Source organism: Microcebus murinus, chromosome 25, assembly GCF_040939455.1.
Source record: "Microcebus murinus isolate Inina chromosome 25, M.murinus_Inina_mat1.0, whole genome shotgun sequence".
Lineage (NCBI taxonomy): Eukaryota > Metazoa > Chordata > Mammalia > Primates > Cheirogaleidae > Microcebus > Microcebus murinus.
Window position 1 is genome coordinate 18,280,831 of NC_134128.1, and position 288,358 is coordinate 18,569,188.

General features: G+C 40.9%; 1 protein-coding gene and 1 long non-coding RNA gene across 8 annotated transcripts in view; one reads left to right on the forward strand and one right to left on the reverse strand.

The window, feature by feature from the left end:
* Positions 1–15,255: 15,255 nt before the first annotated feature.
* Positions 15,256–149,098, forward strand: NRP1 (neuropilin 1). 6 transcript variants are annotated; one of them, XM_020284191.2, is made up of 17 exons: positions 15,256–15,608; positions 19,128–19,302; positions 69,343–69,524; positions 75,088–75,315; positions 81,429–81,584; positions 83,342–83,508; positions 108,845–109,000; positions 112,115–112,259; positions 118,112–118,443; positions 123,894–124,038; positions 127,351–127,455; positions 131,870–131,929; positions 137,151–137,288; positions 141,177–141,451; positions 141,935–142,031; positions 144,187–144,237; positions 146,138–149,098. In XM_020284191.2, exons 1-17 carry the CDS (start codon positions 15,536–15,538, stop codon positions 146,425–146,427), a joined length of 2,775 nt encoding a protein of 924 aa, XP_020139780.1. In that variant the 5' UTR covers positions 15,256–15,535; the 3' UTR covers positions 146,428–149,098. The 6 variants fall into 6 exon arrangements, with proteins under 6 accessions (XP_020139780.1, XP_012631963.1, XP_012631965.1 ...); XM_012776509.2 differs by having other exon boundaries at positions 127,351–127,434; XM_012776508.2 differs by having other exon boundaries at positions 15,257–15,608; positions 141,180–141,451.
* A 48,386-nt stretch (positions 149,099–197,484) lies between these two features.
* Positions 197,485–288,358, reverse strand: part of LOC109730051 (uncharacterized) — a 92,316-nt gene continuing 1,442 nt past the window's right edge. The window contains exons 1-4 of one of the 2 annotated variants that reach the window (XR_012914926.1): positions 257,197–257,355; positions 254,136–254,256; positions 201,605–201,769; positions 197,485–197,739 (exon numbers count right to left, since the gene is read on the reverse strand). This is a non-coding gene — a long non-coding RNA (uncharacterized LOC109730051). Of the gene's footprint in view, positions 197,740–201,604; positions 201,770–254,135; positions 254,257–257,196; positions 257,356–288,358 lie in introns of those variants that run through there. The other variant, XR_012914925.1, reaches the window with a different exon arrangement.

The following is a 288,358-nucleotide window of genomic DNA, read 5'->3' on the forward strand; positions in this document are numbered from 1 at the left end:
TCAAGCATTTCACAAAATTGGAAGCTAAAGTACAGAACAAACTCAAGCTTCTGAAAAACACTATTAATAAAATGGTCGTAAGGCCTCCATTCTCTGACTTGGGTGACCTCTTCAGACTAATCTCATGTCGCTTTCTGTCCTGGCTTGTGTAGCTTCACTGCCCCTAGATGAGGCACAATATCTTTTCAAGTCTCTCTGAGTATACCAGTCATAGTTACTGAGTAAGTTCTTATTTCCTCCTTAATTATCTCTTTTTTCTTGAGGGTCAGTTTTCCTTTCTGGTGTTTCTCTTTCATGCTACAGGCTTTTCTCCAATGCCTGGTGATCCATGGTTGGTCCTTCACACTTAATGAGGGAACAGAGAAGCAGTTTATGTGTCAGCCTTTCCTACTGAACAGTAAGATCTTGGAGGCAGAAGGCTGTGTTTCATTCAGATTTTTGGGTAAAACATTCTTGCAAACTTGGGATGCAGTATTAGAATTAATAATTGATCTACTTTTGTCTATTCATACCATATTTGGAATAAGGGTGGCATTAAAAGCCAACCAGGAGGACTTAGTCAACTATGAAATCATACTGTGATCATAGTTGAGGAGTTATGTCATTAGTTACACAAGTGGAGAGGTTTTACCAGAGAAAAGCAGGCAGATGGAGGCAGGGAAATAGGACATTAGAGGCATACTCAAATATCTGAATGACTATTGTACAAATGCCAGTTAACATGATGTGCACTCGCCCTGTATCAGGCACTATTCTGAAAATTCAATATGTAATTCTCCCAACCATATGAGGTAGATGCTCTTATTTTTCCCTATTTTACACATACGCAATTGAAAGGTAGAAACGTTAAGTAACTTGCCTGAGGCCACACTATCAATGGTAAAGCTGAAGAAATCTGTATTCAGGCTGACTATTTCTAGAATAGTCATTTAACTTCTACAAACCTACCCATCACGAATTAAGGGCATCAGAATGCAGAGGTGGTCTTCCGAGCATGCTTTGCCAAAAAAGAAAAAAAAAAGGTTAGAATTCAGAAGTGGGTGGAATTTATTAGCAATTAGAATTTCCCAGTGATGAACTGATAGCATCAAAAGACAGATGTCAAGAGTGCATGTGTGTAATGGTCAGGAGGTTAGATCTTCAAGATCTACTCCGAATTCAGGAGCTTTGATAGTGGTTTTGTGGACATATACGTATCTATTCTCTCCAAATGAAATGTAAGATTCTTGGGGATATGGATAATGTCTTATAGTTTTCTGTGTTCTTCTGCCATATTATTCCACTTACATAGTAAGTACAAATACTTGTTGGTTGATTTTGAAATACTTTCCGCTGGCTAGCCTTTTAGAACCAGGTTGATTATCTCTCCTCTGTGATATTGAGCATGAAGGCAACAGAACAGATTGATGACTTCTAAAGCTCCCTTCCAGGGCTATGATTTGGTAGGAGACAAAAATAGACAGGAAAAAGCACCAACATCCTTATGTCCTTCTGTGGCACAGTCGGAGAGTGCTATGCCAGAGTTTCTGATTTTAAAGGTTGTTTGAAAAAAAAAAAAAAAGATAAAATGGAGTTCTGAGCAATTCTCAAAATCGCTTATTGATCATGTCACCCAGGTCTCCTGAATTCCACCCTGGATATATAAGAAATATCAAATCAGTGCTGGGAAAAAGAGCTTGCCTTTCTGATGGCCTCAAGGATATATCAGACATAACAGCAAGCCGTCTAAATATTTCTAGACTACAACATTCAAAGACAAGATAAGAGGCCCCATCATAAAGATTTTACAAAACAATTGTCAGCAATAGGAACACATCTAAAAAAATTATAGCAGGATCAGGGTTAATATTTCTTAGATATTTCTGTAGGTTGTTAAAAACCTTTTGAAATAATCGTTTTGCTTCCAGATGATAGCAATTTGATATTAAAAACAGCCACGATATAATAATTTTGAAGCAAAAACAGCAGGGGTCACATTGCAATTGACTTTATACTTGGATGCATTCTTGTTCTATTTTTTTAAGGCTAAATGAAAGTACAAAAAAACATTATTGAGTCATGAATGAAAGAGTATAGGATAATGATAATAATAACCCGACAAATCTACTCTTGACAATTTAAAAATTGTACCTTGTACATTACCATTTTTATCCAATAGCAACTACATAAAAACATGATTTCTGGCCCGGGTGTGGTGGATCAAGCCTGTAATCCTAGCACTTTGGGAGGCAGAGGTAGGAGGATCACTTGAGGTCAGGAATTCAAGACCAACCTAAGCAACATAGTGAGACCCCACGTCTACAAAAAATAGAAAAGTTATCTGGGCGTGGTGGTACGCATCTGTAGCCCCAACTACTCAGGAGGTACTACTCGAGGATCTCTTGAAGTTGCAGTGTGTTATAATCACACAACTGCCCTCATGCCCAGGTAAGACCTTATCTCCAAGAAAACAAACAAACAAACAAACAAACATAAAAACATGATTTCTGGAAAAGAAATGCATGCCCTTGTAGATAAGAATACATCAAAACTTTGAAAGCATCAAATGATATTATAATAGTAAAATATGGTTGATTTTAAAGTCATAATTATACCCTTGTTGAATAAAATGGACTCTAACTTCCAAATAAGCCATGCACAAAAAGAAACAATTACTGCCTCCCTCTAGCTTCCAAGCCATCCCAGCCCCCGAAGTCACCACTCCCTGAGATTCTCTTGTTCAAATCAATGGCCTCAACTGTCGGGGCACCTCCTGCCAGGAGCTACATGCACTGTTAGGACCCCAGTCTAGCCTCCACTTTGGAGTTCTCCCATCTAGGATGTTGCCCCTTACTGTCCCATGAGGACAACCCAGTGGCCAAAGCCTGGCTTTTTCCAGGCTACTTCCACCAGTGCCCTGTCGATTCACCTTCCTTGTCCCTCTTAAAAATAACTAGAGCCAGTGTCATAGGAGACTTCACAGCTCGGGGATGCCAATGGTAAAAGTTTAGCTACATGTGAGTTTAAAATCTCTTGGTGGCCTGGCCTGTGGCCTGTCCTTTATGACATTGTTCCTGTGGAGAACCGTGCAGAATTCTAACCAACTAATTTTGAAACAGATCGAGAGCAGAACCAGTTCCTGGGCTAGGGACCACACATAATGACAACTACCCAAAATAAGCAGTAGGAGCTGAAATGACACAGTTGAAAATATTCCATCAGGGAAAGAAGAGAAGCCAAAATATTGGGAATGGATATTTAATAGTTGTAGTTATACAAAGAGAAAGTCCATTGGCAAAAAACAAACAAAAAACCCCACAACAACAAGCAAACAAAGCAAATTAAGAAGGCTTTTAGGTGAAACTACTAGCTAATAATGCTGTCATGGGCACACCTATAAACTGCTTACATTGCAGTCTAATAGATTCCACGATCCTCCCCAATGGTTTAGGAAATCAAGTTATTAAAAGCATAGTATCTTTTGTATTTAGAACGTCCTCTCTGCTTTAGGCTAAAAAGTGTGTCAACGCTACACATTGACAATAACCAAAAAAGAAAAGACAGCAAACAACAAAATCACTCTCTTTGTTCTTCTTTTAAAAGAAAAGCACTAGGAAAAAAAAAAGATGAAGAAAAGAAAAATAACAATACCAGGGTTTGGTGCTAATCTAGCTGGAACTGAAAGGGACACAGGAAAGGTCGCAATTGTGTAGAGCACATGAACTCAACACCACTGAGAGGATTTGGAAGCCATTCAGCTTTGACTGAACACTGTGAAAGTGTTTGTGCTTAATTACGGAAACCCTTGGGGGCTCTTCCTTTTCCCCTTCAAATGTGGGGAGTCATCAGTGATGGAGATTACCTGGTTGGGAGATTAAGGAAGACAATGCTCTAACCCTCACCCAGGGACCCACACGGTCCTGACAAATTGCAAGCGACCCTCTCTTTTAGGGCAGCGGGATATCCCTCTGGGGGATTTTTCCATCAGCCAAAGCACACCTACCTGGACCTTTGTAGATGTGACCTTCAATTAAGGCAACAATTTCCTCATTACCTGTTTTCCACAGGCTTATTTTACAGAGATATTCCCAGGGAGCATGAAATGGGAAAAACATAGAAGGAATAAGAAAAGGGATTTTAAAACCAGGATAGTCATTATAGCCTCAGGGGGAAAGGCGTAATGTTTGGAAGCCTTTCTAAAACTTTATTTTATTTATATTGTTTTTCAAGTACATTTTCTACTGAGAGATGTAGTTGTCAAAAGCTGTAGCAAATATACACCTTGTTAGCTGGATGAAGAAGTTCCTCTCCGACTCCCTCCCTCCTGCTTTGAACCAGCATGTAGCTTCGGAATATTTTTATGTTCGCAACAAAACCTATCTCCTGGACTTCATAATATTGAGAATGTTTGCTGTAGCCACAGCTTAAGCAGTATGAATCCAGCCAGTATCTCTATGAAGAACCGAAAATTGCCCAGAAGCATTCTCAGTCAAAAGCATGGTACTCTGTAGGTAGAGCTTCTAACCTCATGAGCAAGTTGGCAATTAAGCTCAAAAATTGATCTGAAAAATTCTCTGAAAAATAATATACCTGTGGTCCAAAAGCCGGAGATAACATAAAAAGAGATCCACAACCAAAATGTGGTATCATTTGTCTTCCTGCTCATGCTTTTGTGGTTAGAACTGGGATTGAAGGAAGAGGAACCCAGTTTGGGCAACTAGTTCCCATTGGCAAGGGTATCTAGAAATGCGGAAGGTTTCTAGTAGCACAATAGCACATGACCACAGAAACAGGGGAACAGCCATGCTTTGACCTATATTTTCTCAACCAATCTTCTCCTTAAATTTTTAATTTAGTTAACTCCCAAAGATCCTTCATGAAATACTGTGGTTCTCAGCTGAATAGGAACACTGCCTTGCTTATGTTTAAGAGAAATCAGGTAGAGTTTTGGTGAGGGGTATCTGTGTCTGTGTTTTATGGTTTCTTTGCTTCGTTTTCTTTTGTGGTTTGATCATCCTCTGCCACTCCTCTGATAATACTTTATTTTATTAATATCATCATATTTCTTATTAGGAGCTGACAGCATGTACAGGTAGACAAAGGACATGATATCCATGCCCTCTTCAAAGATTCACAGTCTGTGTTAGGAACACAAACAATTCAGAAAGAAAATATACTGGGAAGGTGGCTAATATCAGATGTGCAAAGGAGTCAATGTCACAGTTAGTCGCCCCGTGTCCTGTCCTGCTACAGCACTCCACCCATGCAAGGCCTCCTGTAGAATCAGGTAATGACAAGCCTGCTCTAATGTTTTATAAAACCTACGTACGAAACAGTGGAATCATTCAGTTTTGCAATTGATCAGGTCCTGAGAGATTCAACATCTGTGTTTTACAGGTGAAATCACTGGAAGTTCACCAGCAGCACGCAGTAAATTCGATAGTTTGATGTCGCTTTGGCATCTATGCTGAATCTCAGTCAACCTGAATACAGTTTCCAGCCCTCCGTCTCCTCCCAGTTCCTCACGGTGGTTGATTCAGGTATCTGCCTCCTACAACTACATGCTGGTGACCACCTCCCTATGGGACATGTAGATACAGCCTACTTGACTCACCCCAAACCCCACGTGGACCTCATAGATATGCCACAGTGACCACTTCTCAGTCACAGCGGAACTCCACACAGCTCATGCCTGCTTGCTCTAAGCCACCAACTAGAACTCCTTGCAGGAAACCTGCCTGAGTAACACCCTGAACCCCAGTGAAGGCTTTGGCCCACAGGTCTCTCCTCTGTCTCTTGCTCCCCATTCGCTGGTTGTGTGTGTGTGTGTCCCAGACAGCTCCCCACTTCCCGTTGGCCCTGCGGGGCATGCTGTCCTCCTCTCTCTGGGGTCTCTGCGTAATCACACAGGAATGAACTGGACACAGTTCAGACAAGAGCCACAAGGGTGCCTGCCAGTATAAATGAGTTTCTGTGAAAGGGACACTTGGTCACATGTGGACAGACACTTAGGCATTGGGTCTTCCACCAGGAAAAAAAAGTATCTTATGAAAGGCCCACTGTCAACAACCAAGATCACCTCCCCTGGAGCCCCATCAGGGTAGGGATAGAGTTTATGGGCCACTCTCCAGAGAGAGAGACCTCAAGATTAAGTTAGAAGAAAATACAACAAAGCAACGTGTTCAGAATTGCTCTGAGAGCGGAAGTAGTGCTGAGTCTGGACTCCCAGGACAGTGCTCTGAAATGAAGCTGTGCTTTCTGCTGTGCATTTTCATAGGTGAGATTCTCCTTGACATTGCTTCCATCCCCATTTAAGTGTGTATTTTAAAATTTTTTAAAAAGGTAACATTTTGTAAAAGAATAAACTGGTACCACAGACGTGTGTGGGCCTGTTTCAACTATCTCTCAATATAGTTAAGTAATTCTTTTGTTCTAAGAGTCTTAACATACTTCCAAAAAAACGCACAAGATTTGCAGACGAACAGACTGTTCCAAGCCTTTCCTTTTATGATGCTATTGCGGTTATATTACAAACCTGACACTTGGGATACACCAATCAAGACCCCTTAACATTTTTTTCCATTTGTGGAAGAAAACTTACTATTTTACAAACGATTCTTAGGCCCTGTCTTCATGGCAATCTCCCCAGAGTAAATACATTCTCATTTCCTTCTCAAAGGCAGCTTCAGATGTTTGAACCCAGTGGCACAGTCTGATACCAGCATGTATAGATTTCCTATTTGGTATCCTTAAGAGGAGGATATATTGGAAGGTTCTTTGCCTCTGAAAACCTTCCCCACTTGGCTAACACTGGTGTCTGAAATCTCACCATTCTATGAGTTGAGTATTGTGCTCTTCCACTGATATAGGCTCTTGTAAGGGGTCAAGGGAGGAGAAAATAAAAATTAAGGACACACACCCAAAAAGAAATGGAGTTAAAAATGAACTCCACCTGCTTTAGAGTTTTACTGACAGCTGACCCTGAATGAAGTATGAATACTAGCCCCAATTTTGACATGAAAAATTCATGTCAATGATTCATACTACCTGCCTCAGTTGGATATTCAGATAAAGGACTAAAAACAAAGCAAAATGAAACAAATACAACACACTAATAGCAATTCTGATAAAAACTAAGAACTGAAAGTTTCATGCATGGTTGGCATTTGAAGAACATGGGTATGAACTAATACACAGATTTTTTTCTGCCTCTACCAAACCCAAAACAGCAGGACCAACCCCTCCTCTTCCTCAGCCAACTCAACGTGAAAACACCAAGGATGAAGACCTTTATGATGATCCACTTCTATGTGATGAATAGTAAATATATTTTTTCTTCCTTATGATTTTCTTAATAACATTTTCTTTTCTCTAGCTTACTTTATTATAAGAACACAGTATATATAGTACATATAACACACAAAATATATGTTCATCAACTATTTACATTATTGGCAAGGCTTCTGGTCAACGGTAGGCTATTACTGGTTAAGTTTTGGGGAGTCAAAAATTATACATGGTTTTTTATTATGGTGGGGGTCAGTGTCCCTAATCCCTGTGTTGATCAAGGGTCCACTGTACTGTCACTTGAAAGCAAATGACAATAACAAAGACAGTGGGCTGCTGAGCAGAGGACACCTGTGCCCACTGGCAGCCTGGCATCCCTTGTCCTTTATTCTGGTCACAGAATCCAGAGACTCTCTTGTTTTCTTGGAGATCGACTCTCTGCATTCTGTCGACCATGTGTGCTCACGTCCAGAGCCAGGGTGGGCTGATAAGAGTAACCCATTTCCCTTGACAACGGACTGGAATGGGCATATACTCCAACTGGAGCAAGTCAGAATTTTATTAATGATAATTACATACTCTGTGGGAAAAAGCACCCTGCTCCAGAATCTTTCCTCTGTGATCATGACCTTGGAGGACCACTTAAGCATGGAGCTGTCATTACCACCTGTGACACTGCCTGGAGAGTGCCTGCTTGAAAATGAAGCCAGCTCAGATGAAAACACAGAAGCCATCCCGTTAATTGGCATCAACGAAACCTTTAGCTACAGCTATGCCCGGAGCCGGGTCTGCTCTCAGCTTTCCCAGTTACAACCACTAAATCACTTTTTTGTTTAAACTAATCAGGCTGTGTTTCTCGCTATGCAACTGAAAAACTCTGATTACTACTCACTCATGTATCCTGGTATTTATGAGATGTTTCCTCTTACATGGGACAAGAAAGTTGCTGTCTTGTACATAATAAAAGATATGAACTTTACACGATCAGGATTGATTCTAAGTACATAGATATCAGAGTGGATCTACCTAAGATGGATAACAGTTTTGAAACCCAAAGCACAGATTCTCAAACCATGATCCAAAGAATTTTAAAAATCAATGAGACAGGAGTTTGCTTTGGCAGGCACTAAATTTGAGTATGTTAGAATAGATTTGAGTATGAGTTAAATTTGAGTACATTTGACTCCATCCTGTCTATGCCTCAATATAATTACTAAATCTATGAAATCAAAAGGTGCTTAAAAAATTCAGAAAAAGAACTATAGTGGAGAAATGTGCCTTTGCACACCAGGCCAGCCACATGGCTCAGTACGAATTCAAACAAGCCACTTGACCTCATAAAATGCAATCAAATGGAAATCCCTTTGAATTTCCAAATGGATATGCCAATTGTGCTATTTAGACTTTTTTATTATAAAGCTTTGCTTTCACCTTCTTTCAGATACAAACCCAAACACAAAACACCCATTCCCATATTTTATTCCATCACAGAGTTGCTGCATAACTTTGCCAAATTTGAACATGTACCTCAGTTCATCCACCTGTAGAGTAGGGAGAAGCAGCAATGATTCAGAGGAGGTAATGCCCAGGTCCTCTTTGAACTCTGTGAATGCAAATTATACTAAGTAGAGAGTTCCAATGTGTGTTTGCTTTTTTGCTTTACATTTTAAAATGCAAACCGATATATTATTTTGTTTCATCACCCATCACTTTACAATTTTGCTGTCTCGCCTTCTACATTTCTACTATTTCCAGTTTCTACAACTAAAACTTAGAGTGGAAAAAAATCAAAAAGAGAAAGTGCAGGAGTATCTCTTAGCAAATATTTTCCTTTGCTGTCTACATTGCTATATATCGTCCCTGCCGGGGTGTTTATAGCATTTGAGCAGGAGGAAGATGCGTCTGCCAAAAGGTAACCTGTTGTACTAATTGGATGAAGACTTTTTAAAAAATAAAAGTTCCAAAGAGACCTGCTCTGTTGTGAATAACTTCCTCATGTCATACGAGTTTTTGTGTAACATTAGAGCAAGTCCACTGAGGCAGCGCATTTTGTAGCTGAAAATCAACACACAAATATCAATGTATCACCTCTTGCTTTGGCAATCTGATGGTTTAACATAATAAATGGAAGGAATAAGTCTTTGTTGAAAACAATGCCCACTGATAATCTAATGCAATTTGACTGAACAATCAAGGCAGGATAAATTATTAAAATTGTGTAACAATTTTTTTTTAAAAAAATCACATCCATAGCTGAAAAATGTGTACAATATTGATATTGAGTCTGGACTTTACGAAACTGAAGAAACATTTTGGTTGCATTCTACATGAATTAACTGAATGAGCCAATCTGTGAATGGCTGGCATAGGCTATAAATGAAAATTTTTAATTCTTTTTTGATCATTTTTAGGACCATAAAGGAAAAAGAAGAGAATGGGGAGAGGGAAAGTGAAGATATTATTGCAAAGAGTTATTTGGGGGAATACTTTTCCTGCACATTGAAAGATGCATTCATTAATTTATGGTTAGAAAAACTCCTTTTTGAAAAAAAAAATTAGTGAACACCTACTTTGAGTCACTAAAGCTGAAATAATACCATTAATATTATATTACTACTTCATTATGAGTTAAGTGGATTTTTGTGAGTTTCATGAAAAACTAGCCAATTTTCCTAAGAGAATGTGTTCTATGGAAAATGAGCTCTTAGATCAAATTTTCCAACTTGCAAAATTATCAAAACAACAGCAATGACACCAGCAGCTTCTCTGGTCAGCTTGGTCATCCACTTCAATGTTCTCTACTCTCTGGTGGCTTTCAGCACCTCTTCCACCATTATTCTTACCAAAAGTTAAAACTTACTTTACAGAGAAAATGGAAGAAGGTAGAGAGAAACTGCCCCCCACCAGAATGACAAACCTACCTGCTGTCACACTCATCAGCTCCTCTGTCCTCACTGTTATCACAGAGGAGCTACCCCTCTTCCAACCTGGTGTATATCAATCCATCGGCACTTTGGTTCTAAACTGTATTCCCTCCTGCTTCTCAGGCAATTTGCACCCTGATTATTTTTTCTGTGCTTTAATCTCAACACTGCCCCCAATACCAGGTTCTACCTATCAGGCCTTTATGAATGTTCATGAGTACCAGATCTTAAAAGAAAACAAAAAAGATAATAAAAACAATCAACCTCCCTCCTCACCTCTTCCTTCCAGAGCTATTGTCTGTCTCCTCCCCTTCACTAGAAACTTTCAGAGAGAATTATCTTTAGTCCTGTCTCTCTGGTCACATTGACTCCTCAGTCTATTGCAATATGGTCCCTAATCCTGTTCCTCCCTCACTCACTCTCGATAAAGTCAACTCTCAGGAGCCATCAACTCGCTAAGTCCAACTGCATTCCAATCTCAACCAACAGGAACCCTCAACAATGTTCAGCTCTTGTCCAACACTTCCTTTTACAAATCCCTCTTCTATTTGGCCTTGAGGACAATCTACTGCCCTGGTTTTCCACCTACCTCTTCAGTTATTCATTCTCAAGGTCTTTTGTTGGCTCATCCTGAGGATCAAGGCTTTAAAGGTCCCTCAACATTCTGTCCTCAGCCTCCTTTCTCAATGTCCTCAGCAATTTCATCCATTCCTTCCACTTTGATCATAGCTGTTCTCTTCATTTCCTCCCTTGCTCCACTTAGAACCCATTCTACATGCAATAGCCAGAGTCACCTAATAAAAATATGAAATAAAATTAAAATCTTTTAGGATAAATTCAACAATTCTTAACTGTTTTTGTAGTCTTCATTTGATATTTTAAAAATCATTTTTTATTGATTTCTTTCAAAATCCCTTACAATTTTCATTCTGCACTTACATAAAACTATGGTTAGCGTTTAAGAGGCAGCCACTTCCCTACTTTGATTTCTCAAATTATATTTTAAAGAATGCTCTATTTAAAATAGTCCTTGCAAAATTTTGAATATGTTCCTTCTAATGATGTTTTTATTGGTTTTGTCAGTGTTGATTATTTAAATTTTCCTAATTTAAAAGTAACCCAACAAAGGCAGAATAATTTAAGATTATGCTTTCAGACAAATAACATAGTTTCCAAATTCTAGCCCTCACCTCTACCACCAAAAAATGTTTTGAATCCACCACCGTGATTCAAAAGTTAGCATTGTCTTTCTTCATCTTTTTTATTGAATATCCTGTATTACAAAAACTTGACATTGTAACTTTGTCTTAAAATTTTAGATGGCACTCTCTTTTCTCCAATATTTGAAAATTTTCAAGGTAACTTTTAAAAGGCAGAAAATGAAGGAACAGAAAGCAAAGATTCCTTTGTTTATTTTCTTCATTCTCCAACAGTACAAATTAAGGAGATAGCCATAAATGAGGTCCCAAAGACATCTCTTGCATGACAGAGTCCTTTGATGGAAGTGCCATTTTTAATAGCATTATTTTAAATACTAGTTAATTTCAATTCCAACTTTTAATCTTTTTCCAAGTTTCACTTCATCTATTCTTACATTTCAAATGTAGGTTAGCTCCTACTAAAAATAAGGTGTATTATTGCTTTTCTGAAATATATGGGTTTGATGTTGTAAAAAAAAAAAAAAAAAAAAACTTGACTAGATACAGTTTTGAACTACCAACCTGAATCTCCATATAGTGCATCAGTCTGAAGTACTTTGAGGAAGTTAGTGGCTCAAATGGCCTTCTGGGAGCAATCGATTTCATCTTATTTCTGACAAATTGATGACAGCTTGATGAAAGGAATGAGCATTTGCCATCCAGTCTATTCTTAATGATGGGCCACGGTTCCAGCCAGGCTCCGGGAGTCCAAGCTGAGTGCAGTCGCCCTGGTGGGAGTGCAAGAGGCAGGGTATTGCCCACTGACGGCCCCTGCCGGGCATTCTGGAGGCATCTCCCCTTCCGGGGAACTGGGTCCTGTCCAGGCTGGGGATCTCTGATATCAGGAAGAGGGATGTGTTCTTGAGACCAAAAAAATAAAAAAAAATAAAAAGCAAAGGAACACTGCTGAGTTCTCCCTCGGGCCATCGCTTTACTCTCATAGAAAGTCTGTCTGTCTGCCTTGGTGGGGAATTGCAGAAACCTAAAACTGGCCCTTTCCACCACTTAGTGGAATCCAACAGCAAAGGAAAGGGGCTGTTAGCAAGGACAATTTGCTCTGTACCAACCCACCAGCCAGCAATTATCCCTCAGTGCGGTAGGGCTCCATTACCCAGTACTGTGCGTGCAAACGAGGAACCCGGAGAAGCCTCAGATCCGCTAAGACCAGGGAAATCAGAGGCAGAACTTAAATATGACATTTCCTCTGAGTACCCAGTGCATGGCTTATTAGTTGGTTGGAGAACGCTGGCAGAAGCGCTCGGCTGCCGAGCAGGAAAGGAGCCCTGCGTTTTCTGAGCGCTGAGCCGCCCGAGGAGCCGTTCCCCGAGGAGAGGCAGGAGGGAGCCAGGGGGCACGGGGTCACGCTGGGGGCGGTCCCTAGCTGAGTGCACGATCTCGGTGGCTTTATTTGTGGGCCTGGCGGGTCTAGGCTGGGAAATGCACACTCAGCAGGGAAGGGGGAAGAGAGATTGGCTGCAGTTTTCTAAAAACAACACAGCCATAGTCTCCCGCGTGTGCCCCCTCGCTCACCCCGCCGAGGCTCAGAGCGGTCAGAACGGGCGCCCCGGAGCGAGCGCGGCGGCCGCTTCCCACGAGGAGGCAGGCGGGAATCTGCCACCGCGGCCGCCGCGCCCGCCGGGTCCCCTCCGCTGTCAACCTGCCAGGGCCGGGGAGGCGCCACTCCCTCCGCGCCTTGGATTGAGGTCGCTCGGGGTCACCCTAAATCTGACGTTGCCGCTCGCCCCGCGCAGCTGGGGGCTGGGACTGGCGGGGCTGCGCCCGGGGAGGGGAGGAAGGCGAGGAGGCGACGCGCTGGTCGTAGCCGGGCGCCCGGGGTCTCCTCAGCCGCGCGCGCTCCCCCGGGGCTGCGCTGGGCGCGGCCGGCGCCCCCGCCTCGCCGCCCGCCTGCCCCGCGGCCCGGGCTCTGGGGCGTGGGGCTGCCCTTGCTCCCGCCACCGCCCCTTCCGCTCTACCCAGGCATTGGTCTCCCGGCCTTTTAGCGTCCCCTTCCCACCCTGCGCCTCTCAGGGGTCCGAGAGCCTAGAAGAGGGAGAAGCTTGGGGGCAGGGCAGGTTCGAGGCGCCCAGGGGGCCGGCTCTCCAGCTTGGCGGCGGCGGCCCCAGGGGTGAGGCGGGAGAGAAGGAGGGCTGGACCTCAGTGACAGAGTGGCGAGTGCAGGCGCCCCGGGTGCACCTCGGCTCGGCGGGACCCGCCCGCACCCCGAGGGGCGCACGTCACCGCGCCCAGCACCGACCCGGGAGCGCAGAGCCTTCGCCTGGGGCCCACGCGCCTCTCGGGCTGCCTTTCTCTTCGCCCGCCCTTAGTTCCTCCGCCAAAACCTTTGACCAGAGTGTCCTCGCCAACATTCCTAACTCTCCTTTGCCAGCTCTGTGCGCGCCAGGTAGGAGTCAGGCCGCGCTTCAGCGCCGTGTGTGTAAACGCCAACTCCCAGGAGGTGTGTGACCTTTTCACCTTGCCCCCAAAGTCCTTCTGAGGTGGTCAGTGGGCATTTCGCCCTCGAACCTGACCTGTGGCCCCAACCTGTTTGTTCCCTGAAATGTCCTTGCTCTTCGTATCCGCACACGCCTCACGCAGCAGTTCTGGAAAAGCCCTCAGCGCCGGCTGTGGGGGCCGAGGACGCGCCGCTGAGGGGGTGGGGGAGGGGTGGGCAGGCGCTCGAGGGCGGCGCGCGCGGCGGCCGGCGGTCGGGAGCGGGTGCTGTGAGGGCATCCCCTCCCCCGCCACTCTTCTCGCTCCCTCGGGATGTTCAGAGATAGGGGCCACCCGACCCCTAATTTCCAGCCCCTCCTCAGCACCTGGGCCCTGAGGCAGGGCTGGGCGGGGTCGGGCGGCGGCTGCCCCCTAGCTGGTGAGGCGCAGCGCCGCCCACCCTCCGGCTTCCCTGTGCCCCTGAGGAGAGGGCACCGAATCTGAGGAAACAATGGCGCCCACGGCGCGCGGAGTGCACCCGGGCGCGACTGACACCCAGCCAAGCGTCCTGGCGCGGGGCAGGGAAGCCGAGTGGGGCTGCCGCCCAGCCTCGCCCACCCGGGAGGTCTGACTCTGCTTTACGCGGCGGCTCCACTGCCGCCCTTAGCCTGGCTCCGCCGTCCGTCTCCCCCTCCAGCCCGGCTTTCTCCTCCTGCCCCCCCCCAGCCCCTGCCAGAGGCGCAGGCTGCTCCCCGCCACAGGTCTCGGGCTGGCACGGTGGGGAGCGGCAGAGGGTGACCCCGCGCTCCTCGCCGCCGCGGGCGGGATTTGGAGTGGCGAGAAGCAGCCGCCACCTCCTGGGCGCTCCGCACGCCACAGCGGCGGGGTCCTCGCCTCAGGGAGCAGCCGGTGGGGCCCAGAGCCAGCACGCGAGGTAGGCTGGCCGGACTCCGCGGCTGGCACCGACCCCGACGCCCTGTCCTCCAACACGCACACCCCCTCGCCCTGGGCGCGGACCCCCAGCGCCCGTCCTCCCGTGGAGACCCCCGCAGGGCCTCCGAGAGAGACAGACAGACGGACGGGGAGCGCACTGCGAGGGAAACTAGTTCCTCCCAGTCTCCTGTCAGGCAATTACGGGCGAGCCTGAGCGCTGAGGGGAGGAGGACGCGAGGGAAGGCTCCAGAGGGTGGGGGCGGCCGGAGGAGGTGGGGAGGCGGGGGTGCAGTTGGAGAAACTCCTCTGTCTCCCGCTCATCTTTTCATTGCTCGCTCCGCTCCTTCCCGCAGACACCCGGACCTCCCCTGGGCGCCAGCTCCTCGGCTCCAACGCGTCCAGAAACAAGCCGGATTTTTTTTTTTTCTTCCTGGAAATTGGCTTCGGTGCGCTTTGCCCTACCTCCCTCCGCCCCCTCCCCCCCCCCCCTTTTTTTTTTTTTTTTGAGACTTGGCCCGGGCAGTGGCTCCTGGAAGAGGAACAAGTGTGGGAAAAGGGAGAGGAAACCGGAGCTAAATGACAGGATGCGGGCGACTTGAGACACAAAAAGAGAAGCGTCGCTCTCGGGTCCAGGCACTGCCGCGCCGCTTTCCTTTCTCCACGGCGGGCTGAGGAGTTGCAGCGCTCCGGGTTGCTCCGACCGCCCTCTTCCCTCGCCGCGGCTCCGCCACCCCGGCACGTCCTCGTCCTCCCGCGTCCGCCCGGGGACCCGGCGACGGGAGCATGGAGAGCGGGCTGCCGCTGCTCTGCGCCGCGCTCGCCCTCGCCCTCGCCCTGGCCGGCGCCTTCCGCAGCGGTAAGTGACAGGCGGAGGAGGCGCGGGTGACAGCGCGGCGTCCCGGGCTCCCGGCAGCCGGCGTGCGGGCTTCCCGCCCCGGCCGCGGGACGCGGGACTCGCGCGGGGCTGCAGGGGCGAGCCGGGAAGAACCACCTCCCGGGCGAGGGAAACTTTTATCTGGGAGATAGGAATTAATAAGGAAATAAGATCGAGGGGTTTAGGGCAGGAGGGTTTTTAGATCTTTGGGCTCCCTCCTGAAGTTGGTTGGCTTGCGGGGGTTTCCCTACCTCGGTGGCGAGGCAGAGCTGCCTACCTTCCCAGCTCAGCGCACCAATTATCTTAATAATGTTTCCTCCCAAAGGCAATTAGATGAGACTCCCTTTCAAAAAATCTGATGGCTGTTGAAAGCTAATGAACACTTTACCAGGAGAACTTACTTCCTGGTTTCTCCCTGCAGCTCCCCTAAACTGTTTCCTCCGGTGGGTGACTGCAAGAGAGAGACTGCGAGAGAGAGAAAGAGCGGGTTGTGGGTTGATGGAACTCCCTCCCCCGCCTTTGTAAATCGTCCCTAATCCATCTGGAGTATGAATGAAAGTTGCACAGTGTCAATACAGGAACCTGATATATACAGTGCAAGGCACCAGGATATCTGAAAATCCCTAACCTAGTTGCAGCTTCCACTTAGCTTTTAAAACCACTCACTGTTAAGTAAATGAAAAACCGTACTGGGACATAAACAGTACCATGTAACCTAAATAATGTGTTTTAAAACGTGATCTGGTTGTAGGCATGTTTGACTTAACACTGTAAAGTAGACGATGGCAAGGATATGCAATTATCTTTACACTAAGTCATCATTAATTGTTATTAATTAATGATCAAATATTTACTTTTGTCTGGCTTAGATCTCAATCAAAGTAATTAGAAGAAAAGAACATCCACTACTTACTGTGGTATATTGTTTTAATAAGAAACCACAAGTGCAGGGGTTCATACCAAGAGGAATTTAAATCACATCTTTATGATGGAAGTTAATCTCTCTAATATGCTTCGAGGTTTTTTGATTTAAGCAATAGATTTCCCCCAACAGCTACCAAGCAGTGTTCTAAAAGATAGAAGCAGAACATGCAAATAAATAAATAACTGTGAATGTGGAGTTCAACTTATTAATGAACTTGAGTTGATGGCATTTTTTTCTATTATCTGGCAGGGAAGCCAAACATACACAAAATTGTGAATGTGGAGTTCAATTTATTAATGAACCTGAGTTGGTGGCATCTTTTTATACTCTGGCAGGGAATGAAATAACATTCTCTTCCAACTGAAAAAGCTCAAATGGTTGGACTTTAGTAATTGCAGTAACCCTCTGTCTTCCACAACTCCTGAGTTTAAATCCACAGTAGGGGTGTTCACAGGATAGACTTGAAACCTTTGCACATGCTTTCAGATTTTAGATTGTGAACTCCACAGATATACACATATATATCGTATACATATATATGCATATACACAGGCACAAACATATTTCTTAATCTCCTTAGCAGAAATCTGGGGAATGCTGAGAATCTGAGCTTCAGTTGATGAGCTTAACTAGCTAAAACCATGTTGCTATGCTTGAAGTGACCAGAGCTTAGGTAAATGCCTCTGGAACTCAGCAGACCTCTTAAAGCCATGTCCACCTCCTCCAAGTACCAGTGTCTGCTAAATTAATTCATTAACCTTATTTAGGACTAATGGTCCAGAGTCATTAGAAATTGCTCTTTCCTAATCAACTGTTAGAGAGATTTAACAGAGCCAGGGAGTCTAGCAGTTCACATTATCTTATTACACTGTCACTTTCTCAGAAGTCACAGATTAAAGAGCTCTGGTGTGGTACCAAGTCCACCTAAATGTCTTCTGAAGTGACTCTGTCGAGTGACTAGAACCAGGGCTGTTTTATTTCACTCCTCTAACAGATGCCAGACACTGCCATGATGTTTGTCCAGAGCTGGAGGAGACTTAATGAGACGAGGCCATTTTCCAAGTTTTCTGTACATTTAAAATAATGCAAGAGTCTCAGTAGAATCACATAGTAAAGTCCAATATGATCATTAGCTGAGATTTTGAACTCTGCTTGCAACATCATTTCTTCTTGACAAACCTTAAGCTTTTACAAGCCAATGCAATGGAAACCAGTATAAGAGTACCCCTAGCCTAAGAAACAAAGTCAGAAAACATCTAGCAATTGAGAAAACAATATAATTTGTATTGTCTTCTTTTTAATTTATGGGAAATGATTTCTGTAATGCATGTAGCTTTATGCATTTTTGATGTGCACTTCATCTTTCATTTCCATTTGACCTGGTTTTCCTGTAATAAAATTCTGTAGATTTATAAATTCATGCTGAGAGCAAAGAATGCCATTCTCTTTCCACAGGGAATCTATTAGATGCAATATTAAAATCTATATATACCATTACTGAAAATCTGTGATTGATAGGCTTACATATTTCATTGCTTTCATACCTGTTCCTCTTACATAGTTTATGCACCAAATTTTTATTGCTCAAAATTAAGCATCAATAAATGTGGCAGCATTTCAGACTGAAGCTCTCCAGTATAAAATCCATCATAAAAAGTGACAATGAGAATCTACACTGAACAGTAAAGCAGCCTAGAGACTGGTTTATTTGGCTCTCAGTGAATCACTTCAGCATTTTTTTGAAATGGGGGCTCAAAAACTAGTCAGCTTACCTTACCCAGAACGTGAGAATGTGGCTCACCATATGTGCTACCCACATCTGTGTGGTGGGCTATTTTTCACCCAACATTTAGGTAATTAGAATTAATGCCGTGTGGCTATTTACTTTTCTTTCTGCACTGTTGCTTTGATCTGATCTCCAAGCTTGAACAACTTTACTTGGAGAAGTAAAGCAGAATTATTTTTGCTTCACCAAATATACTTTGTTCTCTGTTGATTTGGATCTCAAGAGCGGAGATAACTCAAAATCACTTAGATTTATGGGCAGATAAAACAAAGACCAAAAAAAAAAAAAGGTCTGGCTTTAAGCCAATCAAAGGCAATCCCCACTGATCAATGACATAGACCAGGCTTATCATCAAAAAGCAACACAAGGGGTCGAACAGCTTCTTTCCGTCACTTTCTACTTAGAACTTGCTACTTAATGTGATTACACTTCTTGGGGGATAATTAAGTCTAGCAGAAGCTCCCCGGGGACCATGTTAACATCAATTGAGGGGATTTAATGTTTTTAATGCTAGAAGACCTTTTTCTTGGAAAGGAACTTTGGGGGCTGCTGGAGAGTTATCTCAGATATCAGCCTGCCTTCTACCTGAGCCAGCCTTCCTGAGATCAAAGAGTGTTCTTGGGGGAATTTTGCTCTCAGTGCCACATGAAGGGCTTGTAGGGACCCCTTGGAGTTCCCCTTAAAAAGTTACAGAATGTTTAATCACTAGTTATGTATATGGAGAGCTAGAATACCTAACAGGTTGTCAGGGAAAGATCTACTAAAATCTTATTTTCATTTTTTATTGCAGATAAATGTGGCGATACTATAAAAATTGAAAGCCCCGGGTACCTTACGTCTCCTGGTTATCCTCATTCTTATCATCCAAGTGAAAAATGTGAATGGCTGATTGAGGCTCCGGACCCATACCAGAGAATTATGATCAACTTCAACCCCCACTTTGATTTGGAGGACAGAGACTGCAAGTAAGTGGGAATGTGTCTGAACAGGGCGCCACAGCACCATCTAGTGGTCACGCCGGTCTATGGGGAAAAAGGCGTGTGTACATTGTAGATTATAAATGGATCCAGGAGGGGTTCCAGTCTCTACCAGATCATATGTCAATGGTATGGAAATTAAATTACCTTAAGTGATTTCTGAGTTCCCCAAACCAGGAAGATTATATTTAAATGTATAACCTCTCCTACTCCTTCCTGTTAACGATTTTGGTTTTGGAACTCTTCTTTTGTTAAGAAATGTATATAGTATATATGCTTCTTTTTTTTTTTCATTCTTCTTATTTCTTGGAATGGGGAAGAACCCAAAAACCCCAAACTCTCACTTGCATTTTTATTAAATATTGTGGGTCACTAACATACATTGCATGCCCAGGTAGTGAGAGTGGATATTTTGAAATAAATCTGTGGTACATTTTATGATTTAAGAACTGGGTTCATTATATTGACTTTGACATGGAAAACCAAATTGTCATTGAATAAAGATAAAGCATATAGGGTAAGTCATATGAGAGGGTTTTTATGGTAGATTACTGATTAAAAGACTTTTATGAAAGATGATGGAAAAGAATTGTTAAGGCATCATGGGAACTCAAATATAAACGAGTGTTTCATCTATGTGCTTTAGTCTTGCTGTTTCCTCCCATTGGTAAGTTACTAAGCATCAATGTATGCCAGATTTCATTATTATGAAGCCACTCTCACTATAGAGATGGGCTAAATTATATTTCCTCATTTTATTTGAAAGAACTGGTGAATATATATTGCTTTCCGCAGTATAGAAAGTATGTTCTCATGTTGCCTATAGCAGTGTACTCAGATCCACATGTGCTTTCTCCTCTCCTGACCCTCAACACACCACCTGTCTCTGTCTTGTCCACATAATCCCATTCTGCTGCACTGCAAGTGGTGTCGTCTCCAGAGTGAACCTGGATATCGATCTTTTACTAATTGTGTGTGTGTATATATATATATATATATATATGGCTTTATTAAAGAAAAATAATCTGTTGAAATCTATTTTTGAGGGTTTCTCATGGACTGCTATGTTTTCCCAAGTTTTAAAATGGGTCAGTTTAGTACTAATTGTATACAATTATCTGTAGGCTACTACTTCCATTGGACCTAAACATTATTTTGCAAGTATATTCATTATTAAAGATCTTCTATTTGCACACACTCCTTTTAGAGAAGAAGAAAATAATATAAAAATGTTTTCACCTGTAGGAAGTGCTCAACAACCTGTTGAGTTGGTGCAGTAAAGTAGCTTTTCATTGTCAAGGAAATGAGGTCATCTGGTTAATTCAACATTTTGGTGCCTAGAGAATTAGCATAAATCCGTAGACTGATGATCAGTTTCCAAATAATCAGCATATATTACAATGCAATAAAATTATGCCGATTCCAATTTACTCTTTGTTCTGTGATTCAGAAGAGCTTTAGGGCATTATATTGACTTTTTAATCCTGTATGAAGGTTGCCATTAATAGTGTTCCAGTAACTGCTAGGAAACAGGGAGTTCATTGTGGGTTTTTTATTATTTTTTGTTTTTGCTAATATTCTTTATGGTGGCTTTTACAGTGTCAATCACCTAGACAATCTGGGGACCTGTTTTCTATTTAATTCATTTTATTATTATTTTTTTTTACCTTTTGACAATGCTAAAATTGCTATGTGAGGTATTTTTAGTAAACTCTGGTAAAACATACTCAAGTAGTAATATTATTCCAAAAAATAAAATGCTATTAGAATTCAATAAACTCATGTTTACTAATACCTAATCTGGAAATTGTGGCCATGTATATGTATAATATAATAGTTAAAGAATTCAGAATAATCACTAGTTATTAGCAGTGGTGTGCTGGTGAATGTTTAACAACTGGCTTTTGGGAGCAAGTGGGTCAAGCCCTGATTTGTAGCATTTGCCAATTTTCATGGTGTAAATATTGCCACCATGGCCAAGTTCAAACTACTCATGTGATGTCACTGTGTACAAACTTGCAAAGAGATGTGCACAATTGTTTCTTATGCGCTGATGCCAGCCAGCTGCAGTATACACCTGGAGCAGAAGTTTAAGCGGGGAAGCCAGTCGAACCAGTCAATATATGTAAAGTGCTTACAACACTAGTGCACAGTAAACTTTAAATAATTATTTGTCATATAGTAGTGTGAGGCTGGGGTATGGTGAGGTTAGAGGAGCACCTTTTTAGTTGGTTTCCTTCTCTAAAGGTAAGGTAAAGGATGATTGTAATTTATAGAAAGTGACAATTTTAGTGATATTAGTAAGGCATTTAAGAAATTGGCATGGCCAAGAAGATTGTTTCTATAACAATCTTAATGATGGTGAAGTGTTTGTTTGTTTGTTAAATGCCACAGAGTAAGATGATTTCTTAATTGCCCCAACTGAAGCTTTGCAGTCTGTGAAGGTGCCATCTCCTGGCCAATGTTGAAAGACTGATATATTTAGTCTGCTGAAGTCAATGGAGATTAGACTTATGGAAAATGTCTTTGCGCCATGTTTTGAAGTGTTGCTATCTGATCTTTTTATCAATGCAAAATTCCTGAAAGGTATAGGAAAGACTCACTGAAGGCATTGCTTTTGCTATTTTTCCAGGCCTATTCACCTTACTCCTGGTCATTGTTTAAGGCTGCTGTTGAGATTCTACAAACATAGCACAATACTTACCTGTTTTTGTAAAGGCTATGAGAAGAATCCACAGCTTTAAAATTGATGGATGATTAGAATTCCCTAGAAAAAATGGAATATACCAGAAATCCTTAGAAAGACAAATCCACAAACTTCAAAGTTTATATTAGATGCCTAAAACATAGTTTTGAGTTTTTGTTTTTTGGTAATTACATAAGTGGATTTGAAGTGACACAAAACTAGGCATGATAAACCACATTTAGAGAGCTGGTAAGCACTTAGTTTACACTCCTTTAAGAACAAACTGTACATCATATTTGAGATATTTAATATTTTCCCTGTTTTATCTATATTATATGCCCATTGGCAGTAAAAACTGCTGTCTGTCATTATGTCGTAGGGTTGCCGGTAGGACAAAATGAAAGAGTAGATATGAAAGCCCTTTGAAAAGTAAAAAGTGTTCCTTCACATAAGTTATCATTATTGTGATATCTTTAACAACCTAGCGATTGTGAGAACATTTGGAAATATAAAACTAAACATATGTCAAACTAAATATATTGATCCAGTAATGGGATGATTCACACATAATACATCATTCATTTTCTCTTGAAATTGTCAGTATTTGTACAGTCAACTTTCACTGTTAGAAAGCTCAAGAAATCGATGCCTTAGCACATTTGCTTATTGAGAAACATCCTTGAGACTCAAGTAAATAATTTCCTTTTGTAGGATAAGTAATTCAACAGAGCAGCCAAATAGTGCTGGTAGGAAAAATATTTTTATTTAGATTGTTATTGTTTTATTTATAATTAGGTAAAAACATCATTTCATAATCTGAACATTGCAATATACAATTACAAATTTTCATGTGAATAACACCAAGACTGACCAAGTTCATAAGTAAACCATACTTTACAAAATGGATTTTAAGTTTTTACAGTGGCTGTCAAGCAGGGGATACTTCCTTAGGGAAAACAAATGTGTACGTTGTACCCTATAGTTTTAAAATGCAACAATCTCTGTTTATGTTTCACCTGAATCAAGTTTCATTACAAACAAGTATTGAAACCATAATACTAAAACCCCTTAATTCTTTTATTGAACAAGGTGTAGTGTAAATCAATCAATCAATAGAACAGTAGAGCATCTGTCTGTAGGGCTAACCTCAGACTAGGATTTCTAGCTAGATGTGTGCATGATTTTATTGTTATGTTGATGTAAGAGAGGACTCCAGAGAATGTTCTGAGAGAAGGTGTTGAAGGAAGGGAAGGAATGATGATTTCTCTTTTTGGCACCAGCAAAATCCTACATACTTGTGAAGGGTCAAAGCACAGTGACAAGTAGAAAAGAAAGGAAAAAAGTGGACCGGCTGAGAGTTCCCTGAAAGAATTGTCCATTGTTTATTGTAAATGGTGAGTTCAGGCTTTACATTGAACTAGTTAGATCTCAGCCCACTGAAGTTTTCTTCAGTGGTAGGGCAGACATCTTGAATCTCATAAAACTTTATATCTGTATAATAAACAAGAATGTCATTGATACGGTAGTTAGAATTTATGAAACTTTTCCAGTTTCCCAGCAATGCAAACTATCAGCATGATAATTTATAATGGTTTGTGACAAATACTGCTGAGCAAAGAGGTGTGTGGTTACATTCAGATCAGATGTCTTCATCTGGGGAGCAATAAATGTTTCACAGACATTGGGTTAAAAACATTAAGAAAATGAATGTGAACCTCCAGAAAAAAGTCCAAAAAGGTGGTAGTGTTGCAGAGAGAAAGTCCAGTAGTGGTTTTCTTACTGACAAGACCCTGAATTCAATGCCGGATTTGACAGTGCCCTTTCTTAACACAGCATAGATGCTTTTCTGTCTGTAATTTAGATTTGTAATCTCTTCTTTGTGTAACCAACAATAGGCATGTTTTTCTGAATTCACTGCATTCAAAGGAAGATTTCACTTTTGTAACTTCATATGAAGTTTAGTCACAGTGAAATTATAATTAAATAGAGATAGTATTCAAGTTTGGGGATTTTATTGGAATAAATCACAGATGATTTCTTTAACACTACTTTTAAAATTACCTAAGTTATCACAAACTTTGAGACATTGCTAATCTCATTTATTTTCATAGAACATGAACTAATTGAATGAAAATAAATCTTCCCTTAATTTCTCAAATCTGATTATTCCTGCAGATTTAATTATACAGTGGTCCCTTATTCATTGGCAATTTTTGGAATGTAAGTTCCATTTTTTTGTTGTTTCCCTGAGTAATGTTTTCTGTTTTGATTCTTTCTTTCCTTACTTTGTTCAGCATAGCTCTTTTCCCCATCATTTTGATTTTTTTTTTTAATGTTACATTAAAGTATTCTTTATCTCACTTACTGAGATTTTTGGCTTTTTGTGTTCAAGGTGAGTGTCTCACTCTAGTCTTGTGTTTCAGAGCATCACTTGAACAAAAGCAAAGCCCTTGTTTTATGGAAAATAATGGGTACTTTAAGCCAAAGTACTTGTCCATTTTCTGTATGAAATATAGAAGTATCTACTTTTAATTAAATTATGATATATATTCAGAAAACTGTGCAACCTGAGTGCACAATATGATAAACCAATCCAGAAGCAAACATTCCCAGCTTCCTAGAAATCCTGTGATGTCCACTTTTAGTCACTAACCTTTACCCTCAAGGGCAATTGCTTTCCTGACTTGTGTGATTCCATTTCCATAAGTTTCAAAATCAGACAAACCTATAATCCTAGAAGTCTGTAAACACTATCTTTTGAACATAAATAGTGAAAGTCTTTGGAGTGGAGATAGAAAAATGTCTGCTACTCTCTTTCTCATCAAAAAGTAGCATCCTACCAATGCATTGCTAATTTTTTTCCAGTGGCTGCTGAAGAAATATCTAGTCTTTGTTTCCTATACTACAATTTTGTTAAAATAGACACAAGTTTTCAATGTGGACCCTGCTTTATATGCAGGGCACATTCAGGAAAAAAATATCCTCTTTTGCTTTATTTTTCTTCCTCTCTTCATTTCTGGTTTTGATCTCGGGTGACTTCCCAATATGAACAATATGAAAGGTGCCACCACCAAGCTCCACTCAATTAAAAAACTATTGGGTGGATAAGAATGAACCCTTCTTAGAACAACCGCTGGCCAATGTTGTCGCTCCCACCAGCAGCATCCTTGGTTACTACTCAGGCAGATAATTATCTCCTCTCTTCCTTTTGATTTTCTTTCCCCGTTAGCGCTGATTTAATTTGAACAGAACCTCATGTGTTTAATAAAATTAATTTTCTGTATTATTCCTTAGTATAAGCAATCACATTTGATCATAATGAATTTTGAGTATGACAAGGTTGTTTTGTGTTAGGCATTTCTGTAATTTCAAAGAAGCGACCTTTATGAGCTAAAGAAGGTTGGTTAGTTGAAATTTTATCAAATTAAATCAACATGTGCATGGCATTTCCAACCACATTTCACTTTGGGGAGCCGGCACTTAAGAAGGAATCCAAGTGAGACATATGCCTTCAGCGGCATGCACACTCTCAACTCCTTTTCTTTCTAGCATAAAACTTGATACTTGCATGCATGCTGACATGCTTTAGCAGAAGCACACACACAAACACATATGTACACATAAAGGAGGCTAAAAAATAAACGCAACTAATTGCACTGGTAGCATTCATCAAGGCTGATAATTAAGCCCAAAGAACAAGAGACAAAATTAGTGTTCGGATCAGGTTCCAAATGCCTGTTAATTGGGTGTTTGTCATCAATCCTGATTGTAAGAGTCAGACTTGGCAAGACGTAGCACCTCGAAAGAAGCTTTCTCCTGCTCTACCCTGGTTGATTGGCCTGTGTCTAGTTATCTAGGTCAGTTGGTGCTGTCTGTGGTCGCACCAGTTCAGAGTCTTAGCAGATAAGCTTAGAAAGTGAAGTGCATTCATTCAGAACTCTACTAAATCCTGCAGAGGGGCAGAGGCAAGAAAAACCAAACAAAACAAATAAACTATCTGTTGGGTTCTGTCCACTCAATTCCTGGGGAAAAAAAAAAGTTCAAGTTCACCGAGAAGAACTTCTCTTCTGCCTTATAACATAGTTTTCCTCCTCCTCAAGCCCAGGGCTACATTGCTAGGTCTCATTTAGTCAGCATGTCTTTTCTTCTTTTGATTTTTTTAAAAAAGTGTTACATTAAAATACCCTTTATCTTTACTGAGATGTTTAGCTTTTTGTGTCCCACATGAGTACCTCACTCTAGCCTTGTGTTTTGGATCATCACTTAGACTACAACATAGTCCTTGTTTTATGGGAAACAGTGGGTATTTTAATTCAGATAATCATTGAGTGTTTGGAAAGGAATGATTGTGGCTAGTTCTTACTGTTAAGGTTCAGTATGTCCCCACCATGGGGCTAAACCTTCCATGCTCATGATGCCACTCAATCTCCTGTCATCTCATTTTACAGATGACAGCCTTGAGGTTTGGAAAAGTTACGTTAACAAAGCCCCAACACTCAGCGGCTGCACCACATATATCCTTCCCCCTTTGTGATCAAAGGCACACTTGGGATGTGCCTTTTAAATGAGAAAATTCTTAGGAAATGCTGCCGCTTATGTTTTAATTCAAGCAGCCATTGTCTTCTAGGAACTCTCTCGCACAAAAGTTTAAATGTCAACCAACTTTTTTGGAGGAAAGACCTAATTTTTAAACTTTTAGTCCAGATTAAGCAAGCACTCGTGAAACTTCTAACTATTTGGATCTTCTAACTATTTGGCGATTTTCCATTCCATCAAAACTTGCCTTCATTTAGGGATAGAAATCCTACAGGGGTAAATATCTAAATTCTGGTCCCTCTGGTTGATGGAGTTGGAAAGTACAAAGCATATATAAGTACAATATTTGTTTGAAGCCCAACAACCAACCAGCACATGGGTTCGATTTATATGATTGCGTAAAAGGACATGTGAAATGTCACTGTGATGAGCTATCCTTGGTCTCAGGCCCAGTAGTAAGAAGGCTACATTCCCTTCCAAGCGCTGATCATTGACTTAATCTCAGGCAAATATAAGGAAAGTGCTGTTCTCTCACAGTTCCCCCATTCATAAAATTTCAATTCTTGTATTTGCCACAGTGTCTCTGCAAGGGTTAAAGGGAGAATGTTTGCTTAGGCGGTGGGCTCCTATGAGAAACAGAAGAGTGTTTTTTGAGAAGAAACAGATGCTCCAGAGTATTTTGTTTTTATCTGGGCAGATACTTTGTACAAGCAGCTGGCCAGGTTGGAGGTGACTGCTTTTTGCTTCTGTGATAGACTGGCATGTCACGGAGACAGCTTCCAGTCTGGGGCTGAAAGGGGATGCTAAATATCACTTAAGTCAAGTTCTTCAATTTCTTTAGAACAACCAGAGATGGCAAAGGCCAGTCAATACAATCATAATTCCAAGTCCTTCTCTCACTCTCCAACCATCGGATTCTATGAGTGGGACAGCTATTACATAAGGCAGAAGCAACCCATGAAATGGCCAGAGGAAAAAAATGATGATGTGGTCAAAATCTTAGTCTTACACAGATAACGTCCAACAATTTAAAGGCACTACACTCTTATATCTAAAGAAAAAAGAACACACTCTTGATTCAAAGATAAAAAAAAAAAAATGGACATGAAGCTCCACAACCTTGGTAGCACCAAGGCTGACTTGGTCTGATAAGGGAGAAATGTTTTTAGATGTAGTAACTCCTGGCTAAAAGAGATCACTGTTTTACTTTTTTAAATCCCAATTCATACTTGTCTGTCCATTTTCAAATAAATTGAGAAAGTATTTATTTGTTAACACATCTGGTCACAGAAAAAATTAAATTAAAAGTTGAATTTCTAGATCAATCCACTCTTTTGAAAAGATGGCAGCCAGTAAAAATGACAAGTCCTGATTAATGTGACAGTCTGACTCTGGAGCACTCTGTTTGCCTTCCCAATAGCTGTCTCTGTATGGTCTTTGTTCTGACTGTATAGACAAGGGTTTGTCTCTCCATTGGGAGTGGACTCCACGAAGGCAGAAACTATGTCTCACTTATATTTCTACCCTCCCCAATCCCACTGAATGCTTTGCACATATAAGCAGTAGCTTAATTAAATAGCTGACACTTTTGTTGAAATTGAAATTGAGTATATGAAGCATCGAGGTGAAAAACGCAGTGTTTCCCTGAGTAGAGTCACAGTATACAGGATGGAGAAGTTACCAGCAAAATGTGGTGAAGACAGAGTGAAAAGGACAATATTGATAACCACTCAAGTGGGTGGTCTGTCTGAATGACACCCTTTCAGAAAGGACTTATGACAGCCACTTCCTGGACGTTGAAGTGGGTGGCTGCCTTTCTGCACTCAGAGAAGCTGGCCACGTCTACTCCTCCACCTCTAGCCAAGTCAGAGACATCTGAATTTGGATTTGGGGGCCTCCATTTCCCAGCAGCACAGGTAAAGGCCACAGATGGGTTAGACATGGACAGGGAGCAGGCGTTTACACATGCACAAGGTGTGCCTTTCTCTTCCACTGTTACACTGTGGAATCAGGTTGCCAAGCTTAACTGGGATATTTGGAACATATTCCAGCCCTGGCCCTATTGGACCCCTCACACTGCCAAATGTGTGCCAGCAGCTTCTTCACTGCCCATAATTGTATATTCCAGTGAGTGGTGACCCTATGCTAAGAGAAGGAAGAATAAGAGGGGTTTTGTTTGTTTGTTTGTTTTTTTAGCACTACTTGGAATTTTCTTTTCTTTTTCCCCAAGGAAAAAAGTTTTGCATTCTCCTTCCCTTTTATTCCAATACCAATGTCTTTGTCCCTGGCTGGGGACACTGCTGAGTAACTATTAGAATATATAGGCTCAGTCCTTTCAGACACATCCCCATTTCCCTCTTCACTTGTTCTAGCATTGTACCTGGGGTGTGTGTGTGTGTGTGTGTTAGTTCATTAATGCAAGCTGGGGATTTCCGACTGTCAGGGGACTATGTTAGCAGCTCCCTGTGAAAAAGAGTTCTGGTGAGAATTAGGGATGTGAGTTATAATTGCACCTCTGCCAGTCGTTCCCATCTGTGAGACAGGAGACAGGTCATATGGGCTGGGTCCCCATGTGTGAGTGGCTTGATTATGGCACCATTAATCCCTGCATCTTTGACAATATTAACCAGTGCAGCTCAGGAAGGTATGACAATGACCAGGTCACCTCCATCAGGGTCTGGTTGACCAACACTACCTAATCTCGGCTTTAATTCTGAAGCAAAGATGTTTTCCTTCCTCTACCTCTCTCAATAATGCAGTGTTGATAAGATAATGTACATGGAAGTATCTTAAGAATACAAGAGCAATATGTTAACTAAAACCTAGGTATTACCATAACAGGAAGTGCATCCGCAGGTTTTATTCCTTAAAATAAGTTCAGACAGTAAACAATAACTTCTGCATCCTTAGGAGGAGACACTTGTAAATATTTCAAAAGCACTGCACATATCCACAATAGAGATGGTATCTCAGCTTAGCATGTATACAGCCAACAAGAATTTCTGAGTGTTCTTGTAACAAGTCAGTGGGTTAAGTGTGTTATAATTGTGGTCTTCTAAAAATCTAGATGCATGGAATTCCTGGAAAATCTCATGGAAGATGCTATCTCAGTGTCACAAACTTGATGATAATAGCATTAATGGTTTTTAAAAAAAAAAAAAATCATTATTTTGCTATGTGTGCCTGAGAACTTGTAAATATGTTCAGTATAGTCAGACTGTAAATGAGCCCGTACTTAAATAGCAAGGCTATCGCTTGAACCTTAGAACACATGGAGGGCAAAAGAAGTTAAAATATATAAAAAGAAAAAAGAAAAATAAATAAAATAGCAAGGCAAGGGCCAATAGTTTCATGCTTATTACATTGCAAGGGAGGCTGGTCTTCCCCAATTTGTTCAACCCAATGGTGTCATTATGTTCATTTCCAACAAAGAGGAAACTACATGGATTTTGTAGCATAAATTCCTAGGGAAAAGCAGCTGGGAAAATGTATGTTTTTAAACTGATGGTCTATCCTATTTCTGGTAGCCTCAGATCCTTTAGTTTTGCCATGTCCTTCCCTCTTTTTTGGCTATGACAGATTTTCTAATAGTGGTGGTGAGAAAGGGGCTCATGACACGACTGAGGAGCTTCTTTGCAGGAAAGACCTTGGAATTGTGCCAGAGAAGAGATGACTATTTTAATCGTTTGTCCCCACTTCACCCTCATGAATGGCCCTGCAAGATATAAATCAGAAGTCCCCAACCTATAGTGAGTTGTATAATTATTTCATTATATATTACATTGTAATAATAATAGAAATAAAGCGCTCAATAAATGCAATGTCCTTGAATCATCTAGCAACCATCCCCTCACACACACACTTCCCCAGTTCATGGAAAAATTGTCTTCCATGAAAACAGTTCTTGGTGCCAAAAAGTTTGGGACCACTGATATAAATTATATCCGCTGCCCTTCAAAAGTACTCCCAGCCCTTTTTCATTTGAAATGATGACAAGTGTGGCTGGGAGATCAGCAGAGGGTATTTGCTTTCCTTTCTGTGGAATGGTTGTGGGTGTCCACGGGTCAGATGGATTCTGTAGGACTTTTCTCTTCATGAGTAAAAGAAACCCTCCTTGGACCTTGTCACCCTGCAAACAAACATTTCATCTCTCTCTAGCATTCCTACTACTGCCAATGGTATCAGAAGTGGAAACTGCATTCCAGAACTCTAGTTTCTCACTTAAGCCTCAGCGTAATTTCTGTCCCCTCCAGTTGATGGAGACTGCTGGCTCAAATGTTATACTCCAGTGACTCTTCAACGCTCCAATGCTCCAAAGCAGTGGCCATTGCGTGGCCCTAATGTCTTCAACCTTCATGCAGCATCATATGCAATGGGCCACTCCTGTCAGCTTTTTTTCTTCTCTCCTGCATCTCACCATACTGCGTCACCTTGGTTTTCTTCCCTCTGCTCTGGCCACTTCTCTATTTTGCTTCTCTTTCTCCTCCCACTTTGAAATATTGGCCAAGGCTTTGCCTCTGCCTGGAAACTCTGCTCCCTAAGTAGTCTTGTTGGTCTTAGCTACTAGGTCAGGTAATACCCAGCTCTCTGGCCAGCCCTGGATCCCACCTAAGTGTTGTATTCAAACTCCCAGATTCTTTCTGGATGACGTTGCCCACCTGGAAAGCTGACCATTTCCACAAACTAAAAATCGAACTTTGCACCCTTCCATGTAGCTGATGTCTCTTCTGCCTTTTCTTTCTCTCATTGATTCCTTCCTTTCCTATTTATCCAAATTTGAAACTCTGGACCATCTCCCAATTCCTGTTTTCACTCCAAATCTCTAGTCCGTCCAAAGGCTTCTAAAGAACATAGCTCCACTGTCTCTCATACCTGTTATGTTACATTTCTGCGGCCACCACCCAAATGCTAACACTTTTTAACCTATTGCAGGTGCTGTTGCATTAGCTTCCCAAAGGGGCTTTCTGCCTTCTTGCCTCTGCTTAGAAACATTGAGAGCTTCCCATTCCTCCTCCCTTCTGTGCATGTTTCTCAACCTTCCCCAGGGAAGCTCCCGCCTGTCTCTCTGGCCTTATCTCCTGTGGTTCTCTTACGTGTTCTCGGCAAGGTGGTCACCTTGTAGCTCAGCCTCACTCCTGCTTCCCCCAACCCCATGCCTGTGTGCAGTGTCTTCCCTGCCCAGGTGTGTGAAGCTAAATGCCCTTTACATACCCAAGTCTCCCTTGCAAAGTGTTACCATCAGCCCAGTTCCATCAGAAATGATGTTTCCTTCATAAAGCAATTTTAGATAACCAACTACCAGTAAATGTGGTCTCTCTTTCTCTCTCCTCTGACACCCCCAGAACCCTGCTTATGCACCATTCATGTTCTTTATGATATTCCATATCATGTCTTCATCATTAACATTCTTCTATGTTCACCCAACTAGATCATACAGTACTTGCCACCAGGGACTGGTGTTGTTTTCCATACCTCGCAGAGCCTAAGATGGTGCTTTTGCCTATAGTAGGTGCTCAATTAATATATGCCGAATTGAATTGATGGACAGGCATCCAATCACTCTTTTCCTGTTTAGCACAGGAAGACCAAGTCAGCTCTCTTTGGGCAAAGTTTTAACCTAATTAGATTATAAAATGCTCACATATTCTCATTTACATGGTAAGCTCTTCATTTTCCTGGGTAGTGGAGTCAGGCTTAGATTTTTCCTCTAAAAACCTCTATTTTTAAAAGCTTGAATTTCTACATTTGAGTAACTTTAGCTAAATCTCAAAAAATATGCAGAAATACCACTTGACTGAAAGCTTTTCTGTCTCCCCATCATCTTCATAATCTGTTTTGGAGTTAGAGGCATAAAATGTATTAACATTGTAGGCATATGTCCTGATTGCTGAGTGTTTTCTGACATACCCATGACTCTTGGGACTTTGTGTCACAATTCTGTAAACTTGGTCTATTGTATATTCACATCTGGGCTCACGTCCAAACCACCTTTACATAAATTAAACACAAATAATTTAAAGCCTGCTTCCGTTCCAGCTGGCAACCCCAATAAACGCACATGTTAACTTCACAGCGGGCTTGCCGGGGAAGATGCACACGTGAATTTCTCCGTTAGACAAGTTAACCTGAGTGCATGCCTTGCAGAATGGTGTAAATGTGTTAGTCCACACCACTGGAAAAATAGCAAGCCTCGTGTCCTAGATGCTACCTAGAGAAGTGGTAGACACAGCTAGCCCAGGAGTGTTTGTAGAGGGCGTTTTCTGAAGTGAGCAATAAGGGGTTTCTGCTGCTCCCAGGCTCACGCCTCTCCTACAATACCAGTGTGTCCTAAGCATTTCTTAAGGGCATGTGGCACAGAGGGCTGATGCCAGCACAAGAGAAAGAGGCAAGGAAGTAACAGGTGCACCACAACACCTACAGCAGCAAGTAACCCCAGCCACCTCTCCTACCTAGTAGCTCCCCTAATCTTACACTTAGTTTTCTGGGATATTTCCCAGATGTTTCTCTTATCTGTCTGTTCTAGAAACAGACAGAGAGCACTCCCTTATTCCCATGTCCTTAGTTTGTCTGCACCTATAGAGCAGAATAACTTAGATGATAAAGTCTTGAGCGTCCACGAAGATGAACGACCGCTGCAGCAGAGGCAGAAGCACCACCTGATTGTACCCCCAGCTTCGTCTCGGTTGCTCCAGTCCTGTGTGGACCATGTTCTTGGTACTCTCAAGAACTTGCTTAACCAATGATGTGGCCTTCCTGTGGGATGTACCCAGGTGCACACTGTGACCCTGAGTCCCAGAAGTCACTGGCCTCTCGTTAGCTCAAGTGGATTCAAGTGTTGACTCTTCCTGGGTCTCTGTTTCCTTGCCTGTGGAGTGAGAGGGGTGGGCTTTTCTCTTGAAGGTCCCTTTTGGCTCTAGTGTAACAGGGACCTATTTCTCCAGGGGAATCCTCTTGCCATAAAGCATATTCCAAAGATGTCTTTTCTGACAGTTGACCATGACCGTGATCCCTGGGCCTTTCTTTGGCCTTGGCAAACCCCTCCAACCTTGATATTTGCTTTCTTCTTCCTTAGACTTAAGCAGCTGCTCCATCCCAGCCCAGCCCCTTGCTTCTTTTTGCAACTGTCTTCTTCCCGCTTCCTACTCCTCTTTCACTGAAACACATGTTTTATGTCCATTTTCTACCCCCAAATTTTCTCAGACATTGTAGACTCTATTTTGGCAAAATTTATTCTAAGGAATTACCCACTTTCCTGCCTAGACTTTAATCTTACCTAGGAACAGATACGTTATATCTAACAGGTTAATTTAGAAGAACTGGGAATGTGGTCCTCTGATACACTGACTCACTGCTCTGCTGTTGTTGAGTATAACATTTGCAGTCAGTGGAAATCCCACGTAGCAGGGAGCGGTCTGATATTGAAATTGGATGCACTGCAGGCCAAGTTTGAGGTGTAATTTAACTACAGTTGATAACCCGACTGTTAACCTAACCTCGGATTTGATCACTAACACAAAGGTAGCTTTTACCTTACCTTTTTGTTCGGCGTGGCTTGTTAAAATTAGATTGTAAAGAATAGAAATTACATTGGAAAAAAAAAACACACACAAAGGAACTACAACAGCGATTTTGTTAATGAATCCCAACTCACTCTGTACGTCTCAAAGGCAGCGTAAGCTATGTAATAAGCTATGTATCTATTTGTAAAACAGTCTCAAATTAAGGAGCTTATTCAGATGCTATTGTAAAAATAATTTTCTGAAATTGTGGTCTATCAACAGGAGATAAGATGGCACTTTGTTGTCGCCTGCTGAGGCCCATTATGAATATTCTATTTCAGAAGCAAATCACACTGTAAATACAATGTTCACATTCATTTATTCCCACAATAGCATTTTTGCAAAGGTGCAATTTCATAATTTGACTTAGCACTGATAGCACATCATCATTTCAAAGCTCTCTATAACCACTGGTTAATTCACACATCCTTAGGAAATTTGTTTATTTGTACCAGACCCATTTTAAAATGAAATCAACCAGAATGTATAAAGATAACTCAAGTCTGCAAAGGCTACACAAGGACGGATATACGTTTAAAACATGTCGTCCTTCTAAGTGTGCCTTTAGTGCATCTGACCAGTCACTTCTGAGCAATTTAAACATAAACATTTGTCACCAATAAAGATTAAAGAGCCCTATTAGTTATTCTATTACAGATGGGAAACTTGGTTTAAAAAAACAATACATGCAATTCCTTCAGGATGCAAATGTAAACAGGGCCTGAAATGAATGAATATATTAATTGTTCTTTTCTCCTCTCTTTGTTCCTCTTAAGCCATAGTTTTGTTCTAAAGCAAATGATCAACAGCAGACTGACATCTAAAGTTATTTAGCTATTCCCCAGCATTAATTGGAAAATGTCTAGTATTTTTAAACACTGGGGACAAAAAAAGAATTTGAACTATCAACCCACATTATTTTTGTCATTACATCTTTTCCTGAGACTAACCTTGAGATTTAAACTATTCATGTTTCTTATCAAATGTTGTGTTAGGGTTTGGTTTATATATAGAATATTATACAAGCCCTGAGATTGATGGGGAACCTGAGTTCACTGTTAAACATTCATCACAATGTGTGCTTAGAAAAAAAATATATATGGTAATAAATCCAGAACTCACAAACTTGGAAGTCAGGGGAGATTCAGCACTTCCTCAAGCACTGTTTCTTTGGACACCAAATACTTCCTTCCTCTGAAAACTTCAACTGTTGCCTACTACTTACTGCATTCATTCATTCAATAAGTATTTATTTATGTTTTAGATACAGGGTCTTGCTATATTGCCCAGGCTTGTCTTAATCAAACTGTTGGCCTTAAGTGATCCTCCCTCCTGGGCCTCCAAAAGTGCTGGGATTACAGGTATGAGTGACTACGCCCAGCCAATAAGTATTTATTGACTACCTAGTGTGTGCCAATCACTGTTCTAGTGAGAGAGCAGTGAACAAAACAGGCCTTGTTCCCTGCCCTCATGGTATTTCTATTCTAGAGAGACAGTGATAAACAGTAGAGATCTGCTACTTCAGGGGCTGTTCCTTGGGTGGCTTCCATGCCTCTCCAGCTTGCAAACCCTCATTATCTCCACCTGAAGCTTCCAAGGCAGGCCCGCTTGGGACCTGGAGCTTGCTCTAAACAAGATGCATGTGAGAAATGTTGGCTGAGGCAACTGCTGGCTGAGTATCGGGTCTGTCCCTAGGCACTGGCGTTCTCTACTTGGAACCCTCTGCTGGGGTTCTAGAGCCTCTAGCATTCAGCCCTCAATGGGCTACTCTTGTTTCCCAAGTTCACTCAACCTCTGAACCCTGGGCACTTGACCAGCACATGCCTATTCCCCACATAAGACGCATACTTGCTGGATTTAACTTCAGTGCTGGTCTTCTTTGCCTATAACGACAAGTCTCAGTCAAGCCCTGCTCATGCTCCAGCCACCTGGAGCCCATGTTCCGGAGTGACAGGCCTTATCCTGGAGTACTGAACAAAGTCTTTTTGGCATAAGTTTATAGTCTCAGCAACTATTTCACTGACTCTTCAAATGGCACAACTTAAACAGAAATGATAAAAAGAAACTGTAGGAAATCTTGTCTTCCCCATATCCCATGCCAGGGTCTAAAAATAATAATTATTTGATAAGTATTAATGACTAAATGAGTAAAATGCTTCATCTTTCCATTTCATTCTCCTTTCTTTCCACTGACAGCTGCCAGCCACTCCCTGAAGGTGGCTAGAGGCAGTAGAACTAGAAAGAAAGATATGTCCTTAGGGAGACGTGGGAAGAACTTGACAGTGATAGAAGTTGAGAGGCGACGGGGACTGGGACATTAATGATTATACAGATGTCTCCATCTTCAGGTCTGAAAGAACAGTGAGACCAGTAACATACATAGTAAAAAAGCAAAACAATAGGTTCCGTTTCACACATGTTGAGATGCTCAAACATTTCAGGTAGAGATGTCCAGAAAGGAACTTGAGACATGGGAAACTGGACTCAGGTGGATATAGAGGTTTGGGAATCATTTGTTAGGCGAAATCATAGAAATAGATATTTCTCAGAAGGGAGAGCAGACGCGAGGGCCTTAACCAAAAGCCACCTTCATGGGATGGGTTAAGCATAGAGAGTGTCCAAAGGAAAATGGGAAGGAATTATGAGAGAGATACCAGAGTTAGAGAGTTGGAATGATGTCTTGCTATAGAATGCTACTAAAGTGAGCATTTTGAAAAGGTAAATGTGGTTCATGGTATCAGATGCTAGAAAGAGATACAAGAGATTGTGGACATGGGAGATGCAGTATGTAGGCTCGGAGGACTCTCAAGGAAGCAGTTCCACTCACCCCTTGGGGCCATACATCCTAACACAAGGCACTAAGCATTGAACACACATGAAGAAACAGACCATGAATGCGTAAATCCTTTTTTCTTTTGGATTCAAAAGACATACATGCAGAACATTCTATTGCTTTCAAAGCAAGATGATCAAATTTAGTGCTGACAAAAATGTGTTTCATCATTTCGTCTTAGAAAAGGAGGAAAGCTAGAATTAACTTGCCAAACCTGTTATGTAGTCCTGCTAAGGATGGCAAATATGTTTGATATCACACGATGCTTCTGATTGATTAGTAGTGGCCATTTGTAGCACATTTGAGAAAATTTCTTGGAAAGCAGTGGCCTAGACAGCAGTCCAAACCTTTTTGGCACCAGGGACGGGTTTCATAGAAGACAATTTTTCCACAGATGGGTCGGAGGAGGGTGGGAGGTTATCATCTATGTGTTCCTATTTTATACGTGTAACTTGATAATTTATTCTTTTATTTTTGATGAGTGTGTCATACAAATGTTATATTCTTTAATAGAGCTTTAATTATCTTTAAAATCTTCATGTTTCAAATTATTTTGATCACACATCTAATGCTGTTCATGAGGTTTAATAGTAAGAACGCCTCTTCTGTAAAACATAGTGTAAAACCATCCGTTTTATTTTGTGATCTGGAGTAAGATAACATGGCATTTCCATAGGCATTTCCTCTGGAAATGGAAATATGGAGGAATTCAGCTTTAATATAGTTGGGATCAACAGTGAGAACTAGAAACAAAAAGATCTAAAATGTATTCATTACTTCTTATTTATCTTTTTAGTCTTTTTTTTCTGTATTTTCACTGATATTTGCATCAATTTGCTTAGCTCTTTCCATAGTGTATGAGAAATAAATCTTAATAAATTTGAAAAAAAAAAAAAAAAGGGAAGTGGTGGATCTCTGCAGCCTGGTTCCTAACAGGCCTTGGACCAGTACTAGTCTGGGGCCTGGGGTTTGAGAACCACAGGCTTAGTAGGTTGCAATGCCCACCATAGTCTTGAGAAAAAAGTGGTAGCACAAGTGCCACAAATCTGCCACCTCTAATTCATGTGCAGAAAAGCAGGCTATTTTGGAAATAGACTAACCATGGAAAGGCAGAGAAGAGCTTTATGGGAACAAATACTTTTATAAATTAAATAAAAAGACATGTATACTTCTTTTTCTTGAGCACAAATTATCAGAAATAAACTTTAAAAGCTAATCGTTATATAAGCTCAATGACAACTTTTGAATTTCATTCTTTTCAATAAAGTTGAAAGTATGTCTTCATAGAATCACTTTTTTAAAACTCAAGGTATGTGGATTTTTTTTAAAAATATCATTTTTAAAGTTCTAAATAAAATTTTTCTCCATGGTTTGGCAAATCCCATATTTTGTTTTGTACAATAAGCTTTTTGTGGAGATGTATATATACCCTGAGATTGCATATGTATGATGGAACCATGCTCATATTTTTCCTTTAAATAAATATTCAAAAAATACAAGAAAATAAATCACCTATAATCTTACTACCCAAGGATAACACCTATCTATATTTTGGTATGTCTTCAGCCTATTTTTTGGCATTTAGAAATATGTATATGTTTAAAAAGCTCTTGTTCTCTCTATTGTTCTCTGTTCTCTGAACTATTGAGATTATTCTCTGTAGACAGCTTTTATCCTGCCATTTTCTCTTGAAATTATATTTTAAACATTATATCAGGTTCATATATTATATATATATATATATATATATTTTTTTTTTTTTTTTTTGAGACAGGGTCTCACTGTGTTTCCTGGATTAGAGTGCCGTGGCATCAGCCTAGCTCACAGCAACCTCAAACTTCTGGGCTTACGTGATCCTTCTGCCTCAGCCTCCCGAGTAGCTGGGACTACAGGCATGCACCACCATGCCCTGCTAATTTTTCTATATATATTTTTAGTTGGCCAATTAATTTATTTCTATTTATATTAGAGACAGGGTCTCACTCTTGCTTAGGCTGATTTCGAACTCCTGACCTTGAGTGATCCTCCTGCCTCGGCCACCCAGAGTGCTAGGATTACAGGCATGAGCCACCGTGCCCGGCCATATATTTTTATAAAGAAGCCTTTGTTAAATCACATTATCTTTTCAAAATAGTAATTTTCACCTAAACTATTTAGGATATTTAGGATATTTTCAATTGTCTGAAATTATAAATCATTGTAAATAATGCCAGGATGAACATCTTTATGCCAAAGTCTTTAGAAATTTCTTTAGAAAAGATTTCTAGAAGCATAGTTCCTGAGCCAAAGAATAAGGATAGTGTTAAGACTATTGATACATATTCCAACTTGCTTTAGAGGATAATTCATGGAGGTAGGGGAGATTGGTGAGGTTTACTTTAAAACTACATCTACATTTTCAAAGAAGTGGATAAGCGATGGTTTTTATGTTGTAAATTAATATTTTAAATCAAGAGTTGGCACACTTCCTGAAAAGAACCAGACAGCAAATACTTGAGGCTTTGCTGGCAAGACAGCCTCTTTCTCAACTGCTCAACTCGTCATCATAGCATGAAAGTAGCCATAGACAAAGGGCAAATGAATAGGCATGGCTGTGATCCAATAAAACTTTATTTACAAAAACAAGCAGTCAGAGAGATTTAGTCTACAACTCATAGTTTGCTGACCTCTGTCTTAATTGAAAATCCTGTTGTTATGTGAAAACATTTGCATTTGTAGCTGTCAAGAATTATAAGCAGTGCTTTGCAAAATTCCCTTTAGCAAGAGTTGAGCTTGTGGGATCCTCCAGCTCAGTGCTAGTCTAGGGAAGGGAGTAAATCTGCTTTCGTAGCAAAGCTATTTGGAAACCCAGCAAGGAAGCAATGAATCAGCCTGTTGTTTCGACATATGCAGAGTATGGAGGAGTCTATAAAGTTAGGCTTCTGTTGGCTTCTGTCAGGCAGCTGTAGCTCGGCCCTGAATCTTTTCCCAGTGTGCTTTTCTTGAGAAATTCAGCCCAACTCCCACAAAAGTAGTCACACCCATCTATACAAACTCAATCAAAGCCTCCCCACTCATTAATCCCTGCATTTCTACACAATTCCTAGGAAAACAAAACTTGAAGCTGGAAGGAAAAAAAAAATCATCTGAGAAATAACTTTGTTCTCATGAAACCTACCCAACAGGGAATATTTTTCCCAGATGTTAAGCGTACAATAGCTTTTCCTTAGGTGACTCTTTTATAGAGCAACTAAAAGACATCATTGAGTACCTTTAACAAAAGTGTAAAACACAAAGGAAATAAACTAAGCGTAATTTCCTAAATAATGCCACTGTGTCATAGATAATTACCAGTTATCTATCAAGGAAACTTGTAAACTGACCACACAGATAGAATATATTTGACCACATTATTTTAGTGGTTGCCTGCCATCACCTTCTTCCCTTATAGCTTCTGAAAGTGCTTTGAATTCAGAATCTTTATGTCAAAATAGAGGCTGAAGGAAGTTGCTTTCCATGACTGTTAGATCTTACATAGACTCAGGGGTGCATAACATGCACGCACTTTCACCCACACATGCACGCACCTTTCTGACCCCTAGAATGCAAAAGCAGCAGCCTTAGTAAACACTACATCTGAGTCCGGCAGTGGTTTTATGTTCATTGTTCCTGTCTCTTTTATTTATGCTAGAGAAACAATGTGAGCGGGCTGTAGACTGCTCTCTGCCAAGAATAGAAGTGTGTTTTCAGGCTAGCCCAAGCAAGTAATAAAGAGTTGGAGGAAAAATGGATTTAACCTTTGCAAATGAATATAAACAATAAACTCTCCTGTACGCACACATACACATGCATGTATAACAGCTGGAGTTAAAATTTTGTTTAGAAGTACTTTTTTTAAAATAAAAGATCCCAAATTCTGTTCCCGTCATCATAAGCTTTTAATCAATGCTACACATTTTTTAAAATGTATAAAATTGTACACACACACTATTTGGCAGCTAGCAGAGAGTCTGACCTCTCTGACAGATGAAGAAAATAGAGTTTAGGCAGTGAGTGACTGGCCCAATGAGCAGGTCTATGATGAGAAATTGTTTCTCCTGATTTTTTGGACAATGATCTCACTGATGACACTTCCTCTTCAGCCATGTTGTTTTACTTATTTTTTGTTTGTTCTAGGTAGTGCATATTCACAATTTAGTGCTTTGAGATACCTGCACCACTTTTGCAGCTAGTCCTTCAGGGGGTTTGTAACTTAATCTGAGTCATCCTTAAGAGAAGAATAGGGACCGATGTGTAGAAATTATAGCCCTAATATACCATGAAAAGCCTTCCAACTTTCTTAAAGTATTATTTCCCTGGGATGTCCAGGTTTCATCTTGAGCTGTTTTAACTTGAAAGATGCACAAATTTTTAAAAAATGGTTTTTGTAGCTTAGATAGTTTTGTACAAGTGCAACTTAGCACATTATACTAGTTGTTACCCACCTATGTATATGGCAGAAGATCTTCAGAACTAAGTGGCCCGTGAGATCACCCTAAATCATTGGTGGCAGACTGCCTCAAAAGCAGCAAGCTCCCCTTCCACCAGAAGCTTGTGAGCAGTGGCCAGATGCCACCTGTGAGGAGTGCCACACATTTCTATAATGTCTCAGACCTGGATTGAATTGGATCCACCAATGAGTGGCCATGGGTAGATAATGGAGTGCCAGCCACGTGCGTGGCCTTTGGTTTAGATGAGATCATTCTCAGTTCATTCCCCTAGAGTACATAATGAAGGGTATAGCTTATTGCAAGGGTAAGTTTGAATTGGAGAATATCACCGGGTTAACTGCTGGGGACCCATTGTCATGCACTGGGGTTCTGGTGGCCCTGGTAAAAAGAACAGGGTGCTCAGTGAGATCATCATTGGTGAATGAATAAATAAATATATAAGGCCTGCCTCTTTTAAAGGCCTTTGAAAGAGGGGTCTTATAGAACAGGGCAGAGTAGGCTGACAGAGAACCCATGGGAAACAAAATTCTTCCCAAGTTCTCTTCTGGTGCTAGTTTTCTTTCCCTATCATCTTCTTAGCTTCTCAGTTTTTTGCAGTGATGAGCTAGTCCATCCAGAGGTGGGGGAGGGGGCGGTTTCATTCAAAGAAAGAAAAGCGAATCAGTGAAAGAAGAGGGAATGGAGACCAAAAATAGAAAGAATTTTAATGAGAACATGTCTTGGGTCAACTCCTAACCTCATTACTGTAATGTGTTTCAGTTATTTTCAACTGTTTGGCCTTTGTGTACACGTTCACCAAATTACATTTAGTTATTTCCGAAGAACAGCTAAGTATCACACAGGAAATACTTGCTCCCTCATGTGACATGGCTGAATCTCCAATTTATATCCTGAAGGAAAAACAGATTCTCAAGATTTGAAAAAAAAAATCAGAATCCAAATTTCTTCTTTCTCGTCACCATGCCAATATTATTTGCTGTTATTCAGAAAGAAAATTTGAGTGTGAATCTATGCTAGCAGCACAATGGGTACCACACTGGGTGTAGAAAGATGGATAAAACCTGTGTATTGTCCTTGAAATGGTTACACAGAGTCAGTAGGCAAGATGGGACTTGTAAACAGATTATTGTACAGTTTAAGAGGGTAAATGCTATAAGTAAAGTGTAAATAAAAGGTTTTCTAAGTTGGTACCCAGTTTGGTTGTGTGGGCAAAGCATATTTAACATTTATTTTCTTCTCATTAACCACCAACCTCCAACTTAGAGACACTGATACTGAACATCCATCCACAATGACAAGTTTTGGTCTCATCACTTCCTTTCCCTATTAAAAGGAAATTGAGCCCAGATCACTGTCAATTAGAAATGAAATAGAGTTTAAACATGTAACTGTTACTAATCTGTTAGTACCTATGGAGTGTGGAAGGAAAAGACAAAGGACTATGCTCTAACCCCCTGGGCTTTAAAAGTTTATAATCTATTTCAGAAGATGAAGTTTATCCAAATAATGAGATAACAAATGGAAGAAGGCAATCTATTTAGTGCTCACTGAGTGGTACAGAGAAATGTACGATAAGAATTCAAAGCACCCTTTTTCTTCTTGTCGGGTAATTAACAGTGAAGGATGAGTTCCAAGATAAGGAGCAGGAAAGAAGGTCTTTTGAAAATGTTTGTTTGTTTGTTTGTTTTGGTACACTTTGATCTATTTGTCCAATTTAGAAAGAAGATAAAAGATAAGCTTTGTTCTCTCCCTCTCACTTCACTCTTACATGTGGAGGTTCATAGACAGGTGTGATTAACTAGAAAGGGATGCAAAATACTCTGGCTGTTGAGGGACAGGTTTTGCCTGAATTAGGTAAGTTATAATGAAATCACAAGGGGAAGATTAGCTGCCTTGGACAAAGATGTACCCAACTTTGAAGATACGGGCTGTGACTAACTAGAGTTAACCCTACAAAGAAACATAACTAGTCTTTTTACAGGAGGGGACCTCAGCCTGGGTCATTGCTCAGCAACTTACTTTTCCTGCTACTTCTGCATGGCCCTTGGACCCCTGGCAAGATGCCCGACACCTCTGCCATAGACACTCAGTAATGTGCCCCCCAAGAGAGCCTCTAATCTGGGACATGCTAATGGCTGGGCAGTTTGGGGGAAGTCCTTATCCAAGAACCATCTTTTGATCAAGGAGGGGCCCATAGCCTCAGAGGAAATCTTTCCTGTTTACAGACTTCTGGGGCTTTGAAAAACCATGGCAGTGTATGGGCCAGGCTCCTTTGCCTTTACGCAAAGGGGCCAAACAGGATGAGACCAGGATGGAAACTGCATATCATAGGAACCCAGAAGGACAGGAAGTCACAACAGAAGAAAATGTCTTGATTAAAAGTGCAATTGAAAAGTTTGTGTCGGGTAGGAGGGGGATAATGACATTAAAATATGTCTAGTTTTTGTACATGTTTTTTATAACAAAGCCATTAGCCCATGTTTTCTTGTTCAGTTATGTTTTCCTTATTATGTTTTTCTCCACTTTGGAGAAATCTGGAATATTTTTTCTAAGAAATTGCTCAGTATATTTGGTGGAAAATCTATCTTTCTTTCTTTTCTTTTCTTTTTTTTCTTTATTTATTACTCTCTATGTGAAATAGAACCTGAGAAAGATCTCGTTATCCGTTATGGAATTAATTATTCTAGAACTAATAATAAGGAGACTGACAGTAAGGGAATTGTGTAAATGGTACAGTTTCTATTCAATATGCTTTTTCTACACTTATTCCCCAAGAATAACACACATATTTGTGAACTTTAAGCAAAAAAAAAAAAGTTTCAAAAATTAGATGTTACTATTAAGGGAACAGTTTTTTTTTTAACTGTGAAAACTTTTTTTTTTTTCTTTTCTGGTGGTGGTGGTTGCTGCTGAAATCTAGCTTGTGGAATGGGGGTCTCCACAAAACACCCCTCTAATTTTTGAATCCCTCTCTTGACACCACCCACGCTGCACGCGGACGGCTGAGCCGCACCCACTGGGCCCCACATCCACACGACAGGGTGAGCCGCGATCATCTGTTTCCAGACAGAAGTCAGTAGTAACATGTTTTATAATTGTCGTCCTGTGCCAACCAGAGAATAAATTGTCATTACCAGATGGCTCAGAGTTGCAGAAAATGTGTTAGTACAGAATTCTGCGTCAGCCTCCTTGATTTCTCCCCAGCAGGTGATATTTATGGACTGTTTACAAGTTGCTCACATATGGCATTCTGAAGAGGTTTGTAACTTTTATACGCTGTCATCCAGTTTATTTATTTTATGAAAATCCCACTCCAAAGGTCAGCCTTGTTCCGCCTACCTCCCTAACTTCAGGCTGAAGGAGAAATCTTGAATATAATCTCAGGACAGAGGAGCTAAACTAAATAAACAGGCTCTCAAACCCTCCAAAGGGAGTGTTCCCCATGTGCTAAACTCTGTCGGTCCTGACAGCAGGACTAACCCAAAATGAGAACCGTGGAGCAGCTCTTCCCTGTTCTAATGATACAACATTCACGTTATTTTGTATGGAAACGTCCTCCTGCTCTGGACTTTTTTCAGCCCCCGTGGAGGGGAGAATGGGACCACAGCCCCATGGAGAGAAGTGTGGCCACATGGGAGGTTAGGCTGTGGGCACACACTCTGACACCTCCTCATGTCGGACTCTCTTGCCTGCCTCCATCCAAGCCAGGGGAAAGGAACTCTCTGGAAATCTAGTCCTGGCCACTACCCAAAGCAGAGTCACAGAGGTCCCACCTGAGGCCGTGGCAAACTCGTACCTGAGATTCGTTCTTCCTGACACAGAGGCACTTCCTTGGTGTACATTTGCATTCTTGGCTTTAGGTTTCTCTTTCCGGGTAGACACTCTTGAAGTGTGTAGAAATTTTCTTGCTGTTAGAAGGCAATGAAAATACAAGGGAAGGTACTTTCTTGTCTTTTCAAAAGAGAACAGAAAGAGGTGACGTTTGGTTATTGGAAGCACTTCAGTACCAAGGTTTGATGGGAAATCTAGGTCTAAATAAACAACGAAGAAGAGAGAGAGAGAGCTACACAGGAACACAGAGGACTGTGAAGATTCTAGAACATCTTGAAAGTCAAGCAAAGTTTTAAATCTTGATTCGGTAGGAAATAGGAGATGGCAGAAAGTTCAGAGCGTGAACTTTTTCAAGTGACTTTTCGTAGTCACACAGGTGACCTTTTCCCTTTTCACAGCCACCTCTTTGGAGAAGTAGGGCGCATTTAATAACCAGAGTTCAGACAGAGAAAACCGGGCATCCCAGCCATTGCCCTAAGGTTGTACAGCTTCTGTCAAGGCAAGGATCTGTCTGTGATTCTCAACCAAGCACATCCCCACAGAATCACTTGCCTGTAGCAATTTTTTAAAAATACCTGGAACTGGTCCTATCTCAGACGTCTCGAACCGAAGTCCTGGGACGGTGCTCAGGCAAGGACCAGAGGCAACTTTGGTGAGCAGAACAGAGTGAGAGCCCTGTTTCTGCAGCTAGGTATCTGACCTCAAAGCTGGTGTTTTGTGCCCAGCCTGCAGGGCTGACGGACCCCTGCTTGGGCGAGGTGGTGCACAGAAAGTAGAGGAGGGGGCTCAGCTTTTTGGGAAAGTGGTGGGGCACAGCTTTGGCTCTTCTTCTAGAAATCGTATGGCATGGCTTTCAGAGCCCTAACTTTGGGTCGGACAGACCCAGGGTGAAACACTTACTCTGTGATCTTGGGGGATGTAACCTCATAAGCCTCATTTCCCTTAACTACAAAGTAGGGCTAAAAATAGTACCTAGCCTGTGGGGTTCTTGGAGTATAAAGCAAGATGATGCAACAAAAGTATCAAGTAAACTTCCTGGCACAAGTAAATACTCAATGAATGGTAGATAGTAGTAGTAATAGTAGTGGTGGTGGTAGTGAGGGTATTTTGATTAGTGGGCAGAATATGGAACTCAGATCCTGGCAACATTCTAGCCTAAGCCTAAAATGATGTAACAGCTACAGTTTTCGTGGTGCCTACAGTGTGGCTGGTGGTGTGTGTATAAATATAATCTTTAATTGTCACAAGTGCACTGCAAGATAGTTATCATCCTCATTTTACAAAAGAGGAAACTCAGTATAAAAAGATTAAAAGATGTGCCTAAGAATACAGAACTTGAAATGGCAGAACGAGGGCTTGAAGGCAGGTCCCTCTGATATCAAAAGCAACACACACGGCTCCTGCAATGCCTGGTCAGTTACTTGAACTACAAAACCTCCAGCTGCCCAGCCAGCAAGATGCAGATTACAGAGTTCCTGTCGCCAGAGCTGATGCTATTGTGGTTCGTTCCACAGTAGTAAGTGAAAAGTACTTGGAGATCTTGGGAATTCAGGCTCTCTGTATAGTTAGGGCATTAAATGGGCCCTTCATCTCCCAAGCTGAAAATTGATGAGGCGTTTCTCAGGGAAAAGAGTGACCTTGAGGAATGGACTGGCTGTGTGCACAGTCCATTCTTCAGATCGATGAGACGAGAATTCCCTATCCTGGGCTACAAAGCCCCTGCCATGAAGAGACAACAGAGGTCCACCTGCATCTCTGATTGCCCAATAGGAAGTCTCTCATCACCCAGGGTAGAAATAAGTTTAATGTGACTTTCACACGCTGCTCCTGGAACTCGTGTTGAACATATCATGCTCTCTTGCAAGTTCCCTTTCACCAACTGAAAAAACATTTACAGAGGATCCCAAGATCCTGAAAACCTGCTTGGCTCAATACAAACATGTATATTTCAATGCCTGCCAAAAATGAGCAAGACTAACAGGAAAACTGAATTTTGACTGCAAACTGAATTTGATAAGTGTATTATCAACAGGAAAATGTGGCGCTGGTTTTCAGAGAGTAATATAATTCCAAGGAATTTTTTTTCTTAGAACAGCATCCAAGAGTCTGATTTCCTAGGGCCGGGAGGCCATATCCCAGCTGACTGTAGGATATCAGTAAATCACCAAGGAGGTGAGCCTCATTCTCCCCTCTCTTCTTACTGCCCTCAAGACAGAGGCCAGTAAATCCTACCTTTGCACCCCAAAGGGTGTGAAAGAAAAGTAGGTGTCTCAGAACAAGGTGTACTTTCACCACATAAGATGTAAGGTAAGAAATACAATTTGTAGAGGCTCTAGCAATGTTCCAGAATCCTTATAGTTGATCTAAATCTAAAGTAACTGACAAATTCATAGCAAATGGCTTTTAGGAACATCCTTGGAGAAAACTATGAACTCATAGGTTACAAATGAAATATTTACTCCTCAGAAGTACGCTACTTGTTATGTATAATAAGGCACATGGGTGGCCTACAGCCTTAACTAAACGTGTCATAAATTATATAGCATCAGGTAGAGAGCACCCTGTTCAGCATTTGCTTTGTATTACAGTTTGTGTTGGCTTCCAATTTGTGATTTATAATCAATTTTTAGGGTATTTTTAAGTCCTGAATGAAAGGTTTTTCTTTGCTTAAATTGGATTATTGAGACTAAAAGGCTAATCCCGCCTGGGCTCTGGTGACCCTGTGCCTTCTGAGGGAACTCACTGACTCTTGCCTAAACAAACTAGGGGTGAAGCCCTAGGTTGCTCAGCTTCTAAATTACCTATCCCCATCCTCCCTATGGAAGAGCCCCCTCCTGGCTCCACCAGGGCCCAGGATCAACCTTCCCCAGTGTTCCTTCTGTACCCAGACTTCCCGTGAGAGTCCAGAAACAACTCACCCTTCTTTTTTCTAAAGAATAAGTTGATTCTGAATATTTCAGGTGACTCTGGGGTGGCTTGGGTGTGAGGAGCAGGATTAAGATGAAAAGAGTCATTTTTCATAGACCCACTTAAAGTCGCTAAAAGAAAAGGAGAGCAGAGAGCTCCAGAACAATCAAACTTACTAGGGGAGGTCAGTGGACCAGGAGGCAGTCTGGCTTCAAACAGACCTTCCTGTCTGACTGCGGGTTCCTGTCCCCACTGAAAGGAAAGGTCTCAGGGTGCGGCGGAAAGAAAATGTTTCTCAAACTTAAGGAAGATGTGATTCTGTTTTAAAGAAAAACATTTCCAAGGACCTTTGGTTTTGAAAATCACTTTGATTATAATCTTACTTATTATATATGCACAAAAAATTCATTTGCACTTTATGTTTAGCATTCCCACAAAACAAATAAATCAAAGCAAGTTTACACGTGAACGCCAACCTAACTACACAACCAAAACACTCAAATGACAACATTAATTGGGTGTGATGAGGGATGGCATTTTGTAGAAACGAAATTCCTGCTACTGGAATACGGAATAGTAGGACATATTTGCACTTTATACTTTGCTTGTTATTAACTGAATTTTCTTGAGTTTTTGCATAATGAACAACCCTTTTAGCCATTACTATTGTGTTTGCTGTTTATTGGGGTTTTTAAAAAGCTTTTTATCGTTTAATTTGTTTTAGTCACTGATGGCCCAACTGATTGAATGGTGAACCCTCAAAATATAATATTGAGGAAAAAAAATGTTTTAATGAAAAGTTCTTTGCTGCCTATTTATGTCTAAAGTTGTAGCTAATGAACTATTGCCTATTAGTTTCCTAAAGTTGAACATGCTGCCAATGGCCAGGCTGCCGGTTCTTTGGAGTTCAGATCTGTGCCACTCCTATGTTCCCAAGTGGTGACTTGTCTCACCCATCATTGTTTCTGTCTGAACTCCTGGGAAACCCTTGTCCATACAGGGAACAATCCCTTCTTATGACCTTCCCTTGGAATTCATCACATCAACACAATACCTGTGTGGCTACAAGAAGACATGGCAGGATTCCTTATGGGACTTATCTAGGTGATCCACAATGGGTTTACCTTGCCATTTCTAGAAGATAATCATCAAAACGAAAACCTACAATTTTTAAATTCTTTTATGACTGTTGGGCACATGAAGAATGTCCATCTTGAGATCCATTGCCCAACATTGGCATCCTACAGATGGTGCCGGGACAAGTCAGAGGCCCTGAGCTAGGATGAAACCAGAGCACGACATGACGGTTTTTGAATCATGGAGTGCTGTTGATGGAAAGGGCCTTAGAGATCTTCTAGGGAAATCCCCTGAGGCTGCAGACAAGGAAACAAAGGCCCAGAGAGGTCAAGTTCTCTCAGGTTCACTTATACATGGTGTTCCCTTCAAAATTTCATAAAAATGGCCTATGTGTTTTTATCGTAACTTTCAGATACCCACTCTTCCATCCGCCCTTGTATCACTCAGCACAGTTATTAGACATAGGGTTTTTGTGCACATTATTCTGTAAAAACTACAACTCCCTGAAGAAGAGTGACACACCTTAGCCCAAACCAAATCCCACATTAGACTTGCGCTATATTCTCACGTTCTAAGAGTGCACCCCAAATCCAAGACTTGCTGAAGCATTTGAGATATGCAGGAACCTCACCACTCCATAAAACTGCACGTATACATAAAAATCAGCAAGTGTTCCAACATCTTATTTTGAAGGAAACACACTGATTTTAACTGGATGGTGCAAAGCTCACAATTTCTACTTAGATGAATTTGCTCACACATGGTATTGTTCAAGGGTAAATCTGAAATAAAGAATATGTTTAATTGGCATTAGTGACTTCTTTGGGTTGTTCTAGGGTTAATTCTGAAGAAAGAGCATTATTCCCACTATGACTGTGATGCACAAAAGGATACACGTTGAGTGTGGATGAATGAAATCCATTCGTTCACATAGATATGCAAAAATTGATAAATCCATAGTGTGGTAATAGTGCCACATCTTTATTATGCAAATAAACTATGTTTTTAGGGATTTTATGGGTTTTGAGCATCAGTGTGTGTGTGTGCCTTTAGCAGATGACAAGCATTCTTCCTTCCAAGATAATAAACATGTTTTCTGTTTTTTCCCCTCTTTGCTGAATGCTGAGTGAGTGTGTTTTAATGGATGAAGCACTAGATTCAGAACAGGGAATCCAAAGTCCTGCACTGTGGACTGTTGGTAGTGTGACCTTTAGCAGTCCACACAACTTACTAGGGGCTCTGTTTCTTTATCAGTCACATTTAGGGGTCAGAGATGATGCCCTCCAAATTCCCTTATGTAATTCTGGTTTATGATAGTTTACCTTGTTTCTAACATAATGAAATTAATTGTATGTGATTGAAAAGAAGGTTACCATCATCATTATACAGATGTAATAGTCCAAACAGGTTGTAAAATTCTAAGGAAGCACCCTGTTTTTTATTTTCCTGTGTACTGGAAGCCAAGATATGTATAAAAGGCATTAAAGTTTGCTGAGCCATAAACATTCAAGGGAAGAAAAAGCCTGGAAAAAAGTCCCTTTCTGGATTATTATATTAAAGTTTATATTTTATAAATGTTTCTCACCTCACCTGAAGAAATAGGGAATCTAAGAATTCTGGAGTAAAATAGATTATATTATTTTTGTAGACATGCATGTGTGCATTTAAATAAATTGAATTCTTTCAATTTAAATTGAAAGAAACAAGAAGTGGTCTCAAGCTAAAATAAGACAGATCGGAACTCTTGTCTTCTAAAATTTTCTTACAAGTAGAGGTTGTGGAATACAGGAATGAGTTACTAGACAGGCTGTAGAATTTCTTTCTTTGGTGGGTTTTAAAAACAGAATAGACAAAGATCTGCTCATCTGCCCAAACTGGATTAGGCTGTACAGTGAACTCTTAAGGACTCTTCAGGTCCTGCAATATTAAACGCTCAGATGCTTCTTTCTTGCCTGCCAGGGTTCAGTGTCAAAGTCAGCATAGTGGTACATTCACAGAAAACCTATTTTCCTCTTTACCTTTATTTGGAATTAAACATGAACCAAGCCCATCAGAACCACTGCAAAGTATATTTTTTGGAGTGAAGATTTTAAACATCATTTTGTTTAGTGTTCAAAATATGCTAGAAAGATCAGATGGCCCACAATCCAGAATTTGACATTGTAGTATTGGGTTCTTCAAGAAACACTAGCAAAGAAGTACATTAGCAGAGAAGACTTGCCTTCTTAACTGACACAGATGGGGGAAAACATTCTGGAAAAGTATTAGATAAGGTGTCACAAGACCTAGGTCTCTTGATGTTAAAAAAAAACTCTGTGATCTTGGGCAACCTCACCAGTCTGGGTCTCAGTTTCCATATTTGAAAATGAAGATATAGAACCAGATAATGTTCAAGTTTATTGCCTGGTCTGTGATTCTTCTAAATATTCCCTCATTGAATTGATTCTCTACTTCCAGGAAACACTTTGTCATTTGTTTTTTTAAAATGTTTATTACAGATGAGTTTGTGGTCTCTTTGCATGTACTTCTAGAATTCATGCTAATGTTATCTCTACCGAAAATTGTATATTTGCACCCACTTATCTGCTCCTGCAGATTTCATACCAAAGTCTGGGTTTCCACAACACACTTCTGTTTGGCATCGTGCTATGGTTGCCTGTTGCTCATAGTTGTCTGGAAAAGTCTTGTCTCCAAATCACAGTGGCTTTCTTTTTCTTGCCCTGAAGCAACAAGTGATGGGAAGAAATATGTATTTGTTTCTGTTCTTCAGAGGCAGAGCTGCTTCAAGCGTAAAATTCTTAGCCCAGTCGTTTAATTCAAATTCAATGAGTCACAAAGTAAATGCAAACTGTAGACTGCATATTACGGGAAGGGTGCAAGTTAAATTAATTTTTTAGAACCAGATTGTATTAGTTAAACCTAGGATCCTAATTTGTGCTGACAAAAATGTCAGATTAGCCTACCAAGGTGCCTAAGACTTACTGCCTAGATAATAGCTGACAATTTGAACTGGGTAGTTTATGGATTGGTTTGTATCTAAAAAGCAGACAGCTTTTAAAAGCCTTGAATAAAGGTTGCTTTCTGTGGACACCTATGGTGTGACTATTTATAAAAGTACCCAATCATTTTTCTCCTCCTTTAAAAGTGCTATTGGCCAACTAAAGCTTGGTATTTAATCCATAACCCGCTATGCACTGCACCCTACAGGGGTAAAAAACACACAAAGCCAGAAGAAAGAGATCAAGGAAGCATTAAAAATGTCAGGCCACAAGACCATGTTTAAATTATTAGGTGAGATGCCGTCTTGCCTTTAACAATGGCCTCGGCACACCTTGAGGCCCAACTTCCTTTCTCCTTGGATGTTTTGACTGGTTATTGCAATCTGTTCTGAAATTGAATTTCAGTTTGTTTCAATAGCATTTTCCAGTAAATAGGAGTGACTCTGGTATCTCATTTGTGCATCTTGATGTAATAATCAGAGGTAATTGAAGCATGCACAAGCTGCAGAGACTTATGACATGTTTTTAAATAAGTATTGACTGATATGAAACTAATTTAACAAAAACTGGAAATCGGACTCCTCTAAGAAGCCGTGCACAGAATACAGGGTCTATTGCAATTGCACTGAGTTTGACTTTTAAAACGGTATGTTCAAGTTTCCTTACCTTTCCTGAAGGAGTTGAGGTGCAAGTTACTAACAGGCGAGGTTGTGACCCAATGACTAGAACTAATCATCTGATGACTGGAATTAATCATTTGTCAGTCCTGTGGTTTGGATTAACCAGGGTCGGTCATCCCCTTGTGCTTTGGTGGCCCCTACAGATAAGAAAACCTCCTGGTAACAGAGGCAAACAAAATGAATTTCAAATGACAGCATTTTGTGTAAACTAGTACAGGTTTAGAAACTTTTTATTTTGGAAATTAATCATCCTTAGATAATATTGTAATCTTTCGTATGCTCAGATGTACACAAACATATGTACATATAGACATATGCCATGCAGTCAATATATACATCCTCTGATTGCAAAGTGACTGCCAGACTTATATTCCATTTTAATGGAAGTTAGATACTAAAAAGGAGAAATGAAAGAACAAAACCTATAATTTGCATCTCTAAGCTGTACAAGAGACAAAGATTATTAGAGCAGGGCTACTATTCTCCTTAGCCTCTGGATCTAAAGGGAGGTGAAAAGCATTCGTAGATAAGAATTTGAAATTCAAATGAGGGAACAAGAAGTCAGTCTAAAATGTTGCCCTCCACAGATACTGACCTTAAGTAGAAATGGTGGTAGATTTTGATTTTTATGCACTAAAGAAAAGAGAATGAATGATGTGTAGAAGATTGGTGATACAAAGGAAGCATAGGAAATCTTGTGATGCTTGTCACCTAATTGAAGGAAGTAGAGGAGAGTGATAATGCAAAGAGAGAACAAAACAGGGAGAATAATTAGCTTCATTAGGCAAAACTTACCATTTATATGTGTCTCGAACACACACTGGTATCAGCTGGATTGAGACTTTATGGGGAGCAAATTTCTTTAAAAGATAATGAATTGCAGCTCTTCAACGTACAGTGTGAAACATGTAAATGTCACCCTAAATACCTCCAGGGATTCGCAGAAAAGTTGAGATCTAAACATTCTATTTTCTAAACAGAAATCTTGAAGGTGTGGACCTCGTTAGAGGTATCATCCCACCTGTGGAAAGTGAACCAGATAGGCTCAAGGTAAACATCTAGGGATTTATAGACGTAATACTTATTATCACTAATAGGCATTAGGTAACTAAATCCCAGAACGTCTAGGTGAGACTATGCCCCTAAGTATTTGGTGTGCTCTTCTGAAGAGATGTTGTTGTCATTACGGCTATTTTAATAAGGTTTAATGTAATTGGAACAAAAGCAACACACCCCAAGCTTTGCGTTTTCCCTAAAGTGATTTATGTCATTAATAGAAAAAATTTCTGAAGGTATAAGGTATTCTTTTCCAGAACTATTTACTAAACAATTTAGAAGATTCAGTTTAAATGTTGTTAAAAGTATAAATATAAAATAGCTTCTCTACCTAGGTTGTGTGATACTTGTTCTAGTTTTTCTCATAGATTCATCTTCTTGATAAGCATGAACATATTCCCAGAGAAACAGTACTGTTTTTGATTCTTAGAAAAATTCAAGGTAAATAGAGAAATGCATTTCCTTCCCATAAGAAGTATATATTTTATCAGGGAAATAAATAAAGTATGGCAAAACCACCCAAAAATTGTCCCAGTGCAACTTTTGGCAAACATTAATTACTTGGCTGCTACTGTATAACTAAGGGTTTCACAAATCCAAGTGGAGGGACATTTACAGGTGACTGAGTATGAGAAAAGCTTCACAGAATAAATGAACCTTGAGTTGGACTTTGAAAGGACAGGCTTTGAATCAGCAGAAATAAGAAAAGAGAAATTTCTAGGAAAGAGATGCCAAAAAAATTCTGTGCAGTTATCCTTGAAGGAGGGACATCAGGACAGTTGCCTTTATCCTTGGGAAGAACTAATACTGTCCCAAGGGTGGTAAATGGGGAGGAACTAGCCAGGGGATGGTACTTTCTGTTTGAGTTCTGCTTTAATACGAAAACCCTGCAGCTCAGACCTGGGTCATACATTTGACCTCCAAATCGCCCTTTCTAATTTCTTTTTTATTCTGCCATTGATCTACAGGGATCCATATTTTATCGTCTTACTGTTTTTAAGATCATCACCAAAGCGCATTTTAACCAGATTTAAATGCTATTTTTTACAAAGTCTAAGTTAAAGTAGGAAGGAAACGCACTGTGTTGTTTGCAGCCGGGGAAAGCGTGGGCTCCGCTCTCCCTTGCAACAGCTCTGAAGTTGTGAATGGGCAACGCGTGCTCAAGAGACCATGGCAGACATGCTGCTATAGAAATGTTCTCAAATTATCTTCAATTGGCACAACTTCCATTTCTTTTCTTTTTCTTTTGTTTTTTTTTTTAAAGAGACAGGGTCTCACTTTGTCACCAGGCTGGAGTGCAGTGTTGCGATCATAGCTCACTGCAGCCTCAAACTCCTGGGCTCAAGTGATCCTCACAATTCAGCCTCCTGAGTAGGTGGGACTACAGGCTGCAGGTGTGTGGCACCATGCCCAGCTAAGTTTTTTTATAATTATTATTTTTTTGTAGAGATCTCACTATGTTGCCCAGGCTGGTCTTGAACTCCTGGCCTCAAGTGATCCTCCCACCTCGGCCTCCCAAAGTGCTGGGACTACAGGCGTGAGCCACCACGCCTGGCCGGATTTCTTTTACCTTCCCCATAGCACTCAAGCTATTGATTTACTTCCTAGCTACTGGCAGTGAGGTCCAGACTCAAGGATGTGGAGTAAGCTCTTTCTATATCATTCTTTCCATTCCAGACACCTCTGTGGGACTCTGGGTGAAAAACTCAGAAGTTAATTCAATCGATTCCCTAGTCAAGTCAGTAAAGAATTGCCTGTGAAAGCAGTGGATTCACAAAATCAACAAGCTGTCCCGATAGTGATGGGAACACAGCTGCAGTAGAGATGTTCTCAAGTGTAACAGGACACTACCTGTTCACTCTCTTTTTCCAAGCCTATAAAATAGCAACAAGCATAAAAGCTCTTTCAGCTTTTCAGAAAAAGAGTGCTACATAAATATAAGCTATGACTACTTTTTTCGCTGAAAATTATATATGTCACCCACGCTAAGAATACTTTCCTCCTTAATTGCAAAGCATAATGGGACTGGAAATCAAAGCTTTTGCTAATAGTCTTTTACCATTTGTACAGAACATTTCCATGGAAGAGATCAATATTATTACTGTTCAAACATTTGCGCAGCCTGTGTTTAACATGCCTGTCACACATTAAGGAGAAAAAGTGTATTGGAAGACATTGGATTTAAAGAAGAAAAAGTAGAAAAATATCAAGTTGAAGTTATTATTTTTAGTAACTGTCAAATTCACCATTAATTCTGTTTCAGTCATATTTGAACTGTTAACCTGTGTTTCTGAGTGTATATTTGTCAGCAAATAATTAGGGAGGACTTCCTTAGTAAGTAATTGATATAAAGGCCATTTGGCTTCTAAATTTACAGAAGCCTATTTTAAGGTTAAAAAATTACAAAGGTTATGCATGTGTTTAATTAGTGAAAATGGGTATTTTGCCTATGTTTGGGAAGGAGGATTATTACAATCTGAGTCATTAAGAAAAGTATCCTGAATCAATGACATTTGTACAGTGCAGCAATAATCTTACTATATTACACCCACACAAAAATGTTAAATGGACGATAAGATTTGGCACAAAATTATGTAGTAACATGAGGAGGGAGAAACAGAAAATCCAGCATAGAAATTAAGCAGTGACAAAAAATAGGCATTTTCTCTGTCTAGAATTTGGAGTTCTTGGCTGGCATGCCTAGTTTGTAAAAGAAAAATCAGCGGAATATATTAAATGCTTTCTGTGGCATCAGAAAGCCAACCCTCAAAATAGATGTGGAAAATGCTTGTGTTAAATTGTCACCCAGGCATTTCTTTGGTTCCCTGGCTCCTGGGCCCATCTACAGGAGACCTAGATCAGTCCCCTACCTTCCACCCCAAACCTCTCTCTATTTCCTGGATCCTCACTCTGAAGAGCAATGGTGGTGTCTTCATTGCCATAACAAAACTGGCAAGACTTCTAGATTGGCTCATCCAAAATTAACAAGAAGGGCAAAGGCTAGAGGGTGCAGGAATGGAAGGAGAGGAAGGTATAAAAAAAGGGTTTAGAAGGCAGAGCAGGGTAGAAGTCTAGCCATCCATTCTTCCCTCTGTGGCACAGACACTACTCCAAGTTCCCAACACACATTACAGAGCCCCGAAATACATACCCACTTTTCAAAGTGCTTGCCAGCCCTATCTTGCTAAAACAATGATAGCTCAAAACCTTCGAGCAATTAGAGAAGTGGTTTCTTTGCTTATCTGACCTTTTTTTAAGATGTTAGCCTAATAAAAATGAGTTCTTTAAATTTTTCTCTTCCTATAATACCATAAAACCTAGAGACTTATCAAAGGGAAATAAAATATAGGGGCAGATAGCTGCAGGCCTATCAATGTGGAAGAGGAATTAAATGTGGTCTTAGGATCAGCAGGTGGGAGCTACATTAAATACTAAAGAAACATTTGCTCAGGGAACGAATCTGAGGCAAAGTAAGGAAGATTTGGAATCATCACCAGGGCGTCAAAGATGGAATGAGCTTTCTGTCTGGACTTGGGGCATTTCCCCTTCCTGTAGGTTTCTGAGCAAAGCTGATCAATCCCGTGGTAGGAATCTCAAATTATAAGTAGATTTTGATCATTGCAAAGACCCATTTCATCATCTCCTAAAAAATCAGATGGAATGGTTTGCCTTTCATCAAAATACAGTGGAAAGTTCTGATTCTTCTATTAACTGGATTTGAAATATTGTTCCAGTCCCTTAAGTATTCCTGGCTTCAGTTTTCTCATTTATAAAATGCAATATTGATCTATTATCTCTTCCCACTGTAAAATACTGCTGAGTTCTATTCACGGTGGTCACCTTAACTCTAAGCAGTAGAGCCAGGCATTCTTGATTCCTGCCCTCAGAGAGACAAACTAGACCAACCCACGCCAAGTGCATTTGTCAGCCTCGGTTGAGTTCATTTTACCAAGTATAGGCACAGTTTTAGGTATCAGTATCGTAGTTGTTTAGCCAGAAACAGTTGCTAAAACAGTTTTTCATAGCATGGATTCAAATCAAATCCCTAACATTCAATGCAGAATAGGAGAAGGAAGTAGGTTGCCAAATTTCTATCTCTGTCTTCTCAAATTTATGTCGTCATCTACAAAGTTGATTCCCTCCCTGAATTTTTTATTCCTCTTATCTGTGTTAGTGCAAAATAAGTGACTTTTCAAAATAGCACATAGACAGTACTTTATGGCGGCACTAATTCCATAGGTATTATGTAATAAAAGGGTCTTGTGATCAATAAGATTGGCCTATGTTAGATTAAATCAAGTTAAGTCAAGGTTTCACCACTGTGGGACTTCTTAGAGCCCTTAACATGTTGATATAAATTGCAAATATTCATAAAAAGAACATTATACAAAGCATTTCCTAGATAATTTGGGGGGAAAAAAACCTACATTTTTCCCTTGAAGCATTTAATAAGCCTAATACTAAGAGGAACACGTTTTAAGAAATCTAGTTCTATACTATTTCTACTTCCTACTAGAAAAAAAGGGTAAAGGCAACAAATTAGAAAGTGATGAAACCAATAATAATATGGTCTAGGTAATTTGCCATAGCCAGAGAAAAAAAAGCCATCAGAATTAATGAAATATCTGAAATATGAGGTATTTTTAAAGTAACATAACAATTTCAAGACCCTGCAATGTTTTTAATAAGCTTGCACGGTAAGGATTCCCAGTGGAAACTGTAAATTTGTAAGCAAGCACTTATCTTGCCCCAAAATAATTCAGGAACTAAAATGCTGAAAAGCTGGCTTTGTTCCTATCTTTTCCTGCAACTTTATCTACACTATCAATTCTCCTAATAAACTTTTATTCATAGATAAAGTACAGCCAACTCTAGCCCTCTCCATTAAAAGCATTCAAAGAATAGTGAAAAGGTAAATCATTTTATGTATTCTGGTTTTTAGTAAAAAAACAACAACAACAAAAAAACACCTTCTGTTATGGAATAATTAGACAAAGCAAAGAAAGTAAAATACAAGATTCTTTTTGCCTACCTGCCTTGTTTTTACAGCTGAGTGTTTCATATCATCTTGGGGAACTTTTTATGCCTTTCTCTAGCTTATACTGTGCTTAGGAGAAGAATTTGTTTGGAAATGCTCACTTGATGATACATTTTATTTTAGTGAACTTAGCCATATTCTTTTTTCTTTTTTCCCCTATTAAACTTGTCATAAAGATACCTGGGGATTGAGGAGCATTTTAGGTGGCAGGATGGGAGTTATAAATTCTCATGGTTAACTTAAATCCATGTTCAAACCACAGCTTTTTGGCAAGCTGCCCCTTTACGTGGGCATATGGTTAAACTTAGCTGACATGCTCTGAGGCTACCGGCAATGTTTATGGCCACTGCCTTCCTTCCTTCTAAACACACAATTACACCTTAAGGTCCGTATAAATCATGAGGTTACCTAGGTCATTAAACCTTTCTTTTCTCTATGATCTTGTTCCTAATCCAGAGATAGTTAAAGGCTTGCTGTATACCAATTAATTAGTCTGTAAGGCAAGTCAGTGAAAAGAACAAAAACAATCACATAAATTGCTGGTTAGATAATAACCAATGATTCTCTGAATATTTTGTTTTCAACTGGTTTGCCTGTTGTCATATAGAAAAAAAAAGTCCTTGCTGACATTTGAAGTATTTTATGTCCACTGATATAGTTCTGATTATATAAATGATCCATTGCATTATGAATTGATTTGGGGCATATAGAGAATATTTGGCAGAATAGTTAGACTACTAGTAGCTCAGTAGTCTGCAGCTGATAGCACCCACCTTCTGACTTAATAGAATTTAATGAAAAAAGAGAGATGCTGTAAGTGCGAATGTATCAGACTCTAAAGACAATTTACAGCAGTATGTGGCCTGTAGTAAACATTGGGGATTAAAGAAAAGGCAAATCTCTCTATGACATGATGTTTTTCTTATGTATATTTCATTCTAGCATTATAAATACATTAGGCCCATATCAAAAAGTTTCCTGTTTCTTGGCTGTGGTTAGCTTAGTGCTTTGTACTTTAACTAAATTGCGGGAAGGATCTACCGGACAGAATAGTACAATTTTGACTTGGATTACTGCCCACTCCCCATCCTAAAATTCAGCTCAGCCTTTCTTTTACTATTAGTGTCACTAGAAAGAAGAAAGATCTCATCTGTTCCAGTAGACCTATTTTTCTTCATTATGTTTTGCTTTCCATTTTTTCAGAAGAGATGAGCTGGTGGTCATTTCAGGGTAAGGGACTTCCTTACTCCTGAATGAATAATCTTACCTCCTTGATGTCAAAAACATTCTATGGTAATTACTGGAGAGGGAAAAAAGTAAAACTTTAAAAAAACAAGTATTTGCCAACTTTAGTTCCTACAGTTCTGATCAGCAAACTGTCTAGATCCCCACTGAATAATTACTTATTAATATGGAGGATTTTCTTTAAACTCTTAAAATTAGCATATTAAGTCCTATAGTGTAAAACAGAATTATTGTTTTATTTCTTTTTTCCAAAGAATGGAAAAGATAACTTGAGGATCACGATTTTGTGATGCTGGGAGGCAGAGTCACTGCCTTTCCTGAACTGGAAATTGCACGCTGGCACTCCTACTCGTACCGAGTAAGGGGGCTTTTTGAGCAAATTCAGCCCTACACGCTAATAGCACTAATCCAGCTGCAGATCATTGAATCAGTCAAGGTACATCAATGGAAGCACTTGACAGATTTCATGATCTAAAAAACAAAACAGCATACCATGGTATACATAAATTGCCTTCTTTAACTCCATTATTGACTATGGCTTTACTTGATTGCTTTTTGGCAGTAGTACTAGGGCAAGACCTACCGTCACTCTAAATAGTATTTTTCAGACTATGAGGTTATGGTCATATTCTAAGAGTCATCTTCTAACTGAGAGATTCCCCTGGCAGATAATAGCTGAATCTCCTGGACTGCATAAACTACAACCTGTTTTGAACTAGGTAGTATACATTTTGGAAAAGAAAGCTCTGCTCTGTGCAGTTTTCTATGTATATGTCTCTTTCCTTCTCTCCATATCCCAACCTCACTTGGAAGGAAATGATCAAGCTCCTACAGAGGTCATTGCATATATTATTTCATTTAATCTTCCTACAATTCTGCAAGTTAATCATCATTCTGTCCATTTTACAGACTCTCAGAAGTTAGTTGAGTAACCTGCCCAGGGCCTTCCCCTAGTCAGTGGCAGAGTATGAGGATGGATGCACTTTGTGTTGTGTCAAAGATGGTGACCCCTGGTGATGAGGGAGACTCCTTTGAACCTAGTTCTTATGGCCTCAAAACTGTCTCTTCTAAACCATGGTAAAAAAAAAAAAAAAAAGATTAGGTTAACTTAAAAAAAGAAATGTTACACTTAGGAAAGCTGAGAGGAGAGGAGCAGAGAAAATATTCTGTATAGAAGAAAAAAACTTAAAGATAAAAGGACTTAAAGTCAATAAAGGCTGGGTAATCACAGCACTTTAGGAGGCTGAGGTGGGAGGAACCCTTGAGGCCAGGAGTTTGAGACCAGCCTGGGCAGCACAGTGAGAACCAGTCTCTACAAAAAAAATGGAAAAATTAGCCTGAGGTTGGGGAATGGGTGGGTGGGATGGCGCATGCCTGTGGTCCCAACTACCTAGGAGGCTGAAGGGGCAGGTTGCTTGAGCCCAGGAGTTTGAGGCTACAGTGAGCTACGATGATGCTACTGCACTCCAGCCTGGGCAACTGAGTGAGACCCTGTCTCAAAATAAATAAAGCCAATAAGAAGGAAGTAAATGTGTCCAAAATACCTCTTCTGTCACTTCTTGATAGCTTAATTTGCTATATAAACCCATCTTGAGACAATCCGTGAAAAGTAATTCTTACATATTTTTCTTTTTCCTGGAGAACAGTGGAAAGTTGGCAAGAAGTAAAAATGTTCTCTGGAATAGGGAGGTGAACAAGTTGTAAATGATGTTAATATCTTCCAGATGGCACAGTTTTACTTGGGAATTTAATTTATTGTAATTAAAGGCATGTGAATTTTCTATAAATACTGAACTTTGCAAGTCTGACACTAGAAGACTCCATCACTTCTCAGGCAAGGTTGTTTTAAGGGAGGCCATTCCTTCCCTTCCACTTAAAATGCATCTTTGGGTTTTGTCATCTGATCCAAATCATAGAAATATTTTCTCATATGAAGGGTTGTTTTTTAATCTTCCTTGCCAATAAATCTTAATTATGAAGTGAAATTCCTCAGAAACAAGAAATTTCAATTCCAAATATTCTGCATGAAAATTATATGTTGACCATTGCTTTTACCCACACGTCTTGAATTCTTTCATATTTTTATTTCTGAAGCTATGATCACTTTTCCATCACATGTGTGTTGGACAATCTTGGAATTTCTGGTTTTGCTTCTATCAGGAAAGCCTGGCTCAATCCATAATCCTGTTTTCATTCCCACTGTGAGCAAAGCCTGTAGGTTCAGGGCTCCCAAACTCACAGCCAGTGTGGCGTGAGAACATTGAAACGGCATCTTGCATCATGAGGTTCCCAATCCTGCACGTGACCTTAGCCTGGACATGCTACTCTCAGCTCTGTCACGATGTCCATGTGAGATGACCTTTCCCGCCTTCATTTCCTACTGCAGCTTTTGATCACCACGTGCTCTATGAGAGTGTGGTCTGTGTGGTGAGCAGAATTCCAAGAGTGTCCCCAAGATCTGTAGCCCCTGGTGTACACACACCTTCTCCCTGTTATTCAATCAAAGACTCATCTAGGTGCTGCTGCAAGGGGACTTTGCAGATTTAATGAAAGTACCAAATCAATGGGCCTCAAGAAAGAGACATTATCCTGGGTGAGCATGACTTCATCAGATGAACACTTAAAAGGGAGCTTTTGTAAAAGCATGTTGAGAGACTGAGAAGAATTCCATGTGAGGGAGATTCTGAAGGTGGCTCTGAAGGTGGAGCGGGCTACGCAGAACGAAATGAAGGTGGCACCCGGGGTCTGAGAGCATCCCCAGCTGGCATCCAGCCAGAAGACGGATCTGCGGCTCTGCAGCGCAGAATGTGAATTCTGCCCTGGTGGTGTGAGCTTCCACAAGGATTCCATGCTCCGGGTGCTGCCCTACAATTGCTACCCTGAGCAGGGGATCCAGCCAGGCCGTGCTGCACTTCTGATCTTTATAATTATATGTGCTGTTTTGAGGCACTAAGTTTCTGATGATCTGTTACTCCACAATAGGAAACTAATAGTCTATTACCTGCTAAACATATATTGCCTCAGTTTCTCTCCCTCCAACTTGGTACTGACCAGCCATGATCCATTGCTGGTCATAGCCCCAACCTTGCTAGAGGTTTCTTGGAAAAAGGTCTAGGGATTCCCAGGGAGTGCCCTCAGGCTCAGGTAGGAACCTGCTCTGAATCTAGGGCCTGGCAGCACTGGGGACAGTCAAAAGGGGCTGCCCTTCGCTCTTGGTCACCAGGGGAGCAGATGGGCCCACCTGGCTGGGCTCTACCTGCCCTGGGACTGCTTGTGTTCTGGCCCAGGGTGCTGGCACTAGGGAACAAACAGAATTACAGCTGCCATTTAGCACCCTCCAGAGACAGCCTTGGTTCACCTCTGTCACCCAGGCTGGGCTTGGGTTCTAGTCATGTGGTCCCTGAACATCCCCCCTGAGCAGCACGAGCAGGACAGCTCCAGCAGGAAGCCCATTCGGTGAGACACACCAGGGACCAAGAGCTCTCTCTGTGTCGGTCTCTCTGTCTGTCACACACATGCACACATACCTTTGTCCACACCGAGGTGTCTCTTTATATAGCTCTGAGAACACAGTTAAGAAAAATCAATGAGGTATTAGTTAATGTGGCAATTTTCTGGCAACAATAACCAATTGAAAAAAAAAATGAGTCACCAGTTAATGACTAATACCCACTTCCCCACCCCCAAAATGTATGAAGGGGAGTAACAAAAGCAGATATTGGTATCAAGTTTGTCCCAAAGTCGGCAATATTAAGAGGATACAAATTACTTTCTGCATCTTTCCCATGATGCTTCTCCAGCTCTGGGCTTCTTCCGGGATGATACCACCTGCCGCCTGCCTTCCTGGGATCACTGTAACGATGACATGGGATAATATCCATGACAGCACTTTGTAGCATGGCAGTGACTGCACAATGTTGAGGACTATCGCCAGCCTTTTGGAAAGTAGGAGATCAAATCCTATTCATTTTAACTTTCTAGTATTAAGAAAAAAAAATCCCATAGAGTCTCATCGATCCAGTGGTTTAAAAAAAAAAAAAAAGGGCAGTCTTTGATTTACTTCCAAGATAGTGTATTCTGACCAAGAAATAAAAAATTGTTAATGAGCCAAACAGGTATTGATTTGCTACTTGGTATATAGGTAGGTAGTACTTTTCAAAGTAACTTTTATCTGATTATAAAGGAACACTTGTCAGTTGTAAGAATTTTGAAAAATACAGAAATGAATCAGAAACATAATCTCTCTACCCAGAGATAATCATTTAACAGCTTGGCCTATTTCCTTCTAGCCCAGTTTTTATTCTGCATATATAAGAATTGAGAATACAGGATTTTATATTCTGATTTTTCACTTATTATATCATAAGCATTTTCCCTGTTATTAAAAAAAAAACTTTTGGCCGGGCGCGGTGGCTCACGCCTGTAATCCTAGCACTTTGGGAGGCCGAGGCGGGCGGATTGCTCAAGGTCAGGAGTTCGAAACCAGCCTGAGTGAGACCCCGTCTCTACCAAAAATAGAAATAAATTAATTGACTAACTAAAAATATATATACAAAAAATTAGCCGGGCATGGTGGCGCATGCTTGTAGTCCCAGCTACTCGGGAGGCTGAGGCAGTAGGATCGCTGAGCCCCGGAGATTGAGGTTGCTGTGAGCCAGGCTGACGCCACGGCACTCACTCTAGCCTGGGCAACAAAGTGAGACTCTGTCTCAAAAAAAAAAAAAAAAAAAAAAAAAAACTTTTGTTAAACCTGCTTTTTAATGGCTGACTAATATTTCATGATATGAAGTACATAAGTACTTGACATTATTCCAGATTATTTCATTAGAATAGATTTCTAAAATATACTTTTACTAAATAAGAGGCTATGACCATTGTAAGGCTTTTCATACATCTTGATTAGAACACTGCAAGCAAGCCTGAACCATTAGGGGGCAGATCTCATGCAAAATCCCTCGGAAACACAGGTGCAGACTAATGCTAATACACAGATGCAGAAAACCTGTTCTCTTCCGAGGGCTATGAAATGGGATGCTTGGACAGCAGCGCAACAATTGCTTACAGGTTGTTCGGTTGGGGTAGCTATTAATGCCTTGTGCAAAATAAACCAAAGAGCCACCGAAACACATTTTTGCAGGCGAAAATTATGTTAGCCAACATCCATTTCTCACTCTGGTTTATGATGTCAGATATCATATTTCTCCATTATTAATGTACATATGCCCGTGGGGGTAGATCCTCTTGGAGGAGATTAAAAAGACACCACCAACTAACCCCCCCCTCCAAATAATGTGAGAATGTCCAGAAGCCTTAGGGGGCTGGTACAGTAGCTCAGCGTATCAGACAACACCCTGTAGAGGATTAGCTTTCTTTCCATTAACGGGCTCCACCATGGAGAGCCAGGGGTCATTTGTACTCGCAAGAGAAAACCCGACTTAAGGAAAGTGTGCTATTAGTCTATTCAGCACCACATACCTATAAAGCCTTGGAAACTGCTCTTTAGTGACTGAATACATTTCTCATTTTCCCATCACTTTTCCCCCTGCTTGGCCATTTTCCTAAAACCATAATTCAAACTTTCCAAAAGAAAAAAACTCTGGGTAATCCTTTCAAGGATTCTTAGAAGGAAATCTTTATTCTTTTATCACCCTTATGGGAAACCTAACTTGTGACTATTAGGATTCAAAATGTTTTCACCACCCACATCTACCTGGGTAGGGTGAGCGCTGGGGAGTATGGAAGCAGAAAGGCTTTTAGCTGAGGAGCTTGGATTCTAAAGCCAGGGACACCCGTGAAAAAAGCCACCTGGTGTGTTACACCTCAAAATTGAAACTGGGGGGAAATACCTTTTAATTACAACAGGGTTAGGTGGAGATCTGGGCATTCCTTTCCAGTAAATGTGCACGCTTTTGCCATTGTTAGAACAGGGTGAGAAAAGAAGATTTAAGAAAAAACTGGGAAGATGCCTAAAGAAAGAGAAGTTGGTTGTCTTCTGAATATTTTAAAAATCGACATCACATTTACATTCCCATGATTATAAGTGGGGAGGGACCTTCCTTAGATGGGACCATGTCTGCACTGTGAGCAGAGAGGAAGAGGCCCAGCTTCTAGACCTTGGCATGGAAGGCTGGTGGGTGCCCTTTGGACCCAAACACAGCCTCCTTGTCACCCAGAACATTCTTTTTCCAGAGGAGGGACTCAAACATGTGGAGTCGTCAACTATTCCTCCTCTCTTCTAGCTTTTACCAGTTAGATTCCTGGGATGCAACTCCCGGTTCTCATTCAGTGGCTGGAGCGTGGCGAATGAATGAGTCAAACAGGTGCCTTCATTTTCACCTTTGCAGGGCTCTGCTGTCACGACTGGGGATCCTGACGTTCCAAGCAATGCCGTGTTTGCCACACGGGCAGCAGTAACAGAGCAATGTGCAGCCGGCTGGGGGATTGAAATTTGCAAACTCAGTATCCTGGGCCTCGGGCCAATGCAGGCTGGGTGCGTTGCAGTGGTGACACATTTAGACTCTAGGGAGCGACGCTGGCACACCAGCTGCATTCCTGGCACCATGCTTGCCAGTGTGAAACGTATCGAGTGGAGCTGGTATCAACTCCAGAGGGAGAGGCAAGCTGCTTCCTTAACTTCTTTGGCAATCCCTCCCCCCCCCTTTACAACTTGTGCGCAATACACCCTCCTGAATATTTACAAGGATTTCTATTTGTGATATTCTTCGGGGCCCTGTTGGATGGTACTATGAAGGGAAGTGCTAAAATGATAGCAGCATTCCAGTTTACAAATGTAACTATAGTATTCCTGAATAATTCACTTTCCTAAAATTGGCACTTAACTATGCAATGACTTATCTGTTGCAGGGAAGGGATTCTAATCTACCCTTCCCCCAACACACACACACATACTCACACACTTTTAAAAATAGCTTTTACTTTTGCCAAGAGAAGAGCCTAGTATTTACTATCGGAGGATATGTGAATTAAAATACTAGTTGCTTTCCCTGTTGCAGCTCACCGGCATGCTATCAGCTGAGTTCTTTACCACCTGGGAGAAACAGGCCCTCAGCAGAAATGCCCTTCTTTCTTCCAAATGCCTCACCCACCTCTCTATTTGTGCCTGGAAGGCAACATGCGCTAGAATTTGGCCACTTAGTATTCAGACCATGTCAAGATTCAAGTAAAAAGCCTATATTGCAGAGCTGGGTACACAGTCGCCAGGCCAAACACAGTCAACGGTTCAAATCACAGTGAAATTATAAGAAAGCATGAGCAAAACACGCGGACCTGCCCTGTCAGTGAAGCAGGGGAGATAAAAGGAATTACTCCATAAATGCCAACTTGGGAGGCTTTCATGAATACAGAGATGGTGTTCTTTCCAGCTGCCTCCAGTTGACTGTAAAAGCTAGTTAGGATTTTGAACATAATGCATTCTTCTTCCTCCTCCTCCTCCCTCCTCTTTCTCCTCCTCCTCCTCCTCCTCCTCCTCCTCCTCCTTTGTCTTCTTTTAGCATGCAAAGCATCTCCCAAAGTATTGAGAAATGAACAATTCCTCTGTGTATTTCCATAATTTTGCAAAGGGACAGCGATGTTAGCAGGCCAAGTGATTACTACTGGAAGCATCAGACATGGCAGAGGAAATGTAGTTAATACAATAACTCACATATGTTAATGCTTAGTTCCATCAATGTCAGCTTTATTTTCTTCTTGATATACACAAAGCTGGCACACAATTTTAACTGATGAGGTAATGTCATTTTTAATTTAGAGAGCCTTAAGCTGTCCGCTTTAACTTGTGATATCATCTCTGCAGTTGTCTCCTGAGACTTTCTATAAACATAAGTCATGTGTCCTGGGCAGTTGGAGATGGGATTGTTAAAGATGACATTGGTCATCGGGAAGATTTCCCCCACTTTGATCTCTTTTAAATTGCCAGATACAGTTTATGTGACTGTCATATTTTAGCCATTCCTGAAATTAATATATCCCAGGACTTTTGAACCAAGTTAAATACAGGAATAAAATAAAGGTTTGAAATGAACAGATTGTAATGTTTTCATGTCATTTCTAGAAGAAAAATGGAAAGCAAATCATATTCCCTGGCTCTTTGGTGACCTGGTAAACTAAAAATGAGCAAAGAGCAAGATACTAAAAAATATACAACACCAATTAAACAAAAACCTTCCTATTTTCCTGGGGGACACTAGTGTATTGGAGATGGTTTTCATATTAAAGATAAATTAGGCCCAAGCATATCTGTCATCTCAGTGTAATCTTTTGAGTAATATTTTATTGTCACCTCCTTTATGATTTGTCTCCCTAATGTGTCATTATTAGACCTGAAATGTTTTTTAATCCCATTGCTTTGGCGATTTCAAGTGTGTCGTATTTCTTTTTCAAACAGCAATATTCTTTTAAAGACTCAGGCTGGTAGGTATAAACAAAGTTACTTTCCATTTTTAAATAAACTCTTTTTCTTTGGAGAAGTTAATGCTCTATGATCTAAATGCTGTTTAGGGGAAGATAATCTGTGTTTTAACCACTGGATGTGGATACCAAGAGAGTTTTTCCCTAAGAAGTCTGGAGTTTGGCAGAATTGAGTTCAATCATAAAGAATCTGTTTATTATTCTGTGGCCATATGTTTAGAGGGTCGCTCACAGAAATCAAAGTATTGTTCGTGGCGAGCTCCAGCCAAGGAGACATTTTGAATTCATAAAGGAACTTCACAGTTTGAAAAGAATGCATAGCATTATGTATTGACACCCCACCGCCATAGACAAAGGAACACAATTTAATAATAGAGGATTGTGCTCATGAGATTTTTCTTTTTCTTGTTAATTGGTTACTTTAACTGACATTGTCTGCAAGTATAATGGATACCATTATTCTTAATAGTTCTGTGTTGCCAGATGATGTATACAGACTTGATGTAGTCCATTTTAATTATTTCATTTTGCTAGATGTTTTTTTCTTCCATGTGATGCAGTGGTGAATGCAGATAGCACTTTTTTTTTTCTTCCTGACAGACTATGCTGGATAATGCTGGATTCTAAATTATGGAAATGAAAAGGACATTTCTCACTAATGTTTTCTTCCATGTGTATGTGCTAGGTATGACTACGTGGAGGTCATCGATGGAAGAAATGAAAATGGACGTTTATGGGGAAAGTTCTGTGGCAAGATTGCGCCTTCTCCTGTGGTGTCTTCGGGGCCATTTCTTTTTATCAGATTTGTCTCTGACTATGAAACGCATGGTGCAGGATTTTCCATACGTTATGAAATTTTCAAGAGAGGTGAGTAACTAACCTGCTATAGAACGAGTATGACTGAATGTTCACTGAACATTGTTTGACTTCCTGAAAGACAAAGTGGAAAGAAAGACCAGGGTAATGCTTTTATCCTTTCCTTAAAACATCATATATTTGTATTACAAAAATGTTGGGAAATACTTTAAGTAAAGGAAAATTATTCCTTATATGGAAGAAGTATGTTTAAAATTGGGAAAAAAAAAGTATTTCAGGAGTCTAAATTGAATCATTCCCATGTATTGACCAGTGTTTAGAAGGAATATAATCTACAAAATTCTTTTAAAGGCATTTATTTTTATTTTTCTTCTTTAAAAACAAGCTTGATCTGCTCTCGAGGTTTGATTTCTTTTGTTACAAATGCATTAGTCCCTCTTACCTTAAATCCATGGATGTCCCCTTTATTTTACTGCAAAATTCAAAACTGGTAGTTCCCAGGAAAAACAAAGTGGCCCACCAGCCTGGTGGTTTCTGTAGCTACTGGGGGAAGAAGAGGTTTTCTATTAAAAGACGATGATTAGGTAAAGAACATCGTAGAAGAAACTAAAAAGTAATGCTTTCAATGGCATTCTCTTTAGGAATAAAATATCAGTTACCCCCTCTAATATAATCATTTACTAATCTTCTGTCATAGTGGTACAAGTGGGATGTGATAGACCCTAACAATTTATAGGGTAGGAGGGATTAAACACACACATCGGTCAATAAATAAACACTGTGACTTTATCTGGATGTCACAGTTTTTAGCAACAGCCTGTAGATTTCCTTTTTATGTGTAAAATCCAACCTTCCTGTTGTTTACATTTTTTAGTTGGTTTTAATGTGTGGGAGACCAATCCGGGAACACAGGCTCAAGAGAAAGAACTTGCTTTAATAGGAAAAAATCTAGCTACAACCAATTTCAGAAGCCTAAGGTCTTCTGGGTCAAGGACAACTGAGGATAATGAAAAAGAGAGTCATCAGGAGTTTCTGGAAACATTGGCACAACTTCTTTAAATTTTAAAGCTATCTGACTCTGCCCCCAGATAAATAGGGATAGATGGAGAGAACTTTCTTTGGAAGTTTAAGCACATACGTACTTAGAACACATTTAATATAAATAATAATATACACATGACATCAGTATAAACAGATGATTACATATACACATATTTTGTTGTGTTGAAAGCTGTTTGACTTGTGTAAGTCATATTCTACATGCATGTATATGTACACACACAAACATACACATGCACCTCTTCCTGTGTTTGCTTACTGGCACATGGCACTATCAAAGACCAAAGGTGTCAGAAAGGGGCCAAAGAATAGCCTTTGGTTTTCAGTGTTTCTCAAAGATCTGAAAACGGTTGAAAGAGAAAAGAGAGAGATCTGTCACTAAGTGTCATCAGGGATCCTTGATCTTCCTTCCAAATGAGTTAAGCTCCCTACGTTCCTGTTGGCCTCAGATGTGCCTCAGCTTCCCCATCCTGCTCTGCTGGTCCTTGAGACTTGAAGCCACCTTTTGTTCTTTTCCTTCTTGACCCCCACACCCAATACAGCGTCTAGTCTGGTGCTTTTGAATTTTCATCCAAAGGACTCAAAGAGTCTCTGCCGCCTTTCCACATCCACTGCCATTAGCCAGAGGCCCAAGTTGTGGTCCTCCCCATGCGACTTTAACCTACCTGACGTAGCTTCCCAGACAGGCACAAAGCCACTGTCCTCAGAGTGCCTACAGTTGGTCTCCATCCCTGCCAAGGTCCCGTTCCAGGCCTGGCATCCATTGCCCCTGTGCCTGCCCTGCTTCAGCGCTCACAGACCCACAGCCTGGCTCCTGCTTTGGGATGGGGCACTGAATGGGATCTGCTGGACCCAAACATGAACTTTAATTCTGCCACTGCCTGTCTGTGTCAGTGCTCAGACCCTAGGTTTCCTCATCAGAAAACATGGAGTAGCGGACCTGTCACAGGCTTGTCGTGAAAATCTGTTGTGAAATGAAAGCATGGGAAAAAAATGCAGCCAGTGCCTGCCACTGAAGATGTGTTCAGTAAACAATAGCTGTTACAGTGATCATGGGTAGAGCTGGTGATTTCAGAATTTACAGCCCTGATCTCTTCCAGTATATTCTCACGTCCTCGGAAACCTGTTCTTCTCAGGAAGCTCTTCCTAATCAATCTGCTTTTCCCCCCATACACATATCTAAGTTGTCATGTGTGTGTGTGTGTGTGTGTGTGTGTGTGTGTGTGCACATATACACGCTATATACAGTGTGCGGAATGTTTGTGTCTGTATATAAACATCCCATGTACACACACATATCCCACTTACCAATATGTTTCTCCTTAATATTTTCAAATGTCTTCATGTGTGCAGGTTTCATTTCCCCACTGGATTGGTACTACCTGAAAAATCCAAAGAATGCATCTTTCCTCCCATCACTGTACATACTACAATGCATGTAAATATGTGTAGGTCAGGAATATTTTTTCCTCAAAAGCCATTTAATACAGAGTTCATGAACCTCTGTTCTTTTGGAAATAGTGAGTCTTTCAGGGTGTTGCAATTTCAAGTTTCCTCAAAACACATGAATTACACTAATCACAGTTTAATGCAACCAGGAAATTAATCTTTCACCTGTTGACTGTGAGGTTTTGGGGCATTAGATTACAGCCCTAAGAGAGACTTCGGCTGTTTCTAAGTCCCCAGGGCCATGTTGCTGCAGGGCCATCTTTCTCTGGGAGTCAGTAAGGCCAGGCCCCACCTCTTCCTGTTCTTCCTTGAGCCATTCTGGACCACCCTCGCTCTCTCCCCGGGAACCCCCGTTCCCCTCATACCTGACTCTTCCCAGATGCTGAAATCTTGGGCCACCAGCCCTCTAATTATTCCCACAGTTTTCTGAGGGTCTTGGTGCAAGGGGAGGGGTGTCATTTATTTCGAGTAGGACCGGTCACTTGATATGTTATGTGATTAAGAGTCTGTGTATTTAATAATAACTCCAAAGAGAGTATCTTGACTATTAGTATCCATTCTTATTGTCATTAGCAACTAAATGTGAGATTCTTATAGCCACAAAAGGTACCCTTATTAATAATAACATGCAAAGCATGGGGTTCATGTACTCCCAAAGCTGTGTGAGCATCACTCACTCCTAGATGCCCAGGGCTGCTGGTACTCAATCCTGGTCATTATTTGTACTCACCATGGAAGTCCTTAACGTGTTCCTGCCATTGTCCCTTTTGGAGGACTTGCTTTTCAACTGTGGCGAACTTAAGCAACAGCAAATAAGGAAAATATTAAAACAAAATTTGATGCATGATGGGGAAAATAAGAAATGACAGAATCTTTAAGTTAGAAAGGATTTGATTTTCCCAATCCTAAAACCCAACTCCCATTAGTTAGTTCTGCACAGAATTTGAGAACCAGAAGGGTTGAGAGGCCACCAGAGGCTACAGAGTGGGTTAGTGGCAAAGGCAGGACTGGGACTCGGATGTCCTGGTGCTCAACCCAGCTCTCTTCCATGACCCCATGGAATTTCCTGTGTTTTTTCAAAATACATTAGAAAGCCTGGGATAGCTTCCATGACATGGCAAGAGCACAGTGAAAGCACAGAAATTCATTCAGTTTTGAAAGTGTGCCCTTAATTCCTGTTGTTTTTTTTTTTCCTCCCCTTAAATCTTAATCTCACCTGAACAATTTTACCTTTTATTATTAGTATTTGTGTTAAACCTTGATGTTTACTTTGCTTTATGAGGACCTAGCCAAAGGATGTCTTTCCCTGGGGAGGAGTTTGGAGGTATCTAGGTTCACTGTCTCTACATCTTGGAAATAAAATTCTAAAATTCTTGGAAATAAAATTTTATATTTATAAATATAAACACACATACACACACTTGTGCATTAATGACTCAGCCACTGTCAGCACAGCCACTGTCATCTCAGAAGCCAAAAGAGTAATTTAGAAACAGGTTATGAACTATATAGCACATGTCATAATCTCTTTACCTGGAATTGACCTGGCAAAATGCCACATGTTCATAACTTTTACCAGAATCAAATAGATAAGCATCTGAGGCCCTCATAGGGAAGGGTGTGAGCCACATTCAAGAAGGTCTGGAAGGTAATTTTAAAAACCTGCAGACCAGGATAATTGTGCTCATCTGACAAGTATTCTTCTACATCTGCAATGCCATGGATATCTGATGTGTGCACAGGGAGAAAACTATTGATTTGTTTTCTCAATAGGCTGCCAGATATACTGAGCTGGAGATGCAGCTTACTGACCCGAGTCGCTAAAAATAGAGACCTACTAGTTAAATTTAATCTGTATTGATGCCTAATCAGTTGCCTCTGGTTCCTTGGCACTTTGGGAGAATATTTAGTTTCGAACAATCTCAACAAACCACCTTATTCAGAGTTCAGTCATTGCATACCATTACAGGGGCCTGTTCCTTCTGCCTGCATGTCACCATGAAAAAATGGTGCAGGAAGAGAATTGTTGAATTGAACATACCCTGAAATTCAAAAGGGTTAAGTCTTCTCTAATTCAGAGAGAGCCTTACATGTGTAGCTATTTGAAAATCATGGCCACGGTGGTACTAAGGGCAGAGTTGATATGCTCATCTCAGTGTATACAGGCACTTCTTCAGTTGTGTAGTGAAACTTCCCTATTCTGTGCTGGATAAAGTGGATTGAAATCATGGTCATACTGACAGGCATAAAGTCAATCTGCACTACACTCATGGATGCTCTTAACCAATTTAAATGATAAATCGCCATAATCTGTAAAGTCTTGATCACACTGAACAGTTATTAAAGTTACACATTATAAATATATACATCATGTGCACAAATCTATTAACGAGCAATTGTAGAATGGCATACTTACTGCATCCGATACTTTGGGGAAGGTTAGGGTGTCAGCATTGATATCGGGTGACTTCGGCATCATGGCCTGTAATCCCATTTTATCGTGCCCTCACTAACAGCCACACTTTAGCGGCACACCTGTGTCAACACCACTCAGAATGAGTCACTCACCCTGGGTACATGTACGAATTACCTTTCACATTTAGTTTGTCAAAGAGGCATAGGTCACATCTGGCAGAGTTACTGAGTCACTGGTGTAGGAATCTGAAACCCAAACTCCCTCCACTGAATTCTCTCCCTCACCTTTGTAAATGTTCTATTTCACCAATAAAGGGCTGTCAGACTCAAGATTTAAAGATTTAAGCTTGAAGGGGCTATAATTATTTCTCTAGGGCTCTGTCGAGATTTCTGCAGCTTACTCATTCACTGTTCCCACATGATTTTATATTTGTCATTTTTTCCCCCTGCAACAGCAGAAGTCTTTAAATTGTTCCACACAAATGGAAAACTAAGGTGAATACAATAAATCTGAACTTGACTTTCCATACCTATTTTACTAATATGAAAAGGCTGACTAATGAATGATAAGGACAGTGATTTTAATGGTGGGCTTTTATTAGAAAGATATTCTGTCTTGGCCCAAGTTATTTTTTGGCGAAATTGTTTAAGTGAGATTTCCACGTTGCTCCTATTTCTCTTTTGCTCGTAGGTCCTGAATGTTCCCAGAACTATACAATGTCCAGTGGAGTGATAAAGTCCCCTGGGTTCCCTGAAAAATATCCCAACAGCCTTGAATGCACTTATATTATCTTTGCACCAAAGATGTCAGAGATTATCCTGGAATTTGAAAGCTTTGACCTGGAGCCTGACTCAAATCCTCCGGGAGGGATATTCTGTCGCTACGACCGGCTAGAAATCTGGGATGGATTCCCCGAAGGTAAGAATGACAGGAAGCACCCCAAAAATGGAAGGACCTGGGGAAGGGTATCAGGATCCTTTTACAAGTGTCATGACCCATGCATCATATTTTTTAAAAAGTAGCTCAAAAGGACAAGGGAAAACAAAACAAAATGGCAGCTCTCTTTATGTAGAGCAGTGATGAAATATGTGAGCTCAAAAGGACCTCAGTAATTATCTCGTCCAGTTCCTTCATTTTATAGATAAGGAAGCTGTGGCCATGAAAGATTATGCAAGGCCTCGTGGCTATTTTTGTGATATAACTGGGACCAACACATAGTTTTCTGAAGTATTTTGCTCATTTTACAGACATGCCCACTGGTCATTAAATCATAGACCATGGGAGGATAGGATCTTAAGAAATCAATTAAATTAAACCACTCACTCTGCACAAATGCAGAAACTAAGGACTAGAGAGGTTAAGTACTTGGTAACATTTTAAGGATAACACATGCATCATTTATGTTACCAAAAAAATTTTTAAATTTGGAAAAGGAATGAGAACGTTTGGGCATTCCTACCATAGACAGATTCCTGATATGTGCTCTACAGCATTTTCATCTTTGGCAATTTGAATCACCTCAATACATTATTTATAGTTATCAATTCAATCATCTAAATTAATTCATACATCTAAAAAATATTTCTTGAGCACCTGGCATGTACCAGGCACTGTCCTAGCCACTAGTTAGGCAAAACAATCAAAGATGCTGCCCTTGTAGAGTTTATATTCTGCCAAAAGGAATCAGAAAATAAACAATGCACGTTACAAATAAATGAATTATGTACATGAAATTTTAGAAGGTGAAAAGTACTATTAAAAAAAAATGAAGGAAAGAAAAAGTAAAGCTAGGGTCAAGGAATGAGAAGTTAGAGGAGGGAAGGTGTGGGTTGAAATTTTAAATGTCAGGTTCATGACATTTGAGCCAAGATTTGGAGGCAGTGGGGGAAGTAGCTGTAGCCATGCAGACATCTAAATGAAAATTTTCCATTCGGTCCTTCTGAATTAGAAGATGAATGGCAAAAAATACACACCCAAATTCTAAACAAAGGGAGATAATATCAAATAATTTGTCACGGTTGCATTGCTTGTCTTGTGTTTAGTCTGGTTTAATATTAAGATTTCTCTAGAGAGCATATGCTACACAGATCAGAAAAGGTGGCTTGGAAGTTCTTAGTGGCCATGTACTTAGAGATGTATAACTATCTATAAAATGGAGTCAGCTGTTCTCAAATTGGAGCAAAGAATATTTAAATACATTGTAAACAAAGAACAAGCATAATTGAAGGAGACTGTCTTAGTCTTTGAAATGATATTAAAATTATCAGAGTAATTCAATTTAGCTATGTTCCTCAGTAGTAAACAACATTAGAGAAAAACCTGGTTTAGAGAAACTTTGTATTGTCATTGGAGTAAATGGGTGAGTTAACATTAGTTTAATATCTTCTTTGCTCTTTTACCATATAAATAAGATTATGATGATCTTATCAAAACTCTTTCATTAAGTAATGAGATTTGCCCAAACAGAATGCTGATGGATTTCCAAGTATTCAATCCAATAATTAGGAAAACAATATTATAATAATGTTGTAACAATAGTTGGAACATTTAATAATGGGTTTATTTGTTCACAACCCAAATTTGCAGCCTTCCTTTCTAGAACTTTCATTTAAATTGACATCTGAAGAGGAGGTCCAATCAACCAACTTATTTAGAATACTTTCAGAAAGAGGCACATTGTTATTAGTGTCAAGGGTTTTTCAACACAGTAATTTTCTGGCTCTAGAAAATCATTGAGTTGAAGCAAAGAACAATTAACAGTAGGAGTTATCAGCATTGCAATTTGCCCATGTTTTCAACTATGGTGCATCTGACTTAGTCTCAGAGAAAACTGGCTTTGGAATATGAAGAATGCATTTGTGTATCTGTTAATGTTTACCTGGCCTTGTCCAGCCTATGCCAACATAACAGCTCTCTTTTCTCAGCAAAATGAGAGACTGTGTCCTCCTGGGTGTTTTGTCAATGGCACTAGAAACATTTTTGTCATAGTAGTTCAACACATACAATGCCTCTGCCAACAAAATTGCTTTTAGTCTTTGATATCTTTTCCAAAAACAACAACCAGAAGGCGCTGAAGGCTTTTAACCATCAAGTGATTTTATGTTGCATTTTATCATAAACATTGAATTAAATGACTAAGTAATTGAAAGCTACCCATTGATTCAAATCGACTTTGAAGCAAAGCAGTTTACTCCAAAACTCAGAATTCAAAGCACGCCTATTGTGAAGACACATCTCCATCTATGACTCTTTTTGAAGCTCTTAGGGACTCGAAAGTAGCAGCTCTGAAGGCAGTGAGGGAGATTTATATACACTTTGAGACCAAGAGCCAAGGAGAGCTGCCCTGGTTGGTGTCACTACGCTGGTGCAGATAAAGTCAGTGCTGTTCCCCAGCCAGCAGAAGGGGCTGAAACCACAGTTGTTCCCTACCCTCCAAAAATGATCAACATTTCATAATAAGTTTCCTAATACCTAGATTAAGTTCTGTTTGTTTTTGTTTACTTTTACATTTAAATTAACCTAAAACCACAGGGAAAGGTAAAAATAGGCCAATTTTTTTTTCCTGGGGACAAGTTGTAAAGTTTATTTTTGGTACTCCAGATATTTCTGCAGCAAAAATCATCAACCATTTCATAATAAGTTTCCTAATACCTAGATAAAGGTCTGTTTGTTTTTTGTTTACTTCTACATTTAAATTAACCTCCTAAAACCACAGGGAAAGGTAAAAATAGGCCAATTTTTTTTCCTGGAGACAAGTTGTAAAGTTTATTTTTGGTACTCCAGATATTTCTGCACCAAAAAGTTTTTTTTTAATTTAATAAAAGTGTAGATGGCCTACTTTTTACCTTTGAAATGAGTCCCTTTTTGGGTTATTATTCAAAATGCCTCATTTAAATAGTATCTCTATAGAGTAGATCATTGGTTTTATTTTTTCACCTAAAAAGGTGGCAGAAAGCCAAATTGATTCTGGGATAGGGTTGTAATTACTGGAGAGGTTAATGGGGAAATACAAAGAATATGGTATCACCATTCCCTGTTGCAGGTGTATCTTCTAAACAGTGCAAATACTCTCTATCACCGCTACACCTGATAAAATAGGATCACGACACTTCTGTTCTTCCCCAAGTGATAGCTTGGCACATGTCACTTGCTTAAATTCTTCAATAGTTCAACTTTTGAATCATACTTCTGTTTTGGTGAAGTTTCCACTTATCTCCTTGGCCTTTGGGTCCACAATCACAAGAAATAGGAAATCCAATAGCTGTGTTCATATAAATACACAAATGAGCACATACCAGACGGGGTAAGAGCACTTCATCCACTCTCGCTCAGATCAATATTGCATTAGCTTGCTAGGCTGAGGACTCACTGTTGTTCAGGAAAATTCAATACTTCTTTGTATTATAGTCGAAAAAGCCTTTCACTCTCCTATCTTAAGGGCTCCTAAAGAGAGTTGCATGCTGCTGTCCGGGGGCAATGTTCTAAAGGACAGAAGGCAGATTTACCCAGCATGTCTTAAACATTATAAACCAGTGAGTCATGGAGACTCTCTAAATTATGAGTCTGCATTAGACAAGTTCTCTTCTGTTTGCTCTTTCAAAGCGTCCCCCCTTCCACCCTCCCCAAAGGAATTGTGCAATGGTGGAGGGGCAGGCTATGCCGCCAGAGCTTCCACGGGGTGATCACAGCTTTCCTTGTGAGCTTATATTCTTGGGAAGGTCAGTGACTGCGGTGATCAGAGAGCGACCCCAAGGATGAGGGATTTAAAAGTTTGCCTACAAACTAAAGAAAAAGATGATGAAGCCACACTAATGGAATTCAAATGAGGGGGGAAAAAAGTGAGGCAGTATGAATGGACTTTAAGCCTCCCATTTAAAATTGCAGACCAGAAAGGAGATTTCTTTCTGAGAAAAGGAAAGACATAAGTGTATGGCCCTAGCAAGACATTTTCATGCATATGTTATGGACGACTTTGAGCTCTACATAGAAGAAAAAAATTGTCAGGTGTGCCACATCCAGCACTTTTAGGAGACTCTGAGGCCAGAATTAAAGCTGAAGAGAAACCAAAAACAGCAAGAGGTTCATCTTCTCACATGCTCTCTTTTGCCAACTGAGAAGCCCAATGTAACATTTGCTTCCCATAGTGCAAAGCTATTGTCCATGACGCTGCGTAGTAATCCGTATCAGTCACTCTCACGGGGCCACCTCCTGGTGTTCTGATAAAACAGTCTATGCACACAGAATGTTTGGTCCTGAAGAGTGAGGGGTTGTGGTGGAGAGAAAACTCTGCAAATTCAGTCAAATCAGTTACTTTGAACACGTTGAGGCCTTATCAAGTATTCAAAGTAACCCAATTTTCCTACTAGTCAAATATATGAACCACTTGGGTTTGGTTTAGTTTAGTTTGTTTTGTTTTGGTATGGGTTTGTTTCTTTGGTTGGTTGGGGTTTTTTTTGGAGGGGGGGAGTTGTTTGTTTGGGTCTAGGTTTTTCTGTTTTTTCATTTGTTTGTTTGTTTAATTTTTTGGAGGATTGGCCAAGAGCTGAAAACCTGTTAGCCAAGGATCTACACACTCTAAAATGCAGGGTTCTCAGATTTGCTGCCTACTAGGGACTGGTCTGGTCCTTTGGGGCTCCAGGGAGATCAGTTCTTGTGCAGTTCAGTTTTGCAATCACAGGTGGAGGTTCTCCTGGCTTTCATCGGTGGCATTCTGCACCCGATGGCACACACAGGCCGTGAAACACCACATCCCTATTGAAGGCCCCTCCCTCCAGGGAAAGGTCCACCTATTGTGCTTCCTTAAACAAAGCAATAATTCTTAGTTGAAATGCACAGAACCATGGCTTTCTTGGAAGGGAAAACAGTCCACACCAGATTGTCCTTCTAAGCCCAAACCATCTGGTATATTTTTACCATATGTGCAATGAAAAAAAAAAAAACCTAGCAAAAAAGGGAATTTTTTTGTTGTTTTTTTTTTGATTTGGGGGGGCTTGCTGCTGATCTGGACAGGGAAATGGAAAGATTCTCCAAGTCCAGGGGGCTTCTGCACTGTTCACAAGGCAACTGACAATTATTCATTGCCAAGGTTTGTCTAGAATGCTTCAACAAAGGTGTGGCTAGTTTAAGCCAAATAGCAGTTTGACTTTAACATACATCAGTCAGTATTCCCAATCATGTATTGCCGCAGGTACACCGTGTGTCCTTCTGTGCACAGCTGAATGGCTGCTTTGAGCCATCTCTTAGCCACTGGGCATGAGTGCAGTGCACTCACCTCTCAGGTTTGGGAGAGAAAAAAACAAAAACAAAAAACAGACCAGAAGTCAGAAAGATGCATTTCTGTTTCATTTAGATTATAAATTGCTATTTTGTATCAATGATTGACTTGGGTAGTCTCTAACTTTTAAAATTGTTACAATTATTAATTAGTCTTCAGATAAAGCCTTGAGTAGGACATGATTCATTGTCCTTTGTTCAAGTCTGTGATGTTTATCGTAACAAGAAAGCAGTACTAAAAGACAGAATGGGGAAGGAAATAGAAGTTGCCCAGTCCTGGATCAGACCCGAGATATTGCTCTGGTTCCAGGACATCAGCCACCCCCAGCATCTCCCCCTAGGGCAAGAGAAGTGAGGGCAGGTAACTTGAAGACAGCTCAGTGATCACAGCCTAGCTGGAGTCTTTCTGTGCTGGGTTGTGTATGCCGTTCAGCCCTGGAGATGAATGCCAAGGTGCCACTTAGCCAGCCCAAATCTCATTCTTTGCAATTGAAGCAAACATTTTGATTCTGTTCCTGAAAACAATTCTGCTCACTGGGGAACGTGGATTTGCCTGTAACTGCCCTTCTGAGCCCACTTTGAAATCTTCTCTGCAAACCCAATCCAATATGTTCACGGCAAACCAATTAACCAGGGAAGACTTGCTTTGGGTTAGAAAGCACTTCTGGGTTCTGCTGGGACCCATGTTTGTAAATGATAATTCTTGCCTCTGCTGTAGAAGAAAAGACATTCTGACATTTCTCTTTCTCCCTTTCCAGTTGGCCCTCACATTGGACGCTACTGTGGACAGAAAACGCCAGGTCGCATCCGTTCTTCGTCGGGCATTCTATCCATGGTTTTTTATACTGACAGTGCAATAGCAAAAGAAGGTTTCTCAGCAAACTACAGTGTCTTGCAGAGCAGTGTCTCCGAAGGTCAGTATTTATTCATCTTGCAAAGCCCTGAGGTAAACACTCCCCCGTTCTGCTTCTCACACACCTGCGGCCACATGAAACACGGAAGAAATGTTTTGTGAGCTGGGGTGCCAAGTGTTTGTTTTTCTCTTTGAAATGTTTTTTATGAATATCAATAGAGAGAACTATTTGGTGTGCTCGCTTCATAAAATTGTAGATGAGAAGCCTGCCTGTACCTCTGAAATTATGGGAGAAAGTGGGAACTGGCAAAACAGTGACTTGAAACAAAGAAATCTGACCAGACCACTCACCTGGCACCCTCCAATTTGTCATAGGCTGAGAATCATAAAAGGACAGTCTTCAGAGGATAAGAAAAAATCTGCAATAGTTCACCGACAGAGCAGTCATGCAGAATGCACAGTGCTTTGGTCGTGGGAGACCCTGAGGGAAGCCATTATGTTTCTTGTGTCCTATTAAAATACCCAACTTAACTAACTCAACGCTTGCTCAAAGTTTATGTGGTCTCCAACTCTTTTAAAAGCTGGAGGAAAAAGACTGAAAGAACAAAGAATAAGTTGTCTGTGGATTTCTTCAGTTCTAGATACCAGGCTGTAAAGTAACACAGGGAGAGGACAAGGAGTGTTTGGAGCTGTGTCCTGCCGATATGCCAGTATCTTCTTACCTATATGCCAGTATGTCCTCTTCCAGATCTCACTGGAAAATAAAGAGGCCAATGAAATTTCAAAAATCCTATTTGTGCTTCATTTGTTTTACTAAATTATGTATTTGAGAGGGCCTGAAAATAATTTGTTATATTACAAATAACAAACATAAGTTTGAAAGCATGAAACCAGTGGAAGAAAACCTTTTATGCCCTAAAACCTTATCTGTTTTGATAGTAAATTTAGACAATGTGAAATTCTGGTTAGTTGAGATGTTCTGGATGGGTGATAATCTTCCATTTAATCTCAAAAGCTATTTGTTGCTTTTGTGCTTTGGGTTAACAGTGTCCTAACATTAATTCCTTGTTTTCCCGATGTCATCAAACGGAGCCTGCCAGACCTAATGGGATGCGGGTTTCGATGACTCATGGCTATTGTTGTTATCATTATTATTTTATGCTGTAAAACTGTGGCGCTCTTTGGGGCCATAAGATACTTCAGCTTAGCCCTGATGGATGCTTTTGTGTTTTAATAAAATAAACTAATTATGTTAATAATCATGACCAGGCCAGGGGCAGGGAGCATGAGAACAAAGGACTCAGGAGGACATGGTCTAGGGACCAATTCCAAGGAATTTCAAAGAGAGCTCAGATCCTACTGTCTATTGAGTATGAATTGTAAATACACACAGAGTCTTTTTCTGATTTATTAGATGTTGGAGGAAATAATTTAAAACTAAAATTTTATTTAAATTTAAGTTTTGGTATATATCCATATGATATATACATATATATATACACACACACACACATACTCCACTTTGAAAATAAATCAGAAAATCCATCATTTCCTAGTATATTTCAAATAGTATCTTTGTCAACCTAGGTCTACTTGAAAACATTATTAATCACTGTTATGATCTTCATAGCCTTATTTTTAAATATTGCTGTGAAAATACAAGTATCTAAGTATCTGTGCTACATTCCAATAAGTCCTTTGTGGCCACCTTTCCGAAGACGTTCAGTGAATGAACGCTTTAGTCCACTAGACTAAAAAGGAAAATGCATCTTAGGTCTCCTATGTTTTGATGACTATGGGCTCTGTTTTTCTCTTCAGATTTCAAATGCATGGAAGCTCTTGGGATGGAATCCGGAGAGATTCATTCTGACCAAATCACGGCTTCTTCCCAGTATAGCACCAACTGGTCCGCAGAGCGCTCCCGCCTCAACTACCCCGAGAATGGGTGGACCCCTGGCGAGGACTCCTACAGGGAGTGGATCCAGGTATGCAGCATTTGACCTGGTGCATCTAGGGCTGGGGAAGGTTTGGGTCATCCAAAAAGCTGGGGTTGGAGGGGAAACAGTACCGTTTCAAATGCCCTCCAGTGAGAAGAGAGGATAATGGGCATCAGAAGAGATCACTGCTGAATGATCAGTCACAACACGATTGGAGAAAAGCAGGCCCAGGGAACATCCCTGAAAAACCATTCATCTTCTCAGATACTTAGATGCTATTTTTCACAGAATTTAGGTTCAAATGCCTCAACTTTAATAACAACTGAAAGATCTGATGTTTCCCAGCTACTACACATTTTCTATTGATAGGCTTCCTACTTTGACAAAATTTTGATATCCTTGATGTTAATCCTGTTTATAGATGTGCATGAAATAATTGTTTCCAAGTATAGGGTTTTTGTTTGTTCAGAGAAGGGAAGGGAAGACTGGAGTATATTTTTCCATATAAGTCAATACACCACACACACACACACACACACACACACACACACACACACACGAGACAGGGTGGCATTGCAGGCATTGGTCTCTATTGACTATGCATTGTGTGTATGTATGGAATGTGCCTACTTGTGTCCTCATTAATGATATTGCTTCTGCTGTCCTCATTTTGCTCTGGCATTCCCTTCTCTGCCATAATGTACATACTCTGACAGGTCCCGCCTTCACTGCTCCCAACCCTCACACTGTCCCCATATCCCAGCAACCTATCTGCCCCATCTCATCCGGGCATCACTCCCAGTGCCCAGTCTTGACCTCTGGATGTCCCCAGGCAAGGCCTGATGCTCATGTTCATGACCATTTGACCCACTGTTAAATGAAACATCCATATCTGGATCTGTAGGTTAAACTGTGAACAAATTATACAAAAGGTTATTTGCTGAAGGATCCAGGCTTCCTTTACAGGAGAGCAGGCAGAGCCGATCTTACATTCATTGCTTAGATATATAAAAATGACTAATTCCCAGAGAGAGTTTCTAAGCAAGAAAAAAAAGAAAAAACCACTAAGATGATTAATCCTCTACTTTCCACATCTATTGCTGTTTCAGTCTTTTGAGCACAAATACCAGATTTTGTTTTACTTTGGAAAGGTCAATATTAGTTTAACATACACTTAAAGTGAAATAGCCTATTACTGGAGACTGAACTCACGCTAACCTCTAAAATGATAACACAGACAAATGTGTAGAGGGTGAGAAAAGATGAGACTTTTACCTTGGGATTGCTGAATCCAGTTCCAGATTAAGTCAGAAATGAAATGAATTTACCTGTGTCAAAATAGCTCTTGGTAACTTGTTTTTCCACATCCTCCAACCAGGAAAGAGTTCAGTGTGATTGACAGCCGTGACTCTAGAGGAAAGCTGACGTTTTGCAGAGCTAAGCTTGTTTGCATGGCAATGTGGTCCTATTCTTGGTAATGGGGGAAGAGCTCAATAACGTAGGGAAGGTGGTCTTGCTGGGGTTCTGAAATTGCAACTGTAGCAATTCTTCTGTGCAAGGCAATCCTCTGTCAGTAGAAACATGGAGACAGAATAGACTGTGAAAGCATTTGTCAAAAGGACAGCATTTTACAGCATTCTTGGTAGTAAAGCACAATCTGAGATTGTCCCAGAAGAAGAAGAAGAAAAAAAAAACTCAAATCATCCAGCTCTTTCTGTCAGTGAGAAAGCATGGTCAGGAGAAGTGAGGTAACCCAAACCCCCCAAACAAGAAGGTTTACGTATAGCTCATGCCACACCCTCCATGGCTGCACCAGCTGGGGTCTGCTCTGCACCTCCTCACACTGGGACCCAGACAGTGGGGGCCACCGTCCTCTGAAATGTTGTCTGTCCCCAAGGCAGAGGGAGAAAGAATGTGGCAAACCATGCTGGCTCTCCTGGCAGAGCACTTACACCCACATCTCATTGCCAAAGCACATAGCACAGCCACACTGAACTTCCAAGGGGCAGCAGACTTCTGCTGGAGGAGGAGAGCTAGAAATACTCAGTGAACAGCAGGAATGACCACTGTGCTCTTCATAGGATACTCAGTATTTATGGAGTGCTCACTATGGGGTCCAACCTGTGCTAAAATCTTGATTTCCTTGTTATTTAATCCTCACTACAGTCCTAGGAAGGAAATATGATTATCTCCATTTTTAAAATGATGACACTGGTGGGCGCGGTGGTTCACACCTGTAATCCCAGCACTCTGGGAGGCAGAGGTGGGAGGATTGCTTGAGATCAGGAGTTCAAGACCAGCCTGACCAAGAGCAAGACCCTGTCTCTACAAAAAAAAAAAAAAGAAAGAAAGAAATATCTTCAGGTCATATATGGTGAAGAAAAAAATTTTCTTTTAAAAAGACAAAAAAAAAGAAATAGAAAAATTAGCCAGGCATGGGGTGGGGGGGGGTGGGGAGGGGAGGCAGAGAGAGAGAGAAAGAGAGGAAAAACAGAAAAGATGATAACATGAAGTTCAGAGAAATGTGTAAATTCGAAAACAAGGTCTGCCCCACTCCAGCACTGCTGCTTTATGCCACTGTATACAGGATCCTTATCATTCATCACCATTCATATACTTCCAAGTATTATTTTATGAAACATCGGTCACCTCCCTGAAAACTTTGCCTTGTGCTGGGAAGGCTCGCTCAGAGATGGATTGGGTGCTTATTGTTGCTCAACCTAAAATACAGGCATGTTGGTCCTTGATCCCCTCCAAAAGGTGAATGTCACAAAAGCTTAGCTTTCAGGTTCACCTTGAGGTAAAATTATCATTTTTTTCCCTACAGCGCTCAGAGGGCTCATTTACATGCTTGTTGTGTCTGTCTACATGGTAGGAGCTGTTATCATCCACCGATCACCTAATTATGAATAATTTCATGTGTTTCCAGCTTTTCTGAAACTCCTTGGAAGCGCTTGGCTTGTTGTTTTCATTGGATAGATGTTTTATAAATTAACCAACAAGTACAGTGTAATTTAGATGGAGGGCAAGAGGCGCTACCTCTAATCACAGGAACCTTCTCGTACATACATTTCTATTTATGTGCACATAAGTATGCAGATGACATTTGTTTTCTTTTTCAGCTTTTTCACATTTTGCATGAAATATGCCCCCACAAAGCAAGTTGCTGTAGCAACAACAAGGACAAATACTTGCATGTGTTAAATTAATAAGGCAATACTGGGAGCTGACTTTCCTTCAAGACAGGAACAGTCTTTGGTTCTCATTGTTTTCTCTAGGAAATTACTGAGTGACATAAAAAAACAATGCATCATTAACCGTGGATATGAATGTCCACCTTGGTGCTTCCTGTGAGATCTGTTGTCTGCCAGAAAGCTTAAAAACAAGTCAAGGATCCCTTTAGTGAGAAGGATTGTGAAGGGAAGTCCCAGTCTGAAGGTTTGCACACAGCCATATCCTGCTCAAAAGGCCACTTCATATCCTGAGCAGCTAAAAAAACTCTTCATTGTCCATGGCAGAGTTAATCACACTATGAAATTTGCCCCCTTTTTTCCAGAGTATTCCATGCTGTATTCCATGTCCTAGAGCTGCTTTTCTTATTATTAATTTAATCTTTTTTCTTCCTTTGGAGTAAAGACTCAGTGTATAAAGGATGCAATAAAAATTCTTACCTTTCAAGCACATCATTAGAGACCCAAGCCATTAAATCCATTGAAATTGAGTTTCTTTTCCTATAAAATAAAGATAATGTAGCTTTCACGCCATTCAAGTTCTTGGATACTATAAAATGATACTATGATAACTATGAATCTCAGGGAAATGCAGTCTCAATTTTTCCTCTCATCTCTGCAAACTAAGTATCTAGCATACTGTGTCTGTTCAGGAGACGTGTTCTAATGTAGCCATTCACACACAAAGCAGAATTTAATTCATTAACTATTTCAATGTTTTATTAATGATAGTGTTCACCACACTGTAAACAGATTTATCCTTCCAGCTTTAATTAAGGCTCTTGGGAGTGCTTTCCTCAAAACAACTGTGACTTTTCCGTGATTAAAATGCCAGGAGACCAAAAAGAAAAGAAAAGAAAAGAAAAAAGGCAAGAGACACAATGCCTGAGTGGGATGTGAACTTTGTGGATTGAAAAAATAAAAATGGCAGCAGGGACTAATGATTGCCACACCCTCCAGTGACTTTAGAAATTGAATTACTTCACAAACTAACTGGGACTGGAACTCTGCTCTTCTCCAAATTTGAGGGCATTGTCTCTTGTGGAAAAAATTGTGGGACTGGATTATTTATGCCTTCACTATGCCAGAGGAGCAGAAAGCAGTTGGCTTCTAAACCACATCCTGTTTGGTGTGGTAAATCAGCCCTGTTATGGATTAATCACACAGAAAAAGGAAACCTCCAGGAAGACAGTCTGTGGCTATAAGAATACATCAGAAAGCCCCTGAGGCACCTTCTCTCTTCATTTCTGTTCTAGTACAGATGTTCATTCTGAGGTGTATGGAGAAGGAAAGTTCCAGAAGAGAGGAGTAGCTGGAAGTAACCTTCTGAGGAAGCTTGCTTCCGTGTTTTCCTCTTGCCTCATATGTTTTTCTCAAATAATATTAAAGTCTTCCCCATTTTCTCCCTGAAGGAACTTTGAAAGCAGACACCAGTAGTGAAAGCCCTTAGTGTGGTTGGAAGATGGGCTGCACTGAGTCAAAACACACCCACAAAAACACACACACACATTCACTTACGTTTACTCCCTCACGACAATAGTGTCGAAGAAAGTCAATGTCCCGCCAGGCATCATGGCTCATGCCTGTAATCCCAGCTCTTTGGGAGGCCAAGGTGGGAGGATCACTGGAGGCCAGGAGTTTGAGACCAGCCTGCTGGGCAACATAGCAAGACCCCATCTCTATAAAAAAATTTTTTTTTTAATTAGCTGAGTGTGGTGGTACTTGCCTGTAGTCCCAGCTACTCAGGAGGCTGAGGCAGGAGGATTGCTTGAGTCCAAGAGTTCAAGGTTGCAGTGAGCTATGATCACACCACTGCACTCCAGCCTGGGCAACAGAGCAAGACCCTGTCTCTAAAAGACAAAAAAGGAAATGTCCTCCTTACAGGTTTAACAGGTGAAACTGGTCAAATCCAGGTGGACTTTAGGTTGCTTTATGGATTTTAAAGTTAATTGGGAGACACGTTCTGAAACAAAATCTTATGTTTTTATATAACACATACAATTTATGTCCTTTATGTAAGCACCTTTTCATACACATCCTTTTTTAGTCTCACAAGGTGAAGTAAGTAGACCAGAGATTTTTATCCCCATCTTCATTTGAGAAAACTGAGACCCAGACAGGTTCAATGGTTCACTGAAGTTCTGACTTCAGCAAAAGATAGAACTTGTGGGAAATCTCAGTCTTAACACAATTCAAGTGGACTTCCTTCCCCGTTCATGGGAAGCAAGTCAGTAGGCACTGAGTGACAAGTCCAGGCAGGGGACAGATGGTGAATGACCACTTGTGGTTGGATCTGACACCATGCCACGGTGCAGCAGAGGTTTGCATACACCTTTGGCCATTCTGATTGTGAGTGTTTAATCTCACGCTCTTGCAGTTGAGGTGCTCTGGACAGGAACTCTCATGCCAAGTATTCAAAGAGAGATGGCCAAGCATGGCAGGTTCATCAGGCCTGAGGGTCACAGAGGGGATTCTCCCTCCAATAGTCAGGCTCCTGACCTCAGCCCCAGGGGCCAGCCTTGAATCTTTCAGGGCTTACTACCTACATGACACGCTTTCCCAACATCCCATCCAGAGCCGTGAGTTCTTGCTACCAGCAACTTCCCAAAATGGCCCTTGTCACGATTCAAAACTTGACTTGTCTGTTACAACTTGCTGAGAATAGCAAAAGATAACTTAAAGGCATAGACCTGATTTCAGGGACTAAGAAGGAGCCGACTGGGCCCTCATTAAGCACCAAATGGAATGAAATAACTCATGAGTCCTTGGAAATATTTCCTCTAACAAACGGTATTAGTATACATTTTTATCAAGTTGTAGTGGGAGAAGTGAGTGCTTGGTTATTCGATTAGAAAAATCTGTGGCTTGAAACCCTTGTTTTTAATCTTTAACGTTAGAATCTCCCAAAAATGGAAAGTGGAAACCAAAGCAGTTAATCTTAAAGCTTTCGAACGGCATTTATTTTAACAAGTTCCGTATATAATTTTCTTTCCTCCCAAACTTTCTGGACAAATCTTTTCATTCTCTGATGTTAATGTGTTGAGTGTGGAACAGGTATCTCCTATGAAATAGGTTTTGATTTTTTGTAAAATTGCCAGTTTCTAGCAGGTTTCTAATCTGTAATGCTGTATTCAAAATCGATTCCATCTGCTCAATTGACTGATCCATAACATATATAAAGCCAAGCTGTCCTGACTGTGAACACTTTGCTATTATAAGTCAGACACTTTAGGGGGTGTATTAACTCATTCCGATCATTAGTAAATTGCTGAAATTATAATAAAATGATACTTTATAAATCTGTAACTAGAGAACTAACAAAAATAGCTCACTGGGTTACCCGAATGTGGAATACTACACATAAAATATAGTGTTGGCAAATTTAAGGAAAATACAGCTGTTCAATGGAACGTGTATTCCCCAGGTGTGCTGAGTGTGTGTGTATGTTTATCACAACTAATATTAACATGCTGTGTTAGCCAAAACATTCATCTAGAAAGGAGACAATTTGCTTTAAAAAAATTCCCCAAGGTGAGCTTTTGGTGATCTTACCCCAATTCTGCATTGTTTCTCCTTCCTCCATAAAACAAATGCTTTACATCCCAGCCTTCGTGCGTCATAGGTCTGTTACCCGTGACGAGGTTTCTACCCAGGAAGTCTATATTCCAAAATCTACTGTCTCCTGGGGAACTTTTCCTAATGCTTTCTCTGGGACTTTGGCTTTTCACATTACAGGAAGTCACCTGAAGGAAATATAAAGGGATGGATTCAATTCTGAGGTTTTTTTCTGTTGCTATTTTTTAAGGAGAGTATGATTTGGGGAAGACAGATGCACACATTGTTAGGGACAGGTGCAGGTTGACAGCGCTAACCACAGGAAAAGAGGAGGGGCAAAAACGAGGAGGCCAATGAGTATTTAGAACCTACCCATAAGGGCAGGAACTTGCAGTTAGGGACTTTTCCTGGCCAGAAGCAAGTGCAAAAACTAGGATCTCATGTCCAAAGGCAACCTTTCCCCATTAACATATATTAGCATAGTAAAAATCACACCCACCAGAGCCATGACAGTTTACAAATGCCATAGCAACCCATGGAAGTTACCCTATAAGGGTAAAATTGGGGAGGGCCCTTGGTTCTAAGAACTCTCCACCCATAATTCCAGGTTTCGGTTTAAAAAAAAAAAAAAAAGAGAAAAATAAAAAAAAGAACTCTCCACCCTTCTCCCCAGGAAAATAATGAATGTTCCACCCACCATTTAGCATATCTTAAGGCATAGACATAAAATCAGAAGTGAGGTAAAACCCTAGGGTCTTCTCCAATGGCGGAGATAGCCCCATTTCACCTCGGGAACATACTTTCTCTTTCTCTTCTATGCTGAAAAACCTGCATTAAAACCTGCTTGTGTGAGTCGCTCCTGTCTGTCCTCACTCCATGGCACTGGCCCGGCTTGTGATTCTTCCAAGCCAGGAGCCAAAGAACTGGGGCAACATCCCTCAAAAAAATCAACCCTGCCAACATGAGAGATTGTTCATTTGGATATTTTTAAGCGATTGTTTTGTCTTACAGAAATTCTCAAGATGATTTTAACCATTTTGGTCAAGTTGACTACTTAATTCAGTTTAAGAAATCAGTTGAATGGTTTTACTAAGTAGTATTTGATGTCAACACACACTCAGGAAAATACATGACATTTGTAGAAGCCTGTTAGATTTTTATGATAAAGCATTACTGGAAAGACAATACTGAGAGAACCACAATTGTTTAGATAGAATTACGATTAAAAATAAATGAGCTGTGTAGCATGAACATTCCACTTAACTTATAGTTCTGGTTTTTTATTGTCAGATGCCAGTGTCTATTTGAACCAACATTCATAGTTATATTCTAAAGAAGACTTTTTTTTCTTTCGAGGCTATCTCAACTTTAAGACTAAAAAAGATGCAAGCATTATTCTGTCTAAATCCCTTATTTTGCATAGGTTCAAAGGCTAAGTGATTTGCAAGACCATGTAGCAAGTTAAAACAGAGCCTAGCCTAGAATCATAGCATCCTTATTCCCACTCGATTGTAACAAGATGTGAAAATGGATTTGGGTCCCTTTTAAGGGTGATGAGCTGAAGACCAAGCAAGCATGTTTAAATTTCAGTCTATCCCTACTGGCTGGTGATTGGTAAATGATGTCTATTAAATTCAACCACCACTGCAGAGGCTTTAATTGAATGATTGGACTATGTCTTAAAGCAGGGTCTCTTGGTCTAGACAATACTGACATTTTTGATTAGACAATCCTTTGTCATAGGGGCTGACCTGTGCATTGTAGGATCTTAAGTAGCATCCTTGGCCCCTACCCACTAGAAGCCAGTAGCATACATACACACACATCAGTCATGGCAACCAAAAATGTCTCTAGACTTTGAGGAAAACAACTAATTGAAAAACACTGGTGTAGAAGATGCTCAAATCCTAATCAAGTCATTTTTTAAATAATCAGATTGGTCAGCCCTTTTGAAAGAAAGAATAACTTGTTGCCTGGCTGGTTTTTGTCACTTTTCTACTGCTTGTAGGTATTATTTGAACAGAACTGTAGTTCTTTTGTTTTCCAAAAATACAGATGTTTGTTTACCTTATGCAGGAAAATAGCATCATAAACCTCCCTGCTTATTTATCTTAAGCCTCACTATTTTTAGCCTTTAAAAGTGAACTGTTTTTAGCTAAATAAATACAGATGTTATTTTAGAAGACTGTATAATTGGGGTCTCAAAAATGCACAGATTCGGATGGGATTAAGAAAAGGAAACAGAATAAAATTGCAAGTTATCATTGACAAGGTTTAGGCAAAATAAGACTGAAATTAATTCCTCCAGATAAGAATAGTGTATGTCACTGACCTTTGCCTACTTATTTTAGATTTTATGCAGTATGTAAATCAGAGGTTTGTTGTTTTCTTTTTTTTAACTTCAAATGTAACCAAGAATAAGGAACTGTGGTAGAAGAGCCTATCTATTGCTTATTAACTTATCTTTTCGTGGGAAAAATAATATTGAGTTTCCATTTCTGTAACCTAAACAACAACACATTAAGAGCTATCAGTTACCAGCCAGTTTCATATCTGTGGACCAATAAGAATGCAAGGTTGATAGTTTCACATCTGTTTTGGGTGAAAGGCTGTTCCTGTCTGTTGTATTTAAAATTTAAAGAACTTCTGTTATTATACAATTGGGAATCCTCGGGGAAAATGTTAATGAAATCCATAACATGCACAGATTTTATGATAGCAGTTGTAAGAAATTCCTTTGGTGGGGTTTGTTGATTTCTGCCCCCGTGGTAATAATTGTACCTTTTACAGAGTGCATTAATGCTCACATTTAGGAGCACCGGCTACATTTATGCAGCGTGTAATGTAACACACCAACTCCTAAGCTTTAAATAACTTTCATGTCATAATTGAAAAGCCCCAGAGCAAAAAAAAAAAAAAAAAAAAAAAGTGCTCTTCAGAATTGGCAACACCCAGAGTTTGAAACTTTTCTAGCACATGCACAGCAATCTTCTCCAAAGGTGAGAGAGAGAGAGGTACACCCTGGAAATTCCAAAGCCCTGGAGTGGGTGGGGGTTCTGTGACCTCATATAATTCCTGTTTAATGCACCATTTGAAAGCACCATATCAAAATGGCCATTTTGATCCACATCAGAATAACAGTTTTGGATGCAGACCTGAAACAGAGAGACAGGAGCGTGCACACACCCACATACACACATACAAACTTACCTCCTTTCTCCACCTCCCTCCTCCCCTTCCTCAGCCATCTAATCTCATTCAATTCTAGGCTCAAATAAAGAGAAGAAAGTAGATTAAATTTAAAAATGCTCTATAAATCCCAATAGTAATAAAATGCATTACGCTTTTATATTTCCAACGATTGAACAGCGTGAGCATTTGAGCCTAATTGCACATGTTATGACTCAGGGTAATCACATATGCACTCGTGCAAAGGACTTGGGCATTTTTTTTCTAGTTCTCTTTGCCTCTAGGGGTTAAAAATGCATGTATGGCGTTCTTCTAACTGCCTTCCTTCAGGAGAATGATGTCTTAATTCTACCAAAGTTTTATTTTTCTTACAATTCTATGCTTTAAACATCTAACTACGTATTTTTCGATTTAACAATAAATAAATAAGCTCCTTTATTTATTTATTTTCAGCAAGCCTGAGAAGGCCATAGATGGAATTCTTCAGAGGGACTGGGTGATTGGACCAGACAGCTTCTCGGGTCCTTTCAAGCATTTATAATTCTGTGATCCTATTAAAAATAAATTTATTCTATCAGCTAGTGCCATGAGCTTTCCTAAGATGAAAATATAAATATATGGAACATAGTTGGAATTTGCTTTAAATACTTATTGATAATCATGTGAGGCAGCACATAGCACTTTTTTTTAAATTAAGGAGATTTTTTTTTTCTTTAGATCAAATAAATTGTTTATGTGGGCTTCATCATGAACCTTCCCTGAGGATTTCACATAGAAACTTCACTAGGGAGGCCTGTTTTCCTTGGTTCTTTTGAGCTAGCTTGCAAGAAAGTGCACCCCACAAGGGGAGATAAGATGAAGCCCAGACAGTTCATCTTTCATGTCTCTCCAATCTTTGAAGGAAATATCTGTAAGGCATGGGCTTACCCACCATTACAGACTGTTCACACCTTAAAGTCCTGCCAAAACCCACTCTTTTTCCCTTCCTTAAGAAGACAAATATCATGTCAATTCTGAGAATTTTATAGGCCTTAATACTAACCCAGAAAAGGGAAGAGGAAAAGAATACAGCCCCAGGAATCTAGCAGGTATGAAGAAATTCATTACAATTGTCTTATGTCTTACGCTTCTAGACTTCTTCTGTTTACTGAAGGCTAACGCTGATGCAGGTAGCTCCCAGGTAGGCACACAGGTTAATGGCTACAGGTACAAGAAATTTGATGGAGACTTAAGTTTGAGGATCTGGAAAGGAAATATCAAATTTCCAGTAAGAAATACTCATGGTAATAGAAAGAAGTTAGAAAATCATATGAAATGTGAAATACTGAAGGATTTTTTTTAAGTTCTCAATCTTAAAAAATGAAAGTATTACATGCAGAATTTTACTGGCCTAGTTATTTAAATACTGCCTAAAAAATATAGGCTACTCATTGCAAACCTCAATCAGCAATCTTTTATAATGCATATATTATACTATTTCTTTAGCTATAATGTATGTTTCCAAATATTATATGCATTTATAAGGATGTTGTTATTTATTTGGAAAGTTCCAATACCAAGATGGCAAGAATTAATTCATTTAATGATCATTTACCATGTCAAGGAAAATCAGATGATGCTATTGTTCCTTTAACATGATATTTCCTCTAAAATCAACTGCTAGTAAATAGATGAATTTCATTTATTGAGATAAACACGGAAAGCATCTTATGTGACCTCCATCTGGAGATTCCCAGTGTCTTCTGGGGAATAAGACAACAAGAAAAAGGAGGAAGGAAGAGGTGATTTGGGGTTCAACCTGTATTTGCTGAAATTCAGGTCTGATTATCAACTTTTGTAATACAATAATCCAGCTCCCTTAGTGGAAGAACATTGCTGTTTTCCAGAAGGGTTTAATATGAACATCTGTTTATCTACTTATCTTTCTTTAAAGTGTCTCGATTTAGAATATTTATGTTTCTCATATAAAATTCATCTCTATTTAAATCTTTTTATCAAAAATAATTCAAACAGATTAAGAACCAGTTCTTCCATTTCTTCTTAAGTACTGGCACTTTATTGAAATCATGCAGTGATGTGTTTTAATCCTTAACTTTGCATCTAAAAGTATAATGGCAATGTGACAGGATCCTTACTGCTCTTTAAAACCTGGAAGGTTGCATGAAAGGAATGTCTTTTCTTAGTCTTACCAAATATATGCCTTATCTCTGTTTTTGCTGTCAAGAGCTACCCCCTTTTACCCCCAACCCACACACGTGTATATTCATACCACCATCACACATACAACAGCATGGCCCTGTTCACCAAGAAAGTTTTGCCTCTTGTCACCTCCAGGTATGTGGCTGAAATAAATGTATCCAACCATGTGTCAAGAATGGTTCCACTGGATAAATGCAAGTCACAGCTTCCATTATGTTAAGGACTTCAGGCAGCGCTAGGAGAGGATTAACACAATGTTTTTAGTGTAACATCTGTGCTTGTGCTCCTATGGTTTGAAAGTTGTACAGATGCATTTTTTCCATTGTGTGACCCAGGCTGAAATGCATGAAATTAATATAGATAGATTTTTTTCCCCAGAACATGGAAAGAATTTGCAACTCTGTCCACTGATTGCATTTGGATGGTGAAGGGAACAGATGTCTTCAAAGCACAGAATAGTGTTCTTTCTAGGAGGAGCCCAGAAATCATTGGATAACATTTCTCTCTTACTCAGCTCCATCAGTTGTGAATTCTAATTACAAATGATTTTCTTAGGGAGTCGTGCTTTGAAAATCCATTTTTTCAAGGCTTTCCCCATCCCCTTTATAAGTGATCTTTGAAAAAGAATCGGTGTATACACTTCCTGGCTGAATGGTAAGCTTCCAACAGGGAAATTGCAGTTGACCAAATATTAAATCGAGAAGTTCATTTCATCTGTTCTCAGGAATGATTGGCATCCCTTCAGAGACTAACTGTTTACACACAATTTCTGACAACCAGCTGTACCTAGGCGGCCTGTTCTTTCTCTTCGTTCCTGTCTCCAGGGTAGCATTCATTATAACCTTAACCTTAGGCGGTGGCCGACTTTAATCTTGGTAATCCCATCAGCTCCTGGCTGGATTTTTCAATGCCAAGTAGAGGAGTTTTCTCAGACACCTGCACTTCCAAATTCTCCATGAGCACATGAAACTCTCATTACTGGGAGAGGCCCACCCAGATCACCAGAAAACACACTGAAAATGGGTGTAAAAAGATGCTGTCAAAGTTTATAGGCCAAGTGACTGATTTAGACCATCACCCTTATCTGCAAGTCTTTAGTTTCCAGAAATTCATCCTTGTGTTTGTTTTTGAAACCAAACACGTAGAGGAAGGGAGAAAAATTAAAGGCATGACTTACTGCAAAACTAACAATCAACAAGTCACTTGTTTGTGCTGGAATAGACAGACATTGTTTGAGTACAAGTATGTGTTTATCTTGAGTCGTTTAGGGATCACCCCAATAGTGCAGATAAACCTTTATGGGTGGCATAGAACAACAGCTTTTGAAACAAAAATATACATTACCAGTACACACAATTTAATATTTTCTTGGTCTTCGAGGTTTGAAAATTTATTTAAACTGCCCAGAGACTGGAAAGATGTATGTGTGTTCATAACTGCACCTTAGAAAGGTGTAATACAGCCTCGTCGCCTTGCAGACCCACGTCTAAAACTTCTTCTCTGAGGCTGCTTCTCAGAGACCATGAGACAAAGAAACACAAAGATTGCAAAAGGCCCAAAATCTGCATTCATTTCTTAGCCACACAAAGCTTTAATTCCGACACCTTATAAAGATTACATGTTAGGTAAAATTATGGCAACTTATAGTGATACCGTGAAGTTTTGCTGTTGTTACATTTTCAAAAATACAGGAAGGGTATGGGAGGAGTCTAAGATACCAGATATGTAAACATCTAACACATAAATATCCTATGGACATCATGCTTGCAAATAACTTAGCTCTAAAATAAGAAAGTTGAAAACTTTGAGTGAGGTATTTAGACTATGATAGACATAAGTAAAAACACTATTTAATCTATGCTGCCCTTTCGGGTAACTTCCAGGAGGGGAGACACTTAACTAAGTTAATAAGAGGTCATTTGAGAAATAAATAAAAGGGAACATAAGGAAACCTTCATACGGCATGAACCTGGCCAGTGGAACTCATCATTTAGTAGACTCCAATTTTAAGTAGTCAGCTTTTCAAAGGATTAGAAATTTTATGACTAGTTATAATATTTGCAGTTATAAATACTAAGATAAGAATAATCACACTCCTAGCTTGAGTGCAAGTTAGTTGCTCAAACACTTGAACATTGACTTTAATGACAAGCAGTTGGCTGTTGTTTGGAAGAAAACTTTCAGATCTGGCTGGCAGTGCCAGACTTACACAGCTCTGAATTTAAATTCAACAAACATTTATTGAGCATCTGCTAAGGATTAGGCACTGTATGTGGGGATAGGTGAATTTAAAATGCAGAGGACGCTGTCCCTCCTTGAAAGGAATTATAATCTACATAGTACAAGCAAAACTATGCACATGTGCACACAAACATAGATACACAGGCACACACCCAAGTACCTAAATAACTAAGGGAAAAAATATTAGGTCATATTTATATATATACACACATAATATATATAATATAAATATATATTAATATATACCCAATTTATGTTATGTTATATAATATATATTAATATATATTTATTATATATTATATATTTATTATATATATTTATATTATATATTATATAAATATATATTATATATTTATATTATATATTTATATATATTATATATATTTATTATAATATATAATATATATTTATTATATATATTAAATATATATATATATATTTAGAGACAGGGTCTTGCTCTGTCACCAAGGCTGAAATGCAGTGACATCAGTGATCAGTGGCATCATCATAGCTTGCTGCAACCTCAAATTCCAGAGCTCAAGCGATCCTCCTGTCTCAGCCTCCACAGTAGCTGAGGCCATAGGCACATAGAGATGGGTTGCCCAGGCTGGTCTTGAAATCGAACTCCTGGCCTCAAATGATCCTCCCAGCTTGGCCTCCCAAAGCACTGGGATTCCAGGCATGAGCCACTGCACCCAGCCAAAGCTCATATTTTTATGGCTAACGTGTGTGCATACGTGTCATTGAGGTCCTCACACTAACCCTGAGAAGTGACTAAAGGGCTAAGCATTGGTATCTCTGTTGTAGAGAGTTGGAGAGTAAGGCTTGAATTGGCTATAATCAACTTGCTGACCATTATCCAGGTCACTCTTGAGTGTCAAAGCTCCAGAGTGACTTCTGGGGTTGGTGCTTTTTTGCCACCAACCTTTGCCTGTGTCTCCCCCGTTTTCTCTCTGTAGTACCAGAATTCACTGAGTAGTTTTAAGGCAATCTGTTCCCTCTGTGTTGAGATTTATTGTTTACTTGACTCTTTCCCTCCCTGGCTAGAGAGAGGGTAGGAATCTGGTCACCTTCACTCCCTTTTGCCCGAGTACCTAGCACTTCTTTGTGTCATGAATGAACAGTCGCCAGCCACCAGCTCCCCTCCACGATGTGATGGCTTTTCAAAATACAAATACCTGTCGTTCCAAGATCACGTTCTGAACTCATGGGCTTCCCCTTACATGTTGGAGGCGAGGAGGGTGTGATTTCCACAGCAGTGTGCATCCCTGAAGAAGGTTATCAGGTGCTTTTTATGCTATTTCATCAAAATGTTCTACTATTTTTTTAAGAGAAATGTCATTGATTTTTTTAAATTTCAAAATATTAAGAGAGTGCAGATGTTTTATTTTAAATGTGGACAGAAACACAGGGAGTTCTGTAGTATGTGGTTAGGCTCGAGAGAGAAGTCCCTCTGACTCATGCGCATTGAGGTTTCGCCTCATTCCCAGGAATGCTTGGATTCCCAGAGGCAGAGAGAGCACACATTTTTCCAGAGTGTCCTCAGCAGTGCCATGCATGACCCTGGGCTTACAGTTTACTTACAAGAAGATTTCATGGTCTCTCTGGCACCAGCCAAACACGTCATGGCCTAGGCACCTAGACAACATGAAGGCCCACACAAAGGAGGGTGTGTGTGTGTGTGTGTGTGTGTGTGTGTGTGTGTGTGTGTGTGTGTGGTCAGAGAAGAGAGGACACTTATCTTTGCTCTCTAAATGAATTTTGTTATGAGATATTAGATAGAAGGAAAATATTCAGCATATCAAATATTTTCAACTGTAGGCAATTGGGTGGGATTTTTTTTTTCTTCCTCTGTTTCTTCTGTCTTGAGCTCATCAATCCTGGCCACTTGCCCTACCAAAGTCTGAATCTACCGTAAGAGGTCCAGATTGAGTGGTTCTAATAACTTCTTCTCCATAAAGCCCTTTCTGTCCCCTTGTGCAAGTAATTTTTCCTTCTTCAGAATCCCATAATGCCTCATCTAGAGCCAGGGTGGCATGTTTTACTTACACTCTTTTAACAACATTGTGGATGTTCAAGCCTATGTGCTTCTGGAACCTGGCATGCAATAAATGTGTGTTGAATTTAATGCCTCAAAATAGTTTTATCTGGACACTTGGCGTGCTTCAGTTTACTTTAATTGCACACGTTTGGTTTGAGCACCTACGATCATGAAGCACCATGACTGGGCTTTAGGAGACAGCTGGGTGAGTGTGCACCCTGGCTCTGTAGTTTGCTATCTGTGAGACTCTGAACAAGGGACATAAGGTAATTGCGCTGTGATGTCTCAGCTTCCTCATCTATGAAACCTGCCTTGTGCAGTGGTGGCGAGTGTTACGGGAGATGATATATGGACATTTAGCCCTTAGTATAATAGCTGGCACATAGTTGTTGTCCCAAAAGATGTTTTTAATAGTAACAATAACAGCAATAATAATCATCATCAATACTTATCTATATAACACAGTCCTCCAGAAAGCATATGCAGAAGTAATAAAATTATGCTACAAAATTTCAAAGTGGCTATAATCCAGGCCAGAATGTATCCATTCTTCTATTACTGTACCCTGTTAGACAATGAGCAGGAACCAGAGACCTGTATACACAATCTGCTCCATCCTACGAGAGATCTAGAGCTACATTCTTGGCAGTCAACAGGATCAGTGGCACATGACCCCCTAAGCCCGCTTGTGCCTACCTGCCTTATGCAATTCCTGCCTTCTAGGTTTTCTATTGGGAGAACACTTCCTGGTTTTCATGGGTATTACACATAAGGACAGCAGGAGAGCCCTATACCAGCCCACGACCTCCATGTGGAAAATGCCCACTAACTTTTTATTAAGTAAACCCATCTAGCAAGAGCACATGCTGTGACACTCCTACAAGGCTTTTGACTAGGAGATTTGCACCACATTTATACATATTCGAGGCTGGTTACCATTGTTTTAAAACTGTAGCACACTTATTTTTCTCTTTCAAGAAATTCCAGTTAGGCAATTTTTGTGAGCAAGTTTTTAAGTTAAAATCTTAGCCAAGCTCCTAGGGATTACATTTGGTCTATAATGAGAACTTGTCCTCTTTCCAGATCAAAGGATTAGGCTCAGGTTTTAAATGAAATGCAACTTAAAAATAAGCATTCAAAAAATGTTAATTAAAATTATTAAATCCCTGAATCTTACTGCCTCTCAAGAGCTCCTTAGTATCTTAGTGGGACGAGGGGGCCATTTAAATGTCATCTTCTTGACCAAGCTACTAAGACTTTCCAGAGGACTCATCTGCAAGTTAACATGGCGTGGAAGCAAAAGACTTCCTTTTAAAGGAGAAAAGATTTCACAGGTCTGAGTATGTCTTGAACATGTAAAACAGTCTTTTCTAAAGCATAGAGATTTAATCAACCTTTCTCTTTAACTCTACCTCAGAGTTTCAAATTGCCTTAGATGTTGCTTATTTGTATCCTAAAGTGTATCAAAGCCCCAAAACTATTTCGTTTTCTCCTCTTTTGTTATCAGAACATAAAGGAATTTAAATGGGATATTTGTCTGGTTTTTCTGAATACAGTTATATTTGCCTCAGAAAATATGGAAGTAAAAAATAAAACCTTTAAGTTTTGCATAGAATGTGGTGAAGACTGTCTTCCCGTATTTATCTTAAATGTGTTTCATAAAATAAACACTTTTGGGTGGGTTGTCCACTTCCATGCGTTGCTCTCAAACAAAGGTCTTTCAGAGCCTGATGCTGTGTCCACCACACTGAGGAAACATAGCCCAGTGGTGGCGTCTCCACCTGCAAACAGCCTTCTTCGCCCGCACATTTGATCTTTATGGTTTCCATATTGGAGTGATTTGGGTAGCCAAATTCTGGGAGAGTCTCTAGTTGAAATGCTGAAGTATTAACCTGCGGCATGGAGTCCCTTTTGTTTCTTTTGGCCAATGCTACTCGCCAGTTTTAACAACGACAGCAGATTTTACTATTCAAACAGAACCAGATGGGCCTCCAGTTCAAAGAACATGTCAGAATTAAATATTTCTTTTTTAATTAGTTTCTCCTGATTTATGCAACACACACACAAAAAAAAAATTAACAGGAGAGTGGGAGAATGTGCCACAAATGCAGAAGCATTAGAGCCCACGCAAGCATTATCCCCTTTTATCTGCCAAAAAGGACAAAGGTCAGCCCTTATGTGGGGACTTCATTTTTCTTGCCCCATTTCTTGTTGTTCCTTTGCTGTAACTGCAGTGGTGGTTAAGGGACCAGCCTTTCCACTACCTCTGTGCTGATACAGCCTCAGCTAATGTTATTCTAACAGGCTGGCTCAAGTTTTCTGGTAGGAAAATTTATCTGTTCACTCACTTGGGATTGTTTTACTATCAACAAAGGTTTTTGGGGTGGTTTTTTTTTGCAACCAGTAGTTTGTTTCCACCCAGGAAAATGCTCTCCTTTAATTTAACTATGGGGGGGGGGAAAGATTAATTCAGGCAATTAAGGCAGAAAAAAAAAATTGGGAGAGATTCTTCCCTGCCTTGCACTTTTCTTATATGTAGGTGTGTTTTATTTTTTACCAGAATTTTTAAATGTTTATTATCTTTTGCTAAAAATGATCCATAACCACCATCTTGGTTTTTGATAGCAAAACTAAATCATTTGCAAAGATTTTCTTTCCAGCAGCCAGTGTCAATTTTAAACTGATAGTCAACATAAGCATAAATGGTTTCCTGTTCCTTATAATTATACAAAATGTTTAATCTCCAAAAAGAATAGCTATTGGATTTAATTAATATTTACTAAGGAATTCTAAATTACCTTTCTAATAATTAAGGTTTTAAAGTACAAATTGAGGAACAGCATGGGTGTAGTGGCTCATACATGGCCCCCCATTCTGACCTGGGTATAGGTCCTGGCTCAAACACTGATAAGTCGTGTGACTCTGGCCAAAGTTCAGATGTCACTTTGTTCCTCAGTTTCTTTGTCCATAAAACCTTCTTTGCATGATTGTTGCAAGAATTAAAAGAGATAATGTGTATAAACTTAGCCCTTAATAAAATGCCTAACACATAGAGGTTGCCTCGTGAATGTTCTAGTAATAATAGTACTTTTAACAATCAGCATTTTTCTATGTAAAACAGTGACAGTAACAAAATACACAGAGATAGGGAATTACGTAGCTAACTATAACTGCAATTAGTAGCTGTAAGAAGTCCAAGATCCTAAGTTAAAAATCACAATGGTGAGGTGCTGTGAGTGAAGCCCACTAGAATAGCCCTGATGTTCACATGCTTAGGCTCTGTCAGAAACCATGTGTTTTATCTAAGGAAATGACACAATTGCTTAAAAATATTTTCTTTAGCTTGTAGTGTCAAGTGATGAATTAAACAGCTCTTTGAGTCATCAGGGATGCTCTAAAGAAAATCCAACAGACTCCCCCCACCTCCAAAAATATTTTCCTGTTTTTAATCAGACCTCAGTTCTTTGTCTTTTATTTTTTCAGGCACTGGTATTGACCTGCCTTGGGAGTGTTAAAAGCTGGTAAACGCTCCCTTGCCAGTGCTAGCTCAATGGGCAGTATTTTATTGAGCAAGACAGATTTTCATTTTAGAAATGAGGCTTTCCACATTATGACATTACCAATAGCTGGTTATGTATTATTCTAGAAAGCAGTGATATCCATTTCATGGCTTGAAGGCTACATGCTGGCGTTTAACCAGCAGTTTGCAAAGATTTGCTACAGGATTCACTACACAATGCTAAAACGTGCCGCTTTGTCCTCAAATGATTCCCGGCAAAATGTGTGCCCCTCCTTGCTTCTCTTTGTCTGGGAAATGTGTCTCCTGTCATTATGAAGACAATGCCATGGCCACACAGTGCATATGGATTATTCCTGTAGACATCTCACAGCAAAGAACAAGTTGACCCTAAACCATGGCCATAAACCAGTGCCATGGGGGGACCCTCACCACACAGGGACAGCTACAACACTGCCCCCAGTCCCCCAAATGGACAAGGACAATTGTTTTCTTCTAGTGTGCTTCTCCCCACCAAACATGAAAGGCTTGGAATTTCCTTTTCTGAATCTGCTAACAATGTCTTCTCTGTGTGTGGAGAACAGTGAAAGTAAGATGTGGGCAGACATCCTACCACCAGTGTTAAAATGTTATATTTATATTGGAAACAGGGTATCACGTTGGGTCACTTCTGCCAGTGGTGCTATGTGAGCTAACTTAGAAAGCTTCTCCTGGAACACAAAAGGAGTTTGATAAACTTCTATAAAATAGTCTATATACCGCCAGATAAGTACCAGATGTTTATGTTTGTCGCACACACACAGGGAAACACATTCGACGATCTCAGTGAATGCATTTGATGTTCCACACGTACCCATTCCCGTTGTCACACCCCCTCACCGTCACCCTTAATGTTAAACAGAAGTACATCGAATGCAGATGTGGAATCACATTCATCTTCTAATTAAAAATAAACCAGCTGGGAAATAATGACATTCTTTGAAAGTAAGAAAATGGTGATTAGAGCAGAGCTAATTGGGGATGGGGAAAGCAGGTTACTTAATTACGGTGCGTCTGAATTTTTATGGAGAAAAGGATGTATTGTTTAGGATGATGAACTCTCCAAAGAGTAGAGAGGTGGCATCATGTAGAACTGGGGTTGCATCTTTGGTCTTTCCAGCGGCTTGTCTTGTCTTGTCTATTAGAATGCAAGGTTGGTGAGAGCTTATCCTGATTCAAAAAGTTAAGCCACCAACACGGTGGCCAGCCATTGACTAGGAATGGTTTTTATGATGGATGGTTTTGACTTCAAAACAACCAGTGCACACACTCTTGAGAGAGCAATCCATTTTTTGACAAATCATATCTAAAGTGGTGAGGGGAACACGATGAGTTGTTGAATGTCCATAATCTCACTCATTCATTTCCTCTTGCTTAACTTCTGCAATTCCTGCTCCTCCATCTCCCTGGAACTTTCTTTCCCTTTGTGTCTGTGCACAAGCTCCTACTGTGTATCCTTCAATATGCATCTTAATGTCTCCAATCCTCACTACCTCCAGTTCTCTGGTAAACTGTTTCCTTCTTCTGTGCTGCATCATACTTTATGTGTATTGCTCTGTTTCTGTTTCTAACACTCTCACTGCTGTATCTATCCCAACCACTTAATACAGAACTTAGCAAATATTAACTTAGCAAAGTATTAAGTGTCCACTGAATGAATGTCAAGCTGGTTGAGTAAAATCCAATACCTAAATATTCAAAGGCAGCTGAGTGACTATTTAGAGTATGATACAACCATATAATGGAATACCATGAAGACATTAAAAATGATGATGTAGAAAAATGTTGTTGGCATGGAAACATATCCATAAAACTAAATGGAAATGTAGGTTTTCAAGCATAGAGGTGATATGATCTCATTTTTATAACAAAGCATACACACAAATATTCACCTAATTTTGCATAAGAAAAAAATTCTGGGAGGCTAGTAATGGTGGTTATTTCCTAACGGTGGTCTTAAAGAGATTTAATTTTCTCCTATAATATTTACTATATTTTATGAGATAGCAGTAGCATGTATTACTTTTCTACATAGAAAAGTAGATATTTTCCAAAAAAAATCACAAAAGTCTAAAAAGAGGTAGAGGAAAAATATGGCATGAGGAATTCAGTGATGGAGACATGAGCTATGCACTAACCATCCTGGGGTAGAAGTGACTTACTTGGCCTACTAGGTCAAAAAAAGGAAAAAGACATTTCTTGTCAAAGAAAAGAGAAAAAGGTAAAAGAATTTTATGTGTCAAGACATGCAGACAGAAAATGCTTGTCTTCTCTTAGGAGTAACATCTATTTTAATGTGGCTGGATGGTACCGTTGGAAGGGTATAGATGTGGCAGGAAAGACTAAAAAGGTAGATTGAGGCCAATGTCATGGTTAGAAGATGCAGCAACACTGGTGAGAAAAGCTTGTAAAGGAAGAAAAAACCTTTTCTCTACCCTTTTATGTTATGTCACTGGGGCCTGCAAATTAAACTGACAAAAGACAAATGAACAAGAGAAAAGACATAAATTTTATTAATATTTTTAATTTTATGTGCCCAGGGGCTTCACAGAAAAGACATAAAAACCCGAAGAAGCAGTTAGCCTCAGGCGCTTATATACCATTTTAACAAAGGGTGATAGGTTGTGGAGAAGTGACTTGACAAAAGGCAGAGGGTTTGGGGTTCTAGGGCCGATAAATTGTGGGAAAGTGTCGCCAGTGAGGGTTCCATGGTGTCGAGGAAGCTGTATGTTGTTAGAGATGTAGGTACTATCTGGTTTCCATTGCAATGGTTCAGGTCTCACCCATAATTATTTTGTGATGTTATCATCCATCCTTCCCAAACCTAGTGGCAATAATGTTAAGAAGAAAAATGAAATGAAATTTCAAGTATCCCCCTATGGTAAATAAGAGAATCTGCAGAGAAGCACAGAAGGACATTTTATGCAATCACAAGAGGAGGTTTCCAATGCACTTCGTTGCTGTTGAGAAAAGAAAATATCTTTTCTTTTTAGGAGTGATTCACATGTATGCTTCTGGGGCCTTCCACATCTTGCTGTGTTAGATCCTAGTTCATTCCAGTCAATTGCTCCTTTCCTCTAACATCAGCTGTTCCTAATGCCTAGGATTCTTCTATTTGATCACCAGTTAACTTCTTTCCTACCTAGTAACTAATTCTTGCCCCTCAAAAAGCAAAATTTTAAAAAATAAGAAAAGGATAGCCAGGGAATGAAGTAGTAGAGTTATTTCCAGTCAGCCCCAAGCTGAATATACACACTTGGGAATTTAATCATTTCCAAACTGAAGAGCCATCTGTAAGTTTGACAGGAAGAGTTTATTTAAAGAACTCTGCTTCACGCTCCCTTGGACTTCAAGATTTTAAGGACCCTTCAGCTTGAAAGTGGATGTAGCATTGGGCATGACTTAATGGATGGTCAGTAGAGCACTAAGTGTTCTGAGAGCATTTGGAAACAGTTGAAATTGTTCTTCAGTCCAACCATGTCTAGAGTCCCATTAACTTTCAGATTGCAGCATTATGAAATCAGAGAGTTTTTGCAACAACTTAAAATCACCTTAAATTGTACTCTGGAATATAGTGGCATGTAGGGTTGCCAGACAACATAGAGAACACCCAGTTAAATTTGAATTTTAAGTAAGCAATGAATCAGTTCTGAAATTCAAATTTAACTGATGCCTTGTATTTTTATTTACTAAATCTGACAACCATAGATTTCCTCCTCTTTTTGAAACTTGTACACAAGAATGATAAGTTGAAAACATTCATGCAAAATATCATGGTTCACTTTTGAAAAAAAAGCAAATACCAGTTAAGTATAGGCATTTGATAAAAATATGTTGGTTAAATATTTATTTGTTAAATCAAAATTTAAAACATCTATCATTATTATTCTAAAATATTAATTTCTATTAAAATCTTGTTTCTTTTTCTCTTAAATCTGGTGAAAGCATACAGAGCATAGAGTTTATATCTTTAAAATCAGGGAAATGAAATAAAGATTATTTTGCATTGAATAATAACCCCATCCTTTCCAGATGAAACTGCTATTGTTGAGTTGTATAACTTCAAGTTGGCTTCTATGTGCTGTTTTTCCTGGATAAAACTCTTGGTTCGGTTTGGAAATGAATCAGCAACATGTTGTTTTAACTACTCCAAGGGCCTTCAGGAAAAAAGCAATTTATGAAAGACAATATGCCTTCATGAGACAGACTGTGCTTAAAATGGGAATTCTTTAAGTGGTCATAGCCTATAGGCACTGGAGGATTAATTGAAATACTGTTTTCTGAAAATTGAGTTGTCACATAGCAACTGGAAAGCAGAATTCAGAAGCTGGGGGAGTTGGGATTTTTTTTGGTTTTGTTTTACTTTGCTTTCTTTTGCTTTTTTTGCTGTTTCAGAGAAAATGGCATTCTACTGCCTCTTAACAATAAATGTGTTGTTGCAATATCTTGTCAGTGGTAATCAGTTGTAATATGTAATTACTTTTTGGGTCCTTTAAAACATATTTACCATGTATTTGTGTTTCATTTCTTGGACATTTCTGTATAATCCTGGTCATACAATACATAGAGGGAAACAACTTTACAGGAATAATCAAATGTATTTATTAATAAAAGGAAACTGAAAATATTTCTAATATATAGAAACTAGTAATGAGTTTTAAGATTATGCCTAGTTACTAGTGATGGTAATAAAGAAAGTTAAAGGAATAAAGGGGAAAAAAAACTGGCCAGACATGGTGGCTGACACCTGTAATCCCAGCACTTTGGGAGGCTGAGACAGGAAGACCACTTGAGGCCAGGAGTTCAGGTCCAGCCTGGGCAACTTAGCAAAACCCCATGTGTCAAAAAAATATATATATATTGTTTCAGTCTGCAATTTATTTGGAAGGAGGTAGGATGCTGAAGAGTGATTGGAAAATAGGGTCATGTTAGATGTGAATTTAATCCAGGCCTCTCCAATATCCTGTGTGTGAGTTTATCTTGTTTGTCTTAATTTTCTCTTTGTAAAATGATATATATTAATGTGCTGTTTGGACAGTATTTTAATCTCTTAGAATATATAATGACATGATTTTGAACCCATTTGCTATTTGCACCAGGGCCCAAGCAATCTTGTTTGCAACAATGGGCATGGCATCTTCCTGGCCTTTGTCCTCACAATAGGAGCCAACCTAGGGCCATGCTGTCTTACCAGGGCTTGGTCTTTCTTTAGAAGGAGTGGAATGGGAGGCAGGGGCTGCTGACTCCAGATGGAATTAGGCCCTGTTGATCCCAGGTGGAAGAAAACTACAGGCTGGAGCCCACAGGAAAAGATGCTCCAGGTAACAGTGGTCCAGGGATGGCTGACTGACCACACTGGTGATTGTCTTGCAGGTGGACTTGGGCCTTCTGCGTTTTGTCACTGCCATTGGGACACAGGGTGCCATTTCCAAGGAAACCAAGAAGAAATACTATGTCAAGACTTACAGAATAGAAATTAGCTCCAATGGGGAAGACTGGATCACCATAAAAGAAGGAAATAAACCTGTTGTAAGTTTGGCTGCCACCCCTCCACCAATGCAGTCTTTTAAATGGATGATCAGTTTTTACCTGTGTGTGTGGGAGCGGGAACTTTCTGTAGGGCCTGGTTTATTTTTTAATTGATTTAAAATGAAAAGTGCAATTAGAGGTCTGGACCAAGGGGTCTCATGTTCCCAGACCCAGAAGCCAAGAGGAAATTATACGGATGTTTCCAAGAAAAGTCAATACCAGCCAAATTAAGTGTCACACTCAAGAATCACTTTGAGCCTCCCACGGGGACACAGATTATGCATAGGATAAACTCTGTCCTCTTAGAACCTTAGGAATTTGAGGTTTTGTTTGTGTTTTTTCCTGACATTTCTTCTTCGTTCTCTGTCATAGATTCTTTCTCTTTGTAATGGGATGGTTTTAGAAAACATCTTTTTATCTCCTCTCTGTAGCTCACAAACTAATTTACAAGTGTACTTGGCCACGTCTTGTAAGAACAGGATAGAACAAAAGGTATTTCACTGTGTTCCCTCAGATCACACAAATAACATGCTACCTCCTTTCTGCTTTCAACCGAGGAGGCAGCACAGACCATGCCATGTCCCTGGGCGCTTGGCCCCAAATCATTTGGAACTGAGATGTTTTTCTCAGCTAGCCTGTTTATTTGAAGTTCTACTTGCTCTGATTTACTAATCAAAAGATTTCTGAGCATTCATACTCACTGTCTCCTAAAAATTGAAAGCTTGCCCTGGAGGCTGAGTAACACACAGGAAATTGGTGAGGTTAATAGCAAAGATCTAGGTAACTTGCAATGATGGGTTTGAGAAGGGGCCAATTAACATGTCCTTGTCTCTCTTTGGGGCATCTGTGTACTTGATTTTCTCCTTTTGGGTCTGGAACTGAGAAAAACTTCCTAGGTGTGAAGTGAAAGAAGAGCTATTAATTCTCTTTGATAAGCCGAAAACCCTCACTCTCATTTGGGGCAGGCAAGGTGGAAGCACATACAGGTGGACAGCTGCTCTGTGGGAGGAAAGCTCTGTGAACAGGCAAGTTCAAGGCCACTGTCTGGCCCTGGAGGACATGAAACCAATTCTCCATCTGGGGAAGAAAAACCCTTTTAGTCAACGCCTATGAAGATGAAGCAAGTAAATTTTGACCCCGAGTTTCCTGATTTATCCTTGTTTGGGAGTAGATTTTTGAAGGCATGTTTTAGTTTCAAACAAACAAAGGACATACCTACAAACAAATGAACCCAGAGAGAGTGGGGAGAACTGACCCTAGACCTGGTCAGCGACTGTCTACTGGTTGCTGGCATGGCTCAGCAAGGCTGTCAGGGCACACTCAGGTTTCTGGGCGTGGCTACCAATGCACACACAGCCCTCCTGGGAACTCCCTGGCACACAGAAGGGCTTGCAGGGTGGGAGGCAGAAAGAATAGGGAAGGCTTCAGCGGAGATAAAGACTTGGCCTCTGTGTGAACCCTTTCACTGAATCTAAATGAAATCAAAACATCCCACAGGAGTCTAGTCGTTGGTGCCCACCCTGCCTTTCTCTGTACTTTGGGGTTCAGCCACTTCCCCCTGCCCTATTTCTTTCTTTCTCTGGGCAGGGTTGGCCATGCCTCAGCCAGAGTAGCTCTTGACCAATAATTCCTGCAACCCTCTTTATGTTGCAGCGAATGCGTGCACCCACATGGTTCTCGGCAAACATACGCCCTCCCTGGGATCCAAATGCACACACCCTCGAGCTGTGTCAGAGCACACAGCACCCCTCACAGAGTTCAGGTCCCCCTTGGACGTGGACTTGCTGACCCCGTAAGGAGAGCGCCATCGCTGGGGGCTCTACTCCTCTGGCAGCTCCTGTTACTCCTTGTCACACAGAAATGCTCCCACACAGATTGTTTCCCAGAGAGAGATGCCGAAGCAGGACAGAAATGGAAAGGCCATCACAGACTAGGATATATTAGGATATTAAATCGTCTCCAGAGAGGGATCCAGCTAACGACCGACTTGGTAAAGCATTTGACCACCTTCAGCTGTTCAGGGCCCTTAAACTAAATGAAGTAAAAACACCAGCCTGACTTTTTACAAGCCCTTTCTCCCAGGGGGAAGAGAAAGCCTGGGAAACCATGAGCTTCCTGCCATGTACTTACCTGGAAAGGTGGGGAGGAACCTCCACACCTCTGGTGTGCCTAGAAATGCTCTAGTTGTGTGACCTAAGAGAAGGAGGAGAAGGAGAAGGTGCACAAGTCACAGAACTGAGAAATGTCTCTGCTACAAGGGCTGCTCCCAACCCAGGGCTGAAGCAAAATCCAGGCATGGAGAGGCCACAGTGTTGTGTGACAGCAAACAGTCTCCGTCCCTCTGAGATCTTACTAGAGCCCACTTCTGCAGCCCCTGCCCAGGCAGTGGGTAATTGCGGGAAACCGATTCATGCCTGGCCCTCATTACATTTGCAGTCACAGCTTATCTTTCTTGGAATAAAATGGCTCCTTTTAAAACCAGAAGCAGAAACCCTGCTGTTCACTTAAAAATCATTTATAACTCAGTTTTGACTTTGACCATTAAAACATAATTTTACCAATAACCAAAAAAGGAGTAAAGTCATGAATTAATGTCAGGGATAAGATCTTCCATCAAGGAACAGAGTCAAAAGGGAGAAAGCTGTCTGACCTAGTGCTATAGCTGGGAATGTAACCTAGAATTTTAAAAAGCCAGACCCTACCCTGAACTCAAAAAGCATTCCTTCTGAGGGTTCTTGGGAAAGTAAAATAGTGCATGTTCCCATGACATGTCTACAGTATTCCGTAGGTCTTCTGATAAAGTTAAGAATTTCCCACTTTTTTAAATAATGGCATGTATCCTTTAATAAATGTTATCCCTATAATAGTGCTTTTAGAGAATATAGCCTCAGAAAATCGCATAGATAATTAGGACAACATTCTATATGAGATATGACTCTTTCTGATGGCCATGATTTGATAAAATAACATCTCGAGTTATTCTTGCCACCTCAGCCTTGGTAGACAATGCTGAAATTGTAAATAATTTTTGCAAGCGTTGGTGAAAACATGTGTTTGGATTTGTTTTATATCCAAAAAGTCTGCTAATAAAAGGCCTTTTCTTTTTCCACTTAGGTCTTTCAGGGAAACACCAACCCCACAGATGTTGTGTACGGAGTTTTCCCCAAACCACTGATAACTCGATTTGTCCGAATCAAACCTATGACTTGGGAGACTGGCATATCAATGAGATTTGAAGTATATGGTTGCAAAATAACAGGTGAGCTCCAGCTTATAGAGTGTCCCGTTTTGATTTGCATAAATGCAGAGAGAATAATTTTGTATAAATGTGGTCATTTTTATTCGATAATTAAGAGCCTATACTTTGGATTTAGGCAAATTGGAGTTCAAATTCTACCTTACTATACACTAGTGTATTTTTTCAGAAAATATACTTATCTTTCAAAGCCTTAGTTATCTCACCTGGAAAATAGTAAAACTGTATCCTGCACAGGCCACTTGTATTTAATAGTAATGAATAGGATTAATGGGCATAAAGCATTTAGCACAGACTGGAACGTGGCAGGGATGTGTTTAGTGGCACCTCTTCCTCTAGACTGTAAGCTCCTTGAAGTTAAGGACCATGCCTTTCCTCTCTGCTCCCTGGGTGCAGGGCACGCTGATAATTAGTAGATTGAAAATAAATAACTATTGCATGAAATGTTCTCCACTGACTTCATCATTTTAATTTTGAAACATAGAGGCAGCCTCATCTGGTATAGTTAAGAGGAAGTTTAACTTATAAGACTTTCTCCTTTTATTCACTAACTACCCTGACAACTTTCCCTTAGGTTTTGTCTCTAGCTATGTTTATTTTTTGTTGAATGAAATGTACCAAAATTAGAAATCAACTCATAAATGTTTCTCGTTTTTTATTTTGTTTCTTCAAACTTTAACAGGACTTTAAAAGTCAATGATAAATGCTGAATAAGTAAATGGATTATACCCATTTGAGAGATGAGGAAGGTTGAGATACTGAGGGATTAAGTGGCTAAAAACGTAGGCCAGATCAGGAAAGAGCTGGAACTAAAAGAATAATCCTAACTGTCACTCTTACTGTGTTTCCACCGTGATCAGTGCCACTGTTACTTGTCCATTGATTTTCTTGTATGACTATTCTGTATTCTGCAGGACATAGCAATCATACTAGAATTCCTTTCTGTTTAAGTAAATGCATTATGAAGCTTTCGTTACAAAAGCAACCCCCAAAAATCTAGTGCTATGTAATCTTCTTCGTAAGTGTAAAAGTTTAAAGACAGAATCCATAGACTGATTCACTAAAAAGTAATTAAAAGTGAACAACTTCTAAAAGTCAGTGAATTACCTTTGAATAACATGTTAGTATATGTCTTTAGGGTATTTAATTTTTCATTACATTTTTATGTTTATAGTCTTTAGTATAATTATTTTTAGAGGAGAAAAATACTAATTGCAAACATCAACTGGACTTTAAAAGTATCTGATTAATGGTGAAGGGAAAAAAAAATCACCTTGGCAATTTTCCATGAAATTTGGAGAAGAGTTTAATGAAAAGGGAAAACTATACTTGTTTATACTAGTCTGTCTTAGAAAGTAAAAGCTGACATCTGATTTTTTTTACCAAAATTTTATTTATTTCCATCCCAGAGATAGACTCGTTTATTGTTTTGAGATCTTAGACTTAGAAAGTTCAAGGTCTTGGAGGCAGTAACTGGGTGGGGAGGATTTTGGAGTAGAAAGAACAATGAAAGTTAGATATAACCTAACCTTGGCTTTATTTTTGATCAGCAGTTAAATTACAGAAAGTTCTCGGTCATTTTCAGAGCATTACAAATTTGAGAGGCTACTCATAAATTCATAGGACAAGGCCACTTGGGGTCTGGGTGGAAAGTTCTGGCCTTATCTCATGCCACTATATCAGAAAGAAATGAGGTAAACTTCACAAACATGTTAGTCTGAACTTTGAATTTCCAGGCTCTTGGGTATTTATGTCACATCATTTTAGTTGAATAAAATACTTATTAAAACCCAAACTGTCCTTTTTCATTTTCACGAGGGTTTCCCTGAGAGAGAATTCTAGGAATGTGAGCAAAGAAGGCAAATAATTTGTTGGATTTTTTTAAAAATGGTTAAATGACCTAGTTATTAAAACACAGATATCTAAAATAGCATATTCTAATGTTTTCGTACAGTCTATTTTATAATTATTTTAAGTGGCTAATTATTTTTCAAAGAAGTTATTGCTTTTAGGCTCAGAGTGCTAATCTTTTAACCATGACATCTACTATACGTCTAAATACTTTCTCACTAGTAAGATGGCTCTAATCTCCAAATAATTGATCTAGGCAGGTTTTTGGATAGGCCAACATGTTGCAATGACGGTCACATGCACAGAAGATATGCAGACTTATCCGGGCTTGGCTGTGGATTGTCCACTTAGTGAATGTTTGACATGAGAAAGACATTTAATCTCTCTGATCTCCATTTCCTTGTCTGTAAGACTCACTTAATGCAGCTGTAATGAAAGAATATTCATAGCATACCTGGTTTAGAATGAGTGCTCACTGAATGGTACCCAGCAAATTAAAGCAGTGCGTGGTACTCAATAAATTGAACCTACAATATGCCCTGCAAACAGAGCCTCTAATAAGACAATGATTTCAGTGTTTCCTTCTTGGTTACCAGGAGCAGATAGTTTTCTTCTTTTTGAGGTCAAGGTCTCATCAGATTGGAGATGAATGAAGAAGAAGAGAGCTGCAGCATTCCTGTAGGTCCATGAGAGCAGAGCCCCTGTTGGTCTTGTTTTCTGTTGTGTTTTGTATGCCTGGAGCACAACCAGTGCTCCCTGGTTATTTTGGAATTAATAAATTGCAGTTCTGTCCATGGCCTCTGACAAACAAGTGGCTGGACCTCAAATAATTTTCACTCTCTGCTGTGAAGTAATCAAGTTCTAATTCAATCTGGATTTCAAAAAAACCCTACCAAACTCCAAGCTACCGAGTGAACACATCACTTGACTTCTAAAGCCACGAGAGCCTCAAGTTTTTTAACCTGATTTTTGTCTTCAGAAATTATTTTTTCCTGAATCAAGAACCAGAGACAAAAAAAAAAAAAAAATTGGGTTTTTTTTAGAAATATAGTGATCCTGGAAAATTCAGAGTAGATGATGGATGTCACCCTAATAGAGATATAAAGAAAACAAGATTGGAGCAGACCATTCTGCTTTGTAGGTGATTAAGGAAGGAACATTTTCTTCATTTTAGCAAAGATGGAAATTGGTGAAAATCATGTTGGAGGGTTATTGGTTAATGTATAAGAATGTACTACAGACTCTGCTATCTTGTGTTTATTAACCAGAAGTCTGTTACCTGGTGCACAGGTCCATGTGCTCCCAAAGTCAATCGGAATTCACAATGATGATCTCAGGCTCCATAATATCCAGAGATACTTTCTGAGTCATCAAGGGAAGATTAAATTATTCTCATTCAGGGTCTCCCATCAAATGCACTTACTACTTTCCATTCTTTGAAAATTGGTTAGCTGGATATTTGGTTTATCAGCGTGTCTCCGTTTTTCCATTAAAGTTGAGTACAGAGATTTTACTTTAAAATAATATCATTAAAAATAACCACCTCAATCCCCCATTTCAGAACTCATTTCTCCCTCTTATCCAGGACTGGTTTTAAGCTTTCCAAACAGGATAGCCTGGTAAATTACAGAATGTCCAGTTAAATTTGATGCAGATAAACAACAGACTTTTTTTAGTATAAATATGTTCCAACTATTGCATGGGACATACTTATACTAAAAAATTGTTCCTCGTTTCTCTGAAATTCTAATTTAACTGAGCATCCTGCGTCTTGTTCTGTTGTTTGCTTGTTTGCTAAGTCTGGCAACACTATTTCCAGAGGGTTTGACATGTAGCCAGGCTAAACCACACCTGAGGAAGCCTATTATATCATAGAAGAATAGAAGTGGAAATGAGCATCTTATTCAAACCTTGAATTAATTGTTGGTATAATTTTTCTTCTCATCGTTGTTAAAAATGGGTGACGTGGTTTTCAATAAAAGGCCAATCAAGGTGCCCTTTTATTGGGTTCTTTTTTACATCAGACATCTGGGATGTAGTCTACCTGTACCGTGGATCTGTTGGCTAAATGGGAGGTGGCACCCCTGGGTTTGTGGGTCTGTAAACTGTGACCCAGCCAGCTCCACACTAGGGAAAGGGCATTAATCCGGTGACAGTTCTGCTCCCCTTAAAATATTCAAGTTAATGATATTTTTTCCCACATGGTGACATCTGGTCCCCATTACTAGCTACACATTGCCTTTATAAAAGCTGGTTTTGAATCAGGCAGGTATGACCACGGTGGCCAAAACATGGGACTTCTATTTTTAACATAATGGTTTCCTAGGCCCTCAGTAAAATCGTTTTCATAAATCTTTTTTAAAATTCCCATTGAGTTTATTCTTGGTTTCCAGATCCAAGCCCGGAGCAAATGCTGTGGCTGAATTATAGGAAAGGGCACTTGAGAAAACGACAGCTGCCTTTTATTGTGTTAATAAGTTGATTCATTCAGCAAATATTTGTTGAGCAAATACTGTGTATAAAACAGGGCATAACGCATCATAGAAAAGAGAAAAATATGACTTGGTTTATGTCCTCAAAGAAGTGAAAATCTTGGGAGGCAAAGACCAGCAATTCGCAGAACTAAACATAAGCAGCGTGTGAGAAATGCAGGCAAAGCGCTGGGAAGAGTCCCAGCAAAAAGGGAAACTGTGTCCAGTTGCAGAGATTGGAAAAACCAAATAAATGGAGTGGCATCTGAGCATAGGTCAAGATTTTAAACAGTTCAGAGAGAGGAAAGGGCAGACGATGACGAATGCCCCGTGAGAGGACTAAAAGGAAAGCCTCTGCATCCCCAGAGGTGGGGAAGTGTTCCATCTTAGCTGGCTCTAGCAACAGGTGTGAATGAGGAGAGGCTTCATAAGGACATGATGTGGAAGGCCTTGCAGGCCTGGTTGAAAAGTACTCACGCAATTCCTAGGCAAGCAGGCAGTGAATGTTTAAGTCAAGTAATGACATGAGGCTGGGCACGGTGGCTCACGCCTGTAACTCTAGCACTCTAGAAGGCTGAGGCAGGAGGATTGCTTGATGTCAGGAGTTCAAGACCAGCCTGAGCAAGAGCGAGACCCCATCTCTACTAAAAATAGAAAACATTAGCCAGGTGTGGTGGCTCTCACCTATAGTCCCAGCTACTCAGGAAGCTGAGGAAGGACCTTCATTCGAACCAGAAGTTTGAGGTTGCCATGAGCTATCATTGTACCACTGCACTCCAGCCTGGGTGACAGAGGGAGACCCAGTCTGAAAAAATAAATAAATAAATAAATATAATACAGGGTTCAGTAAGGGGATTCAGTGTCAAGGGGAAAGGACTGTCTTAGTCTGGATGTGGTATATTTGCAATGACAATGGGACATTCGTGTGGAAAGTCCCTAATGCAACTAGAAGTCGGGGTGGGAGGGAGGACAGCTGTGGACAAGATGGGCACTGTCCTTCCACACCCATCCAGACGCCACCGCCTCCTCTGGGGGTTCCCCTCTTCTCTTTCCAGGCTGAGTCACACACTTTCTTTCCTTTTACCTCCATATCCCCATCTTTTTACCTTTGTTTCAGCAACTTTCTTGCTGTTGGATTTGGTTTTTTTTTTTTTTACATATCTCCAACCCATCATAAACTGTGGTTTGGAGCAGGGCCTGGACTTGAGCTGGGGATAACTTCCGCTTACCAAAGAGACTGGAACCTCCATAGTTTGACATTGAACTTGGAAGACCTCAAAAGGGGAGAAGTTTATGCTCTTATTGAAGATATTGTCAACTGTGATGGAAGTGTAGGGAGGGAAGTTCTGAAAGAGCAGGAGGAAGGCTTGGGGAAGGGAAGGCTCCAGTTTGCTGTAAAAGAATCCAGAAATTGAAAATGTTATATGAATGGGTATAAAACCATGTCTTTACTCAATACGTTGTATTTTCATTCTAAGCACAGAGGCTCCCGAGAAAATCATTTTACATTATCCATTTCATTCCATCTCCTAGATTATCCTTGCTCTGGAATGCTGGGCATGGTGTCTGGACTTATTTCTGACTCCCAGATTACAGCATCAAACCAAGCGGACAGAAACTGGATGCCTGAAAACATCCGCCTGGTGACTAGTCGCTCGGGCTGGGCCCTGCCCCCCACACCTCACCCCTACGTGAACGAGTGGCTCCAGGTGGACCTGGGGGAGGAGAGGATCGTACGCGGCATCATCATTCAGGGCGGGAAGCACCGAGAGAACAAGGTGTTCATGAGGAAGTTCAAGGTCGGCTACAGCAACAACGGCTCGGACTGGAAGATGATCATGGACGACAGCAAGCGCAAGGCGAAGGTGAGGGCTCCAGACCGTGAGGAAGTCAGTCCTGACATCCTTGACTTAAGTCAAGGCATTGTCCTGAGGAAGTGCGACTTCCTATTTACTTCCAGCCGTGAGATCAGAGGAGGTGTGTGACAGTGTCAATAAGACCCCCAATTCCAGGGAAGATAGGAACATGGTGCAGAAAGTGATGTCCGAGATAACGTGCAAAAAAATCAATTGCGTTGTTGATCCCCTTTCCCTCCATGTGGGGAAGGACAGACAACTCCACACAAGGACAGGGGACAGGGCAGCTCTGAGGGTGAGGGCCTGGCCTGAGAGCACAGCCCAGCAAGGCCTCAGACCCTCTCTGAAGATGCCACTCTTTTCACTTGGGTCTCACCCACCCCTAGTTTAAGTGTTTTTTTTGTTATTTGGGGTCTTTTTTGAGACAGGGTCTTGCTCTGTCACCCAGGATGGAGTGCAGTGGTGCAATCGTAGCTCACTGCAACCTTGAACTCCTGGGTTCAAGCAATCCTACTTCCTCAGTCTCCACTTATAGCTAGGACTATAAGTGCATGCCATCACACCTAGCTAATTTTTTAAATTTTTTGTAGAGACAGGGTCTCGTTATGTTGCCCAGGCTGGTCTTGAACTCCTGGCCTCAAATTATCCCCTCACCTTGGCCTCCCAAAGTACTGGGATTACAGGTGTGAGCCACTGTGCCCAGCATGTTTTAAATTTCTTACTTGTGATAAACTATGCATAATATAAAATTTACCATCTTAACCTTTTCAGCTGCACAGTTCAGTTCTATTATGTATGTTCATATTGCTGTGCAACTAATCTCCCAAACTTTCTACTCTTGCAAAACTGAAACTTTGTACCAAGTAACCAACAACTCCCATCCACCCCCACCCAGCCTCTGGTGACTACCCTTCTACTTTCTGTTTCTGTGAATTCAACTGCTCTAGGACCCTCATACGGTATTTGTCCTTTTGTGAATGGCTTATGTTCCTTTGCATAATGTCTTCAAGGACCATCCATGTTGTAGCGTGTGTCAGAATTTCCAAGCTTTTTAAGGCCAGGTAATATTCCATTGTTTGCACAGACCATATTTTGTTTATTCACTCCTCCATTAATGGACACTTGGGTTGCTTCCACCTTTTAGCTATTGTGAATATTGCTTAAGTATATTTTATGTGCACTGAAGCCTTTTAAAATGCAGTTGATCTCTTGATAATCCAGTGAAAAGAAAGAAAAGGGATTCTCAATATAACAATATTCCAACATTCACCAAAATATATAATTTTTTTTAATCAATCAGATCCACCTTAGTAATTATGTTTTACTTAGGCTGATGGCGAAATTCATTTGCATTTCCTGAGCACACGGCACCACTTTGGAAAGGACGTGCAGGAGTATACTGGGTGGCCTGGACGCAGGTTTAGGATTCCAGCAAGGAACAACCCACCCACAATCAGCAGTCTAGGGTCTGTGGGCAGCGTGGGAATTGTATTGGGCTGAGGATACTTCTCACACCAACACAGTTGGCCTTTTGGTCTTAGCCTTTCCATCCCTGCTTCGCCCTGAACCTACTCCTCTTGTGAAAAAAGAAGATTTTTAGCTCATTGGAGGGAATATTAGTTATCCTCACTCCCACTCTAAGCAAGTGTGGGAATATGGCTTAATATAGTGACTCAGGCCAGAGGCGTTGCAGGCAGGAAACAAGCTGTGGTGCCGCCAGCTCCCACTCCCTCCAGATGTGGGGCTCTGAGGAGATCACCCTGTCCCCCGTGGGCTGTGGGTCAGCCCCAGAGCAGCCGACCACCGACAGGGTGACAGGGCCAGCACTGTCAGAAACGTGCAGATCTCTCCCCACGTCTCCCCTCCTTCATTTGTGGTTTCTAAAACATTTTCTGTGTCATAGTTATATGTGCAGGTACCTTCTTTCTCTTGTCCATTTCATTGTCCCTTTCTACATCTGTCCCTTTCGTTTGGGGGAAAGAGAAAGTAAAATAAATGTGAGAATCAGGAATTTCCCTTATGAGCTGATCTATTTTAAGAAGCGGCGAGCGTCACAGTGACTGCATCAGAATAAAGTGTGAATATGCTGCAGATCAACAACTTCCTGCTGCTGCCGATGGCAGCGTGCGCTGGTGTGACATGTTCTGCAACACCAGGGTTCCGGGAGAGAAAGAAAACAAATCACCATATGCTTTTGATAGGGCATGTCATATGTTTCCCTGTCTCTGTTGTCTGATCCAGGCGTCTGCGATCCAGTCTAAAGCCATCACTCTATTGTAGTAGATCAAGTGTGGAATTCCACGGGAAGCCTACACACATTTTTCAGTTTTAACACAATACTCAATTCAAGATTGGTTGGATGTGTTAGGATTTATTCCCAAAATAGGATCCTATCCATCATTATCATCCTCCTGTGACATTGAAAACCATAAAAGCTTCTAAATTGTTTATGTAGAGCCTCATCTGTGGTTCCTAACACACCCTTCCACTGAAATCAAATCCCTAAGATGAAAAAGGAAACTGGTAAAACCTTTCATTTTAGAGTAGCATATATTATTTAATTATATAAAGATATGTAAAACATGCTTGTTTAATTTTACAAATGAAGATGACCTGCCCTGGATGCAAAGTACCTTTTAATGTAAAAGTGAAATGAATACTCAGTTTCCCCTATACTTACTCCCTACCCTTAAATATTGTGTGATGGACAAGCTATCTCAGAGTGTTTTAACTAGACTTTTCAGGAACCGATACAAAATCATAACACTCAAAAGCTCTCATCATCTAAAACATAATTAGCAACAGAACACAAAGAGAATCCAAAAGCAAGTTTACACTATCAAAGTTAGCTTAGTTCCATATTGGTTTTCATTGCTAATATTCTTCCCGGCTACCACTGACAGCTTTTATAATGTATTTACATTGCACTAATTCTTTGATCAAGTTAAAATTAAGAGATGAGCCTGGGATGCCATAGATAGAAATGCTTTTTGCTACGATCTTTGGAACTATGTTAAATAGATAAAACTTGCATGTGTAGTAATGGTATTTTCATTATAATTAGTATCTTACTGACAACAACTTAATTGGGCCTAACAATAATATATGTCAAGTTCTCAATTACTGGCAGCAATTGCAGTTCTATCAAGAGTGCAGAACCCCAAAAGTGAATTTACTCTTGATTAAAAAAATAGAAGGAAACTTTGATTGGAAGAGGCAGGTCTATGTTAGCAATGGAGTTTTAAATTCCTAAAGGCTTTTCTGAGTTGGAAAAAGCCAATTAATTTCCTTCCAGAACTCGGAAACCCACCCACCCCCGGTTCTGTTACAGCCTAACCCAATCTGTGTGTCTTCACTCTCATGCTTCCATTATCTTGTCATGACATTTCCACCACTGAATGAGCCCATTTTTAACTGGTTAATGATGTCTCAACCCAGCCACTAGACACAGTTCTCACTCCTGATTGGCATGGCCTAGGAAGGGCCAGCCACCCCATCTGATCTACCAGGACTACTAGCCCAATTTGCAACAAATAAATGAAACTAAATATGTGGCTTTGGGCATAGATGTTTCTTGGATCATGGTGTTTTCAAATGTAAAAAAGAGGAGACTCAACTAGATGATTTCTAAGGGCAGAGGCATTAGCATGGTGTGATTAAGGGCACCAGTTAAAACTGCTTAGGTGTGCCAGCACAGTGGCTCAAGCCTATAATCCCAGCACTTTGAGAGGCCAAGGCAGGAGTTCGAGACCAACCTGGGCAACATGGTGAGACTCCCCACCCCCCTATCTCTACAAAAAATTTAAATAATTTTAAAAGGCTGGGTGCAGTGGCTCACGCCTGTAATCCTAGCACTCTGGGAGGAGACAGCGGAAGGCTTACTTGGGCTCAGGAGTTAGAGACCAGCCTTAGCAAGATTGAGACTCTGTCTCTACCAAAAAAATTAGCTGGGTGTCATGGTGCATACCTGTGGTCCCAGCTACTCAGGAGGCTGAGACAGGAGTATCTCTTGAGCCCAGAAGTTTGAGGTTGCTGTGAGCTATGATGATGCCACTGAATTCTTGCTGGGGTGACAGAGTGAGACTCTGTCTTAAAAAAAAAAAACTGCCTAGATTTGAATTTGGCTCTACCACTTACTAGCTGTATGGCCATGGCAAATTACTTGACTGCTTTGTGCCTCAGTTTCCTCATCTGTAAAAGGAAGGTAATACTAGAATTCTTCTCATGGAGTTGTTTTGAGGATTAAATGAGTTAATATATTTTAAGGCCTTAAAACAATGCCTTATACCTATAAACATCATATAATATTTGACATATGTAAAAAAGGACATTCCCAATGATAAGACTATTTTATTTTTTAATCCTCCTCCCTTTCTCCCCTTTTCTATGGGATTAGGAATGGTGCTGGAGCGGAGGATGGTGGCCCATCCCTGTAATCCCAGCTACCCGGGAGGCTGAGGCTGGAGGATCCCTTGAGCATAGGTGTTCAAGACCAGCCTGGGTGATACAGAGAGACCCTATCTCAAAAAAAAAAAAAAAAAAATTAAAAAGATATTTTAAAAAAAAAAAAGCATGGTGTTGGAAGAAGAGGATACAGTGAGGCTTATCCATTTCTTGGACAAGAAAACAGGCCTAGTCATTGCTCCATTTTCTTATGATTCCACTCAAGGTTGTTGACCTTCCTGTCAATGAACAAAGGGAAATAATATTATCCAACAGCAGACTGGCAGTGGGTGGTCTGGGCTCCTGAAAAGTGTCACAGTGACTTCAAGCTGGACATGCTTCAAAAGAGGTGCCAACTCATCGTACAATTCAACTAGGAATCAGAACATTGCTGTCAGGGCCCTTGGTACTTTCCTGACACGAGAGGGTCTTTTATCTACAAATGACTCCAACTGGTGATACTTCTTAAATGAACAGAAATTTCAGTGGTTTGGAATAACCCAAGTTCTTGAATAAACAGCCTTTGCGCTACATTAAATTTACTATATCCTACTTCAGATATTTATTAATAATTGCTCCCTCTTCTAGAAGGCCAAGTTGTAGCAAAACTAGGACCCTCTCATTTAAGAGAATGTCATAGGAGTATTTATCAAAAATGGGGTATCTATTAGAAGCTCTGAAAAATGGCAAGTTCTCTTCTTGAGTTCTCTTCCTCCACCTCAAGGAAGTGATAAAAGTGTCGCTTCTCCAAGGGGTATCAACCTAACATTTAAAATGTGTCTGACTAAATCCTCAGCTCCCGGTAGAGCCTCAGTGTATACTCGGAACTTTCTTAGAAATGACATTTGTCACTTCCTAGAGAAGGTTTCATTGTTTTTCTTTCTCACTGATGAAATCAACGTCAACCACTGTTTCTCTGCCCCACTCAGAGTCCTGAAGAGGGAAGAAAGAACTGCCAAACGGGAGGTCTTATCTCTTTTTTGTCTTTAATGACCTGTATTTTTCATGCTTCATAGTCTTTCGAGGGCAACAACAACTACGACACACCTGAGCTGCGGACTTTTCCAGCTCTTTCCACACGATTCATCAGAATCTACCCCGAGAGAGCCACTCACGGCGGGTTAGGGCTGAGAATGGAGCTGCTCGGCTGTGAAGTGGAAGGTAATTACGATTTCCAGAGTCCCTTCTCATTCCCTACTTGTGTTTTATTTCCTTTTTCATGCATTTATGCCCCTGATGGTGCTGTCGCAAATCGCCACCCTTTTCCCCGCCGGGTGACTCTCTGTCTCTCAGCCTGCCTGGCAGTGTGGCTCAATGCTCGGACACGTACCCAGGGCAGCGTCTTCAGGGTGCTACTTTTGTCTTGGTTGTTTGTATGACTGTCCTCAGATTATGTGGGGTTGTCTCTCTCGACTTTTTTTTTTTAATAATTTATTAAGATAAAATTCACATAACATAAAATTCATTTTAACTTAGTAGCATTTAGTACATTCGCAATTTAGTTGTACAAACACCACCTTTATCTAGTTCCAAAACATTTCCATCACTCCAAAGTCAAACCCCATACCCACTAAGCAGGTAACCTACTTGCTCCTCCCCCTGATTCCTGGAAACCACTAATTCCTTTGCCTTTTTAAATATTGTGTAGAGGTGTATGTGTGATCCAGTTTCTATGATGGTAGCATTGACTATCATCACATAGTGGCAGGAAGCAACATTTGACAGGCTGAGACATCAAGACACATTATCTTGGATGAATTTCTTAGGCTGCTACAGAGAACAGAGAAACAGAACTTTACAGGAGATAATGTATATGAAAATACAGTGAAATCTGTTTGGAGATGTTACCTCATATACTTAGATTATTTTATGAAGGTCACATCAAGTACAAATTCAGTTCCCATATTGACCTCAGGACTACATTCTCTTTTCACATATAATAAAGGAGATGAATGTTTTGAGCTGGTTATTGTACCGTTTAGTAACTTTTTGTGCTAGAATCCCCATCTGCCTTAGATTTTGGCACACATGAGCTACCTACACCAGCTTTCTATCTCCATAGAGGTCCTTCTCCAGGCTGGCTCAAAGGGTGACTGTTGTGGGCACCCAGATGTTAAGCCATTGAGCATCGATGCTCACAGTAGTTTTGAAGAATGATTTTTAATATCTCCTTCTTGTGGTTTTAAAATTATTTGTGTTTTGAGCTGCCCAAATGTAATTATATTCCTGAACACATTAAATACCATAAAACTTTTCTTATTATGCACTACAAACTCTTCAGCTATCAATCACCATACTACTGAATAATTCATCACTACTTTTCAATGTGTTTATTTAAAAGCAAGCCATTATCTCCCATTCTTTACTGTGTGGTTGTTTTCATATCTGTAGTCATGTCCTGGACTTCTAAATCATCCAATCTTTATCAACAGAGACCAGGAATGACCATGTGCCAGGGCTTTGACAAAGATGCCAAGAAAATGAGGGACAGGCAGACTGCACTAAGTGCCGATGCCTTCGTTCAGTTTCCCGGGAAGTGTGGTCATCTGGAAAAGGGTGCTGCTCCAGTCCAGGTCCTTGCCTGGGTTCTGGAAAGCAACGCTGATTTAGGAGGTGGGGTGAATGGATGGTTGAAAAGACTGAGCCTGGTGGCAGTTTGCCAGTGTCAACTCTGTAGTGAGGTAGAAACTGCTAGTGAAGGGGATTTGCCTGCAGATGTTCCCAAGCACTCACAGAAGTGAGGAAGTTGCCCCGAGCTGTATGAGAAACTAACATCTGGGGAAAGTAATGTACCGTCAAAGCTTTTTAACACAGTTGGTGAAAGGGAGTGCATTTCTTCTACTTTATATCGATTAACAGGGCCTTATTAAATATGTACTCTGTGCCTTGTTCTAAAGAAGAAACCTAAAAGGATATAGACAGAGGATAAAGTCCAGTCCAGTCTCCCATGCATGCCCGTCCTATTTTGAGCTAGCATTTATATTTAAGAAACAATTAGAGAACCACAGAAGATAGTATCTTTTCAAATAGTAAAACTGGAGCAAACAAATCATTCACTTTCTGCTTTTTTCAACCTAATGCAGTGCCCTGAGCCACTTCCAGTATGGAACTCTGCCTTTAGAAACACCATAAGCAATGCAGAAAAATCAGCAAAATGAATAAAGAGTTTAAAATACTTAAAAGTAGCATATTATCAAGAGCAAGGAGAGCTTAGGAAAGACAACTACCTGGATTGCCAGAGAGGAAGGCGTCTACTGATATAATAAAAGCAGTCAATAGAGCCCAGAACATGTGTATGCATCTTACAAAGTCTAGACTGCACACCTAAATGGTAATTATCTGGTAGGTAATTATTAGGTAAATATCCTAATGTGTACATTATCTGTACATGGTGATTTCCCAGTTATTATTGGTGTGTGTACTTGGGCAGCTAAACAAGTTGAAACTTAGCTATGTTTCCTCATATGTCATAACTCATCTTGGCACTTAAGCACCATAACAAACAGTGTCACATTTTTATTGAGAAAGCAACAGTTTCTGGCACATTCCTACTGGCCAGAAGCTATCAGAGAACAGTCCCTCCCCCCCCCCACCCCCAGCATCTTGTCTGGTTCTCAAACATCAAGAGAACTGTACATTATCTCGAATCTTGTAAAGTGAAATGTAATGCCCAAAACTGTAAAATATTAAACAGATTGCAAAAATGAGTAACAGACTGAAAAAAAAAAAAAAAAGACTGAACTAAATTGAAAGGACTTCAAAAGCAGTCTTTGATTAATGTTGGCTACTTTTCAACTATGAATTCAAAGATATGGGGATACCGACCAGCAGTGGAATGCAATCCTATGAGAGTTCAGGTAAAATGACCCTCAGGATATCTGAGACAGCTTCTCTCACACACCTGCTTTGGAGAGAGGGCTCACAGGTTGAGAAGCTACTTAAAGAGAAATGGAATGACCCTTTAAAAAAAGAACAATATTGTACTAAATGTGAATGTTGAGACTCCCTTTGGGGGAAAAATATAATATAAACTTAGCAAACTTAGTAAATACTACAAATATAAAAGAATTCATGACAAGTGAGTTCTCCAGCACCTTGAATATGAAAGGAAAAACAGTTCAGGCAAAATCTCTATCATCAAAGCTCTCAACTCTAAGGTCATAAATAAATAGTGAGAATTCAAGAGCTTTTCAGAAAAAAAGGATGTTTACATAGATAACTACATATAAAATGCTAAGGCAGCCAACTCTACTCAGCAGATATGGATCAAATACCAAAAAAAAAAAAAAAGCAATCTCTGATACATTCTGCAGAATCCAACTCCATTTAGCTCCTGAAAGAGAGACAAACCATGTGCCTGGCCTTCTTACCGCAGATTAGAGTTTTCTGCAAAAGCCTTAGCAGATCCAACAGCCAGAGGCTTGAGAATACATTGCGAAGGTGTGAGACAATAATACTTGGATCTCATTTCAGCACCTACAGCTGGACCGACCACTCCCAACGGGAACCCGGTGGATGAGTGTGACGATGACCAGGCCAACTGCCACAGTGGAACAGGTGATGACTTCCAGCTCACAGGTGCAGAAACCATCTTCATCCCATTGCTGTGCCATTTCAGTTCATATCATAGTTGAGACCAGCTAATGCCTGTGTGTGCTCGTAACTCTGCATGTCGTTGGGGGGGGGGGTGGCAGAGCTGCCACAGGAGGGGGAGGCCTCCTTGCCAGAACACATGCGTCTTCATTTCCTCATGCCATCCATGTAAACGAGTTGTTCTTAGTAACCATAGCCATTTGAAACAATAATTCCAGCCATTTTCAGAGCTAAAGGCTAGGGTTGTCTTAACTGAGTAAGAATTTCTCCACAGCTAAATGTGCTAAACTGGTTCCTCATCTTCAAGCCTCTCCTCCCCGCATAACATTTGCACCACTACTACATAACCGCACACTTTAGAATATTTTCATTTTTTCATGAGGTCAAGTTTTTTTTGAGTGAATCCTTTATCCAACTAACTGATGAAATTAGGTTTATATTTGAAATGCAGCTTTTAAGTTGGGATTTTGTAAATCGATTTACATTAAAATTTACAAAGGCAGAATTAGTTGTTTTCACATCACCACCGACTAGCAAATATATCAGAGGTGGTGTGTGCCAAACGCCTCACATTAGTCTTCCTAACCTCCTAAACCCCTAAAAGCTAGAAAGTGACTTTCTTTTCCACTTCGGAATGGCAGAGGAAATGGTAAGCAAGTGGGGAAATGGGATTGCACCATTTGGAAATTGGCCAAGGCACTAGGATTTTCACCCTATTGTTGCAAAAGGTATCATGGGACCTCGACTGCCACACGGGTCAAATGCAGTTTCATATAGCATCTGACTCTTATTTTAGATTAAACACAAGCCCTTGAATGCAGGTCTGTATTTTTACCCAGAAGGGACTCAGCCCACATAATTAATTTCCACGGGCAAAACTGAAGGTGTTACCATGTAACTTCATAATAAGGCCATGTTATTGGCTAACACATTAGTACAAAATCTGGAAGGAGATGTCCTGCAGTACATTTCCAGCTACTTCAAAAACTTATCTCAGAAGGAATAAGAGAGCTCTGCACTCTAAAATGGAAAGGGTAAAAAAAAACCTAGCCCAGAAATTTAGTGCTGTGAACTGGGTTTATATATAAATCAGACCTCCTAAAGCTGTCTCTTTCCAAATTTCCAGGATAATTATTTAACATTCATGTGGCCAATAAATGTCACATTGCTATGGGCTGTTAAATGCAAATCTTGTATATCAGTAGCCACAAGCCACAAAAATTACCCTAATTAATGTAGAGGCATTTTCTGTGTAAGATGCTAAGATGTCAAGTTCAAGTTGAAAACCCTATAGCTGATGGAAAAAACAGAGTACCGTTCCATGACCCAGGTCCTCTGGAACTTTCCGGGGGTTGCCTGTAAACACCCTGCCACAAACCTCAGACTGTTATGTGGACGCCGTCACACATCTTTGGTGAAATTTCTCATAAAAAGGAATGACTGCAGTATCACAGTATACACTTTTCAATTGCCCTCTTGTGGAGGAGATTCTTTTCTTTATAAACCCTAAAGTGGTCAGTTAATATTGATTAGAAACAAAGCCACAGATTTACTCCTCATATCAGAACAACCAGCCTTCTCATTTTTGCATTAGTTCATGACTGAATCAATTGAAACTGAAGCCTTTGAATGAAATAGGGTGAGTATGTTAGCCTGGAGCAAATTGTGTATGGCAGTGAGTTACAAACCAAAGAAAATGGGTCATTTATCGTGAAAACACTGACAATCCTTTAAAAGTACAAAGTGTTTAGCTTTTACCTACAGTGTTTAAATTATTTCTTGGGTAGGTAGGAGAAAATTCATTCCAATTTTTTCTAACATATTAGCATGGCAAAAAAAAAATTCTTTTTTCAGACCAGCAGTTTTCCCTCAATAATTCTATAAATTCCTGCATATATTAAGAACCTCTGAGAGTGTTAATGCCCACCCTCCAGCCCCTAGTCAAGAAGAGGTGATTTTTAAGAAGACATTCTCATGTTTCATATTTATTGCATGAAAGCCAATTTTTCCTTTTTAAAAAATTCATTTTACTTTGCAAAGCTATTTGTTATTCTTTTCTGAAAGTGGATGTGCTCACATATAATTGTTTGCAAGGAGCAAACCCTCACCTAACCCAGGTACCTTTTTATATCTAAACAACACACCTTTTCACTAATTCTGGCACAACTACAGAATTTACTGTGAGAACTACAAATTTTGTATGTTCAGTGTGATGAAACCAAACCATGAGCATTCTCACTTTCACCCGGGTAGGTGGGAACATGGAAATTGGGATCAGTGCCATCTTTGGTGGTATTTGGTTTCTTAGAACGGGGGCTTTGATTTAATTTCTTCTCCTAGGGTGACCTATTTGTATATAGAGGGGGAGAAATATTTGTAGCAAAATGCTCATTATTTACAAACAGCTCTGAATTCCAGGTGAATGGTAGCAAATGCATGGAAATATGCAGAGCATTTGCTCTCCCATACTTGCTTGCCAAGGTCAAGCAACTTCCCCCTGAAAGTTACTCATTTGCAAATGCCTTTGAAGTCATTAGATAATACAGTTGGCTTCAAAGGCAAGGGAGGCCAGATTTCACATTGGAGCTGTGTGTGTGTGTGTGTGTACCCAACAGCGGAATTTGGCCCCCAACCTATAACAAAACTGATAATGCATATCGTTTTAAAAAGTGAATTTTCACCTTGAATCTTTCTCCTCTAGGCCCACTGGGAACAGAATGCTAATGTATTCTGGCCTCCCTCCAATTCTGCCATTACAGATTCACCTTCCTAACCCGTAATATATGTAATTCTCTTCCCACTGCCTGCCTTATTGAGGCCATGCACACGTGTGACCACTCATCCAACGTATTTACTGGGAGATCAGGGGTAGCTGCTGCAGTCGATTAGCTCAGAAATCCAAAGACCATTCCAAGAGCATGATTTTACGGCTCTCTGATTCATGGTTTGGATGTGTGACATGATTTCCAATCCATACATGCTGTAGCATAGGCCTGGCCCTGATAAAGATCTCCACAAGTCTTTATTGATTGATGCTATTGGAAAGTGCGCAATTGTGGCACCTCATGACCACTTCCAGAACTTTCCATAATAGTCTTGGGCCTGCCTCATTCTTTCACCCTGAATTAGTCCTGTTCTTTCTCAAGGTAACAGGCTCCCTCCGACCACCTCCAACCATAATCTACATCGCAAATACACAGGAGGAAAAGGTTGCTCAAGCACAGTCATAAACAGCAAACTGCAGTTTCCCAAATGTGGTGGATTATAATAATACTCACCTGAGAAGCTTTAAAAAAAAACAAAAAAAACCCCACATTTTCAAGGCCTTACCCACAGAGATTCTAGTTCTCAGGTCTGGAGAGGATAGGTCAATAGGAAACTCCAATTTCAGCCAGCATTCAGGTGATACCTATGATTGGGCAAGTTTAAGAACACTGCTTGGAAACAGAAATATAATGATGAAGAGTGGAAAATGGGTGAGTTAAGACACAGAATAAGAAAAGATGAAGCTAAATCTCAGTAAGGTCACAGCCTGTCCCCCGACCAGGAATGCCAAAGTAGATACAACCGATTGAAAGCACACGGTGTTCAGGGTATTATTTTCTCAATCTTCCAGTTCCTCAGGACTGCTAAGGAAATGTTTCTCCCCTTCCTCTTCTGCTGCCTCCCACAGCTTCTGCAAACCACATATGGGACAGAGTGTTTGTCCTTGGGAAAAATAAACAACCACAACAGCCAATGAAAGGAGGAACACTACGGCCCACTCTAAACCTTCAGTTTGCCCGTTTTTAAAATAGATTGTAGGGACTGGCCTTGCAACTTCCCTGAAGGCACACATTTGAAACCGTGGAATACAATTTGAAGCTCAGAGGTCTGGGTCAAGTCTAATACCCAAGTCACCGTGGATATACAGAGGCCTTTGCCTTTCACTGCTGCAATTGTATGCCACGCTCAGTCTGGGAATCAGAGAATGCCCTTGAACAAAGTCTCCAACTCTCCATGCCTTCCGCATGCTTTACAAAGAAATGTGTTAGAATATATTGTGCACTTGGAACTTGTTAAGAGAGTAGATTTTAAGTGCTCTCACCGCAAAAAATACTTGATTCAGCCATTCCACAAGGTATATGTATATCAAAATGTCATGTTGTACCCTATAAATATATACAGTGAAAAATTTAAAAAAATAAATGCATTAGGTACAAAAAAATAATGGTTTGTTTGTATTTCATCTTGTGGTGAGCAAAATATAAGTGAAACAATGACTACTGTTGGAATTAAAGAAAGGATTTTCTTTGGAAAATGTTTGCCTCTGATAGATGTATATAAGCGTACAACATCTCTCTCCTGCAAATTATCTACCATTTTCTTATTTTTTTATGTTATTGGTTTTCTTTTTCAGGTGGTACCACTGTGTTGAGCACAGAAAAGCCGACAGTATTAGACAGCACAGTACAATCAGGTATGAAATAAAATCTAAAATGTGGTATATGCCATGTCCCTGTAATGTCCTCCCCCCACGAAAAAAAATAGTGCACTGCCATGCTTCTTGATTTCAGCTTCCCCGAAAGTCCTAGAAGGAGAGATGCCATGCAGCATCTGGTCTCCAAGCATGAGCCGTAAATATTGCTTTCCTTTCATCCACATGTATATGCAGCAGGGAACGAGATTTCCTTCCCCATCAGTAATTGCCAAATGGTGACAATCCCAGCTCTCTACGGAAGGAACTGAGTAACATACTTTGTTTAAAAGCAGCACATCTAGGACATGGGTTGTGTTTGCAAACTAGAGGAGAAGGAAATCGCGCAGGCAGCACAGCCTGACTATTTATTTTCATCACGATCTTGCAGAAACCAAGACAGGCAAAGTTTGTCAGTTTTGCCTGCCATGGAGTTGGCAGTTTTACAACAGCGTTTCCAGTGGGTGTGCCACGGAACGGGGTTCAGGAAACCGCAGTTTATAGTTGTGCACAGGGAGAGGAGCGCCCTTGGGAACAGCACCTCTTCATCCTTTTATTAATAGAAAAGCGTAACGACTTCTAAAGCCCACAGTTTGCTGTTTACCAGGGGCCAGCCGTGGTTAAGCAGTGTGGCCTTCCTCTTGTGCGCCTTTGTTTTTTTTTTGTTAGTATTCTGTGAAATTCTCCCCCACAGACACACGCAGAGGGAAATGGGGGGTATAAACAATCAGAGGTTTTAAATACTTTAAAGTTAATCATTAGAGTAAGGTGAACAGGTCAGTTTTCCAGCTTCTCCCATTTCCTTTATGGAATCTCACTCAGCTTGGGCCTCCACAGTCGTTTATTAATGGGGCGTGTGGTGTGTATCAATGTTTCCTCAATGGTAGGGCTCTACCCAGCTAGGCAGAAAGTAGAAAGGGCTGCTCTAATTAGTATGCTTCCTTAAAGGACTCTGTCACTGTTGACCTGATTAAACTGCAAAACAAACTTGTCTTCAGTTGAACTTAACCCCGAGTTGCCCTGAGTTTGACAAAACCCATGCTACCACCGCGCAGCCCAAACACCCCCAATACCAAAAGAAGAAACAGTAGTTGCCTAAATGCCAAAAACACTGTCATCCTGCACACGTCTTTTAAGGTTATAAAATGTGGCCTTCAGAGATGGTGTGTCCGCCTCGTACACCTGAAGCTCCCTCACGAGGGAAGCCCAGCCGCCTTCCCTAAGGGTTCTCACCCCTTAGGACGGTTGTGGAGAAAGGATACTAACTGCCTGAGGCTCTTCTACACCCCTTTGGAACAGGGAAGAGGGGTGAGGTGAATAAATGAAGTTCTGATCATGTAGCAAACATTTTTACTGTTGTTTTAGTTTCTTCTCTTGCCAGAGAAGTAATTAAAGCCACTATGAAATTGCCAACTAATTTGCTTCATCTCATCTGTCCTCTCCTTGCTTAATAAAAGAGCTAGGTTTCATTTAAAAAATGAAAGTGAACAACAGCTATGGAGAAAATGGAAAGTTCTGTCAGATTCCAAAACGGAGATAATCCTCCCTGAACTTTGGAGGTCTATATTATCAGAGCAGACACGCTTTTGACACATTTGATCTGTGCATGACCTCAAGGTCATTCCCATGATGGCTTTGCAGAGGGGCCAGTCGGTCCTCTCCCAGGGTCCACTGCAGGTGAACAACAACAAATCAGGAAACCAGTAAGACCCATTGCTCCCACTGTTGGAACCAGTTCAGTTCAGAGCATGCTGGCTTACTGATCAGGGGTGGTCCAGTCTGGTGTGAATTTCATGGTCAGCCCAGTGTCCTTTGCGAATGGACTTGGTTTCCTGTTTTTTCCATTGTCTGAGGTCTTGAGTCTGGGCTCCAAGTCCTTGTTTGTCAGTAAAGGACTGTGTGACCTCCTTAGGAAGCGTTCTGTTGATTGTCACCTTCTGGCTAAACTCATGCACAGAACACTGCTCAAATACCTGAGCATGCGTTGAGTCAGAGGTCAGGTCTACCACTAACCAGCTCTGAGGTGTCCACCCAGTGGCCAGATTCACCTAACCGATGCTTTAATCCACACTTTGTGCAGGTTTCAGATTCTCCAAGCGTCTTCATGAGCAGCAGTAAATCAATCAACCCCTAAACCTTCATCATAATTCAATTTTTGCTGAAGCCATTATAGACTCAAGCAGAGTCTTAAGATTTCATTTTGAGGATCCTTATTAATACAATAAACTCAGTGGGCATATAATATTCATATACTGTCTGGGTTGTAATCAGATGCATAAAACGCTCTTAATGGTCTGCCAGGAACTGATGAGAAACCCTGCATTTTGAATCCAGCTCTCTCCAGCAAGGGTTCTTAGCCTCTGAAGATCTTCCACCATTTCTATGGCAGCTCAGGGCTGTGATTACATGGGCCTCGGCACCTCCACTTGTTTGGACTGAAAGACCAGTCTACGAGTAAGCGAGTTACCATATTCAATAGAAGTTTGGAATACGAGATTTAAAAATCAAATCCTTGTGCATATGTAGAGTGCTAACGATTCAACTTCAGGCAAGATGGGTTCAGCAAGCACAGCTGGTGCTTGCACTCAGAGGCTATAAATTTGTTTTAAGTTCAGAATATTGTTTCCTGCTATTTTTAAGAGTCAAGAAGGGATTTAGCCAGATTATTCCCATTGAATTTAATGAGAATTGTGTGCAGCTTCAGGGCCTAGGTAGTATTTTGAAAACTTAAAAGTCAATAGTCCTATATGTTTATTTCATTCATCCATTTGTCCATTTACTTTTTTTTCCCTCTTCCTTTCTCTCCCCTTTTCTCCTCTCTTCTGCCCTTGTCTCTATTTTCTTCTTTTTCCTTTCTATAAATATTTATGGGTATTTTATGTGATTAATTAATTGACTTTCTAGCTAGACTTGAATGTTCAACATTGAGCTACTCACTCCACAACAAAATGCATTGATTTAAAAACATTTCTTCTAAATAAACAAGATTGCTGTAAGTTTTATCCTGGAGACAAAAAGATAAAAGAGCTGTAAAATACAAAAAGGTAGAGCAATTTGCCTGGTTAAATTCAGAGGCTTGGAAAGAACATTGGAAGGTAAAGGCAGACTGTCATTCTCTGCAGTGAGGAGAGATGCCTGAAACATTTTTTTCCATGTCTTAGTCGTTACAGAAATATCCAAGTTCATATATTTTATGATATCATCAGAATATTAATAGGCACAATAATGGATGATATGGTTTTCTGTACTACACAAGAAATTTAATGTATTACTCAGGCAAGTATAACCAGAAATGCGTGTGCTGGGATGGCTCTCTGCCTTCCTGGATGTGCATGTCTTATAAAGCACATCTAAGGAGAAAAACCAAAACCACACGCATATTAACATTTTCCAATATTAACATATTCTACCATGAGATTATGCAACAATATATTCCAGGGTCACAGGCGTTGACGTCCAAGGTTGCTCAGCCATTCAGTCACCATTCAGTTGAGTGTACTTCATCTGCATAATTCAAACTTGCTGCACAAAAAAGTGTGGTAAATTTTGGAGAGGATTTCTCATGCCTTAAGAAGTCCTATTTCATGGTTATGTTAAACTAGACATGAAATATATCTCTCCAGTGACACTATAGCTGTGAAACACAGCCCTTTTGCTCCCACTGTAAGTGTACACATTGTGTACATCCCACGATTTACTAGTTTACTTTCCCAAACTGGCTCTGTCTGCCCTTTGATAGGTGACATTGTTGTTGGGAGAATCCAACCTGCTGGGTTTTGACAATTCGTAGGGTGGGTTCCTTCCACAATTTGACATTAACACTTGAAAAGAGTTCCCTGGATACTAAAAATGCAAAGTAAATCACCCTTATCTGTTAAAAAAATCCATTAAAATTCCTCCTGCCATTGTGCAGTGGGGGAGGGGCAGTGGCCACCAAGCTCCGAGGAGGAGGCGCGATGCTTTGTGTTAAACACTTGGGCAAGTTAAAGAAAAGCTCACAGCGAGATATGGTCTCAGCCAAATACAGCATATAATACCAGACTTCCCTTATTGTTCATAGGGATTCTTTTGAGGCTTATTTTTAAGTTCAGTTGGCCAGAGGCGCTGGTCTCCTCCCTGTCCGTTTCAATGCTGCCATCTCGTGGACTGCCTAAGCTCCATGACAAGGGAAGCTTAGAGAAAACAGCCGCTTTTGTGTCTTTCACTTTATATGGGGGGGATGGGCAGAAGCCTGAGAATTTCATCTTTAGAATGATATTTTATTGTTCACTTACATTTACCCAAACAAATCCCAAGTATCAATGATTTCTTTCTTTTCATACTTAAAAAGTGAAGCTCCTTTCAAAAAAAGAAGGCGCATAAAAACAATAGGGCTATGGGTTTTAAAAACACCCTGATCAGACAGCATCTTGTAGGACATGGGAGACAAACAGTTCCTGTGAATCCATTCACTTTCTTTCTCAGATTCCCAAGGAAGCACATTGAACATTTAAAAAAATAAAAATAGGTCACTATTTCAATGTGCTTTGGCTTTTCATGACTTTGCATTGAGGTTTGAAGTGGGACGAACAATTTATATGTAAATTTAGAAATTCATCAAGAAAGCAAAAAGTTTTATACTTAAATTAATTGACCTGATTAGAAAACACAGAAGAAAAAAAGGTGATAATCTTATAAAAATGCTTCTGAGATTTCTTCCCTAACGCTAAAGAACTGAAGCGTCAGCTGTTGAGGTGGGACAAGGACGAGGCATTCTGCCAAGTCACTTTTCTAGACTCTTGAGGCTCATGGGTCAGGGTCTAATGAAGATTCTTTTCATTGGTGGATATCAATTTATATGATTCATCCTCAAGAACAGAGTACCTTTCATATTAAATGCTATCAAAATAGGAAGAATGCGGCAGATGTCATATACGTGCTTTGGAAAGTAGCTTTCCTGGAAATTTCATGTAAACCCAATTTGTCAGGCTGTGCATAATCTTTTTAAAGCTGGATAAAAAAAAGAAAAATTTACTAAATGTGATTTTGCAAACATTTTGACATCTCCATGCATCTTTTTGGTTTCTTGGTAATCCTGGATTTTGTGGCTTTCCCAGAATTTTCGAACAGATGTGAGGTTGTGTAAATCGTGCTTTCTATGAACAAATTAAGAGCCTTTCTGACCCGAAATGATTAAATCTGTCTTTCTCTGCTTGTCTCTATTTTTCCTTTCCACCCACGGAAGAGTTTCCAACATATGGTTTTAACTGCGAATTTGGCTGGGGCTCTCACAAGACATTCTGTCACTGGGAACATGACAATCACGTGCAACTCAAGTGGAGTGTGCTGACCAGCAAAACAGGACCCATCCAGGATCACACAGGTAACAGAGAGCTTGCTGCGGCCTCAGGGCTTTGCAAATTCTCTTTGAATCAGAGAGGAAGTTACTGGAGACGGTTTCTGGTGCCTGTGATTTTTTTTTTTTTTTTTTGACTCATGCTTTAATTTTCTGGAATTAACAAGGTCTCTTTTCCTAGTAGAGATAAGCTTGATGCAAGTAGTAGGAATGAATGCTGATTAAACTTGGCCACTGATTGGCCTCCCCAGAAAACAGCAAAATGTATGAATCGGTACTTATCTCATGCTTTTTCTGAACTTCTTATATGGACTATGTCAAACATATTCAAAACTGGAAAAGAAATAGTATAATGAACCCAATAGGTACCTAAGCCTGCTTCAGCAATTATCAAATCACAAGTCACAGGAGTCTTATTTTGTCTCTCTCATCCCTCACTCTGGATGATTTTCAAGCAAGTTCAGGTATATATTATGGCATCTCATTCATTTTTACATCTAAAGAAACAATAAGCAAACCTAACACTTGCTCTCTCTTGGGTCTGAGATGAAAAGGGAAGGGTGGGGATTCTTATTCTCTCGAGAAAAGATTTTTAAGTTGAGCCCATTTCCTCTTAACAGGTAGAAACCTCACTACGCCTCCACTCACAACCTGTCCATTCCTGCCTTATTTTCTTTTTAAGATTAGTGGTTGGGAGAGGAATGGGTTGGGAGACAGAGGGAGCTGGGAGCCACTCTAGTGAACTCTTTCATCCAGTCCCATCCTGTTTTCGATCACCCAACTTGAAGTATGACATAAAGAAGCATCAAATGCCCAATCCACAAACTTCATTTACAGAGGACCGCTTACTCAAGCAGTGGCTTCCCAAAAGGTACCCCAGAGGGGCATTCGCCGATGCTGGGAAATCTCATTAAATTCTCCCCACACTGGTGCTCTGGGTGTGTGAGTCAGTGGGCCGATGAGTGGGCCAAGAGTACTTCATGCCTTTTCCTTTTTGTGGTTCACTCTTTTTCCCAGTGAATGTAACCATTAAATAGGTTGAATAGGCCTCCTTCCACCACGGCTACCTCCTCGCCTAATGAGAATGACAAGGAAATTGGATAAAATTGGACTCCTTCAATTCTGAGACACTTTCAATTGAATCTTAAGACAAGCAGTTTTAGAAAACTTAAAATACTTTGACTGTAAGTGGCACTGTACATAGAAATGGCATCAAATTAACTAAATGCAATTAGCCGAAATGAAGGCGGTAATGGTGGAAAAATGGATGCAGAGTCAAGCAAAATAGCGCAGTAGGATCTGACATTCAAAGGAGGTTAAAAGCTATGTTAGCCAGAGACAAAAGCTAAAAGGCTTGCAGAAGTAAAGTGCTAATTGAGAAAATGAAGACAGAGTTCCTGACCCAGAACTGTGATAAAATCCTTGAAAGGGAAAATATCAGTGCTTTATGTGTTGGAGTATCAGAAAAGGAGGGCTTGTCTTCGATTCCCAGCTGAGAAGTGTGATTCTTTGAGAAGGGTTTGACTCTTTTGTTCTCCCAGCCACCCAGATTTACTCGGCTGTAGTGCCAGGTCAGCTCTGACTAGAAAGAGCCCCCCACAGCTCTAGAAACGCGATCATTTGTTGAGAGAGATGGGTGAGCCTGACATCTGAAAGGCAGGAACTTGTTAACAGAGAAAAAAAAATCTAGATGAAAAGTGCCCTACACACCCATAGCTCCTGTGCACAGACCCATATTAGAGACTAGTTGGCACTTTTTTATAGTATTATAAAATCGGTGACATTTTGCAAACTGGTTTTTTTGTTTTGGTTTGGTTTTTTTGTAATTAACATGATCTAGGAAAAATGTCCTGCTACTTAATGTTAAGTGTATTTCAAGGAATCCCACTTACTTGGTTTTCTGCCTTGGACCTCTTAAGACTGAAACTACTTTCCTCCTTATGGAGGATTCCTGGAATCTGGCATCTTCCCTGGTTCCCCAAGCAAAGGTTATGTGAGGAGCCGTGTTACGTGGCGGGTACTGTGATGAGCACTGGAAGTCCAGGTGTGAAGGAAGGAGTCCCCACGCTTAAGGACCTCACAGTCCGGTTGTGGGTGGGAAGCGATTACGGTGCAGTTGCGGGAGGGCGTCCAATAGCAGAGGCCAGAGAGGATGGAAAGCAGACATAGGAGGGGTCCGAGAAAGCGGTCATGTCCCAGAGGCCATCAAGGCTAGACTTGTTTTGCTGGATCTTGAGTGGTGTGGCCTGGACAGATTCCTTCTGGGAAGCAGTCAGAGAGAAACAGAGCATGCGTGGCCTTGGGAGCTTTGTGAGGAAGTGTGGACAGGCTGAAGGCAGTGAAGGGCCCCTGCAGAATTCTAAGCAGAGGAGAGACATCAGCACGGTTTTGAAAGACCACAAGGTCAGCAGGGCAGGGGCCATGAGTCACTTCTCAGGCAGCCCCTACCCTCTGCTATGCCCAGATCTCTCCTTCCTACCACCTGCTCTCTGGCCTAAAGGAAGTTCAACAGATGGGCTCAAGAAGTGGGCTCAGTACATGTGTTTCCTCCCTGCAGCATGGCCAACTGCAGTCTTTTTCCATAAGATTAGCAGACGGGGCAAGATCGGTGTGTTTATTCGCTGTCCATCCTGGTGGACTCATCTCAATGAAATGGCTCCATCACACAGACGATGATCACGGCTTAGTAAATCAGGAGGGTGAAACAAACTCCAGGAGTGACTGTGTTGGCTCCATCACAGTGGACGCTCTGCAAAGACAGGGAGTGCGAGAGACGTCCTGTAGTATCAGACATACTGCTGGAGCGTGGCTTATTTCCACACTTCATTTATGATTCCACCCTTTGGCTTTAACAAGAGTATTATGGTGGGATCTCATGGAAGCAGCCAGGTAAGGGAAGGATGCTGCCGGCTAACACAGCCGCACCCACCTGGATGCTGTTGACACAGGTGAGCGGACAGGACAGTGTACCTACATATGCACAGTGAAAAAGTCCTGCACAAACACACAAGTCTCTTGGGCAGCAAACACAACATCCCGCTACCCAAGGAGGCCTGAGCATCAGATTCACACCTAATCAGGTGAGGCGTTAGAGGAGGTGATTTCTATTTGCAGAGCCAACAATGAAACATGAGTTGTGTGTTTAGACCAGGTGGTGGCAGGAGGAAATGTTCCCACTGGGGGTAATTAAAAGTGAAGCCAAGACAAAGTTCTTGCAGCTCGGCAAGTGTCTACGTTGCCAAAATGGCAGGTCCTAATGAGCCTCCGCAGTGCAGCCTTGCCTCTCCTTGAACCAGAAGCCACATCAAACAGAAAAAGCGGGGCACATGGTGGATCAAGTTCTCAGGTGTGTTTAAGGAATTTATAAACCATTCAGACAAACTAGGGGAAAAATAATGTGAACTTGAAAAATGAAAAAAAATCATGCCAGATTAATAGGAAAAACTACAGGTTTATTATTATCAAGCAGTTGTAGTGACCAAAGTAAGGTTCGACTCAGTGATTCCATCTAATGTCTGTGTTCACCTGGGTGCTGCTGAGTGAGCTTAAAGTTGCACAGAAGTAAGGATTCTTCTTAGAGAGTCAGACATTCTGGGTTGAGGCTATGCACAGACTGGGCTTTCTGTCTGCGGTGGTCCAAAGGCCAGTTTGACTCACAGCCTGTGTCCATGTGACAACACATTCCAAATAAAGAGTGTCCAGATGGGTGCTGTCTTCCAGCCTTCCCTTAATCAAATGTCCATTTACAGAAGCTTCGAGCAGGGCCACAAGGTCCCCAACAACTGTGCACACTGTTCCCTTTCCGCTGAGAATCTGGCTTCTTGGTGATCTCAGCTCAGGAGACTTCTGATTAGTGGAACTTGAAAGAAGAATCATAAATCTAGCCACTCTCCCTAACACAGTTTTTTGTCACAGCAGGAGATGGCAACTTTATCTACTCCCAAGCTGATGAAAATCAGAAAGGCAAAGTGGCCCGCCTGGTGAGCCCCGTGGTCTATTCCCAGAACTCCGCCCACTGCATGACCTTCTGGTATCACATGTCTGGTTCCCACGTCGGCACACTGAGGGTCAAACTGCGCTACCAGAAGCCAGAGGAGTATGACCAGCTGGTCTGGATGGCCATCGGACACCAAGGAGACCACTGGAAGGAAGGGCGAGTCTTGCTCCACAAGTCTCTGAAACTGTACCAGGTATGCCCCTTTTCCTAGGCTGGGGAGGGCAGTGGCTTTAAGAACACTGGAATAATATTTTGAAAGATCATGCAAATGAGATGTGAAAATTATTCCAAAAATTACTGTTGGTGTTTCCCAACAATGCTCATCCCCGTAGCAGATTTCACAGCCTCCTAGATTACAGGAATAGAACCCGTTTGCTGAGAGAGAGGGGGAAGAGCATTTTTGTAATCTATTTCTAGGTTGTCACAATGTATCATTTCATTAATTTGCTGCTTTTGCACCATTTTTTAAAGTTTGTACGATAAAAAGAGCGTGGGGAGAAGTTGTGTGCCATCACCAGGCAGCTAATGTGGATTGATGAGTGAAGTGTGTGCTTCTATGAATGCGAATTCTGATTAATTTAATGCGTGTGCTGTAGCTTGAGCTGAACAAGCATTGGTAAACACCGCTATGTGGGGCTAGCATTTAAATATTGTGAAAATGATCTCGTTTTGTTAGGTGATTTTTGAGGGCGAAATCGGAAAAGGAAATCTTGGCGGGATTGCTGTGGACGACATTAGTATTAATAACCACATTTCCCAAGAGGACTGTGCAAGTGAGTATGAGTTGCTGTAGAAACCAATGGAGCTCCTGCCCAGGGCAAAAATCTTTCCATGTGATTGTCTTGCTCATTGAGACCTAGAATTTCAGTGTGGGCTCTAGGCACATGATAGGAAGTGCGTATTCTGATGCAACAGGACATAAAATCAGGTCAATTTACCTTGAGTAGCTCCATCAGCCACCTAATGTAGTTCCTTTTAGAATGTCTGCTTGGTACCTATAAGACTATATAAATGATGTGGAATCCAGAGACCATAGCAAAGAAGAAAGATGACGCTTATAAACTATATATGCCACACCAAAACATTTTGATGAAAAGCGGAAAACTTAGACATCTGGATAATTCCAAATATCTGAGTGTATAAACAAAAACAGCAGGCATTTGAAAATTTTGATCACACTGAATTTAATTAAGATTACATTGTTATTGAATCATAAAGAACATAATTCTTTGCTTTATTGCAAATAAGTAGCTGTTTCTGACTCTAAAAATAGCTGAAATGGCTTAAAAGAATAAATGGAATTCAGAGACTTTGCCTAGTAATTCAGAGTTGGGCTTTATCAGCCTGGTACTAGGTAGATAAATGACATAGAAAAACCAATTCATATTCCCTAGTTCTTGATATATAATTACAAATAGCATCACTAATGGCAGCGTAATAGCATAGTAATTAGTCTTAAGCTCCATTTGCTACACTTAAACTTTTGTTATATATCATTACATAATAAGATGTTATTTATAACAAAATGGAATCTGCCTATTGGACAAATTTAAGACAAAGGAAGTCTGTTGGCTATAATCGGTTTTTGGTCATTTTGGCAACTTACAAAGCTTTTATTATGTAATATATTGAATATACATGATTCCTAAAGTGGCAATAATTTGATAGGATCAATTGAAGAAATTGGGAAAAAAAAAGGAGTAATGAATAAAAGTCTATTTTTCATACTATGTAAGGAAATCTGCTTAATGCCATACTACTTGGCAAATTTTCACAAAAGTCAGTCTTAATATTTCAGTTGCAACCACTTTACAGATTACCCACATCCAAGTCTACGCTGCAGTTAAAATGTGCATTTCATGTAGTTACACAATGTATGTGATAGCACTGCTTTCTCATTCCAAGGTGAGGGTGATGATGGTGATATTTTTCAGATGTTAAGAGCAAACTCCACAAAATAAAACAAAGAAATGAAATCCAGTTCAGTTCAACAAGTTTTAACTGGCCGCGCACCGTATGCAAAGCACCGTGGCAGTGCTGCAGTGAATGCACCTGGCTAAGGCAATTCTAGGAGCCTTTTTCTCTTCACGTGATGTGTCCACTTAGCTGTAGTTGCCACCAGGCATTGTACTGGGAAAATCAAGACTTCAATCAATAAAACACTTTATTTATGTTGCTACCATAAAAATAGGCCTGAGATAATTGTATAATGATTCATCAAACATGTATTCACCAACATTTAGCCATGGATGCTGTAAGGTTTTCAACTACTTATTAGTCATTCATTCATTCATTCATACAAGTATTGATTGAAGTGCCTATTATGTGTGAGACACTGTTCTGAATGCTAGAATATAGGAATGAACGAAGTACTCAAAAACTCCTGCCCTGTTCTCAGTACCATAGGGCTACTGGGACTCCACTTCTTCCATAGAATTCTGTTTTATTTATTTATTTATCTAAAGTCCAGGACATGGACTTTAGCCCCAAAAAGTTGGCATACTATTTGAGAAACCAAACTAACACACACCAAACTTAGGAAGCAGTGATCTACAAACAACAAGATGGTACCCATATCTACAAACCCACTTGCTCCCTATTTACACCAAATTCTTTCCATATTTCACATGCCCAAACCATGTCTCTTCACCCTTCTCTTCTAAAACAACATACTCTGCTAGCAGCAGTGCTACCTGGATTTAGATGTGATGCCTTAAAGGGAGTGTCATGACCTCATGTCACCAATTTCCTGGTCGTTTAACATTGCTCCTGACCACTGCTCTGCAGTTATTTGGTGGGTTCAGATTGTGCAGAAAGACCCAAAGGAAGCACAGCAGGGATGTGTATGGACAAGGGTTTCTGTCGTTTGTGTGTATTGTATTTTGTTGGCAGTTCAAATATCTCTTTCAATTTTGTTTGACTTGTCAGAACCGGCAGACCTGGATAAAAAGAACCCAGAAATTAAAATTGATGAAACAGGTAAATTTGTCTTGCTGAACAATTTTTTCTTTTTGTAAATTTGACTATGACTTTCATTATGTTTATGAAGAAATTTTCTGGACCTCTAATACACTGGTATATCAGAAACAGTTCAGATAAAATGAACATCCATGTTTGTGGCCCTGGGTCAATGCTGTGGATTGGATTATTGTCACAGTGTGTCCTCTTCAAAGGTGCCCTTAGGACTTTGGGAGCCTCTGTGACTACAGAAACAGAAAACTAGTGCAAACTATTGGAAACCAGCCCAAATTCTTGTGTCTTGTTGATATGCAGATAGGATCTTGGCCAGGCATAGTGGCTCACACCTATAATCCTAGCACTATTGGAGGCCAAGGCAATAAGATCATTTGAGGTCAGGAGTTTGAGACCAGATAGGACCTTTATGAGAATAGAGCCCAATTTCTGTGATAATTTGTTGCATTTCATCCATCTTTGCCCATCCTCTTCTACTGGACCCCTGGCTTTGTAATGGTGATGATGATAAGAAGGGTTTAGTGACTATGTTCCAAGCACTTTACGTGCCTTATTTAATCCTCATGGCAGCTCTATGGGGTATATTTATCCCCATTTCACAGATGATGCGACTGAGACTTAAATAGCACAGCTAATTAGGTGGTAGCCTCGGACATTAGCCTGATTAACTCTAACATGTGCACTTTTCTTGAACACTGCCTTGTGATCAGATGCAAGACTGTGGATCAGAGTTAGGCCTTGAAGTTTCCATACCTCCCAGCCAGCATTGCAGGTTGCCCGAGTGGGTAATACTGCACCCAAGTCATCAGTGTGCATTAGCATCTGTTGCCATTGGAAACAGGATCCTACCATACAGCCAGATGTGGACTCAATAGAGACAAATAAATATGGCACTGTGCTATTAGTTAACACATTAAAAAGTCCACACAGAAATGTAAACTTTATTAGAGATTGTTTCAAAACAGTATTTTATCCAAGGAGAGACTATTAATATGCCCCAAGGCTTGTCCTCCCCTGCTCAGGGACTTGCATCTCATATTTTTAGTTTGCTTTGATGGGAATCTTTGTGCATGAGAACACCATTAAGTAAACACCAGGCATGTTGCGCATTAACATTTTCATCCCATTCCTAGTACCAGGTAATTAGGCTCAAAGCTCCCATGTTAATAATTTCTTGTGTTCCACTCTAAAGAAAACATGTCCCCGGGGATAGAACTGCAGCGCAGTGTGACCGTCTCCAGTTAAACTGCCAGGGGCTGCTTATTAAATGTCTTCTCTTCAGCATGGCAAAGACATAGTTTCTTGATCAGAGCCACACCCTGTGTCCACGCTAGCAGCAATCATTCGCTTGTTTTGAAAGCCCTCGCCTTCTTTACTGAAACCACTTCACTTTGATATTTTACACTTTTTATACTCGTGTAAACCATGCCAGATATTAGAATCGGTACACACAGACGGGCAGCTCTGAAGGTTTCCCCATGCCCGGTTTTAGGGTCAGGCACATGCACAGGGGATGCTTAAACTTCCTCCCACCCCCACCGCAAGACATATGTGTGACTAAGCGTTTTGCAAAGCTTAATGGCCGCCTATCTGGCCAAGGACTGTAAACACAGATTACAATCTAGCACAGATGGAAGCTGCGTGAAATCTAAATTCTATGAGGACACAAACGCTCACTGCTCACCCGGAATCAGTGGGTCCCATGAGCAGAGAGATGTGTCAGAATCCCCTCACCCACTTGCTGACACCCTCCCAGACCTCTGTCCCCAGCAATGCGTCAAACACGTCAGGCAAAACTGGGGCATGTGATTTGCTCCTTTTTCTTCTCTTTTCCTATGTTTTCCTGCCTGCTTTCATTTGGTCCCCATCCGCGGTGTCACGCAGCCAATTTTGTTTTCCTCTGCAGGGAGCACCCCAGGATATGAGGGCGAGGGGGAAGGCGACAAGAACATCTCCAGGAAGCCAGGCAATGTGCTGAAGACCTTGGACCCCATCCTCATCACCATCATAGCCATGAGCGCCCTGGGCGTGCTCCTGGGTGCCGTCTGCGGGGTCGTGCTGTACTGCGCCTGTTGGCACAATGGCATGTCAGAAAGAAACTTGTCTGCCCTGGAGAACTATAACTTCGAACTCGTGGATGGCGTGAAGTTGAAAAAAGACAAACTGAATACACAAAATACTTATTCGGAGGCATGAAGGTGGACAGAGATGGAAAGACCCGTAATCAGAGAATTGAGGTGGAAGGACGTGGCGTGCGTGTGCTGGAGACTGTCCGTCTTCTCTCACTGGACAGGCTGGGAAGTGCGTGACGCTGAGCCAGGCTTTTCTCAGGAGCTTCAACGAGTGTGACCGACAGACACGGACAAGTGAGCTGTGTTAACAATCGGAATCATGTACAGTCAGCTTTTCTCCTGTTGGTTTAATTTCAATCATCAGATGCTGGTGTTGAGACCAAGTATGATTGACTTAATTCATTTCGGCTTCCCCATCCCTTCTCTCTCCTTCTCTCTCTCTCTCTCTCTCTCTCTCTCTCTCTCTCTCTCTCTCTCTCTCTCTCTCTCTCTCTCTCTCTCTCCTCCTTCTTTATACGGATTCTTTTTGGAAACTGTGCAAAATCCAAGATGCTGGCACCAAGTGTATTGAGTGGGGCCCTTTTGACGGACTGCTACCTGTAGCCCAGTGCCCAGAATATATTGGAATAACTGCGTTTCAATGGACTTCCGAAGCTGTACTTGTGTATAATTGCCCGAGTTGTGCATAGGCAAAGGAGGATTAGGGTGTTTTCTTTGAAAAGTACTGTAGCCTCAGTACCGGTATAGTGTGTCAGCTCTGTTTACGAAGCAATACCGTCAGATTTTCTTGATGTTTTTCCAGTGTTGTACTCAACCTCGTGCTTGTTAACTCCATACAGAAAACTGTGCCATCACCAAACACTGCTGGCAACTGGGTGTACTGCTGCCAACTGCAACAACAAAAAAAATCCTTGGCACTGGCTAGTCTATGTCCCCTCAAGTGCCTTTTTGTTTGTACTGGTCCATTGTGTTACATTGACAACCCCCTCTGTTTCTCGCTGGTGAAAGCCCTCCTCTTTAATCAAACCCTGGTGGCCCACTGACTAAGAAGAAAGTATATTTTAGTGTGAGACGTCAGCCCCCCGGGAAGGCAAGGGCTCTGAAGATTTGGCAATGTGGCTTAATCGTTCTGCTTTTTCTGTAGTTCAATTTCATGTCTCTTGACCCTTTTGTATAAAGCTGCGATATTCTCTCTTTATTGTTCTTTCATATGGAATGTATTTTCAAATGTAAACTCTTTCTCTTTCTCTCCTATTGCTGTCTTTTTTTCTCTCTTAGAATTTAAGCATTTGCCATTGTCCAGAAAAGAAACTTGCAGCTTTAACCTGCTGGGAATGGCAAACAATTTTACTAGACTTTATGTTTAAGAATAAATAAATAAGGGAAATTCCTAACTTTGCCCTCCAAAGTCTAACTTTGGTTTTCTTGTTAACTGGTTAAAGTGACAGTATCTTTTTTCCTGAAGCCGTTTGTCAGTCTTTTCTGATCAAAATGATCTTCCATAGACATGTTTGCATTTAATAGAAATAATGGTAAGTTGAGGGAAGAAATAATATTAATTGGCTCAAATGAGATCCAAAGGAAGGATTGAATAAAATCTTCCAAATATCTGAAAACATGAGATTTTTTACATCCAAATATGCAAAAATGACCCATAAAAACCTTCTTGTTTTGATATTGAGTCAGACAAAGGGGAATGGAAGGAAGTTAATTAAAGAAAGAAACTATAAATCCTGATGTGGGGGCGGGGAGGGTGAAGTAGTTCAAGATAAGAGTAGGGGAAACAGGTAAAGTCAAAACAAATGTTTTTAAAAATTCATTCAACAGCAACCCTGAAAAAAATAGACTTGAATGAATGGTTCTAGAAACTTCCAGCAGCTCGCAAAGAATAAGCCTGCCTTGAGGCTGGCAAGACCTAAGCCTCTAACAGCACAGAGGAGTGAATATCTTATCAGGCAGTATATGAATTAACCCAAAGAAGCTTTGGTTGTTTGGGGTGTATTTTTGTCATGACATTGTACATAAGCTTTTTTTTACATCTTCCTCCTTTCCTGCATTGCTATAGGTCTCACTCAAATACATTTGTTGAGAATCACATTTGCATCATACATGGGACAGTCCATTCATCTTGGTTAAATTGGATTGAGAATGCCTTTTGTTTCCAGGAAAGTATTGATCCCCTCGAAAGAAGAATAGTTTTCGTCCCCAGAGACATTCATTTAGTTGTTATAATCACGCCAGAAGGAAAGCACTAAGGAAGATTTGATTTTTTTCTTTTAAGGTAAACAGACTTAAAGTTATCCTCAGCCAAGGAAAAATGATACTGCAACTTTAAATTTTAAAGTATCTTGCACTGATAAATATATTTAAAATTATATGTTTATAAAGTTATTAATTTGTAAAGGCAGTGTTACAAAATGTTCAGTTTATATTGTTTTAGATTGTTTTGTAATTTTTAAAGGTATAAAATAACATATTTTTTCTTTATTGAAATCTATAAAACTCTCTGTAGTAAAATGTTTTCATTTTACTGGTATATTATTGCTTCATGTTTTGTACCATCGTAAGATTTTGTGCAAATTTTTTTTTACAGAAATTTTTATTTTCTATGACAATATGACACTTGTAAATTGTTATTTCAAAATGAACAGCGAAGCCTTAACTTTAAATGACATTTGTATTATCAGACACTGAGTAACATAAAAACCACATAAAAAACTGAACTGTAACTTAAATTCCAAACTATGACTACTACATTCCAAAGAAACAGTTGAATTAAACATTTTCATAAAATATCCCAAACCTGATGGCCTTTATTATATCAGCTCTGTTCTTGTTAAAGAAGTGGGTATTATCTCACCATCCAATAACTTTCAACATTTTTTAAAGTTCTCTGTTAAAAATATCTTTGTAAGGAGGGAAGATTAAGAAGACATTTCCTAAAAGCAGAATATCGACCCAAATTAGACACTGCCAAGATAAAGAATATGGAATTTGGCCTTATAAATGGAAAATTTTTTAAATCCCAAATTGTGTGTCAAATGTTCTGTATTCCATTTGGTTAAGGGTTTTTTTTTTGTTTTGTTTTGTTTTTTATGAAATTCAAAAATTACTGTTGGTTTGTTTTGGTAGAAAATAGGTAATAAATCCAGCAGTGTTCATTCATGCACTTAAGCTACATTTAGGTAAAGGGAAAAGTTGAACATGGTGTTACAACGGCTATTTCATATGATAATTCTTAGGAAATTTTCTATTCCATCTGTGAGCAAAATAATAGAAAAACTATAAACAACAACAAAGACAGTAGAAATGTTGAGCCCAAGCATGCAGAGGAGGGGCCTTTAGAAAGCTTGTTACAGCAAAATTGGCCTGGCTTAATCCCTGTTATCCACAGAACAACAATTCTTCCACTACCTTCCTCCGAGTGTAGGAAAACTTATTCCTGAAAGCACAGGGGCTTCCTGAGTAGGCAACTTTGGACAGCCGTTCTCAGTGAATCAGTCAGTATTTCCTCCACTTCCCACATTTTTCTGGACGCTTATGCCTTTTTGCCTTTTCCAAGATTAACCAAGAATAAAAAATTTTCCCCAATGAGTGGATTTTTTAGGTCTCTCAGCATAGAGAAAAGAATCCGAGATAGAGACAAAGCCAGGAATCAACTTTACTGAAGTTAAACTCCACATACATTCATGGATGTTTCCAGAAAACATGATGACTTACAAGGAGGCTATGAGAATTAATGAAAAATGCTAACGCCTGTGAACTAATATTATCTCTGTTTCATTGTTTGAACCTTAAACACAGATGCGTTTCACCCTTTCATACCTCTAGTTAGGACTAAGCTAGGCTTTTATTACTAGATTTAATAAGCTGAATCACTGTACAATACTTCCCAGATTCAAGATTGAAATATTTAGCTTCAAACATGAAAATAATTTACTGTTCTCTCTCCTGTCTTCCCTGATAACATATTCATTGCCACTTGGGCTGAATTGGACTGTATCTTTATGCAAACCAAATAGACATCCCATAATGCTTCTGTTCTATAATGTTTCTGCTTCCCACTGGTAATTATAACTGTTTCCTGTTGCATTAATAAACAGTTCTGGGCCAGGCACGGTGGCTTACACCTGTAATCCTAGCACTCTGGGAGGCCGAGGCTGGAGGATCATTTGAGCTCAGGAATTCGAGACCAGCCTGAGCAAGACCCTTTCTCTACTAAAAAAAAATAGAAAGAAATTAATTGGCCAACTAAAAATATATAGAAAAAGTTAGCCAGGCATGGTGGCGCATGCCTGTAGTCCCAGCTACTCGGGAGGCTGAAGCAGAAAGATTGCTTGAGCCCAGGAGTTTGAGGTTGCTGTGTGCGAGGCCACGGCACTCTAGCCCAGGCAATAGAGCAAGACTCTGTCTCAAAAAAAAAAAAAAACAGTTCTGCCAATAATTAGCTCTTATTTCCCTAAAACTATATCCACTAAGGCATATTAAGCAGAATCTGAACTTGGAGATTGAGAAACCTGAACAGAGGGAGCCTCAAATTGAAGAGAACTTAATACCAAGAAGCACATGAGACCAGATGATAACTCCCCTCCCCCAAAATGTTCCAAAGAAACATCGCAAGATGATATGGATGAGAACATCACATTATCACATACATGTACCTTCTTAGTCAGCAATCAAGGGCCTGTGAACTGATCCTATCATTGTAGGAGAGGAAGACTAGGGGAATCTTCTATGGTGACGGCATTGAACTTCTTTTCATTAAGAACACTAGCTATTTTCACAGAGGTAGGTTTTGTAATTATTCCACTTTGTAAATGAGGCATCTGAAGCTCAGAAGGTTGAGTGATGTGGCTGGAATGTGTCTGGTCTCATCCCCCTCTGTCACGCCTCCCCCTCCATAGTCACACACGACCTTGCGAGGTGTTCACACGGGGCCTTACCACGCCAAGTGCGTCCCATGAGGCCGCAGTAGTGGCAGCGTCGCCCAGAAGCCTTACAGAAATGCAGAGTCTCAGGTCGTACCCCAGACCTGCCGAGTCATTTCAACAAGGTCCCCGCATGACCTGCAGTCACACTCAGGTTTATGCAGCACCACGGTGGTCTGCGGCTGCCCCGAGCCAGGCATGTGACAGTTTGCACTGCTTCCAATGATAGCTTCTGAACACTTAAAAAGCAGGGGAAACATCCGGGCAGGTTTCACGAAGCACTTTTCAGAAGAGCCTGAGCACAATGCAGCTTGGAAAAGCAAAAATGAAAATGAATAAATGTAAAACCTCACTCACTTAACCCAGGAGCACTTTGCAGCCACCCTGCCTGGTCGCGTGAGGGGCGTAAACGTGGGCTTTTCTGACAGGGAGGAGAGACTGCCGTTGTAGTAATTTGCTGGATTAAAAATTTGAAAGTGCTGCAGAAGCATAGCAAATGCTCCTTTCCTTATCACTGTGCAGCCAGTAGAGAAAAGGAAGCACATGCCAGTATGTGAAGAACCAAATCCTCTATTCAAAAGAAGCCGCCTTATACAGCACACACAGTGTACTACTTTCCAAAGAGGTGAAAATCCCTAGTGGTAAAACCAGGCTGAACCCTATTCAATCTTTCTTTGATGATTTCTAATCTTGTTCCTTAGGGTCCTTATTGCAAATAAATGAGAAAGTATCATACAATAGAGCTTTGCTGTCAAACGGTGACTCCCAAAAGAGGGGTTTTTTTTTTATAGAGAAAGATTATCTCATCCCCACATCTGAATGGCATGGTCCTGTTATAATCTAAGAGTTAACAGATGTAAAATATTCATAGCCAGTAACCTAATTTTATCACTGCCCTGTGAATGGAGTTGGAAAGTCGCTTCCTCTGGCAGTGTGTTGGGTTGGAAAGGGACTTGCTGTCCTGGGTGGTGTTTCTGAGCCTTGCCTGTGTGCAGCTTGCGCGAGACAATGACTCACCTACTGGAGAGCAGGTATCTGTCCCAGGGATCTGGGCATCCCACCCCGTCATCTTAGACATGAGCCAATTCCACGCCCTTTCTTCAAGGCCCCAACATCGTTTCTCAGAGACACGATGCTGGCAGTGCCTACAGTCCTGATGTAACCCTGCTGGGAAACCATTCCATCACCTATTAGGGCCATCGCATCTCTCTAATTTTGTCCAACTTCTGAGAATTTTCAACATCGATTAAATTGCTGCTTGGCTTTGCGTATGTGATATATTTAAAGCATATCTGATTGCTGTCCTCAGATCTTTTGCAATGCTGCTGTGATTCAAGATGTCCATTTAAAAGAAACTTATTTCTAGAGTCTGAAATATAATTTTTCTTGGGTCAACTTTTAACTTTATTTATATTTAAATCACCTAAATTCCTTTTAGTTGTCAGAAGAAATACCCTTTCTGTCGTTCAAATAATAAATAATAATAAATCATCTCTTCTATTTAATTTCATCTACATATTGGAAGCTGTGGGTGGTTGGAGAAGTCCCTGGAGTGGCAGTGCTCTCTCCCCTGGTCTCGAAGCACACAGAGCTACTACATTAGATAGGTGTGTTTCAACTCATCAGTGAGCATGTTGTTGAATCTACTCTGCATACATTTCTTACTCTTTAACATCATAACTACTATAATTTTCTAAAGGCTTACTGTGTATCAGATCTTACTAGATGTTTCCATTAATCCTCAAAACTACCCCATGATTTGGGGATGCAAAAATTGAGGTTCAGAGAAGCTAAGAAGTGTAACTAATGTCACACAACTAGTTAGTAAGGGGCATTTACAAGACTGAAATATAAGTCTATCTAACACAAAGCTTGTAATCTTAAATAGCTACTCTACACTCTCTCCTCAGTGTGAAGGAATCCTCATCCTATTAGCACGTGTCAATTGTTGTAGGCACACTTTGGAATGCATTGTGCTACAATCTCACTTTACTTAGGCCTGGCATCAGTCAGGTCAGGCTAGGCTATACTGTGGCGAGAAATAAACTCCCAAATATTAGTGAATTAAGTCGTCAAGGTGTGTTGTTTTGCTCACACAAATTCTACTGTAGGTCTGGTAACTCTGCAGGACAGCTCTGCTCCATGCAGTCATCCAAGGCTCCAGGCTGGCTACCTCTTGCTGCTGTACTAACCAGAACTTGTGGGTTCTAGACACTGTGCAAGAGAGAACTAGAAAGTTCTTCACTGTCTCTTAGATGTGACAGCCTGGAGTTGACACAGCCCTACCAAATTTCAAGGGCTCAGAGAAAAGTCAGAGAGCACATGTATATTCCATGGGCAGTTGGAGTCTCTGCCACAACTTTCAAGGGCAAAGCCACCCTCCTGCTGCAGAAGGCAAGTGAGATGGTTCGCTAGGCCTGTCACAAAGGGAAGTGAGGTGCTTCCCAGACTGGAAACCAACCATAACTTCGGGGATGCAGTCAAACAAGATGTCAAGTGAGATGAGACGGCTCTTGTCAAAGATGAGACTCTTTGTGTTGGATTGTGAGGCGTCCTCCTGTGGAAGCACGTCAGGAGATGAGATGAGGAACCTGGGCTAAGGACCTGTGGAATCATCTAAGCCCTTTGGGTGCAGAGAAAAAAATCTTAGGAAGCAGAACATGAAATGGGTCAGGCTGTGAGTCCTGGGAACAAACTTTTACACTTCTCAAACGTGTGCGTGTATTTTCACTTGAATTTCCCATAATGTCTAGCATTTAGTAATTTTAGTAATATGCAGTAGTTTTTAAAATCCCCATGCATCTCAGCTATCCAAATGAGAGAGAGGACAAAAGTTTGTGTTCATATTTAGGCTGAAACACAAGAAAGGAAGTCAAATAATATTGGGACCCTCCTCCTATCCATAGTACTTTCTATCCCCACTCCTTACTTTATCCCTTTCCGTAGAATTTAGCATCTTTTAGTACAAAATATGCTTTACTTAACTTTATTATCCATCTACACTAATATAATAGGATGCAAACTCCACAAGGCAGTGGTTTTCATCTGTTTAGCTCAGTATAGTATCTACAACACATAGAATGAATAGTACCTGGTACATAGTAGATGCTAAATAAATATTTTTTTAATAAAGAAGCCATGGTGAGGGGCTGAAATAAGAGAACCTCAATGGAAATGAGAAATCGGAAGACAAAGTTGGGGGCAGGTTTAACTTACCAAGAGATCCTTACTTTGGAGCAAGAATTTGGAGGATTTAGAGTGTCAGGGATTTTTTCTTAAAAGAAATTTCTTTCATACCCTGCTTGTTCTGGAATTTCTCTATAACAGGATGACACCTCCTCCAATACTTATCTCTTCCACAAAGATAGGCAATCCTCCTGCCTACATTTCCCCTTTTCTTGTCTGTACCCAATAGCAACATCCTCATCACACAGAATTTATTAAGATCAACATCACCCGTGGTCTTATAGCCCATCTCCCAGCAACTGTGGGAAGACGAACCTTCTGGATATCGCCTTGAAAATGGCATATAAGGTTAGCTCTGTGGGATGTCGACATTAGGGCTAAATTTTAGACACATAACTGGGCCACCCACAGGCTCATTTAGGGAGGCAGACATCTTCCCGGTTGGTATTAATTGAGGATTACTGAAAGGCCTCCAAAAACTTATCTCTGACCCTGCTTCTGATTCAAAAAAGACAGATTAAACCACAAACTAGTATTTCCCGTCCCACAAGACTTTATAAGAAAATGATACTTTAAACATAATAAAAGTGTAATAGAGCTAAAAAAAAAAAAAAAAAAAGGAAACAAGTAGAGTAGCAGAATGAAAACGTCCAGAAATACAAGAGAAAAAAGAGTTACACAGACTATGAGACTTTTGAGTTAAAATAGTGAAATAAAACTGCTTCTCATAAATGCAACAGAGAAAAAAGTAACCAAAGAAGGAGATAGGGAATGCTGAGATGGGGGTTATAAGTGGTAAAAAGAGAAAATAGAGAAAAATAGTAATTAAAAAAACCCTGCATCACAAATTTTTCCTTTCCTGATAACTATGAAAATGAGATTAAAATAGCAAAAACTGGCAAAAATCATCACCCAAAGGCAACTAAAACAGGTAATGGCTACAATTGCTTTAGTAAACTTCAAATGACCTCGAATCAAAGAGACAGAAAACTCCAGAGCCAGTAGGTGCAGCACTGTCTGGCTTCTCACCTGATTCTGTCACTCAGAGGGACACCCTTGGATTAGTCAAAGAAATCCCAAAATCCACACAGATGGTGCCAAATATTGAGTTACTCTAACTAAAAGGACGCCTTCATCCTTTCCTTTTCCTGGCCAAGAAGTGGAAAACTACTGGGAAACCTGATGGAAGGGGAGGGGCCCCATGAAGCTCTCTGAATTGGGGAAGCCACTTGAAGCCCAAGCGTTCTCCACACTGGGAATGAGCTACGTCCCACCACTAGGTGAAGGGAAACGTGGGGAGGCAGAGACTCCAATTTCTCCAACTTCTCCCTTTAATAACTGAATCCTCAAATTCACATGCATACATAACTGCCCAGAATAAAGACTACATTTCCCAACGTCCCTCACCAGGGGCTGTGTGACCATGTGACTATGTTTTAACCAATCGCGTGGGAGAAGTGATACTTGAAACTCAGGTTCACGTCTTTAAAAAAAGAGATCATAGCCGGGCGCGGTGGCTCACGCCTGTAATCCTAGCACTCTGGGAGGCTGAGGCGGGGGGATTGCTCGAGGTCAGGAGTTCGAAACCAGCCTGAGCAAGAGCGAGACCCCGTTTCTACTATAAATAGAAAGAAATTAATTGGCCAACTAATATATATATAAAATTAGCCGGGCATGGTGGCGCATGCCTGTAGTCCCAGCTACTCGGGAGGCTGAGGCAGGAGGATTGCTTGAGCCCAGGAGTTTGAGGTTGCTGTGAGCTAGGCTGACGCCACGGCACTCACTCTGGCCTGGGCAACAAGCGAGACTCTGTCTCAAAAAAAAAAAAAAAAAAAAAAGAGAGATCATGCCCTTTCCTTCCTGTTCTTCCCTTTGCACTAAGTGTGGACGTGCCAGTAGGAGCTGAGTGCCACTGTAGTGCATGGAAAAGCCTGACAGCCCGACAGAGCGATGTGGGACCCCTGACACCACAGAGCTGTCGCCATGTCTGTGTTGCTAACCTGGACTGACCACGTTCCAACAGTTACACAGGAGAAATATGAATTCCTTTGTCATTTAAATCATTGCTGTTTTGTCCTTTGTAGCTAAACCTGTATTGTATCTAAGACCTGATTAGATATCTAACTTAGGACATTTAACAAAATCTTAAAAGAAAGAACTGAACCAGATATTCTAACAAAGACTGAGCAACAACCAAGATGATCGTGCCTTCTTCTTTTCTCATTTTCTCACACAATAAATCAGATGTAGCGGGAAGAAAGTCAGAAATTACCCACCGTGTAATATATCAGAGCAAAGAGAAGGTCTGGACAGAGTGTTTCAAGCATAAACAAGATTTTTTAAAAAAGCAGCTTAGCACCACACAAACAAATAACAGCAAACACAAAAACATGAAAAAAAACCCCACAATTTAGAAGAAAACATAAATCAAGAAACAAAGGGATTCACTCATAATTACTTGATGCTATATATAGAATATGAATATAATAAACAAAAACTTATAATTAGGTAACAAAATAACAGGATATGACAAAAATAGAGTTTGCAAACTCAAGAAAAATTTGAGGGACAAAATAGCATTATCACAGGTTTAGTAAATAACTTAAGAACAAGCAAAATACTGCTGAAAATAGAATTACTGACATAAGAGGAAAAGTTTGAGATAATTATTATATGATAACTGCAGATGGGAAAAAAGATATTAAAGCAATTTGATTAACACTAATATCACTGGAAGAAAAAAGCAATCCAACATAAAGATTCTGTATATCCCTAAATTAAAGAACCCACCCAAGAAAAGACGATGTATTGAGAGATGTAATGTAAACAAAAGCTCCTTAAAATGAAGGTGATACTCAATCTGCTTATTGAAAAGAATACTGTGTTTTAGAAAAATGTGATATAGAATGTTTGGCACTGAGCTATATGCTAGTTAGGCTGTTGAACTATGCAAATACTAAAGAATGCTTCAGATATCCAAGCAATGAAGGCAAATTATTCAGAAAGAAAGAGAAAAAAAATCACTCAAGCCTCAGTCTTCCAAGAGTAACCGTCAAAACTCCATCCAAAACAATGCAGCAAAGTCTACAAATCTAACGGAAATAAAGTATGATAGCAAGAAAACTCTGCCAGTCGAGGATATTATTCAAAGATGAAGAAAACAGGCAGATATTCTCTAAAAAAAAATTCAAGAGGTGCAGTACTCAGGAGCTGCTATTAAAAGAACTACTTGACAATCAAATTCAAACAATCCGGAGATAAATTGAAAATAAGGAATCTAAGAATAGAGAAAATGGTGAAAGGATGAATATTAAGCTACACGACAATACTGTAGCCACACTATAGAATGTGAATTTAGAGATTTGAATAATGTAAAACTAATGGTATATCTAAAATATATATATATATGTATATATATCAGGATGTGAAGAGAATGAGGAGGAGAAGTGAAAAATTGCTGATGTTCTCTTCTTTCAGAACAAGGATTTGGTCTATATTGTCTTAAATTAAAACAACTGTTTGTTTTTTAATGACCCTAACTGCTTAAGATTTTTCCAAATCTCCTTTGTTGAACATTAGGTGATCTTTTAGTAACTATAATAATATTGCTAACAGTAAAGAATCATTTTTGTAGTTCATTTCCTTCATTTTACTTCAGTTTTTTCCAATCTTTAAGTAAAATTAAATTTGATAACTTTCATTAAAGTTGCATTTATAATATAATCCCATTTATATAAAAACTACCCATGTACCTGACCATTCATCAATCTAAATTATACCATTAAATTGCTACTTTAACAGTAAGAATATTAATGAGTATCATTTTTTTTTACCTGTACTTTTAAAACTTTACAGGCATACAAGAAAGAAACTGGTATCAGATTAATGGGAGAAAAAAAAACAGATATGCCAAGGCAATTTATTAAATAGTATTGTGGGCTTGTTTCACTCCGTATTTTTCCTTTTCCCCTCTTTTTAAGCAGGCAGCCAGCTTTGTAATTCCTTGCCTCCGGCATTTTTGCTAGTTGACAAGCAGCTGAAGTCAACTTTGTAAAAAACATAAATCCATTGAAAATTAATGTTAAGTGTCTCACAGTGAGTCAGGAGAGGAAGACATTCGGAAGGCAAAGAATGATGAGATTGAAATTTCCTCAGACTGGAAAACGGAAAGAAGGTGTCTGGGTTCGGTTTGCCCCTTGGCAATACCTAAGAAAGAAAGTGAGCTCCGACGGCTGGGTCTCCCCACGTGCCTACAGTTTCTCATGCCCTACGGGTCAAAAACCGAGAGAATTTTAGAACAAAATTCAAATTAATATTTATGACTTTCTAAATGAATAAACTTTATTTTTAAAGTAACTAAAAGTATTTTTATAAGTTAAAATTCCACGTGGCAGCTCTCCTCTTAAGGCATCTGTATTACTAAGGAAGGATTGTATCAACTAATCAAAACAATGCCAGCACTAACGCATCTCGTTATCCTCGGGCTACTCACTACCACAGAAGGGTAGTGTGGCCTTGGAGAAGGGAACATCAGGCCAAAAAGACAATCTGGAAAGGGAGGAGGCCAGGAGGGAGTTGTGGTGTGTTATCCCAGATGACTCCAGAGTTGCAGGCACCTGAATACCTGGAGAAAGTATGGAGAAGAGAAGGAGGCTCCGCAGAGGGAAAGGAGGTATGCAAACCCAAACCAAGTGCCTGCATACTCATTCCTGCAACAGGTCTCACCAGGAAGGTGAGTTTTTTCAAACCACTAAGTTGTCAGTCCACTGTGGGATGGCGTGGTGAGCCAGGTATTGGAATAGCCTGGCACCAAACAGGAGCCCAGCAGGTTGGGAAATCAATGGGAAGTGAATGATTGGACAAGGGCAGAATCCACACAATATAATGTACCATGAAGTGGAGTCTAGACGGTTATATAATATCTGGCCAACCAAAGCTACAGACCTGTATCCATCACAAGAAAACAACAACTGCTCATAAAAACACCCAAATACTAAGGGCCTGAATAGCATCTCTGTTTTAGACACCACCCTAGAAGCAACTCACTCTAGAAAGGAGATGCTTGCATCTGTAGGCCAGGCGCAAGCCTGTATTTCTCTATCGAGGGCTCAAAAACATCACACCTACCCTCTATGCGCACCCACCTTCTACCTGCACCCACTCTTTATCCACATATACTTGAGAGCCTATGGGGGGCTGACCCTTTTTTTCTCTTTTGCAAGTCAATTAACTTCACTCCATTATCATCTCAACACCATTGTCAAATCCCTTGGCAGCATTTTGGGTTTTCAAGGTCATCTTGAGAGTGGCATTATTTGTCCCTTCACCTGACAACGGTACCCTGCAAAGACATTCTAGCCTATAACTCCTGCTTGTAAACTCCTGCATTTCCACGTGTTTTAGCTTATGGGAATATATAATAGGCAAAGCCCTTTTACAGTTAAGCACCTTAGAAAGGGGGCTTTTAAAAAGGAAATATTAGTATTAGGTCCAATTTTCCCATCATGCCCTGAATTCCCTTTGAAGTCAACAGAAGGCCTCTGTGGAGCAGCCCAAGCACCACACTGTGTCAACATGCAGTGTGCCTGCTTACTCAGGAGCCACCCCTCAGTCCCAGGGGTACAGGGAGATGGAGTGAATATTTATAAAATATGGATCCCCAGATTGACATTTGCAAGTGCAAAGCATTCTTGTTATAAAATCACAAGGCAAAGTGCGCCTCCTAATGCAGACAGCCGATCTGTCTTGCTGTGTTGCAATCACTCTGGGATATTCCTCTGAGCTCCAGAGAGCTCATTCTGCAAAGCACATGTCAGACGCTACCATTACGCCCTTCTGACCAATTCTTGGCAGTAAGCTGGGTAGAAACCATAAGGGAAAAAAAGCTACAAAGCCAATGATCTATTATTTAAAATAAACTAGAGTGCTACAGATCTTGAAAGTCAAGCGATTCCATTTCACTTCTAAAATAAGTAAATGACAACTAGATGAAGTAAAACAATGTAAAATGTTAATATGTTTGCAGTAACACTTCAGTCAGTTCTCACACCTTGTTAGGCACGGGCATCTGGAATGATCTGCATTGTACAGATCTTATTTCTAAATTCATTCACTTCTGTATGAGTGGTGGAGACAAATTTATTTATTAAACTTTACATTAACTCTTCATAACTCATGCCAACTTGCGGACCATTCTAAATCAATATATTAATACTTCCTCATGCAAAAGGAAGACAGAAACCGGAAATGCATCAAGAAAATTCAGTGTAGGTGTGTTCTTCGAATTTGTTCTGACCAATAACATTCATGGCATCTGTCTTTCCTTCTTTCCTTCCTTTCTTCTTCCCACCATTCTTTCACTCTGTCATATACATTCGTTAAGCACCTATCTGCACCAGGTGCTATGTGACATCAAGAGTGTATAAGATACAGATTGTGTCCCCAAGTGATTGTAGATTCATATGGCAAATATAAGTGGAAGGACGTAGCAACCGTAATGTGGGCTTTGAAACTTAGCAGCCCTGCGTGTAGATACCAGCTTAATTGTTCACTCACTGTGTAATTTTGTTCAGGTTACTTCACTTTGTTGAGCCTCTGCTGACTCATCTATAAAAATGAAGGTAATATTTATAGGACCCAAAGACTGGTTGTGAAGACTAGATTGACCATATGTCTAAAACACTCAGAAAATTGCATAGGAATTGTTTTCTTAAAAAAAATTCTAGTATGATGGCTCATGCCTGTAATCCTAGCACTCTGGGAGGCTGAGGCAGGAGGATTGTTCAAGGTCAGGAGTTCGAAATCAGCCTAAGCAAGAGTGAGACCCCCATCTCTACTAAAAATAGAAAGAAATTAATTGGCCAACTAAAAATATATAGAAAAAATTAGCTGGGCATGGTGGCACATGCCTGTAGTTCTAGCTACTCGGGAGGCTGAGGCAGAGGATCGCTTGAGCTCAGGAGTTTGAGGTTGCTGTGAGCTGGGCTGACTCCATGGCACTCTAGCCTGGGCAGCAGAGCAACACCCTGTCTCAAAAAAGTAAAAAAAAAAAAAAAAAAAAAAAAAATCCTTCATTGACCTCTTCTCTGTGGCTCTTACCCAGATAAATTGTTTTCACCTAATTCTTGCTCTCCCTCGGCAGAACGGGCACCTTCCCAAGCTCCCTGGCCTCTCTACTTGAAAGCCAGAGTCAAGCAAACAGCCACTCAGACACAGGGAAACAGCGAAGGTGCCTTGGTGTCCTCTCTACCCATAACTGCAATCAAACTGTCACCCATTTCAACCTGAACACACACAACTTGATTAAAGCTGACTCGCAGCTGTGCCATTCATTAATTTCCACCTGAAAATGTGCCATCCCCTGGAGTTTATTATAAAAGGATTTGACCTGTACCAGTGTTTCTCGCCATCATGGAAGGAATCAATGTACTTGAAAATAAATTTCAAAAAAAAAAACCCCAAAAACTCTATTAATGTCTGTGGCAGTCACTTTTCAATTATTTCTTGGCCTCACATTTTTGTGGCTTTTGCTCACTTTTCATATTCATTTCCTAACAACTCTGTTTGGTTGCTGTGATCTCTTTTTGGCAGAGAAAGCACCTGACCAAATTCACCCTGAAACACAGTGGCCAAGGCAGGAATGATCTTCTTCCAGAGAAACCTGACCCCTAAAATTCGCTACCACTCATTTTAATAGCTCCCTTTTGCACTAACTGTCCCTACTTCTGTGCAATTCCAAGAGGAGTCATTAGGGAGACACAGAATGGAATGGAGAATAGGATTTCAGAGGGGACTAGAAGGAAAATTCAGGAATCTCGTAATATTCAATAATGGAGAGGTGAATCATACAAGTGCCTGAAACCCAAGAGGTTCACATTTCATTAGCTCTTCAAGAAGCATCAGAATATAATGCAGCCACAGTGGGGGGGGGGGGTTGAAATTTTGTCATTTCCTGTAGAAGAGCAATGATTTTCATTTATTTGGTGCCACTGCGACTGCATGCTGCACTAATATGTAAAGATAAAAACACACTGGAGGCATCACTGCTGTTAGAGAAGACCCGGGGGCATATAGTCCTTCCTGGCACACGCAAGGGTGGGATCTCTAGATGATACCAGAGAGCATTCTCACCTCCCTTGTACAAAGATTCTCAGAAAACCAGCTGGCAGCCATCTTACTGCAAACACGAAGGAAGAGTGGACAAAACGTTGCAGAGGAAACCCAATAACTGAAATCAGTAGACCGATTGAAAAAAAGCAACAAGAAAGAAAAGCCCTTTCCCAGGAGTCTCCTAAGGAATCTTGGTTATTTAGGATATTTCTATAAAAAGGATTCTATAGCCTAATGTTTTTGGAAGATGCTGTACACAGCTACATCCCTCTTGAAGAATCGCAGTGTATCTTACCATACCGAAGCCACTCTGATATGCTAAAGTGCCCTTCGATTCAGAATCTCCCAATCTTATTTACCTATGTAATGTCCCCATTCTAAGGAATGGTTAGGTAGTAACAGACTGAGAAATATGTTTGGTTGTGTGAATGAATATCAGGGCATGTTATGGTTGGAGACTTTGTCCCGCTTTGTGAAAACTGGCCCTTGAAATCCTTTGCCTTCGATGAGCAAATAGAGAACCCCAGAACAGCCTTAGAAGAGTATTGAGAGGGAAGACTGAGGTATGCAAAAATCTGGCCAGAACTTACAACTCGTTCCTTATCCATTTCTTTCAAGAAATTCTTTATGCTAATGAGTCTGGCATTATCGCTTCTCATTATCTCCTTGCTTAATCACCGTGATTGCCTCTGTTGTGTGTTCATAACCTGAAGTTCAACCATGCAGACGACACTTTCTTCTTCCCTGACGGTGACAACGGATCATAATTGAGCCATTTCTGCCTCTCTGGTCACCTTCCTAATCTCCAAAGTGCATCCTCTGTACATTAAGCCTCTGGTTAAATATTGATAGCAGGCCTCTGCCTTCATATTTATTTTGTTGCTCTGTTATTGCTACATTCGGGCTGATTATTTGTTTCTGCCTTTTCCACCTGTTTAATCAGGACTGAGTCAATGTTCCCCGTGTTTAACCTTCTTGTCCAATCATGGTTGGAGGTTGTTTGGGGGAATGTTCTGACATCTGCTCTGAAAGAATTCTTCCATCTGGTGTATGCCCCATCGTAACCAGTAGGGGTCAGAAGGGCATCTCTCTCTGGAGTCAGGTGTTTGATAGTGAAAAGGGGAAACCCTGGAGGCATCGTCTTGGGTTGAACATCTCTTCTTGAACATCGTCTGCTAAATGTGGTCTAGGCAGAGAGAGAGATTACAGGGCCAACCTGGCAGCTTTTGTGTTTTTAATGGAATGTTGGTCCTAAGCTTGTGGCAAGAGTAGTCAGAATCCTGACACAGTGTGGATTGGCAGAAAGCGCCCCTGCCAAAAACAAAGAGACCTGGGTGCCACCCCTAGTCTTGATAAGAGTCCGTTGGAGATTCTTGGGTAAGTAACGGAACTCTTTCTGCTTGTCTCAGCTGTTACAGAGTCGTGTGAGGGTATTAGGGGACAAATGAACAGGAAGCATCTTTGAAAATATACCATTCTCTGCTACTACAGGATGGATGAAAGCATAGAAATGTAAATATCATTCTGCTTCCATCAGAACAGTGTGGTGGGCATCTTCAACTTCCCCAACTCCAAACTGGAAGCTGAGACCCCACCCCCAGCAGAAAAGCCACCCTTGCATATATGTGTATTTTAGGAAGGGGTGATACTTAAGTTTTAGACACACTTTGTGTCACTATTGAAAGAAAAAGACTAAACAGATGTGCTCTGGCCCCGTTCTAAGCCCTGGCTCTAATTTGTCATCAGTGACTTCAAAGTCTCTTCCTGACAATCCACCCCCAGCAGGACAAAGGCAAGCCAAAAAAAAAAAAAAAAGAATCTTCTAGGAGGTGACTATCCAATTTCCAACAACAGAGTACCTTGCAGCATAGAGACTTCAGGTAACATAGGCATCATACGTGAGTATGCGGTGTGAAGCTCCCAGTGGTTGCTGGTAAGGGGGCCCTTTGCACCCGTGGGTATAGGGGAGGACCCAGTACCAACGCTGCCATCCAGGTGATTTCAATTCCGATCCTCTGAGTCCTGGGGAATTTAAGGCTTCTGTGTCATTAGCAACACCTATGGTCATAGAAACTAAAATCTGAATATCTAAGCTTTGAGTAGTCTATTCATTTTGTGCTTGACCCATTATTCAACAATTTTTGAGTATTCAACATTTCTCTAAAGCTCCACATTCTGTCACATTGCCATACTTTTGGCAAAAACCTGGAATACTCTCTCCTCTCCCTCACTTCCTCGTTCTCCTCAATTGGTTGCTCTAGAATTTTCTACTCACTCTTGGAGCTGCAACTCAAATTTCCCATTCAGTGAGAGCCTTCCTGGTTCCCACAAGTGAGCCACCAACTATGTCGCCAGAGTGCCTTGCACAGACTATTGATAACAGCATCACATTACTTTAAAACTATTTGTTTACTTCCTGTATTAGGTAAGCTACAGTCAATAAAATAAAGTCTTTTCCAGGTAGTTCAATGGGAAGAAGTTAGTGCAATGAACCGGTTGCAAATGCGTTGAGAGAGCAGATAAGCCGAACAGCAGACACTGAGGCATCCCAGATTTCAGGTTACACTAGGAAGCTGCTGGCAGTCACAGGGTTAGAAGAACAAAGGCAAAATACAAGCTATTTCTGGAGGCCAGCAGTCAAGGCTCCCTGACCAGATCTAGTCTATGGGAGGTGAGATACCACCTGAAGCAGAGAGAGATGGAGATGACTATTCTGACATCTATCCAACACCCATCCTTCAACACTCCCCTACGTCTGCCAGTGTTCCCACTACCTTAGACAGGGTGAGAAGCCAGTTGCTAAGGAGAGCCTGGGAAATGCAGCTTTTGGGGAAAGGTCTAGAATTGGATCTGAGAGCAAAGAAGCAAGTGACTGTCTCCCATTTCTGTCTCCTTCTGTAGACAGTTTCATTTTGATAGCCCCAGCACAGGAAGCATACTACCTGAACTTGTTGAGTAAAGTACTGACAAAGTGAGATCTATACTCTGTATTCCTGTCAAAGGAGCTTATGTCAAATAACGCCAACCTTCTTAGCCTACCTTAAACCATTTTTTTTTCCTTTAACTATGGTATTTCCATCTTTGTTGGCTTTCAGTTTCCACATTCCCAGAGTTCCAAGAGGATGCCAAGATGCCGCTGGTAATCATGTTCAAAATTTGCATTGAGTTCCGTTGTCTGTTCCCCAGGGCCTGTCTCTGGAGGCCAGTCAGACTTAGAAAGGAGCTTCTTCACCATCAGACATTTTTTAAGTCTTTGCAGTACCGATTCGCCAGCACAGCACATAATGAGGTCTTGCAGTTGCAGATAGGGAATTTACTTCTCGGCCAAGTGGCTGACCTTGTAGCTGCCAGGTCGTGGACCACTGTCTACAATGACTCCATGGATATTCCACAAAGATGATTTTCTTTGTAGAAAAAGAAGGCAGGTCTTTCTGAAGGCTTTGTAGATTAAGTCCAGGCCAAAGCAAGATGAGCTGGTGTTGATACCTAATAGGGTATGTTTCTCTTTTCTAGAACAAAACTATAGGGCCTCTCCTCTAGCCATGAAGCCGCCTTCCAAGAAGCAATTGACAGTAACTTTATGGACAGGCATTTACTGATCTCTGAAACTCTGGGCTGTTCGCCATTTGCTAGTTTTTATATGCAGGGTCTCTGTCAGGGAAAGTTTCTATTTCATTCATGACATTCCGCAGAACTTGCTTATAAATCAACTAAGTGCCAGATGCCTTGCACACATTCGGGGTGGGGGGGAAAAGATTGTAAACTACCCTTCGAAGTAACAAATTCTGGAAAACTCAATGAGGGGAAAAGAAAACAAGTTCCTGTTAAAGGAAGGCAGGTGAGGAGATGGCAGTGGTGTGCTGAACTCAACCTGTACAGCCATCCCAAAAGCTGACTGTGCGAGTCTCTCCCAACTCTGTGTTCAGTGACTTCATAGTGGTAGCTTGAAATTGACCAGATGGGAGTATTTACACCACACAAACTGGCAACCACCACAAATCAGAGCTTGTTACTATTAGTTCTTTTCACAGCTCTAGTTGTAAAACATTTGCCAGTATATCACTAGAAGGGGAAGAATCCCATCTTTGCCAACCCCTACCCTCTGACAAAAGCTCATCGTATAAGGGCCAACAACAACACACCTGTGGCCAAAAAAGTTAGGTTGATTAACTTGCTACAACAAGGGGTGGCCGAACAGGAACTGTGGGGTATCTCATTAAGAGGGAGTTGGTGGGCGAGAGGTCACTTGTTATAGGGTTTGGGCTCATGCAGAATGGTTTTTAAGGAAAGGAGAAACAGCTGCCACGGATGCTGTCATGAAGCAGGGGCAGCTCAGAAACTGGGTACGCAGCAGTCGTTCGGGAGGAAGAATGAGATGGGGCTGAGGGAGTCATTGACAAATAGGTGCTACCAGGTAAGAAAGGAGGAATTGCTCAGAAGGACAGAGGTTGCCCACACTTTTGCAGCTGTGGTACGGCCTTGGGAGACATGCTGTTTATGTGGCCTTGGCCATGTCCCACCAGAAAGTTTTTTTTTTAGATTCTGTTAGGAACATCACAGTCTGATTGCCAGCAGGTCTGGGACATGAATTCAGGGTCCTGTTTCTCTGGAAACTGCAAAGTTAACTGTGGAATGTTGTGTCCACACCCCTTTATCGCCTGGGTTGGAAACCAAGGCCACTTCCCTAGGTCAATGTGACCCATGAGGCCCAGCTCTCCAGGCAAGAGGGGACTGCCTGTTCCCACCGAAGTGAGTCAAACAGCAAAGCTGCTCACCGTCTGGGATCTTAGAAAACATGGTTTCTCAGCACAATTTCACTGAGGTCAGTTAGCAAATGCAGTTTTTCCAGGTTCACACCTTCTACCCTGTTCTCCTGCTCACCACTGCTGGCTTCAGACTCACAAGTCTCACCCTGGATTCACATGAAAACATGGTTGCATTCTTACCCAAAAAGGACAGACATAGTAAAAGATTTTAAGACTTTTATATCTTAAACTCCTTTGTCTCCAGAACTGGGCACAAAGCCTGGCACCGAGTAAGTGCCTAATAAATGTTTGCAGGATGAAATCCTATGGATGAGGATCCTATATTGGGGAGTTCATTCTGCTTATTTCTAGATCTTTGGTTACTATGGTGGTCAAGTTCCTTTTTCTGTAGGAAGTTCCACTCCAACACCGTCCAGATAGGAAGGCAAGTGTGGTATCTGCAGCTGTATCCTCTAGGTGTGGCCTTGACTGTGAGTAAACATAAAACAAGTCTTGCTCTACTGTTTGCATCTGTAAGGCAACGTGTCACAAATGGCCAGACCTTTCCACAGTTTCTCCCAATGTGGTTCGCAAACCACCTGCACCAGAGTCACCTGAGATGTTTGTTTAAAAAAATGCAAATTCTCATCTCCACCCCAGGTCAACTGACTTGGAAACTCTAGCACTGGAAACCGAGGTTTGAAGTTTTCATCACTCCCCTGCGTGATGCTTGTGCGTGGTAAGGTTCGAGAACAACGGATCACATGGTGTGATTTTATTTTTTCCATACCGTCTCCTCATCTAATAAGTCAATGGGAATGTACTGATGCTTGGCATTCATTCACTTGTCTACTCAGCCGGCATTGAGTGAGTGCCAGGTACAGAAGTGACTCATGACGAAGACACTCAAGGCAATTACAGTCTTCTATTAAGCCTGTCAAGGCTATTTGCCCAGAACCCAGAAAGATTTTGTTCGACTTTGTTTAGACCAAGAAAAACAAAATGACATCATGCTTATGGACCAGCAATCAGAACTTCTGGATTTACAAGCTAAACTTTAGCACAGATGTTTCTCAGAGAGTAGGGTTGGATGGGAGTGGGAAGAGAAACATACTTGATTGTACTGCCCCACATTTTATTAATCCATTCATCTATCAGTGGATATTTGGGTTGTTTCTACCTTTTGTCTATTGTGAGTAATGTGGCCATAAACATGGGTGTACAAGTATCTATTCAAGTTTCTGCTTTTGATTCTTTGGGGCATGTACCAGAAGTGGAATTGCTGGTTTGTGGGTTACTCTATGTTTAACTTTTTGAAGAGCCACCATAACGTTATCCACAGTGACTACACCATTTTACATTCCCACCAGCAATGTGCGACAGTTTCAGTTTCTCCACATCCTCACTAACACTTTTTATTTTCTGGGGGGTTTTTTTGTTTGTTTTTGTTTCATTTTTTGTAATAGCCATCTCTCCAAAGAAAAATAAACTTCTAGTTCTTGATGGAGAAGGGGCGTGAGCAAGGGTAATATACCTGGAGATCTAACTTTTCTTAATGTAGATTCTGTACTGGCTTTCTTATTTTAGCACTCCATGTCACCAGCTGTGTTTCAAAGCCATATCTCGTGCCTCCGTATCTTGACTCAGAGACAAATTAGCTTCCCTCCCTACAGTCTGTCTCTCTCCTCAAGGATCCAGGTTTTAGCTCCCTGCACTTTCCTGGGTCATTGTCACGTCCATGCACTTCTTACTTCCAGCGAATTTATTGAAATTCCTTGCCCACTGTTGTCTTCTGCTGCGTTTGAAGGCTGATATCTTTTTTCTTCCATTGCTGGCACCATGGGAGGGGAAGAAGAGCTAGATGAAGTCAATTTCTCCGTCTTCCCAGAACTCCCTGCTATCTTTCTTAGTGTTCCTGCACGGTCGTTTCTTTGTGATTGCTGTAGCCCCCCATCTCCCAAAGGATGTTTCGAGGAATGGTAGTTACAAGGGTTGTTGATAAAGATTTAAAAAAGGATTCCATGGACAAATATGCAACGGAAGCGTTAGGCCACAAGCATCTTCCAACAATGCCAGTATCTTTCAAATAAATTAGGTGGCACTCTTCAAGAAATGCCGGGGCCAGGCGTGGTGGCTCACGTCTGTAATCCTAGCCCTCTGGGAGGCTGAGGCGGGCGGATCATTTGAGCTCAGGAGTTTGAGACCAGCCTGAGCAAGAGTGAGACCCCCATCTCTACTAAAAATAGAAAGAAATTAGTTGGACAACTAATATATATATATATAGAAAAAATTAGCCGGACATGGTGGCACATGCCTGTAGTGCCAGATACTCGGGAGACTGAGGTAGAAGGATTGTTTGAGCCCAGGAGTTTGAGGTTGCTGTGAGCTAGGCTGATGCCACGCAATAAAAGTGAGACTCTGTCTTAAAACAAAAGCCTTCTGAGCCAGCTTAAAATCCACATAAGAAAACCATCTTCATGTCGTGATGCCACACCTCTCTTGTGATTACAAAAACACAAACACACACATCTGCATTAGACTCAACTTGCATATCCACCTGATCCCTCAGATTTGGCTCTTAATTATTTTAGAGGTAAAATAAGGCATATTCAAAAGAATATGCCTCTGTCTCTACAGAGGAATTCCAAGCATGTTTTGAGTAATGACATAGTCAGTTTAAACTTAGAGCCACCTAGGAAAAGTACTTCGAAAGGCTCCACACACAACTGAACCCAGAAGCCTTGCTTATGAATATTTGTTTTAGTCTTTCGAGTCTATGGCCCCATCTTATATACTCAAATGAGGCCCATCCTGAAGGGTGGCTTCCAGCTTCCTGAAAAACAAGGATTAATCTCCCCAAATGGCCTATGAAGTCTTCTCTCTTGACAGGCATCAAAACCGTCAAGGGTTTGGGCGTCTGGTGTTTTTTTTATTCTTCCTGTTAAGTCCTTCCTATGAAGTTGTCCCACATTTGATGTGTTCTTTGTTCAAATACCACTCATTCTCTGCCAATTTCGAAAAACATGCTTTAGTTCTACTGTTACAGCTGAAAGGAAGGATAAAAGCGGGTCTGGAATTTCCCCCCCCAAAGGGTAGGTGGGAGAAGCATTTCCAAAGGCACCCAGCGATTTTCTCCATTCCCGATTTTGACATTTCTTTCATGGTTTGTCTCTTTTCTGAGGAAAGACGCTTCTTGGATGCCAAAATGCCACTTGTTACAAATGCAGTCAGCGTCCCTGAAACACTCAGAGGGTAACTTTGTGATCTGCTGAAGTGTCTGCCTGACACACTGTGCAGCTCAGCTGCCAGGACCCTAAATGAATGCCGATGACAATTAAATGCAAATTACTTGCAGCAGTACATACATAATGTCTTCAGCTGCCTCCATATTCCAAGGCACAAATGCCATTCCAGACTGTTATAATTAATTGCCCCCAGATAAGTGAACGGAAAGAATATCCCTATCATTTCATCTCTCATCATCGATTTACCCGTCTGACATGGGGAGCATGCAGTTAACCAGTTAGGCGGTTTAATTAGGTTAATTGCTGCAGCCACCAGTGTGCTATAGAAGCTGCTAGACTCTTGGTTGCCCACCCACCTTGTCTGTACACTGAACCACGGGTGAAGCCAGGCACTAATAGTGCCTGTATACTTGCACTCACACTGAACCACGGGTGAAGCCAGGCACTAATCCTGAGGCGTGGTGGCCCTATCCTTCTGGTCGAGTTCTCAGTGTTTCTCTAGTGCTCAGCACAATGCCAGGCACATAATAGGTGCTCATTAAATTTGTTAAAGACATGTATAAATGAATGCTCTAGAGCCTTACTCTCATCACTGCAATGCTTCCCTTCCACAGGAAGCCAGAGAAGCTCTGTGAATGAAGGACCAGAGCAGGTGACCAGAAAATAGCTGATGAGGACAGAGCCTTTAACTAAGTGTCCCCCTTGCTACATTTCTGTAGCTGCCAGGCTAAGCCTGAGGTCTGTCTGGCCTGGTCAGGTTCCACTGGAATGTGTTAAAGGTAGAGAGAGTCAGAACACTGTCTGGGAATCACGTGGTCATGCCTTCCCTTCAAGCAGAGACTCGAGAGCTCACAGCATGGCGCTGCTGTCTCTGCCAACACCCTACAAAGTGCCTTTGCAGATGTCTCTATGTGACCAGTAAGCATTGACAATGGGCCCATTCATGAAATAAAAAAGCTCCTTATTGCATGGGGCAGAGGTCACTCGTTACAACCAAAATAGGCTTTCCTACCACCAGTGTCGCTTTGAAGCAGCTGCCCAGCTAGAGCTCTATTTTCTAGCTCATCTTGCATCTAGGTGGCCTCATGTGACGTTCTCACCAATGGGATTGTGGCAGATTGCATTATAATACTTAAAGTCGGCCACACTGACAAGTCCCATGTCACGTGGTTTTATAATAGGATGTTATGTTCCTGCATCAAGCAGTGGGCTCTACGTTCTCTCTCTTTTAATCTGGGTGGGTTTGTTAGGCTTACCAGAACAAGCTGTGAAAGGTGGGACAGCCCAGGCCTCTTGGGTCGCTCAGCCTTGGAACCCAGCCACCATGCTGTGAGGCAGCCCAGCCGCCACATGGAAAGTCCCAATGTAGGTGTCTGGCTATAGCCACGGTGGACACACAAGCAGACATCAGCCTTCGACATGGGGGTGGAGGGGAGTCGGCCAACACCTCCAGCCCCCAGCCCTAGGAGACACCAAGTGGAACAGAAACAAGCTGTCCCCACCAAGCCCTGCCCAACCTGCAAATGTATGAGCAAAATAAATGTTGCCATTGTTGTAAGCCGCTAAGTTTGGAGTGATTTGTGAAGCATTAGTAAAGAACCAAAACAGGAATTTGAGTGGTGACAATATGTGTCACTTCTAGTCCAAGGCACTCAGGGACAAGGGGTTGCTTTCCCCACACCCTCACCTTCCCCAGGGCTCTCGGGGCAGCTGGACCACAGATGGAAAGAGCCCAGTCTCCTGACTGACATGCTGGGGCAAGTCTGAACCAGGAGAGAGAGAAGGTTCTTTCAGGGGTTGCTTTCCCCACACCCTCACCTTCCCCAGGGCTCTCGGGGCAGCTGGACCACAGATGGAAAGAGCCCAGTCTCCTGACTGACATGCTGGGGCAAGTCTCCCGTCAACCAGAAACACCTGCATCAGCTCTTCAGCAGCTAGAAAGAAATTTCTATGGTGTGGAAATTTTAATTTACATTAAAATTTAACAGTTTATGTTTTTACAGCATCTGGAATTACCCTAAATAATCCATTTTTTCTAATCTGTCCCTTACCAGTATCCTTTAGTTTCCCAGTTGTCTGAGTGACACTAACTGCTGTCACTTGGGTTTCTATCCACTTATCCTCACACTGAGAGATGAGCATTGTGCGTTATCAGAAGCGCAAGACTTACAAACTTTGAATCCCCTGGCTGGTGTTTAGTCAAAGGTGCAAAGGAAGAGTAGGAACTGTCCCTTCTTACCCCTCTGCCTTAACACCTCGGCGAGAAGAACACTAGCCCAGGACAAGAGGAAAGGAAGGAAACAACGCAGGTCAGCAGACTGGATCTCCGAGCTTCATTCCAGGGGTGGCTTTCCATGGTGAAGCTGGAACCATTCCCTGTGCACCTTTCAGAGCAGACCATAGTGATGCTCTGGCCACTTCATAACCAGTTTGGAGAAAGCAGATCTCTGACTCCCATGGGCTCCAGGGCCAGATGGGAGGCTAAGAAAATTCGAGGCTTAGAGCAGCATCTGCCCTCAGGGAGTACCCTATGCCCTAATATCTATCCCGGTTCCTACAATGCTGAGGGTCTGGGTCTAGTGCCTTTTCAAACTCTCTATTGAGAAGAACCTTCCCTCTCTGCTGGTTCAGAAGGCCTCAGGCCACTGAATTCTCCCAGACAATAATGCCTGCCCCTTGTGAACACAAAAGCAGAGAATACTTACTCATTTTTAAGTATAAACACGAATCGATCGGTGCTGCAGGAGATAGATAATGAGCTTCTGTGGGTGCCTTTTGGCATTTCAGGATTCTGAGAGACCCCAAAAGCCCTTGCCCTCTGGCCTGGCATTAAAATTTACTTCCTAACCTGAAACACATTTGGAAAAACTGCATAAATTCTTCTGGGGAGCTCAGATTCTGAGCATAAGGCCCCGGATGGGAAATCTTGGTGTGAACTGTGGTGTTCCAGGAAGTGACTTTTCTGAAATGTTCAGCATAAAATATGTTCAGCATAAAATATCAGTGCCCCTGACCTGATCCCTGACCCAGCTTCCCCATAACGCCAAGGGGTCTGCTCCACATCCACCCACGGCTTCCTTAGCGATGGTTTCCCTCACCTCTACCACTTATCGCTGCTTAAGGCTTTCTCTGCTTCATTTTTTGGTTTTTTTTTCCCAAGGCTGAATGGCAGCTTCCCAGAGAGTAATTGGAATCCAATCCAAGATGGAAAAGCTTTGCCACGAAAGAAAAAAGTGCAATAAAAATACCCCTGGTTCATGTTTACTTTGCAAATTCCAATAAGAACTCATTTCATCGGTGAAGTCCAAATCCCCTGAATTCACGACTCCCTGCTACGTATTTCAGGGTGAAACAGCAAACAAATTAGGGTCTGCTGTGCGGACCAGCTCTGGAGCAGTATGAGGATGAGTTCACGTGCCATTTCCCCCAAAAGGGTTGTGAGAGAATTTTGGGGGGTTTGTTTTTTATGCCTCTTCAGAGACCCCAGAGTAGAATTCAGCTTTTCACAGTTCATTCCTAAATTGAACAAGCCCCTTTCCTAGGGGGAACTCAAGAATGTTAGCGATTCCCTGGTCTGTACGTGGTTTCGAGCTTGGTCTAATCCCTTATCTCTTCATGAGCTGCTTGGCTCATGCTGTTTTGATTTCACCGGAACGGCTGAGCCTCCAAGATCCCAGGCTCTGGTCTCCTGTCTTCAATGGGTCCCTTTGGGCCTCTGGGCTTAAGGTCTTCAATGGAGATCTTGTGGGATAATGTTTCCAGATTTGTTTTCCAGAGCCTCAGCCCCTGGGAGCTGCCTTGCCTGGGTTTTGTCAGCCCCTCCTGGCCCCTCCCTCCTCTTCTCTATCTTGCCCTCCTCAACTTCCCCTTCTCCTCCCTCCCTGCTGGCACCATCACTCACTAATGGCCTCTGAGAAGCCACAGGGCCTATTTCCGGTGGCTGTACTTGGCTAGGCAGATGAAGAGGTGCCCACAGACTATTTCTAATTTTCAGTCCCCTACATCTTTCACTAGGTCCTAACAGATTTGGCGATATCAAAGGTTTTGTCAATGCACAAAACCTCTTTTCACCCATCCCTCTCCTAGAAGAGCCTCATTAAAGCACCATCCGACCTCCTGTGAACAGCATTCTTTTTCTTCCTAGTCGGGGAGCCATCCTGATGTGCTTTTGTGTTGCACAGTGCTGCTGAGCATGCAGTGGTCTCCGCAAACCCCGAGGGCCAGGGGAAACCATCACTTCTAGTGTCCCAGCAGCTGTGGGCAGGGCTGTGCTCTGGGGTAGCCCACTCTCCTGGGCAGCCACTCCCCTCCTGCAGACCAGGCCCTGAGACCACTCCCTGGGTAGCTGGGCCCAGGAGAGCAACTGCCTGAAGCCAATGACCTGAGACTCTTGACAAATCCAGATTCTCTGGCAAATCAGATGACGAGTAATTTACATCAGGGGTGAAACCCACTGTGCTTGAGGCCCCTCACAGCTCAGGCCTGGGCACACTCAGCACTGTGATTCTATTAGGCCTTCAAGTGCCAGTCAGCCTTAGAATGTGATCGTCCTCTCACTCTCACGGACTAGCACACATCACATTTAGAAGCTGCTGGAGAATTAGAGGCACAAAGGGAACGAAGGACTGAGTGTTCTAACAGCGTATTTCCCAGAGGCAGATGGAATATGTGACTCCCTCAAAGCCACACTGGAGCCACTCAATGCAGGAAGCACTTGTGAAACGGGTGCCAGGAGGAAGGGGGTGAGAACTCCCAGAGACACAGTCCCTGTCCTCAGGGAAGTCTCAGTCTCATCAGGGAGATGAGCTTGTAAACCTGGGCTTCTCCCACACCCAGCCCCCAGGCCAGACCCCAGTGAGAGGCCTGGGGTGGAACTAGGGGTACACAGTTAATTAGACATGACAGACCGTCCTGATGTCCACTTGGGGCTGGGGGATCCTGGAAGTGGGCACAGGATGAGGTGGGAGGATGAGGAAGTGCAGCTCCCCTGTGCAGAGGGAAGGAGTGAATGGTGGGGAGACCCAGGGCAGTGAAATAACAAATGCATTCATTCATTCATTCATTCATTCATTCATTCATTCATCAGATGTTCAGGAAAGCCTGTAATGTCTCCTGGGTGCTGGGACTATTATGGGGGTACACAAAATAGATTAGAACCCCCACCCCATTCTTATGGAGGTGGTGGGCCTTGATCTCCTTGCATAGGATCCAGATCACTGGAGAAGTGGGGGGCAGGGGAGGTGCTATGGCTTGAAGTTTCATCCCCCTGCAACCCATGTAGAAACGTCATCCCCAGTGTGGCAGTATTGCGAGGGGAGGCCTTTAAGAGGTGATCAATCCGTTCATGGGTTCATGGATTAATGGATTATCAGAGGAGTGGGACTGGTGACTTTATAAGAAGAGGGAGAGAGACCTGAGCTAGCAGGATGCCCACGGGATGCCCTGCAGAGCTCCCAGCAGCAAGAAGGCCCCCACCAGATGTGGCCCCTCACTTAGACTTCTCAGATCCCATAATGGAAAGAAATGCATTTCTTTTCTTTATAAGCTACCCAGTTTCAGGCATTCTGTTATAAGCAACAGAAAATAGACTAAGGCAGGAAAGGGCATCCAAGGATGGGGAACAGCAGAGCGAGATGAGAGAGGCCCGAGAGGTGGATGAAGGACGGCTCCACTGAACACGGGTGGAGGCGCGGGGCCCCGAGACCAGGGTTTCTGCTGAAGATGCTGAGAAGGAAAATTGGGAGGAAGAGGAGAAAAAGCCACAGGGTGGTTAAGACATATGCCACAAAATGCACTGTGGATGATACAGGTTGGTGACCATAGGACACTTCATCAAAGTGGCCAAGCTCGGGTGGCAGGAGTAGCTCTCAGGGAAGGGGAGCCCAGGACTTGCCCATCCACAGCAAAGGAAGTAACACACAGCCCTGTTTTCACACTTCTACCTATGAAAGGACAAATCGTTATCAGGCGTGAAATAAAACTAACTGTTGTTACCACTTCAAGCATTTGGGGTTTGTTTTCTTTGTCTCTGAACGGAAGAAGTCACCCAGAACAGGTATGCGTGTATCTCAGTTTCCCTCCCAAAACCAAGCTATTGATGAAGTTCCTTAACAAAGTATATTCTTTCCTGTAACTGATATAAAGTTGAAAGAAAGAAATTGCTGGGGCCGGCCCGGTGGCTCACGCCTGTAATCCTAGCATTCTGGGAGGCCAAGGCTGGTGGATTGCTCAAGGTCAGGAGTTGGAAACCATCCTGAGCAACACATCGAGACCCTGTCTCTACTATAAATAGAAAGAAATTAATTGGCCAACTAATATATATAGAAAAAATTAGCCAGGCATGGTGGCGCATGCCTGTAGTCCCAGCTACTCAGGAGGCTGAGGCAACAGGATTGCTTGAGCCCAGGAGTTTGAGGTTGCTGTGAGCTATGCTGACGCCATGGCACTCACTCTAGCCTGGGCAACAAAGCAAGACTCTGTCTCAAAAAAAAAAAAAAAAAAAAATTGCTGGAAAGTACCAATGTATCCCATGCTTCACTTTTCTAGCTAACAGTTGGGTAATTTTTTTAATACAAGAATTTCAGTGTTGGTCTGGGGATATCATATATCTAACATATATAGGTAAAATACCCTGAAATATGCATGTTTACTATTATAATTTGTCCTGAAAGTAATAAGCCGATAAATTCTGCACTTTTTCCTTTTCTATTTGTTAAATGCTGGTTCTTCATTACAGCTTTGCATAACAAACAATGGTCACAGGAGGTTTTTACTGGTGTTTTGTTATGCTTTGCTTTGCTTTATTTTACAAATTCGATTGTGGTTTCTAAAATGCCTTGAATTCCTTAAGGGAGTTGTGTTGTTTGTGCAGATGAATATCTCTATCTGATAGCCCTGGAAGCTGACGCTAAAACTGCTGACCAAAAGATGGATGCATTTGTAACCCTTCTCTCCCCAGAAACTACTGTTAAGAAGGCAAAAATAACCGAAGGACCAAATTTACAATCAGAACATTTGGTGCCAGTGTTTCTTCAGTTTCTTTGCCAGGGCTCTGTGGCCCCATACATGTGTACATCTATAGGGGACTGACTAAGGGAAGGGCCACATGTATGTAGTATGTAGCAGCACAGAGTCGAGGTGGGGAGGCCTGTGTTTGCAACTTGGGTCTGCCACTTTGCAAATAGAGAAGCTTCAGTTTCCTCAATTTCAGGTTGAGAACAGAATATCCTCTCACCCCACTTCTCCAGCGATCTGGATCCTATGCAAGGAAATCAAGGCCCACCACCTCCATGAGAATGGGGTGGAGGATTCTAATCCATTTTGTGCACCGCCATTGTCCCAGCACCCAGGAGACATTACAGGCTCTCCTAAACATCTCTGAATGAAAGAATGCATTCATTACTTCACTCCCCTGGGTCCCCCACACCCTTTATTCCTTCCCTCTGCATGGGGGAGCTGCACCTCCTCGCCCTCCCACCACATCCTGTGCCCACTTCCAGGATCCCCCACCAGCCCGAGTGGACATCAGGATGGTCTGTGGTGTCTAATTAACTGTGCACCTCGAGGCCCAGCTCCAGCCTTTCAGTCAGGTCTGGGCTGGGGGCTGGGTGTGGAGAAGCCCAGGTTTACAAGCTCATCTCCCTGAGGAGACTGGGACTTCCTTGAGGACAGGGACTGTGTCTCTGGGAGTTCTCACCCCCTGCCTCCCTGCACCTGCTTCATAAATGCTTACATATACGTGACCAGCGCAGAGCAAGTAGTCACCAAAGGTAGCTGTGAGAATACTATATTATGTTCCTAACATCAGGGAATCTTCTGCTCAGACTTTCTATCTCCTGAGTGCTATCAGAACTTACAGTCCACAAAAGGGCTTTACCCATTTCTCTCCAAAACATCCTCCATCAAGGAATTTCCTCCAGAGTGCTGAGGACGTGCCCTAAGGTAGGGGCAAGAAAATTCCTAACTTCAGCATTCCTCACAGCTAGGGACAAAGGGGTCCACTTTGGCGCACAGGCATGCCCTGCCCCCCTAATACCCATACAGGAGATGGAACCTCATTTCTCCTTTTGTTCAGACCTCTCACCCCCACAGGCTCGGGATCCTGGCAATCCATCCGGAAGCTCACTCCACAGCTCTCCCAGATGGCCATGGGACCCTAAGTTGTGGATGAGCAAACATTCTGGCTGCACAACCTCGAGACCCTGAGGCAATATGGTAGCATGTATATGGAGCCCGACTCATCCTGGGAACCAAGATTCCATCCCTACGATCTATATGATTTGCCGAAGGAAGATGGCATATTTTTATAGACAGAGCACTGGGTTTGGGACCTGGGACCACAGTTTGGAGATCTGTCTCCTTCTATTGCTAGCTTTGTGATGTAGGCCATGTCTTTGGAAAGACCACCAGGATGGCTAACTGGTAGAAGGGAGAGGTTTATTGGTACATCAGTTTGCAAACTGGGAAGAGACAGTAGCCAGTGTGGACTCTCTTAAAGGGAAAGGGCAGGTTGGCTTTTATGCCTCACAGAGTCTGCATTACACAACAGTCAGACATATTCAGTGGGTATTTATAAGGGGAGCCAAGTGCATGTGCAATAATAGGTAAACATATATGTAACATACATCACATGCTCACTTTGGGGCGGGGTTTTAGCCTCAAAATGAGGTGAAGTTTGACTCTATGTCAACAAGTGAACTACAGGACACAAAGATAGCTCTGGGGAAGTCCCCATAAGCTGGCTGACACTGGCCTGAGGTCTGCAGTGGCTTATCAGGAAAGAATGTTTGCAGGGGCAGTCCTCTGTCCATTCAGAGCTGTGGTGTGGGTTGTAAATCAGAATAGGAAGGGTCTGACAATTTGCCTGATTGCTCTTATTATTAGGGAATTCAGCAACAATGTGGTTTTTCTTATAGCTGCAGGAATTTAGGAAGTTGCTATGCCAGCCAAGCCCCAACCCTGGACCCCAAACCACCCGTAGGTAACTTTTGTTTCCTTAACCTTAGGGTCTGTCTTGGTTGATAAAGACCTGTCTATTTTGGTCTCTCAGATCGCAACTCATTTAGCTTTTCTCAATTGTAGTTCCCCCATCTGCAAAAGAGCATATTAGAAATGCCATCTTCAGGGTTTTTGTTAGAATTACACATAAATATAAAGGTCTATGTAAATATTGACCAAAAAAGAAAGATAAATCAGAACATAGGTGAGCCTCCCCTACTAGTTGCTAATTAATCCGTGCATACCTTCCCTCCCCTAGCACCCACCCTCCAACCCCTTGGTCGCATCACTGCATTGTCCAAGAAAAAGGAAGTACAAGAAACATGCATTCTTATTTTAAAATCCTAATCAATCATTTAATGGAAGGGTGAGGAGGTTGTGCCTGTTTGGGTTGAGACGGGTTTCATGAGTGCGTTGCGGATTGCTGAGTTCGCCATGCCTGCCCTCCGTTTCCATGGAGAGCCTGCACGGGGAGCCTACACCTGTCTCCTGTCATGTTGTATCCAAGTCAGCTCTTCATTTTACATTAGCAGGCTTTTTCTTCCACACACTCCCACTTTGCTATTACACGACCTCCTCTTGTGCAGAGGAGTTTGCCACAAACTCAACATGGGTCTGTGCACATAATTGCATCGTCTCTGAGGCTTGGCACATCTACGTAAATAGCTTTGATTAGTTTCAGTCTCTCTTAATAGTAACAGTTGTGTCTGCCAAGGGAGGCTAGACTTGAGCTCAGACTAAACCAGTTAGCAGCAAGCTGCCCCCACTTCCCTGCCTTTCTGCTCTGCCCCGGCGTCAATGCCTGAATTTGTAGCATAAACCATCTCCACAGTGGCTGTGCCAAGTTCTAAGCCAAGGAATTTCAAAGCCTTTCCCGGCTGCTGCCACCTCTGGACATCATGTTTGAGAGTGCCGGCCAGTGTGAGCTGAGCCTAGCTATCCTGCTGCAAGCCCCCTTCAACATCAGGTGCACTTCTGAGCATTTCCATAGCTTTTATCTCAGTTGCATGCCAGCCTCTAATATTAGCTTCACCCAGTAGAGCCAAAGTTTTTTTTTTTAATGTTATTTCAGTTATGTAATAGTCTTTAAACACACTGAACGTGTAAAAGCCCCCAATTTTAGCTCAGTGCCAAAGAGTAGCACTGGCAATAGTGGAGCCACGGGGTGGGTGTCAGCTGGCAGAAACACTGGGCATGAAGGTGCCACCCCCAGCCCCCTTGAGCCGGCTGAGCCTCAGAGCACAGGTTCGTAGCAAAATCTAGAGATGACTGGTTATCTCCTGTTTGTCGATGCTCGTGGAGCGGAAAATATTACTGGGTGTTGAACTGGCACAACTCTACCTAGAAATGACTAAGCCTGCATGAGTGCGGTGATTCATAGCACTGCCCCCTTGCAGGCACAGGGCCCTGCTGTAGGCTTTTATTAACTTGCTTAAGGTTCAGGCCTCATCTAAGTAGGACTCAAAGGTGGCCTGTCCCTACTTCCTCCATTAGGAAGGAGGTGACGAAGGTAGATGACAATTTCACCACCTGGGGATGTGAGTTTTACCTCCTATTCATCATTTCTGACATAGGTTTGGCAACTCTACGGGTGCCTTTGCTCCGAGAGTCCTGTCTGACAGCTGGAGAGGTTATTCCTTTTCTTATTTGGTCACTAGATTCCAGCTCTGAAACCTCAGGAGGTTGACTCTGAGTGACCAGCATGTCACCTTTCTCCTCCCTTTGTATTTTATCTCTAAGCAGGCAGGATGGTATTAGTAGGGCGTGTTTTTATTTAATTAGCTAAAAGGCTTGTGTCTGCCTCTATGGCCCATAAATTAATGCCCACTGCAACGTGCCATGTTTGAAAATAGTCAAGGTGTAGGATTAGCGTGTCAAGAACTAGAGCTTGATCTTCATCATGGGGCATTGTCCTGTCCAAAGAAAGCAAGTTACTAAATAGAACAAGAGGAAGGATCTGCAGATCATGTAACATCACAGAAGCAAAGCAAAGTAGTTTGTGGCAAAGAAAACTTGTTTTCTCACCAGCTAAGAAGAGCAGCTGCTGAACTGAAGGCTCCCATCACTCTGCTGAAGATGAACTTAGGACACTGTGGAAACTGGGGGTGGGACATCCAACCCAGCCTGGCAGAGTAGAATTTGGAGGTTACCCTTGAGTGGAGCCCCAAGGTTTAGTACAAGTTGGCCAGGTGAGAGGTATAAACTTAACCATTCAGAGAGAACAGCAAATGTGAAAACAGGAGAGAGAAACTGCGGGTAGCTCAACAGAACTATGAATAGTTCCATGAATAGTTCCGTGAAGGAAAAACTACAGCCCCATTATAAATTCTGAAAGAGTCAAATGCCAGTAATCAATTTTGCTACATGAGTAAAAGTATCAAGATTCAAGTAGTCACACAACAGATAAAAAAGTGTCTACTCTGCAAAAAGGCAGCCAGAAGGTGTAAAGATACACGTGACGGTCCACATCCTCAAAGAATTTGTAACTGTAAAGGGCATTTCTGAACACAAATAGCTACAATCAAAGATATATATTTCATACGCTGTTAGCTAACTATCAGCAAAATACCAGGGAGGGAGAGATTAATTCTGGCTGTGATGATGGGAGATCCTAAGGTCACGTTGGCTTAGGATGCTCTGTGATTCAGACCGGACCTTGCTGGACAAGCAGGATTTCATTCTCAATTCCGCATGAGGTCTTGCTGCCATCATGAAATTAAAAGGTCACCATCAAGTCTCAAGTGTACACAGTAAGTCAAACCATAGGAAACGGCCATTTTTACAGGTTTTAAAAAAAATAGTCGAGTATTGGCAATTTCATAGAATTCATTCTAATAATCTGACTTTATTGGAGGCTTCAGTTTGAAGAATCCCTAACATGTGCTGTGTGTCTGCAGCCTTGTGCAGAGGCGTGGCCCACAGTTTCCATCAGCATCTTCACATCAACTCCTGAAGCAACAACCCCCCCGGGAGTGCACTCCTTCCCCTGGCCCAAATTTACGTGATTTGAAGGCTGTGGATGGTTTGCACAACCCATCGGTGCTATCTGCCTTGCTCCCCGGGTTCCCAGTCTCATGGACATTAAGAGAAAATCAATAGGCTTATGTCACATTTCTGGTGGCAAATGCTCCTGACAGGCCTTGCATCTTAAATTCTCATAAAACTAAGGATCTTAAGCCTCTGCAGTGCCTGGGGAATCCACATTCATGTCTCATTCTATCTTTTGTGGAGCAGGTGAATCACAAGAGACGCGCCATTGTCCCAGCCCTACTTTGCTGAAACACACCCAGTGTAGAAAAACTCAGTTTGAACCCAGACCTGCGCCCCACAGGGGGATCCTCTGAGGCTGGGCTGAGTCAGTCTTTTTGAAGCGCATGTGCTCTTTGGAGCTGACTGATCGCCAGTGCTGTCAGCTGATGGGGACGTAATGACTCCCCAAAGCTGAGGTCATGAACCCAGAGCATATTTTTAAAAATGTATTAGGGAATCATTTCAACATCTGTGTGGGGATGCAGGGGGGAAAAATTTGTTGATAAATAATTTAAATGTTTACATGTTGGCCCTGCCCCAGGACTGGGGACTCAACTGCAGCATGACGATAGGATTGTTGCGCACAGTGTATTACAATTCACCCCCTAAAGCGTTGTTTTTTTTTTAAGGGAGAGCCTCATTCTAGAGTTAGAAAGAAAAATGCTTTGAAAACCCAAAGATCTCATAGCGTTTTCAGACATGACTTCATTGCCCTCTCTCTTTTTTTTTTTTTTTTTTTTGAGACAGAGTCTTGCTTTGTTGCCCAGGCTAGAGTGAGTGCCGTGGCTTCAGCATAGCTCACAGCAACCTCCAACTCCTGGGCTCAAGCAATCCTTCTGCCTCAGCCTCCTGAGTAGCTGGGACTACAGGCATGCGCCACCGTGCCCAGCTAATTTTTTCTATATATCTTAGTTAACCAATTAATTTCTTTCTATTTATAGTAGAGATGGGGTCTCGCTGTTGCTCAGGATGGTTTCAAACTCCTGACCTCGAGTGATCCTCCCGCCTCGGCCTCCCAGAGTGCTAGGATTACAGGCGTGAGCCACCATGCCTGGCCTTCATTGCTCTCTCTTAAGGCTCCTGTTTAGCTCAGATGCTCTGGCAAAGGGGGAGGGGGTAGTCTAGGTCACAGCCCTGCATTGGCAGAGACGGGTCTCCCAGAGAATGACACACACTCTGTGACAGCCGAGAAAAAAACCTGCCTCAACAGCTTGGCATGGGATACCCAGTGGCTTTCCTTTTGTCCTGACAGTCCCTTAAACTTGGGCAGGAGAGAAAATAAAAAGTACTATCAGAGCCAACTTCCACGATCACAGAGTTTGGTGGTGTGTGGCCTGGGAGTCCCTGGGACCTCCACAGAAGCCACCCTGGGTAGGCTGGCCAAAGCATTTGGAGGGGACTCCAAACCTTCAGTCATCATTGCAACTAGATCAACCCTGATCACATCTTCCTACACTGTAGTCCAACTTCCGGCTTCCACACAGGAGGAAAGAGTGTCCCACGGAGGTGAAGGGCCACTTCCAGTGACCAAAGAGAGGTGGCAGAAAGCCAGATCTCTTGGTTCCAAAAAACTGGGGAGGAAAAATTGAGCAAGCAGGAGGAAGGAGAGAAACAGAGAGAGAGAGAAATTGAAGATGAAATAAAAAGAGCAGAGGAGAAAATAAAAGTGTTGCAAGTGTAGGATGCTTTTGTGTCCCCACCCTCATGGGCCTGTGTGTGGCTCTAGGCATTTAAAAGAAGCCTGACACTTGGACACTGCTCCTGTAGGAACGAAAACCTCAGGCAGTGAGTGCCACATGTGTCCCAGGTGCTGTGCACACATAGTCTCATTGAAGAAAAACTAGTCCACATTTTATAAAGGAGTGAACTGCTTCTGGCCCGGTGCTGGGTCTGTCGGAGCAAGGACCTGCTCCGGGTGCTTGTCCTTCTCTGCATCTGTTCAGATCAGCCTGTCAGCAAGTGCATGGTGCTGTATGACCCTAAACAAGAACCTTCCATTTACGTTATTCTATATTTTTATTTTTTGGAGACAGGGTCTCCCTCCATTGCGCCGGGTAGAGTGCAGTGGCAACATCATAGCTCACAGCAACCTCAAACTCCTGTGCTCAAGCGATCCTCCTGCCTCAGCCTCCCAAGCAGCTGGGACTACAGGCACATGCCACAACACTAGGCTAATTTTTCTATTTTTTTAGTAGAGACAGGGTCTCACTCTTGCTCAGGCTGATCTCAAACTCCTGGTCTCAAGCAATCCTCCCACCTCAGCCTCCCAGAGTGCTAGAATTATAGGAATGAGCCACCATGCCTGTCCCCTTCCATTTAGTTTAAAACAAAAAAAAATAAGGCAGCTGAGAGGGAGGTAACATTATCTTCTTCAACACTCTAACCCTAAATATCCACTTTTACCTGGGCTTGAACATGGGTTTTTCTGGAGGGGAGGGGGGGAAAGGTTGGGGAGCATTGTTTAGTTTTGTTTTCAGTTGAGTGGTGGATGGTAAAGACCTCCTGGATTTATAGAACTTGAAGGAAAGAGTGGCACTGTCTTAAAGCCTGTGCCAAGTGTGGTGGTCAGCACCAAAGGTGGCTGCCGGTGATGGGGTGTCATTGGCCCCACAGCGGGAATACAGGAGTGTGACAGTAACACACACCATCAGTCCCCAGCAGAGCCTCCCTCATCAAGCTGCTGCCCTGTCCTCTGGGGCCACAAACAGCATTTCTCCTGTGGGCAGGCAAGTGGGATGTGTGGTTAGCAAGGAGGATGAATAGCAAAGAGAAAGTCTCAAACCTCTGGCTGAGGGTGGCTGCCAAGGGTGAGGGTGTCAGTGACTTGAGTCAGTCTTGGTTAAGAGGGACACTGAAAGGAGGGAACATTCCATCTTGCTTCGCTTGCTAATTGTTTCTCCTCTGTGATTCTCAAACTATGTCATCCTCTCCCCTAAGGTCAAAAGTCATCTGATCGATGCTTCTCCTTTCTGGAGTTGCAAAGAACAATCCCAGGTAGCCCGGCTCCCCCCAGGGCCAGCCTAAGCCGGCAGAGATCTGGGCACAGCTCAGAGCCCTGAGAGCATAAGACAAAAGCTGAAGGTCTGCATGTCCCTGGCAAGCAGGAAATATGAGCTTATCTTCTATTCCTCCTGTGACCTGGGCTGAACCAACTCACAGGATGTGACCAACACAGATCTATGCACTACTTCTTGGGAAGAAAGGCTGAACAGAATGGCCACGTTTCCTGGAAGCCTGTTTTAAGCCCAGAGAAAACTCCAGAAGGGTCAGCTACACCCTATTCTCCTCCCCCTCGAGAAGGACCAGCTGACCCACATGTTGCCCTGACTATAAATTCTGAACCGACTTCCTAAGTATATCTCATATCTCAAGACAGAAATAGGGTGCAGGCTGAGTAGGAAATGCCACCATGTTCTCCCTTCATAGAAGTGAACAGGAAATGGAAGCGGGGGACACGGTTTTTTGGAAATAGGTCAAGCAGAGGGAACGGTTTGGAAAATCACCTTCCATTTGCCTTCAGAGGCCATTAAACATGAAAGGAAATTCCCAAAGCAAGAGGTGAGATATCTGTCCCTGTCAATCTCTACAAATAGCCTAGATACTCAGCATTCTGGAAGCATTCAGTGGGGTCAGGTCCTGGCTAGGGGGATGGGAAGAACAAGGCCAGCCCTCACCACCCCTCCACCCCAAGGACTGCACACTTATCCTCTGATTTCATTGTTCAAGCCAAATGCACAAGGACACATACTCTATTGGAGCATTATTAGTAGTATTATCCAAGTAACTTAACAAGAATCCCCTGAATCTTCCTGGTGCTTTGAAAATAGTACTCCAGTGTACACACTTGCCAGGAATGTATTAAGGAAGACACTTGCGGGTCAGCCGACCTTGTGGCCTGCACTATTTACCAGTAACCACCCTTCTCCCTCCCTGGATGCCCTTTCATTTTTATGCTGCACAATCATGGTCATTCCATTTTGCTTTGTCTCCAAGCTCTCAGGACTGGGCAGTGTGCCTATTAATCTTGAATGGAATGAAGTCTCCACCACTTCCATTTGAGAAAGAAATAGCTGTGCCTTTCCCAGTTGATTCGACAGTGTGAAATATTTATGATTCCTCTGGCACCTCCACGCCCCCTCTCTCCCATCAATTCTCTCCATCGGCACTAAGTGCTCACTTGGAGGAAAGTACTTCCCGTCCATCAGGGACAAGCCCAGGATGACAACATCCATGAGCCCAGCTGCTCCTTGTCCACCGGGTCACCAGCACAGCTCTTACTGCTCACACGGGGGGTTCCCCTGGGTTTCCAAGCCCTGCTAGCCACACTGCAGGGGATCATGGTGCCCTTGGGCTCGTAGGTCCTGCTTCCACCTTATCTTCCTCCACTGGGGTGTCCCTGCTTCAGTCACACACACACACACACAAAACTGGTATCTTTGGGTCTCCCGTGACTTCAGATGCCAATTCAGGGCAATCGGGAGTGAGGCTGCACTGGGAGGGCCAATGCAGATCCCAAAAGGACCCTGACCTCTAGGCAGCTTGACTCCTGCACAGTGGGTAGATTTTCTAGAAGGAAACGCACCCCATTGCTATTCCTGAGGTTGACTAAAGGTTTTCCTCTTGCCTATCACAAGTGACTCCTGCTCTTCCTTGCTGGTCCCTATACATATTTCTGACCTCCTGGCATCAGTAATTCCTCCAAACTCACTCACTGCGGCAGGAGCAGCAAACAGTGCCGTCAATGACATGAGACTGAATGACCTCAACTGAGCAAAGGAAAGACACAGAGCTCTGTGAGTCCCCACACTCGTCATGCGCAGTCCTTGGGCCATGTAAGGAGGATAGTAATGACAGCTGTCATCCTGAGTTATTAGGAAAATTATATATAACATATATAAAGAGATTAAAACAGTGCCTGGTGCTTAGTAAGTGCTAAGTAAATATGAGGTATCATTGTTGGTATAATTGTCATTAGTTTTATGTGACAAGGTAACATCAGTGCCAGCCTTCAACGGCAGGGATATGTCTCTGGCAGGTGGCAGAAGAATGCAGTAGGCTGAAATCCAGGAAACAAGGAGACCTTCATATGGGGCTACTGCTGCCTGCAAGTAGAAACCCCTTCTGTGATTCCTGTTGTTACCCAAAGCCAGCAAGGGGGTGACCCCACATTCCCAGACCCTAGTAAAATTCTCTATACATATTAAGTGTTCAATAAATCCTGAACATACGGATTTAGGCTTAGTGCCCCAGACATCCTATTTTTGCACTTCTCAGTGTCCTGAGTCCTCTCCCTAAGAGAGACCTCGCTCTGTCCCCTCCAGACCCTGCCATCAAAACACAGTTGTCAGGCATCCCAAACTCCCAGAGTCCTGCACTCTGCCAACCATATAACTACACAGTGTTTCAAAACACAAGTCTTGGAGTAAGACCGACTTGGGTTCCAATCCTGTTCTGACACTTCCTTGCTGGGTACCTGGGGCAAGCTGTTTAACCTCCAACAGCCTCAGTTCCCTTATCTATGAAATGAGCACAATCCTAGTGAGACTGCCTCATAAAGTTGTCACCCGTAAAGGAGAGATTTTATAAGATATTGCAAGAAAGAGAACAGCAGAATGTCTGGCGTGTACTAATTGCCTAATAAATGTTGATTATTATGATCATTATTATTCATGAGTTAATACACTTAATCAGAGAATATTTGAGTTTTATGGAACCTTCTAGCGACAGTGCTACAAGGCTATCAAAATAGCAATTGATGGTAGATGTTTTGTCCAGGCCACAAAGGGAGCTATGTCTGGGTAAGTGCTTCTCTGGGCATCCCTCCCGGGGCAGCAATGACCCTGCCCAAGAAAAGCAAATGAAAGAAACCCCTGCTACTGGGCTGGAAGGTAGACTGGACTCATTCGGCCCTTCTCTGTGCCAAGGGAGGCAAGACTGGAGAGGCAGAACAAATAGAAGACTGATTCTGAGCCAAATGTGGTCAACCTGGCAATGGGATCTCTTTCAGTCAAGAAGTTATTTTAGGTGGTAGCTGCAGGAGGTTGGTTTGAGGTTGCTTAATTGTATTGTCTGCCCTGCAAAAAAAAAAAAATCCCAAATCTGGAGAACATAACAGAAATGATTAAAAGTCACTATGGCCAAGCTGGTGCATTCCCCTGAAAGCTCATGAACAAACAAGCTGCTGCTCAAATGCCTGTTGGACTGAGCTGGTGCTGCCCAACCTCTCCCGGATGGACCCTGAGAGACGCATTCGCTGTGCATCTCCCTGATGTGACACTTCTGGGCCCTCCTGGAAAGGGTTGAGCAAACACAGTTGTTTAATGCGGCTGCATTTGCCCAACCAGTGTCAGCATGTTCCTGCATTAGAATGTATCATGCTCGGCCACGCTGGCACTTTCTCCATCTGTTTACATTTAGAGCCGGACTCGCTGCCAAAGATTAGGAATTCCAGTGCCCACAATCCAGAAAGCACAAGCCAAGGGGTTGAAATAAAAACAAATTGAAAACTACTTGTTGCTAGCCAGCTTAACTGGATTCTAAACGACTAGGAATTTTTTTCCTAGAGTGTTTGGTCTCAGAGAGGAGGGCCTCAGAGGCCAAAAACCTGAATGGGCTTCACAGAGGTCCTCTCCACATATATCACCTTGACACTATGCTACCTGCAGACCTTGAACACACCAGACCTTGAACTCCTCAAGGCAGGCAGAGACATGTTCAACCCTCCTTAGTTTTCCCAGTATAGAGGCTGGTATCTGTGCTTAATAAATCCTGGTTAGTTGAATGAATGAATGACTGTCAGTTCCTTTTGGTGGCTTTCAAAACATGGCTGCAAATTCTTAGACTTGCATAGAGAGGTGAAGTCTGCACCCCTCTTCTTGAATCTGGACAGGTTAGTGACTGCTTCCAACATTTTAGTTGAGAAGAAGTGGCCCTAGGTTGTTCCAAAGCTACGTGATAAAAGCCCATGTGGCCAACGCTTGTTATCTTTTTGTTTTTGCTGCTAGCCACCCTAATGGGTGTGAGATAACAGCGCTTGGTAGTTTTGATTTGCATTTCCCTAATAATTAATGATGCTGAGCATCTTTTCATATACCTGCCAGCCATTTGTATATGGAGAAATTAGAACCCTAGTACACTGGTGGTAAGAGCAAAATGGTGCTGCCACTATGAAAATCAACATACAGCTTCCTCAGAAAAATCAAAAATAGAACTACCATATGATCTAGCAATCCTGCTCCTGGGTATATATCCAAAATAATTGAAATTAGAATCTAGAAGGGATATCTGCACTCCTGTGTTCATTGTAGCATATGCACAATAGCCAAGATATGGACCCAGGGGTCCCAGTGGACCCAGGGGTCCACTGACAGAGGAATGGGTAAAGGAAATATGGTATATACATACAATGGAATATTATTTAGTCTTTGAAAAGAAGAAAATTCTGCCATTTGCAACAACATGGTTGAACCCAGGGGAGAGTATGAGTCTGTAGAGTGAAATAAGCCAATCGCAGAAGGACAAATAATCCATGGTTCCACTTACATGAGGTATCTAACATAGTCAAACCCATAGAAGCAGAGAATATAATAGTGGCTGCCAGGGGTTAGGGGGTGGGGGAAATGGGGAGTTATTCAATGAGTATAAAGTTTCGGTTATGCTAGATGAATAAATTCTAGAGATCTGCTGTACCACTTGGTATCTACAGCTAATAGTATGGTACTGTGCTTTTTCAAAATTGGTTAAGAGGGCAGATCTCATATTAAGTGTTCTTACCACAAAAATGTGGGGGACACAAAGAAATTTTGGGAAGTGTTGGATATGTCTATTAATTTGATGGTGGTAACAGTATCACAGGTATTGGTATATTCAAACTCATTGAATTGTATTAAATACGTGCAGTTCTTTGTGTATCAATGATACCTCAATAAAGCTGTTAAAAAAGATAAAACAAAAATAGTCATAATTTTTTTAAATATGTATTTTTTTTAAGACAAAGGCCGTGCAGCTTTCACAGTTGCTCTTTGAGCATAGAGCCACCATGTAAGATATCCAGCCACCCTGAGCTGCCATGCTGGAGAAGCAATGTGCACTGTGGTCTTAGACTTCTAGTGAGAGATGTCCAACGTGACCCCAGCCACTTCCCGTGTGCGTGAAGAAACCTACAGATGATTCCAGACCCATTGTGTAAGTTATGCCCAGCCTTTTAAGCCTTCCCAACTGAGCCCTGGGGTCATTGTGGAACAGACAAACCATTCCTCTTGGGTCCTGCCTGAACTCCGGCCCCACAGAATCCAGGAACAGAAGAAAATAGTGCTTGTTTTACACCATGAAGTTTTAAGGTTGTTTTACATAACAACAGTCAAATGAGACATTCTTCTGGACTGCAGGCTGAAGAGCCTATGCTATACAAGCCCCTCCATTCTAGCTGGCAATCCTCCCCACAGTCAGGAAGTTGATCTTAACAAAACTTAAATTCCCTCTTCAACTGAAGCCCATAACATCCTTATTCACATCTGTAGAGATGGGTAACAGCTGGGTCCCACTCTCACTGTATGATACATACGCCTTCACACACTTGCAGATATTGAGTACGTAGCTTTTCAGCTTTTTCTTCTTTGGGTCAAAAACTCTGAAATCTTTACAGATCCTTTTTTCTTTCTTCCTTTTACTCTGTATTCCTCACCCTCTAAAAACAGATGCCCACAGCTTTGTGGGAGACTGAGAACATGGCCATGAAACGAGAGCCTTAGATCAAAATAACGGTCCTGTTGGCATTTAAGGCACTTTCTGGTATGCAAAGCATTTTCACCTATATGGTCCCTGGATTTCCCCATAACTACCCAGTGACATGAATGATGCAAACATTGATTCCTATTTATTAAAGTTAAGCTCCTTTCTCAGGATCACACTTATTAATGGCTGAGCCGAGCTAGAAAACAATCCTTCTTGAATTGCAAGTATATGGACAAGAACAGAAAGAAAATTGAAGGGGATAAAATCAGCTGATATGTTTGAATAGCAAATTATTTTCTCTTGAATGTTCCTTGATTACAATTTTGCCTTTTCAATAAACAAAATTAAATCTTAAAAAAAACACACACACACTGGGTCTTTATATAGTGTTTGGGCAAAGTTGAAATATTTTGAAGTATATAATTTTAAAATAAATAAGATGTAGACACAACAGAAAACTACACAGTGAATTTTCTTCTCACCACTGTCATTGACTTTAATTTTTCTGGTTTGAGAAAAATGGTAGAAAATCGTTGTGGTCAGAATCAGAAATAAAAGCATTTGGGTGCCATTGCACTGGGCTAAAACATTTGCATGCCTTTGTACTCAAATGACAATTACAGATGTGTTCTATTGAGTGAATAATGTAAGTCTTAGACCCTAAAGATGTACCGGGACATTATGTATACCCTGTAACATCTTCCTGGACCAGCCACTTGAATGAAAGTTCCAGCTTGGTCCAGTCCTATGGTAGCAATAGAACATAGCAAGTTAAGGCATAATGGCCAATGCTCTATAAATTACATGTGGACTCACGTTTATTTTCCACATCAGACCATCTGGTGGGTATAATAAACCAAACAGCTGGACACAATGTTTATTTATATGTCCCGAATGGAGGAAAGAGAGAAGAGAAGTTCAGTGATGGGGAGTGATGGGTGTGGGGGAAAGGTGAATAAGGCAAATACAGGTGAATAAGTTATTCCTATCTAGTAAAGTTAAGCTACATTCTCAGAAGCACCCTGATGATGGCTGAGCTGAAACCAGAAGACAAACAGAGTTAATAGAGCAACAACTGGAGGCTGTGCCACTATGAGACAACAAAGACTTCCATTTTTTCTCCATGATATTTCACAAAGAATGAGCCTGAAAACCTGAATCCAAATCTCTAGTGGGGTTGGGGGTGGGGTTCAAAGTCTGCACATGTAACCAGTACTCCAGGCAATCCTGAGGCACACCAAAATATGTGTTTGTTCCTGTCATTTGCCCAAGAGCTCAAAAAATTACAAAGAGTAAACCAAGGCTCAGAGAGGTTCTGTTGAACAGTACCTACAGGAGACAACCGTGAGCCCTTCTGATTCTAGAACCAACATGGCAGCCACTCTCTACAATTCTCTGAGCCTCAGTGTCCTTGTGTGCAAAGTGAGAGAGGTTAGACTACATTATCTTTAGGATTTCTTTTGTGTCTGACACTTGGTGATGACTTGAGATTAAACAGTTGTCTATAATCCAAGGCAGCTGGAGACCAAGGTACCATTTTGGATCAGAGACACTAGCACGAACTTTGGGCCAGATGGTTTTATGATGGTCTCTGAATCTCCCAGGCTAATTGAAGATGTATCCAAGAACAATAAGCCTTTGGCCCATTTATATCAAGATCCGGCTCCGTTCTACCTGGCGCGAGCAGCCCTTGGCACTGTACCCGCCAGTTCTTGCAAAAGTGACTACCACCAGCCACCCAGCTGCAGAAGAGAGGATGTGGGCACAAACCCTTCAGACTTGGGTGTGTCAACTGAGACCAGGCCAGAGCCATCAAAGCACAGTGCTTTCCTCCACCCTTTCCGACTGCCCTAAGACTGGCACATGGCTTACTAAGAGCGAAAGTAACACTTGCCAACCTGGGGGCAAACAGTCTTTTCTAAATTGAGTTTTCTATATTCAGTGAGGTGCCAGACAGAGAGATGTCACCAAAGATATAAATTTTTTAAAACCCCAAACCAGATACTGTAGCTGCTCAATATGCCATATATCTGGCCATGACCCTTATGGTCTGCCAGACCACATTACAACAAGCAACAAGTGCACATTTACTGTCAAGACTGGACTGCAAATCTTTGTCATGTTAATTTGTCATTCCCCAAATGTACAAATGCACCTTACTTAGGCCACAAAACCTTCTTTTGCCTAACGGTGTTTTAGAAATAAATTGGCAATAAAGGATACTGCACTGTTACGGGGCTGTTGTCAGTTGGTTTCATTTATCAATTTATCAAAACCATTTTGCAAGAAATAGTCTCCACTTTAGAGATGACACTTCATCCATAACAGGGAGGTTTGAGTCTTCCTTGACTGCCAGAACATTACATAATAGAATGTGTCACCAGTCCTGAAATGAGGCAGCAAAGGCTCTGTGTGTAGGTAACACCAAAGCCAGTATGTGCTTAGCTCAAAAAATGATTCAATGCCTTTAGAATGTGGGATGCAAAATGAGATTCTGCCAGAGTCAGGGGTCAATGGTGGTAAAGTGCAAGAGAGGAGTTTGACAGCTCCCAAGCTCTGGGCAATCTGTTCTCAGTTAACTAGTAGCAGAGAGGGAACATGGAGGGCTGGAACACTGATACCTCAAAGCACTTACTTAATCAGTTTCACTATTTGGGCTGATTTTATGTCTGTTTCCCATCCCTCCCTAATTCCTTCCTTGGGCTGCAGAATGGGCCTAATTAGCTGGTTGGTTATCCGTTATCAGCTTTCCCTGGGATAAACAGCAGTTAACGGGTGGTGGGTTCAGGAGCCCTGTCTGGGAAGTCCCAGTTAACTGCCAAGCCAAACAGCCATCCCCAACGAGTCAAGAGCCAACGAAAGCTGTTGGTGTTTTTCATTCAAAGGCAGCAAGGCACCATTTGGAAAACTCTCCTGTACAGAATGTGAGAACCCTAAGTTTTCAATCTAGCTCTGTCTGGTTCTGGACCGAATGACCCCAAGCTATCCAGGATCCTCTCTGGATCTCAGTCTTATGAAAAGTGAAGCTGATTAATTTGGTTTTCTGCAGAAAAGCGCTGGAGAGGAACCAAGACTAAAAATGGTCATGGGGCCCTCTGCAAATATCAAAGTAGTGATGAAGCAATGGTGAGCTCTGACCAGAAGCCATAGGTTTTGTGGCATAGCTGCTTTAATTGCTCCTGTTCGATATTAAACTGGTGCAGGAGTGTGGAAGAAATTTAAGTGCTTTGGTGGTCTTGTGAGACCGTGGAGTGTGGTTTTTGCAGATATGCAACACTGCCCTCTATTGGCACCTGGCATGCTAAGAAGCCATGGAAGCTGAACAGTCCACTCTCCTCTGCACTGTACTTTGCAGCGGAGGCCCAGAGAGTTTGTGTGCAAGGCTCTGTGACCGGACCACTTGGTGAGGGCTTTTGCCTCGCAGAGTGTTCTCTGTCTCCATTACAAAGCTACTGAATGGAAATCTTATTCCCTGGGATTTTAAACAGCCACATTTCCTGGTATTTGACATCCATGGGACATTTAGCAAATGGAGTGCCAGATGGAGCTCCTTGGCTCTATTTTCTGCAAGACACTTGAGAGTCGGAACCCTCCGGATGTTTGCATTTGATAGGCTTGCTCACTGGAGGGGTGGCCATGGCTCAGTGGACGTGGGGCATTCTGTGGGCAGCCGGGGTGGGGAGAGCTGGGGTGCACAGGACAGCAAGTGGCAGCTATGCCTGCAGTGCCACACAGAAGTGTTTCATGTTCCAGCATCCTTGGTAATTCACATCTCTGACCTTATCTGACTATCTGACAAACCACATCCAAGAATGCAGATGATAGAGACTAACACTGTAACATTGAGGGACTTGCCCACAGCAACACAGCATCGCCACATAAACACAGAAAAGCAATGACATCTTGAGTTTTCTCTAATATCTAAGCAGTCCTCTTGTCCCTTTCTGTGAAATGCACACGTATAAACCATTTTGGTTATTTGGTATCAATAATCACATTTATGTGCATCACAGAATTCAAGATTACTATATAGTCCCTTGAAATCGCTTTATTCCTCATCCCATTTATGAAGGGTAAATCTCAGTGGTAATACTTTGAGAGTCTCTGATATACTCAAAATCGTCCTGTTTTTGTACTGAAGGCAGCTGACACTGATCAAGTTGATGAAATAATGATTCTCTGAGTATGAATATTTGGATTTTTTTTTCTCTCCATCAAGTTGCCAGTGTCTTTGGTGTTCAGGCAGATAGATGTCATGTTGCTTAAGTGGCATAATGTAGCATGGATGTTGTTCTTTTTATATTGCCATATGCATAGATTATCGAAAATTCTAGAACTATAATTCATCTCTGAGGATTTTTTACTCATATTGTACAATAACCAGAAAATGTTTAGACCTCAAACTGCTGGCTAAATGAGCACAGCCCTGTCCCTGTAAAGTTTGCATGCTGTTATTTTTACAGATGTTCTATCCTCGGTTCCTACTTGAACTCAGGTCAGAGGAGTTAATGGGAAATGAAACTGCATTTCCTTTATTTTCCTCCTTCCTGCACGGTTGACTTGAATTATAAGCCCACAGATATGCTCTACCAGTCGACACTGAGTTGTTTACCACCTCAACCAGGAGATGCAACGATTAGCTGTTTTTTGCTGGTTTTAGAAAAAAAAATTTCTCATACATATATGGGGAGATGTGTGTATCTGGCACATCTTACCTTTGCCTTAGATTATACAGTGGCACCTACTTCCCTACTGAAACAGCAAACCAGTCTCAGGCTGCTGCTACACAAGAATTTGCAGTATCTGTCACACTTTAAAATAAAATAATTTTCCACACACCAAACAAACTAAACTGTCCTTCTCTTGTTCCAAAACAAAACCCTTAATCCCATAGGACTCACTCAACAAACACCAAAAAAGAATATTTTTTACTCTTTCAAGTAAAACTAATAACAGTGATAACAAAACAAAAACTTTCCATTTATATTTATTAAGCTTCCTTTGGTTCCCTACATTAAGTGTCTGAGAATAGTTTCAACAAATCTTAGCTTTAGCAGGAGTTTTAGAAAGTACTGATTCCAATCTTCCAATTAACATTTTCTTCATAAATATTTCCACTAACAAAGAGTCTTCTCTTTAAAAGATTGTCGGTTCCATTTCTGAAGAGTTCTAAAGGAAGATAATGAAAAGGAAAGGCCTTCCTTTCAATAGACTTTATGTCTTAGTAAGTGTTCATTTCAGATACATTTGCAAGTAAAAGGAGAACTGTAAGACTCAAAAATGGGTCATTTCTATGAAAACAGCACAACAGACAAAAGTTGAAAGATTTGATCTATCTTATCAGTTGTGAAAAGAGAAGTCTTATACAAGGAACCTTACCCAAAAGCCAGACTGGCCACTTTCCATGCTCAGTGATCATCTGGATACAGTTGTGGGATGTGGCATTTTGGTCTAACATAAGCACAGAATAATATGTAGCGTATACCCAAATTAAGTGAACCACTAGTGAATAGGTCCTTAAAGTCTACAAAAACCAACCACAGGACTGTAATGAAAGAAAGTGATAACAGACACGTTAGAACACACAGCCAGCCAATTTCTGAACGCAGTATTTTGGCTGGCTAGTCTCAGACATGGGAAGAATTATGTTGCTCAATTTACAACTTATTAAAGAGGGAAAGAAGTCGTCGATACAGATGGCTGGTTCTATATCAAAGAAGACTAGGAGAGGTGATATTACAGAGCTTCTATTGAGCAAACTGTCAAATAGTACTTAACTCACTTTTTTTCCATACCTAATCATTAGGTAAGAATGAATTTTCAAAAGGTAAAAAAAAACTGCAGTGTTCTTAGTAAGCTGTGGCTTTGCTCACGTCTTATCTGCAAAAGCCTGAACATGCTGATAGAATCAGCTTCATTCCTTAGGCGAGGCAGTAATTACTTTTTCACATGGTGCATGTTCTCTGCAAGCAGTTGCTCAAGACATACAGAATGGAATGCCTTTGTTGGAGGGGGTGAGTTTATTATAATGTCTTTATGCTTGTAGATGAAATCTACCCCTAAATATAACGTAAAAATTACTTTTGATTTACCAGGAAAAACACATGGAAACTTACATGTAGCCTATGAATACTTTTAACAGCAAGCCCCCAAATAGGCACCAGACGTGTAGACATATGAAAAGAAAAGAGTCATCCTTGCCTAAATGGACTTTGAATTTGGTTTTTATTACACCATAAATGAGTGTTCACTGTTGCTTTCGGTTGGTGTCATGGAAGAGCCAGAAGATTTGTCCTGTGGTCACTCATTTGCCCTTAAGCAGGTGTGCTTGACTTTGGATAACCTTGCAAAGGCCTAATTTGCCTGAACTATAGAAAGAAGAAAGCTGGATTAGACTACCTCCAAGATGAATTCAGTCCTTATATTCTATGGTTTTATCTTCTTGGAGGAATAACATCACCACCTAGTAGTAGAGAACAAAAGACATCAGGAAACCCTCAGAAGCCTTTCTGAGGGCTCCCGGATAATGTATTGCAGAAGAGAAATAGGAGGTTAGTCCCCCCACTCCCACGTGGGTGTGAATTAATCATCCTACCACCGGGTCATTTGTGACCTTAGAGAAGACTCTAAAATTCCTTTCACTTTTATCCATTTGTAAGTGGCAATAACCTGTCCAACTAACCCACTGCCCAACCAGACCTCATTTATAAAAATTAATTAGATAACATCTTAGGTTTTCTAGCCCCCACAGAAGCAAATGTTCTAAAAAATGTAACTAAATATTTATTTTTTTAAAACAATGACACATGTACCTAACAACCTGTCATATATGGTAAGCCTCCAAAAAGAATATTTTGAGTACACTTTGATGCAGGATTCAATCACCACTTTTCTTTACAACCATGAGCCTTCTCTTTTTTTTTTTTTTTTCCCTGAATTTACAAGCTGTTTATCAGAATAAGTCACCAGCTTAGGCCGTTTCCTTTTCTCTACAAAAGGATTTCACATGGTGAGCTGGAATTTCCTTTATTTAAGATGCTTGAAAAATCTGGAATGGTGTCACTGGTATATTTCTAGAGTTTAGGAGTGTCCAACCAAGAGCAAAACTGACATTTTACCTAAAGTGTACCTCCAGCATGGCAGTAATTTATATTTCATATATGAAAAGTTAATGCTGAGCAGTTGTTTTGCTCATGCAGAATAAAATTTCATAGACTATAAAGCATTGAGTTAGGAACACTGGATATATTTCAAAACTGGGTGAAATACCCAGTATGGCCCCAAAATAGCTATGTACATGATGACCGTTGGGCTTTCACTAGTAAGCAATGACTAGCATGAGCGGTTCCATGGAAAATAACATTGAACTTTGCAAGATTCTTCAACAACTGTGTTGTTTCCTTCCTTCAGTTTGATTTGACTCACCAATCCATGTAAGGGACCCATTTACGTGCAGAATTTTAATATTTCAGGGTAATAAACTATGTCTCTCATATTAATATTCCCAGTATAAGATATGAAGTTATGGGTGAGTTTTTTATTTGATACTAATTCTTCCATAACTGTTTTTCACCTTTAAAAATCCAGCCGTTATGTAGACCTGAAAATAGATGATTCAAGCCTCTTGTTTTTAAGACATTCGATGGGGGAATTTTTAGTTAATTTCCCAGGGGTACACAAAACAGAGAAATATTTCCCCATACTATTTTTAGGAGCCAGTCCAAAAATTTCCTTGTGACCCTGAGTTAACTGAGCTATTTCTGGCCCTGAAATATAAATCTGAAAATTGCAGTATGGGGCAGGGAAGGGCTGGGGGGACCCCACGGTGATCTTCCCATTAAAACTTTTATGCTCTGAATTTCAGATATGAAAAGGTAGACAGACAGTGACAAACTAAAAACCAGTTAGACTTAGAACCCAAAAGGAGAAGTTAAAGAAAGAAAATGGTTGTTTTCACTCTGGAAGAGAGAAGAGTGAGGAGTGATTGACTCTGAGTCTTCAAGTTTCTAAAGGACCTTGATGCACAGGCGATGGTGAGGAGATGGACTTCACCTCCCCCAGGACTTGTCAGCAGAAGGCTAGACGCAAATTGCAACACCAGGGGCTTGCGTTAGGCACTGAGAAGCGTTTCCTGACAGTCAGGGCTGTTAAACACTGGAATGAGGTACCAGGGGAGTTTGGGCAATCTCCATTCTTGGCAGGTTTAGAAATTAGATAGATTTTTATCTCCTGCAATCAAAGCTGTGGGGAGACAACTGGACAACCTCGAGAGACCCCTTTCAAGTGTGAGGCTCTACGCCACCTCCATGGTTGGAGGAAAGCAGATAATGTAAAAAACAAAGAAGGTTCTCTACTGACTTCGTTTAAACATTTCCTTTTTCTGTCAAAACGAGAATTTTTTTTTTCTTTTCTGAGAGGATGTGTATCCTGAGGAAATTATTATTTTCTATTTGATTTTGATAAAAAAAAAATAATGCCAACCACTTCTGGGTGTTTTTTTTTTTCTGCAGAACTCACTGGCAGGCTTGAGAAAGAGCTTTGGCAGTGCCTGCAACAGCTCAACGTGAGTCCTTCAAGAAGTTTTTCATTAAGGAGGCCTGGGAGGGCAGAGCCACTTGGTGATGCAGTTTGCAAAGACCCTTAGGATGTCAGTTCTTTAAAAAAAAAAAAAAAAACATGGAGAAATTTGAGTTTTGACGGGGCAACTACTTGAGGGGTTTTGTCACTGCTGCTAAGTCACAGCGTTCTGAGTATTAGGGAGGGCTACACTTGCATTCAATTGAGGTGCTTCTAAGAAAATTGCAACATGTTCCTTTTTTTTTTTTTTTTTTTGCACTCATTACTATAGAGGGATGCACATGTTTCTTATAAGCTTCCAGATAAGAACTGTGAAGGGTTGTATTGCATCGAAACATGTGGTTTTCACACACATTGCTGTGGAGATCACAGGATTTTTGCACTTGACAAGAACATCTTGGGAGGAGGACCAGGAAAGAAATTTGAACTCCTCTGCAGACTTCCCTTCCCATTAAGGTTAATCTTAGCCCAGATGTGATCTGCGGCACTCTTGCTGTTCCCATGCCTTCAGGCCAGTTGTGCTACCTTCTGTTATAAAAAAAATGGGAGACCTTGCCTGTAGACAGCGGCACAGCCATTCCAACCAGTAAGGCCAGGAATCCATCTTGTCTTTTTTAAACACAGAGTTAATAGTAACTTCCAGATCTGTTTCTACAGCCCTTTGGGAGGGAGGGAAGCTGAATAGAAGTGCCCTTTGGGAGTGATTATTATCTGTTCTTTCTTAGTCTTTATTTGGGATACAATATGTAGTTGCCCCCTGGCAGCTGGAGAATTATGTTGTGGCAGGAAGGACATCATTCTGCCTGTCTTGAAATGCCTCTCCCAGGGGATTGCAGGCCAAGGATGTGTTGATAAAACACATACATAGAGAAGAGAAAATATCTTCCTTCTTTCCTTTCTCTCTTTTCTTTCTTTATTTTCCTTCCTTCCTTTCATCTTTTAGTTACATATCTTTGGAAGGGAAGAAACTAAATAGAAACATTTCTATTTTATAGAAATAAAATAGAGAAGAAAATTGAACACCTAACTTGATATCAGCAGCTTCTGTCTATGTAGTGAGTTGGCTAAATTATGGCACTTTCTATATAAGTATTTCAGCCCCAAATAGGAATTGGCCCATCTGTAGATGGGGGCACCTTTCTGCAGTTGAACTGATTGAACTTTTTCAAAATTGTGCATATGTACGCACGTCTGAAAGTTCAATAAAATTGACTGTGTTGTCGCTAAGAATTGATTGATCAAATCCCCAAGGGAACTACTTATACTGCCTTCCTCGGTCTTCCTAACCCTCAAAAGTTTTAGACATCCTCTCACTTCTTGCTACTAATGAACTTCACCGTTTTATTGATTATGCTTAGTGGTAACCACAAACCATTTCAAGGTTCTATCCCTAAGTCCCTTACATTGCAGGTGGTTTTGAAGTTATTCTAATGATTCTCCATTCACGAAGATAGCACTCAGTTATCTGTGATTAAAGCACTCTGTGCTCTACCAGGCTCTACCAAGTTCTACCAGCTCAAAACAGGCTTTAGGAATCAATGCAATAAAATATATCCTTAGACACCTTTTGGACAAATGAGTTCCTCTGACATAAATTGTTCCCCTTTCCTCCTCTAAGATCCTGGACTGAGTAGAGGAAAGTGTCTAGGCATTGACTTCTGGTACATCTGTGTTTAAACTTCAACCTGCCATGTCTGAGCTGTGTGACTTTAAGCAAATAGCTTACCCTCTCTGAGCCTCAGATTCCTTACCTGTAAAATGAGGGTTTAAGTCTCTTCTTTATGAGGTTATTATGAAGATTAATTGAGATGGCAAACATGAAGCATGCGGTACACAGTAGATATCTGGTGCTACTGGTGTTGTCCTTTGGTCCACTGGCAAAGACATGTCCCAACCCCAAACTTGTATCAAGTCCCCTAGAAGAAAATTGTAAAAATAACTTATGAGAATACAAAGGGAAGGATAGATGCTGATGATAACAAAATAGACTGAACAAAAACCTAAGATGTTGGTTGCCTGTCTTTCCATCTTCCCTCTTGGCCTTTTTCTCTACCTCTTGGATAATTTCTGTGAGTTCCCAGATGCAGAAACTGGTCTACACTTCTGATTCGACTGGTCTGCTTTCTCCTTCTAGAATAATTAAGAATAGCAATGACCAGATGCTCTCCTAACCGGTTCCCACATTAGCGTCTGCCCCATTCTCTAAAAAAACAAAAAACGACCTTCTGAGCTGATCCAACTGGAAGGCCATTGTGAACTTCCTGGGTCAGAGTCCCCTGGGGACAGTTACATTAATAGCCATTCCCTCCTTCTTGGGAATTGTAAAAAAACCTCCCAGATCCATGACATGAACTTCCTGTTTCCAAAGACCATGGAATTTGGGCTTTACCCAGTAAAGCTCTATTGCACTCTACCTTACAACTCCATCAACTTATCATAAGCCATTGGTTAAATTGCTCTCTGAAACCAAGTCCTTCGCTTCAGGAAGAGCTCTGCTAAGAATATGTTGCCGTCTCCAAAGTAATTAGTATATTTATTGAGCACATGCTTCATAGCTGACATAGTTCTAATAGCATTTATTCAATCAATCCTAATATGCTATGAAACAAGTACTTTTGATACAGAGAAGGGAAACTGAGGACTCAGAAGTCACAGAGCTACTGAATGGTAGGATGGGGAACAAACCCAGGCTGTTAGGCTGTCTGAACACACTCTATTAACCTGCCCAGCAGCTGCCAGCACAGACTATTTCATTCAACTGCTTGTCGAGGTTCTCTGCATTGGTATTTTAGAGAAACTAAAATAAAACATGAAAAGTACTGTTTGGGTCATTTTTTCCTAAAAGATGAAGATGATGTTACTCCACTTCTAAACGACACCTACATTTAATTAGAACAGACACTACATTGATGAAAATTCTGTATTTCTCAGAAAGAAGGCTTTTTGTTTTCTGTTTGAAATGAATCACCACCATGTCTGTTTACAAAAGCCAAAATGGTCTTCCCCAAAGTGAACAGATCCTAAAGAAATTTAAAACCATAACTAGGAGGAAACTAGGATTATTTCCCTTTGCTGAAACAGCTATTCAGTTGTGGTGCACAGATTTCACCTCCATCTAGAACAGGTGGGCTCCAGTGTCTTCCTTTACTCGGAGAAAACTAGTATGGGGATTGTATGGAAAATGTTGATTGACAAAGCAATTTTCAAACCAAGTCCTAAACTCCTAAGCACTTAATTTTCCCGAATATTCTCTGGTTCTTGCTAACTGACTAGATGTGCTCTGAAAATCCTCTTTGTGAGCCAAACATGCTTTCTATGAAGGTGCCTGTGTAGGTACCTCAACCTTGAGTCAATAATCAATGCAACGAAAGCTTTAAGGACATTTCTGATGTGCTGAATGTTGCCTAGAAGGCATTTCTTGATTCTAATAAATAATAAATATTTATTTTAAACAAATAAATTCAACTCTTCAGAGTTGAATTTGAACTTAAACAGTGCTAACAATCAGTTTACCTTCAGTTGGTTAAAAATCCACCCCCAAATGTCCTGGTACCTTCAAGTACAACTATACTAGGACAATACCTAAGGTCTGTCCTATACTAGGACAACTATACTAGGACAATACCTAAGGTCTGCCCAATCTAAGAATGTACTGTCTTTTCCCTCTGGTTTTAAAGTAATGTGTGTTCATTGTAGAAAATGTGTAAAATAACAAATATCCCAGCCATGAATTGCACATTTTATATCTGACACATATGTTGGTGAATATAATTTCAGTATTTTTCATATATATCTTGGACCATATAATGCAAGTTGTTTAATAGCCATCTGCTATTGTCAAATAATAGCATATGGTAAATATTTTCCCATGTTATTAAATATTCTTCTACTTCATCATTTTAATGACTGACCTATGTCCTATCACATGGACATGCCATAATTTTAGTCCACAAACCTGCTATAAATGGATGTATTAGTTATCTATTGCTGTATAATAAATTACCCAAAACTTAGCAGCTTAAAACAGCAAGCATTTATTATCTTGCAGTTTCTGTGGGTCAGCTCAGCTGGGCCCTCTGGCTCAGGGGCTCTCACAAGGCTGCAGTCCTGGTGTTGGCTGGGGTTATAGTCATCTCAAGGGGAAGTATATGTTTTCAAGCTATTGGCAGGCTTCTTGTCCTCGCTGACTTTTAGCTGAAGACATCAAATCCTTGTTGTGTGGGCTGCCCCATAAGTCTATTCACAACATACTAGGTGGCTTCCCCCAGAGTGAGAATCCAAGAGAAAGAATGTGACAGAGGCTGCCCCAAATGGAAGGCACAGTCATTTTATACCCTAATCTTGGAAATGACATGCCTTGATTTTTGTCCTATTCTATCTGGTAGAAGTTAGTTACTAAAGCTAACTCCCATTCAAGTGGAGAGGATCCTACAGAGTCACAAATACCAGAGACAGTCATCCCAGGGACCGTCTTAGAGACTAACCACCACAGTGGGCATTTATATAACACACACTCACATACCCAGTTCAAATATTAACAACAGGGAAATATTTTTTAAGTATCTTAAAGGCAATGGCCAGCTGAAGTTTTCAAAACCCTATGTTTCAGACCTTGAATGAAAACAAAGCACAAAGCTGGTGCAGATTTTTCAAGTCAGCTTAGAACGTGAGCCAGAAAAATCACCCCTAAATTTACCATTTTGTGGACATTTTATCAGTGTGGTGGTAGATTTAAAGAAGCAAGTTCTGCACCACTGCACTTTCATCTTCCCCCTAGACAGAGCGTTCATCACTCCAGTCAACAGCTCAGGTCTTCATCGGGCTGTCCCAGCAGTGGGAGAACAGCCAAAGCAACCTGGCACGGACACTTCTCCAATCTTCTCACTGCGCAGTCCCTCGGGTCCACCCCCAGCACTAAACAAAGTGTCTTTGTGTTCCCTTCCTCTCCACCTATCTGAATCCTAGCCATCCTTGTAAACTCAGCCCAGATTAACACAAACCTCCTTCCTTCCTTCCTTCCTTCCTCTCCATCACAACCCCTAACATTGTTCCAGCAATCACTCAAGTCTATGTTATGCTCAGAGGACTCCAGAATTGAAAAGACTGGAAGAGGAGGACTCTGGACTGGGAATGGATTAACAGAAAGAGAAACAGTAACATCCACATCAGTAATTGTGGCTTATGTAGCAATGGTTGGGTGCCCAATACCATTTGGAAAAGGCTGATAAGGAATGAGCTGTGAAACGGCTTGAGAGGTTCTCATATTAAAAAAATGAAAAAACAAATAAACATACAAACAAAAAAACTCAGGAAGGGCTAAGGACTAAGTGAGGCTCAAAAATGAGGAAAGCAAAAATCCAAGAACAAAACAGTCACAGCCAAGATCAAGACCTAGACTGAAATGTTGATCAATAAGAGAGAGCTAACTCCCATCACCATGGAGAAGAACTGCTAGTTATAAAACAAAAGCACACATATTTGAATGTACCATAACTAATCAGCCGCATGTTTCTATTTCTTTAATCAGATAAATATTTGGCTCTTCTCAGCACACTTATTTTCTAAATTGATAAAGTAAAATATCCCTATTGAATCCAAAACATTCCATCTTGTAAAACTCATCTACCAGGAGTCCAGGTGTAGAGAAGTGAGTTGCATAACCAGCCCCAGAACATCCCCATGAAGCTGTGACTTTCATCCTTCCCCCATCGGTTCCTCTGCAATGTGGACCTGTCACTATTGAGGCCCAATTAGGGGGAAGTAGACAAGGCAGCCTCTCCCTCCCTCTATCACTTAGAAAAATAGCAACAACTCTGGCCTGATTAGGTGCAAATACCGTATGCAAATACTGTGAGAGCTCAGGTGGGTTGACTTCTCCCCAGCCCCTGGATGCATAAGACAGTCAGGATTAGTCTGAGGGCTGCAGAATTCCTCCTGCAGATGGCCCCCACCTCTGGAAGGTCTCGCTCCTGAAGACTGAATCAAAAACCCCGACGACTATGAGACAGAATTATCCATCCATCCAGCATGTATTTCTCGGCTGCTTCTTATTTTTATAGCCATTTGTTGGGTGCCGTGAGAAAAGCAAAGAGGAATGGACTGTTGTCCTTGTCCTCACCGTGCTTCCAATCTTGCTGGTTAAATAAAACACATTCACCTTGAAAACAAAGTGATGCAGGCTGCAATGTATGATTAAGCACCCAAGGAGTGGGTGATCAATCAATGGTGTGTCACGTTGTTAATCGGCACTCTGCTCTGCCAGCCACAGCTCAGCCCACGGTGACATGAGTCAGGATGTAGGTAGAGCAGGGCTAAAAATAACTTGAGACACTCACATGTGTATAATCAACTCAGAAAAGCAGCTAAGACTAAATGGGGGGGAGGTGAGGAAAGAGGATAATAGCCCTACTCCTAACCGCCTCCCACCTAAAGGGTGCACGTGCCTCGACTTCTCTTCCACACAGCCCTTGGTTGAATAGGATCTTATCTCTTTCCATGCCCCATCTCATTATAGGGAAGAGGCATATTTAAGTTCTTTTTTTTTTTTTCCAGCACATTTCAGTTCTGCTTCTTGGCTTGTTCTAACTCAAGCTCATTAAACACGATTTAAAATATTTTACCTTACCCCTTTATTCATTTAGTTCTTTAAAGTTTCCCTTCCCCACTTGTGTTTTATTATCACCTCTGCATTCTAATCATGTTCCCAGCTGCAAATATCATCACACAACCTTGCTTTAGAAATAGGTCTCTTTTTCTTTTATCCTCTAATTGGAATTTACCTTCAAAATCTTCCAAGACTTCTTCCTGCAGACTCCCAGTTTTTATTACCAGCCTTCCTGAGGATTCACACCCTCTCATGTTAAATCTTTCTCCCTTCAGGAAGCCAAACACTAGCTTTTTCTTTAAGTTTCTCTCCCTACTCGGTTACTCATGTCTTAGAAAGATCTGTTTTAGAACCTGAAATTTACCATAAAATGCACAGTTCTGATGAAAACCAGCTCATTTCTATAGGATGAAATAACATAGAGTTCACACTGATTCAACCACATTATAGATATCAATGAAGGACGGTTGAAAACAAAAAGAACAGAGTTTTCGTTTTAAAAAAGAAAAAAAGAAAAGAAACTTACACTTGAGTATAATAGTGCCCTATGAGGTCTTTTTTTCCTAAATAACAAATTAAAAATAGAAATTTGTTTGTTTCATGAGTCTTTAGTGAGCAGTGCCAGATGCCAAGGAACAATTGACTATTAAACTCTGTACAAGAAGAAAGACAGGGGTGAGCATGTTAGCCCATGACTCAAGGAAAGGCTACAGATGACTGTTCCCCTGGAGAGGCCATCTCAGAAACAACGAGGAACTCGTCCTTCTCTGGGCTGGCTAAGTGCCTTCCAGGAGTAGCAATGGCTAAGGTAGGCCATTGGGCAAGAAAGAGAGGGCTGATCCTTCTCAGTTATTCCACCAGAATTTCCCCACTGCTGAGAAAATGGGCCAGGAATCTATCCCAAGGAGGCAACGGCTGCATTTAGAATTAAACATTTGGAAAAGCAAAGATGGGAGGACAAGCTTGTGACATGAATCCTAAGAAATTCCTGGATTGGCAAATGGGTGACCACAAGTCCTAACTGATTCTGCAACTCCACTTACCCCTAAACTGAAATCTACCTTCACCATTTGCAGTGCTATATTCTGAAAATTTCACACAAATATAATCATCGGGTTGATATTCTTTAACCGTTATGAACAGTTTCCTTATGTGAACTCAGAAGGAAAATAGAGTACTGAAAGATTCATAAGTCATAGAAAGAAATTCACACATATTCTCAGTGAAGGAGCAGAAAGTCCCAGATTAGTAGGAAATAGTGTGAGCTGTAGAACGATGATGCCAACCACCTTAGAAAGTTTTCTGAATGACATGGTAGGGCTTCCACATCTAAGAGCATCACTTGTGTCCTTTCTAACCACACTAACCCAGGCCCTGTTTATATCATGGAATTAGTGTGCAGTGCCAGTCTTCTGCAGTCTGTAGTGAGCTGTTTAGATTCTCTTCCTTGACTATTAGAATCATAGAGAAGACCACTTACACACAGTGGCTATTGGATAAATAAATATAAATTACTTGATTCCACATCAGCACCACAAACTTGCTAGTATTATGTTTCATACCCAGATGGCCCTATTTTGTTCAAGCGTACTAGGAATTCTGAAGAATGCAATGATTCCACTGAAGTCTATGACTCCAAGAAGGTTATCAGTCACTCCCCAGCACTCAGCTGGGCATCATTTCTGTTCTTAGAGAGGGATGTAGGGTACCAAGGGATTTGTCTATGTAGAAGCAGAAGACCATTGTGCAGGGACAGAAAGAAACCCAGACTAAGAAGCAGAGGTGGCGTACACAGTGCTTAGCAATATGTGATGTTCTAGGTGTTAGGTTTACTTAGAATGGGAACACAAAAAATATTATAAAGCCTGTGAAACAAAAGCCACAGGAGTCTGGAGAGTCGGAGATTATAAATCTAACTTTGACCACATTCCTATCCCCCCTAATAAGGACAAAGCTATTCCCCTCCCCTATCTCTGCAGGTGTTACTCTCCCCCAAAAAAACCCTCTATAAAACCCAAGGCTTTCCCCTCCCTCAGGGTGGACACTTTTCTGCCTCCACCCATCCACACCCAGACACTCAAAATAAACAACATTTCACTACACATGAGGCTTCATGTGTCCCTCTTTTGGCTCCAGACCTAACACTAGGCAAGCAAAGAAGGAGGTGTCCCGAGAGCAAAAAAACCTCAGAGTGAAAATTCCTATGCATTACTGTCATGGAAATAAAAAGGCAAGACATTACCCTGGGAGAAAATATTTGTAAAACATGTCCCATGGAAGACTCTTACCTAAAAAAAAGAAATAATTCTTATCATTCAATAATAAGACAAAAGACCCAATTTTTAAAAATCAGCAGAAGATGTGAACAGACGCTTTGCCAAAGAGGATTATCCAGATGGCCTTTAGGTACGTGAAAAGACAGTCATTACTCATCAGGGAAATTCAAACCACAATGAAACACAATTCCCACCCACCGGAATGGCTAAAATGAAAAAAACTGACCTATGAAGCGATAGCAAAAATGTGGAGAAAATGAAACTTTCACACACACTGCTGGTGGGAACGTAAGATGGTGAAACCACTTTGGGAAACAGTTCAACAGTTAAAGGTATTCCGGCCTGATAATCTAGCCTAGCCATTAGACTTCTGGGTAGAGAAATGTAATCATATAACCACACAAAGATCTGTAGACCAATGTTCATAGTAGCTTTATTTGTAATAGCCAAACCCAGAAACAATCCAATGTCCATCAGCAGGCCAGTGGAGAAACAGTTGCAGAATATCCCTATAGTAGCATACTACACAGCAATGAAAAGGGATGGACTACGAGTACAAGTGACAATGTGATAATTCTCAAAATAATTACACTGAGTGAAAGAAACCAGTCAAAAAAACAGTACATCTTATGTGGTTTGTTTATATAAAACTTTAGAAAATGTCAACTTAATCTATAGTAATATAAAGCAGATCAGTGGTTGCCTGAAGATGGGGCAGGAATGAGAGGAAAGAAAAGGAGGTGTTCCCAGGGGCACCAGGAAACTTTTGGGGGTGACGAAAATGTTCCTTATCTCAGCTGTGCTGACTATCTTAGAATGCATGTATAATGTCCAAATCCATCAAATTTTACCCTTCATCCATGTTGTACCTCAATTGTACATCAATATAGCATTTTAAAAAAGGTAGTAACCATGTCTTCAGACTCTCCGTCATTAAATCACAAGATTTAAAGCTCTGTTTTCACTCTGTTTTCATAAACCCACATGAAATGGGAAATCATAATTGAGATGCAAAAAAATAGTGAAATTCATCTATTTTAACACAGAAAACAACAGCATATCTGAGTCCATTTATATTTAAATAATGAGTTAGATGAAAGGGGTATTCTCATAGAATAAGAGGATTTTTTGAAAATTGGTTGACAACAGTGAACCACACAAACACCCTAAAGTATGAAGACCTGGATTAGAACTCTGGTCTCACCAATGACCAGCTGAGGGACCTTAGCCAATCATTTCAACATCTGCCAGCCTAATGAGTTTTTATAAAATGTATAGAATAGTAACACTAAAAATGTCTACAACATAGGTGGTAGTGAGGATCAAATGAAAATAGATGTGAAAGCTTTAATAAAACTATAAAGCATACAGGAATTAACAACCATATTCTGATTATAATAATCACTGTATGCCAGGAAACATCCTGAGAGCTCTCCACTCTCACGTGATCTTTCCAACAGCCCTCAGAGGCAGATGCTATGATTTCTCCCACACTGTGGATGAGCACACAGGGGTTTGGAGATGCTCATGGACACGTACCCAACAGGTCATGGGGCTGTGGTTTTCTGAGACCCAGGTCTCAGACTCCACGGCCCCTAATCGTGAGCATTACATACTAGTGCCCTCTCCTCTGATTTATGTCTGAAGAGAATTCAGATGTGTAAGTTGTAAGTAGATGCATCCACACTTGATAAGCTGATACCCTGTTGGCTTTCTCAAGCTCTGTGGAATGTGATGTTGGCTAGAACTTCTACGAAGTGCTTCACTATAAAACAGATCTGGTATAAAGTGGGTCTTCAAATCTCTGCCCCATACATAGATGTAGGTAGAGACCATCTCCTCTCACAAATTAGGAAATGATGCCATTCTTGTAAAGAAGTAACACTGTGTGCAGGTTTGTTCCTGTATCCGTAGCACCCATTTTAAGCATGAAAACGATATGCCCAGTTGAAAGAGCAGCCCAGCTTTAATCTGGGAAACAGCCCAGATGTAACAGGGAGGCAAAGTGTGCCTCTGGAGTGCCTGGCTTTGTTTGCCAGGTACTTCATTGGGACTGCTCTCTTTCATTCATCCCACTCACTTCCTACCCACTCTTCTATATCTCTGCTTTTCTTTTGCAAACTTTTTCAACTTTCCTCTTTTGTTTTCTATTCTTCATACACTGACCACTCATTGATGATTTGATTAAATGCATCTAATATCTTGAACTAGCCAATGAAATAGTTTTACAAAACTAAAATGGGGAAATGAGAATGAATAGTAGCTTAAAATGACATGCAGCCAGCTTTCAATTTCCCCATTACACTGACAGAAACAGAGAACGCAATAAAAAAAAAAATACTCCAGGCCGGGCACGGTGGCTCACGCCTGTAATCCTAGCTCTCTGGGAGGCCGAGGCGGGCGGATTGCTCAAGGTCAGGAGTTCAAAACCAGCCTGAGCAAGAGCGAGACCCCGTCTCTACTATAAATAGAAAGAAATTAATTGGCCAACTGATATGTATATAAAAAAAAAATTAGCCGGGCATGGTGGCGCATGCCTGTAGTCCCAGCTACTCGGGAGGCTGAGGCAGGAGGATCGCTCGAGCCCAGGAGTGTGAGGTTGCTGTGAGCTAGGCTGACGCCACGGCACTCACTCTAGCCTGGACAACAAAGCGAGACTCTGTCTCAAAAAAAAAAAAAAAAAAATACTCCAAATAAATCATTTAAAATATTACTGTAACCCTCTCCCTAGTCATCTGTTTAACAAGTAATAATACTTACTTTATTAGATTGTCACTTAGTGAGTTTCAAAATAGGCAAACAAATAATTAGAAGTAAAGGGAGAAATTAGGCAAAAGGAGAAGACAAAGCTATATGATATACTATGCTATATATATTATGTGTACTATACATAATTATATATTATATTTAATATCTAATTATACATTATATATCACAGAACATTACATCTTATATATTATATGTTAATATGTGGCATATATAAGGTATATTATGCTGTAGAATAATTATATTATGCATCAAATGTGTGTGATATTTATTTATATATTTTTAGTTTGAAGAGTAAAACTCCATCATCATGAGCCTTACTAAATTTCACTCATTTGGTAAAGTCATGTATCCAAGTGTATATGCTCTAAAGCACCTCTCTATTGATATAGTAGAAAATTATATATTATCAGAAAGGAACCATGCTGCGTATATATTACAGTCCAAACCATTATTTCACCCTATGTAGCATTATTTGATATTTTGCACAATTTTCCAGAGGAAAAATTTCAAATGCAAAAATTAGATCTTATTCTTTAGGACAGCTTGCTTGCTATTTCCCTGACAATGTATCTGATTTCACCTATGCCTGGTATATTATAGAATCGCCACCCCTGGGAAAACAACCAGCACGCCCCAGAGGTATACAAGGTAGAGACAGTTTATCTCCATATAATAAAAGAAGTTGAAACCTGGATTAATAAAACAAGCCTAATTTGGGCTGTTCTTGCTTGGAAATTTCACCTTCAAAGGTATTGAGTTTTTGGCTTGAGTTAGATTTACGTTTCTGTGTATAAGCAGTGGAAGGTTTTTAGATAGCCAGCATTTGGAAGACCCATTTGTGTTGTAAGGAATTCCCAACTTAGGTCTTGGTGGCAGGTGGGTAGACTCCCTCTTTCCCCACCTCCTAGCCACAAGTTCCAGGCTTGGGGCCTGGGCTCAGCTAGTCGGTTTTAGAACTGAAGCCAGTGATCAGATTAGAGCAGGGAGGCCGACTCATTTAGTTTCTGTGTCTTTGTATTCGTTTTAAGAGCTCCTGAACATCATCTAATCAATTCCACCCTGGCTTCAGTCAAACAGAGTTGATTTCTCTTACTTTAAACCAAAAGCCCTGAAAGCATACTGTAGAATCATTTTTTTTCTCAGATTTGTGTTTTGTCCCAATGTAACATTTGTTTCCATAGTAATATTTATTCTACATAGAGCTAATCATAACTCAAGACAGATTGTGATGTGGGGGTAATATCTGAACTAATAAAATATTGAATTATGCATTTTTTCTAAATGCAGTATTATTCTTTTTTAATGCATGAAATGATTGGAATGAGTTTACTCCAGTTTCTAAAGGGAAATTATGTAGAAGATACATTAAAAATGAGTTCTGTTTAGCAAATAAATAACTTGTTCACAAACAGCTGCTCCTATAGTTTTAGGAACATATTGAAAGTTCAGTATCTTGGGGAATTATAAATATCCAGTAGCCTATATTGTTTGTGATACTAATTGAGTAAACAGAACCTCAGAGGCTGGGATCTGCCTGCAAGGAAATCAGTGGGAGAGAAATCAAGGTAGTCTCTCTTCTCAAACTAGTTTTCTGGGTGAAGGCTTTGTTTTTTTTTCTAAGGATGTAGGGAAAGTGGGGAAAGTAGAAAGGTTCTTGTTTAAAAGGAAAATCTTCCTGGATAATTGGTATATTACTAAAATAGTAGGAACTGGGTTGCTAGTCATTATGAAAGAAAGTTAGAGGCAATCGGGACGTGAAAAAGTCATGTTTTGACCATGGGGAGCTGGTAATATCTGAGAGATGGTCCCAGCCTGGGGCCATGAGGGGACAGAGTGAAGAATGTGGACACAAAAGAGAGATGAGGGATCCTGGGAGGGACAGAGGACCTTTAAGGGGAGAGATGCAAAAGGCTGATTCAGACAGTCACTATTTTGACCAGTTCATTTCAGTTTAGTTGATTCCAGAATTCTCACCCATTCTGAAGTAGTAGAACTCTAGTTAATAATGGATTGACATGAAAAGCCTCATATGATGGGATATAACCCATTTTATGTTTTAAGACCAGTTCACAAAAAGATCAGTTTATCCTCTTAAGTTTTTCTGATAAGCTTCTTTTAATGTCCAACCTAAATATCTATTCATTCTCTATTTTTTTTGTTTTTGGTGTTTTTATTATTGTTTTTACAGCTTAGGCCTCTAAATTGTGATTCAAATATGCTGGCATTTTGCCTCGGAAAAGAGCACATTTAGTCTCTGAGCTGGCCAGGAAATATATAGCTGAGGTTTGGCTTGTTTGTTTCTTTTTTTTTACCCCCCTAGCCCTGCCCTGCTTGTTTGTTTCCATTTATTGTTATTTTCATCATTGCTGTTTTCACATTTTCCCCTCCCGAATCTGTCCTTCCAGATCATTTCTCATTTCTGCGACTCTTCCTGAAATTTGCCACAATCTGTCAATATTTCCCCAGCCCTTAGCAAACGTCTCCCATTTATTTTTTCCCTGGACTCACCTGTCTGTTCTGTAAGAAACCAAGGAAGCTTAAATATTAGTGCCTGTCAAGCACACAGAGGCGGCAAGAATCCAGATGCTAAAAACATGACAAGCCAGGGAGCCAGATTCTCACAGGGAGACTCGTGTGGCCTTCCCTGAGAGTGCTGCAGACTCTCCGGCGGGTTGCTTGGAGGTGACCACGTGGTGGAGTCGCAATGGGGAAGGGGAGGCATTGAGAAGAGGCCTAGAGTTGAGTTTTCCCTGCCTTGGTCTCTGCCGGGGATGAGACTCTTAACCTTTCAGTGCTTTTACCCACTTCAGAGGGTGGCTGCAGAGGGGCAAGAGATTATTTTAATACTTCCCCAAGAAAATACTGCACCAGGGAAAGCACAGGGCTATAGAACCAGCAGACCTGAGTCTTAACCTCACACATTCTCCAGCTAAATGCTTTCGGTTAAGATCTGAGCCTCTTGAGTGGAAACAGCTGTTTTTAAAAAAAAAAAAAAAAAAAAAAGATCTGAGCCTCTACTTCTTTGTCTGTAAAATGGGGATAATACCAGTATCACAGGGTTTTTGTGAAGATTAAATAAAATAATATATGTAAGATACCTGGCACATCTTGGGTACAAAATAAATATTACCTCTTTTTAACCCTTCCCTTCTCTCCAAAAGTGAAGTATTAAGAATTAATGTTAAGAATTAATGTTGTGGTTATTAAATGATGGATAAATTAAAGAGCTAAAATAGTGTTTCTGGAAATGTTCCATATCCTATATAGAGCAACATAAACATGAAGCATTGTGAACGCTAATATACTACATAAAGCAGGGAAGTTTCATTTTTAATTATTATATAGTCATGTAATTAATTTTATCCTAATTTTCTCATCTTAGTAAAGCACAGTATTTCCAAAGAAGTAATTACTAATGATTTATATTTGTGGAAAAGAATCACGGACTAAATATTCAAAGAAAGCAAATAATCTGAAAGTCCCTTCTAAAAAGTCAGCTTCCCTTGGAAATGCATTTTATGTCAGCAGAGGACAAGATCCTTACAAGATTATTTACTCTTTTTTTATCCCCAAATCCTGGCTCCTAGTATATGTCCTACAAATGGTTTTTGAGATGAATTTACTAAGAAGTACAAATGTGCATGTGATATGGGAGAGTCAGAGAACAAACATGACATTTGGAATTTGTCTCATGGATTTGGACCCACATCCCAGAAGACACTGTCTCACGTTCTGATGAGACTTGGACTCAATAGAGAAAGTTCACCCACAGGCCCCTATTTCTGTCTGAATGAACTACATTGGTGTCATAAATGGAGCTCAGCCCATTACCCTGCCTTCGTCTGACCCCTCATCCTCAGTGCACAACTTTTCTCCTATTTGCATAAGTACTGAATGTGCCTCAACTTCCATACATTGAATGTACAAACTCACCTGCACCAGCATCCACCCTTTTCTACTTCCTTCCTTCCTGTTGCAAAGACAAACTTCCTCCTCCATAAACCCATTCCCCAGCTCCCACCTATTTCCAGCTCCAACTTCCATCTCAGGACCCCTTTTATTGGTTATTCTGTCTCCTGCACCTGCAGCACTCACACTTGACTGATTCTCTTCCATCACCATTGGAAATACCACAGACACTCCCATCTTAACGAGCAAACAACAACAAATAAAAACTCTCTTGACATGATCTCCTTTTCCATCTATCATTTTATTTTCTGACCTCCCTTCCACAGGAAATCCAAGGAAATGTCCATACTTACTGTATCTACTTCCTCACCCCCCATTTCCTCCTGGATAGCTGCCCCTTTCACAGCTCCTCAAAGACCCTTCCCAAGAATGACCTCCTCAGTGTTAAAGTGATGGATGGGTCTTTGTCTTTCTCTTAAGCCCTCTGCAGTGTTTATCAACGTTGACCACCCCTCCCTTTTAAGCCACGATATTCTCTTTAGATAGACCATATTCTCTTAATTTTTCTCCTACTTCCTTCTGTTACCAAGCCCACAAGGAGGTTCTGACCTAGATCTGGTTACTCGATGCACAGAAAGCCAATTACAGAGACAATGAGTATTGTCAAGGAAGAAACGGCATTTTTTATAGATTACATCATCTGGAACACAGAAGAACTGCCTCAAATCTGTCTTCCTGACCAAGTGAGGGTAGGGGTTTTTATAAGGGGTTCAGGCAGGTGGTGACGTGCATTGGGGCAGGCTGTGTTGAAAGCAACGTGGGCAGGAAATCTAATTCAGAAGCTACAGGTTAGTGATGGATGGTGAGTCTCTGTGCTGTTATCCTGCAAAGAATCCACTGTCTCTGAGATACAACTCAAAAGGTAAAAAAGTTTAGCTAAACGGAAAATTATAATGTTTTGGTTGTCGAGTCATACTGGCTTGAGAATCCAAAGAATAAGAAAGCTACAGGGAAATGGAAATCATTTTTTGGGGAAGTTGGGGGTCATTTTGTGTGTGTTCATGGAGCCAATTACACTTCGAGCTATTCCATCTCAATCATATTTGAAGGTTCATCTTCCCCTGCCCATCCCTTCTGTGCTGGTCCCTAGGTGACTCTGCCCTAGGCTCATTTCTCTTCTCATTGTCTACTCTCCACCTCTGTAATCCCATCTACTCACTAGGTTACCCCAAGAAGCAGTGATCATGTCTGTCTCAGGCACTGTTGCATCCCTAAACCCTCGAACTTCTTGTTTTGCTTAGTGTAGGTCCTGGGGTGACTTGCTGGTAGTAGAAATCAAAAGACCTTATTTCTACTAGTTACCACATAGTATAAGATGACCATTCAATCAATATTTCTAAAATGAATAATAGATGAAGCCTTTTTTCACTTCTTTTGTTGGAGCTTACTACTCTTTTCAGAAAAGAAACTTCACTGTTTGAAATTCATTATGTAGGCTCTCCAAGTTTGCATATTAACACAATTAAATTCTAGTGACAGCCCTGGAGCCTGTTCAATGTGGTGACATGGGGCAAACCAATGAAAGGCTCTATTTCTTCATCTGTTACATAAGAAATCAGATTCACATATTTCTCTGTCTTTAAATGCCTCTCTATACTGAAAAACAACACCACACAAGATTTTATATTATAGACACAAAGTATGTTGGTCAAGTAGCCTTTTAAAATTGAGCCAAAGAACAAAGTCCCAGAATAAATATCTGAAATAGAGATTACACGTATATTGTGCCTCCAAGCTACTGATAATAATTATGCTTCCCATTCACATAACACAACTAGTGTACTAGCATTCTGCCCTCTGCTTGAGAAAGTCAAGGTTCAGGACATGAATGGAGTATTGCCCATTATATTAACGTGTTCAGACACTGAGCTGGCATTTTGGGCTGGTTTATAAAGGAATAGAAAAAGGTCAGGATTTTAGTTATCTTCATTATTGCACTGTTTATACAACAAACAACAACGGGCTCTCTTCTCCATTCACGTTGCTTAGTGACAAGAGCACCACCTTCTCTCTTTCCAATAAAATATATTAAAAAGAAAAAAAAAAAAGCTAGGTCAGACTTTCTCAAAGTCTCAGGAAATGAGAAACCACAAACAAAACAATTTAAGATCTTTCTAAGGGTAATATGAACTTTACTTTTTCTGATAAATCTTTTGTGAGGGAGGGTGGGGGTAGGGGATGCTGCACATTTTATATTCTTCTTAGGATAAATATAATAGCTGTGTGAACAAGCTCTAGTCACTGAAGGCTGCTTGGCTGGCCCACTGCAGCCATCCTTGGGAGGGTGAATAAAGGACAATAAATGTTGAGCTTTCTCTCAAGATGAAATTCTGCATTCTAAATTAGCTGAGTAGAGAAATCCAGCTAGACAGAGTACCATAGGGTCACAGGTATTTAGGACCATGAATCATGATCAGGAAACTAATGCCAAGATAGACCATCCCTGGAAGAATGAGCTCATTGTCACACTGGGGTGCCCTCCAACAGCGCAAGATTGAAACCTCCCAGGCACCATCCTTCCCCAGCTAGATGTTAAGAAGAAAAATAATGCTAACCTGGCATAGAGAGAGAACGTGATGCTTATTCAGAATGACAACGGACTCTGCTAGTGGTTCACAATTTTTCTGAATCATTATTTTATAGATGAGCTCACCAAGACCCTAAGCAATCCCAGAATCTGACACAGCAGGACTGAAGTCTGATTCATGGGTTGGCCTCCTAGCCATGGATACATTCAAGATAATCAGATCTGGCCGGTCGCGGTGGCTCATCCCTGTAATCATAGCACTCTGGGAGGCCGAGCTGGGTGGATCGTTTGAGCTCTGGAGTTTGAGACCAGCCTGAGTAAGAGCGAGACCCCATCTCTACCAAAAATAGAAAGAAGTTAATTGGACAGCTAAAAATATACAGAAAAAAATTAGCTGGGAATGGTGGTGCATGCCTATAGTTTCAGTTACTTGGGAGCCTGAGGCAGGAGGATTGCTTGAGCCCAGGAGTTTGAGGTTGCTGTGAGCTAGGCTGATGCCATGGCACTATTGCTGGGCCAACAAAGTGAGATTCTGTCTCAAAAAAAAAAAAAAAAAAATCAGATCCTACAGTGTGGAACAGCCAGGAGCAACTGGCCGATTCCTCACCCGCTGCATTGATAGAGGTTCAGCAACATGAAGAAGTCAGTTACCATATGCCTTTCAGGAAAAGAAAGAACATGCAGCCTCAAGAACATACTATCAGAACATTTTACTTGATACCTCAGTTAATGGGTCACCCCTGTTAGAAGATTGCAATGCAAACCATGGCTGATAGCAGAGAATAAGAGCAATTAGGTTAGTGAGGGTGGGTTTCATTTTTGTTCAGACATCTGTTTTTTCTGTAAACTCCTTTCAGTAATATCTGCAGCTAGAGATGGGCTTGTAACCCTACCAGTTCAATCTGCCTCAACTTCTAAGTAACAAATTTGGGAGTTGTTTTTCAGTTGCCAATGATGCCCAGGTTGAAGGTCACATATCCTGAGCATGCCTAGATGAACCAAGCCTGCAACCATGGGCGGAACTTAAGTGTTTGGACTGAGGAGTGGGGACTGAATAAAGAAGTGGACGCCACAGGATCTATCATCCAATCAGATTGGGCCCTGATGCCCATGGCAGGATCCAGTCAGATCATGCCTTCCAGCACCACCTCACTGCAAGATCCAATCAGATCATTCCTCATTATCCTATGCTGATAAAACCAGCTCAGCCCTTTTGGCAGGGGACACATTGCTTTGGGAACTATCCCCAATATGCTCCTTATTTATGCCAAGTAATAAAAACCCCTTTGCTATAACCAACTTGGCTGTGTCTATTGACTTGATATTTTCTAAGCTAATGAACTCCACATCAGGGAGGTAACAGACTCTGCCCTACAGTCCCCAGGACCAAGGAAATAGAGTGCATAGACTTGGTAGCTAATAAATACAGGTGAATTGTAATGTAGATAACTTGGCTTTCATTAGGGTCCAGGAGTGAATGGAGATGGGTAACTGCCTATTTAGTTGAAAACTACATCTTTCTCAGCAACACAAGCCTATCTACAGCATTTATTTGAAAGCCAGTTGAGATTCCGATGTGGAGGCATCTACCCCACAGCAATCTTTTATCCCACAGGCTACAACTTCCTGGGTTGCCTCCAGCAAATAACCTCAGCTCACCAGTTTATCCTATATGCATAGCAAATAGCACTCAATGTTGGATCTACAAATAAGAAAGTATATTTAAAAACACACACACATGGCCGGGCGCTGTGGCTCACGCCTGTAATCCTAGCTCTTGGGAGGCCGAGGCGGGCGGATTGCTCAAGGTCAGGAGTTCAAAACCAGCCTGAGCAAGAGCGAGACCCCGTCTCTACTATAAATAGAAAGAAATTAATTGGCCAACTGATATATATATATAAAATTAGCCGGGCATGGTGGCGCATGCCTGTAGTCCCAGCTACCCGGGAGGCTGAGGCAGAAGGATCACTGGAGCCCAGGAGTTTGAGGTTGCTGTGAGCTAGGCTGATGCCACGGCACTCACTCTAGCCTGGGCAACAAAGCGAGACTCTGTCTCAAAAAAAAAAAAAAAAAAAAAAAAAAACACACACACAGGCCGGGCATGGTGGCTCACGCCTGTAATCCTAGCACTCTGGGAGGCCGAGGCGGGTGGATCGTTTGAGCTCAGGAGTTCGAAACCAACCTGAGCAAGAGTAAGACCCCGTCTCAACTATAAATAGAAAGAAATTAATTGGCCAACTAATATATATAGAAAAAATGAGCCAAGCATGGTGGTGCATGCCTGTAGTCCCAGCTACTCGGGAGGCTGAGGCAGGAGGATTGCTTGAGCCCAGGAGTTTGAGGTTGCTGTGAGCGAGGCTGATGCCACAGCACTCACTCTAGCCTGGGCAATAAAGCGAGACTCTGTCTCAAAACACACACACACACAATGTGTATGTCCATAACTGATATATAGTGGATGATGGTCCATTACCTAGAATTCCCACTTAGGTTTTCCATGTTAAAGTCTCAGGTAGATGGGTAGTGGCACAAGAGTAATTTGCAAGAGAATATTTCTCTATGCAGAATTTCTCAGGCCTATGAGAATTTCCCTGCTTTCCCAAGAAAAAGATTTATTGTGGTCTTTGATTCATCTCATCATTAGATAAATCCTCCGATATGTTTCTTTCTTCAAAGTGGCCCCAATCCCCACTTTCTCCCTGATCTGTTTTTAAGGGGTAGACCGTTAACCTAACAGAGTCACATTTGAAATGCATCTGTAATGTATGAAGGAAGCATTCGGAAATATAAATTCTCTAAATAAAAGTGTCAAGCTCCTAGTAAAATAAGATGGATTTATTTTTCTTTTGTATATCTACAGCATAATTTGTTTCCACCATTAAAAGTCTTGCACAGAATAACAAGATTCACGATTTTTTTTTTCCTAGCAGAAAACACTAGCCTAATTCCTCCACTTAAAATGATTTAACTTCCCTGCAGATGTCCTAAGCAGGCTTGGGGTATGTTCAGAGGCTCTCAGCAAATTAGCTATAGTCATGTCCTGGGATGAGGAGACCCTTTGAATGCCTAAAGCAGATTATTTAAGAGAAAGAAGGATGTAGACTAGGACTAGAATAATAATTTTTTAAAACCTCTCCAATCATTTGTAATGCTGCAAAAATCTTGATTTAAAGAATGGCTTATTGTTTCACAGATGCAGACATGCCAAAGGTCACATCGTGTCTCTCAAAACAATTGCATGCAATGAAGGCTGAAGATAATGCACTTTGGCCATGAGGTGTATGTTAATGCCGTCTCTCAGACTCTGTTCAAAAGAGATTCCACTATGTATTCAAGTTCAATAGTGGGGCCTGGTGCCTTGGGCTTCTATTCACATGCCAGAAGGAATATGGGTCTTGCGTGTTTTTTTTTTTAAGATTCAGTGGATGATCATACTATATAATCAACAAACTGTTGAAAGAAGACAAGCATCTCTATAAACTAAGAAGTTTAGTGCTATAATTAAATGAAACTTAGAGTAGTAGTTTGAGGTACATACTTCATTATTGTACATCATAGTAATTAAGAATGAATTGGTGAGTTTATGCAAATGAATTTAATTAGTATCACATTTATACTATTGTATCTGTAAGAATGGAGTTTGGCTGCTAATGACAGAGAATCCAAAATAACAGAGGTATAAAAATGACAGACATTTATTTCTCTCACACATAAAAGGATTCTGGCTGAAAGATCTAACTCTCCTCTCAGGCTGAGGGATGAGATGAGATGGTGACATGGTGGTTTCTAAGCTTCTGGAATCAAGGATGTTCCACATCCTTTAAGAGGAGAATTTGAACACAAAGTGGGACTCCCTAAATAGGGAGACTAACTGTCCTGGTCCACCTGGTACTGTCCCACTTTATCACTGAGAGTCTGCATCCACTAGCAGGTGAAGGAGCATGTATTCGTTTTCTATTGCTTTGTAACAAATTGCTACAAACTTAGTGGCTTCAAATAATAGAAATTCATTAGCTCACAGTTCTGTAGGTCAGAAGTCCAGGCACCATGAAACTGGGTTCTCTGCTCAGGGTATCACAATTGTAAACCAAAATAAAATCTTATGCTTCCCAGCTGACTGAATGGACCCCCTTGGCCAAAAGGACCCCAGAAATACCAGCTGAGTTGCTGGCCATGAGAAGGGAGGCCAGACATGCCTCCTCATGCCCCCCCTCCCTTCTTGTAGATATCTCTTGTAACTCACTAACAGGCCTATGGCCATGCAAGACAAAGATTAAACCATACCTGCAGGCCATCAATGTACTTAACTAATCATTTGACCATGGCTATATGTCTGGTGATTTGTCTCTGATGAACAGACCTCCTTAACTTAAAACATTCCAAGCCTTTAGACAAAGCTTCACTTCTTTAACCAATTACAAATCAAAGAATCTTTAAAACCCACCTATAACCTGTAATGCCCTGCTTTGAGATGTCCTGCCTTTTGGGGCCAAGCCAATGTATGCCTTCTGTATACTGGTTTATGACTTTCCATGTAATTCCTGTCTCCCTGAAATGTATAAAACCAACCTGTGACCGAACCACGGCAAGATCACTTGCTCATGGATTCTTGGGCGTGGCTCTCCAGGCTATGATCACGCATATTTGGCTCAGAATAAACCTCTTTAAATTATTTTACAGCATTTGGGCTCTTTTCCACTCCTATAAGGCTAGAACCAATGAAACCACCCTTCAATAACGGGGTAGAAGGTGAAAACTAAAGGCTAGGCCTTTACCATATGATAATGATTAATTGCTGTCCCCCTATTTGCTTCTCTATAATTGCCACTCTGGAGCCACACAGCTGGTATCCATAAAGATTCTTAACTTTCTCTGTAGATAACATCACCTTTTTGAAACCTAAAGGTAGTTTTTAAGATATCTTCCAGGCCCTGCATTCTAGTGGATGGGTTGACCCACCAGACCCATGGCCCTTGCCAAGCAACTGACTCAACTGGAATTGTGACACAATGAACTGAAATAACACAAGATGATTCCTACACCCCTATAATTTTGCCCCAGTTAACAAACCTAATTGCCTAATCCCTTGCCTGCCAAACTATCCTTTAAAACCCTGTCTCCCAAATTCTCAGGGAGATGGATTTGAGAAATTTCTCCCATCTCCATGCTCAGCACTACACAAAATAAAAGTGTTTCTCTGCCATAATGCCTGCTGACTCAGCATATTGGCTGTTTCATGGGCAGTGGGCAAACGAACCTGGTTGGGCAGCAACACCAAGGTGTCAGCTTACTGGGTTCTCACCAGATGCTCTGAGTCCTCTTTCCAGTTCATGTGGTTGTTGGCAGAACTCAGTGCCTTGCAGCGGTAGGGCTGAGGGCCCCACTTCCTTGCTAACTGTCAGCTGGAGCTGTTCTTAGCAGCCACCCACATTCCTCACCACGAGACTCTTCCATCTCCAAAGCCAGCAGCAGAGCTCCCACGATGAATCCCTCTCACACTTTGATGCTCTTTCCAGGAACAGCTTAGTCCCTTTTAAGCACTCTCCTCATTAGGTCAGGGCCACCCCCAGATAACCTCCCTTTCTTAAAGTCAACAGTGCCATATGACAGGACCTATCACGGGAGTAAAATAAATCATATTTATAATCATGGGGATTAGACAGGTGCACACACCAGGGGCAGGGGTCTTGGGGCTGTCTCACAATTCTGCCTTACACAGCATAGGGACCAAGGCCCTTGGCCCCCTGAAGGTTTGCTGAAAAATCACTGACATAAGGCAGATTGATTAATAGGAGAAAAGAATACACAAATGTGTTAGACGTGCATACGTGGGAGCCTTCAGACTGAAGCCTCAACCTTTCAGTGAAGTACGTAAGTTTGTAAAGAATGGGTGCTTGGATTGTGGCAAAACAAGTTTTAGTGGCAAGATAGGTGCTGAGCGGGATCAAGGGAGAGGCGGTGGTGGTCTTGCTATGTCAATGAAACCATAAAAGTAGCAGCCCTCAGAAAGAACAGATGGTGGATGTGTCTTTTCAAACCTTTAGAAGTATCAGACCCTCAGTTAATCTTTCCTAGAACAGATAAGGAAAAGCCTGGCTGCATCAAGGCAGATTCTTTACAGATGTAAATCTTGGCACCCGCCCCCCACCCCAACACACAACAGCGTCGCAGCTGGACCTGTGGCAGTCATCTTAAAATATGTCAAAGAAATACATTTCAGAGTAAAATATTCTGATTTCCTTCAACCAGTAAGTACTTCCTCCAAAAGCCACACACAGGGGTGTTCCAGAAGGACCATGTGTGAAGAATGAGGGCATTCTTTTGCAGCTCGCACCAGGTTTTGATTGGCAGATTCATAGGGTATTGCCTCCTCCCCCAGGTATGGAGAATTAGTGTTGGGGCAGGACCAAGATGAGGCAACAGCCCCCACTTTCATCCCTCGGAGACCCGGATTCCCTCACTATCTACCTAAAATGACCACATGAGTGTGTGAGCGTGACTATGAGGGACACACGAGAGTGAAAGTGTGAGATTATATATATGTTTCCTTCCAGTGATGGCCCAAAAGAAAGGATATCCCAAGGCAAAAGAACAAGATGGGGCAACATACCATGAGCTGTAACTGGCAAAAGAAAACTAAGAAAAGAAGGGGGCGCATAAGGTAAAAGATTTAGCTGCAATTTGGATTCTCATTTAGAAACCAGGATCTTAATCTAGGGAGAAGAAACCCAAGGTGATGTACTGTTATTGAGGTTTCCAGAGTTGCTAACTTTCCTCTCTCCCAAGCCATTTGTCTCTCTGTTAGCTTAATAATTTTCCACAGCTGTTGTGTAACATAACTACTGATGTACTACTGAGCCAATTTCTCCCAGCTAGTCCTGCTTCTGGGGAAACTAATGGAAAGAGACAGCACCAGGGTCTCTGCCCCGCAAACCTGCAAGAGCTTGCAAATTGGGTCACAGTGTGCTCATTGCTAAAGGGAACAGCTTAGACGCACTGCCATCTCCATTTAATTTTTTTTCCTTTGTCTTTCCCTTTTCTTTCAAATATCACATCTTTCTCTTCTACTTCGGAAGAAATCTATTTCTTTCATATTTCCCTGTCTCTTTAAGGAGGGGGGGATAGGGGGAAGCAAGCCCTAAAAAGTAAAGATATTCATTCACGTTAGGCATGAACAGAGGTCAGCAAACTTTTTCTTAAAGATCCACACAGTAAATATATTTGGCTTTGGGGTTCATTTGGTTTTTGTTGCAACTACTCAACTCTACCCATTAAAGCAAATATAGACAGTATGTCAACAAATGGGCGTGGCTATGTTTCAGTATATATAAAAACAATCTAGAAGCCATCATTTGCATATCCCTGCCATAGAGGATGACAGAAGAGCAAAATGGGTCCCTGATAAACTCTCTGGCGTGAGATACTTCACCAACTCTAACAGTTACTAGGGGTGATTAGCATGGGAGAGAAATGACCATCTCTGTTCTTTAAACACTATCACTTTGGGAATCTTTGTTATAGCCACGTAACCATAAGAAACTATAATTTTCAGATCAACTTAGGCAGCTTATGCCATTTTTCATTTAATCTTTATAAAAACATGTCAAGATGAGTATTATTCTGACTATCTTAAACATGGAAAAAACTGAGGCTCAGGGACGTTTAGTGCCTTGTCCACAATGGTTGGAAATGGAATAGCTGGGATTTGTGATTTGAATTCAGGTTTATCATACTTTAAGATTATTTAAAAAGAAATTTATTTAAATTTCATATAAATTTTAAAATTTATATAAATTTTATTTAATAAAATGTATTTATTTAAAGAGACTCTTTAAAAAGAAATTTCAAAGCCGGGCACGGTGGCTCACGCCTGTAATGCTAGCACTCTGGGAGGCTGAGGCGGGCGGATTGCTCGAGGTCAGGAGTTTGAAACCAGCCTGAGCAAGAGCGAGACCCTGTCTTTACTATAAATAGAAAGAAATTAATTGGCCAACTAATATATAGAAAAAAAAATTAGCCGGTCATGGTGGCGCATGCCTGTAGTCCCAGCTACTCGGGAGGCTGAGGCAGGAGGATCTCTTGAGCCCAGGAGTTTGAGGTTGCTGTGAGCTAGGCTGATGCCATGGCACTCACTATAGCCTGGACAACAAAGCGAGACTCTGTCTCAAAAAAAAAAAAAAAAAAAAAAAAGAGGCCAGGCGCGGTGGCTCACGCTTGTAATCCTAGCACTCTGGGAGGCCGAGGCGGGCGGATTGCTCAAGGTCAGGAGTTCAAAACCAGCCTGAGCGAGACCCCATCTCTACTATAAAAATAGAAAGAAATTAATTGGCCAACTAATATATATATATATAAAAAATTAGCCGGGCATGGTGGCTCGTGCCTGTAGTCCCAGCAACTCGGGAGGCTGAGGCAGTAGGATTGCTTAAGCCCAGGAGTTTGAGGTTGCTGTGAGCTAGGCTGACGCCAGGGCACTCACTCTAGCCTAGGCAAGAAAGTGAGACTCTGTCTCAAAAAAAAAAAAGAAATTTCATGTCCAAAGACATGCACGGCACCACTATTTATGGCTCTAGAGGCAAAAGAAAGATTGTGGACTCTGCTATACTGTGGCCTTACTAGCAAGCAGCAATGTGCAAATCACACACAAAAGAAGTACAAAGAGTTCTCCTAGTTATCAGTCCAAGGACTTCTGGTTTGTCCTTTTAAAATCCGGTTCAAGGCCCACTTCTTCCCAAAAGGCTTTCCTAAGCCCCCCTCTGTTCAACTCAACACTTACAGGACTGATCGTCTTTGACCTTTGATTGGTATTTAGCTTTCGAACCTTTATATGATTATCTTTAACAGGGATGACCAGCTCCCGTAAGTGCACTGCAAACTCTTCCAGGACAGAGCCTGCCTCTTAGACCTCATCACTCCACCCACAGTAGTTGGTCCTAGGCCTCACACGGGAAATGCCACTCTCAGAATGGTGCTCCCTCAGACGCAGGTTAGAGACTTGCCATTCCTCTGCAACTCTAACAAGCCCTGGCAAGGGAAGGGGAAACCATGGGGACTGGATTGTTTGGCATCCCGCTGTTCTCACTAATACTGGGCACCTACTTCATGGGAAGAATACTCAAGTGACAAACTCAAAGAGTTTACGTACTGTGGGCATGAGATCAGGTTAAACTGTGCACCCTCACGTGCTTCACAAAAGCAAAACCTGGGGGAATTCAAGCCCCTCCTCCTTTACTCTGTTGCTAACAAAGGTCCACTTTGTTTTCCTTTGCGACATGTTTGCATTTCCCTCTCAAAGTGTGGCCAACATGGAGTTTTTCGTTCCTAGCTGGATTTTCTATTGGTCTCATTTAATTCCTTCTCAGATTCCCAAACTGTACATTGTGCATGAGCCAAATGGTGCCCCACAGTAATCTGATACCATGCAAAGGCCACCTGGAACCATTCTCCTACCTAGACTCATGTGACTGGGTTCCACCAACTTTACAATCCCTCTCACCAAGTCCCTTCCAGGGACGAGGAAAAACCTTTAGGTCTGCTTCCTTCTCTAACCTCAAACTCTGTTTTGCAAGCCTGCTGTAAGCAGAGCACTCCTAGAAGCTGCCTTCTTAAGTCACCATTAGTTTTCTCATCAATAATATTTCCAAGCCAAAATAACTCATCAGGGGGAAAATCACCCAAAAACTTTGGAGACATTTGCTGAGTTATAACTTTTGTTTTTCCTTCTGAGACCAAGGACCCTTCAAGACAGGCTCTGAGTCTCATTCATCTTTCTACCCCTAATAGCCAGCCTGACATTGAGTGGTTGATCAAGAAATAGTTGCCGTGCTAAAATGATTTGCATCATCCCTTGCATGGAAGGAAGACAGCTGTGCCAAGTGCGATTGAATTGTCACCATGAAGCACATGGAGACCAGCTTCCAAAGTCAGGCACTATTAGCCCCTCTAGCTCCACACCCTCGGATCACCTGCCTCTTGCCCTTGATCACGGTAAGGACAAATACTGCATGGGCTATGGCTCAAGATGCTGAGAGGTGGTCAAATGCCTTCTAATTTATTTAGGTAGATTCAATAACCGAAATAAAAAATTTTGAGTGTGCCGTTATTTTAGCTTTATATTTAAATACTCACTGACTACCTGCTCCTCTGTGCACCGTGAATCATGCAGTGAATAAGTGATTTAAGGTAACTGCGAGATTATGCCCAGGAGGGCCTGTCAATATGGTTTGCTATCAACTGCCACTTTATATCAAGGCTAATGGAATGAAATGTAATATGAAATTCTGGTTTGGAGGAAAATAAAAGAGTGGTTGTCCATTGATTAAATTTACCTGAAAGTCTGACATATTCATCGACCAAATGTTGTACTTCTGAATGAGTCATGTGCTTTTAAGAGGCTGCCAGTAAAATGCTGCTTGCATTTTAGACTGATCACTGAAAGCATTTGTTCCCCAGGTGAATACCAGTGATCTGAGGGACCAAGTGCTTCAGAAACTCCAAATGTGCCCAGTCGGTACCATGAGCCCTCCACTGCTGAGGACTCCAACCTAGTGGGCTTAGATTACAGACCAGAAAGGCCCTTGGGAACAAAAGGTTCCAACACTCACATTTCACAGGTTGGGGAGCCTTTCTTCTACATGGTATCAGTTTCCTATTGCTGCTATAACAAATTACCACAAATTTAGTGACTTTAAACAACACAGATTTATTCTCTTATAATTCTGGAAGCCATAAGTCTAATATAGGTCTGCAAGGTTGATTCCTTCTGGAGGTTCCAGGGGAGAATTCCTTTCCTTTCTTTCCCTTCCAGCTCCCAGAGGCCACCTGCATCTTTCTACTCTTGTTCACCTTCCTTCATCTTTAAAGCCAGCAGGCAGCACATTTTTCCTCCTCTGACCTCCTGCCTTCTCCTTCTAAGAGGCCTTGTGACTACATGGGGCCCACTCACATATCCAGAACACCCCCATCTTGAAACACATAACACAGTCATATCTGCAAAGTAAGGTGACATATCCCCTGGTTCCAGGCATTCGAACTAGACATCTCTGGAAGACCATTATTCAGCCAGCCATGCTGTCAAAGAGGAAATGTTGTAAAAAAAAACCACTGAAAATATTTCTTTTCAGTCTTGATTGATGGAAGCTCAGGTGTCTTGTCAATCCCTGGCAGGGGTAGTGGTGAGAGCACAGAGCATGAGTGCAGGAACCAGGTGGGCTTAATCTGAGCCTATCCCTGCCATTCACAAGCTCTTTGGGCTTGGACCAAACCATGTATGAATCATCCATGTTGCTAAAGCAACAAAACCTTGAAGGAAGTGGTAGGAAATGAGGCAGGGAGACAGAAGGTAAGAGAATTGAGTGTCCACTAAGGAGTTATATGCAAAAAACAGGAGTTCCATGAAAGCAGAGATCAGACCTTTGCTCTGTTTATATTCACTGCTGAAAACTGTGCTACCATGAGAAATATTTGATGAATGAGTGTTCAATTTCACAAACAGGTTCATATTAGAATTGACCCTGGCATAGAGTCAGGCTCAATAAAGATTTGTAATTGTGAGTGAATAAAAGAACAAATGAATTCTGGTAGAGATGTGGTTTAGTGGCTATTATTATTTCCTCTTCACTAAGGGTTGCAAACTCCAATGCAACTAGTTGCAAACAACTAGGAGGCCCAGGAGAGAATGCATGTCGGGTTTCAGGTACACAGAGGCCATTCAGACTCTGATTATTCTTGCCACACGGAATTGGGGCCTGGTGCTGCCTGATTTTCTAATTTTTTTATTTAAAAAGACACCCCCTAAGCAGTGTTTTGTAGCCAAGAAAAAAAAAGAATAAGAAAATTTAATATTAATATGAACAAAAAAAGGAAAAAGAAGGCCGGGCGCTGTGGCTCACGCCTGTAATCCTAGCTCTTGGGAGGCCGAGGCGGGTGGATTGCTCAAGGTCAGGAGTTCAAAACCAGCTTGAGCAAGAGCGAGACCCCGTCTCTACTATAAATAGAAAGAAATTAATTGGCCAACTGATATATATAGAAAAAATTAGCCGGGCATGGTGGCGCATGCCTGTAGTCCCAGCTACCCGGGAGGCTGAGGCAGAAGGATCACTGGAGCCCAGGAGTTTCAGGTTGCTGTGAGCCAGGCTGACGCCACGGCACTCACTCTAGCCTGGGCAACAAAGTGAGACTCTGTCTCAAAAAAATAAAAAAAAAGGAAAAAGAGATTAAAAAAAGACACCCCAAAGTCCAGCTATTTTTATGAGGCCATGAGTTTTTAAACATTGTCTCAAATTATTTTAAACATCATTCACGCTGAAATGTCTACCAGCCAAATTCAACCCAAAGCCCCCACTCTGCTCTGTCTCCTCTTCAGCCTTCCTTAATTTCCAGAACCACAAGAAGTTGATAATGAAATAGCCTTACACTGCTAGTTTATCAGAATTAAAAAAGGGAAGGGCAGAAGTATGGTTGCAGGGCCCACACACACACATAAAAACGCCTAATCAGAATCTCCAGGTTGGCCTCCTCCTAAAAGAAATTTGAGACTAGACAGATGGCAATTTTCTAAAATCAGACCCCAGCAACCAGGAACACAGCCTTCTCTTTGTGAGACTTAAGGTGTTGCCAATAAATTAAGCAGGGCCAAGGACGGTCATGGATTCTAGAACTCCCCTCAAGTCCTCGACCTGCAATTAGAAGGTAGGTAACACTGCTCTGAACTTGTTGCAATATACTCTTTGTAACTGATATGCACATGCTCATTTATTTATTGTCTATGGATGTCTTTTGTTCAAACACATATTCTTTACTTCCTGGGATTTCTGGTGACCAAGTACTACCAATCCAGCCCTCCAGGCTCCTGGCGTCCTCAGATGTGCAGGTTCAGTATGTGGTTGATGCTCCTTCAGGTACAGACATACACGGATAGATACTGAAACTAGATGAGCTCCCTGAGGTCTCACACCTTGGTGTGCAATGGTGTAATGGACCAGGTGGAGTCTCAACTTCTCTGGCAACTATCCGGTGACTGTAGACATGTCAGTGACTCTTCTATTTCCAAATCTATAGAATAAGGCAGCTGATTGTGGAATGGTTGCAGGTTGTCGATTTAAAAGGAAGAGGCTGAGGAACAAAATAAAATGTAAAGAGTTGACTTGAGCTAAAGTGAGTACAGCTGGTGGTCAAAGGGCCAGGCAATTGGTTCTGGTAGAACCACAGAGGCACTGAAACTGTCTCCTTGTGCTGAGTCAGTTCCTGGGTGGGGGTTGCAAGACCAGTTAAGTCAGTTCCCTGGTATGGGCCACTGGTCTGTGTGGATCAGCCATTCCACTGGAATGCAGGGCCTGGGAGATATCTCAGAAACTAGGCTGAGGTTTCACAAGGATGATGTTATCTATGGAGAAAGTTAAGAATCTTTAAGACCATCAGCTACATGACTCCTGAGTAGCAATTATAGGAAAGCAAGTTGAGGACAATGGCTGGTTATTATTATTATTTTTAACTACGCCTGTGCCTTTGCAGAGTTTAGGCCCCTACCACAGTTCTCACCTTGGATCCCTTTATTAATTTGTAAAGGGTGGTTTCATTATTAGGTTAATTTATAGTTACTGTGGCAACAGCAAGCAATTTCAAGAGATAAATACACAGCTCAGAGAGGGGAGTAGGATATGATTGCCATCTCATTTTTGTCTCTCTCTGGGCCTGATCATTTAAAAAGACTTGCATTGTTCAGATAAAAGTTCTTTTCTTTTCTTAGGGTCCTCCCTGCTGTGGCAGTCTCTGATTCTATGACTCTGCCCCTGCTTCTTCAGGTGTCAGTTAGGACTTCAGTGATGCCCGCCAGTATCTGCCAAGACTGGAAGCAACAGAAAGTGCAAAGATCCAAGAAAGGAGATAATAGAATCTGCTTCTTCACATTTCACTTGACCAGATCAGACTTATTAAGAGCAGATTCCATAGCAAAGCCCCTTCCAGGGGCACCCAACCTATTTGTACCATGACCTTGAAGGAAACCAAACATTTTATCCCAAAATGTATTTCCTTGACATATTTCAAGATGGCTATTCAGAAGAGCTAGAAACATAAGAATAGCTGAAAAGCTGTCTTTTGTGGCTGAGATATGCATCTGTAAAGAAAATCTGCATAGATGCAACCAGGCTTTCTCTGAAACTCTCCCTTGTCCAGATTTAGGAAAGATTAACTTAGAGTCTGATACCTTTCAAAGTCTGAAAGAAACATTTACCATGTATTCTGAGTGCTGCTACCTGTGAGGTTTCATCTACAAAAAAAGACTACCTCTGCTACGCAGGCCTCCTTTTCTCCCTCTCCCATACCCAAACTTTTTGGCACCAGGGACAGGTTTCATGCACAGACCAAGGAGAAGAGAAGCAGAGCTCAGGCGGTGACACGAGCAATGGGGAATGGCTGTAAATACAGATGAAGCTTCACTTGCTCACTCGCCACTCACATCCTGCTGTGTAGCCGGGTTCCTAACAGGCCACAGATGGGTACCAGTCCACAGCCTGGGCGTTGGGGACCACAGCCCTCAGTTATCACCATAACCTTTTGGGGCCACACTCTGAGCCTCAAGATGGTATAAAAGCATCAACTCTTTGGCCATTTCTTTGAGATCTTATATTTTGTAAGACTGTCACGCACGGTAATACATTTGTATGCCTTTTCTGCTACTCATCTGCCTTGTCAGTTGATTTTTTCAGCAAATGTTCAGAGGAGAAGTTTTTCCTTGGCCCTTACAACCTCATAACCACCTCTGTCCATTTAAAGAAAAGAAAATTGTCCTGAACAATTCTGGGAAGGATGCTAAGGAGCATTATTTTTGATCCCAGACAAACCCAGAAATATCTTGCTTCTTAATTCTCTGAATAAATGATTCACAGAATGCATGCACTATAAGGAATTGAAGGCTTTTTTTGTTGTTTTCCTGGAACTCTGCATTTCTGAACAGTCTCTAAAGACCAGTAATAAATATACACAGCCATATAGCTAAGTGATTATCAGAATGCCCTATGTGTCTATTACATTTGCCTCAGAAAAATTCATTAATAAATAAACATATTCCATAAATATGCCAGATGAAACAAAGATAATGACTTTTAACAAGTCAATACTAACAAATGGTGACTTTTTAGGGGATTTTCCTGTAAGCCCCATAAATCTTTCCCTTTGCCTATTCCTATCCATGACTTCTTTCTCCTGATTAAAAATTTACCCTCCTCCAGTTAAAAATCCAGTCGATTACAGAGTTACAAAAAGATGATGAGAATGTGGAAAACAGCAAAGAGTCATGGGAGTGCATCTTCTGATCACTCAAGTTCTCTTAATGCCCCAAATGATCCAAGGCTGCTACCCTCTCTCTTTTCTCGGGGGTACTGATGTGTAGCTGGGATTGGCAACCAGGGATCACATCTGATTTGGGGAGTGTTGAAAGTAGATTGTTCTGAAATGGCTTTCCCCACTGACATTGGCTTCCGTGCCTGCAATTCCCACAGTGTCTGGCACATGGTCAGGGCTCAAATGAATGAATGAGTTCTATCTTGATTGGTTCAGAGTTCTATCAGTCTTGTACAACAAAGGGTATGCAAAGGTCCAAGGTGGAGAAGGAGATCCCACTAGGCTCCCAAGGCTTAAGGAAAATATCCCCCTAACTTAAAATGGTATCATGGAAAGAAGAGGAGATTTGGAGTCCTACAGACCTGGTTGTATCCAAGCCCCACAATTGCAAACCTTGTACAATATGACCTTGCACAAGATACTTAATGTCCCTGAGTCCTTTTATGCTCATCTGTCAAGTGACTGTAAAATGGCTAGTTCACAGGACTATGAGGGATAGAATAAAATAGCATATGCAAATTACTAGATCATCAATGACTATATTAATAGCAGTTGATCTACCTAAATATTTAGGTTTTCTTCTACCCTTTCCTCACCTGCTAACCCCCTTAGCTCTCATTAATTTTCTTTTAATTCAGATTTCCCAACTAACCCAAATAGGAAAAAAGAAAAGTGTAACAAGCAACTCAGAACATTTTTTCCCATCATTAAGTACATTGCATAGTGATTTATCAAAGTTTGTATTATTTGATTTTGGAACTTGATGGTTATAATCTGAAAAAAGGCACCATTCTATGCCACAGAGAGTTTTTATCTATTAAGAGTTTAAAGATTTGCATTCACTGTTTTTGCAGACTGACCTTGGTTTTTAGAAAATTCTCTAATTGCATGGATCTGAAAGAAAGAACTCTGTTATTGTTCCTGGTGCTTTGAGGGGACCATTGACCTGTATGCAATGTTTTACATTGAGAAGAAATTTGATTGAAGAATTGGAACATTGCTAGATTTAGTTGAGCTAAGCTAAATCCATTTAAGAATTTCTAGCCTTTTGATGGTAGGGGTTGGGGGGTGGCCCATGAGGGAAAGGTACCGGGAGTGTTTTTTAGCTCTGTGTGACTTTAGAGGGCATCGTGTGCACTGTTGCTTGTGCTCTGGAAATTGTTTATGAAAAATAGGGATTGGAGAGCTAGCAGAAGATAGAAAGGACCTGTGTTTCTTACCAGAATATTCTTCATACCAGAATGGAGACAGTGGAAAGTACTGGCTTGAGCATGGAACATACCAAATTGGGCTGGAGTATCAATTCTCATAAATAATATCATTAATGAATAAATGACCCAGAATGTACTGACATCAAAACATTATGTTCCATGACATGATTTTCTTGCTGGAACCATAGAGCAAAGTCACACACACTGTGTGTAAGAGTGGGTTCCCCCTTGTAAGTGGGCCCTTCCCTTGTTAATTACTTAAGGAAGAGATAATTTCTGGAACAGGAACCAAGGACTTAGACCAGACCACTGGCAAAACATTTCTTCTCTCTCTTCCCCTGGCATGCAGCACACAGGATGCTTGCCTGGCATCAACTGTCCTATGGATCACAGAAAAGGATCTCTTCTGAAGCCACCATGGAGGTAGCATAGATGGAAGCAGTGAAGAATCGCTCAGCCCAGGGCAATGGTCAGTAGTGACAGCTAGCAGTACAATGGCTCAGAAAGAACATGCTGCCTAAGAACACCAGGACCCATTTGATAGCACACATCAGACAGCACCAGGGCAGTGTCTTGGGAGGGTTAAACATTCTTCATGGATAAGGGGAGGTTCAAGCCAACATTTAGTAATAAAGAAAATCTAACCACCCAAATCATATAGTCATGGACTGCATGGTCCTTAATATTTTTTTACGCATGAATCATTTCCCTAACCGTGCTCATCTCAATTGATCTAATTAAAATAGTTTCCAAACCAATAATTCTAAAAAGCAGAAACTGAACAGAATGAAAACCTTCTGTACCTGATCACCAAAACCAGGCATCCCGTATCAGCCCACCCAGTGAGCACAACCTGGAGTTTTTGCACTTGCTTTCAAAATATTATCTTCTCTGCATTCTGCCTTTTAGCACAAAAAATAAGAAAGAAAAAAAATGTGTGGAGTCTAGTCCAGCCATCCTATTTATTCATCAGATATGAATTATTTCTTCATTATAAATTCAGTCCTGAATGATGCTTCAGTGACAACACTGGCTTTGTGTTTTATGCACAGAGGAAGACGGTGCGAGCTTCCAACATCAGCTCAGTTGGAAAGGACCCTTCTGTGAGGCTCTTTGCCGTTTGCCTGATCACATTTCCAGACACCACTGTAGCAAATTAAGTGGAGGATAAAATCACTTAGAAGCGTGTCTAATACACAGGACAAACATGAGCTACTGGAAAGAAGTATAGGATCCGTAACAAGGGGTGGGGGGTGGGGGAAGAAAGCACAGCCCAGTGAAACATAGGAAAGGAATCACACACCACTCAACAGGGGAAATCGTGACGTTTCACCCAGGCAGGTGCACTGGGCATGTTTGTGTATTAAATCATTACGGCAATTGAAAGAGCCTGTGTAAGAAGGCAATGTTACAGATTGATTTGCACGCTATTTATAATTCTTTAACAGTGTTTGATATTCTGCAGTCAGAAAAATTAGATCATGGGAATAGTTCACTGAAAACAAAATTAAGCATCCAGTGTTTATTTCTCTCTGCTGCTGAATGAAGTGGCGCGACCACGATTTATATTTTTTCCAATGCCAAAAAATGTCTTTGCTGTTATGCATAACACTATATAAAACATGGTGCAAAGAGGACACATGCTTACCCAGGCACAGGAAAGACAAAACAGCCCAAAAGAGGGAAATCGGGACTCCTAAAAACCAAGTTCTAAGATCCTGTCCAAGCATCTGAGAGGAAGACCAGGGTAATGAGCTTACAAACCTTCAATCCCACCCTTAGCAGAGACTGGGAAAGACAGAGATGCTCCATGACCCTGAGACCTTGTTTCTGGAGAGCTGGGAAGGGCAGCAGGGAGGAAAGGATGGGGTGCCCTTGAACCCCCACCACCACTCAGGAGACCAGAAGCTGAACTACTGGCTGTGGCTCTAGTCCCCTTTGGCGGGAATTTCTATCCTTTCACAGGAGTTCACCTGGGACAGAAGCCTCTATGATTTCATAGCCAAAGTGCTTTCGTTTTCTTTCCACAGCTTTGGAGGGCTTATTGGAGCTCTGCACCATTGGGCAGCAGCTAAGTTTTCCCATCACTTCTGGAGAGAGTTAAAGAAGCCTTTCAGTGTTTGAGGAGAGGAAAGGATGCTGAAGGAATCCCCAAAAATGTACTTTTTTGACATATTTCAAGATGACTGTTCAGAAGGGCTGGAAACAGAAGGAAGGAAACAGAAGCTGTCTTTTGTGGGGGAAGATTTGCACCTGTAAAGAAAATCTGCATAGATGCAACCATGCTTTCTCAGAGGGCCTTCCTTGTACAGAACTAGGAAAGATTCACTGAGAGTTTGACATCTTGAAAGGTCTGAAAAAACATTTACCACGTATTCTCTGGGAGGGCTGCTACCTGTGAGATTTCGTTTACATAACAGGACCACATTTGCTAGCCAGGCCTCTTCTTTTCTCCTTCCCATAGCCTGTCTTGCCACTGTAACCTGATTTACCACCATTACCTTTTAGAGCCATGCTCCGAGCCCACATTCTTTCTGTAACCCAAGATGGTGTATAACTTTCTGAACCTTATTAGGGGTTTGGGGCAATCACTCTGTGGTTCTCCCTTGTGCATTATAATAACTTTGTATGCCTTTTCTCTTATTAATCTGCCTTTGATCAGTTGATTTTTCAGCAAACCTTCAGAGGGGAAAGGGGAAGTTGTCCCTTGGCCTCTACAATGCCTGCCATCCAGAAGTAAGCCTTGGAGAAAAGGTGTGCTCTGAGTCACCAAGAACCACCACGGACACCTTCAGTCCCCTTACCAAGGCCTTGCTGCTGCATTTGACATTGGGTACCTACCATAGCTGAACAATTTCCTCAATGCTGGGTGAAGCTAAGGGAAGAAGACTTAACCCATGCCCAGATAGCACAGATTACAAAATAAATCGTAAGCATTGTAAAATTAAATAATTCAAATTTAAAGCCTTGAGAGGAATGTGGCTATGTAGCCTGAGTCACATGGCATGCAGTTGTAACTTCTGTCTTTTATTTCCTGTAAGAAATTAGGAAGACCAAGTAGCAACAAAGACCCCCTCAGAAGCCCCTCACAGAGCAGTAATCTTCCTTGAAATGTAGTGTTACCGGTAACATAATTCAGAAAGATATTTGGAAATAGCTGGAGGTTTAATTCACTTTCTATCCCATGGCATCTTCGGGATTAAGTTCAGAGGCAGGGTTCAGCAATGTGTGCCAATTCTCCATCCTATCCTTGAAGCAGCGAGTGCACTGGGTAGTCCACTGGCCCACAGCATAACCTGTATTGCAAGTCCTGCATTGTTGCTGCACCTCCTGGTGGAGCTCCTTGTCCCCAGGTGCAAGCTCCTGTCACCACCTTTTCACACCTGAGTCCACCAGCTTAGCCACTCTGATGTATCACCTTCCACTGGGCATCTGCCCCTCAAAAATTGCTGTTGAGAAAAAAACCTGCTGGTGGCACTTTGTCACGAACTGCAGATTTTTCAGCCTGTCATTTCACTCCTTGTGCAAATGGGTTTGTCCTTATATCCCAGGTTTTTATTTCTTTGTATAAACCTTCTCTCTAGTCCCCCAAAACAAACTCACATAATTTCTCTTCTATTGTAGATTTCCTCTTCAGGACTATTTCTTATTTCTACCTCTTGCCTGAAAGCCACCCAGCCTAGTTCAATGCTGTCCATAAATGGTTACCTGAGTCTCCTGGGCTGGGATTCCTCTTTTCCACACTTGTATTCCTAAAGATTTGAACACCATTGATTTGGAACATATCATTGACTACTCTCTAATATTTTGAAATGTCCTCAATTAGCTTATAGATTCCTTGAGGGTACGAGTTTTTTCTTATTATCATGTTTACCTCTCATAGCCTTGAATGTGATGTTCTGCACACACAAAAGAATCAACATTTATTTATTGTTTATTTTGATTGATGCCTTCAACTAATTCCACAAGTCACATTGTTTGGAAGCCCCTGGGCCAGACAGAGATCAGTTTACTGATTTTCTTTCTACTCTCTCAGCATTATGCCCAGTACCAAGATATTTGCAGCACTATATAGTTCTTTTTTTTTTTTTTTTAGATGGGCACTCACTCTGTCACCCAGAGTCCAGTGACATCTTCATAGCTCACTGTAACCTCAAATTCCTAGGCTCAAAGGATGCTTCTTCCTCAGCCTTCCAAGTAGGTGGGATTACAGGCATGTGCCACAATGCTCAGCTAATTTTTGCTTTTTTTTTTTTTTTTTTTTTTTGTAGAGATGGCATCTCACACTTGCTCAGGATGGTCTCAAGTGATCCTCAGGCTTCTGTCTCCCAAAGTGCTAGGATTACAGGTGTGAGCTGCTGCACCCAGCCTAGCACTATGTTATTCTATCGTTGGCATCAAAACAGTTTCATTTCTACACCAAATCTATGAATAGTTTGCATGCCCTTTCTCTGACATCTCATAACGAGAACCGTAAATAGTAATAATTCATTTGTCATGCCCCATGTAAAAGAAAGCAATGCCTTTCTGGAAGGTGTATGTGTCTTTAAAAATATATACATGAATGTAGTAGCCTTGACTTATCCAAATTAGTGGCCAGAAACAAAATAGAATTCATCCCAAATGGGACTTAGTTTGTAATTGTTGCTCAGAACTAAATAAGCTCATGATCAAATCCAATCACTTGCTATCTAATCTGCCAGCCTCAATAGGTCACCCTTCATTTCTTGGGAGCATCTTAAATTTACAAGACAATTGGAAGTGCTAAAGTCCCGAACATCATGATTACTCACAAAATACTTCATTACAGGAAGTTTACTCCTGAGTAACTTGAACTTTTCTATTCTTAGTCCTGAACACTGCACTTTCAAAGCAGAAATAGAAGAGTTGTAACAATATAGCCCTCAAATGCCAGTACTTCAAACCACAGATTTTACCTTAAAATTATACACATGAAGGTCAAAAATATTGTTTACTTAAAAAAATCAAAACACTACAACACAGCTGCATCAGCCCTTTCTATCTTTGACCTCTGTTATATTCAACTTTCTCAAATACAAAGGACGCAAAGTTGGGGAAATTTTCATCAGTGTTATGTGATGGAAAAGAATGAAACATTTAAAGCTAACGGGCCCATGTTAAAATCTTGTTATGACAGTTTTCTAGCTATATAACGTGGGCCACATACGTGAACCCTCATAGACCCATTTTCCTCGTCTATAATACGTGGATAATAATACCTATCTCACAGGATAGCTGTGAGAGTTGAATCGGTTAATAAAGGTAGAAATTATTAAATAGAGCACTTCATACACTGGAAATTATTGCACGTATGTTGGTCATTGTCATCACTTTTCTTCATTTAAAAAAATCATAATACCAATGTATACATGGTCCTAAATTAATTATCCTAGGAGATCAGGAAAGAATCCCATTAAGAAACATTGTACTTTAATTAACATATTTTATAATTCATTGGAGCACTATCTCTAATACTCAAGAGCACTAGTTTTACTTTGACTAATACACTTCAAACATTCAAAGCACTTAGCTTCCAAGGATACTGTCTAGAAATCTTGACATGGTCACCTAAGAATAATTAAATGAATGTGCAATAGCAGCAGCAACAAGAGGTTTGCTAATGTTGCCAAGAGCCAGGCAGTTTGATGTGTAAATTTACCCTGGGCTTTCCTTGTTTGCTTCATTTATACTTAGAGAAAGATCTCCTACTCCATGCAGAAACCACTTTAAAACCATCTCAGAAAGATGAGAATAGCATATATTTTTTTCAAGGAAATACATTTTACATCTTCATTTATTGTGCATATCAAGATAAAGCAACCCAAACTTTTTTAAGGAATCTGCTTTGTAAAACTTGTTTTAAGAAAGAAAGTCCTGGAGGGGCGTGATGGCTCATGCCTGTAATCCTAGCACTCTAGGAGACTGAGGCTGGTGGATTGCTCAAGGTCAAGACCAGCCTGAGCAAGATCCAAACACCGGTCTCTACTAAAAATAGAAAGAAATTAATTGGCCAACTAAAAATATATAGAAAAAATTAGCCGGGCATGGTGGCGCATGCCTGTAGTCCCAGCTACTCAGGAGGCTGAGGCAGGAGGATCGCTTGAGCCTAGGAGTTTGAGGTTGCTGTGAGCTAGGCTGATGCCATGGCACTCTAGCCCAGGCAACAAAGTGAGACTGACTCAAAAAAAAAAAGAAAGAAAGAAAGTCCTATGGAGGAAAAAAAAGAAAGTATATCTCAAAAAAAAATGGATAAAGGGATAAAAGCTACATACATATTCAGTGTTTCGAATAATTTTAAATGCAGAAACCTCAGAATAATTTTTATTGCCTTTATGTAATTTGATTATTGGGACTGCTTTAACGAGCTAAATGATGTCTTTCTAAAGTTACCATAAGGAGTATTTTTTTAAAAAGCATATTTTCCTCTATCTTGCTTGATGGCAAAAGAGAAAGAAAACAAATCATAGACATACAGTAAAATTATGGATTAAGGATAAATATCGCTAACAGTCTGATGGGTTATTCCAATGCATATTTTATTTAATTCTATTGGTTATTATTGCGCTGTGAAAATAGGCATTGTGTGTTAAATTGTGTTTCTTTATGTGTTCACCATCACAATTCAAGTAGCAGTAGTTAATAGTAAGAGTTACCATTTATCATTTATTTACAATGGGTCAGGCACTATGTTAACATTTTTACATACATTATATTCTTAAATCTCCAAAACAGTCTTTGAAGTGGATACCATCCTTATTTGTACTTTGTAGTATGAAAAATTAACTGATTTGCCCAAGATCACACATTCAATGTGTAAAAGGTTCCAGATCACGTTGGCAGTAATACAAATGACCTACCAACATGTATGGCTGCTACTATGCATGTAGAAAGTGCTTATCAGATATTAGTTGATTATAGTCTTGATAGAATATTATGAAAGTATATTTATTTATAAAAAGTCATCTGCCACATGACTGTATTTTTGTAGACTTTGTTTGAAAACCTCACAAAGTTTAGGCTATACTGCATGTATGTCATTTGATTAAATAGTTTCAGATAGCCAAAGTAAACCTAGAATAGAAAAATTGCCCCTTATCTATTTCTCATAAGTAATCTGTTTTCCAAGATCACTTTACTTTTGAATGTCTCAGTTACACAGAAGACTGGTATATGAGACAAGGTACTAAAGAGAATCTCTCCAATGTTTAATACTCAATGATTAAATGGTGAAATAGCCCTAACCTTGGATTTCCTCACAGGTTTAGGTTATGCTCCGAACATTACATTTATGCTATAATTTTGTTTCATTTTGGTTTAAAGAAAGAAATTCTTATGGGCAATGCCTTATTGAGCGGCTGTGGTCAAATATTTATTAAAAAGAACATATTGATTTGCAGATTAAAACTTGACCACATATGAACTCTTCCTCCCAGTGACATTCTTATTTAAGGTATTGATTAAAGACTTTTTATGCAGAAAGCATTTTTCTTGTCAGTTCAGTTATGCTGGCTTTTGTAATAAGCTAATTTGATTTCCTTTTTTAACCTTTGTTTGATTAGGGTAACAGACATTTGCATTAAAATTCAAGGGAGATGAAGTCTATCATCGATCTTGACTTCCTCATGGACCTCTTGTACTCAGCAAAAGATGATTTACAGGAATGTCAAGAGTCTTGGAACAACCATAATGAGAGAGGGAAAAAAATCACTTCAGACTTATAAACCAGTAAGGGCTTATTTGACAGAAAGGGCAATTGCGTTTGCTGGCTATGTTTTAGAGAAATCAAATCCAGGAAGTTTAATTTTGTTCTTAGGCCAAGTCATTAAAAGATCTATGAGATAAACTGCCATTAATAAAATACTTGCTAGTTAAACCAAAACATTTCAAAACATCCGAAGAGGTTAAACAAAACACACACATTATTAATTGTCACAAAGGGAGACCAAAAGTAAATTCTAATATTTCTTTTTTTTTAATTCTATTTTTTTTTTTTTTTTTTTTTTTGAGACAGAGTCTTGCTTTGTTGCCTAGGCTAGAGTGAGTGCTGTGGCGTCAGCCTAGCTCACAGCAACCTGAAACTCCTGGGCTCAAGCAATCCTTCTGTCTCAGCCTCCCAAGTAGCTGGGACTACAGGCATGTGCCACAATGCCCAGCTAATTTTTTCTATATATATTAGTTGGCCAATTAGTTTCTTTCTATTTATAGTAGAGACAGGGTCTCGCTCTTGCTCAGGCTGGTTTCGAACTCCCGACCTCGAGCAATCCTCCCGCCTCGGCCTCCCAGAGAGCTAGGATTACAGGCGTGAGCCACCGCGCCCGGCCTATTTTTATTTTTAAAGGTGGAGTCTTGCTATGTTGTCCAGACTGGTCTCAAACTCCTGGCTTCCAGTGATCCTCCTGCCTCAGCCTCCCAAAGTGCTGTGTTTACAGGCATGAACCACCATACTCTAATATTTATAAACATGTTCCTGGTGAAACATTGACCTCAGATGAGTTTGTGATTTAATCCTTTGTTGCCTTCTCTGAGAATTCTGGGGATAAATCTTATATTAGTCCAATTGTTCCACAAGTGTACCCAGCATTAATCCTCTTTTACAATAGGACTCAATGCTACTTGCAAATTCTGATAGTTGCCCTGGCCTCTGTATTGTTTTCCTAGACAGAGACCAATGCATTTTGTGACCTCAATAGATCCATTGCTCATTCCTGTAATCTTTATTTGGGTTTTTTTCTGGAAGTGGAGGCTCCTTCCATTTTTCTGAGGAGTTCTATTGGAACTGGGATTTTTAATCCAAGAGCAATTGAGCACCTACAGTGAACTTCATGATGTATCAAATATTCAGGGGATACATAAAAAGTGCATCAAATGGGTCCACTCATTCCTTTGGCTGTGGCTGCTCAAAACATTTCTCAGGTGACGCTATGTGGCAGTTCAAAAAACCAAAAGACAGGAAAAGGGAACAACTTTGTTAAATTCTCTCAAACAATTGGTTGCAAAATTTCTGGTTCACAGGATCATTGGACTCTCTCTCCCAACTCAAATGAATGAATTCTCATAATCCTAGGTCACTTAGAAGAATTTCTAAGGCAGCACGCCATGGCTAATTTCTTTCTTTCTCTGGAAAAGTTATTGAATATATTTACTGAAAGTAACTGTCCATTATCCATTGTTCCGACAGAGATGGCTCCTCTTCAATTCCAAGTTTCTAGGTTTCAGAAGTTATAGTTGTGGTTTGATCATCTTTTATATTAACTATTTTAATTTATGTAGATTAATGCACATTTCCCTTAAGTTAACAGAAGCTAAGATTCTAGGAAACTTAAAAACACAATTAAATCTGAAAGTAGAAGATATTTGTCATTTAGCATTAAGTAAATCTGATGTTTCCTTTTTTCTGTGGGTAATATTATAAAATTATATATATATTTTTTAAGGACAACAGATAAAATGAGATTGTGCATCTGTGAAAATATTTTTAAATTGCAAACAATAACACAGCTGAAAATACTTTGAAATGACATGAAGTTAGGCTCTTTCACAGTAATGATGGCACTCTTTTATGTCTTACAAAGAATTGAAAAAAATATTCCATTTATAGTAACAAGTCTCCCTACTGTTAGTGATATGAAAGTAGAATACCCATAAAACATGGATGAAGAATTTAAGAGAAGTATTTTCATGTGTCCCATATGGACAAAACATTATCTGTTCTTTCATGTCATGAATCCAAAAGTACCTATATTATGTTTTATATTGTGTTAAAATCTATATAATGTAATATAAAATTCATGCAGAGGATAACATATTTATGTATTCCTAAGGCAATTTTAGTTGAGACATTTATTTGGACTTTAATTTAAAAAAAATGTCGCTAAGCTTCCAGCCACATTGTTCCTCCAGTTTCACGGCAGAGGAAACAGTCCTCGCACCTGGGAAACCCATCAGTTCATTCCACCAGAGGTTTCCAGAGCAGACACGCCATTTTGTCAGGCTTCACTTGCCCTTCAAATCCAGTAAACAGAATTCCTTATCTCATAACACCAAGATTTTACTAGAGTATTTTGTGTGTCATTTATCAGAATAGCTGCCAAGATGTTCAAATTTGTTTTAAGAAGACAGGAGCTTTGTAGCAGACAGGCTTGAGGTTTAAAAACCTGATTTTGCATGCTCTTCATTTTTCCCCGTGGTCTCTGAACTTTAGTTTATTGGGAACTGCCACATTGCTGCTCCTGTCTCAGCTGGCTCCTCGTTACTCAAAGCCAGTAATAATTGCTAAATATGACTAATATCACATGGAAGGTCGCTGAGTTCACTGCTAACCTTCATTCCAGCTCAAAATGTTTTCAAGGTTAATAGATTGATTTTGAGCTGAGATATGATGCATTTATAAAATGGAAGAAAATGAAAAATTTGGCATCACTAGTATGCGGATAGTTTTAAATGATTCATTTGTTACATTTGGATTGTAGCCATGAAATTCATTTGATATATATCACATAGTTATATTCTAACCTAGACACTGGAAAATAAATTAATGATACATTTTAACATTAGACAATTTTACACACACACACACACACACACACACAGACTCCAGGATGAGAATTAGGGCATTGTGACTTTATTGAACATTCTAGCTCAAGGATACCACATATGTAAAATAGAGTTTAGCTGTTTTCAAAGACTGAAACAATGCTAAAACACAGTTAAGTTAAAACTATAATTCTAAGAGGATGATTGCTGATTTCATCCCTTGATGTCCTTGTCTGGAGTGGAAACAAATAAAATCCCTGACTCCTCTCAGTTCTGTGCTCCCTAGACTTTTGGGGTCATTGGTGCCATTTTATAGAACTCTCCCCTTTTGCCCTTGATTGGACATGAGGAGGACTGTAGGATCCCAGAGAGATCTTCAGCACCAGACTTTCTGATCCTGCCCAATGCATGCTTCTGGGCCCGTTTCTGCAACCACTTTCTCAGCTTGACTTTCGATTCTAGTCTAGTGAACTGGGAATCCCTGGCGTCTGGTGCTGGCCTGGACATACCACCTGGCCCAGCTATACCAGAACCTGCCCACCCACCAAACAGCAGGCAGCATTTCCTTGGAGAGTTTTCCAAGTCCTATCAGGCTTGTGGTCTTTACTAAACACATGTTACCAAGGCCTGTAGTTTCTTCCTGCCCAATGTTGTTCCATTCACCCTTCCTCCACATTCCATAATGCCTGGATTACTAATTTTACCCTCTAGCTAGATTTGCTTTATTTTCAGGCTCTTCTTTTCTCACTTCCTAATTAATTAGCCTGACTTCACAATGGATATTCTTAGTCTTCTCCCAAAAACACCTTCAGTGACTTCTCTGGAACTGCACACAAACCCCTGGGCACAGCTTCCAAGGTGTCTACCTGTCCTACCGCATCCTTGTTCCTTTTCTTGCCATGTCCCTGCTGTTCTCAGGGGACAGACAGATCTGCCATCTGCCCTTAACTCAGCTCTCCCATCCCTAACTGCGTGAGCTTGGGCAGGTCACTTACTGTGAATCTCCAATTTTCACCTCTGGACAATGATAAAAAATTAAGCCTTCCCCTTACATGTTATTGTGGGGATTAACCACATGGGGTAGAAAATCCCTCACATGGTCCCTGGCATGTAGCAACAGGCCACAGCTCTTACCACTTCCAGAAGACTCTCCACCCACCCAAATCCTACACGCACTCACTATCTCAGGCCATGTCAGAGTCCACCTCTGTCTCAAAGACCACTGTGATTAGGCTGAATATAATCCAAAAAGCAGTTTAGTGCTTGATCACATCCTATATTTTATCATTGCCAAGTTTTTCAGGGGGGACAGTCTTGCCTTCCCAATTAGGTTATAAGATCCAGGAGAGCAAACTACAATGTTACCCTCTGTCACTAAAATGTTGGTGTTCCCTGGCCTCTCACCTTTCCCTGCACTCAGTCCCCCCTTACCCTGAGCATATCTAGGGGTCTTCAGGATGTGTCCACAAGGGTCATTAATATTTCCCTTTGGTAGTGTCCAGCCTCTAGCAGAACACTGTAATGCCACTGAGGACAGCCTCGTCTACAGGTTCCCACACTGCCTCCACGAAGCATCTCCCCGGAAGCTGCTATCTCTGCCCCAGCGAGCACACTTGCCACTCTCCCTGAAGGCTGCCATGTGCACTGACTGTCATCTCATTGGATGGGGCCCCTGAGTTCTGTTGCTTGTGCTCCCACTATCTTATGAGAGTTTTTAGGAAAACAGTTCTTATTTACAGAAATATTTTTCCTGGGATATGACTTCATTAGAAAGGCAGCCAGCAAAAAAAAAAAAAATCAGAGTGACAGATTCAACTTGTAAGGAAAGCTTTATTGCTGGGGTAAGTCTGTGGACCTGGTTGCCTCTCTCTTCAGGCTGACTTTGCTTCTGGGAGCCCTCAGGACCCCAAGAAAGCAGACATCTAACGTGTGCCCTACCACGTCGCCAGCCTTGTCTCATTTCCAGCGATAGCCCCAGCCTTGTAGCAGGCTGGATCTCACTTCCCATTCTTTAACCCTGTTCAACACACATAGAAACAAGCCGAAGACCAGCGGGGCAGTGATCCTAGTCCAGTGGCATAAATCCAGATCATTCAGGGCATTAGGTTCAACTTGTACCGTGGAATTTTATTTTTTTAAATTCCTGTTCTGAAATTGTTTTTCTCTTATTTGTCATTGTTATAAAAGTAGAACTAAAAGGAAAATAACGCCTGTTACTTAACCCACACATACAGGAGAATTTACAGCACATCTAAGTTCAAACAACCAGGCTGGAGAAGAGTAAGCTTTGGAAAAGAACTGATTTTGCATATTACACTTGGGATGGCAAACTCCAAAATGCTTCAAAACCCTAGAAGGAGGAGGCAGAATCAAAGAACCTTGTTCAAGGTCTGAAGGCCTCAAGAAGTCTACGGGCCTGAAAATGCAAAACTGCTCACTCGCCACCTTGGTGTCCTATCCCACTGCTCCCGGGTCTGGCGCACTCCCATTCCCCCGTGACTGCACCTAACCCTCCCTGAGAAGACCAAGGCAACCCTCCAGCATCAGCAGGGCTGACCTTCTAAGTTTCTGTCTCCTAAACACAATGGCTTTACTTGGTTGCTTAAAAGGTTTTTAAATCTGAATATAACACCTTACACAGACACATACCCCACACAAAGTCATACACACACATCCTCACAGACTCTTTCGAAATTGAAAACATGAAAACAAGCCTGCCAAGGACCCATGCTACCATCGCTGCCATTTTCCAGCAATGTAAGTTGGGGACAGTAACTCTACAGAATTGATTTTCCAGATGACAAGATATATGGACTAGAAAATGACATGCACAGATCATCAGAATTAGAAGTGCCCTTGAGGTCGTCTAATTCAGTTTCCTCACTTTGCAGATGAAGGAACTGAGGTCTCAAGAAATGATCATTTGTTCAAAGTCAGCCAAATGGTCAAGGTTAGAGCTGGAATTAGGACCCGGGTCTCTTTAAAATACCAGTCTTTCCACTCAGAACAGCTGTCCTCTTTGGCCCAGTTTGGGGGCTTATAACTGAAGTTGCCTTACCCTGATTGTCTGTACCAGAGTGTTTGCAAACCACTAGCTCGCTCAGGTGTAAACATGCTTTGTGGTTTCTACATCTCCTGTGCTAAACATGTTACCCAGTGGCCGGAAGATTTGAAAGGAATTTAATTAATACCTTTCTTAGTTCTAGTACTTGGTATTTTTACTTTACAGTGTTTTCTCTTTCTTGCCTTGCTCCACATTTTGTCAAAAGGTCATTTCTGAAGCTCGAAGTTTCAGTAATTTTAAGCTATTGTCAGAAAGCACATGAAAAGGCATGGGAGGAACCCCATTTCCAAAATTCAAATAAAAGTACAGATTGATGTCACTGTGTGCTAGTCCTGTTAAATTACAGGCCTGTTGCTTTCTGCTGTTTAATTTTACACAACCATCCTTCTATCACTCACCTTGAGCAGAAACTTACAGTGACAATAGACAATTTTGGCAGAAACTGAAGAGAAACCGTTGCCAGGGGGTGGGAAAAATGGATGTAGCCGACAAATTACAGGGTTGCCTATTCAATCATGAGGATGGAAACAAGTCTGTGAATCAATGTATGAAAAGGATGTTTAATAGGATGGGAGAAGTCACTTTAACACCTGTTTCTTCTGCAATCGAATGCCCTAATGCCAATCACTCACAGTCCTGATCCACTCTCCAAGCAGAAAATGATCTCGTCTCTTATTCTTTAAGGACTGAAGCAGCAGAACAGGGTCTATTTTTAACAGTACTGGAAGCAATAACCATGGCATTGACTGCTAGGAAAGCTTGTCTTAGAAGATCTGGCCCGAGGCGGTGGAGATATCATAGCCAGGACAGAGAAAACCAGAGAAATTGTGAAGCTCATTTCAACCACCTGAAATGAGCAGTGCAGAAAATACAAAAGTCTGCACAAAAGGTGAACTCATTTTACTCTGAGAGTTACTAAGCCCAAAGTCATAAATGCCAACACGACAAGGAAGAGGCTCGGCCAGTGGTTTTTATTGCAATCCATTATGGGAATGGAAAAATTTCTTTTGAACTGTAGCTGTCTGTGTTGACTTTGGTTAAGGTGGAAATTCAGGCTCATTTATTGGGAAAGAAGGATTTGGAGTAAGCCTCAGCTCAGAGCTTCTCACATTCCTCCGTGGGAGAGCATCCTTTGCACAGCTCAGGCAATGACATGTTAATCTCTCCTGTGTTTCTCCAAAATTTGGGGCTTCCTCCATGTACATGGTGTGGGGATTGCATTTTATCAGAGACTCTCCTCGATCTCTGCTTTATTCTTTTCCATGCGTCTGAACCCTCACTGCAGAGAGCAGTGCAAAACACACAGTATCATGACTCTCTTGGCCTCAGAAATGTATTACTTGTACTTTCTTTTAGGTTTTATATTTCCCCAGGGACGAATGACGCATCTAGAACACATTTCCAAATAGCTTACAATTTTTCTAAAATGCAACTCGGGCTTTTTACTGTATTCAAGAATTTCTGACTGCTTCTTGACTTATATGTGCTAAGAAGTACTTCAATTAGACACTGATATCCTTATGGCCCCGTAAGTATCAATCTCCCTTAATTATTTCTCCCAGCATTTCACACTAAAGGGGGAGAGACATTGAGGTAAGCAAATAAAAAAGATGCAATGTAGTAAGTTATCATAAAATAACATGGAGAATGTTGTGGGTACATGAAGAAGCCAGTAATCCATTCTTCCTGGGGGAGGAAGTTCAAGAAGGGCCACCCAGCAAAGAGATGTCTAAGCTGGCTCTTGCGGTCTTTTCAAACAGGAAACGACATTTGCAAAGGCCCAAAGGTGTGAACATTTGTGACACATTCAAAGAATAGCCAGTAGTTTGATCTGGCCAAAGTGTTAAGTGCATGGGGCAGGGAAGGCAGGAGCTGGGTGGTGAGCAGCAAAAGATGAAACCAGAAGCATAGGTGAGGGCTGGATTGCGAAGGGCTCAGAACTTCTTTTGCTAAGAGAAGCTGCTTGACTTGGCTGCATTCCTCTTCCCAGCATGTGGACATCACTTGGTTCTTACCTGTAGGGGATTTTGCCACCATAGGCTTTCTTAATATGTTCTTCAAACCCATTCATTTTCTTCTTGGGCACCCAGGAAGACTACATTGCACAGCTTCCCATACAGTTATATGGAACCATGCAATGGAGTTCTGGCTACATGAACTACAAGCAATGCACTGGGCACCACTTCCAGAAATCTTTCAGTGGAAACCCGTAAGGCTCCAAAAGACAGCAGAGCCACTAAGTGGAAGGCTATTGGAGTCCCAGAATTGCTGTATGGGAGGTTGTCCATCACATATCCAATCGGACTATGACCTAAATGAGAAATAAACTTTCTGTGCCATGAAGCTAGTAAAAAACAGGGATTGTCGATAATAGGAGTTAACATATCAACTAATTCAATAGGCGAGGAAGTTCTCAGGGGAAAAGCAGCTTTGTTTGCACAGGTGGTCTACCCTGGCAAATGGGTAAATACCAAAGGTGTCTGTTCACTATTCTCCAGGAGGACTCCCAGGCCATGTACCAATGGCACCAGATTCCCCCTGACTTGTTGGCAGTAGGTGTGTGTGGGTCCCTCATTGTCCCAGCCCTGACTGACTCCCTCCATAAGGCAGTACGTAACCAGCTCCATAAAGCCAGGTCTCCAGGGAGGGTTCCTAAGGGTCACAGAATGCTCAGTTCCTACTTGCATCAAAAGCAGATGTTGTCCCCATAAATGTCCTTAGGAAGTTCCTTCTACTTTTTTTTTTTTTTTTTTGAGACAGAGTCTTACTTTGTTGCCCAGGCTAGAGTGAGTGCTGTGGCGTCAGCCTAGCTCACAGCAACCTCAAACTCCTGGGCTCAAGCGATCCTACTGCCTCAGCCTCCCGAGTAGCTGGGACTACAGGCATGCGCCACAATGCCCGGCTAATTTTTTCTATGTATATTAGTTGGCCAATTAATTTCTTTCTATTTATAGTAGAGACAGGGACTCACTCATGCTCAGGTTGGTTTCAAACTCCTGAACTCAAATGATCCACCTGCCTCAGCCTCCCAGAGAGCTAGGATTATAGGCGTGAGCCACCACGCCCGGCTTCCTTCCACTTTTTAGTACCCTGGAGCAACAATGCCTGGAAAGTAAATGCACCTTTGTTCAAACCATAATCAAGGCTGACTTTGGATATAAAACACTGGAGTGAGGGAGCCTGAACTGGCCCTAGAGGGAAGGGGGCTGATCTCAGCTACTCCTCCCCTTGCTCTTCTGCTCTGTACATGTCATTCAGAGTGTCAGTCGTCTGTATGACTCTTTCCTCAAGGCCACTCTTCACTTTATTTTAACTTGATTTAATATGTATATAAATATATTTATTTAGGGAGTGTCTGGAAGCTGCAGTGTAAAATAAGTTTAAGCTCTGAGCCTCCCCTGGTGACAAGCTGGAATGCAATTTACAAAAAAATTCTTGTAGCAGGCAAATCAGAGCTGGTTCTGAAGAAATGAGAGTAGAAAAAGAATGAAAAGTCAAGAATAAGGAGGATACTCATTTGGAATTTTAACACTTGCCTGTGATAGAATAGTAACATGTGGCTTTAATAGCTGCTTTCCTGGCCATGGTATTTAACAAGGGCTGGATTCCTTTGGAATCCAGAGACTTAGACTGATTATGACAAACCTTTTAGGATTTGTCCTAAAAGATTTCCTTATCTGGGTGTAAGACTCAGGAATTTGAATCCCTTCTACAATATGATGCTTTAGGTTTTTATAGTCTCAGGCTCTAGGTGAAAGTGTAGCATAGCAATTTGAAGGAAGCCAAGAGCTCCTTTGAAGGCACTCAGTTATTGAACACGCTGCGATTGGATCACCTTTATATTTGCAAAATTCCTGCACAGAGCTTTATGATCTCACAACTGGCATCAATTTAATGAATTCTTTCTTGAAGAAACCCACAACGTCATTTCACAAAGCTTTATTACTTGGTATATTTGAGTCTTCTACTAAAGTTGTTTTCCTTCGCAGCCTGTTGAGAATGTAGACAAGGTGGTGTGGATAATTCCAAAACACAAGACAGCTCTGGAGGAAAAATCTGGAAAATGATTCAATGAAGCAGTTGTAGGACCTTGGACAGGGCACTCAACTTCCCTGTGCCTCAATTTCCTTCTTTATTGAGAGAGTTATGAGAGTGTCTATCTCATGAGGTGTGGAGGTTGTCCAGTTTGTTCATGATTATTCATTTCCTTTTCCAGATTTCCCTGTAAATGTCCTCATCCTACTGATCTGGGCTTGGCTACGTGACTTGCCAATGAGGCATGAGTAGACGGAGTATTTGCCTTATCTGAGCAGAGGTTTTGAGAGGCACTGCACATTCATCCCTGAGCCTTCATGGGCTGATCTGTGTCCTGGGGGTGACAACTGGATTCTGAGTCCAGAAGAGCTGCAGAATGTCCAGAAAGTCCAGGACTTTTAAAATTGACAATTGAAACTCTCATCTCTCACAGATAAAAGAATCTCAAATGAAGACAAAGATTGGGCAACAGATCCAAACATACCCATTAAGTCTTCTGATTAGATTAATAAGGCCCTCAGTAAATTGCCCAGTTGGACAAAAGGACTCAGGGAAAAGAAACCAAGGGTACATTCCATCTGAAGCACCATAGGATCAAAGGACTCATAATAAAATCTATAAATGGAGGATTTCTCAAAATATTATGGTTGTGGCTACTGACATACATGGAACTCACTGGGCTTAAATTTACTGAAAATAAAAACAGTTTTGTAGAGAGATATATTGCCAAAAGTACCACCAACCTGGCTTAGAAAAGGGAATAACTGTTCAAGTCATAAAATAACCATTGGGTGCCCAATCTTCTACAAATGGGAAGCAGTCCAAGATAGCGTCTTAGCCACAAATGGCAGGGTTTCTTTTTTTTTTTCTTTCCCAACATTCTCTTCAGAAGAGGCCAAGGAGGAGAATAAAAACAGAGAAGCTGTCCAGAAGATGGAGTCAAGAAGTGTGAAGAACTGAGAAATCACTCCCAGAAAATGTAACTGGGATGGACCAAGGAGCACTCCCTGCCACCAGGGTCAGGCAGTTTGCATTATTTGCTCAGCAGAGTATCAGAATTTCTATGAACAGTGAGTAGGATGTGTTCCCATTCTTCCTATTGTTTTTTAATAAGGTGTTCCTCCTCCACTGTTGTATTAGGTTTTCTAGTATGAGAGGGTGCAAGAAACTCTTCATTGGTGGTTTTGAGGGTTTTTTTGAGTAGTAGATACTCAATTAAACTGAATCAGATTTAAATTCTAATCAAAGGGGCTCTATGAGAATTCTATCCCGGAACAAGGACATAGCAGTCTTTACCAGATTTTTAGAGCATTCCCTCAGTCTGACTTTTGGCCTGCTGCTGCTGAATTCTGATATAATTTATTTTTGGCCCTTAAAATGTTTCTACAAATAATGGAGAGCTTATTTTAAAGCTGTAGCTACGAGGAAGGAAGGGTGATAAAAGTGGATAATAAAAATTGTGGAGGATTTATTTGGGCTCTTTAAAAATGAAGATGACTCCTTGGAAGGGCAGATGCTTTTAATATTTGAAATGTTGCCTTGGAAAACAATGGATGTCCCAGAGTAAGCACAATGATTTTATGAACCTCTTTCATTCTGAGACCTGTAAATGCTAAGCCAGCAATGAGATGGGCATTAAGAGTTGATGGTTTTACTTTTAAAAAAAAATTATTGTTAATAATAATTTTAAGATTTTTCTCACATTTACATAGTGAATTTAATTTAAAGTACTGTCATATGTACTTTGCCATTATTCCCCATGGCATGAGTCAGGCTATACTGGCTTTATTATCATCTCAGATAACAAAGTATAGGCTCAGAGAGGTTAAGAGACTTGCCCAAAGTTGCATAGCTGGTAAGAGGCAGGGGTAGCTTATTTTGCCTCAAGACCATTGCTCTTCTATCCATGTTATAAAACCTCAGTAAAAACTTACCAATTGAGCCAGGCATGGTGGCACAGGCCTGTAGTCCCTGCAACTCGGGAGGCTGAGACAGGAGGATCACTTGAGTCCAAGAGTTTGAAGCCAGCCTGGGCAACATTGTGAGACCTCAACTCTAAAAAATAAAAAAAATAATAATTACCTATTGACTTTCAATATATAAATGGCAGAATAAAGCTACAATTGCTCCCTTCCTCTGTCCTCCAGAAACTCGAGAGGCAGAGCTGAATGATGAGTCACAGTTCTCCCACCTGCCCTTGGTGCAGGGTAGAGGCAGGGTCTGTGTATAGGCAACAGCAGGGCAGCTGCCAATCTCTCCTGGGCAAGAAGGAAGGTGGGGAGTGGAGAGTTCACTAGCATGCATCAGTCCGCAAGAAGAAACTTTACAAGAGAAGGCAGGTGGCTCTGTCCCCTGCCTCACATTCACCACTGGCAAGTGCTGGTCCAGGAAGCCCCTCCTGATGAAGGTGAGTGACAGTCACATGTGGTGATCACAGGGTCTATACAAAGACTCAACAAGAGGAAAATCAGAAAGAAGTAGAGGAGCCAGGTGCAGGGAGAGGGGGGGATAGACCAAATAAAAAGCATCATGAGAAAAATGACTCCACGGATCAGATAAAGGCCAACATCGAAGGCTCACCATGCACTCACAAGAGTTTAAAGTCAGAGGAGAAAAGGATAGAAGATGAAATGATAGGAGAAATAGGAAGGAAACGTTGGTGGCAGCACAAAAGGGATGAAACATTGCAGAAAACACAGACATGAAGACAAGATAGAGGAAGTGAAAGGGAATAGATGAGAGTGGGAAAGGGGTAGAGAAAAACAATAAATACAGACAACAGGGGAATGAGATCCAGAATTAATAGAAGGCTTGAATCTAAATTTTAAATGACATCTCTTATTCTGGGAAAAGCACTATATCAAATTATCAACACTGAGACCTACCCTAGTAAAACTCCCAGATACCAAAGATAAAGAAAGATTTCCTAACAATGGAAAAATTATATAAATAACAAAATCCAGTCACACAGGAGCAAAAGGTGATATAAAGAGGAAGGCTATGTAGGTTTAAAGATGTCCTTATCTTTTATAACCAAGTGTGAATGCTGATAAACCAGCTAATTGAAGTCTATTTAAATATATAAATATTAATGTTAAGAAAAATAATAAAAATCAAACAAAATCAAGCAGTAGAGGGAAGGCTATCAAGAAAAAGTTGGAATTACTAATTTCAACATTGGTTATAGTAAGGAATCAAAGAATGATGATCAGAGCAATAGAGGCATTATGTAAAGTATATTGTACTCTCGTAAAAACAAACCAGTAGAGAAAGAATGAAGTTTTTCACATGATCAGAAAAAAAGGAAAAGAAAACATAGACCTCATAGTGGAAGATAGAAATGAATGCATCAATAAAAACTGGTAGTATATCAGTAATCAGAATTAAAAATAAGATGTCAGGTCCACTTCTAAAAATTGGTACTACAAATATACTCACATCCATGAAAAATTATGTATGTACAAAGATGTGGGCTGTGGAGTTGTTTGTAATATCACAATACTGGGAACAATTTAAAAGTTCATCGACACACCTGAAGCTCTGACTCAGGTAGGGCAAAAGCAACATACATAACCTAAACATTTGTACCCCCATAATATGCTGAAATAAAAAAAATAAATAAAAGTCCATCAATAGGAGACTAATCGAATCAATTATGGCACATTCATAAACAGAATACTATATAGCAGCCAAAAAGAATAAGGCAGCTTCAAGATAATATTGCTAGGTTGAAAAATAAGGTATAGAGCTATTTTTCTAGTATACAACCACTTGATGAAAAACCATATGCACCTATAGCATGTATGTGTATGTATAGTGTGCATACAGGCATGGACTCTCTTTGGAGGAGAGTAATTCTTCACTATGTACTCCACTCTCTACTCCCTGAATTCTGAACATGTGCATATTTTATCTAGTCAAAACCATATTGATGAAATAATTTATAAAAGGCAAACCAAACTCCCCAATTGGTTGACTCTGTTATGCAAGTGCCAGTTTATAATGGGTTGGGAAAGACGGAATTGGACTCAGAATAATTCCCAGCCTAGAACACCACTGAGTATGCAGTTTACTTTTTTTTATTATTATTTGTATAAATTTATGGGTACAAGTACAATTTTGTTGTATGCATAGATTTCATAGTGGTGAAGTCAGGGCTTTAAGGGTATCTATCACCCCAATACTGTACATCAAATCCATTACGTAATTTCTCATCATCCACCTCCTCCAGTTAACTTTTGTGTCCCATTGGGAGATAAGGTTTCAATTTGGCTTGGAGCCACTTAGAGCTTGACTTGACTTAGAAGGGACTTGGACACAGAGATCACTGTCGGAACAAGAAATTGTCCAGAGCAGCAGCCAAAAGCCTGCTTCAAGAGAAGGGTCGACAATGTACTCCATTGTGGTGTGTGCCTATCAGACAGGACACTGAAGTCACAGTTGTGGTTAGACAGAGGTGTGCAATCCAGCCCAGGGCCATCAGCCCAAACTGCAAATCTGTTTACTAAGTGCCCTTCAGTTTTTAACTTTTCTAAGTGAATGTCCATTCCCACTGAGACACTACTCCTGCAGATATCATTTCAAGTAAGAAAAGATTTCTTGCTTTGCCTGTAGTTTGTGGATCTTTCAGCTTTTCCTTTTCTGCTAATAGATGGTAATCGTTAGACCTAGGCCTGAGGGACAGTTTACAGGAGACTATTCACACAGTCTGATCTTCCACCACATGTTATTTTAAGGCATGAGAAAAGAGTCACAACCGCCCAGGGAGGAAAAAGAATGTGAAGGGCAGCATCCCCCTCGAGAGTTGAATTTGGTCCTTTAAGGCCAGCAATTCAATCTCATAAAAGGCACATCTCGACTCTAGCCAATCAAGATTTCATTTCTGATGGCAATACCTTCCCCACACTCAGAAGAAATCAGAAACTAGAGCCTTCCTTGCACATGAGAAGTCAATAGAGTGTTTTCTACTAAGTTGACTTGGTCTTATAAACCGACCCAGAATTTTTTTGACAGCAGGAAAGCTGATATTCTGCCATTTTATGGAGTGGCAACGCCATCTACCCGTTCAAGTCTGTCACGTTAAATGGAGAAGGTTGATTTGCATCCAGGACTCAAGGAACAGAGTTTCTGATAAACCTGTGAAAAATCAAAGATAAAGCAATAACCTCCGTGTGTTTTCCAACCTCTCATCTCTGGTTTGTTTTGCAATGTCTGTGTCCAAAGTTTACTGACTAGACAGACATTTCGGGCCATAGAGGTTCTGATCCTTGTTACTTAGAACAGCAAGTGGCTTTGCAGATGCTGTTGGCCAATAAAAGGGTCAAAAAGGGTCAGAAACCACGGATGTGATTCTAGTCTTTTGTCTTTGTCATTAACTAAGCTTCACATCAAGTGATAGATTCATTAAAATCTAAGTAATCCATATGCAATAAGATTTATAGTACAAAACATCTTTATAGATTTTTCCCCCAAGATGTCACTTGGAAATTTATTGAGACTACATTCAAATTTCCATGAGACTAGAAAAATAATATTTTATGCACACATAGTTCAAGGGCTGAATAGTCAATTTTATTATGACATGGTGGAGTTTTTATCTTAACACACTGGTGTAAGGATAGTCAGTGGATATCAAAGTCACAGGCCTGGCTTCAGAACTGCAATCCGCGCCTAACCCTGCCACCACTAAGCTATGGGCATGGAAGAGTTGGAAGTCATCTGACTTTCTAAGTCTACAAAGCCGGGATCTGAATAGCTGGTCTGGTTTCCCATGTACCTCCTGGGAGAACAGAAGGAAATGCGGTTTGTGGTTGTACTTTGTGATGTCATTCCCATCCGGGCAGGTCCCAGTGGTAATAGTTCCAGGCTCTTCATGAGCACTCTGCGTCTGGTACATTGTATGGCAAGTTCCTAGTTGGTTCTAACTCTTATTTTAAAATTTCCTGCGACTATTCATCATGAAACTTTGTTATAACTTGGTTGAAAACCAATCTTCTTTATATGTGAAGAGGCTTGTCATAAGATAAAAGTAACGATATTGCATTTCATGACACTTTTAGATTCCTTCTGATCATTTCATTAGAGGTGCAATCATAAAAGTCACTTGTTACAACTGCGCATTTATATTTTCTTTAAGCAATCAATCTAAGACTCAACTAATACACACAATTATTTTAAATTAGTAGCACTACCTAACAATCTTGTTAGCACCTGTTTGCTAGGTATTTAATAGGACTGATTTCATCCATGCCATCCCTCTGAGCTGCTTATTTGCATGTAGATAGGATATTTTCATTTTGCTACCCTGTCCTCCTGCACAGTAAACCAAAACCTCAGGGCCCACATCAGGCATGGGAAAACAACGGTATCCATCGAGGGCTTCCCAGTATAGTTCTGTGCGAATGAATGAGGCAAAAGACACAGGGTGGAGAATGAATCCATCCTGTGGCCAGAGGAGGAACTACCTAGGAATTCTCCCTGACTGGTCATTCCCTGAGGGCTCTGGTTTAAAAAACCTGGTAGTACAGTAGTCAATTTTCATTGCTCCCCAGGTGTTGGAGCTCTGGCTCTCAAGGAAACCTTCCAGCAGGCGAGGAGGGCAGGCTAGGAGGGCAGGAGACAGTCTGAGCCACAGTTGTTTAAAGAAGTAAACAAGCCAGTGCAGTCATTTAATCAGAGGGCTGTGCTAAAGAATGTCAGATCTGCCAGAGCACCAGTTTGTGGTTTTCAAAAAGGACAAATGGGTGTGGGCTGACAATGTGGCATAACCACCCAGAAAGAACTGAAATTGCCAAGCAGGAGGCACAAACACACGCCCTGATTATCACCTGTTGCCTGGCCGCTCCCTACACGCCGAGCTCATATGAGTTATCTACAACTCTGTCTGAAAATAAAGAAGGGCTTAGTGCATTCCTCCATCTGTGCCATTCTGATGGTGGCATGAGCAGGGTGCCCCAGAAAAAGAATAGACAAGGAAAACACCACCAGAGCTCTGATCCTGGTGCTGATATTGGTAAGGGCAAGTCTCGCAAATGCCCTGTGTGTATTAATAAAATGGGAATTACAACACCACCTCCATCTTCCTTGCAGAATTATGAGCTGAGGATAAAGAAAACCCATCAAGAGGTATCTTATTGAGCTCACAGTGCTCCCAGAAGTGTAGATCCTGAAGGCGGCTTGAAAAGGGATAAGAAATATTTGGCCTGGAGTATTTCACAATAGATTTTGGATAAGATGACATTAACACCTATGTAATGAGAGTAAATCATTTGACAGCATTTGCACAAGCATACAGTTATAGAATATAACCTATATAATTCGTTTAAGATTTCACAGGCAAGGGAAGGTGACATGGAGGTGCAACGGCCAGGCTGGATCCTGAAACGCAAAAAGGTTTTGGCAAAGGAGGGAAGGACAGGTGCTCATCAATGGCAACTCCAAGGGAGCAGTGAGCAGTGCTTATTCAAAGGGCCACAAATGACTAGCAAAAAGTTCAAAATGAGAAGGGAAATAAAATTGTAGAGATAGGATGAGACTGGATTAAAGCAACAGTGAGATCAGATGGAGGAAATATTTGGAAAGGAAGAAGATTAGGGTTCCAGGGAATTTTCAAACAACAGTGATGACAGCTTAAGGAAGATGCATCCGAGAATAGTATATAGTCTGATCGGAGCTAAGAGGATGTAAAGTGATATGGAAAAGTATCTATTTCCCACTCTTCATGGTGGTAACAGAAAAAAAAAATGAAGAGATCATGTAAACATTATAAAGGAAAAAACTGAAAAGACTAGACAGATGTGTTAAAGTTTGTTCAAGTTTTTGAGCCCAGGTGACAGCCAATAACTTCGGCTCTGTTTGGAAGTCAGCATGTACCGACACTTTTTTGTTTGCTTTGCTTTATTAGGGGTCATTTCAAGTCCTTCTTCCACAAAGTATTCTGAATACAACTGACTCACATTTCCTCACTTCACACAGCTATTCATTATGTGGTTCTGTAAGTGTGGTTTTCTTGCTCTTCCTGTCTTAATTTAGCATCAACTCCTGCCTCTCCAGTTCTGCAATAAATGTTCAGCATGGTGCCTTCTTGGTTGTTTGGGTTTGTTTTTGTTTTTGTTTTTGTTTTGCCTGTGGAGCTATAAAGCTCATAAATAGAATCATTTTGTAGAATCCCCATCAATCCTTATTTGAATCAGTACACTATTTTCCATAATTTTAGTTCCTTGATCAGAGTGGCAAGACACAATTCCAACTTAGTACACTAGATGGCAGACAATAACTATTTTCTCTCCATCCCAGTCACATAAATAACGCCCCAGTAAGGAAAAAACTAGGCGCTATGGCTCATACATTTCTTTTGTCCTGTAACCTCATATAGTTAGGAGTACATATACTTTTACATTTTTTGTTTTTTTGTAGCAATGAGGTCTCGTTACCTTGCCAGGTTGGTCTTGAACTCCTGCCCTTACCCGGTCTTCCAGTCTAGGTTTTCTATGCTAGGATTATAGGAGAAAGCCACTGCACCCATGTTCTTTTACTTTTTGTGTGGTGTTTGGGGTAGGGGAGTTTTTCTTTTTTAATTTATTCTGTCATTTTAATGTAAGATTGAAACAGACTATTACAACAATATTTGAGATTCCACAGAGAACTGTATGCTTTTGCTATTAAAAGACCCTTGTTGAAGCATTTGAACTTTAACTCTTAGGAATTGAAGAAATAAATATGGAGATTTCAAGTATTTTTGTCAGCACACAATTATTCAAACCTTCCAGATACTTATTTTCTACCTTTTCCTAAGAAAGGTAATTCTCACTAACCGAAGGCTATCACCACTGAAAGCTCTGAAGCTCAAAAGTGATCGGAGACCACAAATTAGCATGATTAGTAGTCCAAAGCTTGGTTTAAGTGTTTAAAGAACGGCAAACACCAAATAATATAGTAACAAATAAAATATTATTGTCTCTATAAGGTAACAACTCATTAACTACAGTCCACCTAAGACTGAAATTTTCTGTACTCAGTTTCCCTAACACCTTCATTCTTAATGCTTCTCACGACATCACAGTTTTTAGAAATTAAACAATGTATTTTCAGCATTTCACAGTAATCATCACTTTCAAAAACTGCAATATACATCTGCATTCTACATTAACATACAATACATAATAAGTACTTTGTCATATAGCAACTCTTGGCCTCAAATAATACTATACAAAAAGCTATACAGGACAAAACACCACAGGACTTCTGAATATCCTCTTTCACCAGTTGTTAGCAGGTAGTACTTTTTCTAAAAAGAAAGTGATGAAAAATCAGAAATTCTGCATTGGGGAGGGGAGTTTTTTGTTTATTTGATTGATTTTATATTTTGTGTTTTTCCCAGGTAGGAAATGGTGGAAGGATCATATAAGGAAAGTGGTGATGAAGTTGTGAAGTGAGACTATATTGATTATAATGAATTAATTTTCCGATTTATTATTTATTTATTTTTGTAGATCAGGGTTAAGGGAAGTTCAGGTGGGAAAAGCAGTGGGAATACATAGCTGGAAGGTATGATCAGGATGACTAGCAATGACACTCTTCCCAAAAGCCATACTGCCTTTGCCACCCTGTCAGAAATGCCCTGGTGCCCCCAGGCATGGCTGAGAAACATAACTAAATGTTACTCTAAGAAGACATGTAATTTATTCTACTGCTTCTGGATAGGACTTCACTTAAATCAGCTTGGTAAAAAAAAGCTGACAGTGGACTTCAAACCTGACTCTCGAATTGACTTGCTTCGCAAAAGTAGAGTAAGAATGGTTATAATCCATATCCCTTGGGTGTGTATTTTGTTTAACACACTCTACAGTGAACAGCCTTGCATCGATATAATAACTATCACATCTACCCCCAAAGGAACTTTAAACCTACTGAAGCTTGTGGGACTTCTGCATATTTTGCATATTTTAAATATTCTAACAACATTCAATTTCCTCCTACCTGTTTTCTCACTATATCTAGAAAGTAAAATATTATTTTATTCCAAAATGAAATTTGGGTAAAAACTCTACTTATGATCCCTTTGGTCAAGTCTTTACTATTTTTAGATAACTACTTTGAAGATAAGTTGTTTTAGTCCAAAAAAAAAAAAAAAAGGAAGATACAGCTATTTAAAGCTAATGAGATCCTATTTAAAAGATTTATTATTTCTACACATTTCCCTAAGTCTCTGATCATTCTGAGTATCCTGGGCTATTTTAATGATCAACTTCACTAGGAAAAAACGTCTAACTTATTCAAAGTTATGTTTCCACACATAGGATTTATATATTCACTCTTTCCCTCCCTTAAACTTCCTCTTTGCGCTCTCTCTATAAAGTGTAACGATTGTTTATTATATGAAAGCCGATGGTGGCTGGTCCTTCTACAGGAATCCTAAAATGCAGCATGGAGAGATACAGCACACTGCCCCAGGAGTTCCAGGTTTACATCTCAGCTGCACGACCCGGTAAAGTTGGGCCAGTCCCTCATCTGAGCCTCCGCGATGTGCCCAGGGTCCCCTCCTTCCCAGCAAGTCCCCGGGCCAAGCCGGGCCAAGGGACCGCGCGGCGAGGCCTGCGGGGATGCCAGCGACCCGCCCCGGCCGCGCACCCCCCAAGTCAGCGCGACGTGAGTCAAATCGCTCTAGGAAGACGTAACTCCCTTAAATGATTGACTTTCACCATGACTGGCAGAGAAACTTCTGTGGCCAACAGGGCTGCAAAGTTTTTGTTAACGTGATTTCACTTTCCAGTATTCCTGGGGAAGCGAGCAGCTTCTGTGTGTGAGCATTATTACCATATATAGAGAGAAAACGGCCTGCCTGGTGAAAAGAAAAAAAAAAAAAAAAGAGCCCCGAGAGGAGCCTGAGTCAGTTGCCTTAGGTAGGAGTGACTGTTGCCATGGTCAGGACGAAATCTGCCCTTTGGCGGACTTTATTACTAACAGCGTTAAGTCTGCCGATGATTCAAAAGGCTGATCAGAAAAGGGAAGTGTTGCAAATGCCGGGGCACTCACGGAAATCAAACCCGGGGAGACGTGGTTAAACAGTTATTAAAATTATGGAGAACTGATCAAAAAGACTTTTCTCCGCCTTAAAAAAAAATAAATATTACTACCTTTATTTCTAGATTTGCTTAATTTTTTAAAGAAAACAAAAAATATTCTAATGAGAATCTAACTTAGGATCTAGAACAAAAATCTCTGTCATGTTGAAACATTGGTGTAGGTTAAAAAGTAATGCAAATTAAAGGTCATAGATGTGAGAACCTTGTTGACAAGTCTAAGTAATTAATAAGTATGTAGTAATTTCTGTAATGCTTATGACTTAACAATTACTGACAAACCAGAAACTAGAACTATCAAGAATTTTGACCAGACATGTTTCAGGAGGAAGGAAAAGACTTGGATGAATGTTTGGAAAACAATCAAAAGTTTTTACATCTATTCCTGGCCCTTCCATCTTGCTAGCTTGCACATAGCTCACACTACCTCATTTTCCACTCATAAATGGCCATAGCATCTGTCTCTCTTAGTTTTTAGTACTCTATTAAAATGTTATGTGATTATGTCCATAATGACTTTTGAACCTCTTATAAGAAAGATATTCTCATTTTTTAAACTTTTCTATCACATTCTATCACATATCAGATCCTATTATGATCTGATAATCAATATATAATTTTTATATAACATTATTATTAGATAATAATAATAATAATAATAACTTTGGCATCATGGGGAATTTAAGCATTACAAAATAACCAGAATGGGCTTAGTCTTAGATTCCATAAACATGCCAAAAAAGGATTATCTATCCTACACAAATCAACTAGGAAAATGGGTCTATGGCATTGCTAAAACTAAATGAGAACAGTGATATAAGAAACCAAATAATTACACAGTGAGTTCTTTTTTGCTCAAAGCTTGCTATGTACAAAAAAATAGTACAGTAAGTCTTCACTTAAGGTTATCGATAGGTTCTTGGAAACTTCGAGTTAAGGAAACCAATTTGGTCATAGGCTGATTGATATAAACAAGAGTTGAGTTCCTACAGCATATTTCTGGCCACAAAAACATCACCAAACTTCCAAATAAAGACAAAAACTGGGCCGGGCACCGTGGCTCATGCCTGTAATCCTAGCACTCTGGGAGGCCAAGGCAGACGGATTGCTCGAGGTCAGGAGTTCAAAACCAGCCTAAGCAAGAGCGAAGCTCTACCATCTCTACCATAAATAGAAAGAAATTAATTGGCCAACTAATATATATAGAAAAAATTAGCTGGGCATGGTGGCGCATGCCTGTAGTCCCAGTTACTTGGGAGGCTGAGGCAGCAGGATCGCTTGAGCCGAGGAGTTTGGGGTTGCTGTGAGCTAGGCTGACGCCATGGCACTCACTCTAGCCTGGGTAACAAAGTGAGACTCTGTCTCAAAAAAAAAAAAAAAAGACAAAAACTGAGCTATACATACATTTAAGGCAGATTAATAAAACAAGTAAGATAATTATGTACCCAATTATTCCAGTTCTGGGTCACAGGTGGCTCGGGGTGCAAGGTAGGAACTCTCCCGGGACAGGACGACAGGACGCCACCCCATCACAGGGCTAGATCACACACTCACTCAGAGTCATTTACATGAGGACCATGTAGACACACCAATTAACTAACCTAACGTGCACATTTTGGGGATGTAGGAGGAACCTGGAGTATCAGGAGAAAACTCACACAGACATGAGGAAAACACACCAATTCCACAGACATTGGCCCTGGCCAGGAATCGATTTTTTTCTTTATCAATGTTATAATGAAACAATATTGAATGACACGATGTTGCTCAAGGACCTGTTGTACTATACCACTAAACAGACTCTCTTTAATGGTTTTTAATAGAAGTTAACATCCTCAGTATGAAAAATTCAAACACAGGAATGCAAAAAGAAAAAGTTGTATCCCCGATAAAGAAAGCATTGCAATGAACGGCATTGAGATTTTGCATACACATGAGTATTTCCCGAAGGTAAATTATATAAGAGGAATTTCTGGGTCAAAGCCTGTACCACATAGCACGAGTGTGTTTCCTGCTGTTGTACTTGTTTATTCTGCTAAAGCTGTTCTTTAGATATTTTTTTTTTTTTTTTTTTTTGAGACAGAGTCTCGCTTTGTTGCCCAGGCTAGAGTGAGTGCCATGGCGTCAGCCTAGCTCACAGCAACCTCAAACTCCTGGGCTTGAGTGATCCTTCTGCCTCAGCCTCCCGGGTAGCTGGGACTACAGGCATGCGCCACCATGCCCGGCTAATTTTTTATATATATATCAGTTGGCCAATTAATTTCTTTCTATTTTATAGTAGAGACGGGGTCTCACTCTTGCTCAGGCTGGTTTCGAACTCCTGACCTTGAGCAATCCACCCGCCTCGGCCTCCCAAGAGCTAGGATTACAGGCGTGAGCCACAGCGCCCGGCCTTAGATATGTTTTAAGAGTTTAAAACCATTATGTTAGTATGATCAGAGCCCCCTCCCCAGATGTGTCATCTGATCCTGCCCACCAGTTCTCTTTCCCACAGGTTTGCCACAGCAGGCAAATGAAAAACAGTGACTACTTTACAATTAGCTATGGAAGCACCTAAATCCAGAGGTCCAGAAAAGCTGTTTCTGGAATATGGTTTAGACATAAGGTACAGGGGTGCCTCCTACCCCCCTCATGCCCAAAGCTGAATGTCAAGATTCTCACCCACATTCTCACTGGGCCCTAAGCAATGATGAGCATGTTCAGTAGCACATGCAGACACAGTGGGCGCGACCTCATTAAGCTCTGCTTTGGTTTGAATGTGTCCCCTCCAAACTTAATGGCCAGTGTGGTAGTATTTAAAAGTGGGGACTTTAAAAGGTGATGGGATCACAAGGACTCCTCCTTTGTGGGATTAAAGCCCTTATTAATGAGGCCCATGGCCCAAGCCAAGCCCAAGAAGCCTTGAGCAAACGGACTTGCTGTGGCTGGGTTACAGCTTGGTTTTATACATTTTAGGGAGACAGGATTTATAGGTAAAGTCATTAATTAATACATGGAAGGCATATATTGGTTTGGCCCAAAAAGGTGGGACATCTCAAAGTGGGGGCTTACAAGTCATAAGTAGATTTAGGGATTCTTTAGTTGACAATTGGCTGAAAGAGCTAGGCTTTGTCTAAAAGACCAAAAGCCAGCAGAAAGAAGTTAAGATAAGGGTCTTCTATCTTTCATTTGATTCATATCAAAATCAGGTTGGGAAGTAAATCACATTGTATTGGGTTAACAAAACCTGTTTACTGAGATTTTATCATTGGTAAGCTGACTCACCAGGCCCCCTTATATAGGAATTTGGGCAAAAGAAAAAGATCAGAGTTTAGTCCTTAATATCTATTTTTTTTTTTTTTTTTTTTTTTTTTTTTTTTGAGACAGAGTCTCACTTTGTTGCCTAGGCTAGAGTGAGTGCCATGGCGTCAGCCTAGCTCACAGCAACCTCAAACTCCTGGGCTCAGGCAATCCTGCTGCCTCGGCCTCCCGAGTAGCTGGGACTACAGGCATGCGCCACCATGCCTGGCTAATTTTTTCTATATATATTAGTTGGCCAGTTAATTTCTTTCTATTTATAGTAGAGATGGGGTCTCGCTCTTGCTCAGGCTGGTTTTGAACTCCTGACCTCGAGCATAGTCCTCAATATCTAAATAGTTAAAATCAGTAACTAAATCCAGTGAATCAGCCATAAACGGATTGGACTTGCAGTGGGTGGCTGTTTGAATTAACTTTCAGCCAATGGCTGCAAGGCTGAACTGATGAGCAGAACATCCACCTGGGGCCTTTCCACTCTCCAACATGTCAGCTCAGCCCCAGGACTGGTGGGATAGTGGCTACTTTGGTTCTAAGCATCATTGTTGTAGACTCAACAATGCTTAATAGAAGCGGGACCTCTCCTGTGGCTTTTTTAAGGATGAAGGAAAACTTTTCCAGAAGCCTCTCCACTCTCACGCCACAATTGACCACCAGTAAGAGGAATTCACATCTACCACTGATGATTAACTCTCCAGGGCAGGGCTGGTGCCTGCCTCCCCTGAAGCACACAGCTATGCAGAGGAGGGCAGCAATCTCAACAAAACTGGGAGGTGTTGGAAGGGAAATGGTACTGGTAGAAAGTCAACAGTTTATGCTACCATATCTTTTAGACTTAATATATATAAATTTCCCTTTGTCAATAAACATTTTTTTTGAAAACACGATTTTAACTGAAACACATCATTACATGAAAGCATCATAGTTTATTTAACAAATTCCCTATTGTTGGACATTTAGGACAATTCGATTTTTCACTGCCATAAATCACTCAGTATTTTGTCCTAAAACTGTCAAATCAAATGTCCATACACCCATTGCCTTGAGTTATGCTGTGTCTCTTACCGAAATAAGTATTATTTATCATTTACAGTTAAAGATGACTTTATCTTTGCTTGCATGTCATCAATGAATCAGAACATGATTTTTCAAGGAATGCTAGATTTGTAAAATACATATATATATATATATATATATATATACTTTGTTAATCTTTATTGCCAGCTTGCATGTTGCCTGACATTCTCCCTGCCCCAACTGGACGAGTTCTTGGCAATTCATTTAGACAAATATTTACTGATAATTTTGCCAGGCCTATGAAGACCCAGTCTCTGCCTTTTTGAGTTTATAATTTAGTAGACTTTTTCCTGAATTCACTTTCAACAAATAATGATCTTTAGATTACCAGAATTATCTGATTCATACATTTGTTTAATGTTTATTGAACATCAATTATGTGCCAGATTCTTTTCTAGAATCCAAGGGTGCAATGCCTTTGGAGAACTTAGTAATAGTTTCAGATACCAAGAAAGAAATCTAAGTGGATCTTTCAAAGCAGTTCTTCCTACCTTTTGTTCCCAAGCCCTTTGTCACTGAAAAAGGAAACATCTGGTCTCCCTGCCTTTATCTTTTGAGAGACTAATTCATGTCTATTTTCTCACCTTTGGCCTTATCACTGATGTCATAGCTAATGTGGCTATTTTAACAAAGAGTTAGGCTCAGGCCAGAATATACAATTTTACAAACTTTATTTCCTGATGCAGTCTGCAGCTCACAAACAGGGCAGGAAGTGTTGTTCACAGTGAACTTGGTGGGCTGTGGCTGTGAATAAAATAGAAGCAGTCAAATATTGCTGACCTAGCAACCACCTTCTCCTCCGAGGCCACAGAGCACTGGGTTCTGAGTTAGGACTTTTGTTCAGTTTGGAATTTTAATCCTTACAAATGGGAGTTTAAATGTAAACAATTCTGTACTTTCCTAGGTGAACTTGGTTTAAAAACAAAAATATAAACATTTCATTTTTACTAAAAATGATAAGAATCTATCTACCTTTTTATAATCTAAAGGAATATAATGAATAAGTTCCTTTCTCAGCTCAAAGGGACTAGGTTGGATAAAAGATCATTGTTAGAATTTTAGAGTTAGCAGGAGCCTTGGAAATGAGCTAGTCCAATCACAGGCAAACCCAGCTGTCCATCCAAATGCCATGCAGAGCTTTCAAGAATCTACAGATTCCCAGGCCCCACCTGGACCAACTGGATCGGATTCTCAGGGCATTGGGTCCTGGTGCCAGAACTACTAGTCCAAACTTCTCATTTCACAGATGAGAAAATTTGGAGCTAAAGAATTAAAAGATTTGCCTAGAGGCACACAGATAATTATGTCAACCTGGATAACACATTTTATTTACTCAAGCATCAACAGTTTTCTCTAGTTTATTACCAAAACAAAGTGGGGGGGGGATGTCAATGAAGACAGAGAAAAAGCCCTGGTGAGAATGTTTTCAATCCTTGTAAGGAGCTAAGGAGAGGTCAGTAATGGAATAACAGAAGCCAATTAAGGCAGGATAGCTGAACAGTTGTGCAGAGGAGCTCTGGGCAAGGAAGCCAGCAGCAGAGGGCCAGAATTTATCTGAGCAGCAACATTGTTTCCTGCGTTTTCTGAGAGTTCTGCTCCCAGATCAAGGCCCTGTTCTCTGCAAGCCGGCATTCCTCCACTCCTGCACAGCACTGCAGAAACAGGAGGGCACTGCAGACCCGGCAAGCCGCAAGTGCTGCTACAGCGCGGCTGGCACAATAGCACTGACAGGCAGTGATGCAGCAGCGGGATCTGACCAAGCCGCCAAGTCACTAGTGCAAAGAGTACCTGACTCATCGTGATGCCTGGCTGACTCACTGGCTGGACGCTGTTCAGCACAGAGCTCCCATCCTTCCCTGGAGGCGCTAACAGAGGTGCAAGCTGCAGCAGGAAGACTTACAGCTGAAGCCAGTAGTAGCCTGGGGCTGTACTTTTCTACCTATGGCAGGTAAACACAGAATGACCTTGAATCTTTCCCTCCACCCCACTTCCAGTATAGCAAGAGCTGATTTTCTTAGCAGAGAAACAGCAAAAGTTAAAAATTTTTTAAATGATACATTTTTTTCTGGTGAGTTTGATCACTTTAAAAAAAAAATAAATAAATAAATGATACATTTTTTAAAAGGCAAACCTAAATACAATTGAAAGGAGGATAAGTTGCTGTGACTGAATTACCCAATAAGATGTATTTATTGGCTAGATATCAATGAGTACCTAGTAAGCACAAGGCACTGTTCTGGGTATTGGGGAACAAATACCTTTCTGGAACTTACATTCTTAGAATGAAAATCTTAAATATCTTGGCAATTAATGAAAAGGTGCATAAAGTATGGTTTCTTCTCCCTGAAGGAGGAACTTCCTAGTGTTTATTGAGGTCTTTGTGTTTTAATATTTGAAAGAGCAGCAATTTATCAAGTGGAAACATCTGAAATGAAGATTGTGGCATCATAGCAAATACGAAGGATGAAGTAGGATAACATCATTCTGTATGGTATAATAGAACCCCTTAAAGCCACACATCACAGCGCAGAGCAAAATTTAGTAAAGTCCATGACTGAGAATCAAAATCCACAAACTATCATACACCACTTTTGTTTTTTACTCTATAATTAACCTAAAAACTACTGATTTATGATTTTAATATTACAAACAGCTAAAATTTATTGAACACTGTATACCAACCACTGTGCGAATATGCATTTTTTTAAAAATGTAATCTTCATCATAAGCCTTTGAGGCAGGTCTTGTTATCCTCATTTTATAGATGTAACAATTGAAGCACAGAGAGGTTAAGTAATGTGTCCAGGATCACACAGCTCTAGAACCAAATTCAAGCCCAGCTTGTCTAATCCCCAAGCCTCTGTTATTAACTAGTAAATTCTAGTGCCTCCCACCCAACACCCTTGGGAATCTGCCATGGATTATAGGTGAGGAAGAATAGCACAGTGGTTAAGGCTTTGTTGTCAAGCACACCTGACTTGCATCCTGGTCCTACAGTTGCACAGCCAAACCGCCACCTCACTGAGTTGTCCTGAGGATTACAAGACAACCCGTGTTAAACACAGGGAACAGTTCTTGGCTCTTAGCTCCCAATTAATGTTAACCATGATCATGGTCAAAAAGATGATGATGGTGATGAACCAGAATATTGACTTTGGTATGAATTCTTATATTTTAATCCTCCAAATACTGCAGGTTGAGTTCCCAAATCTCCTAAGAATAATGATAAATTGTCATCAGGTTGCTGTTTTCTTTCTTTCTTGACTCATCATCACTGCAATCAAACAGGAAATAGAGTGGCATACGGAAGAGTGGGGCTTTGGAGCCAGGATAGGGTGACAGTCTTGTTTCTAACACTACCTGATGTGCAACTTCAGACTCATCATTCCATGTCTAAGCCCCTGTCTCAAGCTGTCTATGGTGAAGCATCAGGGTTTTTCCTCCCTCCTCCCACCCTCCCTTGTTATTTCCCATCTATTGTAGACCAAAACTTTTTCAAAATACAATAAATTTATTTTAGCAATGTTAACTTACTATACATGTTCCTAAATGCTAATGCTCAATTTCTGTTCTAACTTCACTGAGGCCTGCTAACAGTTTGTGGGTCACGCTTTGAATGCCACTACTCAAAGCTTGTTTCCTAATCTATAAAGCTGGGCCTCTGATACTTATCTCACTTGGTGGTTGTGAAAAATCAAGTGAAATAATGTAGCTAGAGTGCTTAACACATTTTGTGCCTAGTATATTGTGAACACTGAGGATTTAGGGGTCCCCAAGTAAGTCTACGCCAGATGCAGGGGCAGAAAGATGTAGGCAGAGCTGTGGGAGGAAGCAGACCCCTCAAGTATCCAAAGATATCTATCTGGGTTAATTTTCTCCCCCTCTCCCAACTTCTCCTTTGGGCAGCTCAGTTGTTCCCTTGGGAGACATATCCTAGAACTCCCGTTTTTTTGGCAGTGCTGTTTTAAAAGGGGCAAGTGACTAGCCTAGGCGAAGCAGTGAGTCATGCCAAATGCCTGAACTCTGAATTCTGAACTCTCAGCCTGCTGTTCTATTTTGCTCAGTTTAAGCATGACCCAAGAACATCACTAAAAATAAGCAGTATAGACCTTAATATGCCTGTCTAAAAGAAGTGAGTACATTATGATCAGGATTTTAAATGTGGCTCAGAATTGTAACTCTCCCTGTAAAGCTCAAGTTGAGAAAGCACTGCTTTAGGAATCTATTTAATAACTGTGTTATTACATCGTTGGCATCACCCATTTGTCTTCAGAAGTAGTATGAATGGAGGTCCCAAAGGGGCTGGAAGAGGGGCAGTGAAGCCCTGTGATGGTCCATCAGGATGGTTCCCGTAATAGGCAGTGACGGGGCTGTCAGGAAGTACAGCTGAGTCACACTGATTGTTTTGTCAGCCCCCTTCAGGCAACATTCAAAGTCTCTGTGAGCATCTCAGTGTCTAAATCATGGTGCTGACATGAAACAGGAAGAGTTTCCCTGCTCCTGATATTTTTTATTTTGGTAGATTTAGAGGTACAAATATTTTTGTTACATGTATGAATTGCATAATGCTGAAGTCAGGACTTTCAGTGTGCCCGTCACCAGAATAGTGTGTGTTGTACTTAATAGGTAGATTTTTATCCCCCAACTTCCTCCCCCCCAAACTAGTACAACCTCTATGGAAAACAGCATGGAGATTCCTGAAAGAACTAAAAGCAGACCTGCCACTTGATCCAGCAATCCCACTACTGAGTACCTATCTACCCAAAGGAAGTCATTTTATCAAAAAGACACCTGCACTCAAATGTTTATCGCAGCACAAGTCACAGTTGCAAAGATATGGAATCAACCTAAGTGCACATCAACTGATATTTAATTGCCCCTGGCACAAGCTGCTACTGAAACACCAATGAAACATAAAAGGAAGTTGGCAAATATCTCTAAGATTTGTCTGATGACTCTAGCCCTGAGTAATAGCCTCAAAGTTATGATGAAAAGTGACCTCATGAAAACAGCACCTGAGGCATGCCCAAAATATCAGAGTAAAAGCTCTCAGAATCCAGACTTAGATGGAATTTAAGTTTATATTTCAAACTATATCCAATAATAAGTATTTAAAACACTTTCTATAGATTATTTATATCAGACAACAACAAATCATGATGTAAATAGCATTTAACCCTTCAGCTGTGGCATGGAACGCTAAAACACCAGAACGTATTGGATAGATAATATCTGTCAAATATGAAGCATCTGAAAATACTTCCATATGAAGTCTCAAATGGAAATAAACTGGTGGAGGAAAAAGATGTGAAAGTCAAATAAAAAGCCAAAACTAGTCAATACAGTGAAAAGAAAAATCAATCCATGGACACGCTGTGTGGACTAAAACAATGAAAAGTATCCTAGAATCGACCATTTTCCACTGGTTCAACTGGCATTGTGTAAAGCAGTGGTGCCCAAACTTTTTGGCACCAGGGACAGGTTTCATGGAAGACGACTTTTCCATGGATGGTGTAGTGGGGGAAAGGAAGTGGGGAGGGAGAGCTCAGGCTGTAATGCTAGGGATGGGGAGGGGCTGTAAATACAGATGAAGTTTCACTCCCCTTGCCTGCCCTTCACCTCCTGCTGTGCGACCCACTTCCCAAGCTTCATGGAAGACAATTTTTCCATGGCTGGGGGAGTCGGAGGGGATGTGGAGCTCAGGCAGTGATGGGAGGCCCAGTTCCTAATAGGCCACAGACTACCAGGCCACCGCCTGGGGGTTGGGGACTGTAGCTTTAGAGGATTGTTGGCAATGTTTTCTTTCATGGACTACACGAACATTGGAAGGGCAGAGAAGTCCCAAAATAAGGCTGGAAGGGGGAAAATAAGTATGTGAGTGTTCCAAAGGAGAGGAAATGAAAGTGGCGGGCAGAAAAGACATTAGGAGCGCTCAAAAGCTAAACAACTGGAAGGTTTCTATATGAAAGCCATGAGCATTTAAAGAGCCACTTAGACTTCAGGTCTGTGGTTATAACTTCACAATTGCCTAAGTACACATTAGAAACTTGCTAAGCACTTTTCATATATTAGCTCATTAAATCTTCAACTCAGACATTGCCAACCCCATTTTATAGAAGGATTTTAACCCAGATTTGTGCAGCTGAAAGCTCACACTCATAACCAGTTCAGAAAGCCACTTACCTGCACGTTGCTTTATGGTTCTTTTCTTGCACTACTTTACATGTTGTTCCTTTTCTCTATCCAGTTGTTTTAGAAGCTAGAACAATTTTTCCTCTTTCAGCTCCTCACCACTACATTTATATACTCCCCGATAATGGAACTGACATTGAGACCCTTTAAACCTTCAGTCCCCAACCCCTAGTCCCTGGCCTGTTAGGAACCCCCACCGCACATCACCGCCTGAGCTCTGCCTCCCCTCCCCCTCTGCCCCTCATCCTCCCATCCATGGAAAAATTGTCTTCCATGAAACCAGACCCTGGTGACAAAAAGGTTGGGGGGACCACTGCTCTAAAGGGAAAAAACTAGAATGATACTGAAGATTGCAATTTCCAAGTGAATACACAATAATATCCATAAAAATTTTTCATAATTTTATATATAACCAGAAATGCTGTGGGCTAATAAACTGAAACAGCTTGAAATTGTATATTAATGTTCACTAGGAAAACATTACTCACAACGAAAGATTTTATAATGAAATTTGGAGTTGCAAATTCTTTTAATACTACATTGGCAATGTAGCAAGCTCACAACCAAACTGCAAGTCTGCCTGCAAATAGCAGCGATATTGTCCTATTGTATACATGACATTAAGGTTTAGATTTACCGAAAAAAAGAGAAAAATGAATTTACTTTCTATGAGCTAAAGAGAGTTCAGAATTTCAAACTATAAGGGCAAGCATTCAACCTGACACTGGTAACATTAAAATCTAATCAAAATGGAATGGCAACAAAAGCTATTTCCTTCCTACCCATTTTTGCATAACATCCTGATTAACCATCTGCAAGACTTTTAATACGCTTGAGATGGTGACACTCATTTACATTGCAGGCCTGTCTTGGATTAGTCATCCTGTTAAAGAAGCTATGGCCTCAAATATATGTCATCTTTTATGCCAAATAATATCATTAAGTATTTCTTGTGACATCTGACAAAAGCTGCATTCTGTTTGGCCAGTCTGGGGCTAGCCAAAATATTTCTCTTTAATAACCCAGGGGAGAGAGAATTATCCGTCATTCTGAAAAATCACAAAGTCTAGGAAGGAATGAGAACTCATTTAGCATGTTTCTCAGGCTTAATGTTTGAATTAATGAAACTGTTTCGTGGCAAATAACGATATAGTCTATTTGTAAACATCTCCAGAGATGATGAGCCCACAACTTTAGGGATTAATTCCTATTCAACAACTCTTTATTTTCTTCAACCAGAATCCCAGGGTTGGGTTTACCCTGATTTTCTCCACCGTGAGACAGAAGAGCAAGACACCTCCCTCGCTGTCACAGCAGTAGACTTCACATTCACGAGGTGCATGTCCTGAGACGGTCTGGAGGTTCCAGTACTGCTAAAGTATTTAATTCTCAGCAAGTGCCAGGTGTTTTCTGTGCATAGACACACAAAACAACCACCCGTTCCACCACCCCTAAAGCTTTATTGTCTCTCACTTGGGCAGTTCGATGCTGGCTGGAGCGCCCACTTTTCCTTGCTTCCCTACAGAACTACCTCCCTCGTCACACACACACACGCACCAACAATTTTACATTCTGATATTTAATTTGTTGTAAACTTCCATTTTCTGTCTCAGAGCTATGGCTTTTGAGAGCTCTTCAGTCTCAATCACAGGCACCAAAATTCAACTTTTTTCTCTAGAGGTGGGAGATTTTTCACATGAAAATTACTCTTCTTGCCTTTTATTGATGTTACTGTGTACAGTGATAAAAGCACACTCAGGCCTTCCTGAGGTGTGTCTGTGCACAGCAACTCTGTCCTGACTGCCCGTCTGCAGGAATCCTAATCACTCCTCAGCAAAGATACCAATGACTGCAGTTTCTACTGCAGTTGCTTAAGACTAGTGAAAACAGTAACCGTTAAACTGCAAATGCCAACCAGTGATTTCTAAATACCTCTAAAAATCAAATTTCCCTCACAACTTAGGTTGGCCCCTAATTTAATGTATTTTTCTCTTCTTTTCTCTCCTCTTCCCATTTTTAGCTTCTTGATTATATTCAAGTAAAATTTCTTTAAAGATCTGCTCCTCCCATGCCAGTTTTGGTCAGTTGGGTGTGGGGCCACAGGTGCACCATAGCATATTTAACGTTTTTCAGAGTGCCCAAGTGAAAACGGTTGGGTGGCTTTACATAATAGCCCAGTGGCATTTGAAGGCTATTATCAGCAACCAGCCCTCAATCCTCCTGGCTCAATAATTCCACTTGCTTTAGTTTTTTCTCTTAGCTTTTACTCTTTTGTCCTTTGATCTCTGGTTCTTCTCTGAACTGTCACCAAGTTAAACAGGTCCCATTACTTTGAAGGAATTGGTGCTATTCACGACATTTTTAGAAGAGTCTAAACAGCCCATTCATGTAATTACATGACACAGAGAATAAAAACCTCTTGAGCGTTAAGAGCAAAACCCCAGAGTGGCTGCCACTGCCCAATCAAGCCAGTGAGACCTGACCCAAGGCACTCAAGTTCATGGTTTCCCAAGAGGTTTTAAAGGTAAGGAGTTAAAATACAGACCAACACTATTTTTTTCATAACATATGGCATTTCAACTAATTTTCCCATTATATATATTATCTCATTGAATTTACTAAACATAAGAATCCTAAGAAATAAATTGTTTACTATCTCAATTTAACAGATGAAAAAGCCAATGTCCAGAGAAGAGGTATTAAAACTTGGAAAGAGATTCCAGGCTTGTCTGACTCTGGAGGGCAAGCTTTTACACTAAATCATACTGTTTTGAAACATATAATGACCAAGGAAAGGCTCCTCTGCCCAACATGCAGCCCATCAGGTGGTGCTTTGCGGTCCTATTCAAATCATCAACAATAAGCCTCATAATTTTGCAGAAACAAGTAGTTTTTTTTTTTTTTTTTTTTTTTTTTTGAGACAGAGTCTCACTTTGTTGTCCAGGCTAGAGTGAGTGCCGTGGCGTCAGCCTAGCTCACAGCAACCTCAAATTCCTGGGCCCAAGTTATCCTACTGCCTCAGCCTCCCGAGTAGCTGGGACTACAGGCATGTGCCACCATGTCCAGCTAATTTTTTACATATATATATCAGTTGGCCAATTAATTTCTTTCTATTTATAGTAGAGACAGGGTCTTGCTCTTGCTCAGGCTGGTTTTGAACTCCTGACCTCAAGCAATCCGCCCGCCTCGGCCTCCCAGAGAGCTAGGATTACAGGCGTGAGCCACCTCGCCTGGCCAGTAGTTTTTATTTTACTTTTCCTTTCCCAGTTTAATACTGCTTGGGAGGGTGAGAGAGGTGGGTGAAAAGATAAGAAAAAGAAGAGGAAATTGATATGGATATGATACCAAAAATATAATGTAGAATTAGTTTCCTAAAATAGATTTTGGAATGCAAATTAATGGTAAATTGTCCATGCAGTTTTAGAAATATTCTCGATTATTATAGAAAGCCATTTTCAGAATGATATTTGTTGATGGCTCTACACTGTCATTGTTCACCCTTCTCTGTCAAATCTGTAGACAAATGGTTCCTGTCTTGAATTTATGTAAATTATCTTATGTTAATGCCATCATTTATTGTTTCTGGGGTTTTTATTCTTGCTTTTTGGTTTTTTTCCTGACCAATACACCAACACAATTTGATACTAATTCACTTTTCCACAATGTTAACCTAACTCTCCATGCAGATTACCTATAAAGTAATAAGTCTCTCAGTACTGCCTAGAACTGACTTCTGTAAAATATTTACATCTCTCTAGTTGACTCAGAACTGCTAATTAAAGAAGGAAATTCAACATTTATAGAAGACAATTTTCTAGTAAGTTGTGAACACACCTCATAGTCTGTACACCATACTATATCTTTTCTTTTTTCCCAAAGAGTGTATTTTATAAAGATGTATTTATAATCACCAAGCATTATTTAAAGTCCATAAGAATACAGTTGGTGCTGTGCTAAATTGGTTTCATACTAAAAGCTAGAGTTCTTGGGAGAACACTTCTTTTCCCCTGAAACCCAGAAATTGCTACATAGGAGAATAATACATTGGCATGTAAATGTCTAATGATAATCTCAGAGTTTACTTGTTCCAAAAAAGAGGTTTATTTTGAGGTCGATACCTTTTAAAGATATAGCCCCCAATGTATTTTTAGATATTAAAAGTTTTTGTTTTTGCAGGGAGGAAATGAAGTGATGAATTTATGTTTCCATAAATGTATAATTTTAATAACTAAATTTAAGGCATGTAAATTGCCTTTCATATTATTTACATCAGTATTTTTCTACTCTAATTATAATTCAATTATAATTAAAACTCTGTAGTGTTTCCATCAATTTAAAGAAAAACAACAGAAACAATTTAGTACAGTAGAAAAATCTAGTTAAGGCATAAAAATAGAGTAGTATTAGAAGGAAATCCAGGAATATGAAGGGAATTTTGTTTGTTGAAATGTGACATTGTGTAGTTTGTTTTAATTTCTATTCATTTTTAAATGTAGCATTTGTAACATATAATTTTAACTCCATATTATGAAAATTTATAAACTCACACAAAAGGAGAGACAAATATAATAAACCATGACATGTCTATCACCCAAGATCAATAATTTTTAATGTTTTGTCAAGCTCACTTCACCTGGCTTTTTCTTTTTATCTCTTGTAATATTTTAAAACAAAACTCTGAGATTTCTGGTTATTTCATCATTTTTCATGTTATTTTATCCTTAAGCATTTTTCCAAAAAATTATGACACTTATAATAATACTCATAATGCCAGCGAAAGAATTAATAATTCCTTAATATAATCTAAAACCCAGTCCATATTCAAAATTCCCCCATTATCTCATCAATTATCTTTTTTATACTTGGTTTGTTCAAATCAGGCTCCAAAGAATTTCTACTTAGTGCATTTAATGGATTTGTCTCTTACATCCTTTCTTTAGATTTTCTTTACAAGGCTCTTACTTGCTGTAAAATACAGGTCAGTTGCTCTGTAAAATGTCCCACGTGCTGGATTTTTCTGATGCTTTCTTGTGGTATGATTTAAATTGTTCCTCTATTCCATTTCCTATTAAAGTAAGATCTAAATCAGGGGTCCTCAAACTTTTTAAACAGGGGGCCAGTTCACTGTCCCTCAGACCGTTGGAGGGCTGGACTATAGTTTAAAAAAAACTATGAACAAATTCCTATGCACACTGCACATATTTTATTTTGAAGTAAAAAAACAAACGGGCAAAAACACCCGCATGTGGCCCGCAGGCCGTAGTTTGAGGACGCCTGGTCTAAATGCTTGGTTAGATTCTGATTCAATTCCTTTTTGCATAAATATTCTGCAGGCAGTGGTTTGTACTTCACCATGCATCATGTCAAGAAGCACACATCTGGCTAGTAGACTTTCACTGATGCTAAGATTGACCTATGACTTCAGATGGTGGCAGCTTAATCCTGCTATGTGAGGCTCTTCATCAAATTGTACCCTGATAGTGTTTAGAAGAGTCAATGATTTCAATAGAGATAGCCAAATGCTAATTTTCTACTTTTATAATTTCTTCTGCTTTTATGAGCTTAATTTTTATGTAAAGAAGAGTTTTGTTTAGTCAAATATGGCTATTTAGATATTTGCCATGCAATTTGTACAAGAAAGGCAAGATTAACACTTAGTTCTTTCCCTCTAATTACCAGTTTCCAGAGTAAGAAGTTAATGTTCTGGCTACATCCTACAATAACCAAAGATAATTTTTTAGTTTGTTTTCCTTTTTAAAATATTACTGTTTATTCATTTAAGTAATATAGAAAGTTTTTTTTCTATATGTTTTTCCCTTTTTAAAAATAATGAACTCATTGAATTTTTAAAAACTATGAACATGGATGTCTTTCCATTTATTTATGTCTTCTTTAATTTCTTTCAGCAATGTTTTATAGTTTTCAGTATACAAATCTTTTGCCTCCCTGGCTAGAGTGCAGTGGCATCATCATAGCTCACTGCAACTTCAAACTCCTGGGTACAAGTGATCCTCCTGCTTCAGCCCCCCAAGTAGCCAGGACTATAGGCACATAACACTATGCCTGCCTAACGTTTCTATTTGTATAGAGATGGAGCCTCACTCTTGCTCATGCTGGTCTCAAACTCCTGGCCTCAAGAGATCTTTCCACCTTGGCCTCCCAAAGTGTTGGTATTATAGGCGTGATCCACCACACCAGGCCTAAATGGAATGTTTTTAAAAGCGAGATTAAGACAAAAGCTACACCCAACAATTACTTTCTAAGATGTTATTTATAGTGTTACTTTGTAATCTTCATAAGGTATTGAAATAACCTTCATATTTGTTGTTAAATAAATAATGAACAAGTACTTATTCATTGAATAACTATTTCTTTGGGGCTTATATGTGCCAGTCACTTCTGGGAGCTGGGCTAGGCAAACAAGGTAGCTGTTCTTCTGGCTTTTATATTTTAGTAGAGGAAGATAGAAAGTAAAGAGAAAAAAATCAGATAGCGACTGGTGACATGCAACATTAAAATATGGCAACATGCTAGAAAGGATCTAGGGAACTGTTTTAGGTTAGGAGGTAAGACCTTCTAAGGAGGTAACAGTTAAGCTGAGTTCTGATTGACAAGAAGTACGGAGACAATTAAAAAGCATTTTAGGCAGAGGGAATGACAAGGACAGAAACCCCAAGATAGGAATAAGTTTAATCAGGTCATAGACTAGAATGAAGGACAGTGTGATTAAAATATAGTGGACAAGGGGAAGATGTTTTGAGATGAGGTCAAAGAAGAAGAGGGGTGGTGATTTTATTTTGAATGTAAAGAGGAGCAATATAATCATATATATGAGGCACTGCGTTAGACATATACACATAAGTTATGGTCACTGCCCTTAAGAAAGATAGAATCTTTAAGTTCTCTAATGAAAAATATAAAACAGACAAACTTTGGAATGACTTGGAATCTTAGCCAAGCCTGTGTGCCTATTTACACTGATACATAACAATTATATTGCTGGTATTGAAGAGCTTAAAAAAAAAAGCCCATAATCCACATTGCTGTGTGCAAAAAAAAAAAAAAAAAAAAAAGCCCAATTATAATCTCATGTCCTTTCCACATATATGTAGTTGTTGAAAAGTTCAAGTGGGTTGTCTTAGTCCATTTGTGTTGCTGTAAAGGAATACCTGAGGATGGGTAATTTATAAAGAAAAGAGGTTTATTTAGCTCACAGTTTTGCAGGCTATACAAGAAGCATGGCACCGCAGGCATCTGCTGCTGCTGAGGGCGTCAGGCTGCTTCTGCTCATGGCGGAAGGCCAAGGGCAGCCGGCATGTGCACACATCACATGGGGAGAGAGCAGGCAAGGCAGGGGCCTCCTTGGTCCTAGGCTCTTTTAAACAACTAGTTCTCGCCAAGCACGGTGGCTCACGCCTGTAATCCTAGCTCTCTGGGAGGCCGAGGCAGGCGGATTGCTCGAGGTCAGGAGTTCGAAACCAGCCTGAGCAAGAGCGAGACCCCCGTCTCTACTATAAATAGAAAGAAACTAATTGGCCAACTAATATATATAGAAAAAATTAGCCGGGCATGGTGGTGCATGCCTGTAGTCCCAGCTACTCGGGAGGCTGAGGCAGCAGGATTGCTTGAGCCCAGGAGTTTGAGGTTGCTGTGAGCTAGGCTGACGCCATGGCACTCACTCTAGCCTAGGCAACAAAGCGAGACTCTGTCTCAAAAAAAAAAAAAAAACAACTAGTTCTCGTGGGAACTCATAGGATGAGAATTCACTCATTTCAGCTAAGCCTTTCATGATGAATCTGCCCCCTGTGATCCAAACACCTCCCATTAGGCCCCACCTCCAACACTGGGGATCTGATTTCAACATGAAGTTTAGAGGGTCAAATATTCGAAACAATAGCAGGAGCCTAATAGCACTCTAATGCCCACCTAGTTCTGCATCAGAGACAGAGAAGCTGTAACATAGAGATGAAAATGACATCTTATTATTATTGAAAATCTGATATTGGAGAGCATGGCTTGCATCTGCAGAGAGATTGACTTCCTATTCCTGAACACCAAAATTATAGACTTGGCTGCCTAGTCACACTGGAGCTAGAACAGGACAGACACTGTTTCTGCAAAATTACACAAAAGATCAGAGACAGTGAAGTGTAGTGAATAAATGTCTGGACTCTGGAGTCAGATTGACTGGGTTCCAATCTCAATTCTGCAATTTACCAGTTATACAACTTAACATCTCTTGCCTCAGCTTCCTCGCCCATAAAATGTGGATAATACTAATACCCACTTCACATAAGGGATTATTTATCACAATGTGTTCTACATCTTGTTTGACTTGTCTAATTCATTTTTATTTAAAACTGCTGATTATTCTACTCTATAAATGTACTTGAATATATTTAATCAACAGATAATTTCTTAAATGTAAGAATTCAGTTCTCCATCCTATGAACTAGATATCACATATCAGTAAAATTTTCATTTACTGATGAAATTTTGATTGAAGTGTTTCATTTCTATAGCTAATGTTCTGACTGTAAGAGAAAAAGACATTTAGTTGACATTTTAGGCATGTTGGAACTACTGGACAATTATAGATAATGAAGGATTTATTTTATCATAAAAGGAGAATGATAATTGAGGACTTCAGTATAAACTTAGTTAAATGAAGAAAAGAGTCAGGAATACAAAAATGTTAAAGTACTAAACCATCAAAACTTTTCGGACTAAGATTATTTCATTCTAGTACAATAAAATAATACAAAATGCAAAATTCTTTCAACTTAAAATGTTATCCAACTGGCAGCCATAAGCAGTTCTAAATAGGGAATTCTTATAATCATAGAGGGAACAGCCTATGACATCAGCCAACAACAATTCAGAAATCTTAAAGTAGAAGTGTCACAGGACTTGTTCTTCCAAACACTGCAGGGAAAATATTATTAGGAAATATAATTAAAATTTATTTAGAATTGCTCACAATTTAACTGAAAATTCACAACAGTTTTGCAACAGGCTGATTTTTAGATATAATTGAAGTCATTTAAGTCTTAGTATGAAAATTGGAAATTTAAAATTTAAAGTTCTAGTTTCTGTTTGAAGTGTATTTTACCTTGAAAAGTAAACACAAACAACATAATCTTTCATTGCACAATTTGATCACAGAAGATTCTACTTTTTCTGTTCTACCTTTTGCAGGTTAAATAACATGCAATGAAAATCTTATAATAGGCTGGGCGCAGTGGCTTACACCTGCAATCCTAGCACTCTGGGAGGCCAAGGCGGGCGGATTGCTTGAGGTCAGGAGTTCAAAACCAGCCTGAGCAAGACCCGTCTCTACTATAAATAGAAAGAAATTAATTGGCCAATTAATATATATAGAAAAAATTAGCCAGGAATGGTGGTGTATGCCTGTAGTCCCAGCTACTCGGGAGGCTGAGGCAGCAGGATTGCTTGAGCCCAGGAGTTTAAGGTTGCTGTGAGCTAGGCTGACGCCATGGCACTTACTCTAGCCTGGGCAACAAAGTAAGACTCTGTCTCAAAAAAAAAAAAAAAAAATCTTATAATAACACAATATTTAGAAGAACTATCTGATGTTTTAAAAATCATTTTAGATAAGACTAGTCAATATGCTACTCAAAATTCCATGGCAACAACAAAGACATTTGTTTAGGCACTTAGTTGATGAAAGGTACTGATCAGATTTGTTCTTAAAATAGTGATTCTTAATGTTTTGGGGGTAAGATCCCATTGAAACTAGAACAATGCAGATATATATGTGTAAATGAAATTCTGCCTATAATTTTAGGGGGTTCATGTTCTCCCATTCATAGGCACGAGGCAACAACTCTGTTGAGCTAAACCTCTGCCTTAGATAACATATTGTGGGGATCAATTTGTGTGTGGGGGGGGGTCAGGGGAGAGGTTTTATTTACTACACATACCTTTTTTAGGGAAACCTATTTTTCCTACTCCCTAATGAATCTGGCTTAAAAACAAGCTCTTCCTAATTCCAGATGGTGACTGCTAACTTTTCTCAAGATACTCAAAAGCGGTTAAATGAGGAAAGAAATAATGTTGTTTTATAAGTCACTAGCTACAATCCATTGGTAACACCACCATTTCCTGTAAGGAGTGATCCCGTTCCTAAAAATAACTCCAGTGCTATTCAACTGCTTATATTTGGCGTATTCTTCATTCTTATTTGGGAAGGCACATTCCCTTCTACAGCTGAAGAAACTCAGTGTTTGCAAAGAGCTGCCTAAAAACACTGTTCCCTGCAGGCTGTTAAAAATGTTCAGTATCTGAAGGCTGGCAAGGAATGCTCACACCCAGTGGAGGCAAAGCTCTATGGGCTAGTGAGAGAAAAAGCTGGGACGCTATATATGGAAAACAGGAAGCAGAACTAGTTGAGGCGGCCTGACTCATCTGTGACCCATATTCACAGCCATAAACCAGCCATTGCTAACCATCTAGTAAAGGAAAAGATTTAAGGGCTAGCCTACACTATAAGGGACACAGACTGCAAATCAGGTCAGACTCTTCTGCCATTTTCCACCTTGCTTTTAAATAAGCAAAGAAATGAAGCACTAACTAAAACCTCAGGCTAGGCAAGCACTCTGACACATGCCACACATACTTAGTTGGCAGTTGCCTCATAGCAAACTTCATTTTTCATGGTTCCTCTGGCAACAATAAAAGAGTATTGAAGCATCTTCAGGACCTTGAAGCCCCCATGCAAAAAAAAAAAGTTGCAAAATAAATAAACTTCCAGTTTCTCTGAATTTTATGACTATTTGCATGTTATTTATATATATGGAGACAGAAAAAGGAGGAACTGGAAGAACCGTCTTGCTCTTTCTTGTTTTTCAAAATGTTGATAATTCCCATGGCTGCCTTATACAAAGACACAAGCATATTCACATTTTCAAAGAAGAATTTTAGTTTCTTGGGAAAAGGAAAGAAATTATTCACAATTCAGAAGCACTTCTCTATTAATATTGTAGGATGTTATCAGAGATCTATCTTTCTTCCATCCCCATCCTTTCATCTTTTTTTAGTGTTTAAAGAATTTACATTCAAAGTAGCTGGAGGTGACAGATCAGAAAAATATATTGAGGTCTGTAGAAACAGTTCTTAGGAAAGTAGCTAAAGGCTGGGCACGATGGCTCACACTTGTAACGCCAGCACTTTGGGAGGCTAAGGCAGGAGGATCACTTGAGGCCAGGAGTTTGAGACCAGCCTGGGTAACATAAAGAGACCCCTGTCTCTACAAAAAATTTAAAAATTAGCTGGGCATAGTGGTGTGTACCTGTAGTCCCAGTGACTCGGGAGGCTGAGGCAAGAGGATCCCTTGAGCTCAGGAGTTCAAGGCTGCAGTGAACTATGATCACTACACCGCACTGCACTCCAGCCTGGGCAACAGGGTGAGACTGTCTCAAAAAAAAAAAAAAGAAGACAACGACTGACCTAGTCACTGTCAATCAATGTGCCAATGTGCTCCGGAAGCCACCACACGCATTTACCATCTATTTAAAACTCAAGTCCCATTGATCAGCTAGACTATCAAGACTTTTTCCTTAATTAAATCTTCTAGTAAGACATTTTCATCACACAGGAACTGCCTAATTCTGCATATTCATCACCCCTCCCACACACACATACTTTTTTCCATTACTATCATCAATGTTGGGATTGGTCTTCACCTATAAACCCTAATCTGATTTGCAATGTGTCCTTATGAATCCCCTTTGAATTTCTAAAATTACTTTTCTTATTTCTCATTATCTGGACACCCTTATTTATAGGGTGACCATAAAATTTATCATCCATACCAGGACATGCTTTTGAGAGTAAAAAGCGGTACTATTAAATATGCTTTGACCACAAATAAGCTGGAGCTATGGGGCATACCAGGACCATAAGGTCACCTGCTTATTTAAAAATGCCTTCTATAGATTGTCCAGTCAATGGCCAACCCTAGGAAAAAATTGGTCTTGGTCTTGAGTATACTTCTTTTTTTTTTTTTGAGACAGAGTCTCACTTTATTGCCCAGGCTAGGGTGAGAGTGCTGTGGCGTTAGCCTAGCTCACAGCAACCTCAAACTCCTGGGCTCAAGCGATCCTCCTGCCTCAGCCTCCCGAGTAGCTGGGACTACAAGCATGTGCCACCATGCCCGGCTAATTTTTTCTATGTATATATTAGTTGGCCAATTAATTTCTTTCTATTTTTATAGTAGAGACGGGGTCTCAGTCTTGCTCAGGCTGGTTTGGAACTCCTGACCTCCAGCAATCCACCCGCCTTGGCCTCCCAGAGTGCTAGGATTACAGGCGTGAGCTACCACGCCCGGCCTTGAGTATACTTCTGTTCTCACATTGCAGGTATTCATGTTCTAACCCATGGGTCTTGCCTTCTGATGGTTATTGTACTTGGAAAATGATTTATAAATTAACATGTACTATTTGCCCATAACAGTTTATACTGTTTAGGGCTATTTCCACTCTCAAACATTGAAAAATCTTCAAGATATCATGGGATGATCTGTGGCTTCCTGGAGGGGGTAAGCCACAAAGATTCAAGAGGCTAAGTCCCAAGAGTGTTCAAACTAGGAGAGATAACTATCCATTCCTGAAGCCAACATTGACTCACTCTCACTCCCTATCTTGTATTTCATAATCATGTGATTAAATACAACCCACTAGATACAAAGGTCAGTGATCAAACTGTGATCCCACCATTTGAAGGTTCCTTTCATTTATGTAAGCCTATCTATAATTATAGACAGAAATAGGAATTAAGGGCTAATTGAACAAACCTTGGCATCTGATGTTTTTACTGGTGAGCAACTCTGAAACTCTACTTTGGAAAATAGTAGGTGAATAAAGAAGACATTCTGAAGTGCAAGTAGTAGTGTGGTGACAAAACTAAAGGAAAGGCCAACTTCACTTGACATAATAATGACTTAACAGATGGCAGAAGAGAATGCATAATAATTGGGAGATAATGCAGGTAACGTATGGATCTAACTAGAATTCAAGACACTATAAATGTTCTATCACATGATCTAGCAATGTGACTTCCACTATTCCTTGACTTTCCTGTTTAGCATGGTAAGGCTGATCAACCCTAGCTTAGAGTATTCATAAATTTTATAGCTAGTTAACTGTCCACCTATTACTATTTGTATATAATCATAAATAGAGTCATATTCCTGACCAATCACTGCTTTTCTGAAATAATGATTTTTTAATTTCTCTTTTCTCCAAAACTCATGACTTCTACACATAAATTGCTACACATGCTTCAGTTTAGTCAAGTGCTCTACCCTATTCCAGGAGAGTAAAAAGACCCATTTATTCATGTATCAAATATTAGCAGAGCCCCTATTATGTGTCCTGGAGCAGTGTGTGACACTGGTGTCAAAAATATGATTAAATTGCCCTTGAAGAACTAATTTAGTGTAGAGTTGTGCACATGTAAGCCTCACAACATTCTTTTGGTAAAGACTGCTAATGTGACTCCTCAAATCACACACAGGGAAAAAATTCTAAGAAACGTAATGCAAATCAAGCATGGATCAATTATCTTTTGAATCATACAGTTTCTTATACTAAGACTGGGCCAATTCAGATCAATTTAGAACAGTGGCAAAAATAATACCTTTATATCCAAGAACGTTGAGTTCTGATGGCAGCATTACCATTGGGATATTAATATAGGAACATCACTTAGCCTAGGCTTGGTCATCCATTAAGTGGAAAAAATAATGCTCATTTCCCACTGGTCTTCAGAGACTGGCTAACCAATAGATTTTATTTTGCTAGTGAGCAAATGTGCAAATTTTCCATACATGAGATTCCTTCGTTTTCTCTTATATTTTAAGAAGGTTGGCAGCCAAATGGCATCCCAGCCTCTAATCTCTCACGAGAGAAATACTACTTCTCTTTTCACAAATCTCATAATTTGAGCCCTATTGCCAACAGGGTGTTGTAGCTCACCAGGTGTCACCCTGCAACATTTTCTGCTAACAGGATGGCAGCTTGCCAGTAGCATATTCTGAATTACTGGGTTTCAGTATGATGTTGGTTGGTACAGGCTTGAATCGTGTAATCAAAATATGCCCAGATACTACCATAATGAATGTGTGTTTCCTTCTTTTTTAAATGTTCTTCCAGCCCCAATCTCTACCTAATAAAAATAATCAGGGGAAACTGTACTCCTTAGGATGAAATTTTTCCTTCTCCTGCCTGTTCCCCACAAACAGACCTCTAAATAATCTAGCAAAAGCAGCCCCTCCAACTCGCCAGTTTTTCTAAAACGTTCCCCACCCCCATCTTTCCTGGCACTCGCCTCCTTCCTTCACCTTTCTCACAGACACATGTCAAGCGCACACTATCGCTCCAGAAAAACACCACCAGTTTTAGCCAATTCCCTTCCAAAAGGACAACGTTGGTTTGGCCCCACGAAGCCCCGCAGGGTGGGCGACTAACCATCCCGATTTGCCTTGGGACTTT

What these genes read in the sequence shown, in the direction of transcription:
- NRP1 (XM_020284191.2), top strand. Translation starts at nt 15,536, where the DNA reads ATGGAGAGCGGGCTGCCGCTGCTCTGCGCCGCGCTCGCCCTCGCCCTC. An exon ending in GCTCGGCTGTGAAGTGGAAG is followed by an intron (nt 124,039 to 127,350) that starts GTAATTACGATT and finishes ATCTCATTTCAG; the next exon opens with CACCTACAGCTGGACCGACC. An exon ending in TGATGACTTCCAGCTCACAG is followed by an intron (nt 127,456 to 131,869) that starts GTGCAGAAACCA and finishes TTTCTTTTTCAG; the next exon opens with GTGGTACCACTGTGTTGAGC.